The sequence below is a fragment of the Pseudophryne corroboree genome, chromosome 1 (genome assembly GCF_028390025.1).
Source record: "Pseudophryne corroboree isolate aPseCor3 chromosome 1, aPseCor3.hap2, whole genome shotgun sequence".
NCBI classification, from domain to species: domain Eukaryota; kingdom Metazoa; phylum Chordata; class Amphibia; order Anura; family Myobatrachidae; genus Pseudophryne; species Pseudophryne corroboree.
The window spans coordinates 1007093502-1007375673 of NC_086444.1; the positions used below are offsets into that span (position 1 = coordinate 1007093502).

The 282172-nt window shown below is 37.2% G+C and overlaps 142 non-coding genes across 142 annotated transcripts; 2 read left to right on the forward strand and 140 right to left on the reverse strand.

Moving 5' to 3' along the window:
- Positions 1-24880: 24880 nt before the first annotated feature.
- TRNAC-GCA (transfer RNA cysteine (anticodon GCA)) lies at positions 24881-24952 on the reverse strand. The gene has a single exon. It is a non-coding gene; the product is annotated as a tRNA-Cys (tRNA).
- A 1584-nt stretch (positions 24953-26536) lies between these two features.
- On the reverse strand, positions 26537-26608 carry TRNAC-GCA (transfer RNA cysteine (anticodon GCA)). The gene has a single exon. It is a non-coding gene; the product is annotated as a tRNA-Cys (tRNA).
- Positions 26609-28192: 1584 nt separating this feature from the next.
- Positions 28193-28264, reverse strand: TRNAC-GCA (transfer RNA cysteine (anticodon GCA)). The gene has a single exon. It is a non-coding gene; the product is annotated as a tRNA-Cys (tRNA).
- Positions 28265-29850: 1586 nt separating this feature from the next.
- Positions 29851-29922, reverse strand: TRNAC-GCA (transfer RNA cysteine (anticodon GCA)). Its single transcript has one exon. It is a non-coding gene; the product is annotated as a tRNA-Cys (tRNA).
- Positions 29923-31507: 1585 nt separating this feature from the next.
- TRNAC-GCA (transfer RNA cysteine (anticodon GCA)) lies at positions 31508-31579 on the reverse strand. Its single transcript has one exon. It is a non-coding gene; the product is annotated as a tRNA-Cys (tRNA).
- Positions 31580-34822: 3243 nt separating this feature from the next.
- TRNAC-GCA (transfer RNA cysteine (anticodon GCA)) lies at positions 34823-34894 on the reverse strand. The gene has a single exon. It is a non-coding gene; the product is annotated as a tRNA-Cys (tRNA).
- Positions 34895-38135: 3241 nt separating this feature from the next.
- TRNAC-GCA (transfer RNA cysteine (anticodon GCA)) lies at positions 38136-38207 on the reverse strand. The gene has a single exon. It is a non-coding gene; the product is annotated as a tRNA-Cys (tRNA).
- A 1585-nt stretch (positions 38208-39792) lies between these two features.
- TRNAC-GCA (transfer RNA cysteine (anticodon GCA)) lies at positions 39793-39864 on the reverse strand. The gene has a single exon. It is a non-coding gene; the product is annotated as a tRNA-Cys (tRNA).
- Positions 39865-41449: 1585 nt separating this feature from the next.
- TRNAC-GCA (transfer RNA cysteine (anticodon GCA)) lies at positions 41450-41521 on the reverse strand. The gene has a single exon. It is a non-coding gene; the product is annotated as a tRNA-Cys (tRNA).
- A 1584-nt stretch (positions 41522-43105) lies between these two features.
- Positions 43106-43177, reverse strand: TRNAC-GCA (transfer RNA cysteine (anticodon GCA)). The gene has a single exon. It is a non-coding gene; the product is annotated as a tRNA-Cys (tRNA).
- Positions 43178-44762: 1585 nt separating this feature from the next.
- TRNAC-GCA (transfer RNA cysteine (anticodon GCA)) lies at positions 44763-44834 on the reverse strand. The gene has a single exon. It is a non-coding gene; the product is annotated as a tRNA-Cys (tRNA).
- A 1584-nt stretch (positions 44835-46418) lies between these two features.
- TRNAC-GCA (transfer RNA cysteine (anticodon GCA)) lies at positions 46419-46490 on the reverse strand. The gene has a single exon. It is a non-coding gene; the product is annotated as a tRNA-Cys (tRNA).
- Positions 46491-48076: 1586 nt separating this feature from the next.
- Positions 48077-48148, reverse strand: TRNAC-GCA (transfer RNA cysteine (anticodon GCA)). The gene has a single exon. It is a non-coding gene; the product is annotated as a tRNA-Cys (tRNA).
- Positions 48149-49733: 1585 nt separating this feature from the next.
- On the reverse strand, positions 49734-49805 carry TRNAC-GCA (transfer RNA cysteine (anticodon GCA)). The gene has a single exon. It is a non-coding gene; the product is annotated as a tRNA-Cys (tRNA).
- Positions 49806-51388: 1583 nt separating this feature from the next.
- On the reverse strand, positions 51389-51460 carry TRNAC-GCA (transfer RNA cysteine (anticodon GCA)). The gene has a single exon. It is a non-coding gene; the product is annotated as a tRNA-Cys (tRNA).
- Positions 51461-53044: 1584 nt separating this feature from the next.
- TRNAC-GCA (transfer RNA cysteine (anticodon GCA)) lies at positions 53045-53116 on the reverse strand. The gene has a single exon. It is a non-coding gene; the product is annotated as a tRNA-Cys (tRNA).
- A 1584-nt stretch (positions 53117-54700) lies between these two features.
- On the reverse strand, positions 54701-54772 carry TRNAC-GCA (transfer RNA cysteine (anticodon GCA)). Its single transcript has one exon. It is a non-coding gene; the product is annotated as a tRNA-Cys (tRNA).
- A 1584-nt stretch (positions 54773-56356) lies between these two features.
- Positions 56357-56427, reverse strand: TRNAC-GCA (transfer RNA cysteine (anticodon GCA)). The gene has a single exon. It is a non-coding gene; the product is annotated as a tRNA-Cys (tRNA).
- A 1584-nt stretch (positions 56428-58011) lies between these two features.
- TRNAC-GCA (transfer RNA cysteine (anticodon GCA)) lies at positions 58012-58082 on the reverse strand. The gene has a single exon. It is a non-coding gene; the product is annotated as a tRNA-Cys (tRNA).
- A 1585-nt stretch (positions 58083-59667) lies between these two features.
- On the reverse strand, positions 59668-59739 carry TRNAC-GCA (transfer RNA cysteine (anticodon GCA)). The gene has a single exon. It is a non-coding gene; the product is annotated as a tRNA-Cys (tRNA).
- Positions 59740-61324: 1585 nt separating this feature from the next.
- On the reverse strand, positions 61325-61396 carry TRNAC-GCA (transfer RNA cysteine (anticodon GCA)). Its single transcript has one exon. It is a non-coding gene; the product is annotated as a tRNA-Cys (tRNA).
- Positions 61397-62981: 1585 nt separating this feature from the next.
- Positions 62982-63053, reverse strand: TRNAC-GCA (transfer RNA cysteine (anticodon GCA)). Its single transcript has one exon. It is a non-coding gene; the product is annotated as a tRNA-Cys (tRNA).
- A 1584-nt stretch (positions 63054-64637) lies between these two features.
- On the reverse strand, positions 64638-64709 carry TRNAC-GCA (transfer RNA cysteine (anticodon GCA)). Its single transcript has one exon. It is a non-coding gene; the product is annotated as a tRNA-Cys (tRNA).
- Positions 64710-66294: 1585 nt separating this feature from the next.
- On the reverse strand, positions 66295-66366 carry TRNAC-GCA (transfer RNA cysteine (anticodon GCA)). Its single transcript has one exon. It is a non-coding gene; the product is annotated as a tRNA-Cys (tRNA).
- A 1585-nt stretch (positions 66367-67951) lies between these two features.
- On the reverse strand, positions 67952-68023 carry TRNAC-GCA (transfer RNA cysteine (anticodon GCA)). Its single transcript has one exon. It is a non-coding gene; the product is annotated as a tRNA-Cys (tRNA).
- A 1584-nt stretch (positions 68024-69607) lies between these two features.
- On the reverse strand, positions 69608-69679 carry TRNAC-GCA (transfer RNA cysteine (anticodon GCA)). Its single transcript has one exon. It is a non-coding gene; the product is annotated as a tRNA-Cys (tRNA).
- Positions 69680-70434: 755 nt separating this feature from the next.
- On the reverse strand, positions 70435-70506 carry TRNAC-GCA (transfer RNA cysteine (anticodon GCA)). Its single transcript has one exon. It is a non-coding gene; the product is annotated as a tRNA-Cys (tRNA).
- Positions 70507-72076: 1570 nt separating this feature from the next.
- On the reverse strand, positions 72077-72148 carry TRNAC-GCA (transfer RNA cysteine (anticodon GCA)). The gene has a single exon. It is a non-coding gene; the product is annotated as a tRNA-Cys (tRNA).
- Positions 72149-74561: 2413 nt separating this feature from the next.
- On the reverse strand, positions 74562-74633 carry TRNAC-GCA (transfer RNA cysteine (anticodon GCA)). Its single transcript has one exon. It is a non-coding gene; the product is annotated as a tRNA-Cys (tRNA).
- Positions 74634-76219: 1586 nt separating this feature from the next.
- Positions 76220-76291, reverse strand: TRNAC-GCA (transfer RNA cysteine (anticodon GCA)). The gene has a single exon. It is a non-coding gene; the product is annotated as a tRNA-Cys (tRNA).
- Positions 76292-77046: 755 nt separating this feature from the next.
- TRNAC-GCA (transfer RNA cysteine (anticodon GCA)) lies at positions 77047-77118 on the reverse strand. The gene has a single exon. It is a non-coding gene; the product is annotated as a tRNA-Cys (tRNA).
- A 1582-nt stretch (positions 77119-78700) lies between these two features.
- TRNAC-GCA (transfer RNA cysteine (anticodon GCA)) lies at positions 78701-78772 on the reverse strand. Its single transcript has one exon. It is a non-coding gene; the product is annotated as a tRNA-Cys (tRNA).
- Positions 78773-80358: 1586 nt separating this feature from the next.
- On the reverse strand, positions 80359-80430 carry TRNAC-GCA (transfer RNA cysteine (anticodon GCA)). The gene has a single exon. It is a non-coding gene; the product is annotated as a tRNA-Cys (tRNA).
- A 1581-nt stretch (positions 80431-82011) lies between these two features.
- Positions 82012-82083, reverse strand: TRNAC-GCA (transfer RNA cysteine (anticodon GCA)). The gene has a single exon. It is a non-coding gene; the product is annotated as a tRNA-Cys (tRNA).
- Positions 82084-83669: 1586 nt separating this feature from the next.
- Positions 83670-83741, reverse strand: TRNAC-GCA (transfer RNA cysteine (anticodon GCA)). The gene has a single exon. It is a non-coding gene; the product is annotated as a tRNA-Cys (tRNA).
- A 754-nt stretch (positions 83742-84495) lies between these two features.
- Positions 84496-84567, reverse strand: TRNAC-GCA (transfer RNA cysteine (anticodon GCA)). Its single transcript has one exon. It is a non-coding gene; the product is annotated as a tRNA-Cys (tRNA).
- A 1582-nt stretch (positions 84568-86149) lies between these two features.
- TRNAC-GCA (transfer RNA cysteine (anticodon GCA)) lies at positions 86150-86221 on the reverse strand. The gene has a single exon. It is a non-coding gene; the product is annotated as a tRNA-Cys (tRNA).
- A 1586-nt stretch (positions 86222-87807) lies between these two features.
- On the reverse strand, positions 87808-87879 carry TRNAC-GCA (transfer RNA cysteine (anticodon GCA)). Its single transcript has one exon. It is a non-coding gene; the product is annotated as a tRNA-Cys (tRNA).
- A 757-nt stretch (positions 87880-88636) lies between these two features.
- TRNAC-GCA (transfer RNA cysteine (anticodon GCA)) lies at positions 88637-88708 on the reverse strand. The gene has a single exon. It is a non-coding gene; the product is annotated as a tRNA-Cys (tRNA).
- Positions 88709-89465: 757 nt separating this feature from the next.
- TRNAC-GCA (transfer RNA cysteine (anticodon GCA)) lies at positions 89466-89537 on the reverse strand. Its single transcript has one exon. It is a non-coding gene; the product is annotated as a tRNA-Cys (tRNA).
- Positions 89538-91123: 1586 nt separating this feature from the next.
- On the reverse strand, positions 91124-91195 carry TRNAC-GCA (transfer RNA cysteine (anticodon GCA)). Its single transcript has one exon. It is a non-coding gene; the product is annotated as a tRNA-Cys (tRNA).
- A 1586-nt stretch (positions 91196-92781) lies between these two features.
- On the reverse strand, positions 92782-92853 carry TRNAC-GCA (transfer RNA cysteine (anticodon GCA)). The gene has a single exon. It is a non-coding gene; the product is annotated as a tRNA-Cys (tRNA).
- A 757-nt stretch (positions 92854-93610) lies between these two features.
- On the reverse strand, positions 93611-93682 carry TRNAC-GCA (transfer RNA cysteine (anticodon GCA)). The gene has a single exon. It is a non-coding gene; the product is annotated as a tRNA-Cys (tRNA).
- A 757-nt stretch (positions 93683-94439) lies between these two features.
- On the reverse strand, positions 94440-94511 carry TRNAC-GCA (transfer RNA cysteine (anticodon GCA)). Its single transcript has one exon. It is a non-coding gene; the product is annotated as a tRNA-Cys (tRNA).
- Positions 94512-96097: 1586 nt separating this feature from the next.
- Positions 96098-96169, reverse strand: TRNAC-GCA (transfer RNA cysteine (anticodon GCA)). The gene has a single exon. It is a non-coding gene; the product is annotated as a tRNA-Cys (tRNA).
- Positions 96170-97754: 1585 nt separating this feature from the next.
- TRNAC-GCA (transfer RNA cysteine (anticodon GCA)) lies at positions 97755-97826 on the reverse strand. Its single transcript has one exon. It is a non-coding gene; the product is annotated as a tRNA-Cys (tRNA).
- Positions 97827-99412: 1586 nt separating this feature from the next.
- Positions 99413-99484, reverse strand: TRNAC-GCA (transfer RNA cysteine (anticodon GCA)). Its single transcript has one exon. It is a non-coding gene; the product is annotated as a tRNA-Cys (tRNA).
- Positions 99485-100240: 756 nt separating this feature from the next.
- TRNAC-GCA (transfer RNA cysteine (anticodon GCA)) lies at positions 100241-100312 on the reverse strand. Its single transcript has one exon. It is a non-coding gene; the product is annotated as a tRNA-Cys (tRNA).
- A 1582-nt stretch (positions 100313-101894) lies between these two features.
- On the reverse strand, positions 101895-101966 carry TRNAC-GCA (transfer RNA cysteine (anticodon GCA)). Its single transcript has one exon. It is a non-coding gene; the product is annotated as a tRNA-Cys (tRNA).
- Positions 101967-103428: 1462 nt separating this feature from the next.
- On the forward strand, positions 103429-103500 carry TRNAC-GCA (transfer RNA cysteine (anticodon GCA)). Its single transcript has one exon. It is a non-coding gene; the product is annotated as a tRNA-Cys (tRNA).
- A 1584-nt stretch (positions 103501-105084) lies between these two features.
- TRNAC-GCA (transfer RNA cysteine (anticodon GCA)) lies at positions 105085-105156 on the reverse strand. Its single transcript has one exon. It is a non-coding gene; the product is annotated as a tRNA-Cys (tRNA).
- Positions 105157-106741: 1585 nt separating this feature from the next.
- TRNAC-GCA (transfer RNA cysteine (anticodon GCA)) lies at positions 106742-106813 on the reverse strand. Its single transcript has one exon. It is a non-coding gene; the product is annotated as a tRNA-Cys (tRNA).
- Positions 106814-108399: 1586 nt separating this feature from the next.
- On the reverse strand, positions 108400-108471 carry TRNAC-GCA (transfer RNA cysteine (anticodon GCA)). Its single transcript has one exon. It is a non-coding gene; the product is annotated as a tRNA-Cys (tRNA).
- Positions 108472-110057: 1586 nt separating this feature from the next.
- On the reverse strand, positions 110058-110129 carry TRNAC-GCA (transfer RNA cysteine (anticodon GCA)). Its single transcript has one exon. It is a non-coding gene; the product is annotated as a tRNA-Cys (tRNA).
- A 1580-nt stretch (positions 110130-111709) lies between these two features.
- Positions 111710-111781, reverse strand: TRNAC-GCA (transfer RNA cysteine (anticodon GCA)). The gene has a single exon. It is a non-coding gene; the product is annotated as a tRNA-Cys (tRNA).
- Positions 111782-113362: 1581 nt separating this feature from the next.
- On the reverse strand, positions 113363-113434 carry TRNAC-GCA (transfer RNA cysteine (anticodon GCA)). Its single transcript has one exon. It is a non-coding gene; the product is annotated as a tRNA-Cys (tRNA).
- Positions 113435-115020: 1586 nt separating this feature from the next.
- Positions 115021-115092, reverse strand: TRNAC-GCA (transfer RNA cysteine (anticodon GCA)). The gene has a single exon. It is a non-coding gene; the product is annotated as a tRNA-Cys (tRNA).
- Positions 115093-115846: 754 nt separating this feature from the next.
- Positions 115847-115918, reverse strand: TRNAC-GCA (transfer RNA cysteine (anticodon GCA)). The gene has a single exon. It is a non-coding gene; the product is annotated as a tRNA-Cys (tRNA).
- A 1582-nt stretch (positions 115919-117500) lies between these two features.
- Positions 117501-117572, reverse strand: TRNAC-GCA (transfer RNA cysteine (anticodon GCA)). The gene has a single exon. It is a non-coding gene; the product is annotated as a tRNA-Cys (tRNA).
- Positions 117573-119158: 1586 nt separating this feature from the next.
- On the reverse strand, positions 119159-119230 carry TRNAC-GCA (transfer RNA cysteine (anticodon GCA)). The gene has a single exon. It is a non-coding gene; the product is annotated as a tRNA-Cys (tRNA).
- Positions 119231-120815: 1585 nt separating this feature from the next.
- Positions 120816-120887, reverse strand: TRNAC-GCA (transfer RNA cysteine (anticodon GCA)). Its single transcript has one exon. It is a non-coding gene; the product is annotated as a tRNA-Cys (tRNA).
- A 1585-nt stretch (positions 120888-122472) lies between these two features.
- TRNAC-GCA (transfer RNA cysteine (anticodon GCA)) lies at positions 122473-122544 on the reverse strand. The gene has a single exon. It is a non-coding gene; the product is annotated as a tRNA-Cys (tRNA).
- A 1586-nt stretch (positions 122545-124130) lies between these two features.
- On the reverse strand, positions 124131-124202 carry TRNAC-GCA (transfer RNA cysteine (anticodon GCA)). Its single transcript has one exon. It is a non-coding gene; the product is annotated as a tRNA-Cys (tRNA).
- A 1462-nt stretch (positions 124203-125664) lies between these two features.
- On the forward strand, positions 125665-125736 carry TRNAC-GCA (transfer RNA cysteine (anticodon GCA)). The gene has a single exon. It is a non-coding gene; the product is annotated as a tRNA-Cys (tRNA).
- Positions 125737-127320: 1584 nt separating this feature from the next.
- Positions 127321-127392, reverse strand: TRNAC-GCA (transfer RNA cysteine (anticodon GCA)). Its single transcript has one exon. It is a non-coding gene; the product is annotated as a tRNA-Cys (tRNA).
- Positions 127393-128977: 1585 nt separating this feature from the next.
- Positions 128978-129049, reverse strand: TRNAC-GCA (transfer RNA cysteine (anticodon GCA)). The gene has a single exon. It is a non-coding gene; the product is annotated as a tRNA-Cys (tRNA).
- Positions 129050-130633: 1584 nt separating this feature from the next.
- Positions 130634-130705, reverse strand: TRNAC-GCA (transfer RNA cysteine (anticodon GCA)). Its single transcript has one exon. It is a non-coding gene; the product is annotated as a tRNA-Cys (tRNA).
- Positions 130706-132287: 1582 nt separating this feature from the next.
- TRNAC-GCA (transfer RNA cysteine (anticodon GCA)) lies at positions 132288-132359 on the reverse strand. Its single transcript has one exon. It is a non-coding gene; the product is annotated as a tRNA-Cys (tRNA).
- Positions 132360-133944: 1585 nt separating this feature from the next.
- On the reverse strand, positions 133945-134016 carry TRNAC-GCA (transfer RNA cysteine (anticodon GCA)). Its single transcript has one exon. It is a non-coding gene; the product is annotated as a tRNA-Cys (tRNA).
- A 1584-nt stretch (positions 134017-135600) lies between these two features.
- TRNAC-GCA (transfer RNA cysteine (anticodon GCA)) lies at positions 135601-135672 on the reverse strand. Its single transcript has one exon. It is a non-coding gene; the product is annotated as a tRNA-Cys (tRNA).
- A 1584-nt stretch (positions 135673-137256) lies between these two features.
- On the reverse strand, positions 137257-137328 carry TRNAC-GCA (transfer RNA cysteine (anticodon GCA)). The gene has a single exon. It is a non-coding gene; the product is annotated as a tRNA-Cys (tRNA).
- Positions 137329-138910: 1582 nt separating this feature from the next.
- Positions 138911-138982, reverse strand: TRNAC-GCA (transfer RNA cysteine (anticodon GCA)). Its single transcript has one exon. It is a non-coding gene; the product is annotated as a tRNA-Cys (tRNA).
- A 1585-nt stretch (positions 138983-140567) lies between these two features.
- On the reverse strand, positions 140568-140639 carry TRNAC-GCA (transfer RNA cysteine (anticodon GCA)). The gene has a single exon. It is a non-coding gene; the product is annotated as a tRNA-Cys (tRNA).
- Positions 140640-142223: 1584 nt separating this feature from the next.
- On the reverse strand, positions 142224-142295 carry TRNAC-GCA (transfer RNA cysteine (anticodon GCA)). Its single transcript has one exon. It is a non-coding gene; the product is annotated as a tRNA-Cys (tRNA).
- Positions 142296-144708: 2413 nt separating this feature from the next.
- Positions 144709-144778, reverse strand: TRNAC-GCA (transfer RNA cysteine (anticodon GCA)). The gene has a single exon. It is a non-coding gene; the product is annotated as a tRNA-Cys (tRNA).
- A 754-nt stretch (positions 144779-145532) lies between these two features.
- TRNAC-GCA (transfer RNA cysteine (anticodon GCA)) lies at positions 145533-145605 on the reverse strand. Its single transcript has one exon. It is a non-coding gene; the product is annotated as a tRNA-Cys (tRNA).
- A 2396-nt stretch (positions 145606-148001) lies between these two features.
- On the reverse strand, positions 148002-148073 carry TRNAC-GCA (transfer RNA cysteine (anticodon GCA)). Its single transcript has one exon. It is a non-coding gene; the product is annotated as a tRNA-Cys (tRNA).
- Positions 148074-149656: 1583 nt separating this feature from the next.
- On the reverse strand, positions 149657-149728 carry TRNAC-GCA (transfer RNA cysteine (anticodon GCA)). Its single transcript has one exon. It is a non-coding gene; the product is annotated as a tRNA-Cys (tRNA).
- A 1558-nt stretch (positions 149729-151286) lies between these two features.
- TRNAC-GCA (transfer RNA cysteine (anticodon GCA)) lies at positions 151287-151358 on the reverse strand. The gene has a single exon. It is a non-coding gene; the product is annotated as a tRNA-Cys (tRNA).
- A 7655-nt stretch (positions 151359-159013) lies between these two features.
- Positions 159014-159085, reverse strand: TRNAC-GCA (transfer RNA cysteine (anticodon GCA)). Its single transcript has one exon. It is a non-coding gene; the product is annotated as a tRNA-Cys (tRNA).
- Positions 159086-162323: 3238 nt separating this feature from the next.
- TRNAC-GCA (transfer RNA cysteine (anticodon GCA)) lies at positions 162324-162395 on the reverse strand. The gene has a single exon. It is a non-coding gene; the product is annotated as a tRNA-Cys (tRNA).
- A 1583-nt stretch (positions 162396-163978) lies between these two features.
- TRNAC-GCA (transfer RNA cysteine (anticodon GCA)) lies at positions 163979-164050 on the reverse strand. Its single transcript has one exon. It is a non-coding gene; the product is annotated as a tRNA-Cys (tRNA).
- Positions 164051-165634: 1584 nt separating this feature from the next.
- On the reverse strand, positions 165635-165706 carry TRNAC-GCA (transfer RNA cysteine (anticodon GCA)). The gene has a single exon. It is a non-coding gene; the product is annotated as a tRNA-Cys (tRNA).
- A 1583-nt stretch (positions 165707-167289) lies between these two features.
- On the reverse strand, positions 167290-167361 carry TRNAC-GCA (transfer RNA cysteine (anticodon GCA)). The gene has a single exon. It is a non-coding gene; the product is annotated as a tRNA-Cys (tRNA).
- A 1584-nt stretch (positions 167362-168945) lies between these two features.
- TRNAC-GCA (transfer RNA cysteine (anticodon GCA)) lies at positions 168946-169017 on the reverse strand. Its single transcript has one exon. It is a non-coding gene; the product is annotated as a tRNA-Cys (tRNA).
- Positions 169018-170600: 1583 nt separating this feature from the next.
- TRNAC-GCA (transfer RNA cysteine (anticodon GCA)) lies at positions 170601-170672 on the reverse strand. Its single transcript has one exon. It is a non-coding gene; the product is annotated as a tRNA-Cys (tRNA).
- Positions 170673-172252: 1580 nt separating this feature from the next.
- On the reverse strand, positions 172253-172324 carry TRNAC-GCA (transfer RNA cysteine (anticodon GCA)). The gene has a single exon. It is a non-coding gene; the product is annotated as a tRNA-Cys (tRNA).
- Positions 172325-174733: 2409 nt separating this feature from the next.
- TRNAC-GCA (transfer RNA cysteine (anticodon GCA)) lies at positions 174734-174805 on the reverse strand. The gene has a single exon. It is a non-coding gene; the product is annotated as a tRNA-Cys (tRNA).
- A 1583-nt stretch (positions 174806-176388) lies between these two features.
- On the reverse strand, positions 176389-176460 carry TRNAC-GCA (transfer RNA cysteine (anticodon GCA)). Its single transcript has one exon. It is a non-coding gene; the product is annotated as a tRNA-Cys (tRNA).
- Positions 176461-178043: 1583 nt separating this feature from the next.
- TRNAC-GCA (transfer RNA cysteine (anticodon GCA)) lies at positions 178044-178115 on the reverse strand. Its single transcript has one exon. It is a non-coding gene; the product is annotated as a tRNA-Cys (tRNA).
- Positions 178116-179699: 1584 nt separating this feature from the next.
- TRNAC-GCA (transfer RNA cysteine (anticodon GCA)) lies at positions 179700-179771 on the reverse strand. The gene has a single exon. It is a non-coding gene; the product is annotated as a tRNA-Cys (tRNA).
- Positions 179772-181351: 1580 nt separating this feature from the next.
- TRNAC-GCA (transfer RNA cysteine (anticodon GCA)) lies at positions 181352-181423 on the reverse strand. Its single transcript has one exon. It is a non-coding gene; the product is annotated as a tRNA-Cys (tRNA).
- A 1583-nt stretch (positions 181424-183006) lies between these two features.
- Positions 183007-183078, reverse strand: TRNAC-GCA (transfer RNA cysteine (anticodon GCA)). Its single transcript has one exon. It is a non-coding gene; the product is annotated as a tRNA-Cys (tRNA).
- A 1583-nt stretch (positions 183079-184661) lies between these two features.
- Positions 184662-184733, reverse strand: TRNAC-GCA (transfer RNA cysteine (anticodon GCA)). The gene has a single exon. It is a non-coding gene; the product is annotated as a tRNA-Cys (tRNA).
- A 1584-nt stretch (positions 184734-186317) lies between these two features.
- Positions 186318-186389, reverse strand: TRNAS-GGA (transfer RNA serine (anticodon GGA)). Its single transcript has one exon. It is a non-coding gene; the product is annotated as a tRNA-Ser (tRNA).
- A 1584-nt stretch (positions 186390-187973) lies between these two features.
- Positions 187974-188045, reverse strand: TRNAC-GCA (transfer RNA cysteine (anticodon GCA)). Its single transcript has one exon. It is a non-coding gene; the product is annotated as a tRNA-Cys (tRNA).
- Positions 188046-188801: 756 nt separating this feature from the next.
- On the reverse strand, positions 188802-188873 carry TRNAC-GCA (transfer RNA cysteine (anticodon GCA)). Its single transcript has one exon. It is a non-coding gene; the product is annotated as a tRNA-Cys (tRNA).
- A 1583-nt stretch (positions 188874-190456) lies between these two features.
- On the reverse strand, positions 190457-190528 carry TRNAC-GCA (transfer RNA cysteine (anticodon GCA)). Its single transcript has one exon. It is a non-coding gene; the product is annotated as a tRNA-Cys (tRNA).
- Positions 190529-191283: 755 nt separating this feature from the next.
- TRNAC-GCA (transfer RNA cysteine (anticodon GCA)) lies at positions 191284-191355 on the reverse strand. Its single transcript has one exon. It is a non-coding gene; the product is annotated as a tRNA-Cys (tRNA).
- Positions 191356-192939: 1584 nt separating this feature from the next.
- Positions 192940-193011, reverse strand: TRNAC-GCA (transfer RNA cysteine (anticodon GCA)). The gene has a single exon. It is a non-coding gene; the product is annotated as a tRNA-Cys (tRNA).
- Positions 193012-194595: 1584 nt separating this feature from the next.
- Positions 194596-194667, reverse strand: TRNAC-GCA (transfer RNA cysteine (anticodon GCA)). The gene has a single exon. It is a non-coding gene; the product is annotated as a tRNA-Cys (tRNA).
- A 1584-nt stretch (positions 194668-196251) lies between these two features.
- On the reverse strand, positions 196252-196323 carry TRNAS-GGA (transfer RNA serine (anticodon GGA)). The gene has a single exon. It is a non-coding gene; the product is annotated as a tRNA-Ser (tRNA).
- A 1585-nt stretch (positions 196324-197908) lies between these two features.
- TRNAC-GCA (transfer RNA cysteine (anticodon GCA)) lies at positions 197909-197980 on the reverse strand. Its single transcript has one exon. It is a non-coding gene; the product is annotated as a tRNA-Cys (tRNA).
- Positions 197981-199564: 1584 nt separating this feature from the next.
- Positions 199565-199636, reverse strand: TRNAC-GCA (transfer RNA cysteine (anticodon GCA)). The gene has a single exon. It is a non-coding gene; the product is annotated as a tRNA-Cys (tRNA).
- A 1584-nt stretch (positions 199637-201220) lies between these two features.
- TRNAC-GCA (transfer RNA cysteine (anticodon GCA)) lies at positions 201221-201292 on the reverse strand. Its single transcript has one exon. It is a non-coding gene; the product is annotated as a tRNA-Cys (tRNA).
- A 1583-nt stretch (positions 201293-202875) lies between these two features.
- Positions 202876-202947, reverse strand: TRNAC-GCA (transfer RNA cysteine (anticodon GCA)). Its single transcript has one exon. It is a non-coding gene; the product is annotated as a tRNA-Cys (tRNA).
- A 1618-nt stretch (positions 202948-204565) lies between these two features.
- TRNAC-GCA (transfer RNA cysteine (anticodon GCA)) lies at positions 204566-204637 on the reverse strand. Its single transcript has one exon. It is a non-coding gene; the product is annotated as a tRNA-Cys (tRNA).
- A 1584-nt stretch (positions 204638-206221) lies between these two features.
- On the reverse strand, positions 206222-206293 carry TRNAC-GCA (transfer RNA cysteine (anticodon GCA)). Its single transcript has one exon. It is a non-coding gene; the product is annotated as a tRNA-Cys (tRNA).
- Positions 206294-207913: 1620 nt separating this feature from the next.
- TRNAC-GCA (transfer RNA cysteine (anticodon GCA)) lies at positions 207914-207985 on the reverse strand. Its single transcript has one exon. It is a non-coding gene; the product is annotated as a tRNA-Cys (tRNA).
- Positions 207986-209569: 1584 nt separating this feature from the next.
- TRNAC-GCA (transfer RNA cysteine (anticodon GCA)) lies at positions 209570-209641 on the reverse strand. Its single transcript has one exon. It is a non-coding gene; the product is annotated as a tRNA-Cys (tRNA).
- Positions 209642-211259: 1618 nt separating this feature from the next.
- Positions 211260-211331, reverse strand: TRNAC-GCA (transfer RNA cysteine (anticodon GCA)). The gene has a single exon. It is a non-coding gene; the product is annotated as a tRNA-Cys (tRNA).
- Positions 211332-212915: 1584 nt separating this feature from the next.
- Positions 212916-212987, reverse strand: TRNAC-GCA (transfer RNA cysteine (anticodon GCA)). Its single transcript has one exon. It is a non-coding gene; the product is annotated as a tRNA-Cys (tRNA).
- Positions 212988-214603: 1616 nt separating this feature from the next.
- Positions 214604-214675, reverse strand: TRNAC-GCA (transfer RNA cysteine (anticodon GCA)). The gene has a single exon. It is a non-coding gene; the product is annotated as a tRNA-Cys (tRNA).
- A 1616-nt stretch (positions 214676-216291) lies between these two features.
- TRNAC-GCA (transfer RNA cysteine (anticodon GCA)) lies at positions 216292-216363 on the reverse strand. The gene has a single exon. It is a non-coding gene; the product is annotated as a tRNA-Cys (tRNA).
- Positions 216364-217947: 1584 nt separating this feature from the next.
- TRNAC-GCA (transfer RNA cysteine (anticodon GCA)) lies at positions 217948-218019 on the reverse strand. Its single transcript has one exon. It is a non-coding gene; the product is annotated as a tRNA-Cys (tRNA).
- Positions 218020-219603: 1584 nt separating this feature from the next.
- TRNAC-GCA (transfer RNA cysteine (anticodon GCA)) lies at positions 219604-219675 on the reverse strand. Its single transcript has one exon. It is a non-coding gene; the product is annotated as a tRNA-Cys (tRNA).
- A 1575-nt stretch (positions 219676-221250) lies between these two features.
- On the reverse strand, positions 221251-221322 carry TRNAC-GCA (transfer RNA cysteine (anticodon GCA)). Its single transcript has one exon. It is a non-coding gene; the product is annotated as a tRNA-Cys (tRNA).
- Positions 221323-222900: 1578 nt separating this feature from the next.
- Positions 222901-222972, reverse strand: TRNAC-GCA (transfer RNA cysteine (anticodon GCA)). The gene has a single exon. It is a non-coding gene; the product is annotated as a tRNA-Cys (tRNA).
- Positions 222973-224552: 1580 nt separating this feature from the next.
- On the reverse strand, positions 224553-224624 carry TRNAC-GCA (transfer RNA cysteine (anticodon GCA)). The gene has a single exon. It is a non-coding gene; the product is annotated as a tRNA-Cys (tRNA).
- Positions 224625-226209: 1585 nt separating this feature from the next.
- Positions 226210-226281, reverse strand: TRNAC-GCA (transfer RNA cysteine (anticodon GCA)). Its single transcript has one exon. It is a non-coding gene; the product is annotated as a tRNA-Cys (tRNA).
- Positions 226282-227829: 1548 nt separating this feature from the next.
- TRNAC-GCA (transfer RNA cysteine (anticodon GCA)) lies at positions 227830-227901 on the reverse strand. Its single transcript has one exon. It is a non-coding gene; the product is annotated as a tRNA-Cys (tRNA).
- A 757-nt stretch (positions 227902-228658) lies between these two features.
- Positions 228659-228730, reverse strand: TRNAC-GCA (transfer RNA cysteine (anticodon GCA)). The gene has a single exon. It is a non-coding gene; the product is annotated as a tRNA-Cys (tRNA).
- Positions 228731-230282: 1552 nt separating this feature from the next.
- On the reverse strand, positions 230283-230354 carry TRNAC-GCA (transfer RNA cysteine (anticodon GCA)). The gene has a single exon. It is a non-coding gene; the product is annotated as a tRNA-Cys (tRNA).
- Positions 230355-232501: 2147 nt separating this feature from the next.
- TRNAC-GCA (transfer RNA cysteine (anticodon GCA)) lies at positions 232502-232573 on the reverse strand. The gene has a single exon. It is a non-coding gene; the product is annotated as a tRNA-Cys (tRNA).
- A 2380-nt stretch (positions 232574-234953) lies between these two features.
- TRNAC-GCA (transfer RNA cysteine (anticodon GCA)) lies at positions 234954-235025 on the reverse strand. The gene has a single exon. It is a non-coding gene; the product is annotated as a tRNA-Cys (tRNA).
- Positions 235026-244055: 9030 nt separating this feature from the next.
- Positions 244056-244127, reverse strand: TRNAC-GCA (transfer RNA cysteine (anticodon GCA)). Its single transcript has one exon. It is a non-coding gene; the product is annotated as a tRNA-Cys (tRNA).
- Positions 244128-245675: 1548 nt separating this feature from the next.
- Positions 245676-245747, reverse strand: TRNAC-GCA (transfer RNA cysteine (anticodon GCA)). Its single transcript has one exon. It is a non-coding gene; the product is annotated as a tRNA-Cys (tRNA).
- Positions 245748-247331: 1584 nt separating this feature from the next.
- On the reverse strand, positions 247332-247403 carry TRNAC-GCA (transfer RNA cysteine (anticodon GCA)). Its single transcript has one exon. It is a non-coding gene; the product is annotated as a tRNA-Cys (tRNA).
- A 1552-nt stretch (positions 247404-248955) lies between these two features.
- On the reverse strand, positions 248956-249027 carry TRNAC-GCA (transfer RNA cysteine (anticodon GCA)). The gene has a single exon. It is a non-coding gene; the product is annotated as a tRNA-Cys (tRNA).
- Positions 249028-251174: 2147 nt separating this feature from the next.
- TRNAC-GCA (transfer RNA cysteine (anticodon GCA)) lies at positions 251175-251246 on the reverse strand. The gene has a single exon. It is a non-coding gene; the product is annotated as a tRNA-Cys (tRNA).
- A 2380-nt stretch (positions 251247-253626) lies between these two features.
- TRNAC-GCA (transfer RNA cysteine (anticodon GCA)) lies at positions 253627-253698 on the reverse strand. The gene has a single exon. It is a non-coding gene; the product is annotated as a tRNA-Cys (tRNA).
- A 9030-nt stretch (positions 253699-262728) lies between these two features.
- On the reverse strand, positions 262729-262800 carry TRNAC-GCA (transfer RNA cysteine (anticodon GCA)). The gene has a single exon. It is a non-coding gene; the product is annotated as a tRNA-Cys (tRNA).
- Positions 262801-264348: 1548 nt separating this feature from the next.
- Positions 264349-264420, reverse strand: TRNAC-GCA (transfer RNA cysteine (anticodon GCA)). The gene has a single exon. It is a non-coding gene; the product is annotated as a tRNA-Cys (tRNA).
- A 1584-nt stretch (positions 264421-266004) lies between these two features.
- On the reverse strand, positions 266005-266076 carry TRNAC-GCA (transfer RNA cysteine (anticodon GCA)). The gene has a single exon. It is a non-coding gene; the product is annotated as a tRNA-Cys (tRNA).
- Positions 266077-267624: 1548 nt separating this feature from the next.
- TRNAC-GCA (transfer RNA cysteine (anticodon GCA)) lies at positions 267625-267696 on the reverse strand. The gene has a single exon. It is a non-coding gene; the product is annotated as a tRNA-Cys (tRNA).
- A 1546-nt stretch (positions 267697-269242) lies between these two features.
- Positions 269243-269319, reverse strand: TRNAC-GCA (transfer RNA cysteine (anticodon GCA)). The gene has a single exon. It is a non-coding gene; the product is annotated as a tRNA-Cys (tRNA).
- A 756-nt stretch (positions 269320-270075) lies between these two features.
- TRNAC-GCA (transfer RNA cysteine (anticodon GCA)) lies at positions 270076-270147 on the reverse strand. Its single transcript has one exon. It is a non-coding gene; the product is annotated as a tRNA-Cys (tRNA).
- A 4321-nt stretch (positions 270148-274468) lies between these two features.
- On the reverse strand, positions 274469-274540 carry TRNAC-GCA (transfer RNA cysteine (anticodon GCA)). The gene has a single exon. It is a non-coding gene; the product is annotated as a tRNA-Cys (tRNA).
- A 1548-nt stretch (positions 274541-276088) lies between these two features.
- Positions 276089-276160, reverse strand: TRNAC-GCA (transfer RNA cysteine (anticodon GCA)). The gene has a single exon. It is a non-coding gene; the product is annotated as a tRNA-Cys (tRNA).
- Positions 276161-277708: 1548 nt separating this feature from the next.
- Positions 277709-277780, reverse strand: TRNAC-GCA (transfer RNA cysteine (anticodon GCA)). The gene has a single exon. It is a non-coding gene; the product is annotated as a tRNA-Cys (tRNA).
- Positions 277781-279328: 1548 nt separating this feature from the next.
- Positions 279329-279400, reverse strand: TRNAC-GCA (transfer RNA cysteine (anticodon GCA)). Its single transcript has one exon. It is a non-coding gene; the product is annotated as a tRNA-Cys (tRNA).
- Positions 279401-280948: 1548 nt separating this feature from the next.
- On the reverse strand, positions 280949-281020 carry TRNAC-GCA (transfer RNA cysteine (anticodon GCA)). Its single transcript has one exon. It is a non-coding gene; the product is annotated as a tRNA-Cys (tRNA).
- Positions 281021-282172: the final 1152 nt, after the last annotated feature.

Here is a 282172-nt window from a genome sequence, read left to right on the forward strand (position 1 = left end):
GACAGGTCAATCAGCTGCAGACCGATGTGGCTGGCCTTAAAGAAGGCATAAAGGAACAGATGGTAGAAGCCATGAAGAAAGTCATTGAACAAACGAGGGAAGAATGGCAAGTTGGAGTTTGCCGCACCATCATTGCAACACACCACCAAGCGGTTCAAGTCAGCGGCCTGGACGACCGAGGCCTGGAGGACCGCAGAGGAGGCCTGGAGGACCGCAGAGGAGGCCTGGAGGACCGCAGCGGACTGGACGAAGTCAGCGGCATGGACGACCACAGAGGCCCTAGGCTACGGAGCAAGTAATAGTCCAGATTGTACAGACTATGGGGCAATGCTGAAGGAGCGTCACAATCCCCTAGCTAAAATACACAGTATGCATATTATGGTACACCGGACTCGATGACATACTGTAGCACACTGGCAAAATGGCCGCCGCCCCTGAACCCTTGTGCAGGTTATGGGGCAATGCTGAAGGAGCGTCACAATCCCCTAGCCAAAATACACAGGGGAGGGATAAGCTACTGTAGGATTGCATACAGTATTACGGTACACCGGACTCAATCGCATAGCACACTGTCAAAACGACCACTTTGTGCAGGGTACGGGGCAATGCTGAAGGAGCGTCACAATCCCCTAGCTACAATACACAGGGGTGATAGAGATAATCGAGTGGCTGGAGGGGGGTCCCCTTGATTTAAGGGGCCCCCACTCCTCCAGGGTACTCCGGCCAGGTGTGACTAGTTGGGTATTTAATTCCATGGCCGCAGGGACCGGTATAAAAGTCTCCCCCGGCTGTGCATTATCTGTCCAGCTAGTGGAGCCCAGTGCTGATTCAAAAAATATGGGGAACCCCTACGCTTTTTTTGTCCCCCTTATTTTTTGCACCAGGACCAGGCGCAGAGCCCGGTGCTGGTTCTAAAAAGATGGGGGATCCCGTGTCCATTTTTTCCGTATTCCTGCCGGAATTCGACTGCAATTGCATATACAGTACTGTACCCCTTAATGTCACTGCTTACAGTATACAGTATTTAGACATGAGCTTGTGTACAGTATCTGTCATGAGGTGCTTTTTTCACTGACACTATAACTTTTTTCTATTGTGATATACTGTACAGAGGCGGCAAACTAGCGAAACGGGAATAATCAGCTTCTGCAGAATAAAATGAGATGCTACAGTACATGCCTATATTCTGTGAGTGACTGCGGCTCTATGAAATTAAATCAGAAAATTTAAATATGAAATGTATTACTAATGTGTGGCATTACTGTACTGTATGTGTACTGTATAAGGTGTACTACAATATTTTCTGGTGTAACATAAGGAAAGGGCACTACTGCATGGTCTAATGCAGTGGTTCTCAAACTTGGTCCTCAGGACCCCACACAGTGCATGTTTTGCAGGTAAACCAGCAAGTGCACAGATGTATTCATTACTAACTGACACATTTTAGAAGGTCCATACAGTAGGTGGAGCTAATTTTTTCACTTGTGATTCTGTGAGACCTGCAAAACCTGCACTGTGTGGGGTCCTGAGGACTGAGTTTGAGAACCTGTGGTCTAATGTAAATAAAGATGAATGTGGTGGGGTGTAATGTGAATAAGGGGCATTACTGTTAGGAGTAATGTGGTACTATGATATGATGTCATGAGAATAAGAGACACCACTGCATGATATAATGTGAATAAAGTTGCAGTACTGTGTTGTGTCATTTCATCTTCGGGTATTATTGTGTTACCATGCCCCTTCCCAGCAAGAACATACTGTACACTGTTTTGGGCTGGCACTAAATGTGCACATTGTTCTTATTTAGATTATAGGGGGTAGGAGCGCCAAAATGGGTGATGGTGCTGGGAAAGGGGTGCAGGGTTAGAGGCGGAACTACGTAGCATCTGTGCAAGAGGGCATCAGCCAAAATCTAGCCTAGGGCATCATGTTGGTCAGGTTTGGCTCTGATAATACTGTATACTGTACTCTTACTGTACTTTGCATTCAATACAGATACTGTTTGCACACAGGTTTTACATGAATCATTGGCAATGCTGCAGGAGTGTCTCATTAGGCAATCTAAAATATACCACGAGTATGGGTGGGGATACAGTAGGGAAGTTCTGTCACCATAAGCTGTCTGCTGTGTATAGCATATTTCCATCTGAGATGCATTTGTGTGTTTGTAATAAGAAAAAAACATTTTACTGTACATTTAGTGGATACAGTATTTCTCCCCCATAATGACGTATCATACTGTACAGGTACCCTCATGTACTGTACCGTACCATACTGTAAAATTGAATATTTATTGGAAAAACATCAATATTAATGTAAAAATAAAGTATTACAACATCCGATTCCATGTACTGCACTGATCAAAATGTACAGTACTCTTATTCAGGACTTATAAAACTGAAAATAACTGTTCATACAGTACACATCAATAACATTACTACTGTGTAATATTCTACATTAGTTTATGCAATAATCAGACAAAGGCAATTTTATCATTTTTTTTAATAATGCACCAATTTAAAATTTTAAACAGAAAATACAGAACTACATATTTGTGGCTTGACCATTTCTTTCAACTACAACAGGTAATACTTTATACAGGTGATTTATATAATTATTACAATGTTCAGGTGTGAGTACTTCTAGCCAAAATTTCTTTATCCCATCCACCAGTTGCTGTTTTGTTGTTGGCTTTGCAACACTCCTAACGTACCTCTTCAATTGAGCCCACACTAATTCGATTGGGTTCATGTCTGGTGATCTAATTAAAAAAAAAAAAAGCGTATAGAAAAAATTAATTACATTACAGTAAATAGAGAAAATTAAACATACAATATTGTACTGTTTATTAAACAAAATTTTTTTTTACAGTACTAGAGTGCTATCCAAAATTTTACTTGTACACTGTTGAAATAATACTCACTCTGGTGGTGTGCGTTCCCAATTCATACCTTTCTCTTCCATAAATTTGGCTGAGGCGGAGTGTTTAGGATCATTGTCTTGGAATATCCTATGGTGAGTTGGGTAATATTTATTCACAAATGGCACCATACATTTCTCTACTATTGTTTCTTGGAAATATTTCTTATCCATGATTCCTACAGAAATCAAAAAATGTTGTTCATTAATAAGCAACTCCTTTTATTGTGCAGTTACACGTACTCTACAGTACAACATGTATTTTTACAGAACACAGGCACAGAATAAAGTATAGTACTGTACTGTACCTTCGAAAAATAATAGGGGACCAGCTCCTAATCGTGATATGCCTCCCCATACATGGATTTTCAATGGATGCTTTGGGCGTGGTTTTAAAGAGATATGGTTACGTTTCCTGAATGACATTCTGGAGAACCGCTCAAGGGCAACAGACGATTCATCTGTGAAAATGACATCATCAAATGTTTCACCACTCTCAATCCATCGCCGTGCCTGTTCCACTCTCTTTTCTTTATTCACATCTCTTATCATTGGAGATATCCTGTGAAGAGCCAAAAATAATGAAATCAGATACAGTTATGAAATTACAGATTTACAGATTACTGTATATACAGTAGACTGTATGTGCAGTATACTGTATTATATACCTACTGTATACATTAAACTGTACATACAGTACATTAAGTTACATACAGAGTAATATATATATACATACTGTACATACACACAAACACAGTATACAGTATACAGTATGTAATCATCACAATAAGCCGGCAATGCTTCATTGCTGTCTCTGAGTGCCTATACAGTAGGTATCTCATTTGGGATAGAATACTGTATATACAGTATATACACACACACATACTGTATATAGTATAAAGTACACACTCTGTATAATGATTTATGGCATTATTATATCACGTATCAAGGGATTATTAACAGTGCATTTACTGTATGGTTTATACTGCTTTCAGTATTTTACCTTGTTGCGCCAAAGGTCCATCCCATTTTCCGTCGCATCCTTCTGATGCTGGTGGCCGATATGTCCAGGTCATACTTGGAATGGAGAATTCGTTTTATTTGCAGAGCAGTACGCTCATCATCCTCACGAGTTAGTTCCTCCACAATTTGTTGCACTCTCCTACAGTACAATACAGTATGAAAAATATGAATTCATGAACAGCACAATCACAGTTACAATTGATGAAGTTTTTATTTTATTTCAAAAAAATTGTTTATGGTATAAAGCAAGTCATTTAAACATTACAGTAGTGTACAGTACGTACCATGTGCATTTTGTAGGAAATACAAATCTGGGCGTTGTTCTCTCGAATGCATGATAGCGCACTGTTTCTAAAGTGACTATAATGCCACTTTCCTTGAGCCATGCATGGATCTCTTTGATGGTTTTATTTTCTTTTTTCATGTTGGCGATTATCTTGCTCATCGTTTTGTTGATAGTTACTGGCATGTTGTCCAACTATAATTCCTGTATGGAGAGAAAACATTTGTGAATACTGTAGTCTAAAATTTACACATCTGAAAATGCATAAGAGTTTTATGATAGAAGTTAATACTGTACATGTTTACTATCCAGTACCTGATGTTCAAATTTAAGTATTGTATACTGTACAGTACTGAAAATACAACTTCAGTGTTATGGACTGCAATTAGTTTCCTGTATGAAACAGATACAGTACAGTAAATAACCCTCCTTGGAAGTGCATGGGCCCTGTGAGACTTACAGTAGTGTACAGCATAAGGGTCGACTGACATGATGTACAAGCATTACATACAGTACATGTCAGTACTGTATGTAAATTCTTCAATTATTGCCTAACAACAATGCTGCTTACTGTATATTAAATACTGTAGGCCTAGAAATGTGCATCTCAATATAGTAGTTAAAAACACAGGGGCCTATGTGGATAAGCGAGTTCTATGCACACTAAAAATGGCCACCGACCGTGAACCCCCAGCACGTGGCAGCGCTCGGATATGTAGTGAGATACAATATGGCATACATTTCACAGTTCAGGGGGCAATGCTGAAGGAGCGTCACAATCCCCTAGCTCAATTACATTGGGATAAGCGAGGTCTATGCACATTACGGTATACCGAGCTGGATCGCTTAGCAACCTGACAAAATGGCCGCCGACCGTGAACTCCCAGCACGTGGCAGCGCTCGGATATGTAGTGAGATACAATATGGCATACATTTCACAGTTCAGGGGGCAATGCTGAAGGAGCGTCACAATCCCCTAGCCAAAATACACAGGGGAGGGATAAGCTACTGTAGGATTGCATACAGTATTACGGTACACCGGACTCAATCGCATAGCACACTGTCAAAACGACCACTACCCATGAACCCCCACCTCCTGAACCCCCACCTCGTGGCAGGCAGCAGTTGGGTATGGAATGAGAAATGGCATAAGCTGTGCAGGCTACGGGGCGATGCTGAAGGAGCGTCACAATCCCCTAGCTCAATTACATTGGGATAAGCGAGGTCTATGCACATTACGGTATACCGAGCTGGATCGCTTAGCAACCTGACAAAATGGCCGCCGCCCGTGAACTCCCAGCACGTGGCAGCGCTCGGATATGTAGTGAGATACAGTATGGCATACATTTCACACTCCAGGGGGCAATGCTGAAGGAGCGTCACAATCCCCTAGCTCAATTACATTGGGATAAGCGAGGTCTATGCACATTACGGTATACCGAGCTGGATCGCTTAGCAACCTGACAAAATGGCCGCCGACCGTGAACTCCCAGCACGTGGCAGCGCTCAAATATGGAGTGAGAGATGGTATACATTTTAAAATACACCGGGATAAGTTGTACAGGCCATGGAGCAATGTACAGGGACATTCATCATTTACGTATATAAATAATTGTAAACCGTAAATGAAAGAATTACCGGTCAAATACTGTATGACGAAACTGTGTCAATGAGCTGGAACAGTATGGCCTGTGAAGAAGTTTTCGAAGGCAGAAACGGAGAGCAAATTATCAGGAGATTTCTGAAAGGTCGGAGAAGATCCACACAGCAAGTCTGCTTACGAGGAAACAGCTTTGCAAAGTGGGTAGCTGGGCGGTGACTGAGACGCTCTTTTATTCACATTCACACAAAAGGAATTCTTATCGCTGTGATTGGTGCCAATATAGGCGCATTCATCCTTACACCAATCACAGAGCATACTGTACTTTTGAATGTGAATAAAAGAGCGTCTCAGTCACCGCCCGCTACCCACTTTGCAAATCTGTTTCCTCGTAGGCAGACTTGCTGTGTGGATCTTCTCCGACCTTTCAGAAATCTCCTGATAAGTTGCTCTCCGTTTCTGCCTTCAAAAACTTCTTCACAGGCCATACTGTTCCAGCTCATTGACACAGTTTCGTCATACAGTATTTGACCGGTAATTCTTTCATTTACGGTTTACAATTATTTATATACTGTACGTAAATGATGAATGTCCCTGTACATTGCTCCATGGCCTGTACAACTTATCCCGGTGTATTTTAAAATGTATACCATCTCTCACTCCATATTTGAGCGCTGCCACGTGCTGGGAGTTCACGGTCGGCGGCCATTTTGTCAGGTTGCTAAGCGATCCAGCTCGGTATACCGTAATGTGCATAGACCTCGCTTATCCCAATGTAATTGAGCTAGGGGATTGTGACGCTCCTTCAGCATTGCCCCCTGAACTGTGAAATGTATGCCATATTGTATCTCACTACATATCCGAGCGCTGCCACGTGCTGGGAGTTCACGGTCGGCGGCCATGTTGTCAGGTTGCTAAGCGATCCAGCTCGGTATACCGTAATGTGCATAGACCTCGCTTATCCCAATGTAATTGAGCTAGGGGATTGTGACGCTCCTTCAGCATTGCCCCCTGAACTGTGAAATGTATGCCATATTGTATCTCACTACATATCCGAGCGCTGCCACGTGCTGGGAGTTCACGGTCGGCGGCCATGTTGTCAGGTTGCTAAGCGATCCAGCTCGGTATACAGTAATGTGCATAGACCTCGCTTATCCCAATGTAATTGAGCTAGGGGATTGTGACGCTCCTTCAGCATTGCCCCCTGAACTGTGAAATGTATGCCATATTGTATCTCACTACATATCCGAGCGCTGCCACGTGCTGGGAGTTCACGGTCGGCGGCCATGTTGTCAGGTTGCTAAGCGATCCAGCTCGGTATACCGTAATGTGCATAGACCTCGCTTATCCCAATGTAATTGAGCTAGGGGATTGTGACGCTCCTTCAGCATTGCCCCCTGAACTGTGAAATGTATGCCATATTGTATCTCACTACATATCCGAGCGCTGCCACGTGCTGGGAGTTCACGGTCGGCGGCCATGTTGTCAGGTTGCTAAGCGATCCAGCTCGGTATACCGTAATGTGCATAGACCTCGCTTATCCCAATGTAATTGAGCTAGGGGATTGTGACGCTCCTTCAGCATTGCCCCCTGAACTGTGAAATGTATGCCATATTGTATCTCACTACATATCCGAGCGCTGCCACGTGCTGGGAGTTCACGGTCGGCGGCCATGTTGTCAGGTTGCTAAGCGATCCAGCTCGGTATACCGTAATGTGCATAGACCTCGCTTATCCCAATGTACTGTAATTGAGCTAGGGGATTGTGACGCTCCTTCAGCATTGCCCCCTGAACTGTGAAATGTATGCCATATTGTATCTCACTACATATCCGAGCGCTGCCACGTGCTGGGAGTTCACGGTCGGTGGCCATTTTTAGTGTGCATAGAACTCGCTTATCCACATAGGCCCCTGTGTTTTTAACTACTATATTGAGATGCACATTTCTAGGCCTACAGTATTTAATATACAGTAAGCAGCATTGTTGTTAGGCTTTACGCTACCCACTTTGCAAATCTGTTTCCTCGTAGGCAGACTTGCTGTGTGGATCTTCTCCGACCTTTCAGAAATCTCCTGATAATTTGCTCTCCGTTTCTGCCTTCGAAAACTTCTTCACAGGCCATACTGTTCCAGCTCATTGACACAGTTTCGTCATACAGTATTTGACCGGTAATTCTTTCATTTACGGTTTACAATTATTTATATACTGTACGTAAATGATGAATGTCCCTGTGCATTGCTCCATGGCCTGTACAACTTATCCCGGTGTACTGTATTTTAAAATGTATACCATCTCTCACTACATATCCGAGCGCTGCCACGTGCTGGGAGTTCACGGTCGGTGGCCATTTTTAGTGTGCATAGAACTCGCTTATCCACATAGGCCCCTGTGTTTTTAACTACTATATTGAGATGCACATTTCTAGGCCTACAGTATTTAATATACAGTAAGCAGCATTGTTGTTAGGCAGTAATTGAAGAATTTACATACAGTACTGACATGTACTGTATGTAATGCTTGTACATCATGTCAGTCGACCCTTATGCTGTACACTACTGTAAGTCTCACAGGGCCCATGCACTTCCAAGGACGGTTATTTACTGTACTGTATCTGTTTCATACAGGAAACTAATTGCAGTCCATAACACTAATATTAAGCCCACTCCATTATCCACTCCTCCCCTGTGTATTAAACACCCCCTACCACCCTGGAAGTCATGTACCAGGGCCCCTTCATTCAGCACAATGCCCCCTTCTACAGTTTAGTGTTCTCCTTCCTGCCCCATCTGTGCAGTAAAGGAATAATTAGCAGAAATTATTTCTCCAGGTCCTACTGTACATACTGAGCGAAAGATAGAACCCCCCCTATCCCCCGCGGAGCATCAAAGCTGCCGCTGATAGCTCCCCCCACCCCTTCCGCTGGTGAGTGGGTAGGGGCCCCAGTGCATTGCTGTGTCCAGGGGCCCACACTGCTGTTAAGATGGCTCTAGTAATTGAGCTAGGGGATTGTGACGCTCCTTCAGCATTGCCCCTGGACTGTACCATACTGTATCTCACTCCATATCCAAGCGCTGCCACGTGCTGGGAGTTCACGGTCGGTGGCCATTTTGTCAGGTTGCTAAGCGATCCAGCTCGGTATAACGTAATGTACATAGACCTTGCTTATCCCGGTGTACTACAGGTATGTGCAGTAGTACTGAATGATTGCTATCACTTGTGGTGAAACACCTATCTTATCAAATACAGTAACTACTGTACAGTATAGTTGTTCGCACAGGTGATGGTAATCATACTGTATATTTAAACTGAAGTCCGTAACAGAGCATTCTGTCCCTCCTGCAGAGGTTCTTGTTGGGAGGCACAGGGAAAAAAGGCAAATACTGTACAGTACTGTATTTGCACTTTACTGTTGTGCACTTTATTTGAAAATGTACAGTTGTTTGCTATTTTTAGCATGCTGTGCTTTACATGTTTTCTTATTGTGGTTTTTATATTTTTAGACAAAAGACAAAGAATGCAGACTACCAGATTTTACGGGAGTGCCAAAACCCACCCATCAGTGGCACAGAAACTTGCTGCAGTAGTCCCACAAAAGAAGAAGAAAACTGCCAAGGCGGCTCAGAAAGAAAATGTGGTGAAACCACGAAAAAATGCCAAGGCAAAGAATAATACGTTGGAGATGATATGTGGTGTGGCAAATGATGTAATTGTTCCATCTCCTGCAGATCACAGTGTTCAGCCAATGAATCTGGAAATACCGGTGCTAGAGGACGTGACAAACACGCTGCATCAGGAAGCTTCTTTTTTGGACCATGTAGCCACCCCTGGACAAGAAGACATGACACATTCACCACGAAGAAGGTTGCATTTCACAGATGTGAACACCAAAGTGCAGGACTGCCAGTGTACCTGTCCTGTTTTACTAAAGGAGCTACTCAGTAAGGTGACCAATATGGAGTCAGAAGTTGGTGGACAGATCAATCAGCTGCAGACCGATGTGGCTGGCCTTAAAGAAGGCATAAAGGAACAGATGGTAGAAGCCATGAAGAAAGTCATTGAACAAACGAGGGAAGAATGGCAAGTTGGAGTTTGCCGCACCATCATTGCAACACACCACCAAGCGGTTCAAGTCAGCGGCCTGGACGACCGAGGCCTGGAGGACCGCAGAGGAGGCCTGGAGGACCGCAGAGGAGGCCTGGAGGACCGCAGAGGAGGCCTGGAGGACCGCAGAGGAGGCCTGGACGACCGCAGAGGAGGCCTGGACGACCGCAGAGGAGGCCTGGACGACCGCAGCGGACTGGACGAAGTCAGCGGCATGGAGGACCGCAGAGGAGGCCTGGAGGACCGCAGAGGAGGCCTGGAGGACCGCAGAGGAGGCCTGGAGGACCGCAGAGGCCTGGACCACAGCAGCGGACTGGACGAAGTCAGCGACTTGGACGACCGCAGAGGAGGCCTGGAGGACCGCAGAAGAGACCTGGAGGACCGCAGAAGAGACCAGGAGGACCGCAGAAGAGACCTGGAGGACCGCAGAGGAGGCCTGGAGGACCGCAGAGGAGGCCTGGAGGACCGCAGAGGAGGCCTGGAGGACCGCAGAGGGCTGGACGACCGCAGAGGAGGCCTGGAGGACCGCAGAAGAGACCTGGACGACCGCAGCGGACTGGACGAAGTCAGCGGCATGGAGGACCGCAGAGGCCTGGACCACAGCAGCGGACTGGACGAAGTCAGCGACTTGGACGACCGCAGAGGAGGCCTGGAGGACCGCAGAAGAGACCTGGAGGACCGCAGAAGAGACCAGGAGGACCGCAGAAGAGACCTGGAGGACCGCAGAGGAGGCCTGGAGGACCGCAGAGGAGGCCTGGAGGACCGCAGAGGAGGCCTGGAGGACCGCAGAGGGCTGGACGACCGCAGAGGAGGCCTGGAGGACCGCAGAAGAGACCTGGACGACCGCAGCGGACTGGACGAAGTCAGCGGCATGGAGGACCGCAGAGGAGGCCTGGACGACCGCAGCGGACTGGACGAAGTCAGCGGCATGGAGGACCGCAGAGGAGGCCTGGAGGACCGCAGAAGAGACCTGGAGGACCGCAGAGGCCTGGACCACAGCAGCGGACTGGACGAAGTCAGCGACTTGGGCGAACGCAGAGGAGGCCTGGAGGACCGCAGAAGAGACCTGGAGGACCGCAGAGGAAACATGGAGGACCGCAGAGGAGGCATGGAGGACCGCAGAGGAGGCCTGGAGGACCGCAGAGGAGGCCTGGAGGACCGCAGAAGAGACCTGGAGGACCGCAGAGGAGGCCTGGAGGACCGCAGAGGAGGCCTGGAGGACCGCAGAGGAGGCCTGGAGGACCGCAGAGGAGGCCTGGAGGACCGCAGAGGAGGCCTGGAGGACCGCAGAAGAGACCTGGAGGACCGCAGAGGAGGCCTGGAGGACCGCAGAGGAGACCTGGAGGACCGCAGAGGAGGCCTGGAGGACCGCAGAGGAGGCCTGGAGGACCGCAGAGGAGGCCTGGAGGACCGCAGAGGAGGCCTGGAGGACCGCAGAGGCCTGGACCACAGCAGCGGACTGGACGAAGTCAGCGACTTGGACGACCGCAGAGGAGGCCTGGAGGACCGCAGAGGAGACCTGGAGGACCGCAGAGGAGGCCTGGAGGACCGCAGAGGAGGCCTGGAGGACCGCAGAGGAGGCCTGGAGGACCGCAGAGGAGGCCTGGAGGACCGCAGAGGCCTGGACCACAGCAGCGGACTGGACGAAGTCAGCGACTTGGACGACCGCAGAGGAGGCCTGGAGGACCGCAGAAGAGACCTGGAGGACCGCAGAAGAGACCTGGAGGACCGCAGAGGAGGCCTGGAGGACCGCAGAGGAGGCCTGGAGGACCGCAGAGGAGGCCTGGAGGACCGCAGAGGCCTGGACCACAGCAGCGGACTGGACGAAGTCAGCGACTTGGACGACCGCAGAGGAGGCCTGGAGGACCGCAGAAGAGACCTGGAGGACCGCAGAAGAGACCTGGAGGACCACAGAAGAGACCTGGAGGACCGCAGAGGAGGCCTGGAGGACCGCAGAGGAGGCCTGGAGGACCGCAGAGGGCTGGACGACCGCAGAGGCCTGGATTCAAGTGTGCTGTTGCCAGGAACACCAATGATGACCAGCACACCTGCTCACAGGCCACTTCGCAATACATTCGGAGGCTCTCTGAACAATATTGCCCTGGCTGTCATCTCAACTTCCCTGGACGACCATCTGTACAGAGCTTCAAATGGACATATTCAGAAATATGCATATTCTCTGTTCCAGCACCATGTACGGTACGACAAATACTTGACGTGGGCCAATCGTGTGAACTTTGATGGTTCCAAGGGCAAACTTCCGCTGCCCAAAAATCTGGTACATGACATCATGGCTAGGTGTGAACGCCGCGTGAGGATTGGTGATCCAGAAAAGAGGAAGATAAGGGATACCATAAACTCTGTGCTGAGAACGAAGAGGAAAATGACTTGGAAGCTCGACTATGATGAAACCAGATCATTACCTAACTCCTAGCTTCTGCACATCAGCTTCACACAGCTGAAGTTAAAAAATTGTGTCAATGTACCTGTATTACCTGTACATTTTCTGGGGCTGCATGCACTGTGCTGAATCCACTTGGAGCAGCTCGGTTACTCAAAGGGGAGTGCATGAACTTGGCTCACCACATTCCTGGTAATGTAAGGGCCTGTTACAAGTTGCCCCTTTTATTCCTGTTGATTTTTTCGGCGCTGCTGTATCTATCCAGTAGCAGCCGAGTCCATTGTGCTGTGTCCATCTGGGGCCTTGGGCTGCGTTTCCATCCAGGGGCTGCTGTTGTCAGTCCTCTATTCTGGTGTCCGTATGCGACAGTGTTAAAAAGCAAAAGACAAAAACGAAAAATAATTCAAAAAAGCAAAACCTAAAAATAAAGTACAAAAACCATTACCCCGCACCACCACCACAAAAAAATAAATTATAAAAATGTTAAAGTTGATATTGTTACTGTATTTGTGCTGTTACCTTTTGATTAAAGTACCGTACAGTATGTGTGATGTTGGCTTTATTACAATACAGTACAGTATGTGTGATGTTACATGTTCCAAATGACTTTGTCCGTAAATAAAGTGTTTCTTAAAATAAACATGACGTGGTTTCCAATGTTTGTATTCCCAACTTCCTGTACTGTATAAATTAGTACTACTGTATGATGGGAATTCAATTAAGAGTGGTATACTGTATGTAAAACAACTTGGTTAGGCATCTTGCATTTCATATTTTAATAAAAACCACAGGAAACTTCTATTTTTAAAAGTTTATTGAAGAAAAAAAAGGTGTTTTTTTTTTTAAATAAAGTTTGAAAGTTAATTAAAACAAAAAAGTAGTTTGTTCTTCGTTACATTCTTTTCTTGTGTATATAGATATCTGTGGGGAAAAAAAAAAAAAAAGTATTAAAGTAAAGACACTCATGTTCATTTGTTTTCCAAGAAAATTTGTGGAACCACACAGCCCAGCAATAAGTCATGCTGGGCTGTGTGGTTCCACAAAAGGCATGCGGTACAAAGTGAAATAGTGGTGTCAGTGGTCAGCACTTTGACACGCTAACATTTGTGGAACCACACAGCAATGGCTGACACACACAAAATGGCTGACACACACAAAATGCCTGACACACACAAAATGCCTGACACACACAAAATGCCTGACACACACAAAATGCCTGACACACACAAAATGCCTGACACACACATGCTGGAGTGAAAACACATGTTTGCCAAACAGTCGACAGCACATGTCGGCAAGATGGCCGACCAAACTTGCTCCAAATCACCCCAAACTGGCCAGAAAGCACCCCAGCACACTCAGGAGGTACTGTACACCACAGCTAAATTAGGAGAGAATTTCATTACAAACAGCCAGATCTTGCAGATTATCTGCCAGATAATTGTATGGTGTACAGTATGCCTATCTTATACAGTAGAAAAAGATACTATACAATGGAGTACAAGAACAAAATTTTTTATTAAATAAAATTAAATAAAACTTAATAAAATATTAAAATAGTGGTCCACTAGGAGGTGGACCACCACCCGCTGGAGCTGGATGGCACGCCGCAACTGTTCTGTGGGAAAAAAAGGACAGTATTACAAAACAAATACTGAATACTTTACAGTGTAGTAATGGCAATACAGTACTGTACTTTACTCTATATTAGACAATATTGTTATTTACAATGTACAGTACTGTATTGTCAGTACAGTAAATCAAACACTACTGTATGCTGTCGAGGTAATTTAAACATTGCTTTAGTTTACCTCTTGTATAAGTGGGCTGCTGCCTGCCCGCTTCTGGGCCAGCCCACCTATCTTGCCCCTGTCTGGGGCCCCCATAAATAATTGGCACTATATTGGAGAAAAAAAAACATTTAGTCACATTCAAATAGTAAACAATTATTACTGTATACTGTAGGTACAGTATTATACTGTATTGCTGGTATTCAAAATATAAAGTACTGTACAAGAGTTTAGCTTCAATAGGTCATAAACAAATTGTCAAAGGAATTAAACACCACAGTACAAATACTGTAGACATTTACTGTATGTATTAGCAGTCATGACATTTCATGACCGCTTCAGAAAAAAGAGGGTTACAGTACTGTAGGTGGTGTTGTAGGGAGTACTATCCATAATAGTGGACTGTACTCAGAGCCAGCCATAAATAATATGATTCCCTAGTCAAGTTTTTGGATGCTGCCCCCTTGCACAGATGCTATTTCCGCCTCTGAGCCTGTACCCCTTTCCCAGCACCATCACCCCTCAACCATAGCAGTCGTCATTTTGGTGCTCCTCCAACTTACTGTACTGTATGTTTAAAATAGCAACAGTGTGCACATTCGGTGTGCATCCCAAAACGGTGCATGTTCTTGCTGGGAAGGGGCAAGGCCACACAGTAATTCCCCAATCTGAAATGACGCCACACAGTACTGCAACTTTATTCACAACATATCATGCAATAGTGTCTCTTTTTCTCGTTACATCATATGATAGTACCACATTACTCCTCAAAGTATTCCCACTTATTCACATTGCATCACATCATATTGCTCTTTGTTCACATTAGACCACACAGTAGTGCCCTTGCTACAGTATATGTTACACAACAAAGTACTGTATACACATAATGCTGCACATTAGTAATGCATTTTGTATGCACAGAATATACTGTAGGCATGCTGCATATCATATTAATCAGCAGAAGCTGCTTGTGCCCCTGGGCATTTGGCAAGTATGCCTATGCCTAGGGCAGGCTCAGACTGGAGATCAGTACGTAATCCCGCTGGACGGGATCCCGGCAGTCAAAATACAGACGCCGGAATCCCGACCACACAATCCCGACAGGGGCGGCGAGCGGAAAGCAGCCCCTTGCATGCTTGCTTCGCTCGCCACGCGGTGGGCACGGTGCCTCGCTACGCTCTACACACTATTATATCAGTAGTCAGGAAACGCAGCATGCATTTGTGGAGTGAAGAGGGTGAAAAAGGAGAGAAAGTACAGTTTGTACTGTAAGGTTATGTCAGAGGGTGTGAAGATGATCAGCTCAGTGTTATACATGTTACAGTAAGTTAGAATACAGTACAGTGCATTATGTATTTCTATTTTATTACCAGGTGTCTCCTCCACTGGTTGGCGACGGACTGTAAAAAGATAAAATACAGTTAGTCATATCAGTTGGACTTAAAGTAATGTTGGAGAAAAAAAATACTGTAATTGCAGTACCAACTATTGCTACTGTACAGTATATTTATTTACCAAAATGGTATTCTGGCTCGTCGTCTGTGGGTAAAAGAGAAGAATATTATAAGATACAGTATACAGTAAAAAGTATAGTAATAGTAAACTAGTGTCCAGGCCTAGTGACAGGTGGGTAAAAAAAAGGTATGCTTGTGACAGGCATGGTGATTCCAAGGGACCCCACCGAGACCATCAGAAAATTTGTGAGTGGCCCGTATGCCGGTGATTATGACTAGACTAAGGTAGCAACTCTTTTTTGCTTTGAATTATGCATACTGTACAGTACTGTACTGTATGTGCATATTGTACAGTACACTTAAAATATTTAGCAGTTACTGTAGTGGTAATTTGTAGTGGCAAATATGAGAATTCTAACTACAGTATATGAAGATACTTCTCTGACAATTACAAATATTACCTACTGTACTGCATTATCGTCTGTAAGTGTAACTACTGTAGATAAATGTTAATGTGGAATGTGATTGGTTGCTACTGTATGGGCAATATCACCAGTTCAAACAAAAACAATCATCTAAAGTCCCCCATCCACTATTCCGATTTGTGCAATTTTTATCCGATTTCTACGCATTTTCCAGAAAAATCTGATGAAAAGTGCTACTCTGGTGGAATCAAATCAATGTCAGTGATAATTCTTACCACTAAATGCCGCCTCATCATATGCATCATCCTCCTCGGCGGCCTGTTCCAGTGTAGGAACTATGAAAAAACATTAATGCGAAAAAAAAGGTTCATTCCAGGAAATACACTACTTTACACCTAACCGCTAGAATCCTGACTGCTGGTCATGCAAACCCAACCCATTGGTTTAACACAATGTACAGTACAGTACAATACTTTAGTTTACTTACCAAGTTGGGGAGAGGGCTTTTTCTCCCCTTCCTCATCCCCTTCCTCATCACTGTCAATAATCACTGAGTGGAAAATAAAAAAATATTATAAACAAAATACAGTAGAGTACAGTTACTACAAAATTGCACAGTAGTACAGTGCTACAGGAGGCAGAGATATATTCATAATACAGTAGGAGCAGAATGACTGTCCAGTGGTAGGGGACATACAGTACTGTACTGTGCCTGTATTTAACTCGTGTTGGAGGAGAGGCGATTTCGCACACAGAGGCGAAAAGGGGTCTTCACAGTGAGGGAAATACTGTACAGTACATGTTTGGAATTCCCTGCCTGAAAAGTAATAAAAGTGGACTTGGTCAATACTTTTAAGAATGGGCTTGTGAAAATCCTACTGTACTTACTATACTGTGGCGGCTCCGACGACTCAGAGTCCACGTAAGTGACATCTGTGTTGAATATAAAAAAAACAAAAAGAAAAGTCAATGGGATTTCTGCAATCAGGATACCGCTGTCGGTCACTTGACTGCTGGAATCCTGACCACTGGTCACGCAAACCCAAGCCATTGGTACTGTTAATAAATCAATGAATGTAGAATGTAGAGTACTGTACAGTAGATTACAATTCTTACCAGGCTGGCCTGAAGGCTCCCCCATTTCCTCCTCCTCTGTATCAATAACGAGGCGGTCTGTGTGTACAAGATAACAAGTATTGTAAAATAAAAAAATTACAGTAATACTGTAGGAAACTAGTGTGTCTGTAACAAAAATAATGATTACCACTTCCAGAGCTCTGCTGGTCAGACGGTGTTGGTGGTGGTGGTGGTGGTGGTGGTGGTGGTGGTGGTACTGTGAGAAAAAACAACAGTGCTGTAAGTGAAGGTGTCAATTTGAAACATGTACTGTACAGTATCCAGGACACATGTACAGTAGTGTAACAACGATGACAGTAGCACCAGAATTCTCGTTACACAATACCTGGCAGCGCAGCAGCAGGTGGTGGTGGTGGTGGTGGTGGTGGTGGTGGTACTGTGGGAAAAAAAATAACAGTACTGTAAGTGAAGCTGTCAATTGGAAACATGTACTGCACAGTATCCAGGACACATGTACAGTAGTGTAACAACGATGACAGTAGCACCAGAATTCTCGTTACACAATACCTGGCAGCGCAGCAGCAGGTGGTGGTGGTGGTGGTGGTGGTGGTGGTACTGTGGGAAAAAAAATAACAGTACTGTAAGTGAAGCTGTCAATTGGAAACATGTACTGCACAGTATCCAGGACACATGTACAGTAGTGTAACAACGATGACAGTAGCACCAGAATTCTCGTTACACAATACCTGGCAGCGCAGCAGCAGGTGGTGGTGGTGGTGGTGGTGGTGGTGGTGGTGGTGGTACTGTGGGAAAAAAAATAACAGTACTGTAAGTGAAGCTGTCAATTGGAAACATGTACTGCACAGTATCCAGGACACATGTACAGTAGTGTAACAACGATGACAGTAGCACCAGAATTCTCGTTACACAATACCTGGCAGCGCAGCAGCAGGTGGTGGTGGTGGTGGTGGTGGTGGTGGTGGTACTGTGGGAAAAAAAATAACAGTACTGTAAGTGAAGCTGTCAATTGGAAACATGTACTGCACAGTATCCAGGACACATGTACAGTAGTGTAACAACGATGACAGTAGCACCAGAATTCTCGTTACACAATACCTGGCAGCGCAGCAGCAGGTGGTGGTGGTGGTGGTGGTGGTGGTGGTGGTACTGTGGGAAAAAAAATAACAGTACTGTAAGTGAAGCTGTCAATTTGAAACATGTACTGCACAGTATCCAGGACCAAAAAGGGGTCCGGCCAATAAACAATCTGCATCAGAGAAGCAAGATACAGTATGCTTAAAGTATACAGTACTATATACTACAGTAGATCGCCAACAAACGTAAATTAACAAACAACTATCACTGGAATTTACCATCCTCATCCCGTAGCGAAGCACGGGTATTCAGCTATCTACAATGTTATTTATACTTTGTGTTTAATATTTACATTTAGTTTTGTAAACAGACATTCTTAACATTAACGGATTGCAGCGAGTTATCTGTGATGGTCAGGACAGGGGGTTGGGACTATAGAAATCACTATGTACTGTACACTACTGTATTTGACAATACTTACCAGCTTGGCGGCGCCTGTCCCGCCTCCTGTGACGTCGTGCTACCAGCCCTGTAAAAATATATATACAGTATAATGGCAGCATACTGTACAGCCAATGAAATTCAACATTGACAGCATCTTTATGACATCACAATAAATGGAATTGTTCATTCTAGTACCCTGCACCTAATCACTCAGGAGGGCATAGTGTACTGTACTGTCTTCAAAACTTAAGGGGCACATTTCTAAATGTGACAAACAGTACACTTACAGTATCGCTACAGTACAGTAGGTCCAGGGTATTAGACAGAACACTACCTTTATAGACATTGTAACACACATAAGCATTGCCCTTATAAACATTATGACACACATCAGCATGCAGCCCTCCCACCCTTAACCATCTCAGTACTGTTCATTACATTACAAATTGATTTCATGACAGATGATGCAGTACTCACCTGAATTCATCTTATTCACGTCATGTCACAGTAGTGCAGTTTATTCACGTCACAGTACTGTCCTTGATTCACGTTGTGTCACACAGTAGAGCACCGTATTCACGTCACAGTACTGTCCTTGATTCACGTTGTGTCACACAGTAGAGCACCGTATTCACGTCACAGTACTGTCCTTGATTCACGTTGTGTCACACAGTAGAGCACCTTATTCACGTCACAGTACTGTCCTTGATTCACGTTGTGTCACACAGTAGAGCACCGTATTCACGTCACAGTACTGTCCTTGATTCACGTTGTGTCACACAGTAGAGCACCTTATTCACGTTACTGTACGTCACAGTAGTGCAGTAGTATATCCACATTACGTCACAAAGTAGAGATCTGCCAGTCATGAACCTTATGCAAGAGTAATGCACGTCAGAACACATTAGGCCACTGTAACATCCCTTAGAATAATTTCTGCCAAAGTAACATCCCTTAGAACACTGTACTACATATCTGAAACACAAATTTCGGCACACTGCAATTAAACCACACAATGCACTGCACGACTGCGTGATATGACAAACTGCACATTTCCCTGCAAAATATGATACAATGTACACTACACAAAAAACTGCAATTACCACATGTGTATACAGTACACTGCACGACAGTGCTGGCCCTAGCCAGGTACAGATACAGCCGCAGTCACGCAAAATATAGGCATGCCGCATATCATTTTAATCAGCAGAAGCTGCTGGTGCCCCTAAGCATAGCAAATGCCCTAGGCATTTGCCTACTGTAGTTTGCCTATGCCTAAGGCCTGCTCTGCTGCACGATGTGATTCACTATGTATTACACTCACTGCACAATACCATATTCTGAATGTACACTGCATGACACGCTGCAATTACGCAGCACGATACACTGTGATACATTGCATATACTGTACACTGCATGATACTGTACACTGCACAATCGTAGACCACCTGGATTGTAAAGAACTACTGTACTGTATATACACAAGTTTAAAAAAATAACAATTGTTTTTGTAAAACGCATGTCGATCTTTTTCCATGTCAACTTAACGACCATGTCAACCTACAGTAACTGGTGTCAACCAATTTCAAAAGCCGCACCATCTAGGTCGACGCAAAAAAACAAATTGACCTTTTGACCCGGGTTAACGTTTGGTCCTTGTTTAACCATTTGTTTACCACAAATACTGTACAGTGCTGTATAGACCGGATACCTGCTGCTACAGCAGCCCCTGCTATAATGTACTGTACCTGTAACTACAGTAACTTAAAGTACAGTAATCTACAGTAATGTACTGTACTTACAATCCCTTATGGCCTGCAGGCGTCGTGGGGTCCGCCTCACGAGGTCACTCCACCTCCTCTGGAGAGACCTCACCGTTCTCCTCCGGTTGTAGGTCCGGAGGATATCCCTGCTGGCCCTCCGGTATGCCCTCACTTTCTCCTCGTTGCTGGCGAGAGTTCTGTCCCGCCAGCGAACGAGGAGACGCAGCTCACCAAGAGCATAGGGACGGTCCCGTGCAGCAGCCATAACCGTCCTTATGCTCAATGAGCGTCTCAGACGTCGTGCGCCTCAGACGTCGTGCGTCTCAGACGTCGTGCGGTCCAGGCATTCAACGTACAGTACTGTAGTTACTGTACTTTGTGACAGTTTCCCTTAGTTTTAAATATGCCCTTTCTTTGACCACAGTATTTTCCACTGTCTTGCCCTACGCCCTTCCCTCCTGGGAGCCTTCACAGTTCTTATGCAATACACAAATACCGAAGATGCACAGTCCGTCAGAATACACTCATTTCATTCCCGCTGTTTAGGTGCATTTAGCGTAAAGAATCGCTCCTGCAGATGTACTTTGATTTATGTGAAACCTGTGTGCATCCTTCCATTGACTGTCTTACAATGTAAATAAAATAATACAGTGCATTATTACAGAAAAAAAAAAAAAAAAGAAAGAAAGCACATCAGGTCTCGAACCCTGGACTCCCAGCGAGGGAGGTGGGAGCCTTCACCCCTAGCCCACGACGCCTCATGAGAGATTTCCAATTTCATGTGTGAAAGTACTGCAAACAGCGCCCGGCCCCCGCCCCATTGCTGTTGGTTTATGCCTTAGAGGACTCGGACGCTCGCATTTGTAAAGCACGGTGTTTTCCTCCGCCTCCTGCTAGCCTGTTGCCCTTCCCCCATGGGAGCCTGCACAGATCATGCAGTAGACAGGGAGGGAATGCAGGTCATGTGCAATACACAAACGCCCACTGTAGTACTATTTTGCTCACTTACAGTACCGTACTGTACTGTAGGTTGCATTTAGCGTAAAGAATCGCTCCTGCAGATGTACTTTGATTTATGTGAAACCTGTGTGCATCCTTCCATTGGATGTACTGTATTGGAGATAATTTTTTTTTTTTTAAAGTGAATGTCACGGGAACACATTAAAAATAAGGTTGGCACTTCCTTCCCATTGGTGTTGGTTTACAGTATGCCGTAGTGTACTCGGACGCTCATGTAATTGCATTTCAAAGGCACAGTATTTTCCATCGTCTCCCCCCTACCCCCATCGCCCTTCCCCCCTGGGGGCCTGCACAGGGAGGAAATTCAGGTCCTGTGCAATACACAAACGCTGAAGATCTACTGTACAGTACTGTTTTGCTCAGTTGGTAGCGTCAGAATACACTCATTTCATTCCCGCTGTTTAGGTGCATTTAGCGTAAAGAATCGCTCCTGCAGATGTACTTTGATTTATGTGAAACCTGTGTGCATCCTTCCATTGACTGTCTTACAATGTAAATAAAATAATACAGTGCATTATTACAGAAAAAAAAAAAAAAAAAAAAGAAAGCACATCAGGTCTCGAACCCTGGACTCCCAGCGAGGGAGGTGGGAGCCTTCACCCCTAGCCCACGACGCCTCATGAGAGATTTCCAATTTCATGTGTGAAAGTACTGCAAACAGCGCCCGGCCCCCGCCCCATTGCTGTTGGTTTATGCCTTAGAGGACTCGGACGCTCGCATTTGTAAAGCACGGTGTTTTCCTCCGCCTCCTGCTAGCCTGTTGCCCTTCCCCCATGGGAGCCTGCACAGATCATGCAGTAGACAGGGAGGGAATGCAGGTCATGTGCAATACACAAACGCCCACTGTAGTACTATTTTGCTCACTTACAGTACCGTACTGTACTGTAGGTTGCATTTAGCGTAAAGAATCGCTCCTGCAGATGTACTTTGATTTATGTGAAACCTGTGTGCATCCTTCCATTGGATGTACTGTATTGGAGATAATTTTTTTTTTTTTAAAGTGAATGTCACGGGAACACATTAAAAATAAGGTTGGCAGTTCCTTCCCATTGGTGTTGGTTTACAGTATGCCGTAGTGTACTCGGACGCTCATGTAATTGCATTTCAAAGGCACAGTATTTTCCATCGTCTCCCCCCTACCCCCATCGCCCTTCCCCCCTGGGGGCCTGCACAGGGAGGAAATTCAGGTCCTGTGCAATACACAAACGCTGAAGATCTACTGTACAGTACTGTTTTGCTCAGTTGGTAGCGTCAGAATACACTCATTTCATTCCCGCTGTTTAGGTGCATTTAGCGTAAAGAATCGCTCCTGCAGATGTACTTTGATTTATGTGAAACCTGTGTGCATCCTTCCATTGACTGTCTTACAATGTAAATAAAATAATACAGTGCATTATTACAGAAAAAAAAAAAAAAAAGAAAGAAAGCACATCAGGTCTCGAACCCTGGACTCCCAGCGAGGGAGGTGGGAGCCTTCACCCCTAGCCCACGACGCCTCATGAGAGATTTCCAATTTCATGTGTGAAAGTACTGCAAACAGCGCCCGGCCCCCGCCCCATTGCTGTTGGTTTATGCCTTAGAGGACTCGGACGCTCGCATTTGTAAAGCACGGTGTTTTCCTCCGCCTCCTGCTAGCCTGTTGCCCTTCCCCCATGGGAGCCTGCACAGATCATGCAGTAGACAGGGAGGGAATGCAGGTCATGTGCAATACACAAACGCCCACTGTAGTACTATTTTGCTCACTTACAGTACCGTACTGTACTGTAGGTTGCATTTAGCGTAAAGAATCGCTCCTGCAGATGTACTTTGATTTATGTGAAACCTGTGTGCATCCTTCCATTGGATGTACTGTATTGGAGATAATTTTTTTTTTTTTAAAGTGAATGTCACGGGAACACATTAAAAATAAGGTTGGCACTTCCTTCCCATTGGTGTTGGTTTACAGTATGCCGTAGTGTACTCGGACGCTCATGTAATTGCATTTCAAAGGCACAGTATTTTCCATCGTCTCCCCCCTACCCCCATCGCCCTTCCCCCCTGGGGGCCTGCACAGGGAGGAAATTCAGGTCCTGTGCAATACACAAACGCTGAAGATCTACTGTACAGTACTGTTTTGCTCAGTTGGTAGCGTCAGAATACACTCATTTCATTCCCGCTGTTTAGGTGCATTTAGCGTAAAGAATCGCTCCTGCAGATGTACTTTGATTTATGTGAAACCTGTGTGCATCCTTCCATTGACTGTCTTACAATGTAAATAAAATAATACAGTGCATTATTACAGAAAAAAAAAAAAAAAAGAAAGAAAGCACATCAGGTCTCGAACCCTGGACTCCCAGCGAGGGAGGTGGGAGCCTTCACCCCTAGCCCACGACGCCTCATGAGAGATTTCCAATTTCATGTGTGAAAGTACTGCAAACAGCGCCCGGCCCCCGCCCCATTGCTGTTGGTTTATGCCTTAGAGGACTCGGACGCTCGCATTTGCTAGTCCTCCATTCCCATTATGCATTAGCGAACTCAGACGCTCATATATTTTAAAAGCACGGTGTTTATACATTGTACTGTACATTCTTCCTTTTACACAATTACTGTAGTTGCGTCTCCATACACATACTGTACAGTACTCCATACTTTTTTCCACCGCCTCCCGTTACGCCTACAGTATTGCCAGAGCTGTAGATCAATCCGCCGCTATACTGTACGATCGAAAGTACTGGATTAGTGGAGCATTAGCGACACAGTGGTGGAGATGTGTAATGCATGATGAGTATCTAGATCGTCTCAACGCGCCTGCCTGTGATGAAACTCAGCTATCGCATTAGCGTGGCTAGACGCCCGTCTCGGCGGAGAAACAGTCAAGATAAAGGTGGCTACATCTGTACATACTGTAGGTATAATCTGTGAGCATTTTTAAAAAGAAACTTTGATCATCCTAAAGCTCCACTATTGTTTGTGCTAGTCAGAGTAGTATATATTGAAATCCAGTTGTGACATTGTTTTATGGAAGCCAAAGAGAACTAAAATACAAATTGTTACCAAACCAATATTAATAATTTCTGAAAACTATTTTATCATGGTACATTTTTGCTAAGAAAATAAAATATTTGAATTTTGGGTCAGTGGGCTCAGATGTTCTGAATGCATGTATGCCTTATGGACTAATTGCAAAATCAGTATGAGTTCAAAACATGGCTGCACCAAAAAATTTTTAATTCTGCCATGTTAATGCCCAATACTCCCTTATTTATCAAAGTTAGTTAGGAATAAAGCATTCATCCTTCATGTATAGTGATTTTATCCTGTATAATTCTCTATCAAATTAGCAGTCAAAACCTGCCACTGATACTGTACTTTCCTGAGGTAAAGTATTAAGTTGACATTTCAACATTTTTTGTTGCCTGACTGCCACTTGAGTATGTTTTTACATTACTTGAGTCCCAAACGAGGTATAGACTGCAAAGTGATGCTATAAATTAAAAGCAAGTAATAGGGGGCACCTGGATTTGAACCAGGGACCTCTCAATCTGCAGTCGAATGCTCTACCACTGAGCTATATCCCCTGCTCTTTCTCGCTATAAACACATACACATTGCAGCCTTGATGTAAAGGTTACTGTACTGTATTTCTTGTCCTGCAGGAGGTGAAGATGAGTCTGTTTCTTTATGGTAATGCTTTGGAGTTATTAGTCAGGGCATAAATAGAGAGTTCACATACTGCAGGTATAATCTGTGAGCTTACGCAAAAAGAAACTTTGATCATCCTAAAGTTCCACTATAGTTAGTGCTAGTCAGAGTAGGATTTATTGAAATCCAGTTGTGACATTGTTTTATTGAAGCAAAACTGATCTAAAATACAAATTGTTACCAAACCAATATTAATAATTTCTGAAAACTATTTTATCATGGTACATTTTTGCTAAGAAAATAAAATATTTGAATTTTGGGTCAGTGGGCTCAGATGTTCTGAATGCATGTATGCCTTATGGACTAATTGCAAAATCAGTCGGAGTTGAAAACATGGCTGTACCAAATAATTTTGAATTCTGCCATGTTAATGCCCAATACTCCCTTATTTATTAAAGTTAGTTAGGAATAAAGCATTCATCCTTCATGTACAGTTATTTTATGCTGTATAATTCTCTATCAAAAGTAGCTGTAAAAACCTGCCACTGATACTGTACTTTCCTGAGGTAAAGTATTAAGTTGAAATGTCAACATTTTTTGTTGCCTGACTGCCACTTGAGTATGTTTTTACATTACTTGAGTCCCAAACGAGGTATAGACTGCAAAGGGACGCTATACATTAAAAGCAAATTATAGTGGACACCTGGATTTGAACCAAGAACCTCTCGACATGCACTCGAATGCTCAACAACTGATTTATACCACCTGGTCTTTCTAACTATAAGACCATACACATTGCAGCCTTGATGTAAAGGTTACTGTACTGTATTTCTTGTCCTGCAGGAGGTGAAGATGAGTCTGTTTCTTTATGGTAAAGGTTTGGAGTTATTAGTCAGGGCATAAATAGAGAGTTAACATACTGTAGGTATAATCTGTGAGCATTTTTAAAAAGAAACTTTGATCATCCTAAAGCTCCACTATTGTTTGTGCTAGTCAGAGTAGTATATATTGAAATCCAGTTGTGACATTGTTTTATGGAAGCCAAAGAGAACTAAAATACAAATTGTCACTAAACCAATATTAATAATTTCTGAAAACTAACTGATTGAGATACATTTTGGTAATAAAATAAAATATTTGATTTTTAGGTCAGTGGGCTCAGATGTTCTGTATGCATGTATGCCTTATGGACTAATTGCAAAATCAGTATGAGTTCAAAACATGGCTGCACCAAAAAAATTGTAATTCTGCCATGTTAATGCCCAATATTCCCTTATTTATCAAAGTTAGTTAGGAATAAAGCATTCATCCTTCATGTATGATGATTTTATCCTGTATAATTCTCTATAAAAAGTAGCAGTCAAAACCTGCCACTGATACTGTACTTACCTGAGGTAAAGTATTAAGTTGACATTTCAACATTTTTTGTTGCCTGACTGGCACTTGAGTATGTTTTTACATTACTTGAGTCCCAAACGAGGTATAGACTGCAAAGTGATGCTATACATTAAAAGCAAGTAATAGGGGCACCCGGATTTGAACCAGGGACCTCTCGATCTGCAGTCGAATGCTCTACCACTGAGCTATACCCCCTGCTCTTTCTCGCTATAAGTTCATACACATTGCAGCCTTGATGTAAAGGTTACTGTACTGTATTTCTTGTCCTGCAGGAGGTGAAGATGAGTCTGTTTCTTTATGGTAATGCTTTGGAGTTATTAGTCAGGGCATAAATAGAGAGTTCACATACTGCAGGTATAATCTGTGAGCATACTCAAAAAGAAACTTTGATCATCCTAAAGTTCCACTATAGTTAGTGCTAGTCAGAGTAGGATTTATTGAAATCCAGTTGTGACATTGTTTTATTGAAGCAAAACTGATCTAAAATACAAATTGTTACCAAACCAATATTAATAATTTCTGAAAACTATTTTATCATGGTACATTTTTGCTAAGAAAATAAAATATTTGAATGTTGGGTCAGTGGACTCAAATGTTCTGAATGCATGTATGCCTTATTGACTAATTGCAAAATCAGTCGGAGTTGAAAACATGGCTGTACCAAATAATTTTGAATTCTGCCATGTTAATGCCCAATACTCCCTTATTTATCAAAGTTAGTTAGGAATAAAGCATTCATCCTTCATGTACAGTTATTTTATGCTGTATAATTCTCTATCAAAAGTAGCTGTAAAAACCTGCCACTGATACTGTACTTTCCTCAGGTAAAGTATTAAGTTGAAATGTCAACATTTTTTGTTGCCTGACTGCCACTTGAGTATGTTTTTACATTACTTGAGTCCCAAACGTGGTATAGACTGCAAAGGGACGCTATACATTAAAAGCAAATTATAGGGGGCACCTGGATTTGAACCAGGGACCTCTCGACATGCACTCGAATGCTCAACAACTGATTTATACCCCCTGATCTTTCTAACTATAAGACCATACACATTGCATCCTTGATGTAAAGGTTACTGTACTGTATTTCTTGTCCTGCAGGAGGTGAAGATGAGTCTGTTTCTTTATGGTAAAGGTTTGGAGTTATTAGTCAGGGCATAAATAGAGAGTTTACATACTGTAGGTATAATCTGTGAGCATGTTTAAAAATAAACTTTGATCATCCTAAAGCTCCACTGTTGTTCGTGCTAGTCAGAGTAGTATATCTTGAAATCCAGTTGTGACATTGTTTTATGGAAGCCAAAGAGAACTAAAATACAAATTGTCACTAAACCAATATTAATAATTTCTGAAAACTAACTTATTGAGATACATTTTGGCAATAAAATAAAATATTTGATTTTTAGGTCAGTGGGCTCAGATGTTCTGAATGCATGTATGCCTTATGGACTAATTGCAAAATCAGTATGAGTTCAAAACATGGATGCACCAAAAATTTTTTAATTCTGCCATGTTAATGCCCAATACTCCCTTATTTATCAAAGTTAGTTAGGAATAAAGCATTCATCCTTCATGTATAGTGATTTTATCCTGTATAATTCTCTATCAAATTAGCAGTCAAAACCTGCCACTGATACTGTACTTTCCTGAGGTAAAACATTAAGTTGACATTTAAACATTTTTTGTTGCCTGACTGCCACTTGAGTATGTTTTTACATTACTTGAGTCCCAAACGAGGTATAGACTGCAAAGTGATGCTATAAATTAAAAGCAAGTAATAGGGGGCACCCGGATTTGAACCAGGGACCTCTCGATCTGCAGTCGAATGCTCTACCACTGAGCTATACCCCCTGCTCTTTCTCACTATAAACACATACACATTGCAGCCTTGATGTAAAGGTTACTGTACTGTATTTCTTGTCCTGCAGGAGGTGAAGATGAGTCTGTTTCTTTATGGTAATGCTTTGGAGTTATTAGTCAGGGCATAAATAGAGAGTTCACATACTGCAGGTATAATCTGTGAGCTTACTCAAAAAGAAACTTTGATCATCCTAAAGTTCCACTATAGTTAGTGCTAGTCAGAGTAGGATTTATTCAAATCCAGTTGTGACATTGTTTTATTGAAGCAAAACTGATCTAAAATACAAATTGTTACCAAACCAATATTAATAATTTCTGAAAACTATTTTATCATGGTACATTTTTGCTAAGAAAATAAAATATTTGAATTTTGGGTCAGTGGGCTCAGATGTTCTGAATGCATGTATGCCTTATGGACTAATTGCAAAATCAGTCGGAGTTGAAAACATGGCTGTACCAAATAATTTTGAATTCTGCCATGTTAATGCCCAATACTCCCTTATTTATCAAAGTTAGTTAGGAATAAAGCATTCATCCTTCATGTACAGTTATTTTATGCTGTATAATTCTCTATCAAAAGTAGCTGTAAAAACCTGCCACTGATACTGTACTTTCCTGAGGTAAAGTATTAAGTTGAAATGTCAACATTTTTTGTTGCCTGACTGCCACTTGAGTATGTTTTTACATTACTTGAGTCCCAAACGAGGTATAGACTGCAAAGGGACGCTATACATTAAAAGCAAATTATAGGGGGCACCTGGATTTGAACCAGGGACCTCTCGACATGCACTCGAATGCTCAACAACTGATTTATACCCCCTGGTCTTTCTAACTATAAGACCATACACATTGCAGCCTTGATGTAAAGGTTACTGTACTGTATTTCTTGTCCTGCAGGAGGTGAAGATGAGTCTGTTTCTTTATGGTAAAGGTTTGGAGTTATTAGTCAGGGCATAAATAGAGAGTTTACATACTGTAGGTATAATCTGTGAGCATTTTTAAAAAGAAACTTTGATCATCCTAAAGCTCTACTGTTGTTTGTGCTAGTCAGAGTAGTATATATTGAAATCCAGTTGTGACATTGTTTTATGGAAGCCAAAGAGAACTAAAATACAAATTGTCACTAAACCAATATTAATAATTTCTGAAAACTAACTGATTGAGATACATTTTGGCAATAAAATAAAATATTTGATTTTTAGGTCAGTGGGCTCAGATGTTCTGTATGCATGTATGCCTTATGGACTAATTGCAAAATCAGTATGAGTTCAAAACATGGCTGCACCAAAAAAAATTGTAATTCTGCCATGTTAATGCCCAATATTCCCTTATTTATCAAAGTTAGTTAGGAATAAAGCATTCATCCTTCATGTATGATGATTTTATCCTGTATAATTCTCTATAAAAAGTAGCAGTCAAAACCTGCCACTGATTCTGTACTTACCTGAGGTAAAGTATTAAGTTGACATTTCAACATTTTTTGTTGCCTGACTACCACTTGAGTATGTTTTTACATTACTTGAGTCCCAAACGAGGTATAGACTGCAAAGTGATGCTATACATTAAAAGCAAGTAATAGGGGGCACCCGGATTTGAACCACGGACCTCTCGATCTGCAGTCGAATACTCTACCACTGAGCTATACCCCCTGCTCTTGCTCACTATAAACACATACACATTGCAGCCTTGATGTAAAGGTTACTGTACTGTATTTCTTGTCCTGCAGGAGGTGAAGATGAGTCTGTTTCTTTATGGTAATGCTTTGGAGTTATTAGTCAGGGCATAAATAGAGAGTTCACATACTGCAGGTATAATCTGTGAGTTTACTCAAAAAGAAACTTTGATCATCCGAAAGTTCCACTATAGTTAGTGCTAGTCAGAGTAGGATTTATTCAAATCCAGTTGTGACATTGTTTTATTGAAGCAAAACTGATCTAAAATACAAATTGTTACCAAACCAATATTAATAATTTCTGAAAACTATTTTATCATGGTACATTTTTGCTAAGAAAATAAAATATTTGAATTTTGGGTCAGTGGGCTCAGATGTTCTGAATGCATGTATGCCTTATGGACTAATTGCAAAATCAGTCGGAGTTGAAAACATGGCTGTACCAAATAATTTTGAATTCTGCCATGTTAATGCCCAATACTTCCTTATTTATCAAAGTTAGTTAGGAATAAAGCATTCATCCTTCATGTACAGTTATTTTATGCTGTATAATTCTCTATCAAAAGTAGCTGTAAAAACCTGCCACTGATACTGTACTTTCCTGAGGTAAAGTATTAAGTTGAAATGTCAACATTTTTTGTTGCCTTACTGCCACTTGAGTATGTTTTTACATTACTTGAGTCCCAAACGAGGTATAGACTGCAAAGGGACGCTATACATTAAAAGCAAATTATAGGGGGCACCTGGATTTGAACCAGGGACCTCTCGACATGCACTCGAAAGCTCAACAACTGATTTATACCCCCTGGTCTTTCTAACTATAAGACCATACACATTGCAGCCTTGATGTAAAGGTTACTGTACTGTATTTCTTGTCCTGCAGGAGGTGAAGATGAGTCTGTTTCTTTATGGTAAAGGTTTGGAGTTATTAGTCAGGGCATAAATAGAGAGTTTACATACTGTAGGTATAATCTGTGAGCATTTTTAAAAAGAAACTTTGATCATCCTAAAGCTCCACTATTGTTTGTGCTAGTCAGAGTAGTATATATTGAAATCCAGTTGTGACATTGTTTTATGGAAGCCAAAGAGAACTAAAATACAAATTGTTACCAAACCAATATTAATAATTTCTGAAAACTATTTTATCATGGTACATTTTTGCTAAGAAAATAAAATATTTGAATTTTGGGTCAGTGGGCTCAGATGTTCTGAATGCATGTATGCCTTATGGACTAATTGCAAAATCAGTATGAGTTCAAAACATGGCTGCACCAAAATTTTTTTAATTCTGCCATGTTAATGCCCAATACTCCCTTATTTATCAAAGTTAGTTAGGAATAAAGCATTCATCCTTCATGTATAGTGATTTTATCCTGTATAATTCTCTATCAAATTAGCAGTCAAAACCTGCCACTGATACTGTACTTTCCTGAGGTAAAGTATTAAGTTGACATTTCAACATTTTTTGTTGCCTGACTGCCACTTGAGTATGTTTTTACATTACTTGAGTCCCAAACGAGGTATAGACTGCAAAGTGATGCTATAAATTAAAAGCAAGTAATAGGGGGCACCCGGATTTGAACCAGGGACCTCTCGATCTGCAGTCGAATGCTCTACCACTGAGCTATACCCCCTGCTCTTTCTCACTATAAACACATACACATTGCAGCCTTGATGTAAAGGTTACTGTACTGTATTTCTTGTCCTGCAGGAGGTGAAGATGAGTCTGTTTCTTTATGGTAATGCTTTGGAGTTATTAGTCAGGGCATAAATAGAGAGTTCACATACTGCAGGTATAATCTGTGAGCTTACTCAAAAAGAAACTTTGATCATCCTAAAGTTCCACTATAGTTAGTGCTAGTCAGAGTAGGATTTATTCAAATCCAGTTGTGACATTGTTTTATTGAAGCAAAACTGATCTAAAATACAAATTGTTACCAAACCAATATTAATAATTTCTGAAAACTATTTTATCATGGTACATTTTTGCTAAGAAAATAAAATATTTGAATTTTGGGTCAGTGGGCTCAGATGTTCTGAATGCATGTATGCCTTATGGACTAATTGCAAAATCAGTCGGAGTTGAAAACATGGCTGTACCAAATAATTTTGAATTCTGCCATGTTAATGCCCAATACTCCCTTATTTATCAAAGTTAGTTAGGAATAAAGCATTCATCCTTCATGTACAGTTATTTTATGCTGTATAATTCTCTATCAAAAGTAGCTGTAAAAACCTGCCACTGATACTGTACTTTCCTGAGGTAAAGTATTAAGTTGAAATGTCAACATTTTTTGTTGCCTGACTGCCACTTGAGTATGTTTTTACATTACTTGAGTCCCAAACGAGGTATAGACTGCAAAGGGACGCTATACATTAATAGCAAATTATAGGGGGCACCTGGATTTGAACCAGGGACCTCTCGACATGCACTCGAATGCTCAACAACTGATTTATACCCCCTGGTCTTTCTAACTATAAGACCATACACATTGCAGCCTTGATGTAAAGGTTACTGTACTGTATTTCTTGTCCTGCAGGAGGTGAAGATGAGTCTGTTTCTTTATGGTAAAGGTTTGGAGTTATTAGTCAGGGCATAAATAGAGAGTTTACATACTGTAGGTATAATCTGTGAGCATTTTTAAAAAGAAACTTTGATCATCCTAAAGCTCTACTGTTGTTTGTGCTAGTCAGAGTAGTATATATTGAAATCCAGTTGTGACATTGTTTTATGGAAGCCAAAGAGAACTAAAATACAAATTGTCACTAAACCAATATTAATAATTTCTGAAAACTAACTGATTGAGATACATTTTGGCAATAAAATAAAATATTTGATTTTTAGGTCAGTGGGCTCAGATGTTCTGTATGCATGTATGCCTTATGGACTAATTGCAAAATCAGTATGAGTTCAAAACATGGCTGCACCAAAAAAAATTGTAATTCTGCCATGTTAATGCCCAATATTCCCTTATTTATCAAAGTTAGTTAGGAATAAAGCATTCATCCTTCATGTATGATGATTTTATCCTGTATAATTCTCTATAAAAAGTAGCAGTCAAAACCTGCCACTGATTCTGTACTTACCTGAGGTAAAGTATTAAGTTGACATTTCAACATTTTTTGTTGCCTGACTACCACTTGAGTATGTTTTTACATTACTTGAGTCCCAAACGAGGTATAGACTGCAAAGTGATGCTATACATTAAAAGCAAGTAATAGGGGGCACCCGGATTTGAACAACAGACCTCTCGATCTGCAGTCGAATACTCTACCACTGAGCTATACCCCCTGCTCTTGCTCACTATAAACACATACACATTGCAGCCTTGATGTAAAGGTTACTGTACTGTATTTCTTGTCCTGCAGGAGGTGAAGATGAGTCTGTTTCTTTATGGTAATGCTTTGGAGTTATTAGTCAGGGCATAAATAGAGAGTTCACATACTGCAGGTATAATCTGTGAGTTTACTCAAAAAAAAACTTTGATCATCCGAAAGTTCCACTATAGTTAGTGCTAGTCAGAGTAGGATTTATTCAAATCCAGTTGTGACATTGTTTTATTGAAGCAAAACTGATCTAAAATACAAATTGTTACCAAACCAATATTAATAATTTCTGAAAACTATTTTATCATGGTACATTTTTGCTAAGAAAATAAAATATTTGAATTTTGGGTCAGTGGGCTCAGATGTTCTGAATGCATGTATGCCTTATGGACTAATTGCAAAATCAGTCGGAGTTGAAAACATGGCTGTACCAAATAATTTTGAATTCTGCCATGTTAATGCCCAATACTTCCTTATTTATCAAAGTTAGTTAGGAATAAAGCATTCATCCTTCATGTACAGTTATTTTATGCTGTATAATTCTCTATCAAAAGTAGCTGTAAAAACCTGCCACTGATACTGTACTTTCCTGAGGTAAAGTATTAAGTTGAAATGTCAACATTTTTTGTTGCCTTACTGCCACTTGAGTATGTTTTTACATTACTTGAGTCCCAAACGAGGTATAGACTGCAAAGGGACGCTATACATTAAAAGCAAATTATAGGGGGCACCTGGATTTGAACCAGGGACCTCTCGACATGCACTCGAAAGCTCAACAACTGATTTATACCCCCTGGTCTTTCTAACTATAAGACCATACACATTGCAGCCTTGATGTAAAGGTTACTGTACTGTATTTCTTGTCCTGCAGGAGGTGAAGATGAGTCTGTTTCTTTATGGTAAAGGTTTGGAGTTATTAGTCAGGGCATAAATAGAGAGTTTACATACTGTAGGTATAATCTGTGAGCATTTTTAAAAAGAAACTTTGATCATCCTAAAGCTCCACTATTGTTTGTGCTAGTCAGAGTAGTATATATTGAAATCCAGTTGTGACATTGTTTTATGGAAGCCAAAGAGAACTAAAATACAAATTGTTACCAAACCAATATTAATAATTTCTGAAAACTATTTTATCATGGTACATTTTTGCTAAGAAAATAAAATATTTGAATTTTGGGTCAGTGGGCTCAGATGTTCTGAATGCATGTATGCCTTATGGACTAATTGCAAAATCAGTATGAGTTCAAAACATGGCTGCACCAAAAATTTTTTAATTCTGCCATGTTAATGCCCAATACTCCCTTATTTATCAAAGTTAGTTAGGAATAAAGCATTCATCCTTCATGTATAGTGATTTTATCCTGTATAATTCTCTATCAAATTAGCAGTCAAAACCTGCCACTGATACTGTACTTTCCTGAGGTAAAGTATTAAGTTGACATTTCAACATTTTTTGTTGCCTGACTGCCACTTGAGTATGTTTTTACATTACTTGAGTCCCAAACGAGGTATAGACTGCAAAGTGATGCTATAAATTAAAAGCAAGTAATAGGGGGCACCCGGATTTGAACCAGGGACCTCTCGATCTGCAGTCGAATGCTCTACCACTGAGCTATACCCCCTGCTCTTTCTCACTATAAACACATACACATTGCAGCCTTGATGTAAAGGTTACTGTACTGTATTTCTTGTCCTGCAGGAGGTGAAGATGAGTCTGTTTCTTTATGGTAATGCTTTGGAGTTATTAGTCAGGGCATAAATAGAGAGTTCACATACTGCAGGTATAATCTGTGAGCTTACTCAAAAAGAAACTTTGATCATCCTAAAGTTCCACTATAGTTAGTGCTAGTCAGAGTAGGATTTATTCAAATCCAGTTGTGACATTGTTTTATTGAAGCAAAACTGATCTAAAATACAAATTGTTACCAAACCAATATTAATAATTTCTGAAAACTATTTTATCATGGTACATTTTTGCTAAGAAAATAAAATATTTGAATTTTGGGTCAGTGGGCTCAGATGTTCTGAATGCATGTATGCCTTATGGACTAATTGCAAAATCAGTCGGAGTTGAAAACATGGCTGTACCAAATAATTTTTAATTCTGCCATGTTAATGCCCAATACTCCCTTATTTATCAAAGTTAGTTAGGAATAAAGCATTCATCCTTCATGTACAGTTATTTTATGCTGTATAATTCTCTATCAAAAGTAGCTGTAAAAACCTGCCACTGATACTGTACTTTCCTGAGGTAAAGTATTAAGTTGAAATGTCAACATTTTTTGTTGCCTGACTGCCACTTGAGTATGTTTTTACATTACTTGAGTCCCAAACGTGGTATAGACTGCAAAGGGACGCTATACATTAAAAGCAAATTATAGGGGGCACCTGGATTTGAACCAGGGACCTCTCGACATGCACTCGAATGCTCAACAACTGATTTATACCCCCTGGTCTTTCTAACTATAAGACCATACACATTGCAGCCTTGATGTAAAGGTTACTGTACTGTATTTCTTGTCCTGCAGGAGGTGAAGATGAGTCTGTTTCTTTATGGTAAAGGTTTGGAGTTATTAGTCAGGGCATAAATAGAGAGTTTACATACTGTAGGTATAATCTGTGAGCATTTTTAAAAAGAAACTTTGATCATCCTAAAGCTCCACTATTGTTTGTGCTAGTCAGAGTAGTATATATTGAAATCCAGTTGTGACATTGTTTTATGGAAGCCAAAGAGAACTAAAATACAAATTGTCACTAAACCAATATTAATAATTTCTGAAAACTAACTGATTGAGATACATTTTGGCAATAAAATAAAATATTTGATTTTTAGGTCAGTGGGCTCAGATGTTCTGTATGCATGTATGCCTTATGGACTAATTGCAAAATCAGTATGAGTTCCAAACATGGCTGCACCAAAAAAATTGTAATTCTGCCATGTTAATGCCCAATATTCCCTTATTTATCAAAGTTAGTTAGGAATAAAGCATTCATCCTTCATGTATAGTGATTTTATCCTGTATAATTCTCTATAAAAAGTAGCAGTCAAAACCTGCCACTGATACTGTACTTACCTGAGGTAAAGTATTAAGTTGACATTTCAAAATTTTTTGTTGCCTGACTGCCACTTGAGTATGTTTTTACATTACTTGAGTCCCAAACGAGGTATAGACTGCAAAGTGATGCTATACATTAAAAGCAAATAATAGGGGGCACCCAGATTTGAACCATGGACCTCTTGATCTGCAGTCGAATGCTCTACCACTGAGCTATACCCACTGCTCTTTCTCTCTATTAGTACATACACATTGCAGCCTTGATGTAAAGGTTACTGTACTGTATTTCTTGTCCTGCAGGAGGTGAAGATGAGTCTGTTTCTTTATGGTAATGCTTTGGAGTTATTAGTCAGGGCATAAATAGAGAGTTCACATACTGCAGGTATAATCTGTGAGCATACTCAAAAAGAAACTTTGATCATCCTAAAGTTCCACTATAGTTAGTGCTAGTCAGAGTAGGATTTATTGAAATCCAGTTGTGACATTGTTTTATTGAAGCAAAACTGATCTAAAATACAAATTGTTACCAAACCAATATTAATAATTTCTGAAAACTATTTTATCATGGTACATTTTTGCTAAGAAAATAAAATATTTGAATGTTGGGTCAGTGCCCTCAAATGTTCTGAATGCATGTATGCCTTATGGACTAATTGCAAAATCAGTCGGAGTTGAAAACATGGCTGTACCAAATAATTTTGAATTCTGCCATGTTAATGCCCAATACTCCCTTATTTATCAAAGTTAGTTAGGAATAAAGCATTCATCCTTCATGTACAGTTATTTTATGCTGTATAATTCTCTATCAAAAGTAGCTGTAAAAACCTGCCACTGATACTGTACTTTCCTGAGGTAAAGTATTAAGTTGAAATGTCAACATTTTTTGTTGCCTGACTGCCACTTGAGTATGTTTTTACATTACTTGAGTCCCAAACGTGGTATAGACTGCAAAAGGACGCTATACATTAAAAGCAAATTATAGGGGGCACCTGGATTTGAACCAGGGACCTCTCGACATGCACTCGAATGCTCAACAACTGATTTATACCCCCTGATCTTTCTAACTATAAGACCATACACATTGCAGCCTTGATGTAAAGGTTACTGTACTGTATTTCTTGTCCTGCAGGAGGTGAAGATGAGTCTGTTTCTTTATGGTAAAGGTTTGGAGTTATTAGTCAGGGCATAAATAGAGAGTTTACATACTGTAGGTATAATCTGTGAGCATGTTTAAAAAGAAACTTTGATCATCCTAAAGCTCCACTATTGTTCGTGCTAGTCAGAGTAGTATATCTTGAAATCCAGTTGTGACATTGTTTTATGGAAGCCAAAGAGAACTAAAATACAAATTGTCACTAAACCAATATTAATAATTTCTGAAAACTAACTGATTGAGATACATTTTGGCAATAAAATAAAATATTTGATTTTTAGGTCAGTGGGCTCAGATGTTCTGAATGCATGTATGCCTTATGGACTAATTGCAAAATCAGTATGAGTTCAAAACATGGCTGCACCAAAAATTTTTTAATTCTGCCATGTTAATGCCCAATACTCCCTTATTTATCAAAGTTAGTTAGGAATAAAGCATTCATCCTTCATGTATAGTGATTTTATCCTGTATAATTCTCTATCAAATTAGCAGTCAAAACCTGCCACTGATACTGTACTTTCCTGAAGTAAAGTATTAAGTTGACATTTCACCATTTTTTGTTGCCTGACTGCCACTTGAGTATGTTTTTACATTACTTGAGTCCCAAACGAGGTATAGACTGCAAAGTGATGCTATAAATTAAAAGCAAGTAATAGGGGGCACCCGGATTTGAACCAGGGACCTCTCGATCTGCAGTCGAATGCTCAACCACTGAGCTATACCCCCTGCTCTTTCTCGCTATAAACACATACACATTGCAGCCTTGATGTAAAGGTTACTGTACTGTATTTCTTGTCCTGCAGGAGGTGAAGATGAGTCTGTTTCTTTATGGTAATGCTTTGGAGTTATTAGTCAGGGCATAAATAGAGAGTTCACATACTGCAGGTATAATCTGTGAGCTTACTCAAAAAGAAACTTTGATCATCCTAAAGTTCCACTATAGTTAGTGCTAGTCAGAGTAGGATTTATTGAAATCCAGTTGTGACATTGTTTTATTGAAGCAAAACTGATCTAAAATACAAATTGTTACCAAACCAATATTAATAATTTCTGAAAACTATTTTATCATGGTAAATTTTTGCTAAGAAAATAAAATATTTGAATGTTGGGTCAGTGGGCTCAGATGTTCTGAATGCATGTATGCCTTATGGACTGATTGCAAAATCAGTCGGAGTTGAAAACATGGCTGTACCAAATAATTTTGAATTCTGCCATGTTAATGCCCAATACTCCCTTATTTATCAAAGTTAGTTAGGAATAAAGCATTCATCCTTCATGTACAGTTATTTTATGCTGTATAATTCTCTATCAAAAGTAGCTGTAAAAACCTGCCACTGATACTGTACTTTCCTGAGGTAAAGTATTAAGTTGAAATGTCAACATTTTTTGTTGCCTGACTGCCACTTGAGTATGTTTTTACATTACTTGAGTCCCAAACGAGGTATAGACTGCAAAGGGACGCTATACATTAAAAGCAAATTATAGGGGGCACCTGGATTTGAACCAGGGACCTCTCGACATGCACTCGAATGCTCAACAACTGATTTATACCCCCTGGTCTTTCTAACTATAAGACCATACACATTGCAGCCTTGATGTAAAGGTTACTGTACTGTATTTCTTGTCCTGCAGGAGGTGAAGATGAGTCTGTTTCTTTATGGTAAAGGTTTGGAGTTATTAGTCAGGGCATAAATAGAGAGTTTACATACTGTAGGTATAATCTGTGAGCATTTTTAAAAAGAAACTTTGATCATCCTAAAGCTCCACTATTGTTTGTGCTAGTCAGAGTAGTATATATTGAAATCCAGTTGTGACATTGTTTTATGGAAGCCAAAGAGAACTAAAATACAAATTGTCACTAAACCAATATTAATAATTTCTGAAAACTAACTGATTGAGATACATTTTGGCAATAAAATAAAATATTTGATTTTTAGGTCAGTGGGCTCAGATGTTCTGTATGCATGTATGCCTTATGGACTAATTGCAAAATCAGTATGAGTTCCAAACATGGCTGCACCAAAAAAATTGTAATTCTGCCATGTTAATGCCCAATATTCCCTTATTTATCAAAGTTAGTTAGGAATAAAGCATTCATCCTTCATGTATGGTGATTTTATCCTGTATAATTCTCTATAAAAAGTAGCAGTCAAAACCTGCCACTGATACTGTACTTACCTGAGGTAAAGTATTAAGTTGACATTTCAAAATTTTTTGTTGCCTGACTGCCACTTGAGTATGTTTTTACATTACTTGAGTCCCAAACGAGGTATAGACTGCAAAGTGATGCTATACATTAAAAGCAAGTAATAGGGGGCACCCGGATTTGAACCAGGGACCTCTCGATCTGCAGTCGAATGCTCTACCACTGAGCTATACCCACTGCTCTTTCTCTCTATTAGTACATACACATTGCAGCCTTGATGTAAAGGTTACTGTACTGTATTTCTTGTCCTGCAGGAGGTGAAGATGAGTCTGTTTCTTTATGGTAATGCTTTGGAGTTATTAGTCAGGGCATAAATAGAGAGTTCACATACTGCAGGTATAATCTGTGAGCATACTCAAAAAGAAACTTTGATCATCCTAAAGTTCCACTATAGTTAGTGCTAGTCAGAGTAGGATTTATTGAAATCCAGTTGTGACATTGTTTTATTGAAGCAAAACTGATCTAAAATACAAATTGTTACCAAACCAATATTAATAATTTCTGAAAACTATTTTATCATGGTACATTTTTGCTAAGAAAATAAAATATTTGAATGTTGGGTCAGTGGCCTCAAATGTTCTGAATGCATGTATGCCTTATGGACTAATTGCAAAATCAGTCGGAGTTGAAAACATGGCTGTACCAAATAATTTTGAATTCTGCCATGTTAATGCCCAATACTCCCTTATTTATCAAAGTTAGTTAGGAATAAAGCATTCATCCTTCATGCACAGTTATTTTATGCTGTATAATTCTCTATCAAAAGTAGCTGTAAAAACCTGCCACTGATACTGTACTTTCCTGAGGTAAAGTATTAAGTTGAAATGTCAACATTTTTTGTTGCCTGACTGCCACTTGAGTATGTTTTTACATTACTTGAGTCCCAAACGAGGTATAGACTGCAAAGGGACGCTATACATTAAAAGCAAATTATAGGGGGCACCTGGATTTGAACCAGGGACCTCTCGACATGCACTCGAATGCTCAACAACTGATTTATACCCCCTGGTCTTTCTAACTATAAGACCATACACATTGCAGCCTTGATGTAAAGGTTACTGTACTGTGTTTCTTGTCCTGCAGGAGGTGAAGATGAGTCTGTTTCTTTATGGTAAAGGTTTGGAGTTATTAGTCAGGGCATAAATAGAGAGTTTACATACTGTAGGTATAATCTGTGAGCATTTTTAAAAAGAAACTTTGATCATCCTAAAGCTCCACTATTGTATGTGCTAGTCAGAGTAGTATATATTGAAATCCAGTTGTGACATTGTTTTATGGAAGCCAAAGAGAACTAAAATACAAATTGTCACTAAACCAATATTAATAATTTCTGAAAACCAACTGATTGAGATACATTTTGGCAATAAAATAAAATATTTGATTTTTAGGTCAGTGGGCTCAGATGTTCTGTATGCATGTATGCCTTATGGACTAATTGCAAAATCAGTATGAGTTCCAAACATGGCTGCACCAAAAAAATTGTAATTCTGCCATGTTAATGCCCAATATTCCCTTATTTATCAAAGTTAGTTAGGAATAAAGCATTCATCCTTCATGTATGGTGATTTTATCCTGTATAATTCTCTATAAAAAGTAGCAGTCAAAACCTGCCACTGATACTGTACTTACCTGAGGTAAAGTATTAAGTTGACATTTCAAAATTTTTTGTTGCCTGACTGCCACTTGAGTATGTTTTTACATTACTTGAGTCCCAAACGAGGTATAGACTGCAAAGTGATGCTATAAATTAAAAGCAAGTAATAGGGGGCACCCGGATTTGAACCAGGGACCTCTCGATCTGCAGTCGAATGCTCAACCACTGAGCTATACCCCCTGCTCTTTCTCGCTATAAACACATACACATTGCAGCCTTGATGTAAAGGTTACTGTACTGTATTTCTTGTCCTGCAGGAGGTGAAGATGAGTCTGTTTCTTTATGGTAATGCTTTGGAGTTATTAGTCAGGGCATAAATAGAGAGTTCACATACTGCAGGTATAATCTGTGAGCTTACTCAAAAAGAAACTTTGATCATCCTAAAGTTCCACTATAGTTAGTGCTAGTCAGAGTAGGATTTATTGAAATCCAGTTGTGACATTGTTTTATTGAAGCAAAACTGATCTAAAATACAAATTGTTACCAAACCAATATTAATAATTTCTGAAAACTATTTTATCATGGTACATTTTTGCTAAGAAAATAAAATATTTGAATGTTGGGTCAGTGGGCTCAGATGTTCTGAATGCATGTATGCCTTATGGACTGATTGCAAAATCAGTCGGAGTTGAAAACATGGCTGTACCAAATAATTTTGAATTCTGCCATGTTAATGCCCAATACTCCCTTATTTATCAAAGTTAGTTAGGAATAAAGCATTCATCCTTCATGTACAGTTATTTTATGCTGTATAATTCTCTATCAAAAGTAGCTGTAAAAACCTGCCACTGATACTGTACTTTCCTGAGGTAAAGTATTAAGTTGAAATGTCAACATTTTTTGTTGCCTGACTGCCACTTGAGTATGTTTTTACATTACTTGAGTCCCAAACGAGGTATAGACTGCAAAGGGACGCTATACATTAAAAGCAAATTATAGGGGGCACCTGGATTTGAACCAGGGACCTCTCGACATGCACTCGAATGCTCAACAACTGATTTATACCCCCTGGTCTTTCTAACTATAAGACCATACACATTGCAGCCTTGATGTAAAGGTTACTGTACTGTATTTCTTGTCCTGCAGGAGGTGAAGATGAGTCTGTTTCTTTATGGTAAAGGTTTGGAGTTATTAGTCAGGGCATAAATAGAGAGTTTACATACTGTAGGTATAATCTGTGAGCATTTTTAAAAAGAAACTTTGATCATCCTAAAGCTCCACTATTGTTTGTGCTAGTCAGAGTAGTATATATTGAAATCCAGTTGTGACATTGTTTTATGGAAGCCAAAGAGAACTAAAATACAAATTGTCACTAAACCAATATTAATAATTTCTGAAAACTAACTGATTGAGATACATTTTGGCAATAAAATAAAATATTTGATTTTTAGGTCAGTGGGCTCAGATGTTCTGAATGCATGTATGCCTTATGGACTAATTGCAAAATCAGTATAAGTTCAAAACATGGCTGCACCAAATTTTTTTTAATTCTGCCATGTTAATGCCCAATACTCCCTTATTTATCAAAGTTAGTTAGGAATAAAGCATTCATCCTTCATGTATAGTGATTTTATCCTGTATAATTCTCTATCAAATTAGCAGTCAAAACCTGCCACTGATACTGTACTTTCCTGAAGTAAAGTATTAAGTTGACATTTCACCATTTTTTGTTGCCTGACTGCCACTTGAGTATGTTTTTACATTACTTGAGTCCCAAACGAGGTATAGACTGCAAAGTGATGCTATAAATTAAAAGCAAGTAATAGGGGGCACCCGGATTTGAACCAGGGACCTCTCGATCTGCAGTCGAATGCTCTACCACTGAGCTATACCCCCTGCTCTTTCTCGCTATAAACACATACACATTGTAGCCTTGATGTAAAGGTTACTGTACTGTATTTCTTGTCCTGCAGGAGGTGAAGATGAGTCTGTTTCTTTATGGTAATGCTTTGGAGTTATTAGTCAGGGCATAAATAGAGAGTTCACATACTGCAGGTATAATCTGTGAGCTTACTCAAAAAGAAACTTTGATCATCCTAAAGTTCCACTATAGTTAGTGCTAGTCAGAGTAGGATTTATTGAAATCCAGTTGTGACATTGTTTTATTGAAGCAAAACTGATCTAAAATACAAATTGTTACCAAACCAATATTAATAATTTCTGAAAACTATTTTATCATGGTACATTTTTGCTAAGAAAATAAAATATTTGAATGTTGGGTCAGTGGGCTCAGATGTTCTGAATGCATGTATGCCTTATGGACTGATTGCAAAATCAGTCGGAGTTGAAAACATGGCTGTACCAAATAATTTTGAATTCTGCCATGTTAATGCCCAATACTCCCTTATTTATCAAAGTTAGTTAGGAATAAAGCATTCATCCTTCATGTACAGTTATTTTATGCTGTATAATTCTCTATCAAAAGTAGCTGTAAAAACCTGCCACTGATACTGTACTTTCCTGAGGTAAAGTATTAAGTTGAAATGTCAACATTTTTTGTTGCCTGACTGCCACTTGAGTATGTTTTTACATTACTTGAGTCCCAAACGAGGTATAGACTGCAAAGGGACGCTATACATTAAAAGCAAATTATAGGGGGCACCTGGATTTGAACCAGGGACCTCTCGACATGCACTCGAATGCTCAACAACTGATTTATACCCCCTGGTCTTTCTAACTATAAGACCATACACATTGCAGCCTTGATGTAAAGGTTACTGTACTGTATTTCTTGTCCTGCAGGAGGTGAAGATGAGTCTGTTTCTTTATGGTAAAGGTTTGGAGTTATTAGTCAGGGCATAAATAGAGAGTTTACATACTGTAGGTATAATCTGTGAGCATTTTTAAAAAGAAACTTTGATCATCCTAAAGCTCCACTATTGTTTGTGCTAGTCAGAGTAGTATATATTGAAATCCAGTTGTGACATTGTTTTATGGAAGCCAAAGAGAACTAAAATACAAATTGTCACTAAACCAATATTAATAATTTCTGAAAACTAACTGATTGAGATACATTTTGGCAATAAAATAAAATATTTGATTTTTAGGTCAGTGGGCTCAGATGTTCTGTATGCATGTATGCCTTATGGACTAATTGCAAAATCAGTATGAGTTCAAAACATGGCTGCACCAAAAAAATTGTAATTCTGCCATGTTAATGCCCAATATTCCCTTATTTATCAAAGTTAGTTAGGAATAAAGCATTCATCCTTCATGTATGGTGATTATATCCTGTATAATTCTCTATAAAAAGTAGCAGTCAAAACCTGCCACTGATACTGTACTTACCTGAGGTAAAGTATTAAATTGACATTTCAACATTTTTTGTTGCCTGACTACCACTTGAGTATGTTTTTACATTACTTGAGTCCCAAACGAGGTGTAGACTGCAAAGTGATGCTATACATTAAAAGCAAGTAATAGGGGGCACCCGGATTTGAACCAGGGACCTCTCGATCTGCAGTCGAATGCTCTACCACTGAGCTATACCCACTGCTCTTTTTCTCTATTAGTACATACACATTGCAGCCTTGATGTAAAGGTTACTGTACTGTATTTCTTGTCCTGCAGGAGGTGAAGATGAGTCTGTTTCTTTATGGTAATGCTTTGGAGTTATTAGTCAGGGCATAAATAGAGAGTTCACATACTGCAGGTATAATCTGTGAGCATACTCAAAAAGAAACTTTGATCATCCTAAAGTTCCACTATAGTTAGTGCTAGTCAGAGTAGGATTTATTGAAATCCAGTTGTGACATTGTTTTATTGAAGCAAAACTGATCTAAAATACAAATTGTTACCAAACCAATATTAATAATTTCTGAAAACTATTTTATCATGGTACATTTTTGCTAAGAAAATAAAATATTTGAATGTTGGGTCAGTGCCCTCAAATGTTCTGAATGCATGTATGCCTTATGGACTAATTGCAAAATCAGTCGGAGTTGAAAACATGGCTGTACCAAATAATTTTGAATTCTGCCATGTTAATGCCCAATACTCCCTTATTTATCAAAGTTAGTTAGGAATAAAGCATTCATCCTTCATGTACAGTTATTTTATGCTGTATAATTCTCTATCAAAAGTAGCTGTAAAAACCTGCCACTGATACTGTACTTTCCTGAGGTAAAGTATTAAGTTGAAATGTCAACATTTTTTGTTGCCTGACTGCCACTTGAGTATGTTTTTACATTACTTGAGTCCCAAACGTGGTATAGACTGCAAAAGGACGCTATACATTAAAAGCAAATTATAGGGGGCACCTGGATTTGAACCAGGGACCTCTCGACATGCACTCGAATGCTCAACAACTGATTTATACCCCCTGATCTTTCTAACTATAAGACCATACACATTGCAGCCTTGATGTAAAGGTTACTGTACTGTATTTCTTGTCCTGCAGGAGGTGAAGATGAGTCTGTTTCTTTATGGTAAAGGTTTGGAGTTATTAGTCAGGGCATAAATAGAGAGTTTACATACTGTAGGTATAATCTGTGAGCATGTTTAAAAAGAAACTTTGATCATCCTAAAGCTCCACTATTGTTCGTGCTAGTCAGAGTAGTATATCTTGAAATCCAGTTGTGACATTGTTTTATGGAAGCCAAAGAGAACTAAAATACAAATTGTCACTAAACCAATATTAATAATTTCTGAAAACTAACTGATTGAGATACATTTTGGCAATAAAATAAAATATTTGATTTTTAGGTCAGTGGGCTCAGATGTTCTGAATGCATGTATGCCTTATGGACTAATTGCAAAATCAGTATAAGTTCAAAACATGGCTGCACCAAAATTTTTTTAATTCTGCCATGTTAATGCCCAATACTCCCTTATTTATCAAAGTTAGTTAGGAATAAAGCATTCATCCTTCATGTATAGTGATTTTATCCTGTATAATTCTCTATCAAATTAGCAGTCAAAACCTGCCACTGATACTGTACTTTCCTGAAGTAAAGTATTAAGTTGACATTTCACCATTTTTTGTTGCCTGACTGCCACTTGAGTATGTTTTTACATTACTTGAGTCCCAAACGAGGTATAGACTGCAAAGTGATGCTATAAATTAAAAGCAAGTAATAGGGGGCACCCGGATTTGAACCAGGGACCTCTCGATCTGCAGTCGAATGCTCTACCACTGAGCTATACCCCCTGCTCTTTCTCGCTATAAACACATACACATTGTAGCCTTGATGTAAAGGTTACTGTACTGTATTTCTTGTCCTGCAGGAGGTGAAGATGAGTCTGTTTCTTTATGGTAATGCTTTGGAGTTATTAGTCAGGGCATAAATAGAGAGTTCACATACTGCAGGTATAATCTGTGAGCTTACTCAAAAAGAAACTTTGATCATCCTAAAGTTCCACTATAGTTAGTGCTAGTCAGAGTAGGATTTATTGAAATCCAGTTGTGACATTGTTTTATTGAAGCAAAACTGATCTAAAATACAAATTGTTACCAAACCAATATTAATAATTTCTGAAAACTATTTTATCATGGTACATTTTTGCTAAGAAAATAAAATATTTGAATGTTGGGTCAGTGGGCTCAGATGTTCTGAATGCATGTATGCCTTATGGACTGATTGCAAAATCAGTCGGAGTTGAAAACATGGCTGTACCAAATAATTTTGAATTCTGCCATGTTAATGCCCAATACTCCCTTATTTATCAAAGTTAGTTAGGAATAAAGCATTCATCCTTCATGTACAGTTATTTTATGCTGTATAATTCTCTATCAAAAGTAGCTGTAAAAACCTGCCACTGATACTGTACTTTCCTGAGGTAAAGTATTAAGTTGAAATGTCAACATTTTTTGTTGCCTGACTGCCACTTGAGTATGTTTTTACATTACTTGAGTCCCAAACGAGGTATAGACTGCAAAGGGACGCTATACATTAAAAGCAAATTATAGGGGGCACCTGGATTTGAACCAGGGACCTCTCGACATGCACTCGAATGCTCAACAACTGATTTATACCCCCTGGTCTTTCTAACTATAAGACCATACACATTGCAGCCTTGATGTAAAGGTTACTGTACTGTATTTCTTGTCCTGCAGGAGGTGAAGATGAGTCTGTTTCTTTATGGTAAAGGTTTGGAGTTATTAGTCAGGGCATAAATAGAGAGTTTACATACTGTAGGTATAATCTGTGAGCATTTTTAAAAAGAAACTTTGATCATCCTAAAGCTCCACTATTGTTTGTGCTAGTCAGAGTAGTATATATTGAAATCCAGTTGTGACATTGTTTTATGGAAGCCAAAGAGAACTAAAATACAAATTGTCACTAAACCAATATTAATAATTTCTGAAAACTAACTGATTGAGATACATTTTGGCAATAAAATAAAATATTTGATTTTTAGGTCAGTGGGCTCAGATGTTCTGTATGCATGTATGCCTTATGGACTAATTGCAAAATCAGTATGAGTTCAAAACATGGCTGCACCAAAAAAAATTGTAATTCTGCCATGTTAATGCCCAATATTCCCTTATTTATCAAAGTTAGTTAGGAATAAAGCATTCATCCTTCATGTATGATGATTTTATCCTGTATAATTCTCTATAAAAAGTAGCAGTCAAAACCTGCCACTGATACTGTACTTACCTGAGGTAAAGTATTAAGTTGACATTTCAACATTTTTTGTTGCCTGACTACCACTTGAGTATGTTTTTACATTATTTGAGTCCCAAACGAGGTATAGACTGCAAAGTGATGCTATACATTAAAAGCAAGTAATAGGGGGCACCCGGATTTGAACAAGGGACCTCTCGATCTGCAGTCGAATGCTCTACCACTGGGCTATACCCCCTGCTCTTTCTCTTTATAAGTACATACGCATTGCAGCCTTGATGTAAAGGTTACTGTACTGTATTTCTTGTCCTGCAGGAGGTGAAGATGAGTCTGTTTCTTTATGGTAATGCTTTGGAGTTATTAGTCAGGGCATAAATAGAGAGTTCACATACTGCAGGTATAATCTGTGAGCATACTCAAAAAGAAACTTTGATCATCCTAAAGTTCCACTATAGTTAGTGCTAGTCAGAGTAGGATTTATTGAAATCCAGTTGTGACGTTGTTTTATTGAAGCAAAACTGATCTAAAATACAAATTGTTACCAAACCAATATTAATAATTTCTGAAAACTATTTTATCATGGTACATTTTTGCTAAGAAAATAAAATATTTGAATTTTGGGTCAGTGGGCTCAGATGTTCTGAATGCATGTATACCTTATGGACTAATTGCAAAATCAGTCGGAGTTGAAAACATGGCTGTACCAAATAATTTTGAATTCTGCCATGTTAATGCCCAATACTTCCTTATTTATCAAAGTTAGTTAGGAATAAAGCATTCATCCTTCATGTACAGTTATTTTATGCTGTATAATTCTCTATCAAAAGTAGCTGTAAAAACCTGCCACTGATGCTGTACTTTCCTGAGGTAAAGTATTAAGTTGAAATGTCAACATTTTTTGTTGCCTGACTGCCACTTGAGTATGTTTTTACATTACTTGAGTCCCAAACGAGGTATAGACTGCAAAGGGACGCTATACATTAAAAGCAAATTATAGGGGGCACCTGGATTTGAACCAGGGACCTCTCGACATGCACTCGAATGCTCAACAACTGATTTATACCCCCTGGTCTTTCTAACTATAAGACCATACACATTGCAGCCTTGATGTAAAGGTTACTGTACTGTGTTTCTTGTCCTGCAGGAGGTGAAGATGAGTCTGTTTCTTTATGGTAAAGGTTTGGAGTTATTAGTCAGGGCATAAATAGAGAGTTTACATACTGTAGGTATAATCTGTGAGCATTTTTAAAAAGAAACTTTGATCATCCTAAAGCTCCACTATTGTTTGTGCTAGTCAGAGTAGTATATATTGAAATCCAGTTGTGACATTGTTTTATGGAAGCCAAAGAGAACTAAAATACAAATTGTCACTAAACCAATATTAATAATTTCTGAAAACTAACTGATTGAGATACATTTTGGCAATAAAATAAAATATTTGATTTTTAGGTCAGTGGGCTCAGATGTTCTGTATGCATGTATGCCTTATGGACTAATTGCAAAATCAGTATGAGTTCCAAACATGGCTGCACCAAAAAAATTGTAATTCTGCCATGTTAATGCCCAATATTCCCTTATTTATCAAAGTTAGTTAGGAATAAAGCATTCATCCTTCATGTATGGTGATTTTATCCTGTATAATTCTCTATAAAAAGTAGCAGTCAAAACCTGCCACTGATACTGTACTTACCTGAGGTAAAGTATTAAGTTGACATTTCAAAATTTTTTGTTGCCTGACTGCCACTTGAGTATGTTTTTATATTACTTGAGTCCCAAACGAGGTATAGACTGCAAAGTGATGCTATACATTAAAAGCAAGTAATAGGGGGCACCCGGATTTGAACCAGGGACCTCTCGATCTGCAGTCGAATGCTCTACCACTGAGATATACCCCCTGCTCTTTCTCGCTATAAACACATACACATTGCAGCCTTGATGTAAAGGTTACTGTACTGTATTTCTTGTCCTGCAGGAGGTGAAGATGAGTCTGTTTCTTTATGGTAATGCTTTGGAGTTATTAGTCAGGGCATAAATAGAGAGTTCACATACTGCAGGTATAATCTGTGAGCTTACGCAAAAAGAAACTTTGATCATCCTAAAGTTCCACTATAGTTAGTGCTAGTCAGAGTAGGATTTATTGAAATCCAGTTGTGACATTGTTTTATTGAAGCAAAACTGATCTAAAATACAAATTGTTACCAAACCAATATTAATAATTTCTGAAAACTATTTTATCATGGTACATTTTTGCTAAGAAAATAAAATATTTGAATTTTGGGTCAGTGGGCTCAGATGTTCTGAATGCATGTATGCCTTATGGACTAATTGCAAAATCAGTCGGAGTTGAAAACATGGCTGTACCAAATAATTTTGAATTCTGCCATGTTAATGCCCAATACTTCCTTATTTATCAAAGTTAGTTAGGAATAAAGCATTCATCCTTCATGTACAGTTATTTTATGCTGTATAATTCTCTATCAAAAGTAGCTGTAAAAACCTGCCACTGATACTGTACTTTCCTGAGGTAAAGTATTAAGTTGAAATGTCAACATTTTTTGTTGCCTGACTGCCACTTGAGTATGTTTTTACATTACTTGAGTCCCAAACGAGGTATAGACTGCAAAGGGACGCAATACATTAAAAGCAAATTATAGGGGCACCTGGATTTGAACCAGGGACCTCTCGACATGCACTCGAATGCTCAACAACTGATTTATACCCCCTGGTCTTTCTAAATATAAGACCATACACATTGCAGCCTTGATGTAAAGGTTACTGTACTGTATTTCTTGTCCTGCAGGAGGTGAAGATGAGTCTGTTTCTTTATGGTAAAGGTTTGGAGTTATTAGTCAGGGCATAAATAGAGAGTTTACATACTGTAGGTATAATCTGTGAGCATTTTTAAAAGAAACTTTGATCATCCTAAAGCTCCACTATTGTTTGTGCTAGTCAGAGTAGTATATATTGAAATCCAGTTGTGACGTTGTTTTATGGAAGCCAAAGAGAACTAAAATACAAATTGTCACTAAACCAATATTAATAATTTCTGAAAACTAACTGGTTGAGATACATTTTGGCAATAAAATAAAATATTTGATTTTTAGGTCAGTGGGCTCAGATGTTCTGTATGCATGTATGCCTTATGGACTAATTGCAAAATCAGTATGAGTTCAAAACATGGCTGCACCAAAAAAATTGTAATTCTGCCATGTTAATGCCCAATATTCCCTTATTTATCAAAGTTAGTTAGGAATAAAGCATTCATCCTTCATGTATGGTGATTATATCCTGTATAATTCTCTATAAAAAGTAGCAGTCAAAACCTGCCACTGATACTGTACTTACCAGAGGTAAAGTATTAAGTTAACATTTCAACATTTTTTGTTGCCTGACTACCACTTGAGTATGTTTTTACATTACTTGAGTTCCAAACGAGGTATAGACTGCAAAGTGATGCTATACATTAAAAGCAAGTAATAGGGGGCACCCGGATTTGAACCAGGGACCTCTCGATCTGCAGTCGAATGCTCTACCACTGAGCTATACCCCCTGCTCTTTCTCACTATAAGTACATACACATTGCAGCCTTGATGTAAAGGTTACTGTACTGTATTTCTTGTCCTGCAGGAGGTGAAGATGAGTCTGTTTCTTTATGGTAATGCTTTGGAGTTATTAGTCAGGGCATAAATAGAGAGTTCACATACTGCAGGTATAATCTGTGAGCATACTCAAAAAGAAACTTTGATCATCCTAAAGTTCCACTATAGTTAGTGCTAGTCAGAGTATTGTTTATTGAAATCCAGTTGTGACATTGTTTTATTGAAGCAAAACTGATCTAAAATACAAATTGTTACCAAACCAATATTAATAATTTCTGAAAACTATTTTATCATGGTACATTTTTGCTAAGAAAATAAAATATTTGAATGTTGGGTCAGTGGCCTCAAATGTTCTGAATGCACGTATGCCTTATGGACTAATTGCAAAATCAGTCGGAGTTGAAAACATGGCTGTACCAAATAATTTTGAATTCTGCCATGTTAATGCCCAATACTCCCTTATTTATCAAAGTTAGTTAGGAATAAAGCATTCATCCTTCATGTACATTTATTTTATGCTGTATAATTCTCTATCAAAAGTAGCTGTAAAAACCTGCCACTGTTACTGTACTTTCCTGAGGTAAAGTATTAAGTTGAAATGTCAACATTTTTTGTTGCCTGACTGCCACTTGAGTATGTTTTTACATTACTTGAGTCCCAAACGTGGTATAGACTGCAAAAGGACGCTATACATTAAAAGCAAATTATAGGGGGCACCTGGATTTGAACCAGGGACCTTTCGACATGCACTCGAATGCTCAACAACTGATTTATACCCCCTGATCTTTCTAACTATAAGACCATACACATTGCAGCCTTGATGTAAAGGTTACTGTACTGTATTTCTTGTCCTGCAGGAGGTGAAGATGAGTCTGTTTCTTTATGGTAAAGGTTTGGAGTTATTAGTCAGGGCATAAATAGAGAGTTTACATACTGTAGGTATAATCTGTGAGCATGTTTAAAAATAAACTTTGATCATCCTAAAGCTCCACTATTGTTCGTGCTAGTCAGAGTAGTATATCTTGAAATCCAGTTGTGACATTGTTTTATGGAAGCCAAAGAGAACTAAAATACAAATTGTCACTAAACCAATATTAATAATTTCTGAAAACTAACTGATTGAGATACATTTTGGCAATAAAATAAAATATTTGATTTTTAGGTCAGTGGGCTCAGATGTTCTGAATGCATGTATGCCTTATGGACTAATTGCAAAATCAGTATGAGTTCAAAACATGGCTGCACCAAATTTTTTTTAATTCTGCCATGTTAATGCCCAATACTCCCTTATTTATCAAAGTTAGTTAGGAATAAAGCATTCATCCTTCATGTATAGTGATTTTATCCTGTATAATTCTCTATCAAATTAGCAGTCAAAACCTGCCACTGATACTGTACTTTCCTGAAGTAAAGTATTAAGTTGACATTTCAACATTTTTTGTTGCCTGACTGCCACTTGAGTATGTTTTTACATTACTTGAGTCCCAAACGAGGTATAGACTGCAAAGTGATGCTATAAATTAAAAGCAAGTAATAGGGGGCACCCGGATTTGAACCAGGGACCTCTCGATCTGCAGTCGAATGCTCTACCACTGAGCTATACCCCCTGCTCTTTCTCGCTATAAACACATACACATTGCAGCCTTGATGTAAAGGTTACTGTACTGTATTTCTTGTCCTGCAGGAGTTGAAGATGAGTCTGTTTCTTTATGGTAATGCTTTGGAGTTATTAGTCAGGGCATAAATAGAGAGTTCACATACTGCAGGTATAATCTGTGAGCTTACTCAAAAAGAAACTTTGATCATCCTAAAGTTCCACTATAGTTAGTGCTAGTCAGAGTAGGATTTATTGAAATCCAGTTGTGACATTGTTTTATTGAAGCAAAACTGATCTAAAATACAAATTGTTACCAAACCAATATTAATAATTTCTGAAAACTATTTTATCATGGTACATTTTTGCTAAGAAAATAAAATATTTGAATTTTGGGTCAGTGGGCTCACATGTTCTGAATGCATGTATACCTTATGGACTGATTGCAAAATCAGTCGGAGTTGAAAACATGGCTGTACCAAATAATTTTGAATTCTGCCATGTTAATGCCCAATACTCCCTTATTTATCAAAGTTAGTTAGGAATAAAGCATTCATCCTTCATGTACAGTTATTTTATGCTGTATAATTCTCTATCAAAAGTAGCTGTAAAAACCTGCCACTGATACTGTACTTTCCTGAGGTAAAGTATTAAGTTGAAATGTCAACATTTTTTGTTGCCTGACTGCCACTTGAGTATGTTTTTACATTACTTGAGTCCCAAACGAGGTATAGACTGCAAAGGGACGCTATACATTAAAGCAAATTATAGGGGGCACCTGGATTTGAACCAAGGACCTCTCGACATGCACTCGAATGCTCAACAACTGATTTATACCCCCTGGTCTTTCTAACTATAAGACCATACACATTGCAGCCTTGATGTAAAGGTTACTGTACTGTATTTCTTGTCCTGCAGGAGGTGAAGATGAGTCTGTTTCTTTATGGTAAAGGTTTGGAGTTATTAGTCAGGGCATAAATAGAGAGTTTACATACTGTAGGTATAATCTGTGAGCATTTTTAAAAAGAAACTTTGATCATCCTAAAGCTCCACTATTGTTTGTGCTAGTCAGAGTAGTATATATTGAAATCCAGTTGTGACATTGTTTTATGAAAGCCAAAGAGAACTAAAATACAAATTGTCACTAAACCAATATTAATAATTTCTGAAAACTAACTGATTGAGATACATTTTGGCAATAAAATAAAATATTTGATTTTTAGGTCAGTGGGCTCAGATGTTCTGTATGCATGTATGCCTTATGGACTAATTGCAAAATCAGTATGAGTTCAAAACATGGCTGCACCAAAAAAATTGTAATTCTGCCATGTTAATGCCCAACATTCCCTTATTTATCAAAGATAGTTAGGAATAAAGCATTCATCCTTCATGTATGGTGATTTTATCCTGTATAATTCTCTATAAAAAGTAGCAGTCAAAACCTGCCACTGATACTGTACTTACCTGAGGTAAAGTATTAAGTTGACATTTCAACATTTTTTGTTGCCTGACTACCACTTGAGTATGTTTTTACATTACTTGAGTCCCAAACGAGGTATAGACTGCAAAGTGATGCTATACATTAAAAGCAAGTAATAGGGGGAACCCGGATTTGAACCAGGGACCTCTCGATCTGCAATCGAATGCTCTACCACTGAGCTATACCCCCTGCTATTTCTCACTATAAGTACATACACATTGCAGCCTTGATGTAAAGGTTACTGTACTGTATTTCTTGTCCTGCAGGAGGTGAAGATGAGTCTGTTTCTTTATGGTAATGCTTTGGAGTTATTAGTCAGGGCATAAATAGAGAGTTCACATACTGCAGGTATAATCTGTGAGCATACTCAAAAAGAAACTTTGATCATCCTAAAGTTCCACTATAGTTAGTGCTAGTCAGAGTAGGATTTATTGAAATCCAGTTGTGACATTGTTTTATTGAAGCAAAACTGATCTAAAATACAAATTGTTACCAAACCAATATTAATAATTTCTGAAAACTATTTTATCATGGTACATTTTTGCTAAGAAAATAAAATATTTGAATGTTGGGTCAGTGGCCTCAAATGTTCTGAATGCATGTATGCCTTATGGACTAATTGCAAAATCAGTCGGAGTTGAAAACATGGCTGTACCAAATAATTTTGAATTCTGCCATGTTAATGCCCAATACTCCCTTATTTATCAAAGTTAGTTAGGAATAAAGCATTCATCCTTCATGTACAGTTATTTTATGCTGTATAATTCTCTATCAAAAGTAGCTGTAAAAACCTGCCACTGATACTGTACTTTCCTGAGGTAAAGTATTAAGTTGGAATGTCAACATTTTTTGTTGCCTGACTGCCACTTGAGTATGTTTTTACATTACTTGAGTCCCAAACGTGGTATAGACTGCAAAGGGACGCTATACATTAAAAGCAAATTATAGGGGGCACCTGGATTTGAACCAGGGACCTCTCGACATGCACTCAAATGCTCAACAACTGATTTATACCCCCTGATCTTTCTAACTATAAGACCATACACATTGCAGCCTTGATGTAAAGGTTACTGTACTGTATTTCTTGTCCTGCAGGAGGTGAAGATGAGTCTGTTTCTTTATGGTAAAGGTTTGGAGTTATTAGTCAGGGCATAAATAGAGAGTTTACATACTGTAGGTATAATCTGTGAGCATGTTTAAAAAGAAACTTTGATCATCCTAAAGCTCCACTATTGTTCGTGCTAGTCAGAGTAGTATATCTTGAAATCCAGTTGTGACATTGTTTTATGGAAGCCAAAGAGAACTAAAATACAAATTGTCACTAAACCAATATTAATAATTTCTGAAAACTAACTGATTGAGATACATTTTGGCAATAAAATAAAATATTTGATTTTTAGGTCAGTGGGCTCAGATGTTCTGAATGCATGTATGCCTTATGGACTAATTGCAAAATCAGTATGAGTTCAAAACATGGCTGCACCAAAAAAATTGTAATTCTGCCATGTTAATGCCCAATACTCCCTTATTTATCAAAGTTAGTTAGGAATAAAGCATTCATCCTTCATGTATAGTGATTTTATCCTGTATAATTCTCTATCAAATTAGCAGTCAAAACCTGCCACTGATACTGTACTTTCCTGAAGTAAAGTATTAAGTTGACATTTCAACATTTTTTGTTGCCTGACTGCCACTTGAGTATGTTTTTACATTACTTGAGTCCCAAATGAGGTATAGACTGCAAAGTGATGCTATAAATTAAAAGCAAGTAATAGGGGGCACCCGGATTTGAACCAGGGACCTCTCGATCTGCAGTCGAATGCTCTACACTGAGCTATACCCCCTGCTCTTTCTCGCTATAAACACATACACATTGCAGCCTTGATGTAAAGGTTACTGTACTGTATTTCTTGTCCTGCAGGAGGTGAAGATGAGTCTGTTTCTTTATGGTAATGCTTTGGAGTTATTAGTCAGGGCATAAATAGAGAGTTCACATACTGCAGGTATAATCTGTGAGCTTACTCAAAAAGAAACTTTGATCATCCTAAAGTTCCACTATAGTTAGTGCTAGTCAGAGTAGGATTTATTGAAATCCAGTTGTGACATTGTTTTATTCAAGCAAAACTGATCTAAAATACAAATTGTTACCAAACCAATATTAATAATTTCTGAAAACTATTTTATCATGGTACATTTTTGCTAAGAAAATAAAATATTTGAATGTTGGGTCAGTGGCCTCAAATGTTCTGAATGCATGTATGCCTTATGGACTAATTGCAAAATCAGTCGGAGTTGAAAACATGGCTGTACCAAATAATTTTGAATTCTGCCATGTTAATGCCCAATACTCCCTTATTTATCAAAGTTAGTTAGGAATAAAGCATTCATCCTTCATGTACAGTTATTTTATGCTGTATAATTCTCTATCAAAAGTAGCTGTAAAAACCTGCCACTGATACTGTACTTTCCTGAGGTAAAGTATTAAGTTGAAATGTCAACATTTTTTGTTGCCTGACTGCCACTTGAGTATGTTTTTAGATTACTTGAGTCCCAATCGAGGTATAGACTGCAAAGGGACGCTATACATTAAAAGCAAATTATAGGGGGCCCCTGGATATGAACCAGGGACCTCTCGACATGCACTCGAATGCTCAACAACTGATTTATACCCCCTGGTCTTTCTAACTATAAGACCATACACATTGCAGCCTTGATGTAAAGGTTACTGTACTGTATTTCTTGTCCTGCAGGAGGTGAAGATGAGTCTGTTTCTTTATGGTAAAGGTTTGGAGTTATTAGTCAGGGCATAAATAGAGAGTTTACATACTGTAGGTATAATCTGTGAGCATTTTTAAAAAGAAACTTTGATCATCCTAAAGCTCCACTATTGTTCGTGCTAGTCAGAGTAGTATATCTTGAAATCCAGTTGTGACATTGTTTTATGGAAGCCAAAGAGAACTAAAATACAAATTGTCACTAAACCAATATTAATAATTTCTGAAAACTAACTGATTGAGATACATTTTGGCAATAAAATAAAATATTTGATTTTTAGGTCAGTGGGCTCAGATGTTCTGAATGCATGTATGCCTTATGGACTAATTGCAAAATCAGTATGAGTTCAAAACATGGCTGCACCAAAAATTTTTTAATTCTGCCATGTTAATGCCCAATACTCCCTTATTTATCAAAGTTAGTTAGGAATAAAGCATTCATCCTTCATGTATAGTGATTTTATCCTGTATAATTCTCTATCAAATTAGCAGTCAAAACCTGCCACTGATACTGTACTTTCCTGAAGTAAAGTATTAAGTTGACATTTCAACATTTTTTGTTGCCTGACTGCCACTTGAGTATGTTTTTACATTACTTGAGTCCCAAACGAGGTATAGACTGCAAAGTGATGCTATAAATTAAAAGCAAGTAATAGGGGGCACCCGGATTTGAACCAGGGACCTCTCGATCTGCAGTCGAATACTCTACACTGAGCTATACCCCCTGCTCTTTCTCGCTATAAACACATACACATTGCAGCCTTGATGTAAAGGTTACTGTACTGTATTTCTTGTCCTGCAGGAGGTGAAGATGAGTCTGTTTCTTTATGGTAATGCTTTGGAGTTATTAGTCAGGGCATAAATAGAGAGTTCACATACTGCAGGTATAATCTGTGAGCTTACTCAAAAAGAAACTTTGATCATCCTAAAGTTCCACTATAGTTAGTGCTAGTCAGAGTAGGATTTATTGAAATCCAGTTGTGACATTGTTTTATTGAAGCAAAACTGATCTAAAATACAAATTGTTACCAAACCAATATTAATAATTTCTGAAAACTATTTTATCATGGTACATTTTTGCTAAGAAAATAAAATATTTGAATTTTGGGTCAGTGGGCTCAGATGTTCTGAATGCATGTATGCCTTATGGACTAATTGCAAAATCAGTCGGAGTTGAAAACATGGCTGTACCAAATAATTTTGAATTCTGCCATGTTAATGCCCAATACTTCCTTATTTATCAAAGTTAGTTAGGAATAAAGCATTCATCCTTCATGTACAGTTATTTTATGCTGTATAATTCTCTATCAAAAGTAGCTGTAAAAACCTGCCACTGATACTGTACTTTCCTGAGGTAAAGTATTAAGTTGAAATGTCAACATTTTTTGTTGCCTGACTGCCACTTGAGTATGTTTTTACATTACTTGAGTCCCAAACAAGGTATAGACTGCAAAGGGACGCTATACATTAAAAGCAAATTATAGGGGGCACCTGGATTTGAACCAAGGACCTCTCGACATGCACTCGAATGCTCAACAACTGATTTATACCCCCTGGTCTTTCTAACTATAAGACCATACTCATTGCAGCCTTGATGTAAAGGTTACTGTACTGTATTTCTTGTCCTGCAGGAGGTGAAGATGAGTCTGTTTCTTTATGGTAAAGGTTTGGAGTTATTAGTCAGGGCATAAATAGAGAGTTTACATACTGTAGGTATAATCTGTGAGCATTTTTAAAAAGAAACTTTGATCATCATAAAGCTCCACTATTGTTTGTGTTAGTCAGAGTAGTATATATTGAAATCCAGTTGTGACATTGTTTTATGGAAGCCAAAGAGAACTAAAATACAAATTGTCACTAAACCAATATTAATAATTTCTGAAAACTAACTGATTGAGATACATTTTGGCAATAAAATAAAATATTTGATTTTTAGGTCAGTGGGCTCAGATGTTCTGTATGCATGTATGCCTTATGGACTAATTGCAAAATCAGTATGAGTTCAAAACATGGCTGCACCAAAAAAATTGTAATTCTGCCATGTTAATGCCCAATATTCACTTATTTATCAAAGATAGTTAGGAATAAAGCATTCATCCTTCATGTATGGTGATTTTATCCTGTATAATTCTCTATAAAAAGTAGCAGTCAAAACCTGCCACTGATACTGTACTTACCTGAGGTAAAGTATTAAGTTGACATTTCAACATTTTTTGTTGCCTGACTACCACTTGAGTATGTTTTTACATTACTTGAGTCCCAAACGAGGTATAGACTGCAAAGTGATGCTATACATTAAAAGCAAGTAATAGGGGGCACCCGGATTTGAACCAGGGACCTCTCGATCTGCAGTCGAATGCTCTACCACTGAGCTATACCCCCTGCTCTTTCTCACTATAAGTACATACACATTGCAGCCTTGATGTAAAGGTTACTGTACTGTATTTCTTGTCCTGCAGGAGGTGAAGATGAGTCTGTTTCTTTATGGTAATGCTTTGGAGTTATTAGTCAGGGCATAAATAGAGAGTTCACATACTGCAGGTATAATCTGTGAGCATACTCAAAAAGAAACTTTGATCATCCTAAAGTTCCACTATAGTTAGTGCTAGTCAGAGTAGGATTTATTGAAATCCAGTTGTGACATTGTTTTATTGAAGCAAAACTGATCTAAAATACAAATTGTTACCAAACCAATATTAATAATTTCTGAAAACTATTTTATCATGGTACATTTTTGCTAAGAAAATAAAATATTTGAATGTTGGGTCAGTGGCCTCAAATGTTCTGAATGCATGTATGCCTTATGGACTAATTGCAAAATCAGTCGGAGTTGAAAACATGGCTGTACCAAATAATTTTGAATTCTGCCATGTTAATGCCCAATACTCCCTTATTTATCAAAGTTAGTTAGGAATAAAGCATTCATCCTTCATGTACAGTTATTTTATGCTGTATAATTCTCTATCAAAAGTAGCTGTAAAAACCTGCCACTGATACTGTACTTTCCTGAGGTAAAGTATTAAGTTGAAATGTCAACATTTTTTGTTGCCTGACTGCCACTTGAGTATGTTTTTACATTACTTGAGTCCCAAACGTGGTATAGACTGCAAAGGGACGCTATACATTAAAAGCAAATTATAGGGGGCACCTGGATTTGAACCAGGGACCTCTCGACATGCACTCGAATGCTCAACAACTGATTTATACCCCCTGATCTTTCTAACTATAAGACCATACACATTGCAGCCTTGATGTAAAGGTTACTGTACTGTATTTCTTGTCCTGCAGGAGGTGAAGATGAGTCTGTTTCTTTATGGTAAAGGTTTGGAGTTATTAGTCAGGGCATAAATAGAGAGTTTACATACTGTAGGTATAATCTGTGAGCATGTTTAAAAAGAAACTTTGATCATCCTAAAGCTCCACTATTGTTCGTGCTAGTCAGAGTAGTATATCTTGAAATCCAGTTGTGACATTGTTTTATGGAAGCCAAAGAGAACTAAAATACAAATTGTCACTAAACCAATATTAATAATTTCTGAAAACTAACTGATTGAGATACATTTTTGCAATAAAATAAAATATTTGATTTTTAGGTCAGTGGGCTCAGATGTTCTGAATGCATGTATGCCTTATGGACTAATTGCAAAATCAGTATGAGTTCAAAACATGGCTGCACCAAAAAAATTGTAATTCTGCCATGTTAATGCCCAATACTCCCTTATTTATCAAAGTTAGTTAGGAATAAAGCATTCATCCTTCATGTATGGTGATTTTATCCTGTATAATTCTCTATAAAAAGTAGCTTTCAAAACCTGCCACTGATACTGTACTTACCTGAGGTAAAGTATTAAGTTGACATTTCAACATTTTTTGTTGCCTGACTACCACTTGAGTATGTTTTTACATTACTTGAGTCCCAAACGAGGTATAGACTGCAAAGTGATGCTATACATTAAAAGCAAGTAATAGGGGGCACCTGGATTTGAACCAGGGACCTCTCGATCTGCAGTTGAATGCTCTACCACTGAGCTATACCCCCTGCTCTTTCTCATTTTAAACACATACACTTTGCAGCCTTGATGTAAAGGTTACTGTACTGTATTTCTTGTCCTGCAGGAGGTGAAGATGAGTCTGTTTCTTTATGGTAATGCTTTGGAGTTATTAGTCAGGGCATAAATAGAGAGTTCACATACTGCAGGTATAATCTGTGAGCTTACTCAAAAAGAAACTTTGATCATCCTAAAGTTCCACTATAGTTAGTGCTAGTCAGAGTAGGATTTATTGAAATCCAGTTGTGACATTGTTTTATTGAAGCAAAACTGATCTAAAATACAAATTGTTACCAAACCAATATTAATAATTTCTGAAAACTATTTTATCATGGTACATTTTTGCTAAGAAAATAAAATATTTGAATTTTGGGTCAGTGGGCTCAGATGTTCTGAATGCATGTATGCCTTATGGACTAATTGTAAAATCAGTCGGAGTTGAAAACATGGCTGTACCAAATAATTTTGAATTCTGCCATGTTAATGCCCAATACTCCCTTATTTATCAAAGTTAGTTAGGAATAAAGCATTCATCCTTCATGTACAGTTATTTTATGCTGTATAATTCTCTATCAAAAGTAGCTGTAAAAACCTGCCACTGATACTGTACTTTCCTGAGGTAAAGTATTAAGTTGAAATGTCAACATTTTTTGTTGCCTGACTGCCACTTGAGTATGTTTTTACAGTACTTGAGTCCCAAACGAGGTATAGACTGCAAAGGGACGCTATACATTAAAAGCAAATTATAGGGGGCACCTGGATTTGAACCAAGGACCTCTCGACATGCACTCGAATGCTCAACAACTGATTTATACCCCCTGGTCTTTCTAACTATAAGACCATACACATTGCAGCCTTGATGTAAAGGTTACTGTACTGTATTTCTTGTCCTGCAGGAGGTGAAGATGAGTCTGTTTCTTTATGGTAAAGGTTTGGAGTTATTAGTCAGGGCATAAATAGAGAGTTTACATACTGTAGGTATAATCTGTGAGCATTTTTAAAAAGAAACTTTGATCATCCTAAAGCTCCACTATTGTTTGTGCTAGTCAGAGTAGTATATATTGAAATCCAGTTGTGACATTGTTTTATGAAAGCCAAAGAGAACTAAAATACAAATTGTCACTAAACCAATATTAATAATTTCTGAAAACTAACTGATTGAGATACATTTTGGCAATAAAATAAAATATTTGATTTTTAGGTCAGTGGGCTCAGATGTTCTGTATGCATGTATGCCTTATGGACTAATTGCAAAATCAGTATGAGTTCAAAACATGGCTGCACCAAAAAAATTGTAATTCTGCCATGTTAATGCCCAATATTCCCTTATTTATCAAAGATAGTTAGGAATAAAGCATTCATCCTTCATGTATGGTGATTTTATCCTGTATAATTCTCTATAAAAAGTAGCAGTCAAAACCTGCCACTGATACTGTACTTACCTGAGGTAAAGTATTAAGTTGACATTTCAACGTTTTTCGTTGCCTGACTACCACTTGAGTATGTTTTTACATTACTTGAGTCCCAAATGAGGTATAGACTGCAAAGTGATGCTATACATTAAAAGCAAGTAATAGGGGGCACCCGGATTTGAACCAGGGACCTCTTGATCTGCAGTCGAATGCTCTACCACTGAGCTATACCCCCTGCTATTTCTCACTATAAGTACATACACATTGCAGCCTTGATGTAAAGGTTACTGTACTGTATTTCTTGTCCTGCAGGAGGTGAAGATGAGTCTGTTTCTTTATGGTAATGCTTTGGAGTTATTAGTCGGGGCATAAATAGAGAGTTCACATACTGCAGGTATAATCTGTGAGCATACTCAAAAAGAAACTTTGATCATCCTAAAGTTCCACTATAGTTAGTGCTAGTCAGAGTAGGATTTATTGAAATCCAGTTGTGACATTGTTTTATTGAAGCAAAACTGATCTAAAATACAAATTGTTACCAAACCAATATTAATAATTTCTGAAAACTATTTTATCATGGTACATTTTTGCTAAGAAAATAAAATATTTGAATGTTGGGTCAGTGGCCTCAAATGTTCTGAATGCATGTATGCCTTATGGACTAATTGCAAAATCAGTCGGAGTTGAAAACATGGCTGTACCAAATAATTTTGAATTCTGCCATGTTAATGCCCAATACTCCCATATTTATCAAAGTTAGTTAGGAATAAAGCATTCACCCTTCATGTACAGTTATTTTATGCTGTATAATTCTCTATCAAAAGTAGCTGTAAAAACCTGCCACTGATACTGTACTTTCCTGAGGTAAAGTATTAAGTTGGAATGTCAACATTTTTTGTTGCCTGACTGCCACTTGAGTATGTTTTTACATTACTTGAGTCCCAAACGTGGTATAGACTGCAAAGGGACGCTATACATTAAAAGCAAATTATAGGGGGCACCTGGATTTGAACCAGGGACCTCTCGACATGCACTCGAATGCTCAACAACTGATTTATACCCCCTGATCTTTCTAACTATAAGAACATACACATTGCAGCCTTGATGTAAAGGTTACTGTACTGTATTTCTTGTCCTGCAGGAGGTGAAGATGAGTCTGTTTCTTTATGGTAAAGGTTTGGAGTTATTAGTCAGGGCATAAATAGAGAGTTTACATACTGTAGGTATAATCTGTGAGCATGTTTAAAAAGAAACTTTGATCATCCTAAAGCTCCACTATTGTTCGTGCTAGTCAGAGTAGTATATCTTGAAATCCAGTTGTGACATTGTTTTATGGAAGCCAAAGAGAACTAAAATACAAATTGTCACTAAACCAATATTAATAATTTCTGAAAACTAACTGATTGAGATACATTTTGGCAATAAAATAAAATATTTGATTTTTAGGTCAGTGGGCTCAGATGTTCTGAATGCATGTATGCCTTATGGACTAATTGCAAAATCAGTATGAGTTCAAAACATGGCTGCACCAAAAAATTTTTAATTCTGCCATGTTAATGCCCAATACTCCCTTATTTATCAAAGTTAGTTAGGAATAAAGCATTCATCCTTCATGTATAGTGATTTTATCCTGTATAATTCTCTATCAAATTAGCAGTCAAAACCTGCCACTGATACTGTACTTTCCTGAAGTAAAGTATTAAGTTGACATTTCAACATTTTTTGTTGCCTGACTGCCACTTGAGTATGTTTTTACATTACTTGAGTCCCAAACGAGGTATAGACTGCAAATTGATGCTATAAATTAAAAGCAAGTAATAGGGGGCACCCGGATTTGAACCAGGGACCTCTCGATCTGCAGTCGAATGCTCTACCACTGAGCTATACCCCCTGCTCTTTCTCGCTATAAACACATACACATTGTAGCCTTGATGTAAAGGTTACTGTACTGTATTTCTTGTCCTGCAGGAGGTGAAGATGAGTCTGTTTCTTTATGGTAATGCTTTGGAGTTATTAGTCAGGGCATAAATAGAGAGTTCACATACTGCAGGTATAATCTGTGAGTTTACTCAAAAAGAAACTTTGATCATCCTAAAGTTCCACTATAGTTAGTGTTAGTCAGAGTAGGATTTATTGAAATCCAGTTGTGACATTGTTTTATTGAAGCAAAACTGATCTAAAATACAAATTGTTACCAAACCAATATTAATAATTTCTGAAAACTATTTTATCATGGTACATTTTTGCTAAGAAAATAAAATATTTGAATTTTGGGTCAGTGGGCTCAGATGTTCTGAATGCATGTATGCCTTATGGACTGATTGCAAAATCAGTCGGAGTTGAAAACATGGCTGTACCAAATAATTTTGAATTCTGCCATGTTAATGCCCAATACTCCCTTATTTATCAAAGTTAGTTAGGAATAAAGCATTCATCCTTCATGTACAGTTATTTTATGCTGTATAATTCTCTATCAAAAGTAGCTGTAAAAACCTGCCACTGATACTGTACTTTCCTGAGGTAAAGTATTAAGTTGAAATGTCAACATTTTTTGTTGCCTGACTGCCACTTGAGTATGTTTTTAGATTACTTGAGTCCCAATCGAGGTATAGACTGCAAAGGGACGCTATACATTAAAAGCAAATTATAGGGGGCACCTGGATTTGAACCAGGGACCTCTCGACATGCACTCGAATGCTCAACAACTGATTTATACCCCCTGGTCTTTCTAACTATAAGACCATACACATTGCAGCCTTTATGTAAAGGTTACTGTACTGTATTTCTTGTCCTGCAGGAGGTGAAGATGAGTCTGTTTCTTTATGGTAAAGGTTTGGAGTTATTAGTCAGGGCATAAATAGAGAGTTTACATACTGTAGGTATAATCTGTGAGCATTTTTAAAAAGAAACTTTGATCATCCTAAAGCTCCACTATTGTTTGTGCTAGTCAGAGTAGTATATATTGAAATCCAGTTGTGACATTGTTTTATGAAAGCCAAAGAGAACTAAAATACAAATTGTCACTAAACCAATATTAATAATTTCTGAAAACTAACTGATTGAGATACATTTTGGCAATAAAATAAAATATTTGATTTTTAGGTCAGTGGGCTCAGATGTTCTGTATGCATGTATGCCTTATGGACTAACTGCAAAATCAGTATGAGTTCAAAACATGGCTGCACCAAAAAAATTGTAATTCTGCCATGTTAATGCCCAATATTCCCTTATTTATCAAAGTTAGTTAGGAATAAAGCATTCATCCTTCATGTATGGTGATTTTATCCTGTATAATTCTCTATAAAAAGTAGCAGTCAAAACCTGCCACTGATACTGTACTTTCCTGAGGTAAAGTATTAAGTTGACATTTCAACATTTTTTGTTGCCTGACTACCACTTGAGTATGTTTTTACATTACTTGAGTCCCAAACGAGGTATAGACTGCAAAGTGATGCTATACATTAAAAGTAAGTAATAGGGGGCACCCGGATTTGAACCAGGGACCTCTCGATCTGCAGTCGAATGCTCTACCACTGAGCTATACCCCCTGCTCTTTCTCACTCTAAGTACATACACATTGCAGCCTTGATGTATAGGTTACTGTACTGTATTTCTTGTCCTGCAGGAGGTGAAGATGAGTCTGTTTCTTTATGGTAATGCTTTGGAGTTATTAGTCAGGGCATAAATAGAGAGTTCACATACTGCAGGTATAATCTGTGAGCTTACTCAAAAAGAAACTTTGATCATCCTAAAGTTCCACTATAGTTAGTGCTAGTCAGAGTAGGATTTATTGAAATCCAGTTGTGACATTGTTTTATTGAAGCAAAACTGATCTAAAATACAAATTGTTACCAAACCAATATTAATAATTTCTGAAAACTATTTTATCATGGTACATTTTTGCTAAGAAAATAAAATATTTGAATTTTGGGTCAGTGGGCTCAGATGTTCTGAATGCATGTATGCCTTATGGACTAATTGCAAAATCAGTCGGAGTTGAAAACATGGCTGTACCAAATAATTTTGAATTCTGCCATGTTAATGCCCAATACTCCCTTATTTATCAAAGTTAGTTAGGAATAAAGCATTCATCCTTCATGTACAGTTATTTTATGCTGTATAATTCTCTATCAAAAGTAGCTGTAAAAACCTGCCACTGATACTGTACTTTCCTGAGCTAAAGTATTAAGTTGAAATGTCAACATTTTTTGTTGCCTGACTGCCACTTGAGTATGTTTTTACATTACTTGAGTCCCAAACGAGGTATAGACTGCAAAGGGACGCTATACATTAAAAGCAAATTATAGGGGGCACCTGGATTTGAATCAAGGACCTCTCGACATGCACTCGAATGCTCAACAACTGATTTATACCCCCTGGTCTTTCTAACTATAAGACCATACACATTGCAGCCTTGATGTAAAGGTTACTGTACTGTATTTCTTGTCCTGCAGGAGGTGAAGATGAGTCTGTTTCTTTATGGTAAAGGTTTGGAGTTATTAGTCAGGGCATAAATAGAGAGTTTACATACTGTAGGTATAATCTGTGAGCATTTTTAAAAAGAAACTTTGATCATCCTAAAGCTCCACTATTGTTTGTGCTAGTCAGAGTAGTATATATTGAAATCCAGTTGTGACATTGTTTTATGAAAGCCAAAGAGAACTAAAATACGTATTGTCACTAAACCAATATTAATAATTTCTGAAAACTAACTGATTGAGATACATTTTGGCAATAAAATAAAATATTTGATTTTTAGGTCAGTGGGCTCAGATGTTCTGTATGCATGTATGCCTTATGGACTAATTGCAAAATCAGTATGAGTTCAAAACATGGCTGCACCAAAAAAATTGTAATTCTGCCATGTTAATGCCCAATATTCCCTTATTTATCAAAGATAGTTAGGAATAAAGCATTCATCCTTCATGTATGGTGATTTTATCCTGTATAATTCTCTATAAAAAGTAGCAGTCAAAACCTGCCACTGATACTGTACTTACCTGAGGTAAAGTATTAAGTTGACATTTCAACATTTTTTGTTGCCTGACTACCACTTGAGTATGTTTTTACATTACTTGAGTCCCAAACGAGGTATAGACTGCAAAGTGATGCTATACATTAAAAGCAAGTAATAGGGGACACCCGGATTTGAACCAGGGACCTCTTGATCTGCAGTCGAATGCTCTACCACTGAGCTATACCCCCTGCTATTTCTCACTATAAGTACATACACATTGCAGCCTTGATGTAAAGGTTACTGTACTGTATTTCTTGTCCTGCAGGAGGTGAAGATGAGTCTGTTTCTTTATGGTAATGCTTTGGAGTTATTAGTCAGGGCATAAATAGAGAGTTCACATACTGCAGGTATAATCTGTGAGCATACTCAAAAAGAAACTTTGATCATCCTAAAGTTCCACTATAGTTAGTGCTAGTCAGAGTAGGATTTATTGAAATCCAGTTGTGACATTGTTTTATTGAAGCAAAACTGATCTAAAATACAAATTGTTACCAAACCAATATTAATAATTTCTGAAAACTATTTTATCATGGTACATTTTTGCTAAGAAAATAAAATATTTGAATGTTGGGTCAGTGGCCTCAAATGTTCTGAATGCATGTATGCCTTAGGGACTAATTGCAAAATCAGTCGGAGTTGAAAACATGGCTGTACCAAATAATTTTGAATTCTGCCATGTTAATGCCCAATACTCCCTTATTTATCAAAGTTAGTTAGGAATAAAGCATTCATCCTTCATGTACAGTTATTTTATGCTGTATAATTCTCTATCAAAAGTAGCTGTAAAAACCTGCCACTGATACTGTACTTTCCTGAGGTAAAGTATTAAGTTGGAATGTCAACATTTTTTGTTGCCTGACTGCCACTTGAGTATGTTTTTACATTACTTGAGTCCCAAACGTGGTATAGACTGCAAAGGGACGCTATACATTAAAAGCAAATTATAGGGGGCACCTGGATTTGAACCAGGGACCTCTCGACATGCACTCGAATGCTCAACAACTGATTTATACCCCCTGATCTTTCTAACTATAAGACCATACACATTGCAGCCTTAATGTAAAGGTTACTGTACTGTATTTCTTGTCCTGCAGGAGGTGAAGATGAGTCTGTTTCTTTATGGTAAAGGTTTGGAGTTATTAGTCAGGGCATAAATAGAGAGTTTACATACTGTAGGTATAATCTGTGAGCATGTTTAAAAAGAAACTTTGATCATCCTAAAGCTCCACTATTGTTCGTGCTAGTCAGAGTAGTATATCTTGAAATCCAGTTGTGACATTGTTTTATGGAAGCCAAAGAGAACTAAAATACAAATTGTAACTAAACCAATATTAATAATTTCTGAAAACTAACTGATTGAGATACATTTTGGCAATAAAATAAAATATTTGATTTTTAGGTCAGTGGGCTCAGATGTTCTGAATGCATGTATGCCTTATGGACTAATTGCAAAATCAGTATGAGTTCAAAACATGGCTGCACCAAAAAAATTTTAATTCTGCCATGTTAATGCCCAATACTCCCTTATTTATCAAAGTTAGTTAGGAATAAAGCATTCATCCTTCATGTATAGTGATTTTATCCTGTATAATTCTCTATCAAATTAGCAGTCAAAACCTGCCACTGATACTGTACTTTCCTGAAGTAAAGTATTAAGTTGACATTTCAACATTTTTTGTTGCCTGACTGCCACTTGAGTATGTTTTTACATTACTTGAGTCCCAAACGAGGTATAGACTGCAAAGTGATGCTATAAATTAAAAGCAAGTAATAGGGGGCACCCGGATTTGAACCAGGGACCTCTCGATCTGCAGTCGAATGCTCTACCACTGAGCTATACCCCCTGCTCTTTCTCGCTATAAACACATACACATTGCAGCCTTGATGTAAAGGTTACTGTACTGTATTTCTTGTCCTGCAGGAGGTGAAGATGAGTCTGTTTCTTTATGGTAATGCTTTGGAGTTATTAGTCAGGGCATAAATAGAGAGTTTACATACTGTAGGTATAATCTGTGAGCCTGTTTAAAAAGAAACTTTGATCATCCTAAAGCTCCACTATTGTTCGTGCTAGTCAGAGTAGTATATATTGAAATCCAGTTGTCACATTGTTTTATGGAAGCCAAAGAGAACTAAAATACAAATTGTCACTAAACCAATATTAATAATTTCTGAAAACTAACTGATTGAGATACATTTTGGCAATAAAATAAAATATTTGATTTTTAGGTCAGTGGGCTCAGATGTTCTGAATGCATGTATGCCTTATGGACTAATTGCAAAATCAGTATGAGTTCAAAACATGGCTGCACCAAAAATTTTTTAATTCTGCCATGTTAATGCCCAATACTCCCTTATTTATCAAAGTTAGTTAGGAATAAAGCATTCATCCTTCATGTATAGTGATTTTATCCTGTATAATTCTCTATCAAATTAGCAGTCAAAACCTGCCACTGATACTGTACTTTCCTGAAGTAAAGTACTAAGTTGACATTTCAACATTTTTTGTTGCCTGACTGCCACTTGAGTATGTTTTTACATTACTTGAGTCCCAAACGAGGTATAGACTGCAAAGTGATGCTATAAATTAAAAGCAAGTAATAGGGGGCACCCGGATTTGAACCAGGGACCTCTCGATCTGCAGTCGAATGCTCTACCACTGAGCTATACCCCCTGCTCTTTCTCGCTGTAAACACATACACATTGCAGCCTTGATGTAAAGGTTACTGTACTGTATTTCTTGTCCTGCAGGAGGTGAAGATGAGTCTGTTTCTTTATGGTAATGCTTTGGAGTTATTAGGGCATAAATAGAGAGTTCACATACTGCAGGTATAATCTGTGAGCTTACTCAAAAAGAAACTTTGATCATCCTAAAGTTCCACTATAGTTAGTGCTAGTCAGAGTAGGATTTATTGAAATCCAGTTGTGACATTGTTTTATTGAAGCAAAACTGATCTAAAATACAAATTGTTACCAAACCAATATTAATAATTTCTGAAAACTATTTTATCATGGTACATTTTTGCTAAGAAAATAAAATATTTGAATTTTGGGTCAGTGGGCTCAGATGTTCTGAATGCATGTATGCCTTATGGACTGATTGCAAAATCAGTCGGAGTTGAAAACATGGCTGTACCAAATAATTTTGAATTCTGCCATGTTAATGCCCAATACTCCCTTATTTATCAAAGTTAGTTAGGAATAAAGCATTCATCCTTCATGTACAGTTATTTTATGCTGTATAATTCTCTATCAAAAGTAGCTGTAAAAACCTGCCACTGATACTGTACTTTCCTGAGGTAAAGTATTAAGTTGAAATGTCAACATTTTTTGTTGCCTGACTGCCACTTGAGTATGTTTTTAGATTATTTGAGTCCCAATCGAGGTATAGACTGCAAAGGGACGCTATACATTAAAAGCAAATTATAGGGGGCACCTGGATTTGAACCAGGGACCTCTCGACATGCACTCGAATGCTCAACAACTGATTTATACCCCCTGGTCTTTCTAACTATAAGACCATACACATTGCAGCCTTGATGTAAAGGTTACTGTACTGTATTTCTTGTCCTGCAGGAGGTGAAGATGAGTCTGTTTCTTTATGGTAAAGGTTTGGAGTTATTAGTCAGGGCATAAATAGAGAGTTTACATACTGTAGGTATAATCTGTGAGCATTTTTAAAAAGAAACTTTGATCATCCTAAAGCTCCACTATTGTTTGTGCTAGTCAGAGTAGTATATATTGAAATTCAGTTGTGACATTGTTTTATGGAAGCCAAAGAGAACTAAAATACAAATTGTCACTAAACCAATATTAATAATTTCTGAAAACTAACTGATTGAGATACATTTTGGCAATAAAATAAAATATTTGATTTTTAGGTCAGTGGGCTCAGATGTTCTGTATGCATGTATGCCTTATGGACTAATTGCAAAATCAGTATGAGTTCAAAACATGGCTGCACCAAAAAAAATTGTAATTCTGCCATGTTAATGCCCAATATTCCCTTATTTATCAAAGTTAGTTAGGAATAAAGCATTCATCCTTCATGTATGATGATTTTATCCTGTAAAAAGTAGCAGTCAAAACCTGCCACTGATACTGTACTTACCTGAGGTAAAGTATTAAGTTGACATTTCAACATTTTTTGTTGCCTGACTACCACTTGAGTATGTTTTTACATTACTTGAGTCCCAAACGAGGTATAGACTGCAAAGTGATGCTATACATTAAAAGCAAGTAATAGGGGGCACCCGGATTTGAACCAGGGACCTCTCGATCTGCAGTCGAATGCTCTACCACTGAGCTATACCCCCTGCTCTTTCTCTTTATAAGTACATACGCATTGCAGCCTTGATGTAAAGGTTACTGTACTGTATTTCTTGTCCTGCAGGAGGTGAAGATGAGTCGGTTTCTTTATGGTAATGCTTTGGAGTTATTAGTCAGGGCATATATAGAGAGTTCACATACTGCAGGTATAATCTGTGAGCATACTCAAAAAGAAACTTTGATCATACTAAAGTTCCACTATAGTTAGTGCTAGTCAGAGTAGGATTTATTGAAATCCAGTTGTGACGTTGTTTTATTGAAGAAAAACTGATCTAAAATACAAATTGTTACCAAACCAATATTAATAATTTCTGAAAACTATTTTATCATGGTACATTTTTGCTAAGAAAATAAAATATTTGAATTTTGGGTCAGTGGGCTCAGATGTTCTGAATGCATGTATGCCTTATGGACTAATTGCAAAATCAGTCGGAGTTGAAAACATGGCTGTACCAAATAATTTTGAATTCTGCCATGTTAATGCCCAATACTTCCTTATTTATCAAAGTTAGTTAGGAATAAAGCATTCATCCTTCATGTACAGTTATTTTATGCTGTATAATTCTCTATCAAAAGTAGCTGTAAAAACCTGCCACTGATACTGTACTTTCCTGAGGTAAAGTATTAAGTTGAAATGTCAACATTTTTTGTTGCCTGACTGCCACTTGAGTATGTTTTTACATTACTTGAGTCCCAAACGAGGTATAGACTGCAAAGGGACGCTATACATTAAAAGCAAATTATAGGGGGCACCTGGATTTGAACCAGGGACCTCTCGACATGCACTCGAATGCTCAACAACTGATTTATACCCCCTGGTCTTTCTAACTATAAGACCATACACATTGCAGCCTTGATGTAAAGGTTACTGTACTGTATTTCTTGTCCTGCAGGAGGTGAAGATGAGTCTGTTTCTTTATGGTAAAGGTTTGGAGTTATTAGTCAGGGCATAAATAGAGAGTTTACATACTGTAGGTATAATCTGTGAGCATTTTTAAAAAGAAACTTTGATCATCCTAAAGCTCCACTATTGTTTGTGCTAGTCAGAGTAGTATATATTGAAATCCAGTTGTGACATTGTTTTATGGAAGCCAAAGAGAACTAAAATACAAATTGTCACTAAACCAATATTAATAATTTCTGAAAACTAACTGATTGAGATACATTTTGGCAATAAAATAAAATATTTGATTTTTAGGTCAGTGGGCTCAGATGTTCTGTATGCATGTATGCCTTATGGACTAATTGCAAAATCAGTATGAGTTCCAAACATGGCTGCACCAAAAAAATTGTAATTCTGCCATGTTAATGCCCAATATTCCCTTATTTATCAAAGTTAGTTAGGAATAAAGCATTCATCCTTCATGTACAGTTATTTTATGCTGTATAATTCTTTATCAAAAGTAGCTGTAAAAATCTGCCACTGATACTGTACTTTCCTGAGGTAAAGTATTAAGTTGAAATGTCAACATTTTTTGTTGCCTGACTGCCACTTGAGTATGTTTTTACATTACTTGAGTCCCAAACGTGGTATAGACTGCAAAGGGACGCTATACATTAAAAGCAAATTATAGGGGGCACCTGGATTTGAACCAAGTACCTCTCGACATGCACTCGAATGCTCAACAACTGATTTATACCCCCTGGTCTTTCTAACTATAAGACCATACACATTGCAGCCTTGATGTAAAGGTTACTGTACTGTATTTCTTGTCCTGCAGGAGGTGAAGATGAGTCTGTTTCTTTATGGTAAAGGTTTGGAGTTATTAGTCAGGGCATAAATAGAGAGTTTACATACTGTAGGTATAATCTGTGAGCATGTTTAAAAAGAAACTTTAATCATCCTAAAGCTCCACTATTGTTCGTGCTAGTCAGAGTAGTATATATTGAAATCCAGTTGTGACATTGTTTTATGGAAGCCAAAGAGAACTAAAATACAAATTGTCACTAAACCAATATTAATAATTTCTGAAAACTAACTGATTGAGATACATTTTGGCAATAAAATAAAATATTTGATTTTTAGGTCAGTGGGCTCAGATGTTCTGAATGCATGTATGCCTTATGGACTAATTGCAAAATCAGTTTGAGTTCAAAACATGGCTGTACCAAATAATTTTGAATTCTGCCATGTTAATGCCCAATATTCCCTTATTTATCAAAGTTAGTTAGGAATAAAGCATTCATCCTTCATGTATGGTGATTTTATCCTGTATAATTCTCTATAAAAAGTAGCAGTCAAAACCTGCCACTGATACTGTACTTACCTGAGGTAAAGTATTAAGTTGACATTTCAACATTTTTTGTTGCCTGACTACCACTTGAGTATGTTTTTACATTACTTGAGTCCCAAACGAGGTATAGACTGCAAAGTGATGCTATAAATTAAAAGCAAGTAATAGGGGGCACCCGGATTTGAACCAGGGACCTCTCGATCTGCAGTCGAATGCTCTACCACTGAGCTATACCCCCTGCTCTTTTTCACTATAAACACATACACATTGCAGCCTTGATGTAAAGGTTACTGTACTGTATTTCTTGTCCTGCAGGAGGTGAAGATGAGTCTGTTTCTTTATGGTAATGCTTTGGAGTTATTAGTCAGGGCATAAATAGAGAGTTCACATACTGCAGGTATAATCTGTGAGCTTACTCAAAAAGAAACTTTGATCATCCTAAAGTTCCACTATAGTTAGTGCTAGTCAGAGTAGGATTTATTGAAATCCAGTTGTGACATTGTTTTATTGAAGCAAAACTGATCTAAAATACAAATTGTTACCAAACCAATATTAATAATTTCTGAAAACTATTTTATCATGGTAAATTTTTGCTAAGAAAATAAAATATTTGAATTTTGGGTCAGTGGGCTCAGATGTTCTGAATGCATGTATGCCTTATGGACTAATTGCAAAATCAGTCGGAGTTGAAAACATGGCTGTACCAAATAATTTTGAATTATGCCATGTTAATGCCCAATACTTCCTTATTTATCAAAGTTAGTTAGGAATAAAGCATTCGTCCTTCATGTACAGTAATTTTATGCTGTATAATTCTCTATCAAAAGTAGCTGTAAAAACCTGCCACTGATACTGTACTTTCCTGAGGTAAAGTATTAAGTTGAAATGTCAACATTTTTTGTTGCCTGACTGCCACTTGAGTATGTTTTTAGATTATTTGAGTCCCAATCAAGGTATAGACTGCAAAGGGACGCTATACATTAAAAGCAAATTATAGGGGGCACCTGGATTTGAACCAGGGACCTCTCGACATGCACTCGAATGCTCAACAACTGATTTATACCCCCTGGTCTTTCTAACTATAAGACCATACACATTGCAGCCTTTATGTAAAGGTTACTGTACTGTATTTCTTGTCCTGCAGGAGGTGAAGATGAGTCTGTTTCTTTATGGTAAAGGTTTGGAGTTATTAGTCAGGGCATAAACAGAGAGTTTACATACTGTAGGTATAATCTGTGAGCATTTTTAAAAAGAAACTTTGATCATCCTAAAGCTCCACTATTGTTTGTGCTAGTCAGAGTAGTATATATTGAAATCCAGTTGTGACATTGTTTTATGGAAGCCAAAGAGAACTAAAATACAAATTGTCACTAAACCAATATTAATAATTTCTGAAAACTAACTGATTGAGATACATTTTGGCAATAAAATAAAATATTTGATTTTTAGGTCAGTGGGCTCAGATGTTCTGTATGCATGTATGCCTTATGGACTAATTGCAAAATCAGTATGAGTTCAAAACATGGCTGCACCAAAAAAAATTGTAATTCTGCCATGTTAATGCCCAATATTCCCTTATTTATCAAAGTTAGCTAGGAATAAAGCATTCATCCTTCATGTATGATGATTTTATCCTGTATAATTCTCTATAAAAAGTAGCAGTCAAAACCTGCCACTGATACTGTACTTACCTGAGGTAAAGTATTAAGTTGACATTTCAACATTTTTTGTTGCCTGACTACCACTTGAGTATGTTTTTACATTACTTGAGTCCCAAACGAGGTATAGACTGCAAAGTGATGCTATACATTAAAAGCAAGTAATAGGGGGCACCCAGATTTGAACCACGGACCTCTCGATCTGCAGTCGAATGCTCTACCACTGAGCTATACCCCTTGCTCTTTCTCACTATAAACCCATACACATTGCAGCCTTGATGTAAAGGTTACTGTACTGTATTTCTTGTCCTGCAGGAGGTGAAGATGAGTCTGTTTCTTTATGGTAATGCTTTGGAGTTATTAGTCAGGGCATAAATAGAGAGTTTACATACTGTAGGTATAATCTGTGAGCATGTTTAAAAAGAAACTTTGATCATCCTAAAGCTCCACTATTGTTCGTGCTAGTCAGAGTAGTATATATTGAAATCCAGTTGTCACATTGTTTTATGGAAGCCAAAGAGAACTAAAATACAAATTGTCACTAAACCAATATTAATAATTTCTGAAAACTAACTGATTGAGATACATTTTGGCAATAAAATAAAATATTTGATTTTTAGGTCAGTGGGCTCAGATGTTCTGAATGCATGTATGCCTTATGGACTAATTGCAAAATCAGTATGAGTTCAAAACATGGCTGCACCAAAAATTTTTTAATTCTGCCATGTTAATGCCCAATACTCCCTTATTTATCAAAGTTAGTTAGGAATAAAGCATTCATCCTTCATGTATAGTGATTTTATCCTGTATAATTCTCTATCAAATTAGCAGTCAAAACCTGCCACTGATACTGTACTTTCCTGAAGTAAAGTATTAAGTTGACATTTCAACATTTTTTGTTGCCTGACTGCCACTTGAGTATGTTTTTACATTACTTGAGTCCCAAACGAGGTATAGACTGCAAAGTGATGCTATAAATTAAAAGCAAGTAATAGGGGGCACCCGGATTTGAACCAGGGACCTCTCAATCTGCAGTCGAATGCTCTACAACTGAGCTATACCCCCTGCACTTTCTCGCTATAAACACATACACATTGCAGCCTTGATGTAAAGGTTACTGTACTGTATTTCTTGTCCTGCAGGAGGTGAAGATGAGTCTGTTTCTTTATGGTAATGCTTTGGAGTTATTAGGGCATAAATAGAGAGTTCACATACTGCAGGTATAATCTGTGAGCTTACTCAAAAAGAAACTTTGATCATCCTAAAGTTCCACTATAGTTAGTGCTAGTCAGAGTAGGATTTATTGAAATCCAGTTGTGACATTGTTTTATTGAAGCAAAACTGATCTAAAATACAAATTGTTACCAAACCAATATTAATAATTTCTGAAAACTATTTTATCATGGTACATTTTTGCTAAGAAAATAAAATATTTGAATTTTGGGTCAGTGGGCTCAGATGTTCTGAATGCATGTATGCCTTATGGACTGATTGCAAAATCAGTCGGAGTTGAAAACATGGCTGTACCAAATAATTTTGAATTCTGCCATGTTAATGCCCAATACTCCCTTATTTATCAAAGTTAGTTAGGAATAAAGCATTCATCCTTCATGTACAGTTATTTTATGCTGTATAATTCTCTATCAAAAGTAGCTGTAAAAACCTGCCACTGATACTGTACTTTCCTGAGGTAAAGTATTAAGTTGAAATGTCAACATTTTTTGTTGCCTGACTGCCACTTGAGTATGTTTTTAGATTATTTGAGTCCCAATCGAGGTATAGACTGCAAAGGGACGCTATACATTAAAAGCAAATTATAGGGGGCACCTGGATTTGAACCAGGGACCTCTCGACATGCACTCGAATGCTCAACAACTGATTTATACCCCCTGGTCTTTCTAACTATAAGACCATACACATTGCAGCCTTTATGTAAAGGTTACTGTACTGTATTTCTTGTCCTGCAGGAGGTGAAGATGAGTCTGTTTCTTTATGGTAAAGGTTTGGAGTTATTAGTCAGGGCATAAATAGAGAGTTTACATACTGTAGGTATAATCTGTGAGCATTTTTAAAAAGAAACTTTGATCATCCTAAAGCTCCACTATTGTTTGTGCTAGTCAGAGTAGTATATATTGAAATCCAGTTGTGACATTGTTTTATGGAAGCCAAAGAGAACTAAAATACAAATTGTCACTAAACCAATATTAATAATTTCTGAAAACTAACTGATTGAGATACATTTTGGCAATAAAATAAAATATTTGATTTTTAGGTCAGTGGGCTCAGATGTTCTGTATGCATGTATGCCTTATGGACTAATTGCAAAATCAGTATGAGTTCAAAACATGGCTGCACCAAAAAAAATTGTAATTCTGCCATGTTAATGCCCAATATTCCCTTATTTATCAAAGTTAGTTAGGAATAAAGCATTCATCCTTCATGTATGATGATTTTATCCTGTATAATTCTCTATAAAAAGTAGCAGTCAAAACCTGCCACTGATACTGTACTTACCTGAGGTAAAGTATTAAGTTGACATTTCAACATTTTTTGTTGCCTGACTACCACTTGAGTATGTTTTTACATTATTTGAGTCCCAAACGAGGTATAGACTGCAAAGTGATGCTATACATTAAAAGCAAGTAATAGGGGGCACCCGGATTTGAACAAGGGACCTCTCGATCTGCAGTCGAATGCTCTACCACTGGGCTATACCCCCTGCTCTTTCTCTTTATAAGTACATACGCATTGCAGCCTTGATGTAAAGGTTACTGTACTGTATTTCTTGTCCTGCAGGAGGTGAAGATGAGTCTGTTTCTTTATGGTAATGCTTTGGAGTTATTAGTCAGGGCATAAATAGAGAGTTCACATACTGCAGGTATAATCTGTGAGCATACTCAAAAAGAAACTTTGATCATCCTAAAGTTCCACTATAGTTAGTGCTAGTCAGAGTAGGATTTATTGAAATCCAGTTGTGACGTTGTTTTATTGAAGCAAAACTGATCTAAAATACAAATTGTTACCAAACCAATATTAATAATTTCTGAAAACTATTTTATCATGGTACATTTTTGCTAAGAAAATAAAATATTTGAATTTTGGGTCAGTGGGCTCAGATGTTCTGAATGCATGTATACCTTATGGACTAATTGCAAAATCAGTCGGAGTTGAAAACATGGCTGTACCAAATAATTTTGAATTCTGCCATGTTAATGCCCAATACTTCCTTATTTATCAAAGTTAGTTAGGAATAAAGCATTCATCCTTCATGTACAGTTATTTTATGCTGTATAATTCTCTATCAAAAGTAGCTGTAAAAACCTGCCACTGATGCTGTACTTTCCTGAGGTAAAGTATTAAGTTGAAATGTCAACATTTTTTGTTGCCTGACTGCCACTTGAGTATGTTTTTACATTACTTGAGTCCCAAACGAGGTATAGACTGCAAAGGGACGCTATACATTAAAAGCAAATTATAGGGGGCACCTGGATTTGAACCAGGGACCTCTCGACATGCACTCGAATGCTCAACAACTGATTTATACCCCCTGGTCTTTCTAACTATAAGACCATACACATTGCAGCCTTGATGTAAAGGTTACTGTACTGTATTTCTTGTCCTGCAGGAGGTGAAGATGAGTCTGTTTCTTTATGGTAAAGGTTTGGAGTTATTAGTCAGGGCATAAATAGAGAGTTTACATACTGTAGGTATAATCTGTGAGCATTTTTAAAAAGAAACTTTGATCATCCTAAAGCTCCACTATTGTTTGTGCTAGTCAGAGTAGTATATATTGAAATCCAGTTGTGACATTGTTTTATGGAAGCCAAAGAGAACTAAAATACAAATTGTCACTAAACCAATATTAATAATTTCTGAAAACTAACTGATTGAGATACATTTTGGCAATAAAATAAAATATTTGATTTTTAGGTCAGTGGGCTCAGATGTTCTGTATGCATGTATGCCTTATGGACTAATTGCAAAATCAGTATGAGTTCCAAACATGGCTGCACCAAAAAAAATTGTAATTCTGCCATGTTAATGCCCAATATTCCCTTATTTATCAAAGTTAGTTAGGAATAAAGCATTCATCCTTCATGTATGGTGATTTTATCCTGTATAATTCTCTATAAAAAGTAGCAGTCAAAACCTGCCACTGATACTGTACTTACCTGAGGTAAAGTATTAAGTTGACATTTCAACATTTTTTGTTGCCTGACTGCCACTTGAGTATGTTTTTACATTACTTGAGTCCCAAACGAGGTATAGACTGCAAAGTGATGCTATACATTAAAAGCAAGTAATAGGGGGCACCCGGATTTGAACCAGGGACCTCTCGATCTGCAGTCGAATGCTCTACCACTGAGCTATACCCCCTGCTCTTTCTCTTTATAAGTACATACGCATTGCAGCCTTGATGTAAAGGTTACTGTACTGTATTTCTTGTCCTGCAGGAGGTGAAGATGAGTCTGTTTCTTTATGGTAATGCTTTGGAGTTATTAGTCAGGGCATAAATAGAGAGTTCACATACTGCAGGTATAATCTGTGAGCATACTCAAAAAGAAACTTTGATCATCCTAAAGTTCCACTATAGTTAGTGCTAGTCAGAGTAGGATTTATTGAAATCCAGTTGTGACATTGTTTTATTGAAGCAAAACTGATCTAAAATACAAATTGTTACCAAACCAATATTAATAATTTCTGAAAACTATTTTATCATGGTACATTTTTGCTAAGAAAATAAAATATTTGAATGTTGGGTCAGTGGGCTCAGATGTTCTGAATGCATGTATGCCTTATGGACTAATTGCAAAATCAGTCGGAGTTGAAAACATGGCTGTACCAAATAATTTTGAATTCTGCCATGTTAATGCCCAATACTCCCTTATTTATCAAAGTTAGTTAGGAATAAAGCATTCATCCTTCATGTACAGTTATTTTATGCTGTATAATTCTCTATCAAAAGTAGCTGTAAAAATCTGCCACTGATACTGTACTTTCCTGAGGTAAAGTATTAAGTTGAAATGTCAACATTTTTTGTTGCCTGACTGCCACTTGAGTATGTTTTTACATTACTTGAGTCCCAAACGTGGTATAGACTGCAAAGGGACGCTATACATTAAAAGCAAATTATAGGGGGCACCTGGATTTGAACCAAGTACCTCTCGACATGCACTCGAATGCTCAACAACTGATTTATATCCCCTGGTCTTTCTAACTATAAGACCATACACATTGCAGCCTTGATGTAAAGGTTACTGTACTGTATTTCTTGTCCTGCAGGAGGTGAAGATGAGTCTGTTTCTTTATGGTAAAGGTTTGGAGTTATTAGTCAGGGCATAAATAGAGAGTTTACATACTGTAGGTATAATCTGTGAGCATGTTTAAAAAGAAACTTTGATCATCCTAAAGCTCCACTATTGTTCGTGCTAGTCAGAGTAGTATATATTGAAATCCAGTTGTGATATTGTTTTATGGAAGCCAAAGAGAACTAAAATACAAATTGTCACTAAACCAATATTAATAATTTCTGAAAACTAACTGATTGAGATACATTTTGGCAATAAAATAAAATATTTGATTTTTAGGTCAGTGGGCTCAGATGTTCTGAATGCATGTATGCCTTATGGACTAATTGCAAAATCAGTTTGAGTTCAAAACATGGCTGTACCAAATAATTTTGAATTCTGCCATGTTAATGCCCAATATTCCCTTATTTATCAAAGTTAGTTAGGAATAAAGCATTCATCCTTCATGTATGGTGATTTTATCCTGTATAATTCTCTATAAAAGGTAGCAGTCAAAACCTGCCACTGATACTGTACTTACCTGAGGTAAAGTATTAAGTTGACATTTCAACATTTTTTGTTGCCTGACTACCACTTAAGTATGTTTTTACATTACTTGAGTCCCAAACGAGGTATAGACTGCAAAGTGATGCTATACATTAATAGCACCTGGGGGCACCTGGATTTGAACCACGGACCTCTCGATCTGCAGTCGAATGCTCTACCACTGAGCTATACCCCCTGCTCTTTCTCACTATAAACACATACACATTGCAGCCTTGATGTAAAGGTTACTGTACTGTATTTCTTGTCCTGCAGGAGGTGAAGATGAGTCTGTTTCTTTATGGTAATGCTTTGGAGTTATTAGTCAGGGCATAAATAGAGAGTTCACATACTGCAGGTATAATCTGTGAGCTTACTCAAAAAGAAACTTTGATCATCCTAAAGTTCCACTATAGTTAGTGCTAGTCAGAGTAGGATTTATTGAAATCCAGTTGTGACATTGTTTTATTGAAGCAAAACTGATCTAAAATACAAATTGTTACCAAACCAATATTAATAATTTCTGAAAACTATTTTATCATGGTAAATTTTTGCTAAGAAAATAAAATATTTGAATTTTGGGTCAGTGGGCTCAGATGTTCTGAATGCATGTATGCCTTATGGACTAATTGCAAAATCAGTCGGAGTTGAAAACATGGCTGTACCAAATAATTTTGAATTATGCCATGTTAATGCCCAATACTTCCTTATTTATCAAAGTTAGTTAGGAATAAAGCATTCGTCCTTCATGTACAGTTATTTTATGCTGTATAATTCTCTATCAAAAGTAGCTGTAAAAACCTGCCACTGATACTGTACTTTCCTGAGGTAAAGTATTAAGTTGAAATGTCAACATTTTTTGTTGCCTGACTGCCACTTGAGTATGTTTTTAGATAATTTGAGTCCCAATCAAGGTATAGACTGCAAAGGGACGCTATACATTAAAAGCAAATTATAGGAGGCACCTGGATTTGAACCAGGGACCTCTCGACATGCACTCGAATGCTCAACAACTGATTTATACCCCCTGGTCTTTCTAACTATAAGACCATACACATTGCAGCCTTTATGTAAAGGTTACTGTACTGTATTTCTTGTCCTGCAGGAGGTGAAGATGAGTCTGTTTCTTTATGGTAAAGGTTTGGAGTTATTAGTCAGGGCATAAATAGAGAGTTTACATACTGTAGGTATAATCTGTGAGCATTTTTAAAAAGAAACTTTGATCATCCTAAAGCTCCACTATTGTTTGTGCTAGTCAGAGTAGTATATATTGAAATCCAGTTGTGACATTGTTTTATGGAAGCCAAAGAGAACTAAAATACAAATTGTCACTAAACCAATATTAATAATTTCTGAAAACTAACTGATTGAGATACATTTTGGCAATAAAATAAAATATTTGATTTTTAGGTCAGTGGGCTCAGATGTTCTGTATGCATGTATGCCTTATGGACTAATTGCAAAATCAGTATGAGTTCAAAACATGGCTGCACCAAAAAAAATTGTAATTCTGCCATGTTAATGCCCAATATTCCCTTATTTATCAAAGTTAGTTAGGAGTAAAGCATTCATCCTTCATGTATGATGATTTTATCCTGTATAATTCTCTATAAAAAGTAGCAGTCAAAACCTGCCACTGATACTGTACTTACCTGAGGTAAAGTATTAAGTTGACATTTCAACATTTTTTGTTGCCTGACTACCACTTGAGTATGTTTTTACATTACTTGAGTCCCAAACGAGGTATAGACTGCAAAGTGATGCTATACATTAAAAGCAAGTAATAGGGGGCACCCGGATTTGAACCACGGACCTCTCGATCTGCAGTCGAATGCTCTACCACTGAGCTATACCCCTTGCTCGTTCTCACTATAAACCCATACACATTGCAGCCTTGATGTAAAGGTTACTGTACTGTATTTCTTGTCCTGCAGGAGGTGAAGATGAGTCTGTTTCTTTATGGTAATGCTTTGGAGTTATTAGTAAGGGCATAAATAGAGAGTTTACATAATGTAGGTATAATCTGTGAGCATGTTTAAAAAGAAACTTTGATCATCCTAAAGCTCCACTATTGTTCGTGCTAGTCAGAGTAGTATATATTGAAATCCAGTTGTCACATTGTTTTATGGAAGCCAAAGAGAACTAAAATACAAATTGTCACTAAACCAATATTAATAATTTCTGAAAACTAACTGATTGAGATACATTTTGGCAATAAAATAAAATATTTGATTTTTAGGTCAGTGGGCTCAGATGTTCTGAATGCATGTATGCCTTATGGACTAATTGCAAAATCAGTATGAGTTCAAAACATGGCTGCACCAAAAAATTTTTAATTCTGCCATGTTAATGCCCAATACTCCCTTATTTATCAAAGTTAGTTAGGAATAAAGCATTCATCCTTCATGTATAGTGATTTTATCCTGTATAATTCTCTATCAAATTAGCAGTCAAAACCTGCCACTGATACTGTACTTTCCTGAAGTAAAGTATTAAGTTGACATTTCAACATTTTTGTTGCCTGACTGCCACTTGAGTATGTTTTTAAATTACTTGAGTCCCAAACGAGGTATAGACTGCAAAGTGATGCTATAAATTAAAAGCAAGTAATAGGGGGCACCTGGATTTGAACCAGGGACCTCTCGATCTGCAGTCGAATGCTCTACAACTGAGATATACCCCCTGCACTTTCTCGCTATAAACACATACACATTGCAGCCTTGATGTAAAGGTTACTGTACTGTATTTCTTGTCCTGCAGGAGGTGAAGATGAGTCTGTTTCTTTATGGTAATGCTTTGGAGTTATTAGGGCATAAATAGAGAGTTCACATACTGCAGGTATAATCTGTGAGCTTACTCAAAAAGAAACTTTGATCATCCTAAAGTTCCACTACAGTTAGTGCTAGTCAGAGTAGGATTTATTGAAATCCAGTTGTGACATTGTTTTATTGAAGCAAAACTGATCTAAAATACAAATTGTTAAAAAACCAATATTAATAATTTCTGAAAACTATTTTATCATGGTACATTTTTGCTAAGAAAATAAAATATTTGAATTTTGGGTCAGTGGGCTCAGATGTTCTGAATGCATGTATGCCTTATGGACTGATTGCAAAATCAGTCGGAGTTGAAAACATGGCTGTACCAAATAATTTTGAATTCTGCCATGTTAATGCCCAATACTCCCTTATTTATCAAAGTTAGTTAGGAATAAAGCAGTCATCCTTCATGTACAGTTATTTTATGCTGTATAATTCTCTATCAAAAGTAGCTGTAAAAACCTGCCACTGATACTGTACTTTCCTGAGGTAAAGTATTAAGTTGAAATGTCAACATTTTTTGTTGCCTGACTGCCACTTGAGTATGTTTTTAGATTATTTGAGTCCCAATCGAGGTATAGACTGCAAAGGGACGCTATACATTAAAAGCAAATTATAGGGGGCACCTGGATTTGAACCAGGGACCTCTCGACATGCACTCGAATGCTCAACAACTGATTTATACCCCCTGGTCTTTCTAACTAAAAGACCATACACATTGCAGCCTTTATGTAAAGGTTACTGTACTGTATTTCTTGTCCTGCAGGAGGTGAAGATGAGTCTGTTTCTTTATGGTAAAGGTTTGGAGTTATTAGTCAGGGCATAAATAGAGAGTTTACATACTGTAGGTATAATCTGTGAGCATTTTTAAAAAGAAACTTTGATCATCCTAAAGCTCCACTATTGTTTGTGCTAGTCAGAGTAGTATATATTGAAATCCAGTTGTGACATTGTTTTATGGAAGCCAAAGAGAACTAAAATACAAATTGTCACTAAACCAATATTAATAATTTCTGAAAACTAACTGATTGAGATACATTTTGGCAATAAAATAAAATATTTGATTTTTAGGTCAGTGGGCTCAGATGTTCTGTATGCATGTATGCCTTATGGACTAATTGCAAAATCAGTATGAGTTCAAAACATGGCTGCACCAAAAAAAATTGTAATTCTGCCATGTTAATGCCCAATATTCCCTTATTTATCAAAGTTAGTTAGGAATAAAGCATTCATCCTTCATGTATGATGATTTTATCCTGTATAATTCTCTATAAAAAGTAGCAGTCAAAACCTGCCACTGATACTGTACTTACCTGAGGTAAAGTATTAAGTTGACATTTCAACATTTTTTGTTGCCTGACTACCACTTGAGTATGTTTTTACATTATTTGAGACCCAAACGAGGTATAGACTGCAAAGTGATGCTATACATTAAAAGCAAGTAATAGGGGGCACCCGGATTTGAACAAGGGACCTCTCGATCTGCAGTCGAATGCTCTACCACTGGGCTATACCCCCTGCTCTTTCTCTTTATAAGTACATACGCATTGCAGCCTTGATGTAAAGGTTACTGTACTGTATTTCTTGTCCTGCAGGAGGTGAAGATGAGTCTGTTTCTTTATGGTAATGCTTTGGAGTTATTAGTCAGGGCATAAATAGAGAGTTCACATACTGCAGGTATAATCTGTGAGCATACTCAAAAAGAAACTTTGATCATCCTAAAGTTCCACTATAGTTAGTGCTAGTCAGAGTAGGATTTATTGAAATCCAGTTGTGACGTTGTTTTATTGAAGCAAAACTGATCTAAAATACAAATTGTTACCAAACCAATATTAATAATTTCTGAAAACTATTTTATCATGGTACATTTTTGCTAAGAAAATAAAATATTTGAATTTTGGGTCAGTGGGCTCAGATGTTCTGAATGCATGTATGCCTTATGGACTAATTGCAAAATCAGTCGGAGTTGAAAACATGGCTGTACCAAATAATTTTGAATTCTGCCATGTTAATGCCCAATACTTCCTTATTTATCAAAGTTAGTTAGGAATAAAGCATTCATCCTTCATGTACAGTTATTTTATGCTGTATAATTCTCTATCAAAAGTAGCTGTAAAAACCTGCCACTGATGCTGTACTTTCCTGAGGTAAAGTATTAAGTTGAAATGTCAACATTTTTTGTTGCCTGACTGCCACTTGAGTATGTTTTTACATTACTTGAGTCCCAAACGAGGTATAGACTGCAAAGGGACGCTATACATTAAAAGCAAATTATAGGGGGCACCTGGATTTGAACCAGGGACCTCTCGACATGCACTCGAATGCTCAACAACTGATTTATACCCCCTGGTCTTTCTAACTATAAGACCATACACATTGCAGCCTTGATGTAAAGGTTACTGTACTGTATTTCTTGTCCTGCAGGAGGTGAAGATGAGTCTGTTTCTTTATGGTAAAGGTTTGGAGTTATTAGTCAGGGCATAAATAGAGAGTTTACATACTGTAGGTATAATCTGTGAGCATTTTTAAAAAGAAACTTTGATCATCCTAAAGCTCCACTATTGTTTGTGCTAGTCAGAGTAGTATATATTGAAATCCAGTTGTGACATTGTTTTATGGAAGCCAAAGAGAACTAAAATACAAATTGTCACTAAACCAATATTAATAATTTCTGAAAACTAACTGATTGAGATACATTTTGGCAATAAAATAAAATATTTGATTTTTAGGTCAGTGGGCTCAGATGTTCTGTATGCATGTATGCCTTATGGACTAATTGCAAAATCAGTATGAGTTCAAAACATGGCTGCACCAAAAAAAATTGTAATTCTGCCATGTTAATGCCCAATATTCCCTTATTTATCAAAGTTAGTTAGGAATAAAGCATTCATCCTTCATGTATGATGATTTTATCCTGTATAATTCTCTATAAAAAGTAGCAGTCAAAACCTGCCACTGATACTGTACTTACCTGAGGTAAAGTATTAAGTTGACATTTCAACATTTTTTGTTGCCTGACTACCACTTGAGTATGTTTTTACATTACTTGAGTCACAAACGAGGTATAGACTGCAAAGTGATGCTATACATTAAAAGCAAGTAATAGGGGGCACCCGGATTTGAACCACGGACCTCTCGATCTGCAGTCGAATGCTCTACCACTGAGCTATACCCCTTGCTCTTTCTCACTATAAACCCATACACATTGCAGCCTTGATGTAAAGGTTACTGTACTGTATTTCTTGTCCTGCAGGAGGTGAAGATGAGTCTGTTTCTTTATGGTAATGCTTTGAAGTTATTAGTCAGGGCATAAATAGAGAGTTCACATACTGCAGGTATAATCTGTGAGTTTACTCAAAAAGAAACTTTGATCATCCTAAAGTTCCACTATAGTTAGTGCTAGTCAGAGTAGGATTTATTGAAATCCAGTTGTGACATTGTTTTATTGAAGCAAAACTGATCTAAAATACAAATTGTTACCAAACCAATATTAATAATTTCTGAAAACTATTTTATCATGGTACATTTTTGCTAAGAAAATAAAATATTTGAATTTTGGGTCAGTGGGCTCAGATGTTCTGAATGCATGTATGCCTTATGGACTAATTGCAAAATCAGTCGGAGTTGAAAACATGGCTGTACCAAATAATTTTGAATTCTGCCATGTTAATGCCCAATACTTCCTTATTTATCAAAGTTAGTTAGGAATAAAGCATTCATCCTTCATGTACAGTTATTTTATGCTGTATAATTCTCTATCAAAAGTAGCTGTAAAAACCTGCCACTGATACTGTACTTTCCTGAGGTAAAGTATTAAGTTGAAATGTCAACATTTTTTGTTGCCTGACTGCCACTTGAGTATGTTTTTACATTACTTGAGTCCCAAACAAGGTATAGACTGCAAAGTGATGCTATACATTAAAAGCAAGTAATAGGGGGCACCCGGATTTGAACCACGGACCTCTCGATCTGCAGTCGAATGCTCTACCACTGAGCTATACCCCTTGCTCTTTATCACTATAAACCCATACACATTGCAGCCTTGATGTAAAGGTTACTGTACTGTATTTCTTGTCCTGCAGGAGGTGAAGATGAGTCTGTTTCTTTATGGTAATGCTTTGGAGTTATTAGTCAGGGCATAAATAGAGAGTTTACATACTGTAGGTATAATCTGTGAGCATGTTTAAAAAGAAACTTTGATCATCCTAAAGCTCCACTATTGTTCGTGCTAGTCAGAGTAGTATATATTGAAATCCAGTTGTCACATTGTTTTATGGAAGCCAAAGAGAACTAAAATACAAATTGTCACTAAACCAATATTAATAATTTCTGAAAACTAACTGATTGAGATACATTTTGGCAATAAAATAAAATATTTGATTTTTAGGTCAGTGGGCTCAGATGTTCTGTATGCATGTATGCCTTATGGACTAATTGCAAAATCAGTATGAGTTCAAAACATGGCTGCACCAAAAAAAATTGTAATTCTGCCATGTTAATGCCCAATATTCCCTTATTTATCAAAGTTAGTTAGGAATAAAGCATTCATCCTTCATGTATGATGATTTTATCCTGTATAATTCTCTATAAAAAGTAGCAGTCAAAACCTGCCACTGATACTGTACTTACCTGAGGTAAAGTATTAAGTTGACATTTCAACATTTTTTGTTGCCTGACTACCACTTGAGTATGTTTTTACATTCTTTGAGTCCCAAACGAGGTATAGACTGCAAAGTGATGCTATACATTAAAAGCAAGTAATAGGGGGCACCCGGATTTGAACAAGGGACCTCTCGATCTGCAGTCGAATGCTCTACCACTGGGCTATACCCCCTGCTCTTTCTCTTTATAAGTACATACGCATTGCAGCCTTGATGTAAAGGTTACTGTACTGTATTTCTTGTCCTGCAGGAGGTGAAGATGAGTCTGTTTCTTTATGGTAATGCTTTGGAGTTATTAGTCAGGGCATAAATAGAGAGTTCACATACTGCAGGTATAATCTGTGAGCATACTCAAAAAGAAACTTTGATCATCCTAAAGTTCCACTATAGTTAGTGCTAGTCAGAGTAGGATTTATTGAAATCCAGTTGTGACGTTGTTTTATTGAAGCAAAACTGATCTAAAATACAAATTGTTACCAAACCAATATTAATAATTTCTGAAAACTATTTTATCATGGTACATTTTTGCTAAGAAAATAAAATATTTGAATTTTGGGTCAGTGGGCTCAGATGTTCTGAATGCATGTATGCCTTATGGACTAATTGCAAAATCAGTCGGAGTTGAAAACATGGCTGTACCAAATAATTTTGAATTCTGCCATGTTAATGCCCAATACTCCCTTATTTATCAAAGTTAGTTAGGAATAAAGCATTCATCCTTCATGTACAGTTATTTTATGCTGTATAATTCTCTATCAAAAGTAGCTGTAAAAACCTGCCACTGATGCTGTACTTTCCTGAGGTAAAGTATTAAGTTGAAATGTCAACATTTTTTGTTGCCTGACTGCCACTTCAGTATGTTTTTACATTACTTGAGTCCCAAACGAGGTATAGACTGCAAAGGGACGCTATACATTAAAAGCAAATTATAGGGGGCACCTGGATTTGAACCAGGGACCTCTCGACATGCACTCGAATGCTCAACAACTGATTTATACCCCTTGGTCTTTCTAACTATAAGACCATACACATTGCAGCCTTGATGTAAAGGTTACTGTACTGTATTTCTTGTCCTGCAGGAGGTGAAGATGAGTCTGTTTCTTTATGGTAAAGGTTTGGAGTTATTAGTCAGGGCATAAATAGAGAGTTTACATACTGTAGGTATAATCTGTGAGCATTTTTAAAAAGAAACTTTGATCATCCTAAAGCTCCACTATTGTTTGTGCTAGTCAGAGTAGTATATATTGAAATCCAGTTGTGACATTGTTTTATGGAAGCCAAAGAGAACTAAAATACAAATTGTCACTAAACCAATATTAATAATTTCTGAAAACTAACTGATTGAGATACATTTTGGCAATAAAATAAAATATTTGATTTTTAGGTCAGTGGGCTCAGATGTTCTGTATGCATGTATGCCTTATGGACTAATTGCAAAATCAGTATGAGTTCCAAACATGGCTGCACCAAAAAAAATTGTAATTCTGCCATGTTAATGCCCAATATTCCCTTATTTATCAAAGTTAGTTAGGAATAAAGCATTCATCCTTCATGTATGGTGATTTTATCCTGTATAATTCTCTATAAAAAGTAGCAGTCAAAACCTGCCACTGATACTGTACTTACCTGAGGTAAAGTATTAAGTTGACATTTCAACATTTTTTGTTGCCTGACTGCCACTTGAGTATGTTTTTACATTACTTGAGTCCCAAACGAGGTATAGACTGCAAAGTGATGCTATACATTAAAAGCAAGTAATAGGGGGCACCCGGATTTGAACCAGGGACCTCTCGATCTGCAGTCGAATGCTCTACCACTGAGCTATACCCCCTGCGCTTTCTCTTTATAAGTACATACGCATTGCAGCCTTGATGTAAAGGTTACTGTACTGTATTTCTTGTCCTGCAGGAGGTGAAGATGAGTCTGTTTCTTTATGGTAATGCTTTGGAGTTATTAGTCAGGGCATAAATAGAGAGTTCACATACTGCAGGTATAATCTGTGAGCATACTCAAAAAGAAACTTTGATCATCCTAAAGTTCCACTATAGTTAGTGCTAGTCAGAGTAGGATTTATTGAAATCCAGTTGTGACGTTGTTTTATTGAAGCAAAACTGATCTAAAATACAAATTGTTACCAAACCAATATTAATAATTTCTGAAAACTATTTTATCATGGTACATTTTTGCTAAGAAAATAAAATATTTGAATTTTGGGTCAGTGGGCTCAGATGTTCTGAATGCATGTATGCCTTATGGACTAATTGCAAAATCAGTCGGAGTTGAAAACATGGCTGTACCAAATAATTTTGAATTCTGCCATGTTAATGCCCAATACTTCCTTATTTATCAAAGTTAGTTAGGAATAAAGCATTCATCCTTCATGTACAGTTATTTTATGCTGTATAATTCTCTATCAAAAGTAGCTGTAAAAACCTGCCACTGATGCTGTACTTTCCTGAGGTAAAGTATTAAGTTGAAATGTCAACATTTTTTGTTGCCTGACTGCCACTTGAGTATGTTTTTACATTACTTGAGTCCCAAACGAGGTATAGACTGCAAAGGGACGCTATACATTAAAAGCAAATTATAGGGGGCACCTGGATTTGAACCAGGGACCTCTCGACATGCACTCGAATGCTCAACAACTGATTTATACCCCCTGGTCTTTCTAACTATAAGACCATACACATTGCAGCCTTGATGTAAAGGTTACTGTACTGTATTTCTTGTCCTGCAGGAGGTGAAGATGAGTCTGTTTCTTTATGGTAAAGGTTTGGAGTTATTAGTCAGGGCATAAATAGAGAGTTTACATACTGTAGGTATAATCTGTGAGCATTTTTAAAAAGAAACTTTGATCATCCTAAAGCTCCACTATTGTTTGTGCTAGTCAGAGTAGTATATATTGAAATCCAGTTGTGACATTGTTTTATGGAAGCCAAAGAGAACTAAAATACAAATTGTCACTAAACCAATATTAATAATTTCTGAAAACTAACTGATTGAGATACATTTTGGCAATAAAATAAAATATTTGATTTTTAGGTCAGTGGGCTCAGATGTTCTGTATGCATGTATGCCTTATGGACTAATTGCAAAATCAGTATGAGTTCAAAACATGGCTGCACCAAAAAAAATTGTAATTCTGCCATGTTAATGCCCAATATTCCCTTATTTATCAAAGTTAGTTAGGAATAAAGCATTCATCCTTCATGTATGATGATTTTATCCTGTATAATTCTCTATAAAAAGTAGCAGTCAAAACCTGCCACTGATACTGTACTTACCTGAGGTAAAGTATTAAGTTGACATTTCAACATTTTTTGTTGCCTGACTACCACTTGAGTATGTTTTTACATTACTTGAGTCACAAACGAGGTATAGACTGCAAAGTGATGCTATACATTAAAAGCAAGTAATAGGGGGCACCCGGATTTGAACCACGGACCTCTCGATCTGCAGTCGAATGCTCTACCACTGAGCTATACCCCTTGCTCTTTCTCACTATAAACCCATACACATTGCAGCCTTGATGTAAAGGTTACTGTACTGTATTTCTTGTCCTGCAGGAGGTGAAGATGAGTCTGTTTCTTTATGGTAATGCTTTGAAGTTATTAGTCAGGGCATAAATAGAGAGTTCACATACTGCAGGTATAATCTGTGAGTTTACTCAAAAAGAAACTTTGATCATCCTAAAGTTCCACTATAGTTAGTGCTAGTCAGAGTAGGATTTATTGAAATCCAGTTGTGACATTGTTTTATTGAAGCAAAACTGATCTAAAATACAAATTGTTACCAAACCAATATTAATAATTTCTGAAAACTATTTTATCATGGTACATTTTTGCTAAGAAAATAAAATATTTGAATTTTGGGTCAGTGGGCTCAGATGTTCTGAATGCATGTATGCCTTATGGACTAATTGCAAAATCAGTCGGAGTTGAAAACATGGCTGTACCAAATAATTTTGAATTCTGCCATGTTAATGCCCAATACTTCCTTATTTATCAAAGTTAGTTAGGAATAAAGCATTCATCCTTCATGTACAGTTATTTTATGCTGTATAATTCTCTATCAAAAGTAGCTGTAAAAACCTGCCACTGATACTGTACTTTCCTGAGGTAAAGTATTAAGTTGAAATGTCAACATTTTTTGTTGCCTGACTGCCACTTGAGTATGTTTTTACATTACTTGAGTCCCAAACAAGGTATAGACTGCAAAGTGATGCTATACATTAAAAGCAAGTAATAGGGGGCACCCGGATTTGAACCACGGACCTCTCGATCTGCAGTCGAATGCTCTACCACTGAGCTATACCCCTTGCTCTTTATCACTATAAACCCATACACATTGCAGCCTTGATGTAAAGGTTACTGTACTGTATTTCTTGTCCTGCAGGAGGTGAAGATGAGTCTGTTTCTTTATGGTAATGCTTTGGAGTTATTAGTCAGGGCATAAATAGAGAGTTTACATACTGTAGGTATAATCTGTGAGCATGTTTAAAAAGAAACTTTGATCATCCTAAAGCTCCACTATTGTTCGTGCTAGTCAGAGTAGTATATATTGAAATCCAGTTGTCACATTGTTTTATGGAAGCCAAAGAGAACTAAAATACAAATTGTCACTAAACCAATATTAATAATTTCTGAAAACTAACTGATTGAGATACATTTTGGCAATAAAATAAAATATTTGATTTTTAGGTCAGTGGGCTCAGATGTTCTGTATGCATGTATGCCTTATGGACTAATTGCAAAATCAGTATGAGTTCAAAACATGGCTGCACCAAAAAAAATTGTAATTCTGCCATGTTAGTGCCCAATATTCCCTTATTTATCAAAGTTAGTTAGGAATAAAGCATTCATCCTTCATGTATGATGATTTTATCCTGTATAATTCTCTATAAAAAGTAGCAGTCAAAACCTGCCACTGATACTGTACTTACCTGAGGTAAAGTATTAAGTTGACATTTCAACATTTTTTGTTGCCTGACTACCACTTGAGTATGTTTTTACATTATTTGAGTCCCAAACGAGGTATAGACTGCAAAGTGATGCTATACATTAAAAGCAAGTAATAGGGGGCACCCGGATTTGAACAAGGGACCTCTCGATCTGCAGTCGAATGCTCTACCACTGGGCTATACCCCCTGCTCTTTCTCTTTATAAGTACATACGCATTGCAGCCTTGATGTAAAGGTTACTGTACTGTATTTCTTGTCCTGCAGGAGGTGAAGATGAGTCTGTTTCTTTATGGTAATGCTTTGGAGTTATTAGTCAGGGCATAAATAGAGAGTTCACATACTGCAGGTATAATCTGTGAGCATACTCAAAAAGAAACTTTGATCATCCTAAAGTTCCACTATAGTTAGTGCTAGTCAGAGTAGGATTTATTGAAATCCAGTTGTGACGTTGTTTTATTGAAGCAAAACTGATCTAAAATACAAATTGTTACCAAACCAATATTAATAATTTCTGAAAACTATTTTATCATGGTACATTTTTGCTAAGAAAATAAAATATTTGAATTTTGGGTCAGTGGGCTCAGATGTTCTGAATGCATGTATGCCTTATGGACTAATTGCAAAATCAGTCGGAGTTGAAAACATGGCTGTACCAAATAATTTTGAATTCTGCCATGTTAATGCCCAATACTCCCTTATTTATCAAAGTTAGTTAGGAATAAAGCATTCATCCTTCATGTACAGTTATTTTATGCTGTATAATTCTCTATCAAAAGTAGCTGTAAAAACCTGCCACTGATGCTGTACTTTCCTGAGGTAAAGTATTAAGTTGAAATGTCAACATTTTTTGTTGCCTGACTGCCACTTCAGTATGTTTTTACATTACTTGAGTCCCAAACGAGGTATAGACTGCAAAGGGACGCTATACATTAAAAGCAAATTATAGGGGGCACCTGGATTTGAACCAGGGACCTCTCGACATGCACTCGAATGCTCAACAACTGATTTATACCCCTTGGTCTTTCTAACTATAAGACCATACACATTGCAGCCTTGATGTAAAGGTTACTGTACTGTATTTCTTGTCCTGCAGGAGGTGAAGATGAGTCTGTTTCTTTATGGTAAAGGTTTGGAGTTATTAGTCAGGGCATAAATAGAGAGTTTACATACTGTAGGTATAATCTGTGAGCATTTTTAAAAAGAAACTTTGATCATCCTAAAGCTCCACTATTGTTTGTGCTAGTCAGAGTAGTATATATTGAAATCCAGTTGTGACATTGTTTTATGGAAGCCAAAGAGAACTAAAATACAAATTGTCACTAAACCAATATTAATAATTTCTGAAAACTAACTGATTGAGATACATTTTGGCAATAAAATAAAATATTTGATTTTTAGGTCAGTGGGCTCAGATGTTCTGTATGCATGTATGCCTTATGGACTAATTGCAAAATCAGTATGAGTTCCAAACATGGCTGCACCAAAAAAAATTGTAATTCTGCCATGTTAATGCCCAATATTCCCTTATTTATCAAAGTTAGTTAGGAATAAAGCATTCATCCTTCATGTATGGTGATTTTATCCTGTATAATTCTCTATAAAAAGTAGCAGTCAAAACCTGCCACTGATACTGTACTTACCTGAGGTAAAGTATTAAGTTGACATTTCAACATTTTTTGTTGCCTGACTGCCACTTGAGTATGTTTTTACATTACTTGAGTCCCAAACGAGGTATAGACTGCAAAGTGATGCTATACATTAAAAGCAAGTAATAGGGGGCACCCGGATTTGAACCAGGGACCTCTCGATCTGCAGTCGAATGCTCTACCACTGAGCTATACCCCCTGCTCTTTCTCTTTATAAGTACATACGCATTGCAGCCTTGATGTAAAGGTTACTGTACTGTATTTCTTGTCCTGCAGGAGGTGAAGATGAGTCTGTTTCTTTATGGTAATGCTTTGGAGTTATTAGTCAGGGCATAAATAGAGAGTTCACATACTGCAGGTATAATCTGTGAGCATACTCAAAAAGAAACTTTGATCATCCTAAAGTTCCACTATAGTTAGTGCTAGTCAGAGTAGGATTTATTGAAATCCAGTTGTGACATTGTTTTATTGAAGCAAAACTGATCTAAAATACAAATTGTTACCAAACCAATATTAATAATTTCTGAAAACTATTTTATCATGGTACATTTTTGCTAAGAAAATAAAATATTTGAATGTTGGGTCAGTGGGCTCAGATGTTCTGAATGCATGTATGCCTTATGGACTAATTGCAAAATCAGTCGGAGTTGAAAACATGGCTGTACCAAATAATTTTGAATTCTGCCATGTTAATGCCCAATACTCCCTTATTTATCAAAGTTAGTTAGGAATAAAGCATTCATCCTTCATGTACAGTTATTTTATGCTGTATAATTCTTTATCAAAAGTAGCTGTAAAAATCTGCCACTGATACTGTACTTTCCTGAGGTAAAGTATTAAGTTGAAATGTCAACATTTTTTGTTGCCTGACTGCCACTTGAGTATGTTTTTACATTACTTGAGTCCCAAACGTGGTATAGACTGCAAAGGGACGCTATACATTAAAAGCAAATTATAGGGGGCACCTGGATTTGAACCAAGTACCTCTCGACATGCACTCGAATGCTCAACAACTGATTTATATCCCCTGGTCTTTCTAACTATAAGACCATACACATTGCAGCCTTGATGTAAAGGTTACTGTACTGTATTTCTTGTCCTGCAGGAGGTGAAGATGAGTCTGTTTCTTTATGGTAAAGGTTTGGAGTTATTAGTCAGGGCATAAATAGAGAGTTTACATACTGTAGGTATAATCTGTGAGCATGTTTAAAAAGAAACTTTGATCATCCTAAAGCTCCACTATTGTTCGTGCTAGTCAGAGTAGTATATATTGAAATCCAGTTGTGACATTGTTTTATGGAAGCCAAAGAGAACTAAAATACAAATTGTCACTAAACCAATATTAATAATTTCTGAAAACTAACTGATTGAGATACATTTTGGCAATAAAATAAAATATTTGATTTTTAGGTCAGTGGGCTCAGATGTTCTGAATGCATGTATGCCTTATGGACTAATTGCAAAATCAGTATGAGTTCAAACCATGGCTGCACCAAAAAAAATGTAATTCTGCCATGTTAATGTCCAATACTCCCTTATTTATCAAAGTTAGTTAGGAATAAAGCATTCATCCTTCATGTATGGTGATTTTATCCTGTATAATTCTCTATAAAAAGTAGCAGCCAAAACCTGCCACTGATACTGTACTTACCTGAGGTAAAGTATTAAGTTGACATTTCAACATTTTTTGTTGCCTGACTACCACTTGAGTATGTTTTTACATTACTTGAGTCCCAAACGAGGTATAGACTGCAAAGTGATGCTATACATTAAAAGCAAGTAATAGGGGGCACCTGGATTTGAACCACGGACCTCTCGATCTGCAGTCGAATGCTCTACCACTGAGCTATACCCCCTGCTCTTTCTCACTATAAACACATACACATTGCAGCCTTGATGTAAAGGTAACTATACTGTATTTCTTGTCCTGCAGGAGGTGAAGATGAGTCTGTTTCTTTATGGTAATGCTTTGGAGTTATTAGTCAGGGCATAAATAGAGAGTTCACATACTGCAGGTATAATCTGTGAGCTTACTCAAAAAGAAACTTTGATCATCCTAAAGTTCCACTATAGTTAGTGCTAGTCAGAGTAGGATTTATTGAAATCCAGTTGTGACATTGTTTTATTGAAGCAAAACTGATCTAAAATACAAATTGTTACCAAACCAATATTAATAATTTCTGAAAACTATTTTATCATGGTACATTTTTGCTAAGAAAATAAAATATTTGAATTTTGGGTCAGTGGGCTCAGATGTTCTGAATGCATGTATGCCTTATGGACTAATTGCAAAATCAGTCGGAGTTGAAAACATGGCTGTACCAAATAATTTTGAATTCTGCCATGTTAATGCCCAATACTTCCTTATTTATCAAAGTTAGTTAGGAATAAAGCATTCATCCTTCATGTACAGTTATTTTATGCTGTATAATTCTCTATCAAAAGTAGCTGTAAAAACCTGCCACTGATACTGTACTTTCCTGAGTTAAAGTATTAAGTTGAAATGTCAACATTTTTTGTTGCCTGACTGCCACTTGAGTATGTTTTTACATTACTTGAGTCCCAAACGAGGTATAGACTGCAAAGGGACGCTATACATTAAAAGCAAATTATAGGGGGCACCTGGATTTGAACCAGGGACCTCTCGACATGCACTCGAATGCTCAACAACTGATTTATACCCCCTGGTCTTTCTAACTATAAGACCATACACATTGCAGCCTTGATGTAAAGGTTACTGTACTGTATTTCTTGTCCTGCAGGAGGTGAAGATGAGTCTGTTTCTTTATGGTAAAGGTTTGGAGTTATTAGTCAGGGCATAAATAGAGAGTTTACATACTGTAGGTATAATCTGTGAGCATTTTTAAAAAGAAACTTTGATCATCCTAAAGCTCCACTATTGTTTGTGCTAGTCAGAGTAGTATATATTGAAATCCAGTTGTGACATTGTTTTATGGAAGCCAAAGAGAACTAAAATACAAATTGTCACTAAACCAATATTAATAATTTCTGAAAACTAACTGATTGAGATACATTTTGGCAATAAAATAAAATATTTGATTTTTAGGTCAGTGGGCTCAGATGTTCTGTATGCATGTATGCCTTATGGACTAATTGCAAAATCAGTATGAGTTCAAAACATGGCTGCACCAAAAAAAATTGTAATTCTGCCATGTTAATGCCCAATATTCCCTTATTTATCAAAGTTAGTTAGGAATAAAGCATTCATCCTTCATGTATGATGATTTTATCCTGTATAATTCTCTATAAAAAGTAGCAGTCAAAACCTGCCACTGATACTGTACTTACCTGAGGTAAAGTATTAAGTTGACATTTCAACATTTTTTGTTGCCTGACTACCACTTGAGTATGTTTTTACATTACTTGAGTCCCAAACGAGGTATAGACTGCAAAGTGATGCTATACATTAAAAGCAAGTAATAGGGGGCACCCGGATTTGAACCACGGACCTCTCGATCTGCAGTCGAATGCTCTACCACTGAGCTATACCCCTTGCTCTTTCTCACTATAAACCCATACACATTGCAGCCTTGATGTAAAGGTTACTGTACTGTATTTCTTGTCCTGCAGGAGGTGAAGATGAGTCTGTTTCTTTATGGTAATGCTTTGGAGTTATTAGTCAGGGCATAAATAGAGAGTTTACATACTGTAGGTATAATCTGTGAGCATGTTTAAAAAGAAACTTTGATCATCCTAATGCTCCACTATTGTTCGTGCTAGTCAGAGTAGTATATATTGAAATCCAGTTGTCACATTGTTTTATGGAAGCCAAAGAGAACTAAAATACAAATTGTCACTAAACCAATATTAATAATTTCTGAAAACTAACTGATTGAGATACATTTTGGCAATAAAATAAAATATTTGATTTTTAGGTCAGTGGGCTCAGATGTTCTGAATGCATGTATGCCTTATGGACTAATTGCAAAATCAGTATGAGTTCAAAACATGGCTGCACCAAAAAATTTTTAATTCTGCCATGTTAATGCCCAATACTCCCTTATTTATCAAAGTTAGTTAGGAATAAAGCATTCATCCTTCATGTATAGTGATTTTATCCTGTATAATTCTCTATCAAATTAGCAGTCAAAACCTGCCACTGATACTGTACTTTCCTGAAGTAAAGTATTAAGTTGACATTTCAACATTTTTTTGTTGCCTGAGTGCCACTTGAGTATGTTTTTACATTACTTGAGTCCCAAACGAGGTATAGACTGCAAAGTGATGCTATAAATTAAAAGCAAGTAATAGGGGGCACCCGGATTTGAACCAGGGACCTCTCGATCTGCAGTCGAATGCTCTACCACTGAGCTATACCCCCTGCACTTTCTCGCTATAAACACATACACATTGCAGCCTTGATGTAAAGGTTACTGTACTGTATTTCTTGTCCTGCAGGAGGTGAAGATGAGTCTGTTTCTTTATGGTAATGCTTTGGAGTTATTAGGGCATAAATAGAGAGTTCACATACTGCAGGTATAATCTGTGAGCTTACTCAAAAAGAAACTTTGATCATCCTAAAGTTCCACTATAGTTAGTGCTAGTCAGAGTAGGATTTATTGAAATCCAGTTGTGACATTGTTTTATTGAAGCAAAACTGATCTAAAATACAAATTGTTACCAAACCAATATTAATAATTTCTGAAAACTATTTTATCATGGTACATTTTTGCTAAGAAAATAAAATATTTGAATTTTGGGTCAGTGGGCTCAGATGTTCTGAATGCATGTATGCCTTATGGACTGATTGCAAAATCAGTCGGAGTTGAAAACATGGCTGTACCAAATAATTTTGAATTCTGCCATGTTAATGCCCAATACTCCCTTATTTATCAAAGTTAGTTAGGAATAAAGCATTCATCCTTCATGTACAGTTATTTTATGCTGTATAATTCTCTATCAAAAGTAGCTGTAAAAACCTGCCACTGATACTGTACTTTCCTGAGGTAAAGTATTAAGTTGAAATGTCAACATTTTTTGTTGCCTGACTGCCACTTGAGTATGTTTTTAGATTATTTGAGTCCCAATCGAGGTATAGACTGCAAAGGGACGCTATACATTAAAAGCAAATTTTAGGAGGCACCTGGATTTGAACCAGGGACCTCTCGACTTGCACTCGAATGCTCAACAACTGATTTATACCCCCTGGTCTTTCTAACTATAAGACCATACACATTGCAGCCTTTATGTAAAGGTTACTGTACTGTATTTCTTGTCCTGCAGGAGGTGAAGATGAGTCTGTTTCTTTATGGTAAAGGTTTGGAGTTATTAGTCAGGGCATAAATAGAGAGTTTACATACTGTAGGTATAATCTGTGAGCATTTTTAAAAAGAAACTTTGATCATCCTAAAGCTCCACTATTGTTTGTGCTAGTCAGAGTAGTATATATTGAAATCCAGTTGTGACATTGTTTTATGGAAGCCAAAGAGAACTAAAATACAAATTGTCACTAAACCAATATTAATAATTTCTGAAAACTAACTGATTGAGATACATTTTGGCAATAAAATAAAATATTTGATTTTTAGGTCAGTGGGCTCAGATGTTCTGTATGCATGTATGCCTTATGGACTAATTGCAAAATCAGTATGAGTTCAAAACATGGCTGCACCAAAAAAAATTGTAATTCTGCCATGTTAATGCCCAATATTCCCTTATTTATCAAAGTTAGTTAGGAATAAAGCATTCATCCTTCATGTATGATGATTTTATCCTGTATAATTCTCTATAAAAAGTAGCAGTCAAAACCTGCCACTGATACTGTACTTACCTGAGGTAAAGTATTAAGTTGACATTTCAACATTTTTTGTTGCCTGACTACCACTTGAGTATGTTTTTACATTACTTGAGTCCCAAACGAGGTATAGACTGCAAAGTGATGCTATACATTAAAAGCAAGTAATAGGGGGCACCCGGATTTGAACAAGGGACCTCTCGATCTGCAGTCGAATGCTCTACCACTGAGCTATACCCCCTGCTCTTTCTCTTTTTAAGTACATACGCATTGCAGCCTTGATGTAAAGGTTACTGTACTGTATTTCTTGTCCTGCAGGAGGTGAAGATGAGTCTGTTTCTTTATGGTAATGCTTTGGAGTTATTAGTCAGGGCATAAATAGAGAGTTCACATACTGCAGGTATAATCTGTGAGCATACTCAAAAAGAAACTTTGATCATCCTAAAGTTCCACTATAGTTAGTGCTAGTCAGAGTAGGATTTATTGAAATCCAGTTGTGACGTTGTTTTATTGAAGCAAAACTGACCTAAAATACAAATTGTTACCAAACCAATATTAATAATTTCTGAAAACTATTTTATCATGGTACATTTTTGCTAAGAAAATAAAATATTTGAATTTTGGGTCAGTGGGCTCAGATGTTCTGAATGCATGTATGCCTTATGGACTAATTGCAAAATCAGTCGGAGTTGAAAACATGGCTGTACCAAATAATTTTGAATTCTGCCATGTTAATGCCCAATACTTCCTTATTTATCAAAGTTAGTTAGGAATAAAGCATTCATCCTTCATGTACAGTTATTTTATGCTGTATAATTCTCTATCAAAAGTAGCTGTAAAAACCTGCCACTGATACTGTACTTTCCTGAGGTAAAGTATTAAGTTGAAATGTCAACATTTTTTGTTGCCTGACTGCCACTTCAGTATGTTTTTACATTACTTGAGTCCCAAACGAGGTATAGACTGCAAAGGGACGCTATACATTAAAAGCAAATTATAGGGGGCACCTGGATTTGAACCAGGGACCTCTCGACATGCACTCGAATGCTCAACAACTGATTTATACCCCCTGGTCTTTCTAACTATAAGACCATACACATTGCAGCCTTGATGTAAAGGTTACTGTACTGTATTTCTTGTCCTGCAGGAGGTGAAGATGAGTCTGTTTCTTTATGGTAAAGGTTTGGAGTTATTAGTCAGGGCATAAATAGAGAGTTTACATACTGTAGGTATAATCTGTGAGCATTTTTAAAAAGAAACTTTGATCATCCTAAAGCTCCACTATTGTTTGTGCTAGTCAGAGTAGTATATATTGAAATCCAGTTGTGACATTGTTTTATGGAAGCCAAAGAGAACTAAAATACAAATTGTCACTAAACCAATATTAATAATTTCTGAAAACTAACTGATTGAGATACATTTTGGCAATAAAATAAAATATTTGATTTTTAGGTCAGTGGGCTCAGATGTTCTGTATGCATGTATGCCTTATGGACTAATTGCAAAATCAGTATGAGTTCCAAACATGGCTGCACCAAAAAAAATTGTAATTCTGCCATGTTAATGCCCAATATTCCCTTATTTATCAAAATTAGTTAGGAATAAAGCATTCATCCTTCATGTATGGTGATTTTATCCTGTATAATTCTCTATAAAAAGTAGCAGCCAAAACCTGCCACTGATACTTATAGAGAGAAAGAGCAGGGGGTATATCTCAGTGGTAGAGCATTCGACTGCAGATCGAGAGGTCCCTGGTTCAAATCCGTATGCCCCCTATTACTTGCTTTTAATGTATAGCATCACTTTGCAGTCTATACCTCGTTTGGGACTCAAGTAATGTAAAAACATACTCAAGTGGCAGTCAGGCAACAAAAAATGTTGAAATGTCAACTTAATACTTTACCTGAGGTAAAGTATTAAGTTGACATTTCAACATTTTTTGTGAGCATACTCAAAAAGAAACTTTGATAATCCTAAAGTTCCACTATAGTTAGTGCTAGTCAGAGTAGGATTTATTGAAATCCAGTTGTGACATTGTTTTATTGAAGCAAAACTGATCTAAAATACAAATTGTTACCAAACCAATATTAATAATTTCTGAAAACTATTTTATCATGGTACATTTTTGCTAAGAAAATAAAATATTTGAATGTTGGGTCAGTGGGCTCAGATGTTCTGAATGCATGTATGCCTTATGGACTAATTGCAAAATCAGTCGGAGTTGAAAACATGGCTGTACCAAATAATTTTGAATTCTGCCATGTTAATGCCCAATGCTCCCTTATTTATCAAAGTTAGTTAGGAATAAAGCATTCATCCTTCATGTACAGTTATTTTATGCTGTATAATTCTTTATCAAAAGTAGCTGTAAAAATCTGCCACTGATACTGTACTTTCCTGAGGTAAAGTATTAAGTTGAAATGTCAACATTTTTTGTTGCCTGACTGCCACTTGAGTATGTTTTTACATTACTTGAGTTCCAAACGTGGTATAGACTGCAAAGGGACGCTATACATTAAAAGCAAATTATAGGGGGCACCTGGATTTGAACCAAGTACCTCTCGACATGCACTCGAATGCTCAACAACTGATTTATATCCCCTGGTCTTTCTAACTATAAGACCATACACATTGCAGCCTTGATGTAAAGGTTACTGTACTGTATTTCTTGTCCTGCAGGAGGTGAAGATGAGTCTGTTTCTTTATGGTAAAGGTTTGGAGTTATTAGTCAGGGCATAAATAGAGAGTTTACATACTGTAGGTATAATCTGTGAGCATGTTTAAAAAGAAACTTTGATCATCCTAAAGCTCCACTATTGTTCGTGCTAGTCAGAGTAGTATATATTGAAATCCAGTTGTGACATTGTTTTATGGAAGCCAAAGAGAACTAAAATACAAATTGTCACTAAACCAATATTAATAATTTCTGAAAACTAACTGATTGAGATACATTTTGGCAATAAAATAAAATATTTGATTTTTAGGTCAGTGGGCTCAGATGTTCTGAATGCATGTATGCCTTATGGACTAATTGCAAAATCAGTATGAGTTCAAAACATGGCTGCACCAAAAAAAATTGTAATTCTGCCATGTTAATGCCCAATATTCCCTTATTTATCAAAGTTAGTTAGGAATAAAGCATTCATCCTTCATGTATGATGATTTTATCCTGTATAATTCTCTATAAAAAGTAGCAGTCAAAACCTGCCACTGATACTGTACTTACCTGAGGTAAAGTATTAAGTTGACATTTCAAAATTTTTTGTTGCCTGACTACCACTTGAGTATGTTTTTACATTACTTGAGTCCCAAACGAGGTATAGACTGCAAAGTGATGCTATACATTAAAAGCAAGTAATAGGGGGCACCCGGATTTGAACAAGGGACCTCTCGATCTGCAGTCGAATGCTCTACCACTGAGCTATACCCCCTGCTCTTTCTCTTTTTAAGTACATACGCATTGCAGCCTTGATGTAAAGGTTACTGTACTGTATTTCTTGTCCTGCAGGAGGTGAAGATGAGTCTGTTTCTTTATGGTAATGCTTTGGAGTTATTAGTCAGGGCATAAATAGAGAGTTCACATACTGCAGGTATAATCTGTGAGCATACTCAAAAAGAAACTTTGATCATCCTAAAGTTCCACTATAGTTAGTGCTAGTCAGAGTAGGATTTATTGAAATCCAGTTGTGACGTTGTTTTATTGAAGCAAAACTGATCTAAAATACAAATTGTTACCAAACCAATATTAATAATTTCTGAAAACTATTTTATCATGGTACATTTTTGCTAAGAAAATAAAATATTTGAATTTTGGGTCAGTGGGCTCAGATGTTCTGAATGCATGTATGCCTTATGGACTAATTGCAAAATCAGTCGGAGTAGAAAACATGGCTGTACCAAATAATTTTGAATTCTGCCATGTTAATGCCCAATACTCCCTTATTTATCAAAGTTAGTTAGGAATAAAGCATTCATCCTTCATGTACAGTTATTTTATGCTGTATAATTCTTTATCAAAAGTAGCTGTAAAAATCTGCCACTGATACTGTACTTTCCTGAGGTAAAGTATTAAGTTGAAATGTCAACATTTTTTGTTGCCTGACTGCCACTTGAGTATGTTTTTACATTACTTGAGTCCCAAACGTGGTATAGACTGCAAAGGGACGCTATACATTAAAAGCAAATTATAGGGGGCACCTGGATTTGAACCAAGTACCTCTCGACATGCACTCGAATGCTCAACAACTGATTTATATCCCCTGGTCTTTCTAACTATAAGACCATACACATTGCAGCCTTGATGTAAAGGTTACTGTACTGTATTTCTTGTCCTGCAGGAGGTGAAGATGAGTCTGTTTCTTTATGGTAAAGGTTTGGAGTTATTAGTCAGGGCATAAATAGAGAGTTTACATACTGTAGGTATAATCTGTGAGCATGTTTAAAAAGAAACTTTGATCATCCTAAAGCTCCACTATTGTTCGTGCTAGTCAGAGTAGTATATATTGAAATCCAGTTGTGACATTGTTTTATGGAAGCCAAAGAGAACTAAAATACAAATTGTCACTAAACCAATATTAATAATTTCTGAAAACTAACTGATTGAGATACATTTTGGCAATAAAATAAAATATTTGATTTTTAGGTCAGTGGGCTCAGATGTTCTGAATGCATGTATGCCTTATGGACTAATTGCAAAATCAGTATGAGTTCAAAACATGGCTGCACCAAAAAAAATGTAATTCTGCCATGTTAATGTCCAATACTCCCTTATTTATCAAAGTTAGTTAGGAATAAAGCATTCATCCTTCATGTATGGTGATTTTATCCTGTATAATTCTCTATAAAAAGTAGCAGCCAAAACCTGCCACTGATACTGTACTTACGTGAGGTAAAGTATTAAGTTGACATTTCAACATTTTTTGTTGCCTGACTACCACTTGAGTATGTTTTTACATTACTTGAGTCCCAAACGAGGTATAGACTGCAAAGTGATGCTATACATTAAAAGCAAGTAATAGGGGGCACCTGGATTTGAACCACGGACCTCTCGATCTGCAGTCGAATGCTCTACCACTGAGCTATACCCCCTGCTCTTTATCACTATAAACACATACACATCGCAGCCTTGATGTAAAGGTTACTGTACTGTATTTCTTGTCCTGCAGGAGGTGAAGATGAGTCTGTTTCTTTATGGTAATGCTTTGGAGTTATTAGTCAGGGCATAAATAGAGAGTTCACATACTGCAGGTATAATCTGTGAGCTTACTCAAAAAGAAACTTTGATCATCCTAAAGTTCAACTATAGTTAGTGCTAGTCAGAGTAGGATTTATTGAAATCCAGTTGTGACATTGTTTTATTGAAGCAAAACTGATCTAAAATACAAATTGTTACCAAACCAATATTAATAATTTCTGAAAACTATTTTATCATGGTACATTTTTGCTAAGAAAATAAAATATTTGAATTTTGGGTCAGTGGGCTCAGATGTTCTGAATGCATGTATGCCTTATGGACTAATTGCAAAATCAGTCGGAGTTGAAAACATGGCTGTACCAAATAATTTTGAATTCTGCCATGTTAATGCCCAATACTTCCTTATTTATCAAAGTTAGTTAGGAATAAAGCATTCATCCTTCATGTACAGTTATTTTATGCTGTATAATTCTCTATCAAAAGTAGCTGTAAAAACCTGCCACTGATACTGTACTTTCCTGAGGTAAAGTATTAAGTTGAAATGTCAACATTTTTTGTTGCCTGACTGCCACTTGAGTATGTTTTTACATTACTTGAGTCCCAAACGAGGTATAGACTGCAAAGGGACGCTATACATTAAAAGCAAATTATAGGGGGCACCTGGATTTGAACCAGGGACCTCTCGACATGCACTCGAATGCTCAACAACTGATTTATACCCCCTGGTCTTTCTAACTATAAGACCATACACATTGCAGCCTTGATGTAAAGGTTACTGTACTGTATTTCTTGTCCTGCAGGAGGTGAAGATGAGTCTGTTTCTTTATGGTAAAGGTTTGGAGTTATTAGTCAGGGCATAAATAGGGAGTTTACATACTGTAGGTATAATCTGTGAGCATTTTTAAAAAGAAACTTTGATCATCCTAAAGCTCCACTATTGTTTGTGCTAGTCAGAGTAGTATATATTGAAATCCAGTTGTGACATTGTTTTATGGAAGCCAAAGAGAACTAAAATACAAATTGTCACTAAACCAATATTAATAATTTCTGAAAACTAACTGATTGAGATACATTTTGGCAATAAAATAAAATATTTGATTTTTAGGTCAGTGGGCTCAGATGTTCTGTATGCATGTATGCCTTATGGACTAATTGCAAAATCAGTATGAGTTCAAAACATGGCTGCACCAAAAAAAATTGTAATTCTGCCATGTTAATGCCCAATATTCCCTTATTTATCAAAGTTAGTTAGGAATAAAGCATTCATCCTTCATGTATGATGATTTTATCCTGTATAATTCTCTATAAAAAGTAGCAGTCAAAACCTGCCACTGATACTGTACTTACCTGAGGTAAAGTATTAAGTTGACATTTCAACATTTTTTGTTGCCTGACTACCACTTGAGTATGTTTTTACATTATTTGAGTCCCAAACGAGGTATAGACTGCAAAGTGATGCTATACATTAAAAGCAAGTAATAGGGGGCACCCGGATTTGAACAAGGGACCTCTCGATCTGCAGTCGAATGCTCTACCACTGGGATATACCCCCTGCTCTTTCTCTTTATAAGTACATACGCATTGCAGCCTTGATGTAAAGGTTACTGTACTGTATTTCTTGTCCTGCAGGAGGTGAAGATGAGTCTGTTTCTTTATGGTAATGCTTTGGAGTTATTAGTCAGGGCATAAATAGAGAGTTCACATACTGCAGGTATAATCTGTGAGCATACTCAAAAAGAAACTTTGATCATCCTAAAGTTCCACTATAGTTAGTGCTAGTCAGAGTAGGATTTATTGAAATCCAGTTGTGACGTTGTTTTATTGAAGCAAAACTGATCTAAAATACAAATTGTTACCAAACCAATATTAATAATTTCTGAAAACTATTTTATCATGGTACATTTTTGCTAAGAAAATAAAATATTTGAATTTTGGGTCAGTGGGCTCAGATGTTCTGAATGCATGTATACCTTATGGACTAATTGCAAAATCAGTCGGAGTTGAAAACATGGCTGTACCAAATAATTTTGAATTCTGCCATGTTAATGCCCAATACTTCCTTATTTATCAAAGTTAGTTAGGAATAAAGCATTCATCCTTCATGTACAGTTATTTTATGCTGTATAATTCTCTATCAAAAGTAGCTGTAAAAACCTGCCACTGATGCTGTACTTTCCTGAGGTAAAGTATTAAGTTGAAATGTCAACATTTTTTGTTGCCTGACTGCCACTTGAGTATGTTTTTACATTACTTGAGTCCCAAACGAGGTATAGACTGCAAAGGGACGCTATACATTAAAAGCAAATTATAGGGGGCACCTGGATTTGAACCAGGGACCTCTCGACATGCACTCGAATGCTCAACAACTGATTTATACCCCCTGGTCTTTCTAACTATAAGACCATACACATTGCAGCCTTGATGTAAAGGTTACTGTACTGTATTTCTTGTCCTGCAGGAGGTGAAGATGAGTCTGTTTCTTTATGGTAAAGGTTTGGAGTTATTAGTCAGGGCATAAATAGAGAGTTTACATACTGTAGGTATAATCTGTGAGCATTTTTAAAAAGAAACTTTGATCATCCTAAAGCTCCACTATTGTTTGTGCTAGTCAGAGTAGTATATATTGAAATCCAGTTGTGACATTGTTTTATGGAAGCCAAAGAGAACTAAAATACAAATTGTCACTAAACCAATATTAATAATTTCTGAAAACTAACTGATTGAGATACATTTTGGCAATAAAATAAAATATTTGATTTTTAGGTCAGTGGGCTCAGATGTTCTGTATGCATGTATGCCTTATGGACTAATTGCAAAATCAGTATGAGTTCCAAACATGGCTGCACCAAAAAAAATTGTAATTCTGCCATGTTAATGCCCAATATTCCCTTATTTATCAAAGTTAGTTAGGAATAAAGCATTCATCCTTCATGTATGGTGATTTTATCCTGTATAATTCTCTATAAAAAGTAGCAGTCAAAACCTGCCACTGATACTGTACTTACCTGAGGTAAAGTACTAAGTTGACATTTCAACATTTTTTGTTGCCTGACTGCCACTTGAGTATGTTTTTACATTACTTGAGTCCCAAACGAGGTATAGACTGCAAAGTGATGCTATACATTAAAAGCAAGTAATAGGGGACACCCGGATTTGAACCAGGGACCTCTCGATCTGCAGTCGAATGCTCTACCACTGAGCTATACCCCCTGCTCTTTCTCTTTATAAGTACATACGCATTGCAGCCTTGATGTAAAGGTTACTGTACTGTATTTCTTGTCCTGCAGGAGGTGAAGATGAGTCTGTTTCTTTATGGTAATGCTTTGGAGTTATTAGTCAGGGCATAAATAGAGAGTTCACATACTGCAGGTATAATCTGTGAGCATACTCAAAAAGAAACTTTGATCATCCTAAAGTTCCACTATAGTTAGTGCTAGTCAGAGTAGGATTTATTGAAATCCAGTTGTGACATTGTTTTATTGAAGCAAAACTGATCTAAAATACAAATTGTTACCAAACCAATATTAATAATTTCTGAAAACTATTTTATCATGGTACATTTTTGCTAAGAAAATAAAATATTTGAATGTTGGGTCAGTGGGCTCAGATGTTCTGAATGCATGTATGCCTTATGGACTAATTGCAAAATCAGTCGGAGTTGAAAACATGGCTGTACCAAATAATTTTGAATTCTGCCATGTTAATGCCCAATACTCCCTTATTTATCAAAGTTAGTTAGGAATAAAGCATTCATCCTTCATGTACAGTTATTTTATGCTGTATAATTCTCTATCAAAAGTAGCTGTAAAAATCTGCCACTGATACTGTACTTTCCTGAGGTAAAGTATTAAGTTGAAATGTCAACATTTTTTGTTGCCTGACTGCCACTTGAGTATGTTTTTACATTACTTGAGTCCCAAACGTGGTATAGACTGCAAAGGGACGCTATACATTAAAAGCAAATTATAGGGGGCACCTGGATTTGAACCAAGTACCTCTCGACATGCACTCGAATGCTCAACAACTGATTTATATCCCCTGGTCTTTCTAACTATAAGACCATACACATTGCAGCCTTGATGTAAAGGTTACTGTACTGTATTTCTTGTCCTGCAGGAGGTGAAGATGAGTCTGTTTCTTTATGGTAAAGGTTTGGAGTTATTAGTCAGGGCATAAATAGAGAGTTTACATACTGTAGGTATAATCTGTGAGCATGTTTAAAAAGAAACTTTGATCATCCTAAAGCTCCACTATTGTTCGTGCTAGTCAGAGTAGTATATATTGAAATCCAGTTGTGATATTGTTTTATGGAAGCCAAAGAGAACTAAAATACAAATTGTCACTAAACCAATATTAATAATTTCTGAAAACTAACTGATTGAGATACATTTTGGCAATAAAATATTTGATTTTTAGGTCAGTGGGCTCAGATGTTCTGAATGCATGTATGCCTTATGGACTAATTGCAAAATCAGTATGAGTTCAAAACATGGCTGCACCAAAAAAAATGTAATTCTGCCATGTTAATGTCCAATACTCCCTTATTTATCAAAGTTAGTTAGGAATAAAGCATTCATCCTTCATGTATGGTGATTTTATCCTGTATAATTCTCTATAAAAAGTAGCAGCCAAAACCTGCCACTGATACTGTACTTACCTGAGGTAAAGTATTAAGTTGACATTTCAACATTTTTTGTTGCCTGACTACCACTTGAGTATGTTTTTACATTACTTGAGTCCCAAACGAGGTATAGACTGCAAAGTGATGCTGTACATTAAAAGCAAGTAATAGGGGGCACCTGGATTTGAACCACGGACCTCTCGATCTGCAGTCGAATGCTCTACCACTGAGCTATACCCCCTGCTCTTTCTCACTATAAACACATACACATTGCAGCCTTGATGTAAAGGTAACTGTACTGTATTTCTTGTCCTGCAGGAGGTGAAGATGAGTCTGTTTCTTTATGGTAATGCTTTGGAGTTATTAGTCAGGGCATAAATAGAGAGTTCACATACTGCAGGTATAATCTGTGAGCTTACTCAAAAAGAAACTTTGATCATCCTAAAGTTCCACTATAGTTAGTGCTAGTCAGAGTAGGATTTATTGAAATCCAGTTGTGACATTGTTTTATTGAAGCAAAACTGATCTAAAATACAAATTGTTACCAAACCAATATTAATAATTTCTGAAAACTATTTTATCATGGTACATTTTTACTAAGAAAATAAAATATTTGAATTTTGGGTCAGTGGGCTCAGATGTTCTGAATGCATGTATGCCTTATGGACTAATTGCAAAATCAGTCGGAGTTGAAAACATGGCTGTACCAAATAATTTTGAATTCTGCCATGTTAATGCCCAATACTCCCTTATTTATCAAAGTTAGTTAGGAATAAAGCATTCATCCTTCATGTACAGTTATTTTATGCTGTATAATTCTTTATCAAAAGTAGCTGTAAAAATCTGCCACTGATACTGTACTTTCCTGAGGTAAAGTATTAAGTTGAAATGTCAAAATTTTTTGTTGCCTGACTGCCACTTGAGTATGTTTTTACATTACTTGAGTCCCAAACGTGGTATAGACTGCAAAGGGACGCTTTACATTAAAAGCAAATTATAGGGGGCACCTGGATTTGAACCAGGGACCTCTCGACATGCACTCGAATGCTCAACAACTGATTTATACCCCCTGGTCTTTCTAACTATAAGACCATACACATTGCAGCCTTGATGTAAAGGTTACAGTACTGTATTTCTTGTCCTGCAGGAGGTGAAGATGAGTCTGTTTCTTTATGGTAAAGGTTTGGAGTTATTAGTCAGGGCATAAATAGAGAGTTTACATACTGTAGGTATAATCTGTGAGCATGTTTAAAAAGAAACTTTGATCATCCTAAAGCTCCACTATTGTTCGTGCTAGTCAGAGTAGTATATATTGAAATCCAGTTGTGACATTGTTTTATGGAAGCCAAAGAGAACTAAAATACAAATTGTCACTAAACCAATATTAATAATTTCTGAAAACTAACTGATTGAGATACATTTTGGCAATAAAATAAAATATTTGATTTTTAGGTCAGTGGGCTCAGATGTTCATAATGCATGTATGCCTTATGGACTAATTGCAAAATCAGTTTGAGTTCAAAACATGGCTGTACCAAATAATTTTGAATTCTGCCATGTTAATGCCCAATATTCCCTTATTTATCAAAGTTAGTTAGGAATAAAGCATTCATCCTTCATGTATGGTGATTTTATCCTGTATAATTCTCTATAAAAAGTAGCAGTCAAAACCTGCCACTGATACTGTACTTACCTGAGGTAAAGTATTAAGTTGACATTTCAACATTTTTTGTTGCCTGACTACCACTTGAGTATGTTTTTACATTACTTGAGTCCCAAACGAGGTATAGACTGCAAAGTGAAGCTATACATTAATAGCACCTGGGGGCACCTGGATTTGAACCACGGACCTCTCGATCTGCAGTCGAATGCTCTACCACTGAGCTATACCCCCTGCTCTTTCTCACTATAAACACATACACATTGCAGCCTTGATGTAAAGGTAACTGTACTGTATTTCTTGTCCTGCAGGAGGTGAAGATGAGTCTGTTTCTTTATGGTAATGCTTTGGAGTTATTAGTCAGGGCATAAATAGAGAGTTCACATACTGCAGGTATAATCTGTGAGCATACTCAAAAAGAAACTTTGATCATCCTAAAGTTCCACTATAGTTAGTGCTAGTCAGAGTAGGATTAATTGAAATCCAGTTGTGACATTGTTTTATTGAAGCAAAACTGATCTAAAATACAAATTGTTACCAAACCAATATTAATAATTTCTGAAAACTATTTTATCATGGTAAATTTTTGCTAAGAAAATAAAATATTTGAATTTTGGGTCAGTGGGCTCAGATGTTCTGAATGCATGTATGCCTTATGGACTAATTGCAAAATCAGTCGGAGTTGAAAACATGGCTGTACCAAATAATTTTGAATTATGCCATGTTAATGCCCAATACTTCCTTATTTATCAAAGTTAGTTAGGAATAAAGCATTCGTCCTTCATGTACAGTTATTTTATGCTGTATAATTCTCTATCAAAAGTAGCTGTAAAAACCTGCCACTGATACTGTACTTTCCTGAGGTAAAGTATTAAGTTGAAATGTCAACATTTTTTGTTGCCTGACTGCCACTTGAGTATGTTTTTAGATAATTTGAGTCCCAATCAAGGTATAGACTGCAAAGGGACGCTATACATTAAAAGCAAATTATAGGAGGCACCTGGATTTGAACCAGGGACCTCTCGACATGCACTCGAATGCTCAACAACTGATTTATACCCCCTGGTCTTTCTAACTATAAGACCATACACATTGCAGCCTTTATGTAAAGGTTACTGTACTGTATTTCTTGTCCTGCAGGAGGTGAAGATGAGTCTGTTTCTTTATGGTAAAGGTTTGGAGTTATTAGTCAGGGCATAAATAGAGAGTTTACATACTGTAGGTATAATCTGTGAGCATTTTTAAAAAGAAACTTTGATCATCCTAAAGCTCCACTATTGTTTGTGCTAGTCAGAGTAGTATATATTGAAATCCAGTTGTGACATTGTTTTATGGAAGCCAAAGAGAACTAAAATACAAATTGTCACTAAACCAATATTAATAATTTCTGAAAACTAACTGATTGAGATACATTTTGGCAATAAAATAAAATATTTGATTTTTAGGTCAGTGGGCTCAGATGTTCTGTATGCATGTATGCCTTATGGACTAATTGCAAAATCAGTATGAGTTCAAAACATGGCTGCACCAAAAAAAATTGTAATTCTGCCATGTTAATGCCCAATATTCCCTTATTTATCAAAGTTAGTTAGGAGTAAAGCATTCATCCTTCATGTATGATGATTTTATCCTGTATAATTCTCTATAAAAAGTAGCAGTCAAAACCTGCCACTGATACTGTACTTACCTGAGGTAAAGTATTAAGTTGACATTTCAACATTTTTTGTTGCCTGACTACCACTTGAGTATGTTTTTACATTACTTGAGTCCCAAACGAGGTATAGACTGCAAAGTGATGCTATACATTAAAAGCAAGTAATAGGGGGCACCCGGATTTGAACCACGGACCTCTCGATCTGCAGTCGAATGCTCTACCACTGAGCTATACCCCTTGCTCGTTCTTACTATAAACCCATACACATTGCAGCCTTGATGTAAAGGTTACTGTACTGTATTTCTTGTCCTGCAGGAGGTGAAGATGAGTCTGTTTCTTTATGGTAATGCTTTGGAGTTATTAGTAAGGGCATAAATAGAGAGTTTACATACTGTAGGTATAATCTGTGAGCATGTTTAAAAAGAAACTTTGATCATCCTAAAGCTCCACTATTGTTCGTGCTAGTCAGAGTAGTATATATTGAAATCCAGTTGTCACATTGTTTTATGGAAGCCAAAGAGAACTAAAATACAAATTGTCACTAAACCAATATTAATAATTTCTGAAAACTAACTGATTGAGATACATTTTGGCAATAAAATAAAATATTTGATTTTTAGGTCAGTGGGCTCAGATGTTCTGAATGCATGTATGCCTTATGGACTAATTGCAAAATCAGTATGAGTTCAAAACATGGCTGCACCAAAAAAATTTTAATTCTGCCATGTTAATGCCCAATACTCCCTTATTTATCAAAGTTAGTTAGGAATAAAGCATTCATCCTTCATGTATAGTGATTTTATCCTGTATAATTCTCTATCAAATTAGCAGTCAAAACCTGCCACTGATACTGTACTTTCCTGAAGTAAAGTATTAAGTTGACATTTCAACATTTTTGTTGCCTGACTGCCACTTGAGTATGTTTTTAAATTACTTGAGTCCCAAACGAGGTATAGACTGCAAAGTGATGCTATAAATTAAAAGCAAGTAATAGGGGGCACCTGGATTTGAACCAGGGACCTCTCGATCTGCAGTCGAATGCTCTACAACTGAGATATACCCCCTGCACTTTCTCGCTATAAACACATACACATTGCAGCCTTGATGTAAAGGTTACTGTACTGTATTTCTTGTCCTGCAGGAGGTGAAGATGAGTCTGTTTCTTTATGGTAATGCTTTGGAGTTATTAGGGCATAAATAGAGAGTTCACATACTGCAGGTATAATCTGTGAGCTTACTAAAAAAGAAACTTTGATCATCCTAAAGTTCCACTATAGTTAGTGCTAGTCAGAGTAGGATTTATTGAAATCCAGTTGTGACATTGTTTTATTGAAGCAAAACTGATCTAAAATACAAATTGTTACCAAACCAATATTAATAATTTCTGAAAACTATTTTATCATGGTACATTTTTGCTAAGAAAATAAAATATTTGAATTTTGGGTCAGTGGGCTCAGATGTTCTGAATGCATGTATGCCTTATGGACTGATTGCAAAATCAGTCGGAGTTGAAAACATGGCTGTACCAAATAATTTTGAATTCTGCCATGTTAATGCCCAATACTCCCTTATTTATCAAAGTTAGTTAGGAATAAAGCAGTCATCCTTCATGTACAGTTATTTTATGCTGTATAATTCTCTATCAAAAGTAGCTGTAAAAACCTGCCACTGATACTGTACTTTCCTGAGGTAAAGTATTAAGTTGAAATGTCAACATTTTTTGTTGCCTGACTGCCACTTGAGTATGTTTTTAGATTATTTGAGTCCCAATCGAGGTATAGACTGCAAAGGGACGCTATACATTAAAAGCAAATTATAGGGGGCACCTGGATTTGAACCAGGGACCTCTCGACATGCACTCGAATGCTCAACAACTGATTTATACCCCCTGGTCTTTCTAACTAAAAGACCATACACATTGCAGCCTTTATGTAAAGGTTACTGTACTGTATTTCTTGTCCTGCAGGAGGTGAAGATGAGTCTGTTTCTTTATGGTAAAGGTTTGGAGTTATTAGTCAGGGCATAAATAGAGAGTTTACATACTGTAGGTATAATCTGTGAGCATTTTTAAAAAGAAACTTTGATCATCCTAAAGCTCCACTATTGTTTGTGCTAGTCAGAGTAGTATATATTGAAATCCAGTTGTGACATTGTTTTATGGAAGCCAAAGAGAACTAAAATACAAATTGTCACTAAACCAATATTAATAATTTCTGAAAACTAACTGATTGAGATACATTTTGGCAATAAAATAAAATATTTGATTTTTAGGTCAGTGGGCTCAGATGTTCTGTATGCATGTATGCCTTATGGACTAATTGCAAAATCAGTATGAGTTCAAAACATGGCTGCACCAAAAAAAATTGTAATTCTGCCATGTTAATGCCCAATATTCCCTTATTTATCAAAGTTAGTTAGGAATAAAGCATTCATCCTTCATGTATGATGATTTTATCCTGTATAATTCTCTATAAAAAGTAGCAGTCAAAACCTGCCACTGATACTGTACTTACCTGAGGTAAAGTATTAAGTTGACATTTCAACATTTTTTGTTGCCTGACTACCACTTGAGTATGTTTTTACATTATTTGAGACCCAAACGAGGTATAGACTGCAAAGTGATGCTATACATTAAAAGCAAGTAATAGGGGGCACCCGGATTTGAACAAGGGACCTCTCGATCTGCAGTCGAATGCTCTACCACTGGGCTATACCCCCTGCTCTTTCTCTTTATAAGTACATACGCATTGCAGCCTTGATGTAAAGGTTACTGTACTGTATTTCTTGTCCTGCAGGAGGTGAAGATGAGTCTGTTTCTTTATGGTAATGCTTTGGAGTTATTAGTCATGGCATAAATAGAGAGTTCACATACTGCAGGTATAATCTGTGAGCATACTCAAAAAGAAACTTTGATCATCCTAAAGTTCCACTATAGTTAGTGCTAGTCAGAGTAGGATTTATTGAAATCCAGTTGTGACGTTGTTTTATTGAAGCAAAACTGATCTAAAATACAAATTGTTACCAAACCAATATTAATAATTTCTGAAAACTATTTTATCATGGTACATTTTTGCTAAGAAAATAAAATATTTGAATTTTGGGTCAGTGGGCTCAGATGTTCTGAATGCATGTATGCCTTATGGACTAATTGCAAAATCAGTCGGAGTTGAAAACATGGCTGTACCAAATAATTTTGAATTCTGCCATGTTAATGCCCAATACTTCCTTATTTATCAAAGTTAGTTAGGAATAAAGCATTCATCCTTCATGTACAGTTATTTTATGCTGTATAATTCTCTATCAAAAGTAGCTGTAAAAACCTGCCACTGATGCTGTACTTTCCTGAGGTAAAGTATTAAGTTGAAATGTCAACATTTTTTGTTGCCTGACTGCCACTTCAGTATGTTTTTACATTACTTGAGTCCCAAACGAGGTATAGACTGCAAAGGGACGCTATACATTAAAAGCAAATTATAGGGGGCACCTGGATTTGAACCAGGGACCTCTCGACATGCACTCGAATGCTCAACAACTGATTTATACCCCCTGGTCTTTCTAACTATAAGACCATACTCATTGCAGCCTTGATGTAAAGGTTACTGTACTGTATTTCTTGTCCTGCAGGAGGTGAAGATGAGTCTGTTTCTTTATGGTAAAGGTTTGGAGTTATTAGTCAGGGCATAAATAGAGAGTTTACATACTGTAGGTATAATCTGTGAGCATTTTTAAAAAGAAACTTTGATCATCCTAAAGCTCCACTATTGTTTGTGCTAGTCAGAGTAGTATATATTGAAATCCAGTTGTGACATTGTTTTATGGAAGCCAAATAGAACTAAAATACAAATTGTCACTAAACCAATATTAATAATTTCTGAAAACTAACTGATTGAGATACATTTTGGCAATAAAATAAAATATTTGATTTTTAGGTCAGTGGGCTCAGATGTTCTGTATGCATGTATGCCTTATGGACTAATTGCAAAATCAGTATGAGTTCCAAACATGGCTGCACCAAAAAAAATTGTAATTCTGCCATGTTAATGCCCAATATTCCCTTATTTATCAAAGTTAGTTAGGAATAAAGCATTCATCCTTCATGTATGGTGATTTTATCCTGTATAATTCTCTATAAAAAGTAGCAGTCAAAACCTGCCACTGATACTGTACTTACCTGAGGTAAAGTATTAAGTTGACATTTCAACATTTTTTGTTGCCTGACTGCCACTTGAGTATGTTTTTACATTACTTGAGTCCCAAACGAGGTATAGACTGCAAAGTGATGCTATACATTAAAAGCAAGTAATAGGGGGCACCCGGATTTGAACCAGGGACCTCTCGATCTGCAGTCGAATGCTCTACCACTGAGCTATACCCCCTGCTCTTTCTCTTTATAAGTACATACGCATTGCAGCCTTGATGTAAAGGTTACTGTACTGTATTTCTTGTCCTGCAGGAGGTGAAGATGAGTCTGTTTCTTTATGGTAATGCTTTGGAGTTATTAGTCAGGGCATAAATAGAGAGTTCACATACTGCAGGTATAATCTGTGAGCATACTCAAAAAGAAACTTTGATCATCCTAAAGTTCCACTATAGTTAGTGCTAGTCAGAGTAGGATTTATTGAAATCCAGTTGTGACATTGTTTTATTGAAGCAAAACTGATCTAAAATACAAATTGTTACCAAACTAATATTAATAATTTCTGAAAACTATTTTATCATGGTACATTTTTGCTAAGAAAATAAAATATTTGAATGTTGGGTCAGTGGGCTCAGATGTTCTGAATGCATGTATGCCTTATGGACTAATTGCAAAATCAGTCGGAGTTGAAAACATGGCTGTACCAAATAATTTTGAATTCTGCCATGTTAATGCCCAATACTCCCTTATTTATCAAAGTTAGTTAGGAATAAAGCATTCATCCTTCATGTACAGTTATTTTATGCTGTATAATTCTTTATCAAAAGTAGCTGTAAAAATCTGCCACTGATACTGTACTTTCCTGAGGTAAAGTATTAAGTTGAAATGTCAACATTTTTTGTTGCCTGACTGCCACTTGAGTATGTTTTTACATTACTTGAGTCCCAAACGAGGTATAGACTGCAAAGGGACGCTATACATTAAAAGCAAATTATAGGGGGCACCTGGATTTGAACCAGGGACCTCTCGACATGCACTCGAATGCTCAACAACTGATTTATACCCCCTGGTCTTTCTAACTATAAACCATACACATTGCAGCCTTGATGTAAAGGTTACTGTACTGTATTTCTTGTCCTGCAGGAGGTGAAGATGAGTCTGTTTCTTTATGGTAAAGGTTTGGAGTTATTAGTCAGGGCATAAATAGAGAGTTTACATACTGTAGGTATAATCTGTGAGCATTTTTAAAAAGAAACTTTGATCATCCTAAAGCTCCACTATTGTTTGTGCTAGTCAGAGTAGTATATATTGAAATCCAGTTGTGACATTGTTTTATGGAAGCCAAAGAGAACTAAAATACAAATTGTCACTAAACCAATATTAATAATTTCTGAAAACTAACTGATTGAGATACATTTTGGCAATAAAATAAAATATTTGATTTTTAGGTCAGTGGGCTCAGATGTTCTGTATGCATGTATGCCTTATGGACTAATTGCAAAATCAGTATGAGTTCAAAACATGGCTGCACCAAAAAAAATTGTAATTCTGCCATGTTAATGCCCAATATTCCCTTATTTATCAAAGTTAGTTAGGAATAAAGCATTCATCCTTCATGTATGATGATTTTATCCTGTATAATTCTCTATAAAAAGTAGCAGTCAAAACCTGCCACTGATACTGTACTTACCTGAGGTAAAGTATTAAGTTGACATTTCAACATTTTTTGTTGCCTGACTACCACTTGAGTATGTTTTTACATTACTTGAGTCCCAAACGAGGTATAGACTGCAAAGTGATGCTATACATTAAAAGCAAGTAATAGGGGGCATCCGGATTTGAACCACGGACCTCTCGATCTGCAGTCGAATGCTCTACCACTGAGCTATACCCCTTGCTCTTTCTCACTATAAACCCATACACATTGCAGCCTTGATGTAAAGGTTACTGTACTGTATTTCTTGTCCTGCAGGAGGTGAAGATGAGTCTGTTTCTTTATGGTAATGCTTTGAAGTTATTAGTCAGGGCATAAATAGAGAGTTCACATACTGCAGGTATAATCTGTGAGTTTACTCAAAAAGAAACTTTGATCATCCTAAAGTTCCACTATAGTTAGTGCTAGTCAGAGTAGGATTTATTGAAATCCAGTTGTGACATTGTTTTATTGAAGCAAAACTGATCTAAAATACAAATTGTTACCAAACCAATATTAATAATTTCTGAAAACTATTTTATCATGGTACATTTTTGCTAAGAAAATAAAATATTTGAATTTTGGGTCAGTGGGCTCAGATGTTCTGAATGCATGTATGCCTTATGGACTGATTGCAAAATCAGTCGGAGTTGAAAACATGGCTGTACCAAATAATTTTGAATTCTGCCATGTTAATGCCCAATACTCCCTTATTTATCAAAGTTAGTTAGGAATAAAGCATTCATCCTTCATGTACAGTTATTTTATGCTGTATAATTCTCTATCAAAAGTAGCTGTAAAAACCTGCCACTGATACTGTACTTTCCTGAGGTAAAGTATTAAGTTGAAATGTCAACATTTTTTGTTGCCTGACTGCCACTTGAGTATGTTTTTACATTACTTGAGTCCCAAACGAGGTATAGACTGCAAAGGGACGCTATACATTAAAAGCAAATTATAGGGGGCACCTGGATTTGAACCAGGGACCTCTCGACATGCACTCGAATGCTCAACAACTGATTTATACCCCCTGGTCTTTCTAACTATAAACCATACACATTGCAGCCTTGATGTAAAGGTTACTGTACTGTATTTCTTGTCCTGCAGGAGGTGAAGATGAGTCTGTTTCTTTATGGTAAAGGTTTGGAGTTATTAGTCAGGGCATAAATAGAGAGTTTACATACTGTAGGTATAATCTGTGAGCATTTTTAAAAAGAAACTTTGATCATCCTAAAGCTCCACTATTGTTTGTGCTAGTCAGAGTAGTATATATTGAAATCCAGTTGTGACATTGTTTTATGGAAGCCAAAGAGAACTAAAATACAAATTGTCACTAAACCAATATTAATAATTTCTGAAAACTAACTGATTGAGATACATTTTGGCAATAAAATAAAATATTTGATTTTTAGGTCAGTGGGCTCAGATGTTCTGTATGCATGTATGCCTTATGGACTAATTGCAAAATCAGTATGAGTTCAAAACATGGCTGCACCAAAAAAAATTGTAATTCTGCCATGTTAATGCCCAATATTCCCTTATTTATCAAAGTTAGTTAGGAATAAAGCATTCATCCTTCATGTATGATGATTTTATCCTGTATAATTCTCTATAAAAAGTAGCAGTCAAAACCTGCCACTGATACTGTACTTACCTGAGGTAAAGTATTAAGTTGACATTTCAACATTTTTTGTTGCCTGACTACCACTTGAGTATGTTTTTACATTACTTGAGTCCCAAACGAGGTATAGACTGCAAAGTGATGCTATACATTAAAAGCAAGTAATAGGGGGCACCCGGATTTGAACCACGGACCTCTCGATCTGCAGTCGAATGCTCTACCACTGAGCTATACCCCTTGCTCTTTCTCACTATAAACCCATACACATTGCAGCCTTGATGTAAAGGTTACTGTACTGTATTTCTTGTCCTGCAGGAGGTGAACATGAGTCTGTTTCTTTATGGTAATGCTTTGAAGTTATTAGTCAGGGCATAAATAGAGAGTTCACATACTGCAGGTATAATCTGTGAGTTTACTCAAAAAGAAACTTTGATCATCCTAAAGTTCCACTATAGTTAGTGCTAGTCAGAGTAGGATTTATTGAAATCCAGTTGTGACATTGTTTTATTGAAGCAAAACTGATCTAAAATACAAATTGTTACCAAACCAATATTAATAATTTCTGAAAACTATTTTATCATGGTACATTTTTGCTAAGAAAATAAAATATTTGAATTTTGGGTCAGTGGGCTCAGATGTTCTGAATGCATGTATGCCTTATGGACTGATTGCAAAATCAGTCGGAGTTGAAAACATGGCTGTACCAAATAATTTTGAATTCTGCCATGTTAATGCCCAATACTCCCTTATTTATCAAAGTTAGTTAGGAATAAAGCATTCATCCTTCATGTACAGTTATTTTATGCTGTATAATTCTCTATCAAAAGTAGCTGTAAAAACCTGCCACTGATACTGTACTTTCCTGAGGTAAAGTATTAAGTTGAAATGTCAACATTTTTTGTTGCCTGACTGCCACTTGAGTATGTTTTTAGATTATTTGAGTCCCAATCGAGGTATAGACTGCAAAGGGACGCTATACATTAAAAGCAAATTTTAGGAGGCACCTGGATTTGAACCAGGGACCTCTCGACATGCACTCGAATGCTCAACAACTGATTTAAACCCCCTGGTCTTTCTAACTATAAGACCATACACATTGCAGCCTTTATGTAAAGGTTACTGTACTGTATTTCTTGTCCTGCAGGAGGTGAAGATGAGTCTGTTTCTTTATGGTAAAGGTTTGGAGTTATTAGTCAGGGCATAAATAGAGAGTTTACATACTGTAGGTATAATCTGTGAGCATTTTTAAAAAGAAACTTTGATCATCCTAAAGCTCCACTATTGTTTGTGCTAGTCAGAGTAGTATATATTGAAATCCAGTTGTGACATTGTTTTATGGAAGCCAAAGAGAACTAAAATACAAATTGTCACTAAACCAATATTAATAATTTCTGAAAACTAACTGATTGAGATACATTTTGGCAATAAAATAAAATATTTGATTTTTAGGTCAGTGGGCTCAGATGTTCTGTATGCATGTATGCCTTATGGACTAATTGCAAAATCAGTATGAGTTCAAAACATGGCTGCACCAAAAAAAATTGTAATTCTGCCATGTTAATGCCCAATATTCCCTTATTTATCAAAGTTAGTTAGGAATAAAGCATTCATCCTTCATGTATGATGATTTTATCCTGTATAATTCTCTATAAAAAGTAGCAGTCAAAACCTGCCACTGATACTGTACTTACCTGAGGTAAAGTATTAAGTTGACATTTCAACATTTTTTGTTGCCTGACTACCACTTGAGTATGTTTTTACATTACTTGAGTCCCAAACGAGGTATAGACTGCAAAGTGATGCTATACATTAAAAGCAAGTAATAGGGGGCACCCGGATTTGAACAAGGGACCTCTCGATCTGCAGTCGAATGCTCTACCACTGAGCTATACCCCCTGCTCTTTCTCTTTTTAAGTACATACGCATTGCAGCCTTGATGTAAAGGTTACTGTACTGTATTTCTTGTCCTGCAGGAGGTGAAGATGAGTCTGTTTCTTTATGGTAATGCTTTGGAGTTATTAGTCAGGGCATAAATAGAGAGTTCACATACTGCAGGTATAATCTGTGAGCATACTCAAAAAGAAACTTTGATCATCCTAAAGTTCCACTATAGTTAGTGCTAGTCAGAGTAGGATTTATTGAAATCCAGTTGTGACGTTGTTTTATTGAAGCAAAACTGACCTAAAATACAAATTGTTACCAAACCAATATTAATAATTTCTGAAAACTATTTTATCATGGTACATTTTTGCTAAGAAAATAAAATATTTGAATTTTGGGTCAGTGGGCTCAGATGTTCTGAATGCATGTATGCCTTATGGACTAATTGCAAAATCAGTCGGAGTTGAAAACATGGCTGTACCAAATAATTTTGAATTCTGCCATGTTAATGCCCAATACTTCCTTATTTATCAAAGTTAGTTAGGAATAAAGCATTCATCCTTCATGTACAGTTATTTTATGCTGTATAATTCTCTATCAAAAGTAGCTGTAAAAACCTGCCACTGATACTGTACTTTCCTGAGGTAAAGTATTAAGTTGAAATGTCAACATTTTTTGTTGCCTGACTGCCACTTCAGTATGTTTTTACATTACTTGAGTCCCAAACGAGGTATAGACTGCAAAGGGACGCTATACATTAAAAGCAAATTATAGGGGGCACCTGGATTTGAACCAGGGACCTCTCGACATGCACTCGAATGCTCAACAACTGATTTATACCCCCTGGTCTTTCTAACTATAAGACCATACACATTGCAGCCTTGATGTAAAGGTTACTGTACTGTATTTCTTGTCCTGCAGGAGGTGAAGATGAGTCTGTTTCTTTATGGTAAAGGTTTGGAGTTATTAGTCAGGGCATAAATAGAGAGTTTACATACTGTAGGTATAATCTGTGAGCATTTTTAAAAAGAAACTTTGATCATCCTAAAGCTCCACTATTGTTTGTGCTAGTCAGAGTAGTATATATTGAAATCCAGTTGTGACATTGTTTTATGGAAGCCAAAGAGAACTAAAATACAAATTGTCACTAAACCAATATTAATAATTTCTGAAAACTAACTGATTGAGATACATTTTGGCAATAAAATAAAATATTTGATTTTTAGGTCAGTGGGCTCAGATGTTCTGTATGCATGTATGCCTTATGGACTAATTGCAAAATCAGTATGAGTTCCAAACATGGCTGCACCAAAAAAAATTGTAATTCTGCCATGTTAATGCCCAATATTCCCTTATTTATCAAAATTAGTTAGGAATAAAGCATTCATCCTTCATGTATGGTGATTTTATCCTGTATAATTCTCTATAAAAAGTAGCAGCCAAAACCTGCCACTGATACTTATAGAGAGAAAGAGCAGGGGGTATATCTCAGTGGTAGAGCATTCGACTGCAGATCGAGAGGTCCCTGGTTCAAATCCGTATGCCCCCTATTACTTGCTTTTAATGTATAGCATCACTTTGCAGTCTATACCTCGTTTGGGACTCAAGTAATGTAAAAACATACTCAAGTGGCAGTCAGGCAACAAAAAATGTTGAAATGTCAACTTAATACTTTACCTGAGGTAAAGTATTAAGTTGACATTTCAACATTTTTTGTGAGCATACTCAAAAAGAAACTTTGATCATCCTAAAGTTCCACTATAGTTAGTGCTAGTCAGAGTAGGATTTATTGAAATCCAGTTGTGACATTGTTTTATTGAAGCAAAACTGATCTAAAATACAAATTGTTACCAAACCAATATTAATAATTTCTGAAAACTATTTTATCATGGTACATTTTTGCTAAGAAAATAAAATATTTGAATGTTGGGTCAGTGGGCTCAGATGTTCTGAATGCATGTATGCCTTATGGACTAATTGCAAAATCAGTCGGAGTTGAAAACATGGCTGTACCAAATAATTTTGAATTCTGCCATGTTAATGCCCAATGCTCCCTTATTTATCAAAGTTAGTTAGGAATAAAGCATTCATCCTTCATGTACAGTTATTTTATGCTGTATAATTCTTTATCAAAAGTAGCTGTAAAAATCTGCCACTGATACTGTACTTTCCTGAGGTAAAGTATTAAGTTGAAATGTCAACATTTTTTGTTGCCTGACTGCCACTTGAGTATGTTTTTACATTACTTGAGTTCCAAACGTGGTATAGACTGCAAAGGGACGCTATACATTAAAAGCAAATTATAGGGGGCACCTGGATTTGAACCAAGTACCTCTCAACATGCACTCGAATGCTCAACAACTGATTTATATCCCCTGGTCTTTCTAACTATAAGACCATACACATTGCAGCCTTGATGTAAAGGTTACTGTACTGTATTTCTTGTCCTGCAGGAGGTGAAGATGAGTCTGTTTCTTTATGGTAAAGGTTTGGAGTTATTAGTCAGGGCATAAATAGAGAGTTTACATACTGTAGGTATAATCTGTGAGCATGTTTAAAAAGAAACTTTGATCATCCTAAAGCTCCACTATTGTTCGTGCTAGTCAGAGTAGTATATATTGAAATCCAGTTGTGACATTGTTTTATGGAAGCCAAAGAGAACTAAAATACAAATTGTCACTAAACCAATATTAATAATTTCTGAAAACTAACTGATTGAGATACATTTTGGCAATAAAATAAAATATTTGATTTTTAGGTCAGTGGGCTCAGATGTTCTGAATGCATGTATGCCTTATGGACTAATTGCAAAATCAGTATGAGTTCAAAACATGGCTGCACCAAAAAAAATTGTAATTCTGCCATGTTAATGCCCAATATTCCCTTATTTATCAAAGTTAGTTAGGAATAAAGCATTCATCCTTCATGTATGATGATTTTATCCTGTATAATTCTCTATAAAAAGTAGCAGTCAAAACCTGCCACTGATACTGTACTTACCTGAGGTAAAGTATTAAGTTGACATTTCAAAATATTTTGTTGCCTGACTACCACTTGAGTATGTTTTTACATTACTTGAGTCCCAAACGAGGTATAGACTGCAAAGTGATGCTATACATTAAAAGCAAGTAATAGGGGGCACCCGGATTTGAACAAGGGACCTCTCGATCTGCAGTCGAATGCTCTACCACTGAGCTATACCCCCTGCTCTTTCTCTTTTTAAGTACATACGCATTGCAGCCTTGATGTAAAGGTTACTGTACTGTATTTCTTGTCCTGCAGGAGGTGAAGATGAGTCTGTTTCTTTATGGTAATGCTTTGGAGTTATTAGTCAGGGCATAAATAGAGAGTTCACATACTGCAGGTATAATCTGTGAGCATACTCAAAAAGAAACTTTGATCATCCTAAAGTTCCACTATAGTTAGTGCTAGTCAGAGTAGGATTTATTGAAATCCAGTTGTGACGTTGTTTTATTGAAGCAAAACTGATCTAAAATACAAATTGTTACCAAACCAATATTAATAATTTCTGAAAACTATTTTATCATGGTACATTTTTGCTAAGAAAATAAAATATTTGAATTTTGGGTCAGTGGGCTCAGATGTTCTGAATGCATGTATGCCTTATGGACTAATTGCAAAATCAGTCGGAGTAGAAAACATGGCTGTACCAAATAATTTTGAATTCTGCCATGTTAATGCCCAATACTCCCTTATTTATCAAAGTTAGTTAGGAATAAAGCATTCATCCTTCATGTACAGTTATTTTATGCTGTATAATTCTTTATCAAAAGTAGCTGTAAAAATCTGCCACTGATACTGTACTTTCCTGAGGTAAAGTATTAAGTTGAAATGTCAACATTTTTTGTTGCCTGACTGCCACTTGAGTATGTTTTTACATTACTTGAGTCCCAAACGTGGTATAGACTGCAAAGGGACGCTATACATTAAAAGCAAATTATAGGGGGCACCTGGATTTGAACCAAGTACCTCTCGACATGCACTCGAATGCTCAACAACTGATTTATATCCCCTGGTCTTTCTAACTATAAGACCATACACATTGCAGCCTTGATGTAAAGGTTACTGTACTGTATTTCTTGTCCTGCAGGAGGTGAAGATGAGTCTGTTTCTTTATGGTAAAGGTTTGGAGTTATTAGTCAGGGCATAAATAGAGAGTTTACATACTGTAGGTATAATCTGTGAGCATGTTTAAAAAGAAACTTTGATCATCCTAAAGCTCCACTATTGTTCGTGCTAGTCAGAGTAGTATATATTGAAATCCAGTTGTGACATTGTTTTATGGAAGCCAAAGAGAACTAAAATACAAATTGTCACTAAACCAATATTAATAATTTCTGAAAACTAACTGATTGAGATACATTTTGGCAATAAAATAAAATATTTGATTTTTAGGTCAGTGGGCTCAGATGTTCTGAATGCATGTATGCCTTATGGACTAATTGCAAAATCAGTATGAGTTCAAAACATGGCTGCACCAAAAAAAATGTAATTCTGCCATGTTAATGTCCAATACTCCCTTATTTATCAAAGTTAGTTAGGAATAAAGCATTCATCCTTCATGTATGGTGATTTTATCCTGTATAATTCTCTATAAAAAGTAGCAGCCAAAACCTGCCACTGATACTGTACTTACGTGAGGTAAAGTATTAAGTTGACATTTCAACATTTTTTGTTGCCTGACTACCACTTGAGTATGTTTTTACATTACTTGAGTCCCAAACGAGGTATAGACTGCAAAGTGATGCTATACATTAAAAGCAAGTAATAGGGGGCACCTGGATTTGAACCACGGACCTCTCGATCTGCAGTCGAATGCTCTACCACTGAGCTATACCCCCTGCTCTTTATCACTATAAACACATACACATTGCAGCCTTGATGTAAAGGTTACTGTACTGTATTTCTTGTCCTGCAGGAGGTGAAGATGAGTCTGTTTCTTTATGGTAATGCTTTGGAGTTATTAGTCAGGGCATAAATAGAGAGTTCACATACTGCAGGTATAATCTGTGAGCTTACTCAAAAAGAAACTTTGATCATCCTAAAGTTCAACTATAGTTAGTGCTAGTCAGAGTAGGATTTATTGAAATCCAGTTGTGACATTGTTTTATTGAAGCAAAACTGATCTAAAATACAAATTGTTACCAAACCAATATTAATAATTTCTGAAAACTATTTTATCATGGTACATTTTTGCTAAGAAAATAAAATATTTGAATTTTGGGTCAGTGGGCTCAGATGTTCTGAATGCATGTATGCCTTATGGACTAATTGCAAAATCAGTCGGAGTTGAAAACATGGCTGTACCAAATAATTTTGAATTCTGCCATGTTAATGCCCAATACTTCCTTATTTATCAAAGTTAGTTAGGAATAAAGCATTCATCCTTCATGTACAGTTATTTTATGCTGTATAATTCTCTATCAAAAGTAGCTGTAAAAACCTGCCACTGATACTGTACTTTCCTGAGGTAAAGTATTAAGTTGAAATGTCAACATTTTTTGTTGCCTGACTGCCACTTGAGTATGTTTTTACATTACTTGAGTCCCAAACGAGGTATAGACTGCAAAGGGACGCTATACATTAAAAGCAAATTATAGGGGGCACCTGGATTTGAACCAGGGACCTCTCGACATGCACTCGAATGCTCAACAACTGATTTATACCCCCTGGTCTTTCTAACTATAAGACCATACACATTGCAGCCATGATGTAAAGGTTACTGTACTGTATTTCTTGTCCTGCAGGAGGTGAAGATGAGTCTGTTTCTTTATGGTAATGCTTTGGAGTTATTAGTCAGGGCATAAATAGAGAGTTTACATACTGTAGGTATAATCTGTGAGCCTGTTTAAAAAGAAACTTTGATCATCCTAAAGCTCCACTATTGTTCGTGCTAGTCAGAGTAGTATATATTGAAATCCAGTTGTCACATTGTTTTATGGAAGCCAAAGAGAACTAAAATACAAATTGTCACTAAACCAATATTAATAATTTCTGAAAACTAACTGATTGAGATACATTTTGGCAATAAAATAAAATATTTGATTTTTAGGTCAGTGGGCTCAGATGTTCTGAATGCATGTATGCCTTATGGACTAATTGCAAAATCAGTATGAGTTCAAAATATGGCTGCACTAAAAATTTTTTAATTCTGCCATGTTAATGCCCAATACTCCCTTATTTATCAAAGTTAGTTAGGAATAAAGCATTCATCCTTCATGTATAGTGATTTTATCCTGTATAATTCTCTATCAAATTAGCAGTCAAAACCTGCCACTGATACTGTACTTTCCTGAAGTAAAGTATTAAGTTGACATTTCAACATTTTTTGTTGCCTGACTGCCACTTGAGTATGTTTTTACATTACTTGAGTCCCAAACGAGGTATAGACTGCAAAGTGATGCTATAAATTAAAAGCAAGTAATAGGGGGCACCCGGATATGAACCAGGGACCTCTCGATCTGCAGTCGAATGCTCTACCACTGAGCTATACCCCCTGCTCTTTCTCGTTATAAACACATACACATTGCAGCCTTGATGTAAAGGTTACTGTACTGTATTTTTTGTCCTGCAGGAGGTGAAGATGAGTCTGTTTCTTTATGGTAATGCTTTGGAGTTATTAGGGCATAAATAGAGAGTTCACATACTGCAGGTATAATCTGTGAGCTTACTCAAAAAGAAACTTTGATCATCCTAAAGTTCCACTATAGTTAGTGCTAGTCAGAGTAGGATTTATTGAAATCCAGTTGTGACATTGTTTTATTGAAGCAAAACTGATCTAAAATACAAATTTTTACCAAACCAATATTAATAATTTCTGAAAACTATTTTATCATGGTACATTTTTGCTAAGAAAATAAAATATTTGAATTTTGGGTCAGTGGGCTCAGATGTTCTGAATGCATGTATGCCTTATGGACTGATTGCAAAATCAGTCGGAGTTGAAAACATGGCTGTACCAAATAATTTTGAATTCTGCCATGTTAATGCCCAATACTCCCTTATTTATCAAAGTTAGTTAGGAATAAAGCATTCGTCCTTCATGTACAGTTATTTTATGCTGTATAATTCTCTATCAAAAGTAGCTGTAAAAACCTGCCACTGATACTGTACTTTCCTGAGGTAAAGTATTAAGTTGAAATGTCAACATTTTTTGTTGCCTGACTGCCACTTGAGTATGTTTTTAGATTATTTGAGTCCCAATCGAGGTATAGACTGCAAAGGGACGCTATACATTAAAAGCAAATTATAGGGGGCACCTGGATTTGAACCAGGGACCTCTCGACATGCACTCGAATGCTCAACAACTGATTTATACCCCCTGGTCTTTCTAACTATAAGACCATACACATTGCAGCCTTTATGTAAAGGTTACTGTACTGTATTTCTTGTCCTGCAGGAGGTGAAGATGAGTCTGTTTCTTTATGGTAAAGGTTTGGAGTTATTAGTCAGGGCATAAATAGAGAGTTTACATACTGTAGGTATAATCTGTGAGCATTTTTAAAAAGAAACTTTGATCATCCTAAAGCTCCACTATTGTTTGTGCTAGTCAGAGTAGTATATATTGAAATCCAGTTGTGACATTGTTTTATGGAAGCCAAAGAGAACTAAAATACAAATTGTCACTAAACCAATATTAATAATTTCTGAAAACTAACTGATTGAGATACATTTTGGCAATAAAATAAAATATTTGATTTTTAGGTCAGTGGGCTCAGATGTTCTGTATGCATGTATACCTTATGGACTAATTGCAAAATCAGTATGAGTTCAAAACATGGCTGCACCAAAAAAAATTGTAATTCTGCCATGTTAATGCCCAATATTCCTTTATTTATCAAAGTTAGTTAGGAATAAAGCATTCATCCTTCATGTATGGTGATTTTATCCTGTATAATTCTCTATAAAAAGTAGCAGTCAAAACCTGCCACTGATACTGTACTTACCTGAGGTAAAGTATTAAGTTGATATTTCAACATTTTTTGTTGCCTGACTACCACTTGAGTATGTTTTTACATTACTTGAGTCCCAAACGAGGTATAGACTGCAAAGTGATGCTATACATTAAAAGCAAGTAATAGGGGGCACACGGATTTGAACCATGGACCTCTCGATCTGCAGTCGAATGCTCTACCACTGAGCTATACCCCCTGCTCTTTCTCACTTTAAGTACATACACATTGCAGCCTTGATGTAAAGGTTACTGTACTGTATTTCTTGTCCTGCAGGAGGTGAAGATGAGTCTGTTTCTTTATGGTAATGCTTTGGAGTTATTAGTCAGGGCATAAATAGAGAGTTCACATACTGCAGGTATAATCTGTGAGCATACTCAAAAAGAAACTTTGATCATCCTAAAGTTCCACTATAGTTAGTGCTAGTCAGAGTAGGATTTATTGAAATCCAGTTGTGACATTGTTTTATTGAAGCAAAACTGATCTAAAATACAAATTGTTACCAAACCAATATTAATAATTTCTGAAAACTATTTTATCATGGTACATTTTTGCTAAGAAAATAAAATATTTGAATTTTGGGTCAGTAGGCTCAGATGTTCTGAATGCATGTATGCCTTATGGACTAATTGCAAAATCAGTCAGAGTTGAAAACATGGCTGTACCAAATAATTTTGAATTCTGCCCAGTTAATGCCCAATACTCCCTTATTTATCAAAGTTAGTTAGGAATAAAGCATTCATCCTTCATGTACAGTTATTTTATGCTGTATAATTCTCTATCAAAAGTAGCTGTAAAAACCTGCCACTGATACTGTTCTTTCCTGAGGTAAAGTATTAAGTTGAAATGTCAACATTTTTTGTTGCCTGACTGCCACTTGAGTATGTTTTTACAGTACTTGAGTCCCAAACGTGGTATAGACTGCAAAGGGACGCTATACATTAAAAGCAAATTATAGGGGGCACCTGGATTTGAACCAGGGACCTCTCGACATGCACTCGAATGTCTCAACTACTGATTTATACCCCCTGATCTTTCTAACTATAAGACCATACACATTGCAGCCTTGTTGTAAAGGTTACTGTACTGTATTTCTTGTCCTGCAGGAGGTGAAGATGAGTCTTTTTCTTTATGGTAAAGGTTTGGAGTTATTAGTCAGGGCATAAATAGAGAGTTCACATACTGCAGGTATAATCTGTGAGCATACTCAAAAAGAAACTTTAATCATCCTAAAGTTCCACTATAGTTAGTGCTAGTCAGAGTAGGATTTATTGAAATCCAGTTGTGACATTGTTTTATTGAAGCAAAACTGATCTAAAATACAAATTGTTACCAAACCAATATTAATAATTTCTGAAAACTAACTGATTGAGATACATTTTGGCAATAAAATAAAATATTTGATATTTAGGTCAGTGGGCTCAGATGTTCTGAATGCATGTATGCCTTATGGACTAATTGCAAAATCAGTATGAGTTCAAAACATGGCTGCACCAAAAAAATTGTAATTCTGCCATGTTAATGCCCAATACTCCCTTATTTATCAAAGTTAGTTAGGAATAAAGCATTCATCCTTCATGTATAGTGATTTTATCCTGTATAATTCTCTATCAAATTAGCAGTCAAAACCTGCCACTGATACTGTACTTACCTGAGGTAAAGTATTAAGTTGACATTTCAACATTTTTTGTTACCTGACTACCACTTGAGTATGTTTTTACATTACTTGAGTCCCAAACAAGGTATAGACTGCAAAGTGATGCTATACATTAAAAGCAAGTAATAGGGGGTACCCGGATTTGAACCAGGGACCTCTCGATCTGCAGTCGAATGCTCTACCACTGAGCTATACCCCCTGCTCTTTCTCACTATAAACACATACACATTGCAGCCTTGATGTAAAGGTTACTGTACTGTATTTCTTGTCCTGCAGGAGGTGAAGATGAGCCTGTTTCTTTATGGTAATGCTTTGGAGTTATTAGTCAGGGCATAAATAGAGAGTTCACATACTGCAGGTATAATCTGTGAGCTTACTCAAAAAGAAACTTTGATCATCCTAAAGTTCCACTATAGTTAGTGCTAGTCAGAGTAGGATTTATTGAAATCCAGTTGTGACATTGTTTTATTGAAGCAAAACTGATCTAAAATACAAATTGTTACCAAACCAATATTAATAATTTCTGAAAACTATTTTATCATGGTACATTTTTGCTAAGAAAATAAAATATTTGAATTTTGGGTCAGTGGGCTCAGATGTTCTGAATGCATGTATGCCTTATGGACTAATTGCAAAATCAGTCAGAGTTGAAAACATGGCTGTACCAAATAATTTTGAATTCTGCCATGTTAATGCCCAATACTCCCTTATTTATCAAAGTTAGTTAGGAATAAAGCATTCATCCTTCATGTACAGTTATTTTATGCTGTATAATTCTCTATAAAAAGTAGCTGTAAAAACCTGCCACTGATACTGTACTTTCCTGAGGTAAAGTATTAAGTTGAAATGTCAACATTTTTTGTTGCTTGACTGCCACTTGAGTATGTTTTTACATTACTTGAGTCCCAAACGAGGTATAGACTGCAAAGGGACGCTATACATTAAAAGCAAATTATAGGGGGCTCCTGGATTTGAACCAGGGACCTCTCGACATGCACTCGAATGCTCAACAACTGATTTATACCCCCTGGTCTTTCTAACTATAAGACCATACACATTGCAGCCTTGATGTAAAGGTTACTGTACTGTATTTCTTGTCCTGCAGGAGGTGAAGATGAGTCTGTTTCTTTATGGTAAAGGTTTGGAGTTATTAGTCAGGGCATAAATAGAGAGTTTACATACTGTAGGTATAATCTGTGAGCATGTTTAAAAAGAAACTTTGATCATCCTAAAGCTCCACTATTGTTCGTGCTAGTCAGAGTAGTATATATTGAAATCCAGTTGTGACATTGTTTTATGGAAGCCAAAGAGAACTAAAATACAAATTGTCACTAAACCAATATTAATAATTTCTGAAAACTAACTGATTGAGATACATTTTGGCAATAAAATAAAATATTTGATTTTTAGGTCAGTGGGCTCAGATGTTCTGAATGCATGTATGCCTTATGGACTAATTGCAAAATCAGTATGAGTTCAAAACAAGGCTGCACCAAAAAAATTGTAATTCTGCCATGTTAATGCCCAATACTCCCTTATTTATCAAAGTTAGTTAGGAATAAAGCATTCATCCTTCATGTATAGTGATTTTATCCTGTATAATTCTCTATCAAATTAGCAGTCAAAACCTGCCACTGATACTGTACTTTCCTGAGGTAAAGTATTAAGTTGACATTTCAACATTTTTTGTTGCCTGACTGCCACTTGAGTATGTTTTTACATTACTTGAGTCCCAAACGAGGTATAGACTGCAAACTGATGCTATACATTAAAAGCAAGTAATAGGGGGCACCCAGATTTGAACCAGGGACCTCTCGATCTGCAGTCAAATGCTCTACCACTGAGCTATACCCCCTGCTCTTTTTCATAATAAACACATACACATTGCAGCCTTGATGTAAAGGTTACTGTACTGTATATCTTGTCCTGTAGGAGGTGAAGATGAGTCTGTTTCTTTATGGTAATGCTTTGGAGTTATTAGTCAGGGCATAAATAGAGAGTTCACATACTGCAGGTATAATCTGTGAGCTTACTCAAAAAGAAACTTTGATCATCCTAAAGTTCCACTATAGTTAGTGCTAGTCAGAGTAGGATTTATTGAAATCCAGTTGTGACATTGTTTTATTGAAGCAAAACTGATCTAAAATACAAATTGTTACCAAACCAATATTAATAATTTCTGAAAACTATTTTATCATGGTACATTTTTGCTAAGAAAATAAAATATTTGAATTTTGGGTCAGTGGGCTCAGATGTTCTGAATGCATGTATGCCTTATGGACTAATTGCAAAATCAGTCGGAGTTGAAAACATGGCTGTACCAAATAATTTTGAATTCTGCCATGTTAATGCCCAATACGCCCTTATTTATCAAAGTTAGTTAGGAATAAAGCATTCATCCTTCATGTACAGTTATTTTATGCTGTATAATTCTCTATCAAAAGTAGCTGTAAAAACCTGCCACTGATACTGTACTTTCCTGAGGTAAAGTATTAAGTTGAAATGTCAACATTTTTTGTTGCCTGACTGCCACTTGAGTATGTTTTTACATTACTTGAGTCCCAAACGTGGTATAGACTGCAAAGGGACGCTATACATTAAAAGAAAATTATAGGGGGCACCTGGATTTGAACCAGGGACCTCTCGACGTGCACTCGAAAGCTCAACAACTGATTTATACCCCCTGGTCTTTCTAACTATAAGACCATACACATTGCAGCCTTGATGTAAAGGTTACTGTACTGTATTTCTTGTCCTGCAGGAAGTGAAGATGAGTCTGTTTCTTTATGGTAAAGGTTTGGAGTTATTAGTCAGGGCATAAATAGAGAGTTTACATACTGTAGGTATAATCTGTGAGCATGTTTAAAAAGAAACTTTGATCATCCTAAAGCTCCACTATTGTTCGTGCTAGTCAGAGTAGTATATATTGAAATCCAGTTGTGACATTGTTTTATGGAAGCGAAAGAGAACTAAAATACAAATTGTCACTAAACCAATATTAATAATTTCTGAAAACTAACTGATTGAGATACATTTTGGCAATAAAATAAAATATTTGATTTTTAGGTCAGTGGGCTCAGATGTTCTGAATGCATGTATGCCTTATGGACTAATTGCAAAATCAGTATGAGTTCAAAATATGGCTGCACTAAAAAATTTTTAATTCTGCCATGTTAATGCCCAATACTCCCTTATTTATCAAAGTTAGTTAGGAATAAAGCATTCATCCTTCATGTATAGTGATTTTATCCTGTATAATTCTCTATCAAATTAGCAGTCAAAACCTGCCACTGATACTGTACTTTCCTGAAGTAAAGTATTAAGTTGACATTTCAACATTTTTTGTTGCCTGACTGCCACTTGAGTATGTTTTTACATTACTTGAGTCCCAAACGAGGTATAGACTGCAAAGTGATGCTATAAATTAAAAGCAAGTAATAGGGGGCACCCGGATATGAACCAGGGACCTCTCGATCTGCAGTCGAATGCTCTACCACTGAGCTATACCCCCTGCTCTTTCTCGTTATAAACACATACACATTGCAGCCTTGATGTAAAGGTTACTGTACTGTATTTTTTGTCCTGCAGGAGGTGAAGATGAGTCTGTTTCTTTATGGTAATGCTTTGGAGTTATTAGGGCATAAATAGAGAGTTCACATACTGCAGGTATAATCTGTGAGCTTACTCAAAAAGAAACTTTGATCATCCTAAAGTTCCACTATAGTTAGTGCTAGTCAGAGTAGGATTTATTGAAATCCAGTTGTGACATTGTTTTATTGAAGCAAAACTGATCTAAAATACAAATTTTTACCAAACCAATATTAATAATTTCTGAAAACTATTTTATCATGGTACATTTTTGCTAAGAAAATAAAATATTTGAATTTTGGGTCAGTGGGCTCAGATGTTCTGAATGCATGTATGCCTTATGGACTGATTGCAAAATCAGTCGGAGTTGAAAACATGGCTGTACCAAATAATTTTGAATTCTGCCATGTTAATGCCCAATACTCCCTTATTTATCAAAGTTAGTTAGGAATAAAGCATTCGTCCTTCATGTACAGTTATTTTATGCTGTATAATTCTCTATCAAAAGTAGCTGTAAAAACCTGCCACTGATACTGTACTTTCCTGAGGTAAAGTATTAAGTTGAAATGTCAACATTTTTTGTTGCCTGACTGCCACTTGAGTATGTTTTTAGATTATTTGAGTCCCAATCGAGGTATAGACTGCAAAGGGACGCTATACATTAAAAGCAAATTATAGGGGGCACCTGGATTTGAACCAGGGACCTCTCGACATGCACTCGAATGCTCAACAACTGATTTATACCCCCTGGTCTTTCTAACTATAAGACCATACACATTGCAGCCTTTATGTAAAGGTTACTGTACTGTATTTCTTGTCCTGCAGGAGGTGAAGATGAGTCTGTTTCTTTATGGTAAAGGTTTGGAGTTATTAGTCAGGGCATAAATAGAGAGTTTACATACTGTAGGTATAATCTGTGAGCATTTTTAAAAAGAAACTTTGATCATCCTAAAGCTCCACTATTGTTTGTGCTAGTCAGAGTAGTATATATTGAAATCCAGTTGTGACATTGTTTTATGGAAGCCAAAGAGAACTAAAATACAAATTGTCACTAAACCAATATTAATAATTTCTGAAAACTAACTGATTGAGATACATTTTGGCAATAAAATAAAATATTTGATTTTTAGGTCAGTGGGCTCAGATGTTCTGTATGCATGTATACCTTATGGACTAATTGCAAAATCAGTATGAGTTCAAAACATGGCTGCACCAAAAAAAATTGTAATTCTGCCATGTTAATGCCCAATATTCCTTTATTTATCAAAGTTAGTTAGGAATAAAGCATTCATCCTTCATGTATGGTGATTTTATCCTGTATAATTCTCTATAAAAAGTAGCAGTCAAAACCTGCCACTGATACTGTACTTACCTGAGGTAAAGTATTAAGTTGATATTTCAACATTTTTTGTTGCCTGACTACCACTTGAGTATGTTTTTACATTACTTGAGTCCCAAACGAGGTATAGACTGCAAAGTGATGCTATACATTAAAAGCAAGTAATAGGGGGCACACGGATTTGAACCATGGACCTCTCGATCTGCAGTCGAATGCTCTACCACTGAGCTATACCCCCTGCTCTTTCTCACTTTAAGTACATACACATTGCAGCCTTGATGTAAAGGTTACTGTACTGTATTTCTTGTCCTGCAGGAGGTGAAGATGAGTCTGTTTCTTTATGGTAATGCTTTGGAGTTATTAGTCAGGGCATAAATAGAGAGTTCACATACTGCAGGTATAATCTGTGAGCATACTCAAAAAGAAACTTTGATCATCCTAAAGTTCCACTATAGTTAGTGCTAGTCAGAGTAGGATTTATTGAAATCCAGTTGTGACATTGTTTTATTGAAGCAAAACTGATCTAAAATACAAATTGTTACCAAACCAATATTAATAATTTCTGAAAACTATTTTATCATGGTACATTTTTGCTAAGAAAATAAAATATTTGAATTTTGGGTCAGTAGGCTCAGATGTTCTGAATGCATGTATGCCTTATGGACTAATTGCAAAATCAGTCAGAGTTGAAAACATGGCTGTACCAAATAATTTTGAATTCTGCCCAGTTAATGCCCAATACTCCCTTATTTATCAAAGTTAGTTAGGAATAAAGCATTCATCCTTCATGTACAGTTATTTTATGCTGTATAATTCTCTATCAAAAGTAGCTGTAAAAACCTGCCACTGATACTGTTCTTTCCTGAGGTAAAGTATTAAGTTGAAATGTCAACATTTTTTGTTGCCTGACTGCCACTTGAGTATGTTTTTACAGTACTTGAGTCCCAAACGTGGTATAGACTGCAAAGGGACGCTATACATTAAAAGCAAATTATAGGGGGCACCTGGATTTGAACCAGGGACCTCTCGACATGCACTCGAATGTCTCAACTACTGATTTATACCCCCTGATCTTTCTAACTATAAGACCATACACATTGCAGCCTTGTTGTAAAGGTTACTGTACTGTATTTCTTGTCCTGCAGGAGGTGAAGATGAGTCTTTTTCTTTATGGTAAAGGTTTGGAGTTATTAGTCAGGGCATAAATAGAGAGTTCACATACTGCAGGTATAATCTGTGAGCATACTCAAAAAGAAACTTTAATCATCCTAAAGTTCCACTATAGTTAGTGCTAGTCAGAGTAGGATTTATTGAAATCCAGTTGTGACATTGTTTTATTGAAGCAAAACTGATCTAAAATACAAATTGTTACCAAACCAATATTAATAATTTCTGAAAACTAACTGATTGAGATACATTTTGGCAATAAAATAAAATATTTGATATTTAGGTCAGTGGGCTCAGATGTTCTGAATGCATGTATGCCTTATGGACTAATTGCAAAATCAGTATGAGTTCAAAACATGGCTGCACCAAAAAAATTGTAATTCTGCCATGTTAATGCCCAATACTCCCTTATTTATCAAAGTTAGTTAGGAATAAAGCATTCATCCTTCATGTATAGTGATTTTATCCTGTATAATTCTCTATCAAATTAGCAGTCAAAACCTGCCACTGATACTGTACTTACCTGAGGTAAAGTATTAAGTTGACATTTCAACATTTTTTGTTACCTGACTACCACTTGAGTATGTTTTTACATTACTTGAGTCCCAAACAAGGTATAGACTGCAAAGTGATGCTATACATTAAAAGCAAGTAATAGGGGGTACCCGGATTTGAACCAGGGACCTCTCGATCTGCAGTCGAATGCTCTACCACTGAGCTATACCCCCTGCTCTTTCTCACTATAAACACATACACATTGCAGCCTTGATGTAAAGGTTACTGTACTGTATTTCTTGTCCTGCAGGAGGTGAAGATGAGCCTGTTTCTTTATGGTAATGCTTTGGAGTTATTAGTCAGGGCATAAATAGAGAGTTCACATACTGCAGGTATAATCTGTGAGCTTACTCAAAAAGAAACTTTGATCATCCTAAAGTTCCACTATAGTTAGTGCTAGTCAGAGTAGGATTTATTGAAATCCAGTTGTGACATTGTTTTATTGAAGCAAAACTGATCTAAAATACAAATTGTTACCAAACCAATATTAATAATTTCTGAAAACTATTTTATCATGGTACATTTTTGCTAAGAAAATAAAATATTTGAATTTTGGGTCAGTGGGCTCAGATGTTCTGAATGCATGTATGCCTTATGGACTAATTGCAAAATCAGTCAGAGTTGAAAACATGGCTGTACCAAATAATTTTGAATTCTGCCATGTTAATGCCCAATACTCCCTTATTTATCAAAGTTAGTTAGGAATAAAGCATTCATCCTTCATGTACAGTTATTTTATGCTGTATAATTCTCTATAAAAAGTAGCTGTAAAAACCTGCCACTGATACTGTACTTTCCTGAGGTAAAGTATTAAGTTGAAATGTCAACATTTTTTGTTGCTTGACTGCCACTTGAGTATGTTTTTACATTACTTGAGTCCCAAACGAGGTATAGACTGCAAAGGGACGCTATACATTAAAAGCAAATTATAGGGGGCTCCTGGATTTGAACCAGGGACCTCTCGACATGCACTCGAATGCTCAACAACTGATTTATACCCCCTGGTCTTTCTAACTATAAGACCATACACATTGCAGCCTTGATGTAAAGGTTACTGTACTGTATTTCTTGTCCTGCAGGAGGTGAAGATGAGTCTGTTTCTTTATGGTAAAGGTTTGGAGTTATTAGTCAGGGCATAAATAGAGAGTTTACATACTGTAGGTATAATCTGTGAGCATGTTTAAAAAGAAACTTTGATCATCCTAAAGCTCCACTATTGTTCGTGCTAGTCAGAGTAGTATATATTGAAATCCAGTTGTGACATTGTTTTATGGAAGCCAAAGAGAACTAAAATACAAATTGTCACTAAACCAATATTAATAATTTCTGAAAACTAACTGATTGAGATACATTTTGGCAATAAAATAAAATATTTGATTTTTAGGTCAGTGGGCTCAGATGTTCTGAATGCATGTATGCCTTATGGACTAATTGCAAAATCAGTATGAGTTCAAAACAAGGCTGCACCAAAAAAATTGTAATTCTGCCATGTTAATGCCCAATACTCCCTTATTTATCAAAGTTAGTTAGGAATAAAGCATTCATCCTTCATGTATAGTGATTTTATCCTGTATAATTCTCTATCAAATTAGCAGTCAAAACCTGCCACTGATACTGTACTTTCCTGAGGTAAAGTATTAAGTTGACATTTCAACATTTTTTGTTGCCTGACTGCCACTTGAGTATGTTTTTACATTACTTGAGTCCCAAACGAGGTATAGACTGCAAACTGATGCTATACATTAAAAGCAAGTAATAGGGGGCACCCAGATTTGAACCAGGGACCTCTCGATCTGCAGTCAAATGCTCTACCACTGAGCTATACCCCCTGCTCTTTTTCATAATAAACACATACACATTGCAGCCTTGATGTAAAGGTTACTGTACTGTATATCTTGTCCTGTAGGAGGTGAAGATGAGTCTGTTTCTTTATGGTAATGCTTTGGAGTTATTAGTCAGGGCATAAATAGAGAGTTCACATACTGCAGGTATAATCTGTGAGCTTACTCAAAAAGAAACTTTGATCATCCTAAAGTTCCACTATAGTTAGTGCTAGTCAGAGTAGGATTTATTGAAATCCAGTTGTGACATTGTTTTATTGAAGCAAAACTGATCTAAAATACAAATTGTTACCAAACCAATATTAATAATTTCTGAAAACTATTTTATCATGGTACATTTTTGCTAAGAAAATAAAATATTTGAATTTTGGGTCAGTGGGCTCAGATGTTCTGAATGCATGTATGCCTTATGGACTAATTGCAAAATCAGTCGGAGTTGAAAACATGGCTGTACCAAATAATTTTGAATTCTGCCATGTTAATGCCCAATACGCCCTTATTTATCAAAGTTAGTTAGGAATAAAGCATTCATCCTTCATGTACAGTTATTTTATGCTGTATAATTCTCTATCAAAAGTAGCTGTAAAAACCTGCCACTGATACTGTACTTTCCTGAGGTAAAGTATTAAGTTGAAATGTCAACATTTTTTGTTGCCTGACTGCCACTTGAGTATGTTTTTACATTACTTGAGTCCCAAACGTGGTATAGACTGCAAAGGGACGCTATACATTAAAAGAAAATTATAGGGGGCACCTGGATTTGAACCAGGGACCTCTCGACGTGCACTCGAAAGCTCAACAACTGATTTATACCCCCTGGTCTTTCTAACTATAAGACCATACACATTGCAGCCTTGATGTAAAGGTTACTGTACTGTATTTCTTGTCCTGCAGGAAGTGAAGATGAGTCTGTTTCTTTATGGTAAAGGTTTGGAGTTATTAGTCAGGGCATAAATAGAGAGTTTACATACTGTAGGTATAATCTGTGAGCATGTTTAAAAAGAAACTTTGATCATCCTAAAGCTCCACTATTGTTCGTGCTAGTCAGAGTAGTATATATTGAAATCCAGTTGTGACATTGTTTTATGGAAGCGAAAGAGAACTAAAATACAAATTGTCACTAAACCAATATTAATAATTTCTGAAAACTAACTGATTGAGATACATTTTGGCAATAAAATAAAATATTTGATTTTTAGGTCAGTGGGCTCAGATGTTTTGAATGCATGTATGCCTTATGGACTAATTGCAAAATCAGTATGAGTTCAAAACATGGCTGCACCAAAAAAATTGTAATTCTGCCATGTTAATGCCCAATATTCCCTTATTTATCAAAGTTAGTTAGGAATAAAGCATTCATCCTTCATGTATAGTGATTTTATCCTGTATAATTCTCTATCAAATTAGCAGTCAAAACCTGCCACTGATACTGTACTTTCCTGAGGTAAAGTATTAAGTTGACATTTCAACATTTTTTGTTGCCTGACTGCCACTTGAGTATGTTTTTACATTACTTGAGTCCCAAACGAGGTACAGACTGCAAAGGGACGCTATACATTAAAAGCAAATTATAGGGGGCACCTGGATTTGAACCAGGGACCTCTCGACATGCACTCGAATGCTCAACAACTGATTTATACCCCCTGGTCTTTCTAACTATAAGACCATACACATTGCAGCCTTGATGTAAAGGTTACTGTACTGTATTTCTTGTCCTGCAGGAAGTGAAGATGAGTCTGTTTCTTTATGGTAAAGGTTTGGAGTTATTAGTCAGGACATAAATAGAGAGTTTACATACTGTAGGTATAATCTGTGAGCATGTTTAAAAAGAAATTTTGATCATCCTAAAGCTCCACTATTGTTCATGCTAGTCAGAGAAGTATATATTGAAATCCAGTTGTGACATTGTTTTATGGAAGCCAAAGAGAACTAAAATACAAATTGTCACTAAACCAATATTAATAATTTCTGAAAACTAACTGATTGAGATACATTTTGGCAATAAAATAAAATATTTGATTTTTAGGTCAGTGGGCTCAGAAGTTCTGAATGCATGTATGCCTTATGGACTAATTGCAAAATCAGTATGAGTTCAAAACATGGCTGCACCAAAAAAATTGTAATTCTGCCATGTTAATGCCCAATATTCCTTTATTTATCAAAGTTAGTTAGGAATAAAGCATTCATCCTTCATGTATGGTGATTTTATCCTGTATAATTCTCTATAAAAAGTAGCTGTAAAAACCTGCCACTGATACTGTACTTTCCTGAGGTAAAGTATTAAGTTGACATTTCAACATTTTTTGTTGCCTGACTGCCACTTGAGTATGTTTTTACATTACTTGAGTCCCAAACGAGGTATAGACTGCAAAGTGATGCTATACATTAAAAGCAAGTAAAACGGGCACCCAGATTTGAACCAGGGACCTCTCGATCTGCAGTCGAATGCTCTACCACTGAGCTATACGCCCTGCGCTTTCTCACTATAAACCCATACACATTGCAGCCTTGATGTAAAGGTTACTGTACTGTATTTCTTGTCCTGCAGGAGGTGAAGATGAGTCTTTTTCTTTATGGTAAAGGTTTGGAGTTATTAGTCAGGGCATAAATAGAGAGTTTACATACTGTAGGTATAATCTGTGAGCATGTTTAAAAAGAAACTTTGATCATCCTAAAGCTCCACTATTGTTCGTGCTAGTCAGAGTAGTATATATTGAAATCCAGTTGTGACATTGTTTTATGGAAGCCAAAGAGAACTAAAATACAAATTGTCACTAAACCAATATTAATAATTTCTGAAAACTAACTGATTGAGATACATTTTGGCAATAAAATAAAATATTTGATTTTTAGGTCAGTGGGCTCAGATGTTCTGAATGCATGTATGCCTTATGGACTAATTGCAAAATCAGTATGAGTTCAAAACATGGCTGCACCAAAAAAATTGTAATTCTGCCATGTTAATGCCCAATACTCCCTTATTTATCAAAGTTAGTTAGGAATAAAGCATTCATCCTTCATGTATAGTGATTTTATCCTGTATAATTCTCTATCAAATTAGCAGTCAAAACCTGCCACTGATACTGTACTTTCCTGAGGTAAAGTATTAAGTTGACATTTCAACATTTTTTGTTGCCTGACTGCCACTTGAGTATGTTTTTACATTACTTGAGTCCCAAACGAGGTATAGACTGCAAAGTGATGCTATACATTAAAAGCAAGTAAAAGGGGCACCCGGATTTGAACCAGGGACCTCTCGATCTGCAGTCGAATGCTCTACCACTGAGCTATACGCCCTGCTCTTTCTCACTATAAGCACATACACATTGCAGCCTTGATGTAAAGGTTACTGTACTGTATTTCTTGTCCTGCAGGAGGTGAAGATGAGTCTGTTTCTTTATGGTAATGCTTTGGAGTTATTAGTCAGGGCATAAATAGAGAGTTCACATACTGCAGGTATAATCTGTGAGCATGCTCAAAAAGAAACTTTGATCATCCTAAAGTTCCACTATAGTTAGTGCTAGTCAGAGTAGGATTTATTGAAATCCAGTTGTGACATTGTTTTATGGAAGCAAAACTGATCTAAAATACAAATTGTTACCAAACCAATATTAATAATTTCTGAAAACTATTTTATCATGGTACATTTTTGCTAAGAAAATAAAATATTTGAATTTTGGGTCAGTGGGCTCAGATGTTCTGAATGCATGTATGCCTTATGGACTAATTGCAAAATCAGTCAGAGTTGAAAACATGGCTGTACCAAATAATTTTGAATTCTGCCATGTTAATGCCCAATACTCCCTTATTTATCAAAGTTAGTTAGGAATAAAGCATTCATCCTTCATGTAAAGTTATTTTATGCTGTATAATTCTCTATCAAAAGTAGCTGTAAAAACCTGCCACTGATACTGTTCTTTACAGAGGTAAAGTATTAAGTTGAAATGTCAACATTTTTTGTTGCCTGACTGCCACTTGAGTATGTTTTTACATTACTTGAGTCCCAAACGTGGTATAGACTGCAAAGGGATGCTATACATTAAAAGCAAATTATAGGGGGCACCTGGATTTGAACCAGGGACCTCTCGACATGCACTCGAATGTCTCAACTACTGATTTATACCCCCTGATCTTTCTAACTATAAGACCATACACATTGCAGCCTTGATGTAAAGGTTACTGTACTGTATTTTTTGTCCTGCAGGAGGTGAAGATGAGTCTTTTTCTTTATGGTAAAGGTTTGGAGTTATTAGTCAGGGCATAAATAGAGAGTTTACATACTGTAGGTATAATCTGTGAGCATGTTTAAAAAGAAACTTTGATCATCCTAAAGCTCCACTATTGTTCGTGCTAGTCAGAGTAGTATATATTGAAATCCAGTTGTCACATTGTTTTATGGAAGCCAAAGAGAACTAAAATACAAATTGTCACTAAACCAATATTAATAATTTCTGAAAACTAACTGATTGAGATACATTTTGGCAATAAAATAAAATATTTGATTTTTAGGTCAGTGGGCTCAGATGTTCTGAATGCATGTATGCCTTATGGACTAATTGCAAAATCAGTATGAGTTCAAAACATGGCTGCACCAAAAAAATTGTAATTCTGCCATGTTAATGCCCAATACTCCCTTATTTATCAAAGTTAGTTAGGAATAAAGCATTCATCCTTCATGTATAGTGATTTTATCCTGTATAATTCTCTATCAAATTAGCAGTCAAAACCTGCCACTGATACTGTACTTTCCTGAGGTAAAGTATTAAGTTGACATTTCAACATTTTTTGTTGCCTGACTACCACTTGAGTATGTTTTTACATTACTTGAGTCCCAAACGAGGTATAGACTGCAAAGTGATGCTATACATTAAAACCCGGATTTGAACCAGGGACCTCTCGATCTGCAGTCGAATGCTCTACCACTGAGTTATACCCCCTGCTCTTTCTCACTATAAACCCATACACATTGCAGCCTTGATGTAAAGGTTACTGTACTGTATTTCTTGTCCTGCAGGAGGTGAAGATGAGTCTGTTTCTTTATGGTAATGCTTTGGAGTTATTAGTCAGGGCATAAATAGAGAGTTCACATACTGCAGGTATAATCTGTGAGCTTACTCAAAAAGAAACTTTGATCATCCTAAAGTTCCACTATAGTTAGTGCTAGTCAGAGTAGGATTTATTGAAATCCAGTTGTGACATTGTTTTATTGAAGCAAAACTGATCTAAAATACAAATTGTTACCAAACCAATATTAATAATTTCTGAAAACTATTTTATCATGGTACATTTTTGCTACGAAAATAAAATATTTGAATTTTGGGTCAGTGGGCTCAGATGTTCTGAATGCATGTATGCCTTATGGACTAATTGCAAAATCAGTCGGAGTTGAAAACATGGCTGTACCAAATAATTTTGAATTCTGCCATGTTAATGCCCAATATTCCCTTATTTATCAAAGTTAGTTAGGAATAAAGCATTCATCCTTCATGTATGGTGATTTTATCCTGTATAATTCTCTATAAAAAGTAGTAGTCAAAACCTGCCACTGATACTGTACTTACCTGAGGTAAAGTATTAAGTTGACATTTCAACATTTTTTGTTGCCTGACTACCACTTGAGTATGTTTTTACATTACTTGAGTCCCAAACGAGGTATAGACTGCAAAGTGATGCTATACATTAAAAGCAAGTAATAGGGGGCACCCGGATTTGAACCAGGGACCTCTCGATCTGCAGTCGAATGCTCTACCATTGAGCTATACCCCCTGCTCTTTCTCACTATAAGCCCATACACATTGCAGCCTTGATGTAAAGGTTACTGTACTGTATTTCTTGTCCTGCAGGAGGTGAAGATGAGTCTGTTTCTTTATGGTAATGCTTTGGAATTATTAGTCAGGGCATAAATAGAGAGTTCACATACTGCAGGTATAATCTGTGAGCATACGCAAAAAGAAACTTTGATCATCCTAAAGTTCCACTATAGTTAGTGCTAGTCAGAGTAGGATTTATTGAAATCCAGTTGTGACATTGTTTTATTGAAGCAAAACTGATCTAAAATACAAATTGTTACCAAACCAATATTAATAATTTCTGAAAACTATTTTATCATGGTACATTTTTGCTAAGAAAATAAAATATTTGAATTTTGGGTCAGTGGGCTCAGATGTTCTGAATGCATGTATGCCTTATGGACTAATTGCAAAATCAGTCGGAGTTGAAAACATGGCTGTACCAAATAATTTTGAATTCTGCCATGTTAATGCCCAATACTCCCTTATTTATCAAAGTTAGTTAGGAATAAAGCATTCATCCTTCATGTACAGTTATTTTATGCTGTATAATTCTCTATCAAAAGTAGCTGTAAAAACCTGCCACTGATACTGTACTTTCCTGAGGTAAAGTATTAAGTTGAAATGTCAACATTTTTTGTTGCCTGACTGCCACTTGAGTATGTTTTTACATTACTTGAGTCCCAAATGTGGTATAGACTGCAAAGGGATGCTATACATTAAAAGCAAATTATAGGGGCACCTGGATTTGAACCAGGGACCTCTCGACATGCACTCGAATGCTCAACAACTGATTTATACCCCCTGGTCTTTCTAACTATAAGACCATACACATTGCAGCCTTGATGTAAAGGTTACTGTACTGTATTTCTTGTCCTGCAGGAGGTGAAGATGAGTCTGTTTCTTTATGGTAAAGGTTTGGAGTTATTAGTCAGGGCATAAATAGAGAGTTTACATAATGTAGGTATAATCTGTGAGCATGTTTAAAAAGAAACTTTGATCATCCTAAAGCTCCACTATTGTTTGTGCTAGTCAGAGTAGTATATATTGAAATCCAGTTGTGACATTGTTTTATGGAAGCCAAAGAGAACTAAAATACAAATTGTCACTAAACCAATATTAATAATTTCTGAAAACTAACTGATTGAGATACATTTTGGCAATCAAATAAAATATTTGATTTTTAGGTCAGTGGGCTCAGATGTTCTGAATGCATGTATGCCTTATGGACTAATTGCAAAATCAGTATGAGTTCAAAACATGGCTGCACCAAAAAAATTGTAATTCTGCCATGTTAATGCCCAATACTCCCTTATTTATCAAAGTTAGTTAGGAATAAAGCATTCATCCTTCATGTATAGTGATTTTATCCTGTATAATTCTCTATCAAATTAGCAGTCAAAACCTGCCACTGATACTGTACTTTCCTGAGGTAACGTATTAAGTTGACATTTCAACATTTTTTGTTGCCTGACTGCCACTTGAGTATGTTTTTACATTACTTGAGTCCCAAATGAGGTATAGACTGCAAAGTGATGCTATACATTAAAAGCAAGTAATAGGGGGCACCCTGATTTGAAACAGGAACCTCTCGATCTGCAGTCGAATGCTCTACCACTGAGCTATACCTCCTGCTGTTCCTCGCTATAAGCACATGCACATTGCAGCCTTGATGTAAAGGTTACTGTACTGTATTTCTTGTCCTGCAGGAGGTGAAGATGAGTCTGTTTCTTTATGGTAATGCTTTGGAGTTATTAGTCAGGGCATAAATAGAGAGTTCACATACTGCAGGTATAATCTGTGAGCATACTCAAAAAGAAACTTTGATCATCCTAAAGTTCCACTATAGTTAGTGCTAGTCAGAGTAGGATTTATTGAAATCCAGTTGTGACATTGTTTTATTGAAGCAAAACTGATCTAAAATACAAATTGTTAAGAAACCAATATTAATAATTTCTGAAAACTATTTTATCATGGTACATTTTTGCTAAGAAAATAAAATATTTGAATTTTGGGTCAGTGGGCTCAGATATTCTGAATGCATGTATGCCTTATGGACTAATTGCAAAATCAGTCGGAGATGAAAACATGGCTGTACCAAATAATTTTGAATTCTGCCATGTTAATGCCCAATACTCCCTTATTTATCAAAGTTAGTTAGGAATAAAGCATTCATCCTTCATGTACAGTTATTTTATGCTGTATAATTCTCTATCAAAAGTAGCTGTAAAAACCTGCCACTGATACTGTACTTTCCTGAGGTAAAGTATTAAGTTGAAATGTCAACATTTTTTGTTAGCTGACTGCCACTTGAGTATGTTTTTACATTACTTGAGTCCAAAACGTGGTATAGACTGCAAAGGGACGCTATACATTAAAAGCAAATTATAGGGGCACCTGGATTTGAACCAGGGACCTCTCGACATGCACTCGAATGCTCAACAACTGATTTATACCCCCTGGTCTTTCTAACTATAAGACCATACACATTGCAGCCTTGATGTAAAGGTTACTGTACTGTATTTCTTGTCCTGCAGGAGGTGAAGATGAGTCTGTTTCTTTATGGTAAAGGTTTGGAGTTATTAGTCAGGGCATAAATAGAGAGTTACATACTGTAGGTATAATCTGTGAGCATGTTTAAAAAGAAACTTTGATCATCCTAAAGCTCCACTATTGTTTGTGCTAGTCAGAGTAGTATATATTGAAATCCAGTTGTGACATTGTTTTATGGAAGCCAAAGAGAACTAAAATACAAATTGTCACTAAACCAATATTAATAATTTCTGAAAACTAACTGATTGAGATACATTTTGGCAATAAAATAAAATATTTGATTTTTAGGTCAGTGGGCTCAGATGTTCTGAATGCATGTATGCCTTATGGACTAATTGCAAAATCAGTTTGAGTTCAAAACATGGCTGCACCAAAAAAATTGTAATTCTGCCATGTTAATGCCCAATACTCCCTTATTTATCAAAGTTAGTTAGGAATAAAGCATTCATCCTTCATGTATAGTGATTTTATCCTGTATAATTCTCTATCAAATTAGCAGTCAAAACCTGCCACTGATACTGTACTTTCCTGAGGTAAAGTATTAAGTTGACATTTCAAAATTTTTTGTTGCCTGACTGCCACTTGAGTATGTTTTTACATTACTTGAGTCCCAAATGAGGTATAGACTGCAAGTAATAGGGGGCACCCAGATTTGAACCAAGGACCTCTCGATCTGCAGTCAAATGCTCTACCACCGAGCTATACCCCCTGCTCTTTCTCACTATAAGCCCATACACATTGCAGCCTTGATGTAAAGGTTACTGTACTGTATTTCTTGTCCTGCAGGAGGTGAAGATGAGTCTATTTCTTTATGGTAATGCTTTGGAGTTATTAGTCATTACGTAAAATGAGAGTTCACATACTGCAGGTATAATCTGTGAGCATACTCAAAAAGAAACTTTGATCTTCCTAAATTTCCACTATAGTTAGTGCTAGTCAGAGTAGGATTTATTGAAATCCAGTTGTGACATTGTTTTATTGAAGCAAAACTGATCTAAAATACAAATTGTTACCAAACCAATATTAATAATTTCTGAAAACTATTTTATCATGGTACATTTTTGCTAAGAAAATAAAATATTTGAATTTTGGGTCAGTGGGCTCAGATGTTCTGAATGCATGTATGCCTTATGGACTAATTGCAAAATCAGTCGGGGTTGAAAACATGGCTGTACCAAATAATTTTGAATTCTGCCATGTTAATGCCCAATACTCCCTTATTTATCAAAGTTAGTTAGGAATAAAGCATTCATCCTTCATGTACAGTTATTTTATGCTGTATAATTCTCTATCAAAAGTAGCTATAAAAACCTGCCACTGATACTGTACTTTCCTGAGGTAAAGTATTAAGTTGAAATGTCAACATTTTTTGTTGCCTGACTGCCACTTGAGTATGTTTTTACATTACTTGAGTCCCAAACGTGGTATAGACTGCAAAGGGACGCTATACATTAAAAGCAAATTATAGGGGGCACCTGGATTTGAACCAGGGACCTCTCGACATGCACTCGAATGCTCAACAACTGATTTATACCCCCTGGTCTTTCTAACTATAAGACCATACACATTGCAGCCTTGATGTAAAGGTTACTGTACTGTATTTCTTGTCCTGCAGGAGGTGAAGATGAGTCTGTTTCTTTATGGTAAAGGTTTGGAGTTATTAGTCAGGGCATAAATAGAGAGTTTACATACTGCAGGTATAATCTGTGAGCATGTTTAAAAAGAAACTTTGATCATCCTAAAGCTCCACTATTGTTCGTGCTAGTCAGAGTAGTATATATTGAAATCCAGTTGTGACATTGTTTTATGGAAGCCAAATAGAACTAAAATACAAATTGTCACTAAACCAATATTAATAATTTCTGAAAACTAACTGATTGAGATACATTTTGGCAATAAAATAAAATATTTGATTTTTAGGTCAGTGGGCTCAGATGTTCTGAATGCATGTATGCCTTATGGACTAATTGCAAAATCAGTATGAGTTCAAAACATGGCTGCACCAAAAAAATTGTAATTCTGCCATGTTAATGCCCAATACTGTTATGCACACCAGTGCCAGCAGGAAAGTACTGGTGTCAGAACTGTTATGCACTCCAGTGTCTGCAGGAATGTACTGGTGTTTGAACTGTTATGCAAAACAGATAGACTCACAGACAAACTGGGGGATATGACATAACGTACACAGAAGGTGATAGGGTAACAAAATACACACAAAGTGAACAGAGAAGCCCAGTGGCTAAGGAACTGGGTATCTCCCTTGTATTAGAACTGCTAAGATGGAAAAAGCAAGATGTTGTGTTTTAATACGTAGAGTACCCTAAATGCTGTTGCTAAGGGCAACAGCAAAACCCTAAAGGGTTACCAACGGGTGTGGCAGTAAACTCCTTGGTCAGAGATGGAATGATAGACACAAGGAGAATCTCCACAATCCTAATTCTCACTTGCAGTGCACAGGTTTTAGCTTACTGCCACTAAACTGACCCCTGACACCTAGCACAGTGAGACAGGATTAGACAGGCAAGTCTTAGAATACAGCCGCAAACTTGCTAAGTTCACAGAGTAGTAACAGAACCCCAGCAAGCTAAACGACTGACTCCAGTCTTACTGCTAGGTCTGGATTGGCAGAGTGTAATACCAAATTCCCAGGCCTATTTGCAGTAAGCAACAAACAAATACAAAGCTACACAGTACTGGCTAACGTTCATGAACTGACTAACCAACAAAGATTCAGCAGCATCTGCTTACCCTGAAAAGAGGTCTTATAAAGCAGGTGCTGTCCACGCCCCACTCAGACCTCACAGACTGTGAGCACAAAAACCAGCACCGGATCCCCTGCCGTGCACAGAGCCTATAACCACTGCACAGCAAAAGACCCGAACCGGAGTATCAGCTGCGCTCAGGTTACTCCACTAGCACTTGTCTCCCGGTTGCCATGACGACGTGGCAGCACAGGGCAGGAGACCCTAACAGTACCCCCCCTCTGACGAGGGGTCAAAGAACCCCTACCACCGGGTTTATCGGGGAACTGCGAGAAGAAAGAGCGTATCAGTCTGGGGGCATGAAGATCACAACTGCGCACCCACGACCGCTCCTCCGGGCCATACCCCTTCCAGTGCACCAAAAATGACAGCCGACCCCGAACCACCTTGGAGTCAAGAATCCTTTCAACAACAAACTCCCTCTGGCCACGTATCAGAAGAGGGGAAGGTCTTCCACTGGTAGAAGGATTACTAATCGCCCGTTTTAAAAGGGAACAATGAAATGTTTTATTGATACCCAAAGAACGGGGCAGATCTAACTGAAATGCCACCGGATTGATAACCCTGGTGATCTTATAAGGGCCGATGAACCGGGGCCCTAACTTATGAGATGGCTGTCTCAACTTCAAATTCTTGGTAGACAACCAGACGAAGTCTCCTAATTTGAAGCTGCAGGGTCTTTTCCGCTTATCAAAAACCCTTTTGGTCACTAATGACACAGACACAAGGGCTTTCTTCACTTTCCGCCAAATACCTCTAAGGACCGAAACCACAGAGGAACCACCAGGCGTGGAGTCCAGGGGGTCAAAAGAATTGGCCTTAGGATGATGCCCATACACACAAAGGAAGGGAGAGATCCCTGTAGCAGAGTGAGCCGCGTTGTTATAGGCAAACTCCGCCATGGACAGATGAGCAACCCAGTCAGTCTGACACTTGGAGACATAACACCTGAGGAACTGCTCCAAGGACTGGTTCACCCTTTCAGTCTGCCCATTAGACTGCGGATGGTAGCCTGACGACAAGCTGACAGAAATCTGGAGATCGGAACAAAATGCCCTCCAGAATTTGGCCACAAACTGGGATCCGCGGTCAGAGACCACATCAAGTGGCAACCCGTGGAGACGCACAACATGCAGCATAAATAATTCAGACAGGCGCCTGGCTGATGGCAGCCCAACCAGTGGAACGAAGTGCGCCATCTTCGAAAACCTGTCAACGACAACCCAGATGGCTGTCATCCCCGAGGATTTGGGCAAGTCCACCACAAAATCCATTGAAATGTGGGTCCATGGCTTAGATGGGATAGAGAGTGGATGTAATGGGCCAACAGGAACCCCTCTAGGAGTCTTATTTCGGGCACAGATGTGACATGCCCGAACCCACTGATCCACATCCTTAGCCACCGAGGGCCACCACACCGCCCTAGATAGCAACTCCCGAGTTCTGGCAATACCCGGGTGACCTGCCGACTTCTTGGCATGGAATTCCAGGAACACTCGCTGTCTTAACCTAGGAGGCACAAACAAAAGACCTACCGGAAGGTCTGGAGGAGCCTGCTCCTGTGCTCTAAGGACTAATGATAAGAGGTCCTGGGTAATGCCCACTTTAATACATGATGGGGAAACAATGGGCAACGGCTCCTCGGTGGTCTCCTGGATTGGAGCAAAACTCCGCGAGAGCGCATCAGCCTTGATGTTTTTTGACCCAGGGCGATATGTTATCAAAAAATTAAAGCGAGCAAAAAACAAAGCCCATCGTGCCTGCCTGGCATTGAGACGCTTCGCTGACTATAAATATGCCAGATTCTTATGGTCAGTGAGAATTGAGACCACAAACTTAGCCCCCTCAAGCCAGTGTCTCCACTCCTCGAGTGCATCCTTAATAGCCAACAATTCCCGGTTACCCACGTCATAATTCATCTCGGCAGGCGAAAATTTACGGGAAAAGTAAGCACAGGGATGAAGGCGATTATCAGACACTCCCATCTGAGAAAGCACTGCCCCAATACCCATCTCAGAGGCATCCACCTCCACCACAAAAGGACGCTCTGGATCTGGGTGTCGCAGCACCTTGGCCGAAACAAATGCCCTTTTGAGACGGGCAAAAGCCGCTTTAGCCTCACAAGACCAGTGAGCAACATCCGCCCCTTTCTTAGTGAGTGCCACCAAGGGCGCCACTATAGACGAAAATCCAGCGATAAATCGTCTATAAAAATTCGCAAAGCCCAGGAAACGCTGAAGCGCCTTCAAACTAGTGGGCTGCACCCAATCCAGGACTGCCTGTACCTTGGAACCCTCCATTTGGAAACCTTCTGGGGAGATAATATATCCTAGAAATGCGATTTGCTGAACTTCAAATTCGCACTTCTCCAACTTCGCCCCAAGCCGGTGGTCTCTGAGTTTCTGGAGGACTAAGCGTACATGCTTCCGATGTTCCTCCAGGGAATGGGAGAAGATTAGGATGTCATCTAAGTATACAACTAAGAATCTATCCAAATATTCCCTGAGCACATCATTCATGAAATCCTGGAAGACTGCCGGGGCATTACAGAGCCCAAAAGGCATCACCAAATATTCATAATGCCCTGAGTGGGTATTAAAGGCAGTCTTCCATTCATCCCCCTCTCTTATTCGGATTAGATTGTACGCACCGCGTAGGTCAATCTTAGAAAAAATGGTGGCAGTACGAAGCTGGTCAAACAAGACCGAAATGAGAGGCAGTGGGTATGAGTTTTTAATCGTGATACGGTTCAATTCCCTGAAGTCGATGCAGGGTCGCAACGAACCGTCCTTTTTACCCACGAAGAAGAACCCCGACCCAACTGGAGACTGTGAAGGTCTGATAAATCCCTTAGCCAAGTTCTCCTGAATGTACTCTGCCATAGCCTGAGTCTCAGGACGTGACAGGGAGTACAACCTGCTCTTGGGAAGCTTAGCATTTGGCAACAAATCAATGGCACAGTCATAGGGGCGATGGGGAGGTAGTACCTCTGCAACTTTTTTGGAGAACACGTCCGCAAAATCTGCATAACACCCTGGCAATCCTGGCAAACTTAGCTGCGAGAGCCTGACTGGAAGGCTCAAGCAACTCCTGAAACAATCAGTACCCCAACTAAGAATCTCCCCAGAGACCCAGTCAAATTGAGGATTGTGGGCCCTTAACCAGGGTAACCCCAACACCAATGGGGCAAAAGTACAGACAGTCACATAAAAGGACAATTTTTCAGAGTGTGTGGCTCCAATAAACAAAGAAATCTGGCTAGTGCAAGAGGTAATTTTACCTTGGGATAATGGTTCCCCGTTTAACCCACAAATCTCAATTTCCGATGCCAAGGGTACTAAGGGAACAGAGTGTTTCAGGGCGAATTGGCGGTCCATAAAAACCCCGTCGGCCCCACTGTCCACAAAGGCCTCAGTCTTGACAGTTTGACCGAGGATCTTCAAGGTCACCGGAATGATAAAAGTCTTCTTGGGAAATTCTGACTTCTGGCCTGACAGGATATTTCCCATCACCCTCAGGCCCTGAAGTTTTCCGGCTTTTCTGGGCATGATACTACCACATGACCTTTATTCCCACAGTACAAACACAACCCCTGCTGTCTCCTCCGCGTCTTCTCACGCGAGGAGAGGCGGGTAGCCCCAATCTGCATAGGCTCCTCAGAAAATTCCTCAGAGTCTGAGGTTCCCTTGGGAAGGAAGGAAATCTCAGTCTCCCTTTCAAGCCTACGCTCTCTCAGCCGTCTATCCACCCGGATGGATAACTGCATGAGCTGATCCAAGCTATCAGGCAAGGGATATTGTACCAGTTGGTCCTTTATCTGGTTAGAAAGACCTCTTCGGTACTGGTGTCTCAGGGCTGGGTCATTCCACTGGGTATCATGGGCCAACCTCCGAAACTCCGTACAGTAAACCTCAACTGGCCTTCGCCCTTGCTTAAGGATCGAAATCTGAGCCTCGGCTGAGGCCGTCTTGTCAGGGTCATCATACAACATGCCCAGTGCCGTAAAAAAAGCATCAACACTTTTAAGCGACGGACAGTCAGGCTGCAACCCATATGCCCAGACCTGTGGGTCTCCTTGTAGCAAGGAAATCACTATGCCCACCCGCTGAATCTCCGACCCAGAAGACTGAGGCCTAAGCCGGAAGTATAGCTTGCAGCTCTCCTTGAAACAAAAGAACTGCGAGCGATCTCCAGAAAAACGATCCGGGAGATTTACTTTCGGCTCCTTAACCCCTGCAGGTGCTGCTGCTGCGGGAGCTCCGCCAGCAGCCTGGGAGGTGTGCATTTTAATGGACAAATCATTAAATTGTCGAGTCAGGACCTGCACCTGATCGACCACCTGTTGCAACATATTTTGAGGGGTATGCTCCATATTCCCACAAAATTTCAACAGGAGTATTAGGCTGCTGAATATGTTATGCACACCAGTGCCAGCAGGAAAGTACTGGTGTCAGAACTGTTATGCACTCCAGTGTCTGCAGGAATGTACTGGTGTTTGAACTGTTATGCAAAACAGATGGACTCACAGACAAACTGGGGGATATGACATAACGTACACAGAAGGTGATAGGGTAACAAAATACACACAAAGTGAACAGAGAAGCCCAGAGGCTAAGGAACTGGGTATCTCCCTTGTATTAGAACTGCTAAGATGGAAAAAGCAAGATGTTGTGTTTTAATACGTAGAGTACCCGAAATGCTGTTGCTAAGGGCAACAGCAAAACCCTAAAGGGTTACCAACGGGTGTGGCAGTAAACTCCTTGGTCAGAGATGGAATGATAGACACAAGGAGAATCTCCACAATCCTAATTCTCACTTGCAGTGCACAGGTTTTAGCTTACTGCCACTAAACTGACCCCTGACACCTAGCACAGTGAGACAGGATTAGACAGGCAAGTCTTAGAATACAGCCGCAAACTTGCTAAGTTCACAGAGTAGTAACAGAACCCCAGCAAGCTAAACGACTGACTCCAGTCTTACTGCTAGGTCTGGATTGGCAGAGTGTAATACCAAATTCCCAGGCCTATTTGCAGTAAGCAACAAACAAATACAAAGCTACACAGTACTGGCTAACGTTCATGAACTGACTAACCAACAAAGATTCAGCAGCATCTGCTTACCCTGAAAAGAGGCCTTATAAAGCAGGTGCTGTCCACGCCCCACTCAGACCTCACAGACTGTGAGCACAAAAACCAGCACCGGATCCCCTGCCGTGCACAGAGCCTATAACCACTGCACAGCAAAAGACCCGAACCGGAGTATCAGCTGCGCTCAGGTTACTCCACTAGCACTTGTCTCCCGGTTGCCATGACGACGTGGCAGCACAGGGCAGGAGACCCTAACAAATACTCCCTTTATTTATCAAAGTTAGTTAGGAATAAAGCATTCATCCTTCATGTATAGTGATTTTATCCTGTATAATTCTCTATCAAATTAGCAGTCAAAACCTGCCACTGATACTGTACTTTCCTGAGGTAACGTATTAAGTTGACATTTCAACATTTTTTGTTGCCTGACTGCCACTTGAGTATGTTTTTACATTACTTGAGTCCCAAATGAGGTATAGACTGCAAAGTGATGCTATACATTAAAAGCAAGTAATAGGGGGCACCCGAATTTGAACCTGGTACCTCTCGATCTGCAGTCGAATGCTCTACCACTGAGCTATACCCCCTGCTCTTTCTCACTATAAGCACATACACATTGCAGCCTTGATGTAAAGGTTACTGTACTGTATTTCTTGTCCTGCAGGAGGTGAAGATGAGTCTATTTCTTTATGGTAATGCTTTGGAGTTATTAGTCAGGGCATAAATAGAGAGTTCACATACTGCAGGTATAATCTGTGAGTATACTCAAAAAGAAACTTTGATCATCCTAAAGTTCCACTATAGTTAGTGCTAGTCAGAGTAGGATTTATTGAAATCCAGTTGTGACATTGTTTTATTGAAGCAAAACTGATCTAAAATACAAATTGTTAAGAAACCAATATTAATAATTTCTGAAAACTATTTTATCATGGTACATTTTTGCTAAGAAAATAAAATATTTGAATTTTGGGTCAGTGGGCTCAGATGTTCTGAATGCATGTATGCCTTATGGACTAATTGCAAAATCAGTCGGAGTTGAAAACATGGCTGTACCAAATAATTTTGAATTCTGCATTGTAATTCCCAATACTCCCTTATTTATCAAAGTTAGTTAGGAATAAAGCATTCATCCTTCATGTACAGTTATTTTATGCTGTATAATTCTCTATCAAAAGTAGCTGTAAAAACCTGCCACTGATATTGTACTTTTCTGAGGTAAAGTATTAAGTTGAAATGTCAACATTTTTTGTTGCCTGACTGCCACTTGAGTATGTTTTTACATTACTTGAGTCCCAAACGTGGTATAGACTGCAAAGGGATGCTATACATTAAAAGCAAATTATAGGGGCACCTGGATTTGAACCAGGGACCTCTCGACATGCACTCGAATGCTCAACAACTGATTTATACCCCCTGGTCTTTCTAACTATAAGACCATACACATTGCAGCCTTGATGTAAAGGTTACTGTACTGTATTTCTTGTCCTGCAGGAGGTGAAGATGAGTCTGTTTCTTTATGGTAAAGGTTTGGAGTTATTAGTCAGGGCATAAATAGAGAGTTTACATACTGTAGGTATAATCTGTGAGCATGTTTAAAAAGAAACTTTGATCATCCTAAAGCTCCACTATTGTTTGTGCTAGTCAGAGTAGTATATATTGAAATCCAGTTGTGACATTGTTTTATGGAAGCCAAAGAGAACTAAAATACAAATTGTCACTAAACCAATATTAATAATTTCTGAAAACTAACTGATTGAGATACATTTTGGCAATAAAATAAAATATTTGATTTTTAGGTCAGTGGGCTCAGATGTTCTGAATGCATGTATGCCTTATGGACTGATTGCAAAATCAGTATGAGTTCAAAACATGGCTGCACCAAAAAAATTGTAATTCTGCCATGTTAATGCCCAATACTCCCTTATTTATCAAAGTTAGTTAGGAATAAAGCATTCATCCTTCATGTATAGTGATTTTATCCTGTATAATTCTCTATCAAATTAGCAGTCAAAACCTGCCACTGATACTGTACTTTCCTGAGGTAACGTATTAAGTTGACATTTCAACATTTTTTGTTGCCTGACTGCCACTTGAGTATGTTTTTACATTACTTGAGTCCCAAATGAGGTATAGACTGCAAAGTGATGCTATACATTAAAAGCAAGTAATATGGGGCACCCGGATTTGAACCAGGGACCTCTTGATCTGCAGTCGAATGCTCTACGACTGAGCTATACCCATTGCTCTTTCTCACTATAAGCACATACACATTGTAGCCTTGATGTAAAGGTTACTGTACTGTATTTCTTGTCCTGCAGGAGGTGAAGATGAGTCTATTTCTTTATGGTAATGCTTTGGAGTTATTAGTCAGGGCATAAATAGAGAGTTCACATACTGCAGGTATAATCTGTGAGCATACTCAAAAAGAAACTTTGATCTTCCTAAATTTCCACTATAGTTAGTGCTAGTCAGAGTAGGATTTATTGAAATCCAGTTGTGACATTGTTTTATTGAAGCAAAACTGATCTAAAATACAAATTGTTACCAAACCCATATTAATAATTTCTGAAAACTATTTAATCATGGTACATTTTTGCTAAGAAAATAAAATATTTGAATTTTGGGTCAGTGGGCTCAGATGTTCTGAATGCAAGTATGCCTTATGGACTAATTGCAACATCAGTTGGAGTTGAGAACATGGCTGTACCAAATAATTTTGAATTCTGCCATGTTAATGCCCAATACTCCCTTATTTATCAAAGTTAGTTAGGAATAAAGCATTCATCCTTCATGTACAGTTATTTTATGCTGTATAATTCTCTATCAAAAGTAGCTGTAAAAACCTTCCACTGATACTGTACTTTTCTGAGGTAAAGTATTAAGTTGAAATGTCAACATTTTTTGTTGCCTGACTGCCACTTGAGTATGTTTTTACATTACTTGAGTCCCAAACAAGGTATAGACTGCAAAAGGACGCTATACATTAAAAGCAAATTATAGGGGGCACCTGGATTTGAACCAGGGACCTCTCGACATGCACTCGAATGCTCAACAACTGATTTATACCCCCTGGTTTTTCTAACTATAAGACCATACACATTGCAGCCTTGATGTAAAGGTTACTGTACTGTATTTCTTGTCCTGCAGGAGGTGAAGATGAGTCTGTTTCTTTATGGTAAAGGTTTGGAGTTATTAGTCAGGGCATAAATAGAGAGTTTACATACTGCAGGTATAATCTGTGAGCATGTTTAAAAAGAAACTTTGATCATCCTAAAGCTCCACTATTGTTCGTGCTAGTCAGAGTAGTATATATTGAAATCCAGTTGTGACATTGTTTTATGGAAGCCAAATAGAACTAAAATACAAATTGTCACTAAACCAATATTAATAATTTCTGAAAACTAACTGATTGAGATACATTTTGGCAATAAAATAAAATATTTGATTTTTAGGTCAGTGGGCTCAGATGTTCTGAATGCATGTATGCCTTATGGACTAATTGCAAAATCAGTATGAGTTCAAAACATGGCTGCACCAAAAAAATTGTAATTCTGCCATGTTAATGCCCAATACTCCCTTATTTATCAAAGTTAGTTAGGAATAAAGCATTCATCCTTCATGTATAGTGATTTTATCCTGTATAATTCTCTATCAAATTAGCAGTCAAAACCTGCCACTGATACTGTACTTTCCTGAGGTAACGTATTAAGTTGACATTTCAACATTTTTTGTTGCTTGACTGCCACTTGAGTATGTTTTTACATTACTTGAGTACCAAACGAGGTATAGACTGCAAAGTGATGCTATACATTAAAAGCAAGTAATAGGGGGCACCCGGATTTGAACCAGGGACCTCTCGATCTGCAGTCGAAAGCTCTACCATTGAGCTATACCCCCTGCTCTTTTTCACTCTAAGCACATACACATTGCAGCCTTGATGTAAAGGTTACTGTACTGTATATCTTGTCCTGCAGGAGGTGAAGATGAGTCTGTTTCTTTATGGTAATGCTTTGGAGTTATTAGTCAGGGCATAAATAGAGAGTTCACATACTGCAGGTATAATCTGTGAGCATACTCAAAAAGAAACTTTGATCATCCTAAAGTTCCACTATAGTTAGTGCTAGTCAGAGTAGGATTTATTGAAATCCAGTTGTGACATTGTTTTATTGAAGCAAAACTGATCTAAAATACAAATTGTTACCAAACCAATATTAATAATTTCTGAAAACTATTTTATCATGGTACATTTTTGCTAAGAAAATAAAATATTTGAATTTTGGGTCAGTGGGCTCAGATGTTCTGAATGCATGTATGCCTTATGGACTAATTGCAAAATCAGTCGGAGTTGAAAATATGGCTGTACCAAATAATTTTGAATTCTGCCATGTTAATGCCCAATACTCCCTTATTTATCAAAGTTAGTAAGGAATAAAGCATTCATCCTTCATGTACAGTTATTTTATGCTGTATAATTCTTTATCAAAAGTAGCTGTAAAAACCTGCCACTGATACTGTACTTTCCTGAGGTAAAGTATTAAGTTGAAATGTCAACATTTTTTGTTGCCTGACTGCCACTTGAGTATGTTTTTACATTACTTGAGTCCCAAATGTGGTATAGACTGCAAAGGGATGCTATACATTAAAAGCAAATTATAGGGGCACCTGGATTTGAACCAGGGACCTCTCGACATGCACTCGAATGCTCAACAACTGATTTATACCCCCTGGTCTTTCTAACTATAAGACCATACACATTGCAGCCTTGATGTAAAGGTTACTGTACTGTATTTCTTGTCCTGCAGTAGGTGAAGATGAGTCTGTTTCTTTATGGTAAAGGTTTGGAGTTATTAGTCAGGGCATAAATAGAGAGTTTACATACTGTAGGTATAATCTGTGAGCATGTTTAAAAAGAAACTTTGATCATCCTAAAGCTCCACTATTGTTTGTGCTAGTCAGAGTAGTATATATTGAAATCCAGTTGTGACATTGTTTTATGGAAGCCAAAGAGAACTAAAATACAAATTGTCACTAAACCAATATTAATAATTTCTGAAAACTAACTGATTGAGATACATTTTGGCAATAAAATAAAATATTTGATTTTTAGGTCAGTGGGCTCAGATGTTCTGAATGCATGTATGCCTTATGGACTAATTGCAAAATCAGTATGAGTTCAAAACATGGCTGCACCAAAAAAATTGTAATTCTGCCATGTTAATGCCCAATACTCCCTTATTTATCAAAGTTAGTTAGGAATAAAGCATTCATCCTTCATGTATAGTGATTTTATCCTGTATAATTCTCTATAAAATTAGCAGTCAAAACCTGCCACTGATACTGTACTTTCCTGAGGTAACGTATTGAGTTGACATTTCAACATTTTTTGTTGCCTGACTGCCACTTGAGTATGTTTTTACATTACTTGAGTCCCAAACGAGGTATAGACTGCAAAGTGATGCTATACATTAAAAGCAAGTTATAAGGGGCACCCGGCTTTGAACCAGGGACCTCTCGATCTGCAGTCGAATGCTCTACCACTGAGCTATACCCCCTGCTGTTTCTCACTATAAGCACATGCACATTGCAGCCTTGATGTAAAGGTTACTGTACTGTATTTCTTGTCCTGCAGGAGGTGAAGATGAGTCTGTTTCTTTATGGTAATGCTTTGGAGTTATTAGTCAGGGCATAAATAGAGAGTTCACATACTGCAGGTATAATCTGTGAGCATACTCAAAAAGAAACTTTGATCATACTAAAGTTCCACTATAGTTAGTGCTAGTCAGAGTAGGATTTATTGAAATCCAGTTGTGACATTGTTTTATTGAAGCAAAACTGATCTAAAATACAAATTGTTAAGAAACCAATATTAATAATTTCTGAAAACTATTTTATCATGGTACATTTTTGCTAAGAAAGTAAAATATTTGAATTTTGGGTCAGTGGGCTCAGATGTTCTGAATGCATGTATGCCTTATGGACTAATTGCAAAATCAGTCGGAGTTGAAAACATGGCTGTACCAAATAATTTTGAATTCTGCCATGTTAATGCCCAATACTCCCTTATTTATCAAAGTTAGTTAGGAATAAAGCATTCATCCTTCATGTACAGTTATTTTATGCTGTATAATTCTCTATCAAAAGTAGCTGTAAAAACCTTCCACTGATACTGTACTTTTCTGAGGTAAAGTATTAAGTTGAAATGTCAACATTTTTTGTTGCCTGACTGCCACTTGAGTATGTTTTTACATTACTTGAGTCCCAAACAAGGTATAGACTGCAAAAGGACGCTATACATTAAAAGCAAATTATAGGGGGCACCTGGATTTGAACCAGGGACCTCTCGACATGCACTCGAATGCTCAACAACTGATTTATACCCCCTGGTCTTTCTAACTATAAGACCATACACATTGCAGCCTTGATGTAAAGGTTACTGTACTGTATTTCTTGTCCTGCAGGAGGTGAAGATGAGTCTGTTTCTTTATGGTAAAGGTTTGGAGTTATTAGTCAGGGCATAAATAGAGAGTTTACATACTGCAGGTATAATCTGTGAGCATGTTTAAAAAGAAACTTTGATCATCCTAAAGCTCCACTATTGTTCGTGCTAGTCAGAGTAGTATATATTGAAATCCAGTTGTGACATTGTTTTATGGAAGCCAAATAGAACTAAAATACAAATTGTCACTAAACCAATATTAATAATTTCTGAAAACTAACTGATTGAGATACATTTTGGCAATAAAATAAAATATTTGATTTTTAGGTCAGTGGGCTCAGATGTTCTGAATGCATGTATGCCTTATGGACTAATTGCAAAATCAGTATGAGTTCAAAACATGGCTGCACCAAAAAAATTGTAATTCTGCCATGTTAATGCCCAATACTCCCTTATTTATCAAAGTTAGTTAGGAATAAAGCATTCATCCTTCATGTATAGTGATTTTATCCTGTATAATTCTCTATCAAATTAGCAGTCAAAACCTGCCACTGATACTGTACTTTCCTGAGGTAACGTATTAAGTTGACATTTCAACATTTTTTGTTGCTTGACTGCCACTTGAGTATGTTTTTACATTACTTGAGTACCAAACGAGGTATAGACTGCAAAGTGATGCTATACATTAAAAGCAAGTAATAGGGGGCACCCGGATTTGAACCAGGGACCTCTCGATCTGCAGTCGAAAGCTCTACCATTGAGCTATACCCCCTGCTCTTTCTCGCTCTAAGCACATACACATTGCAGCCTTGATGTAAAGGTTACTGTACTGTATATCTTGTCCTGCAGGAGGTGAAGATGAGTCTGTTTCTTTATGGTAATGCTTTGGAGTTATTAGTCAGGGCATAAATAGAGAGTTCACATACTGCAGGTATAATCTGTGAGCATACTCAAAAAGAAACTTTGATCATCCTAAAGTTCCACTATAGTTAGTGCTAGTCAGAGTAGGATTTATTGAAATCCAGTTGTGACATTGTTTTATTGAAGCAAAACTGATCTAAAATACAAATTGTTACCAAACCAATATTAATAATTTCTGAAAACTATTTTATCATGGTACATTTTTGCTAAGAAAATAAAATATTTGAATTTTGGGTCAGTGGGCTCAGATGTTCTGAATGCATGTATGCCTTATGGACTAATTGCAAAATCAGTCGGAGTTGAAAACATGGCTGTACCAAATAATTTTGAATTCTGCCATGTTAATGCCCAATACTCCCTTATTTATCAAAGTTAGTTAGGAATAAAGCATTCATCCTTCATGTACTGTTATTTTATGCTGTATAATTCTCTATCAAAAGTAGCTGTAAAAACCTGCCACTGATACTGTACTTTCCTGAGGTAAAGTATTAAGTTGAAATGTCAACATTTTTTGTTGCCTGACAGCCACTTGAGTATGTTTTTATATTACTTGAGTCCCAAACGTGGTATAGACTGCAAAGGGATGCTATACATTAAAAGCAAATTATAGGGGCACCTGGATTTGAACCAGGGACCTCTCGACATGCACTCGAATGCTCAACAACTGATTTATACCCCCTGGTCTTTCTAACTATAAGACCATACACATTGCAGCCTTGATGTAAAGGTTACTGTACTGTATTTCTTGTCCTGCAGGAGGTGAAGATGAGTCTGTTTCTTTATGGTAAAGGTTTGGAGTTATTAGTCAGGGCATAAATAGAGAGTTTACATACTGTAGGTATAATCTGTGAGCATGTTTAAAAAGAAACTTTGATCATCCTAAAGCTCCACTATTGTTTGTGCTAGTCAGAGTAGTATATATTGAAATCCAGTTGTGACATTGTTTTATGGAAGCCAAAGAGAACTAAAATACAAATTGTCACTAAACCAATATTAATAATTTCTGAAAACTAACTGATTGAGATACATTTTGGCAATAAAATAAAATATTTGATTTTTAGGTCAGTGGGCTCAGATGTTCTGAATGCATGTATGCCTTATGGACTAATTGCAAAATCAGTATGAGTTCAAAACATGGCTGCACCAAAAAAATTGTAATTCTGCCATGTTAATGCCCAATACTCCCTTATTTATCAAAGTTAGTTAGGAATAAAGCATTCATCCTTCATGTATAGTGATTTTATCCTGTATAATTCTCTATAAAATTAGCAGTCAAAACCTGCCACTGATACTGTACTTTCCTGAGGTAACGTATTGAGTTGACATTTCAACATTTTTTGTTGCCTGACTGCCACTTGAGTATGTTTTTACATTACTTGAGTCCCAAACGAGGTATAGACTGCAAAGTGATGCTATACATTAAAAGCAAGTTATAAGGGGCACCCGGCTTTGAACCAGGGACCTCTCGATCTGCAGTCGAATGCTCTACCACTGAGCTATACCCCCTGCTGTTTCTCACTATAAGCACATGCACATTGCAGCCTTGATGTAAAGGTTACTGTACTGTATTTCTTGTCCTGCAGGAGGTGAAGATGAGTCTGTTTCTTTATGGTAATGCTTTGGAGTTATTAGTCAGGGCATAAATAGAGAGTTCACATACTGCAGGTATAATCTGTGAGCATACTCAAAAAGAAACTTTGATCATACTAAAGTTCCACTATAGTTAGTGCTAGTCAGAGTAGGATTTATTGAAATCCAGTTGTGACATTGTTTTATTGAAGCAAAACTGATCTAAAATACAAATTGTTAAGAAACCAATATTAATAATTTCTGAAAACTATTTTATCATGGTACATTTTTGCTAAGAAAGTAAAATATTTGAATTTTGGGTCAGTGGGCTCAGATGTTCTGAATGCATGTATGCCTTATGGACTAATTGCAAAATCAGTCGGAGTTGAAAACATGGCTGTACCAAATAATTTTGAATTCTGCCATGTTAATGCCCAATACTCCCTTATTTATCAAAGTTAGTTAGGAATAAAGCATTCATCCTTCATGTACAGTTATTTTATGCTGTATAATTCTCTATCAAAAGTAGCTGTAAAAACCTTCCACTGATACTGTACTTTTCTGAGGTAAAGTATTAAGTTGAAATGTCAACATTTTTTGTTGCCTGACTGCCACTTGAGTATGTTTTTACATTACTTGAGTCCCAAACAAGGTATAGACTGCAAAAGGACGCTATACATTAAAAGCAAATTATAGGGGGCACCTGGATTTGAACCAGGGACCTCTCGACATGCACTCGAATGCTCAACAACTGATTTATACCCCCTGGTCTTTCTAACTATAAGACCATACACATTGCAGCCTTGATGTAAAGGTTACTGTACTGTATTTCTTGTCCTGCAGGAGGTGAAGATGAGTCTGTTTCTTTATGGTAAAGGTTTGGAGTTATTAGTCAGGGCATAAATAGAGAGTTTACATACTGCAGGTATAATCTGTGAGCATGTTTAAAAAGAAACTTTGATCATCCTAAAGCTCCACTATTGTTCGTGCTAGTCAGAGTAGTATATATTGAAATCCAGTTGTGACATTGTTTTATGGAAGCCAAATAGAACTAAAATACAAATTGTCACTAAACCAATATTAATAATTTCTGAAAACTAACTGATTGAGATACATTTTGGCAATAAAATAAAATATTTGATTTTTAGGTCAGTGGGCTCAGATGTTCTGAATGCATGTATGCCTTATGGACTAATTGCAAAATCAGTATGAGTTCAAAACATGGCTGCACCAAAAAAATTGTAATTCTGCCATGTTAATGCCCAATACTCCCTTATTTATCAAAGTTAGTTAGGAATAAAGCATTCATCCTTCATGTATAGTGATTTTATCCTGTATAATTCTCTATCAAATTAGCAGTCAAAACCTGCCACTGATACTGTACTTTCCTGAGGTAACGTATTAAGTTGACATTTCAACATTTTTTGTTGCTTGACTGCCACTTGAGTATGTTTTTACATTACTTGAGTACCAAACGAGGTATAGACTGCAAAGTGATGCTATACATTAAAAGCAAGTAATAGGGGGCACCCGGATTTGAACCAGGGACCTCTCGATCTGCAGTCGAAAGCTCTACCATTGAGCTATACCCCCTGCTCTTTCTCGCTCTAAGCACATACACATTGCAGCCTTGATGTAAAGGTTACTGTACTGTATATCTTGTCCTGCAGGAGGTGAAGATGAGTCTGTTTCTTTATGGTAATGCTTTGGAGTTATTAGTCAGGGCATAAATAGAGAGTTCACATACTGCAGGTATAATCTGTGAGCATACTCAAAAAGAAACTTTGATCATCCTAAAGTTCCACTATAGTTAGTGCTAGTCAGAGTAGGATTTATTGAAATCCAGTTGTGACATTGTTTTATTGAAGCAAAACTGATCTAAAATACAAATTGTTACCAAACCAATATTAATAATTTCTGAAAACTATTTTATCATGGTACATTTTTGCTAAGAAAATAAAATATTTGAATTTTGGGTCAGTGGGCTCAGATGTTCTGAATGCATGTATGCCTTATGGACTAATTGCAAAATCAGTCGGAGTTGAAAACATGGCTGTACCAAATAATTTTGAATTCTGCCATGTTAATGCCCAATACTCCCTTATTTATCAAAGTTAGTTAGGAATAAAGCATTCATCCTTCATGTACTGTTATTTTATGCTGTATAATTCTCTATCAAAAGTAGCTGTAAAAACCTGCCACTGATACTGTACTTTCCTGAGGTAAAGTATTAAGTTGAAATGTCAACATTTTTTGTTGCCTGACAGCCACTTGAGTATGTTTTTATATTACTTGAGTCCCAAACGTGGTATAGACTGCAAAGGGATGCTATACATTAAAAGCAAATTATAGGGGCACCTGGATTTGAACCAGGGACCTCTCGACATGCACTCGAATGCTCAACAACTGATTTATACCCCCTGGTCTTTCTAACTATAAGACCATACACATTGCAGCCTTGATGTAAAGGTTACTGTACTGTATTTCTTGTCCTGCAGGAGGTGAAGATGAGTCTGTTTCTTTATGGTAAAGGTTTGGAGTTATTAGTCAGGGCATAAATAGAGAGTTTACATACTACAGGTATAATCTGTGAGCATGTTTAAAAAGAAACTTTGATCATCCTAAAGCTCCACTATTGTTCGTGCTAGTCAGAGTAGTATATATTGAAATCCAGTTGTGACATTGTTTTATGGAAGCCAAATAGAACTAAAATACAAATTGTCACTAAACCAATATTAATAATTTCTGAAAACTAACTGATTGAGATACATTTTGGCAATAAAATAAAATATTTGATTTTTAGGTCAGTGGGCTCAGATGTTCTGAATGCATGTATGCCTTATGGACTAATTGCAAAATCAGTATGAGTTCAAAACATGGCTGCACCAAAAAAATTGTAATTCTGCCATGTTAATGCCCAATACTCCCTTATTTATCAAAGTTAGTTAGGAATAAAGCATTCATCCTTCATGTATAGTGATTTTATCCTGTATAATTCTCTATCAAATTAGCAGTCAAAACCTGCCACTGATACTGTACTTTCCTGAGGTAACGTATTAAGTTGACATTTCAACATTTTTTGTTGCCTGACTGCCACTTGAGTATGTTTTTACATTACTTGTGTCCCAAACGAGGTATAGACTGCAAAGTGATGCTATACATTAAAAGCAAGTTATAAGGGGCACCCGGCTTTGAACCAGGGACCTCTCGATCTGCAGTCGAATGCTCTACCACTGAGCTATACCCCCTGCTGTTTCTCACTATAAGCACATGCACATTGCAGCCTTGATGTAAAGGTTACTGTACTGTATTTCTTGTCCTGCAGGAGGTGAAGATGAGTCTGTTTCTTTATGGTAATGCTTTGGAGTTATTAGTCAGGGCATAAATAGAGAGTTCACATACTGCAGGTATAATCTGTGAGCATACTCAAAAAGAATCTTTGATCATCCTAAAGTTCCACTATAGTTAGTGCTAGTCAGAGTAGGATTTATTGAAATCCAGTTGTGACATTGTTTTATTGAAGCAAAACTGATCTAAAATACAAATTGTTAAGAAACCAATATTAATAATTTCTGAAAACTATTTTATCATGGTACATTTTTGCTAAGAAAATAAAATATTTGAATTTTGGGTCAGTGGGCTCAGATGTTCTGAATGCATGTATGCCTTATGGACTAATTGCAAAATCAGTCGGAGTTGAAAACATGGCTGTACCAAATAATTTTGAATTCTGCCATGTTAATGCCCAATACTCCCTTATTTATCAAAGTTAGTTAGGAATAAAGCATTCATCCTTCATGTACAGTTATTTTATGCTGTATAATTCTCTATCAAAAGTAGCTGTAAAAACCTTCCACTGATACTGTACTTTTCTGAGGTAAAGTATTAAGTTGAAATGTCAACATTTTTTGTTGCCTGACTGCCACTTGAGTATGTTTTTACATTACTTGAGTCCCAAATGTGGTATAGACTGCAAAGGGACGCTATACATTAAAAGCAAATTATAGGGGGCACCTGGATTTGAACCAGGGACCTCTCGACATGCACTCGAATGCTCAACAACTGATTTATACCCCCTGGTCTTTCTAACTATAAGACCATACACATTGCAGCCTTGATGTAAAGGTTACTGTACTGTATTTCTTGTCCTGCAGGAGGTGAAGATGAGTCTGTTTCTTTATGGTAAAGGTTTGGAGTTATTAGTCAGGGCATAAATAGAGAGTTTACATACTGCAGGTATAATCTGTGAGCATGTTTAAAAAGAAACTTTGATCATCCTAAAGCTCCACTATTGTTCGTGCTAGTCAGAGTAGTATATATTGAAATCCAGTTGTGACATTGTTTTATGGAAGCCAAATAGAACTAAAATACAAATTGTCACTAAACCAATATTAATAATTTCTGAAAACTAACTGATTGAGATACATTTTGGCAATAAAATAAAATATTTGATTTTTAGGTCAGTGGGCTCAGATGTTCTGAATGCATGTATGCCTTATGGACTAATTGCAAAATCAGTATGAGTTCAAAACATGGCTGCACCAAAAAAATTGTAATTCTGCCATGTTAATGCCCAATACTCCCTTATTTATCAAAGTTAGGAATAAAGCATTCATCCTTCATGTATAGTGATTTTATCCTGTATAATTCTCTATCAAATTAGCAGTCAAAACCTGCCACTGATAATGTACTTTCCTGAGGTAACGTATTAAGTTGACATTTCAACATTTTTTGTTGCTTGACTGCCACTTGAGTATGTTTTTACATTACTTGAGTCCCAAACGAGGTATAGACTGCAAAGTGATGCTATACATTAAAAGCAAGTAATAGGGGGCACCCGTATTTGAACCAGGGACCTCTCGATCTGCAGTCGAATGCTCTACCATTGAGCTATACCCTCTGCTCTTTCTCACTATAAGCACATACACATTGCAGCCTTGATGTAAAGGTTACTGTACTGTATTTCTTGTCCTGCAGGAGGTGAAGATGAGTCTGTTTCTTTATGGTAATGCTTTGGAGTTATTAGTCAGGGCATAAATAGAGAGTTCACATACTGCAGGTATAATCTGTGAGCATACTCAAAAAGAAACTTTGATCATACTAAAGTTCCACTATAGTTAGTGCTAGTCAGAGTAGGATTTATTGAAATCCTGTTGTGACATTGTTTTATTGAAGCAAAACTGATCTAAAATACAAATTGTTACCAAACCAATATTAATAATTTCTGAAAACTATTTTATCATGGTACATTTTTGCTAAGAAAATAAAATATTTGAATTTTGGGTCAGTGGGCTCAGATGTTCTGAATGCATGTATGCCTTATGGACTAATTGCAAAATCAGTCGGAGTTGAAAACATGGCTGTACCAAATAATTTTAAATTCTGCCATGTTAATGCCCAATACTCCCTTATTTATCAAAGTTAGTTAGGAATAAAGCATTCATCCTTCATGTACAGTTATTTTATGCTGTATAATTCTCTATCAAAAGTAGCTGTAAAAACCTGCCACTGATACTGTACTTTCCTGAGGTAAAGTATTAAGTTGAAATGTCAACATTTTTTGTTGCCTGACTGCCACTTGAGTATGTTTTTACATTACTTGAGTCCCAAATGTGGTATAGACTGCAAAGGGATGCTATACATTAAAAGCAAATTATAGGGGCACCTGGATTTGAACCAGGGACCTCTCGACATGCACTCGAATGCTCAACAACTGATTTATACCCCCTGGTCTTTCTAACTATAAGACCATACACATTGCAGCCTTGATGTAAAGGTTACTGTACTGTATTTCTTGTCCTGCAGTAGGTGAAGATGAGTCTGTTTCTTTATGGTAAAGGTTTGGAGTTATTAGTCAGGGCATAAATAGAGAGTTTACATAATGTAGGTATAATCTGTGAGCATGTTTAAAAAGAAACTTTGATCATCCTAAAGCTCCACTATTGTTTGTGCTAGTCAGAGTAGTATATATTGAAATCCAGTTGTGACATTGTTTTATGGAAGCCAAAGAGAACTAAAATACAAATTGTCACAAAACCAATATTAATAATTTCTGAAAACTAACTGATTGAGATACATTTTGGCAATAAAATAAAATATTTGATTTTTAGGTCAGTGGGCTCAGATGTTCTGAATGCATGTATGCCTTATGGACTAATTGCAAAATCAGTATGAGTTCAAAACATGGCTGCACCAAAAAAATTGTAATTCTGCAATGTTAATGCCCAATACTCCCTTATTTATCAAAGTTAGTTAGGAATAAAGCATTCATCCTTCATGTATAGTGATTTTATCCTGTATAATTCTCTATCAAATTAGCAGTCAAAACCTGCCACTGATACTGTACTTTCCTGAGGTAACGTATTAAGTTGACATTTCAACATTTTTTGTTGCTTGACTGCCACTTGAGTATGTTTTTATATTACTTGAGTCCCAAACGTGGTATAGACTGCAAAGGGATGCTATACATTAAAAGCAAATTATAGGGGCACCTGGATTTGAACCAGGGACTTCTCGACATGCACTCGAATGCTCAACAACTGATTTATACCCCCTGGTCTTTCTAAATATAAGACCATACACATTGCAGCCTTGATGTAAAGGTTACTGTACTGTATTTCTTGTCCAGCAGGAGGTGAAGATGAGTCTGTTTCTTTATGGTAAAGGTTTGGAGTTATTAGTCAGGGCATAAATAGAGAGTATACATACTGTAGGTATAATCTGTGAGCATGTTTAAAAAGAAAATTTGATCATCCTAAAGCTCCACTATTGTTTGTGCTAGTCAGAGTAGTATATATTGAAATCAAGTTGTGACATTGTTTTATGGAAGCCAAAGAGAACTAAAATACAAATTGTCACTAAACCAATATTAATAATTTCTGAAAACTAACTGATTGAGATACATTTTGGCAATAAAATAAAATATTTGATTTTTAGGTCAGTGGGCTCAGATGTTCTGAATGCATGTATGCCTTATGGACTAATTGCAAAATCAGTATGAGTTCAAAACATGGCTGCACCAAAAAAATTGTAATTCTGCCATGTTAATGCCCAATACTCCCTTATTTATCAAAGTTAGTTAGGAATAAAGCATTCATCCTTCATGTATAGTGATTTTATCCTGTATAATTCTCTATCAAATTAGCAGTCAAAACCTGCCACTGATACTGTACTTTCCTGAGGTAACGTATTAAGTTGACATTTCAACATTTTTTGTTGCTTGACTGCCACTTGAGTATGTTTTTACATTACTTGAGTCCCAAACGAGGTATAGACTGCAAAGTGATGCTATACATTAAAAGCAAGTAATAGGGGGCACTCAGATTTGAACCAGGGACCTCTCGATCTGCAGTCAAATGCTCTACCACTGAGCTATACCCCCTGCTCTTTCTCGCTATAAGCACATGCACATTGCAGCCTTGATGTAAAGGTTACTGTACTGTATATCTTGTCCTGCAGGAGGTGAAGATGAGTCTGTTTCTTTATGGTAATGCTTTGGAGTTATTAGTCAGGGCATAAATAGAGAGTTCACATACTGCAGGTATAATCTGTGAGCATACTCAAAAAGAAACTTTGATCATCCTAAAGTTCCACTATAGTTAGTGCTAGTCAGAGTAGGATTTATTGAAATCCAGTTGTGACATTGTTTTATTGAAGCAAAACTGATCTAAAATACAAATTGTTACCAAACCAATATTAATAATTTCTGAAAACTATTTTATCATGGTACATTTTTGCTAAGAAAATAAAATATTTGAATTTTGGGTCAGTGGGCTCAGATGTTCTGAATGCATGTATGCCTTATGGACTAATTGCAAAATCAGTCGGAGTTGAAAATATGGCTGTACCAAATAATTTTGAATTCTGCCATGTTAATGCCCAATACTCCCTTATTTATCAAAGTTAGTAAGGAATAAAGCATTCATCCTTCATGTACAGTTATTTTATGCTGTATAATTCTCTATCAAAAGTAGCTGTAAAAACCTGCCACTGATACTGTACTTTCCTGAGGTAAAGTATTAAGTTGAAATGTCAACATTTTTTGTTGCCTGACTGCCACTTGAGTATGTTTTTACATTACTTGAGTCCCAAATGTGGTATAGACTGCAAAGGGATGCTATACATTAAAAGCAAATTATAGGGGCACCTGGATTTGAACCAGGGACCTCTCGACATGCACTCGAATGCTCAACAACTGATTTATACCCCCTGGTCTTTCTAACTATAAGACCATACAAATTGCAGCCTTGATGTAAAGGTTACTGTACTGTATTTCTTGTCCTGCAGGAGGTGAAGATGAGTCTGTTTCTTTATGGTAAAGGTTTGGAGTTATTAGTCAGGGCATAAATAGAGAGTTTACATACTGTAGGTATAATCTGTGAGCATGTTTAAAAAGAAACTTTGATCATCCTAAAGCTCCACTATTGTTTGTGCTAGTCAGAGTAGTATATATTGAAATCCAGTTGTGACATTGTTTTATGGAAGCCAAAGAGAACTAAAATACAAATTGTCACTAAACCAATATTAATAATTTCTGAAAACTAACTGATTGAGATACATTTTGGCAATAAAATAAAATATTTGATTTTTAGGTCAGTGGGCTCAGATGTTCTGAATGCATGTATGCCTTATGGACTAATTGCAAAATCAGTATGAGTTCAAAACATGGCTGCACCAAAAAAATTGTAATTCTGCCATGTTAATGCCCAATACTCCCTTATTTATCAAAGTTAGTTAGGAATAAAGCATTCATCCTTCATGTATAGTGATTTTATCCTGTATAATTCTCTATCAAATTAGCAGTCAAAACCTGCCACTGATACTGTACTTTCCTGACGTAACGTATTAAGTTGACATTTCAACATTTTTTGTTGCTTGACTGCCACTTGAGTATGTTTTTACATTACTTGAGTCCCAAACGAGGTATAGACTGCAAAGTGATGCTATACATTAAAAGCAAGTAATAGGGGGCACCCGGATTTGAACCAGGGACCTCTCGATCTGCAGTCGAATGCTCTACCATTGAGCTATACCCCCTGCTCTTTCTCACTATAGGCACATACACATTGCAGCCTTGATGTAAAGGTTACTGTACTGTATTTCTTGTCCTGCAGGAGGTGAAGATGAGTCTGTTTCTTTATGGTAATGCTTTGGAGTTATTAGTCAGGGCATAAATAGAGAGTTCACATACTGCAGGTATAATCTGTGAGCATACTCAAAAAGAAACTTTGATCATCCTAAAGTTCCACTATAGTTAGTGCTAGTCAGAGTAGGATTTATTGAAATCCAGTTGTGACATTGTTTTATTGAAGCAAAACTGATCTAAAATACAAATTGTTACCAAACCAATATTAATAATTTCTGAAAACTATTTTATCATGGTACATTTTTGCTAAGAAAATAAAATATTTGAATTTTGGGTCAGTGGGCTCAGATGTTCTGAATGCATGTATGCCTTATGGACTAATTGCAAAATCAGTCGGAGTTGAAAACATGGCTGTACCAAATAATTTTGAATTCTGCCATGTTAATGCCCAATACTCCCTTATTTATCAAAGTTAGTTAGGAATAAAGCATTCATCCTTCATGTACTGTTATTTTATGCTGTATAATTCTCTATCAAAAGTAGCTGTAAAAACCTGCCACTGATACTGTACTTTCCTGAGGTAAAGTATTAAGTTGAAATGTCAACATTTTTTGTTGCCTGACAGCCACTTGAGTATGTTTTTATATTACTTGAGTCCCAAACGTGGTATAGACTGCAAAGGGATGCTATACATTAAAAGCAAATTATAGGGGCACCTGGATTTGAACCAGGGACCTCTCGACATGCACTCGAATGCTCAACAACTGATTTATACCCCCTGGTCTTTCTAACTATAAGACCATACACATTGCAGCCTTGATGTAAAGGTTACTGTACTGTATTTCTTGTCCTGCAGGAGGTGAAGATGAGTCTGTTTCTTTATGGTAAAGGTTTGGAGTTATTAGTCAGGGCATAAATAGAGAGTTTACATACTGTAGGTATAATCTGTGAGCATGTTTAAAAAGAAAATTTGATCATCCTAAAGCTCCACTATTGTTTGTGCTAGTCAGAGTAGTATATATTGAAATCCAGTTGTGACATTGTTTTATGGAAGCCAAAGAGAACTAAAATACAAATTGTCACTAAACCAATATTAATAATTTCTGAAAACTAACTGATTGAGATACATTTTGGCAATAAAATAAAATATTTGATTTTTAGGTCAGTGGGCTCAGATGTTCTGAATGCATGTATGCCTTATGGACTAATTGCAAAATCAGTATGAGTTCAAAACATGGCTGCACCAAAAAAATTGTAATTCTGCCATGTTAATGCCCAATACTCCCTTATTTATCAAAGTTAGTTAGGAATAAAGCATTCATCATTCATGTATAGTGATTTTATCCTGTATAATTCTCTATCAAATTAGCAGTCAAAACCTGCCACTGATACTGTACTTTCCTGAGGTAACGTATTAAGTTGACATTTCAACATTTTTTGTTGCTTGACTGCCACTTGAGTATGTTTTTATATTACTTGAGTCCCAAACGAGGTATAGACTGCAAAGTGATGCTATACATTAAAAGCAAGTAATAGGGGGCACCCAGATTTGAACCAGGGACCTCTCGATCTGCAGTCGAATGCTCTACCACTGAGCTATACCCCGTGCTCTTTCTCGCTATAAGCACATGCACATTGCAGCCTTGATGTAAAGGTTACTGTACTGTATTTCTTGTCCTGCAGGAGGTGAAGATGAGTCTATTTCTTTATGGTAATGCTTTGGAGATATTAGTCAGGGCATAAATAGAGAGTTCACATACTGCAGGTATAATCTGTGAGCATACTCAAAAAGAAACTTTGATCTTCCTAAATTTCCACTATAGTTAGTGCTAGTCAGAGTAGGATTTATTGAAATCCAGTTGTGACATTGTTTTATTGAAGCAAAACTGATATAAAATACAAAATGTTACCAAACCAATATTAATAATTTCTGAAAACTATTTTATCATGGTACATTTTTGCTAAGAAAATAAAATATTTGAATTTTGGGTCAGTGGGCTCAGATGTTCTGAATGCATGTATGCCTTATGGACTAATTGCAAAATCAGTCGGAGTTGAAAACATGGCTGTACCAAATAATTTAGAATTCTGCCATGTTAATGCCCAATACTCCCTTATTTATCAAAGTTAGTTAGGAATAAAGCATTCATCCTTCATGTACAGTTATTTTATGCTGTATAATTCTCTATCAAAAGTAGCTGTAAAAACCTGCCACTGATACTATACTTTCCTGAGGTAAAGTATTAAGTTGAAATGTCAACATTTTTTGTTGCCTGACTGCCACTTGAGTATGTTTTTACATTACTTGAGTCCCAAACGTGGTATAGACTGCAAAGGGACGCTATACATTAAAAGCAAATTATAGGGGGCACCTGGATTTGAACCAGGGACCTCTCGACATGCACTCGAATGCTCAACAACTGATTTATACCCCCTGGTCTTTCTAACTATAAGACCATACACATTGCAGCCTTGATGTAAAGGTTACTGTACTGTATTTCTTGTCCTGCAGGAGGTGAAGATGAGTCTGTTTCTTTATGGTAAAGGTTTGGAGTTATTAGTCAGGGCATAAATAGAGAGTTTATATACTACAGGTATAATCTGTGAGCATGTTTAAAAAGAAACTTTGATCATCCTAAAGCTCCACTATTGTTCGTGCTAGTCAGAGTAGTATATATTGAAATCCAGTTGTGACATTGTTTTATGGAAGCCAAATAGAACTAAAATACAAATTGTCACTAAACCAATATTAATAATTTCTGAAAACTAACTGATTGAGATACATTTTGGCAATAAAATAAAATATTTGATTTTTAGGTCAGTGGGCTCAGATGTTCTGAATGCATGTATGCCTTATGGACTAATTGCAAAATCAGTATGAGTTCAAAACATGGCTGCACCAAAAAAATTGTAATTCTGCCATGTTAATGCCCAATACTCCCTTATTTATCAAAGTTAGTTAGGAATAAAGCATTCATCCTTCATGTATAGTGATTTTATCCTGTATAATTCTCTATAAAATTAGCAGTCAAAACCTGCCACTGATACTGTACTTTCCTGAGGTAAAGTATTAAGTTGACATTTCAACATTTTTTGTTGCCTGACTGCCACTTGAGTATGTTTTTACATTACTTGTGTCCCAAACGAGGTATAGACTGCAAAGTGATGCTATACATTAAAAGCAAGTTATAAGGGGCACCCGGCTTTGAACCAGGGACCTCTCGATCTGCAGTCGAATGCTCTACCACTGAGCTATACCCCCTGCTGTTTCTCACTATAAGCACATGCACATTGCAGCCTTGATGTAAAGGTTACTGTACTGTATTTCTTGTCCTGCAGGAGGTGAAGATGAGTCTGTTTCTTTATGGTAATGCTTTGGAGTTATTAGTCAGGGCATAAATAGAGAGTTCACATACTGCAGGTATAATCTGTGAGCATACTCAAAAAGAATCTTTGATCATCCTAAAGTTCCACTATAGTTAGTGCTAGTCAGAGTAGGATTTATTGAAATCCAGTTGTGACATTGTTTTATTGAAGCAAAACTGATCTAAAATACAAATTGTTAAGAAACCAATATTAATAATTTCTGAAAACTATTTTATCATGGTACATTTTTGCTAAGAAAATAAAATATTTGAATTTTGGGTCAGTGGGCTCAGATGTTCTGAATGCATGTATGCCTTATGGACTAATTGCAAAATCAGTCGGAGTTGAAAACATGGCTGTACCAAATAATTTTGAATTCTGCCATGTTAATGCCCAATACTCCCTTATTTATCAAAGTTAGTTAGGAATAAAGCATTCATCCTTCATGTACAGTTATTTTATGCTGTATAATTCTCTATCAAAAGTAGCTGTAAAAACCTTCCACTGATACTGTACTTTTCTGAGGTAAAGTATTAAGTTGAAATGTCAACATTTTTTGTTGCCTGACTGCCACTTGAGTATGTTTTTACATTACTTGAGTCCCAAACGTGGTATAGACTGCAAAGGGACGCTATACATTAAAAGCAAATTATAGGGGGCACCTGGATTTGAACCAGGGACCTCTCGACATGCACTCGAATGCTCAACAACTGATTTATACCCCCTGGTCTTTCTAACTATAAGACCATACACATTGCAGCCTTGATGTAAAGGTTACTGTACTGTATTTCTTGTCCTGCAGGAGGTGAAGATGAGTCTGTTTCTTTATGGTAAAGGTTTGGAGTTATTAGTCAGGGCATAAATAGAGAGTTTACATACTGCAGGTATAATCTGTGAGCATGTTTAAAAAGAAACTTTGATCATCCTAAAGCTCCACTATTGTTCGTGCTAGTCAGAGTAGTATATATTGAAATCCAGTTGTGACATTGTTTTATGGAAGCCAAATAGAACTAAAATACAAATTGTCACTAAACCAATATTAATAATTTCTGAAAACTAACTGATTGAGATACATTTTGGCAATAAAATAAAATATTTGATTTTTAGGTCAGTGGGCTCAGATGTTCTGAATGCATGTATGCCTTATGGACTAATTGCAAAATCAGTATGAGTTCAAAACATGGCTGCACCAAAAAAATTGTAATTCTGCCATGTTAATGCCCAATACTCCCTTATTTATCAAAGTTAGGAATAAAGCATTCATCCTTCATGTATAGTGATTTTATCCTGTATAATTCTCTATCAAATTAGCAGTCAAAACCTGCCACTGATACTGTACTTTCCTGAGGTAACGTATTAAGTTGACATTTCAACATTTTTTGTTGCTTGACTGCCACTTGAGTATGTTTTTACATTACTTGAGTCCCAAACGAGGTATAGACTGCAAAGTGATGCTATACATTAAAAGCAAGTAATAGGGGGCACCCGTATTTGAACCAGGGACCTCTCGATCTGCAGTCGAATGCTCTACCATTGAGCTATACCCCCTGCTCTTTCTCACTATAAGCACATACACATTGCAGCCTTGATGTAAAGGTTACTGTACTGTATTTCTTGTCCTGCAGGAGGTGAAGATGAGTCTGTTTCTTTATGGTAATGCTTTGGAGTTATTAGTCAGGGCATAAATAGAGAGTTCACATACTGCAGGTATAATCTGTGAGCATACTCAAAAAGAAACTTTGATCATCCTAAAGTTCCACTATAGTTAGTGCTAGTCAGAGTAGGATTTATTGAAATCCTGTTGTGACATTGTTTTATTGAAGCAAAACTGATCTAAAATACAAATTGTTACCAAACCAATATTAATAATTTCTGAAAACTATTTTATCATGGTACATTTTTGCTAAGAAAATAAAATATTTGAATTTTGGGTCAGTGGGCTCAGATGTTCTGAATGCATGTATGCCTTATGGACTAATTGCAAAATCAGTCGGAGTTGAAAACATGGCTGTACCAAATAATTTTGAATTCTGCCATGTTAATGCCCAATACTCCCTTATTTATCAAAGTTAGTTAGGAATAAAGCATTCATCCTTCATGTACAGTTATTTTATGCTGTATAATTCTCTATCAAAAGTAGCTGTAAAAACCTGCCACTGATACTGTACTTTCCTGAGGTAAAGTATTAAGTTGAAATGTCAACATTTTTTGTTGCCTGACTGCCACTTGAGTATGTTTTTACATTACTTGAGTCCCAAATGTGGTATAGACTGCAAAGGGATGCTATACATTAAAAGCAAATTATAGGGGCACCTGGATTTGAACCAGGGACCTCTCGACATGCACTCGAATGCTCAACAACTGATTTATACCCCCTGGTCTTTCTAACTATAAGACCATACACATTGCAGCCTTGATGTAAAGGTTACTGTACTGTATTTCTTGTCCTGCAGTAGGTGAAGATGAGTCTGTTTCTTTATGGTAAAGGTTTGGAGTTATTAGTCAGGGCATAAATAGAGAGTTTACATAATGTAGGTATAATCTGTGAGCATGTTTAAAAAGAAACTTTGATCATCCTAAAGCTCCACTATTGTTTGTGCTAGTCAGAGTAGTATATATTGAAATCCAGTTGTGACATTGTTTTATGGAAGCCAAAGAGAACTAAAATACAAATTGTCACAAAACCAATATTAATAATTTCTGAAAACTAACTGATTGAGATACATTTTGGCAATAAAATAAAATATTTGATTTTTAGGTCAGTGGGCTCAGATGTTCTGAATGCATGTATGCCTTATGGACTAATTGCAAAATCAGTATGAGTTCAAAACATGGCTGCACCAAAAAAATTGTAATTCTGCAATGTTAATGCCCAATACTCCCTTATTTATCAAAGTTAGTTAGGAATAAAGCATTCATCCTTCATGTATAGTGATTTTATCCTGTATAATTCTCTATCAAATTAGCAGTCAAAACCTGCCACTGATACTGTACTTTCCTGAGGTAACGTATTAAGTTGACATTTCAACATTTTTTGTTGCTTGACTGCCACTTGAGTATGTTTTTACATTACTTGAGTCCCAAGCGAGGTATAGACTGCAAAGTGATGCTATACATTAAAAGCAAGTAATAGGGGGCACCCGGATTTGAACCAGAGACCTCTCGATCTGCAGTCGAATGCTCTACCATTGAGCTATACCCCCTGCTCTTTCTCACTATAAGCACATACACATTGCAGCCTTGATGTAAAGGTTACTGTACTGTATTTCTTGTCCTGCAGGAGGTGAAGATGAGTCTGTTTCTTTATGGTAATGCTTTGGAGTTATTAGTCAGGGCATAAATAGAGAGTTCACATACTGCAGGTATAATCTGTGAGCTTACTCAAAAAGAAACTTTGATCATCCTAAAGTTCCACTATAGTTAGTGCTAGTCAGAGTAGGATTTATTGAAATCCAGTTGTGACATTGTTTTATTGAAGCAAAACTGATCTAAAATACAAATTGTTACCAAACCAATATTAATAATTTCTGAAAACTATTTTATCATGGTACATTTTTGCTAAGAAAATAAAATATTTGAATTTTGGGTCAGTGGGCTCAGATGTTCTGAATGCATGTATGCCTTATGGACTAATTGCAAAATCAGTCGGAGTTGAAAACATGGCTGTACCAAATAATTTTGAATTCTGCCATGTTAATGCCCAATACTCCCTTATTTATCAAAGTTAGTTAGGAATAAAGCATTCATCCTTCATGTACAGTTATTTTATGCTGTATAATTCTCTATCAAAAGTAGCTGTAAAAACCTGCCACTGATACTGTACTTTCCTGAGGTAAAGTATTAAGTTGAAATGTCAACATTTTTTGTTGCCTGACTGCCACTTGAGTATGTTTTTATATTACTTGAGTCCCAAACGTGGTATAGACTGCAAAGGGATGCTATACATTAAAAGCAAATTATAGGGGCACCTGGATTTGAACCAGGGACTTCTCGACATGCACTCGAATGCTCAACAACTGATTTATACCCCCTGGTCTTTCTAACTATAAGACCATACACATTGCAGCCTTGATGTAAAGGTTACTGTACTGTATTTCTTGTCCAGCAGGAGGTGAAGATGAGTCTGTTTCTTTATGGTAAAGGTTTGGAGTTATTAGTCAGGGCATAAATAGAGAGTATACATACTGTAGGTATAATCTGTGAGCATGTTTAAAAAGAAAATTTGATCATCCTAAAGCTCCACTATTGTTTGTGCTAGTCAGAGTAGTATATATTGAAATCAAGTTGTGACATTGTTTTATGGAAGCCAAAGAGAACTAAAATACAAATTGTCACTAAACCAATATTAATAATTTCTGAAAACTAACTGATTGAGATACATTTTGGCAATAAAATAAAATATTTGATTTTTAGGTCAGTGGGCTCAGATGTTCTGAATGCATGTATGCCTTATGGACTAATTGCAAAATCAGTATGAGTTCAAAACATGGCTGCACCAAAAAAATTGTAATTCTGCCATGTTAATGCCCAATACTCCCTTATTTATCAAAGTTAGTTAGGAATAAAGCATTCATCCTTCATGTATAGTGATTTTATCCTGTATAATTCTCTATCAAATTAGCAGTCAAAACCTGCCACTGATACTGTACTTTCCTGAGGTAACGTATTAAGTTGACATTTCAACATTTTTTGTTGCTTGACTGCCACTTGAGTATGTTTTTACATTACTTGAGTCCCAAACGAGGTATAGACTGCAAAGTGATGCTATACATTAAAAGCAAGTAATAGGGGGCACCCAGATTTGAACCAGGGACCTCTCGATCTGCAGTCAAATGCTCTACCACTGAGCTATACCCCCTGCTCTTTCTCGCTATAAGCACATGCACATTGCAGCCTTGATGTAAAGGTTACTGTACTGTATTTCTTGTCCTGCAGGAGGTGAAGATGAGTCTATTTCTTTATGGTAATGCTTTGGAGTTATTAGTCAGGGCATAAATAGAGAGTTCACATACTGCAGGTATAATCTGTGAGCATACTCAAAAAGAAACTTTGATCTTCCTAAATTTCCACTATAGTTAGTGCTAGTCAGAGTAGGATTTATTGAAATCCAGTTGTGACATTGTTTTATTGAAGCAAAACTGATCTAAAATACAAAATGTTACCAAACCAATATTAATAATTTCTGAAAACTATTTTATCATGGTACATTTTTGCTAAGAAAATAAAATATTTGAATTTTGGGTCAGTGGGCTCAGATGTTCTGAATGCATGTATGCCTTATGGACTAATTGCAAAATCAGTCGGAGTTGAAAACATGGCTGTACCAAATAATTTTGAATTCTGCCATGTTAATGCCCAATACTCCCTTATTTATCAAAGTTAGTTAGGAATAAAGCATTCATCCTTCATGTACAGTTATTTTATGCTGTATAATTCTCTATCAAAAGTAGCTGTAAAAACCTGCCACTGATACTGTACTTTCCTGAGGTAAAGTATTAAGTTGAAATGTCAACATTTTTTGTTGCCTGACTGCCACTTGAGTATGTTTTTACATTACTTGAGTCCCAAACGTGGTATAGACTGCAAAGGGACGCTATACATTAAAAGCAAATTATAGGGGGCACCTGGATTTGAACCAGGGACCTCTCGACATGCACTCGAATGCTCAACAACTGATTTATACCCCCTGGTCTTTCTAACTATAAGACCATACACATTGCAGCCTTGATGTAAAGGTTACTGTACTGTATTTCTTGTCCTGCAGGAGGTGAAGATGAGTCTGTTTCTTTATGGTAAAGGTTTGGAGTTATTAGTCAGGGCATAAATAGAGAGTTTACATACTGCAGGTATAATCTGTGAGCATGTTTAAAAAGAAACTTTGATCATCCTAAAGCTCCACTATTGTTCGTGCTAGTCAGAGTAGTATATATTGAAATCCAGTTGTGACATTGTTTTATGGAAGCCAAATAGAACTAAAATACAAATTGTCACTAAACCAATATTAATAATTTCTGAAAACTAACTGATTGAGATACATTTTGGCAATAAAATAAAATATTTGATTTTTAGGTCAGTGGGCTCAGATGTTCTGAATGCATGTATGCCTTATGGACTAATTGCAAAATCAGTATGAGTTCAAAACATGGCTGCACCAAAAAAATTGTAATTCTGCCATGTTAATGCCCAATACTCCCTTATTTATCAAAGTTAGTTAGGAATAAAGCATTCATCCTTCATGTATAGTGATTTTATCCTGTATAATTCTCTATCAAATTAGCAGTCAAAACCTGCCACTGATACTGTACTTTCCTGAGGTAACGTATTAAGTTGACATATCAACATTTTTTGTTGCCTGACTGCCACTTGAGTATGTTTTTACATTACTTGAGTCCCAAATGAGGTATAGACTGCAAAGTGATGCTATACATTAAAAGAAAGTAATAGGGGGCACCCGGATTTAAACCAGGGACCTCTCGATCTCCAGTCGAATGCTCTACCACTGAGCTATACCCCCTGCTCTTTCTCACTATAAGCACATACACATTACAGCCTTGATGTAAAGGTTACTGTACTGTATTTCTTGTCCTGCAGGAGGTGAAGATGAGTCTATTTCTTTATGGTAATGCTTTGGAGTTATTAGTCAGGGCATAAATAGAGAGTTCACATACTGCAGGTATAATCTGTGAGCATACTCAAAAAGAGACTTTGATCTTCCTAAATTTCCACTATAGTTAGTGCTAGTCAGAGTAGGATTTATTGAAATCCAGTTGTGACATTGTTTTATTGAAGCAAAACTGATCTAAAATACAAATTGTTACCAAACCCATATTAATAATTTCTGAAAACTATTTAATCATGGTACATTTTTGCTAAGAAAATAAAATATTTGAATTTTGGGTCAGTGGGCTCAGATGTTCTGAATGCATGTATGCCTTATGGACTAATTGCAACATCAGTTGGAGTTGAAAACATGGCTGTACCAAATAATTTTTAATTCTGCCATGTTAATGCCCAATACTCCCTTATTTATCAAAGTTAGTTAGGAATAAAGCATTCATCCTTCATGTACAGTTATTTTATGCTGTATAATTCTCTATCAAAAGTAGCTGTAAAAACCTGCCACTGATACTGTACTTTCCTGAGGTAAAGTATTAAGTTGAAATGTCAAAATTTTTTGTTGCCTGACTGCCACTTGAGTATGTTTTTACATTACTTGGGTCCCAAACGTGGTATAGACTGCAAAGGGACGCTATACATTAAAAGCAAATTATAGGGGGCACCTGGATTTGAACCAGGGACCTCTCGACATGCACTCGAATGCTCAACAACTGATTTATACCCCCTGGTCTTTCTAACTATAAGACCATACACATTGCAGCCTTGATGTAAAGGTTACTGTACTGTATTTCTTGTCCTGCAGGAGGTGAAGATGAGTCTGTTTCTTTATGGTAAAGGTTTGGAGTTATTAGTCAGGGCATAAATAGAGAGTTTACATACTGTAGGTATAATCTGTGAGCATGTTTAAAAAGAAACTTTGATCATCCTAAAGCTCCACTATTGTTCGTGCTAGTCAGAGTAGTATATTTTGAAATCCAGTTGTGACATTGTTTTATGGAAGCCAAAGAGAACTAAAATACAAATTGTCACTAAACCAATATTAATAATTTCTGAAAACTAACTGATTGAGATACATTTTGGCAATAAAATAAAATATTTGATTTTTAGGTCAGTGGGCTCAGATGTTCTGAATGCATGTATGCCTTATGGACTAATTGCAAAACCAGTATGAGTTCAAAACATGGCTGCACCAAAAAAATAGTAATTCTGCCATGTTAATGCCCAATACTCCCTTATTTATCAAAGTTAGTTAGGAATAAAGCATTCATCCTTCATGTATAGTGATTTTATCCTGTATAATTCTCTATAAAATTAGCAGTCAAAACCTGCCACTGATACTGTACTTTCCTGAGGTAACGTATTAAGTTGACATTTCAAAAATTTTTGTTGCCTGACTGCCACTTGAGTATGTTTTTACATTACTTGAGTCCCAAACGAGGTATAGACTGCATAGTGATGCTATACATTAAAAGCAAGTAATAAGGGGCACCCAGATTTGAACCAGGGACCTCTCGATCTGCAGTCGAATACTCTACCACTGAGCTATACCCCCTGCTGTTTCTCACTAAAAGCACATGCACATTGCAGCCTTGATGTAAAGGTTACTGTACTGTATTTCTTGTCCTGCAGGAGGTGAAGATGAGTCTATTTCTTTATGGTAATGCTTTGGAGTTATTAGTCAGGGCATAAATAGAGAGTTCACATACTGCAGGTATAATCTGTGAGCATACTCAAAAAGAAACTTTGATCATCATAAAGTTCCACTATAGTTAGTGCTAGTCAGAGTAGGATTTATTGAAATCCAGTTGTGACATTGTTTTATTGAAGCAAAACTGATCTAAAATACAAATTGTTAAGAAACCAATATTAATAATTTCTGAAAACTATTTTATCATGGTACATTTTTGCTAAGAAAATAAAATATTTGAATTTTGGGTCAGTGGGCTCAGATGTTCTGAATGCATGTATGCCTTATGGACTAATTGCAAAATCAGTATGAGTTCAAAACATGGCTGCACCAAAAAAATTGTAATTCTGCCATGTTAATGCCCAATACTCCCTTATTTATCAAAGTTAGTTAGGAATAAAGCATTCATCCTTCATGTATAGTGATTTTATCCTGTATAATTCTCTATCAAATTAGCAGTCAAAACCTGCCACTGATACTGTACTTTCCTTAGGTAACGTATTAAGTTGACATTTCAACATTTTTTGTTGCTTGACTGCCACTTGAGTATGTTTTTACATTACTTGAGTCCCAAACGAGGTATAGACTGCAAAGTGATGCTATACATTAAAAGCAAGTAATAGGGGGAACCCGGATTTGAACCAGGGACCTCTCGATCTGCAGTCGAATGCTCTACCATTGAGCTATACCCCCTGCTCTTTCTTACTCTAAGCACATACACATTGCAGCCTTGATGTAAAGGTTACTGTACTGTATTTCTTGTCCTGCAGGAGGTGAAGATGAGTCTGTTTCTTTATGGTAATGCTTTGGAGTTATTAGTCAGGACATAAATAGAGAGTTCACATACTGCAGGTATAATCTGTGAGCATACTCAAAAAGAAACTTTGATCATCCTAAAGTTCCACTATAGTTAGTGCTAGTCAGAGTAGGATTTATTGAAATCCAGTTGTGACATTGTTTTATTGAAGCAAAACTGATCTAAAATACAAATTGTTACCAAACCAATATTAATAATTTCTGAAAACTATTTTATCATGGTACATTTTTGCTAAGAAAATAAAATATTTGAATTTTGGGTCAGTGGGCTCAGATGTTCTGAATGCATGTATGCCTTATGGACTAATTGCAAAATCAGTCGGAGTTGAAAACATGGCTGTACCAAATAATTTTGAATTCTGCCATGTTAATGCCCAATACTCCCTTATTTATCAAAGTAAGTTAGGAATAAAGCATTCATCCTTCATGTACAGTTATTTTATGCTGTATAGTTCTCTATCAAAAGTAGCTGTAAAAACCTGCCACTGATACTGTACTTTCCTGAGGTAAAGTATTAAGTTGAAATGTCAACATTTTTTGTTGCCTGACTGCCACTTGAGTATGTTTTTACATTACTTGAGTCCCAAATGTGGTATAGACTGCAAAGGGATGCTATACATTAAAAGCAAATTATAGGGGCACATGGATTTGAACCAGGGACCTCTCGACATGCACTCGAATGCTCAACAACTGATTTATACCCCCTGGTCTTTCTAACTATAAGACCATACACATTGCAGCCTTGATGTAAAGGTTACTGTACTGTATTTCTTGTCCTGCAGGAAGTGAAGATGAGTCTGTTTCTTTATGGTAAAGGTTTGGAGTTATTAGTCAGGGCATAAATAGAGAGTTTACATACTGTAGGTATAATCTGTGAGCATGTTTAAAAAGAAACTTTGATCATCCTAAAGCTCCACTATTGTTTGTGCTAGTCAGAGTAGTATATATTGAAATCCAGTTGTGACATTGTTTTATGGAAGCCAAAGAGAACTAAAATACAAATTGTCACTAAACCAATATTAATAATTTCTGAAAACTAACTGATTGAGATACATTTTGGCAATAAAATAAAATATTTGATTTTTAGGTCAGTGGGCTCAGATGTTCTGAATGCATGTATGCCTTATGGACTAATTGCAAAATCAGTATGAGTTCAAAACATGGCTGCACCAAAAAAATTGTAATTCTACCATGTTAATGCCCAATACTCCCTTATTTATCAAAGTTAGTTAGGAATAAAGCATTCATCCTTCATGTATAGTGATTTTATCCTGTATAATTCTCTATCAAATTAGCAGTCAAAACCTGCCACTGATACTGTACTTTCCTGAGGTAACGTATTAAGTTGACATTTCAACATTTTTTGTTGCCTGACTGCCACTTGAGTATGTTTTTACATTACTTGAGTCCCAAATGAGGTATAGACTGCAAAGTGATGCTATACATTAAAAGCAAGTAATAGGGGGCACCCGGATTTGAACCAGGGACCTCTCGATCTGCAGTCGAATGCTCTACCACTGAGCTATACCCATTGCTCTTTCTCACTATAAGCACATACACATTGTAGCCTTGATGTAAAGGTTACTGTACTGTATTTCTTGTCCTGCAGGAGGTGAGGATGAGTCTTTTTCTTTATGGTAAAGGTTTGGAGTTATTAGTCAGGGCATAAATAGAGAGTTTACATACTGTAGGTATAATCTGTGAGCATGTTTAAAAAGAAACTTTGATCATCCTAAAGCTCCACTATTGTTCGTGCTAGTCAGAGTAGTATATATTGAAATCCAGTTGTCACATTGTTTTATGGAAGCCAAAGAGAACTAAAATACAAATTGTCACTAAACCAATATTAATAATTTCTGAAAACTAACTGATTGAGATACATTTTGGCAATAAAATAAAATATTTGATTTTTAGGTCAGTGGGCTCAGATGTTCTGAATGCATGTATGCCTTATGGACTAATTGCAAAATCAGTATGAGTTCAAAACATGGCTGCACCAAAAAAATTGTAATTCTGCCATGTTAATGCCCAATACTCCCTTATTTATCAAAGTTAGTTAGGAATAAAGCATTCATCCTTCATGTATAGTGATTTTATCCTGTATAATTCTCTATAAAATTAGCAGTCAAAACCTGCCACTGATACTGTACTTTCCTGAGGTAACGTATTAAGTTGACATTTCAACATTTTTTGTTGCCTGACTGCCACTTGAGTATGTTTTTACATTACTTGAGTCCCAAACGAGGTATAGACTGCAAAGTGATGCTATACATTAAAAGCAAGTAATAAGGGGCACCCGGATTTGAACCAGGGACCTCTCGATCTGCAGTCGAATGCTCTACCACTGAGCTATACCCCCTGCTGTTTCTCACTGAAAGCACATGCACATTGCAGCCTTGATGTAAAGGTTACTGTACTGTATTTCTTGTCCTGCAGGAGGTGAAGATGAGTCTATTTCTTTATGGTAATGCTTTGGAGTTATTAGTCAGGGCATAAATAGAGAGTTCACATACTGCAGGTATAATCTGTGAGCATACTCAAAAAGAAACTTTGATCATCCTAAAGTTCCACTATAGTTAGTGCTAGTCAGAGTAGGATTTATTGAAATCCAGTTGTGACATTGTTTTATTGAAGCAAAACTGATCTAAAATACAAATTGTTACCAAACCAATATTAATAATTTCTGAAAACTATTTTATCATGGTACATTTTTGCTAAGAAAATAAAATATTTGAATTTTGGGTCAGTGGGCTCAGATGTTCTGAATGCATGTATGCCTTATGGACTAATTGCAAAATCAGTCGGAGTTGAAAACATGGCTGTACCAAATAATTTTGAATTCTGCCATGTTAATGCCCAATACTCCCTTATTTATCAAAGTTAGTTAGGAATAAAGCATTCATCCTTCATGTACAGTTATTTTATGCTGTATAATTCTCTATCAAAAGTAGCTGTAAAAACCTGCCACTGATACTGTACTTTCCTGAGGTAAAGTATTAAGTTGAAATGTCAACATTTTTTGTTGCCTGACTGCCACTTGAGTATGTTTTTACATTACTTGAGTCCCAAATGTGGTATAGACTGCAAAGGGATGCTATACATTAAAAGCAAATTATAGGGGCACCTGGATTTGAACCAGGGACCTCTCGACATGCACTCGAATGCTCAACAACTGATTTATACCCCCTGGTCTTTCTAACTATAAGACCATACACATTGCAGCCTTGATGTAAAGGTTACTGTACTGTATTTCTTGTCCTGCAGGAGGTGAAGATGAGTCTGTTTCTTTATGGTAAAGGTTTGGAGTTATTAGTCAGGGCATAAATAGAGAGTTTACATACTGTAGGTATAATCTGTGAGCATGTTTAAAAAGAAACTTTGATCATCCTAAAGCTCCACTATTGTTTGTGCTAGTCAGAGTAGTATATATTGAAATCCAGTTGTGACATTGTTTTATGGAAGCCAAAGAGAACTAAAATACAAATTGTCACTAAACCAATATTAATAATTTCTGAAAACTAACTGATTGAGATACATTTTGGCAATAAAATAAAATATTATATTTTTAGGTCAGTGGGCTCAGATGTTCTGAATGCATGTATGCCTTATGGACTAATTGCAAAATCAGTATGAGTTCAAAACATGGCTGCACCAAAAAAAATTGTAATTCTACCATGTTAATGCCCAATACTCCCTTATTTATCAAAGTTAGTTAGGAATAAAGCATTCATCCTTCATGTATAGTGATTTTATCCTGTATAATTCTCTATCAAATTAGCAGTCAAAACCTGCCACTGATACTGTACTTTCCTGAGGTAACGTATTAAGTTGACATTTCAACATTTTTTGTTGCCTGACTGCCACTTGAGTATGTTTTTACATTACTTGAGGCCCAAATGAGGTATAGACTGCAAAGTGATGCTATACATTAAAAGCAAGTAATAGGGGGCACCCGGATTTGAACCAGGGACCTCTCGATCTGCAGTCGAATGCTCTACCACTGAGCTATACCCATTGCTCTTTCTCACTATAAGCACATACACATTGTAGCCTTGATGTAAAGGTTACTGTACTGTATTTCTTGTCCTGCAGGAGGTGAAGATGAGTCTATTTCTTTATGGTAATGCTTTGGAGTTATTAGTCAGGGCATAAATAGAGAATTCACATACTGCAGGTATAATCTGTGAGCATACTCAAAAAGAAACTTTGATCATCCTAAATTTCCACTATAGTTAGTGCTAGTCAGAGTAGGATTTATTGAAATCCAGTTGTGACATTGTTTTATTGAAGCAAAACTGATCTAAAATACAAATTGTTACCTAACCAATATTAATAATTTCTGAAAACTATTTTATCATGGTACATTTTTGTTAAGAAAATAAAATATTTGAATTTTGGGTCAGTGGGCTCAGATGTTCTGAATGCATGTATGCCTTATGGACTAATTGCAAAATCAGTCGGAGTTGAAAACATGGCTGTACCAAATAATTTTGAATTCTGCCATGTTAATGCCCAATACTCCCTTATTTATCAAAGTTAGTTAGGAATAAAGCATTCATCCTTCATGTACAGTTATTTTATGCTGTATAATTCTCTATCAAAAGTAGCTGTAAAAACCTGCCACTGATACTGTACTTTCCTGAGGTAAAGTATTAAGTTGAAATGTCAAAATTTTTTGTTGCCTGACTGCCACTTGAGTATGTTTTTACATTACTTGAGTCCCAAACGTGGTATAGACTGCAAAGGGACGCTATACATTAAAAGCAAATTATAGGGGGCACCTGGATTTGAACCAGGGACCTCTCGACATGCACTCGAATGCTCAACAACTGATTTATACCCCCTGGTCTTTCTAACTATAAGACCATACACATTGCAGCCTTGATGTAAAGTTTACTGTACTGTATTTCTTGCCCTGCAGGAGGTGAAGATGAGTCTGTTTCTTTATGGTAAAGGTTTGGAGTTATTAGTCAGAGCATAAATAAAGAGTTTACATACTGTAGGTATAATCTGTGAGCATGTTTAAAAAGAAACTTTGATCATTCTAAAGCTCCACTATTGTTCGTGCTAGTCAGAGTAGTATATTTTGAAATCCAGTTGTGACATTGTTTTATGGAAGCCAAAGAGAACTAAAATACAAATTGTCACTAAACCAATATTAATAATTTCTGAAAACTAACTGATTGAGATACATTTTGGCAATAAAATAAAATATTAGATTTTTAGGTCAGTGGGCTCAGATGTTCTGAATGCATGTATGCCTTATGGACTAATTGCAAAATCAGTATGAGTTCAAAACATGGCTGCACCAAAAAAATTGTAATTCTGCCATGTTAATGCCCAATACTCCCTTATTTATCAAAGTTAGTTAGGAATAAAGCATTCATCCTTCATGTATAGTGATTTTATCCTGTATAATTCTCTATAAAATTAGCAGTCAAAACCTGCCACTGATACTGTACTTTCCTGAGGTAACGTATTAAGTTGACATTTCAACATTTTTTGTTGCCTGACTGCCACTTGAGTATGTTTTTACATTACTTGAGTCCCAAACGAGGTATAGACTGCAAAGTGATGCTATACATTAAAAGCAAGTAATAGGGGGCACCCAGATTTGAACCAGGGACCTCTCGATCTGCAGTCGAATGCTCTACCATTGAGCTATACCCCCTGCTCTTTCTTACTATAAGCACATACACATTGCAGCCTTGATGTAAAGGTTACTGTACTATATTTCTTGTCCTGCAGGAGGTGAAGATGAGTCTATTTCTTTATGGTAATGCTTTGGAGTTATTAGTCAGGGCATAAATAGAGAGTTCACATACTGCAGGTATAATCTGTGAGCATACTCAAAAAGAAACTTTGATCATCCTAAATTTCCACTATAGTTAGTGCTAGTCAGAGTAGGATTTATTGAAATCCAGTTGTGACATTGTTTTATTGAAGCAAAACTGATCTAAAATACAAATTGTTACCAAACCAATATTAATAATTTTTGAAAACTATTTTATCATGGTACATTTTTGCTAAGAAAATAAAATATTTGAATTTTGGGTCAGTGGGCTCAGATGTTCTGAATGCATGTATGCCTTATGGACTAATTGCAAAATCAGTCGGAGTTGAAAACATGGCTGTACCAAATAATTTTGAATTCTGCCATGTTAATGCCCAATACTCCCTTATTTATCAAAGTTAGTTAGGAATAAAGCATTCATCCTTCATGTACAGTTATTTTATGCTGTATAATTCTCTATCAAAAGTAGCTGTAAAAACCTGCCACTGATACTGTACTTTCCTGAGGTAAAGTATTAAGTTGAAATGTCAACATTTTTTGTTGCCTGACTGCCACTTGAGTATGTTTTTACATTACTTGAGTCCCAAACGTGGTATAGACTGCAAAGGGACGCTATACATTAAAAGCAATTTATAGGGGGCACCTGGATTTGAACCAGGGACCTCTCGACATGCACTCGAATGCTCAACAACTGATTTATACCCCCTGGTCTTTCTAACTATAAGACCATACACATTGCAGCCTTGATGTAAAGGTTACTGTACTGTATTTCTTGTCCTGCAGGAGGTGAAGATGAGTCTGTTCCTTTATGGTAAAGGTTTGGAGTTATTAGTCAGGGCATAAATAGAGAGTTTACATACTGCAGGTATAATCTGTGAGCATGTTTAAAAAGAAACTTTGATCATCCTAAAGCTCCACTATTGTTCGTGCTAGTCAGAGTAGTATATATTGAAATCCAGTTGTGACATTGTTTTATGGAAGCCAAATAGAACTAAAATACAAATTGTCACTAAACCAATATTAATAATTTCTGAAAACTAACTGATTGAGATACATTTTGGCAATAAAATAAAATATTTGATTTTTAGGTCAGTGGGCTCAGATGTTCTGAATGCATGTATGCCTTATGGACTAATTGCAAAATCAGTATGAGTTCAAAACATGGCTGCACCAAAAAAATTGTAATTCTGCCATGTTAATGCCCAATACTCCCTTATTTATCAAAGTTAGTTAGGAATAAAGCATTCATCCTTCATGTATAGTGATTTTATCCTGTATAATTCTCTATCAAATTAGCAGTCAAAAACTGCCACTGATACTGTACTTTCCTGAGGTAACGTATTAAGTTGACATTTCAACATTTTTTGTTGCCTGACTGCCACTTGAGTATGTTTTTACATTACTTGAGTCCCAAATGAGGTATAGACTGCAAAGTGATGCTATACATTAAAAGCAAGTAATAGGGGGCACACGGATTTGAAACAGGGACCTCTCGATCTCCAGTCGAATGCTCTACCACTGAGCTATACCCCCTGCTCTTTCTCACTATAAGCACATACACATTGCAGCCTTGATGTAAAGGTTACTGTACTGTATTTCTTGTCCTGCAGGAGGTGAAGATGAGTCTATTTCTCTATGGTAATGCTTTGGAGTTATTAGTCAGGGCATAAATAGAGAGTTCACATACTGCAGGTATAATCTGTGAGCATACTCAAAAAGAAACTTTGATCTTCCTAAATTTCCACTATAGTTAGTGCTAGTCAGAGTAGGATTTATTGAAATCCAGTTGTGACATTGTTTTATTGAAGCAAAACTGATCTAAAATACAAATTGTTACCAAACCCATATTAATAATTTCTGAAAACTATTTTATCATGGTACATTTTTGCTAAGAAAATAAAATATTTGAATTTTGGGTCAGTGGGCTCAGATGTTCTGAATGCATGTATGCCTTATGGACTAATTGCAAAATCAGTTGGAGTTGAAAACATGGCTGTACCAAATAATTTTGAATTCTGCCATGTTAATGCCCAATACTCCCTTATTTATCAAAGTTAGTTAGGAATAAAGCATTCATCCTTCATGTACAGTTATTTTATGCTGTATAATTCTCTATCAAAAGTAGCTGTAAAAACATGCCACTGATACTGTACTTTTCTGAGGTAAAGTATTAAGTTGAAATGTCAACATTTTTTGTTGCCTGACTGCCACTTGAGTATGTTTTTACATTACTTGAGTCCCAAACAAGGTATAGACTGCAAAGGGATGCTATACATTAAAAGCAAATTATAGGGGGCACCTGGATTTGAACCAGGGACCTCTCGACATGCACTCGAATGCTCAACAACTGATTTATACCCCCTGGTCTTTCTAACTATAAGACCATACACATTGCAGCCTTGATGTAAAGGTTACTGTACTGTATTTCTTGTCCTGCAGGGGGTGAAGATGAGTCTGTTTCTTTATGGTAAAGGTTTGGAGTTATTAGTCAGGGCATAAATAGAGAGTTTACATACTGCAGGTATAATCTGTGAGCATGTTTAAAAAGAAACTTTGATCATCCTAAAGCTCCACTATTGTTCGTGCTAGTCAGAGTAGTATATATTGAAATCCAGTTGTGACATTGTTTTATGGAAGCCAAATAGAACTAAAATACAAATTGTCACTAAACCAATATTAATAATTTCTGAAAACTAACTGATTGAGATACATTTTGGCAATAAAATAAAATATTTGATTTTTAGGTCAGTGGGCTCAGATGTTCTGAATGCATGTATGCCTTATGGACTAATTGCAAAATCAGTATGAGTTCAAAACATGGCTGCACCAAAAAAATTGTAATTCTGCCATGTTAATGCCCTATACTCCCTTATTTATCAAAGTTAGTTAGGAATAAAGCATCCATCCTTCATGTATAGTGATTTTATCCTGTATAATTTTTTTATCAAATTAGCAGTCAAAACCTGCCACTGATACTGTACTTTCCTGAGGTAACGTATTAAGTTGACATTTCAACATTTTTTGTTGCTTGACTGCCACTTGAGTATGTTTTTACATTACTTGAGTCCCAAACGAGGTATAGACTGCAAAGTGATGCTATACATTAAAAGCAAGTAATAGGGGGCACCCAGATTTGAACCAGGGACCTCTCGATCTGCAGTCGAATGCTCTACCATTGAGCTATACCCCCTGCTCTTTCTTACTATAAGCACATACACATTGCAGCCTTGATGTAAAGGTTACTGTACTATATTTCTTGTCCTGCAGGAGGTGAAGATGAGTCTGTTTCTTTATGGTAATGCTTTGGAGTTATTAGTCAGGGCATAAATAGAGAGTTCACATACTGCAGGTATAATCTGTGAGCATACTCAAAAAGAAACTTTGATCATCCTAAAGTTCCACTATAGTTAGTGCTAGTCAGAGTAGGATTTATTGAAATCCAGTTGTGACATTGTTTTATTGAAGCAAAACTGATCTAAAATACAAATTGTTACCAAACCAATATTAATAATTTCTGAAAACTATTTTATCATGGTACATTTTTGCTAAGAAAATAAAATATTTGAATTTTGGGTCAGTGGGCTCAGATGTTCTGAATGCATGTATGCCTTATGGACTAATTGCAAAATGAGTCGGAGTTGAAAACATGGCTGTACCAAATAATTTTGAATTCTGCCATGTTAATGCCCAATACTCCCTTATTTATCAAAGTTAGTTAGGAATAAAGCATTCATCCTTCATGTACAGTTATTTTATGCTGTATAATTCTCTATCAAAAGTAGCTGTAAAAACCTGCCACTGATACTGTACTTTCCTGAGGTAAAGTATTAAGTTGAAATGTCAAAATTTTTTGTTGCCTGACTGCCACTTGAGTATGTTTTTACATTACTTGAGTCCCAAATGTGGTATAGACTGCAAAGGGACGCTATACATTAAAAGCAAATTATAGGGGGCACCTGGATTTGAACCAGGGACCTCTCGACATGCACTCGAATGCTCAACAACTGATTTATACCCCCTGGTCTTTCTAACTATAAGACCATACACATTGCAGCCTTGATGTAAAGGTTACTGTACTGTATTTCTTGTCCTGCAGGAGGTGAAGATGAGTCTGTTTCTTTATGGTAAAGGTTTGGAGTTATTAGTCAGGGCATAAATAGAGAGTTTACATACTGCAGGTATAATCTGTGAGCATGTTTAAAAAGAAACTTTGATCATCCTAAAGCTCCACTATTGTTCGTGCTAGTCAGAGTAGTATATATTGAAATCCAGTTGTGACATTGTTTTATGGAAGCTTAATAGAACTAAAATACAAATTGTCACTAAACCAATATTAATAATTTCTGAAAACTAACTGATTGAGATACATTTTGGCAATAAAATAAAATATTTGATTTTTAGGTCAGTGGGCTCAGATGTTCTGAATGCATGTATGCCTTATGGACTAATTGCAAAATCAGTATGAGTTCAAAACATGGCTGCACCAAAAAAATTGTAATTCTGCCATGTTAATGCCCTATACTCCCTTATTTATCAAAGTTAGTTAGGAATAAAGCATCCATCCTTCATGTATAGTGATTTTATCCTGTATAATTTTCTATCAAATTAGCAGTCAAAACCTGCCACTGATACTGTACTTTCCTGAGGTAACGTATTAAGTTGACATTTCAAAATTTTTTGTTGCCTGACTGCCACTTGAGTATGTTTTTACATTACTTGAGTCCCAAACGAGGTATAGACTGCAAAGTGATGCTATACATTAAAAGCAAGTAATAGGGGGCACCCAGATTTGAACCAGGGACCTCTCGATCTGCAGTCGAATGCTCTACCATTGAGCTATACCCCCTGCTCTTTCTTACTCTAAGCACATACACATTGCAGCCTTGATGTAAAGGTTACTGTACTATATTTCTTGTCCTGCAGGAGGTGAAGATGAGTCTGTTTCTTTATGGTAATGCTTTGGAGTTATTAGTCAGGGCATAAATAGAGAGTTCACATTCTGCAGGTATAATCTGTGAGCATACTCAAAAAGAAACTTTGATCATCCTAAAGTTCCACTATAGTTAGTGCTAGTCAGAGTAGGATTTATTGAAATCCAGTTGTGACATTGTTTTATTGAAGCAAAACTGATCTAAAATACAAATTGTTACCAAACCAATATTAATAATTTCTGAAAACTATTTTATCATGGTACATTTTTGCTAAGAAAATAAAATATTTGAATTTTGGGTCAGTGGGCTCAGATGTTCTGAATGCATGTATGCCTTATGGACTAATTGCAAAATGAGTCGGAGTTGAAAACATGGCTGTACCAAATAATTTTGAATTCTGCCATGTTAATGCCCAATACTCCCTTATTTATCAAAGTTAGTTAGGAATAAAGCATTCATCCTTCATGTACAGTTATTTTATGCTGTATAATTCTCTATCAAAAGTAGCTGTAAAAACCTGCCACTGATACTGTACTTTCCTGAGGTAAAGTATTAAGTTGAAATGTCAACATTTTTTGTTGCCTGACTGCCACTTGAGTATGTTTTTACATTACTTGAGTCCCAAACGTGGTATAGACTGCAAAGGGACGCTATACATTAAAAGCAAATTATAGGGGGCACCTGGATTTGAACCAGGGACCTCTCGACATGCACTCGAATGCTCAACAACTGATTTATACCCCCTGGTCTTTCTAACTATAAGACCATACACATTGCAGCCTTGATGTAAAGGTTACTGTACTGTATTTCTTGTCCTGCAGGAGGTGAAGATGAGTCTGTTTCTTTATGGTAAAGGTTTGGAGTTATTAGTCAGGGCATAAATAGAGAGTTTACATACTGCAGGTATAATCTGTGAGCATGTTTAAAAAGAAACTTTGATCATCCTAAAGCTCCACTATTGTTCGTGCTAGTCAGAGTAGTATATTTTGAAATCCAGTTGTGACATTGTTTTATGGAAGCCAAAGAGAACTAAAATACAAATTGTCACTAAACCAATATTAATAATTTCTGAAAACTAACTGATTGAGATACATTTTGGCAATAAAATAAAATATTTGATTTTTAGGTCAGTGGGCTCAGATGTTCTGAATGCATGTATGCCTTATGGACTAATTGCAAAATCAGTATGAGTTCAAAACATGGCTGCACCAAAAAAATTGTAATTCTGCCATGTTAATGCCCAATACTCCCTTATTTATCAAAGTTAGTTAGGAATAAAGCATTCATCCTTCATGTATAGTGATTTTATCCTGTATAATTCTCTATCAAATTAGCAGTCAAAACCTGCCACTGATACTGTACTTTCCTGAGGTAACGTATTAAGTTGACATTTCAACATTTTTTGTTGCCTGACTGCCACTTGAGTATGTTTTTACATTACTTGAGTCCCAAATGAGGTATAGACTGCAAAGTGATGCTATACATTAAAAGCAAGTAATAGGGGGCACCCGGATTTGAACCAGGGACCTCTCGATCTGCAGTCGAATGCTCTACCACTGAGCTATACCCCCTGCTCTTTCTCTCTGTAAGCACATACACATTGCAGCCTTGATGTAAAGGTTACTGTACTGTATTTCTTGTCCTGCAAGAGGTGAAGATGAGTCTATTTCTTTATGGTAATGCTTTGGAGTTATTAGTCAGGGCATAAATAGAGAGTTCACATACTGCAGGTATAATCTGTAAGCATACTCAAAAAGAAACTTTGATCATCCTAAATTTCAACTATAGTTAGTGCTAGTCAGAGTAGGATTTATTGAAATCCAGTTGTGACATTGTTTTATTGAAGCAAAACTGATCTAAAATACAAATTGTTACCAAACCCATATTAATAATTTCTGAAAACTATTTTATCATGGTACATTTTTACTAAGAAAATAAAATATTTGAATTTTGGGTCAGTGGGCTCAGATGTTCTGAATGCATGTATGCCTTATGGACTAATTGCAAAATCAGTCGGAGTTGAAAACATGGCGGTACCAAATAATTTTGAATTCTGCCATGTTAATGCCCAATACTCCCTTATTTATCAAAGTTAGTTAGGAATAAAGCATTCATCCTTCATGTACAGTTATTTTATGCTGTATAATTCTCTATCAAAAGTAGCTGTAAAAACCTGCCACTGATACTGTACTTTCCTGAGGTAAAGTATTAAGTTGAAATGTCAACATTTTTTGTTGCCTGACTGCCACTTGAGTATGTTTTTACATTACTTGAGTCCCAAACGTGGTATAGACTGCAAAGGGACGCTATACATTAAAAGCAAATTATAGGGGCACCTGGATTTGAACCAGGGACCTCTCGACATGCACTCGAATGCTCAACAACTGATTTATACCCCCTGGTCTTTCTAACTATAAGACCATACACATTGCAGCCTTGATGTAAAGGTTACTGTACTGTATTTCTTGTCCTGCAGGAGGTGAAGATGAGTCTGTTTCTTTATGGTAAATGTTTGGAGTTATTAGTCAGGGCATAAATAGAGAGTTTACATACTGTAGGTATAATCTGTGAGCATGTTTAAAAAGAAACTTTGATCATCCTAAAGCTCCACTATTGTTCGTGCTAGTCAGAGTAGTATATATTGAAATCCAGTTGTGACATTGTTTTATGGAAGCCAAAGAGAACTAAAATACAAATTGTCACTAAACCAATATTAATAATTTCTGAAAACTAACTGATTGAGATACATTTTGGCAATAAAATAAAATATTTGATTTTTAGGTCAGTGGGCTCAGATGTTCTGAATGCATGTATGCCTTATGGACTAATTGCAAAATCAGTATGAGTTCAAAACATGGCTGCACCAAAAAAATTGTAATTCTGCCATGTTAATGCCCAATACTCCCTTATTTATCAAAGTTAGTTAGGAATAAAGCATTCATCCTTCATGTATAGTGATTTTATCCTGTATAATTCTCTATCAAATTAGCAGTCAAAACCTGCCACTGATACTGTACTTTCCTGAGGTAAAGTATTAAGTTGACATTTCAACATTTTTTGTTGTCTGACTGCCACTTGAGTATGTTTTTACATTACTTGAGTCCCAAATGAGGTATAGACTGCAAAGTGATGCTATACATTAAAAGCAAGTAATAGAGGGCACCCGGATTTGAACCAGGGACCTCTCGATCTGCAGTCGAATGCTCTACCACTGAGCTATACCCCCTGCTCTTTCTCACTATAAGCACATACACATTGCAGCCTTGATGTAAAGGTTACTGTACTGTATTTCTTGTCCTGCAGGAGGTGAAGATGAGTCTATTTCTTTATGGTAATGCTTTGGAGTTATTAGTCAGGGCATAAATAGAGAGTTCACATACTGCAGGTATAATCTGTGAGCATACTCAAAAAGAAACTTTGATCTTCCTAAATTTCCACTATAGTTAGTGCTAGTCAGAGTAGGATTTATTGAAATCCAGTTGTGACATTGTTTTATTGAAGCAAAACTGATCTAAAATACAAATTGTTACCAAACCAATATTAATAATTTATAAAAACTATTTTATCATGGTACATTTTTGCTAAGAAAATAAAATATTTGAATTTTGGGTCAGTGGGCTCAGATGTTCTGAATGGATGTATGCCTTATGGACTAATTGCAAAATCAGTCGGAGTTGAAAACATGGCTGTACCAAATAATTTTGAATTCTGCCATGTTAATGCCCAATACTCCCTTATTTATCAAAGTTAGTTAGGAATAAAGCATTCATCCTTCATGTACAGTTATTTTATGCTGTATAATTCTCTATCAAAAGTAGCTGTAAAAACCTGCCACTGATACTGTACTTTCCTGAGGTAAAGTATTAAATTGAAATGTCAACATTTTTTGTTGCCTGACTGCCACTTGAGTATGTTTTTACATTACTTGAGTCCCAAACGTGGTATAGACTGCAAAGGGACGCTATACATTAAAAGCAAATTATAGGGGCACCTGGATTTGAACCAGGGACCTCTCGACATGCACTCGAATGCTCAACAACTGATTTATACCCCCTGGTCTTTCTAACTATAAGACCATACACATTGCAGCCTTGATGTAAAGGTTACTGTACTGTATTTCTTGTCCTGCAGGAGGTGAAGATGAGTCTGTTTCTTTATGGTAAAGGTTTGGAGTTATTAGTCAGGGCATAAATAGAGAGTTTACATACTGTAGGTATAATCTGTGAGCATGTTTAAAAAGAAACTTTGATCATCCTAAAGCTCCACTATTGTTTGTGCTAGTCAGAGTAGTATATATTGAAATCCAGTTGTGACATTGTTTTATGGAAGCCAAAGAGAACTAAAATACAAATTGTCACTAAACCAATATTAATAATTTCTGAAAACTAACTGATTGAGATACATTTTGGCAATAAAATAAAATATTTGATTTTTAGGTCAGTGGGCTCAGATGTATGTATGGACTAATATATGATATATAATATATATATATAATAATACATGTATGCCTTATGGACTAATTGCAAAATCAGTATGAGTTCAAAACATGGCTGCACCAAAAAAATTGTAATTCTGCCATGTTAATGCCCAATACTCCCTTATTTATCAGTTAGTTAGGAATAAAGCATTCATCCTTCATGTATAGTGATTTTATCCTGTATAATTCTCTATCAAATTAGCAGTCAAAACCTGCCACTGATACTGTACTTTCCTGAGGTAAAGTATTAAGTTGACATTTCAACATTTTTTGTTGTCTGACTGCCACTTGAGTATGTTTTTACATTACTTGAGTCCCAAATGAGGTATAGACTGCAAAGTGATGCTATACATTAAAAGCAAGTAATAGGGTGCACCCGGATTTGAACCAGGGACCTCTCGATCTGCAGTCGAATGCTCTACCACTGAGATATACCCCCTGCTCTTTCTCACTATAAGCACATACACATTGCAGCCTTTATGTAAAGGTTACTGTACTGTATTTCTTGTCCTGCAGGAGGTGAACATGAGTCTATTTCTTTATGGTAATGCTTTGGAGTTATTAGTCAGGGCATAAATAGAGAGTTCACATACTGCAGGTATAATCTGTGAGCATACTCAAAAAGAAACTTTGATCTTCCTAAATTTCCACTATAATTAGTGCTAGTCAGAGTAGGATTTATTGAAATCCAGTTGTGACATTGTTTTATTGAAGCAAAACTGATCTAAAATACAAATTGTTACCAAACCAATATTAATAATTTCTGAAAACTATTTTATCATGGTACATTTTTGCTAAGAAAATAAAATATTTGAATTTTGGGTCAGTGGGCTCAGATGTTCTGAATGCATGTATGCCTTATGGACTAATTGCAAAATCAGTCGGAGTTGAAAACATGGCTGTACCAAATAATTTTGAATTCTGCCATGTTAATGCCCAATACTCCCTTATTTATCAAAGTTAGTTAGGAATAAAGCATTCATCCTTCATGTACAGTTATGTTATGCTGTATAATTCTCTATTAAAAGTAGCTGTAAAAACCTGCCACTGATACTGTACTTTCCTGAGGTAAAGTATTAAGATGAAATGTCAACATTTTTTGTTGCCTGACTGCCACTTGAGTATGTTTTTACATTACTTGAGTCCCAAACGTGGTATAGACTGCAAAGGGACGCTATACATTAAAAGCAAATTATAGGGGGCACCTGGATTTGAACCAGGGACCTCTCGACATGCACTCGAATGCTCAACAACTGATTTATACCCCCTGGTCTTTCTAACTATAAGACCATACACATTGCAGCCTTGATGTAAAGGTTACTGTACTGTATTTCTTGTCCTGCAGGAGGTGAAGATGATTCTGTTTCTTTATGGTAAAGGTTTGGAGTTATTAGTCAGGGCATAAATAGAGAGTTTACATACTGTAGGTATAATCTGTGAGCATGTTTAAAAAGAAACTTTGATCATCCTAAAGCTCCACTATTGTTCGTGCTAGTCAGAGTAGTATATATTGAAATCCAGTTGTGACATTGTTTTATGGAAGCCAAATAGAACTAAAATACAAATTGTCACTAAACCAATATTAATAATTTCTGAAAGCTAACTGATTGAGATACATTTTGGCAATAAAATAAAATATTTGATTTTTAGGTCAGTGGGCTCAGATGTTCTGAATGCATGTATGCCTTATGGACTAATTGCAAAATCAGTATGAGTTCAAAACATGGCTGCACCAAAAAAATTGTAATTCTGCCATGTTAATGCCCAATACTCCCTTATTTATCAAAGTTAGTTAGGATTAAAGCATTCATCCTTCATGTATAGTGATTTTATCCTGTATAATTCTCTGTCAAATTAGCAGTCAAAACCTGCCACTGATACTGTACTTTCCTGAGGTAAAGTATTAAGTTGACATTTCAACATTTTTTGTTGCCTGACTGCCACTTGAGTATGTTTTTACATTACTTGAGTCCCAAATGAGGTATAGACTGCAAAGTGATGCTATACATTAAAAGCAAGTAATAGGGGGCACCCGGATTTAAACCAGGGACCTCTCGATCTGCAGTCGAATGCTCTACCACTGAGATATACCCCCTGCTCTTTCTCACTATAAGCACATACACATTGCAGCCTTGATGTAAAGGTTACTGTACTGTATTTCTTGTCCTGCAGGAGGTGAAGATGAGTCTATTTCTTTATGGTAATGCTTTGGAGATATTAGTCAGGGCATAAATAGAGAGTTCACATACTGCAGGTATAATCTGTGAGCATACTCAAAAAGAAACTTTGATCTTCCTAAATTTCCACTATAGTTAGTGCTAGTCAGAGTAGGATTTATTGAAATCCAGTTGTGACATTGTTTTATTGAAGCAAAACTGATCTAAAATACAAATTGTTACCAAACCAATATTAATAATTTCTGAAAACTATTTTATCATGGTACATTTTTGCTAAGAAAATAAAATATTTGAATTTTGGGTCAGTGGGCTCAGATGTTCTGAATGCATGTATGCCTTATGGACTAATTGCAAAATCAGTCGGAGTTGAAAACATGGCTGTACCAAATAATTTTGAATTCTGCCATGTTAATGCCCAATACTCCCTTATTTATCAAAGTTAGTTAGGAATAAAGCATTCATCCTTCATGTACAGTTATTTTATGCTGTATAATTCTCTATCAAAAGTAGCTGTAAAAACCTGCCACTGATACTGTACTTTCCTGAGGTAAAGTATTAAGTTGAAATGTCAACATTTTTTGTTGCCTGACTGCCACTTGAGTATGTTTTTACATTACTTGAGTCCCAAACGTGGTATAGACTGCAAAGGGACGCTATACATTAAAAGCAAATTATAGGGGCACCTGGATTTGAACCAGGGACCTCTCGACATGCACTCGAATGCTCAACAACTGATTTATACCCCCTGGTCTTTCTAACTATAAGACCATACACATTGCAGCCTTGATGTAAAGGTTACTGTACTGTATTTCTTGTCCTGCAGGAGGTGAAGATGAGTCTATTTCTTTATGGTAAAGGTTTGGAGTTATTAGTCAGGGCATAAATAGAGAGTTTACATACTGTAGGTATAATCTGTGAGCATGTTTAAAAAGAAACTTTGATCATCCTAAAGCTCCACTATTGTTTGTGCTAGTCAGAGTAGTATATATTGAAATCCAGTTGTGACATTGTTTTATGGAAGCCAAAGAGAACTAAAATACAAATTGTCACTAAACCAATATTAATAATTTCTGAAAACTAACTGATTGAGATACATTTTGGCAATAAAATAAAATATTTGATTTTTAGGTCAGTGGGCTCAGATGTATGTATGGACTAATATATGATATATAATATATATATATATAATAATACATGTATGCCTTATGGACTAATTGCAAAATCAGTATGAGTTCAAAACATGGCTGCACCAAAAAAATTGTAATTCTGCCATGTTAATGCCCAATACTCCCTTATTTATCAGTTAGTTAGGAATAAAGCATTCATCCTTCATGTATAGTGATTTTATCCTGTATAATTCTCTATCAAATTAGCAGTCAAAACCTGCCACTGATACTGTACTTTCCTGAGGTAAAGTATTAAGTTGACATTTCAACATTTTTTGTTGTCTGACTGCCACTTGAGTATGTTTTTACATTACTTGAGTCCCAAATGAGGTATAGACTGCAAAGTGATGCTATACATTAAAAGCAAGTAATAGGGTGCACCCGGATTTGAACCAGGGACCTCTCGATCTGCAGTCGAATGCTCTACCACTGAGATATACCCCCTGCTCTTTCTCACTATAAGCACATACACATTGCAGCCTTTATGTAAAGGTTACTGTACTGTATTTCTTGTCCTGCAGGAGGTGAACATGAGTCTATTTCTTTATGGTAATGCTTTGGAGTTATTAGTCAGGGCATAAATAGAGAGTTCACATACTGCAGGTATAATCTGTGAGCATACTCAAAAAGAAACTTTGATCTTCCTAAATTTCCACTATAATTAGTGCTAGTCAGAGTAGGATTTATTGAAATCCAGTTGTGACATTGTTTTATTGAAGCAAAACTGATCTAAAATACAAATTGTTACCAAACCAATATTAATAATTTCTGAAAACTATTTTATCATGGTACATTTTTGCTAAGAAAATAAAATATTTGAATTTTGGGTCAGTGGGCTCAGATGTTCTGAATGCATGTATGCCTTATGGACTAATTGCAAAATCAGTCGGAGTTGAAAACATGGCTGTACCAAATAATTTTGAATTCTGCCATGTTAATGCCCAATACTCCCTTATTTATCAAAGTTAGTTAGGAATAAAGCATTCATCCTTCATGTACAGTTATTTTATGCTGTATAATTCTCTATTAAAAGTAGCTGTAAAAACCTGCCACTGATACTGTACTTTCCTGAGGTAAAGTATTAAGATGAAATGTCAACATTTTTTGTTGCCTGACTGCCACTTGAGTATGTTTTTACATTACTTGAGTCCCAAACGTGGTATAGACTGCAAAGGGACGCTATACATTAAAAGCAAATTATAGGGGGCACCTGGATTTGAACCAGGGACCTCTCGACATGCACTCGAATGCTCAACAACTGATTTATACCCCCTGGTCTTTCTAACTATAAGACCATACACATTGCAGCCTTGATGTAAAGGTTACTGTACTGTATTTCTTGTCCTGCAGGAGGTGAAGATGATTCTGTTTCTTTATGGTAAAGGTTTGGAGTTATTAGTCAGGGCATAAATAGAGAGTTTACATACTGTAGGTATAATCTGTGAGCATGTTTAAAAAGAAACTTTGATCATCCTAAAGCTCCACTATTGTTCGTGCTAGTCAGAGTAGTATATATTGAAATCCAGTTGTGACATTGTTTTATGGAAGCCAAATAGAACTAAAATACAAATTGTCACTAAACCAATATTAATAATTTCTGAAAACTAACTGATTGAGATACATTTTGGCAATAAAATAAAATATTTGATTTTTAGGTCAGTGGGCTCAGATGTTCTGAATGCATGTATGCCTTATGGACTAATTGCAAAATCAGTATGAGTTCAAAACATGGCTGCACCAAAAAAATTGTAATTCTGCCATGTTAATGCCCAATACTCCCTTATTTATCAAAGTTAGTTAGGATTAAAGCATTCATCCTTCATGTATAGTGATTTTATCCTGTATAATTCTCTGTCAAATTAGCAGTCAAAACCTGCCACTGATACTGTACTTTCCTGAGGTAAAGTATTAAGTTGACATTTCAACATTTTTTGTTGCCTGACTGCCACTTGAGTATGTTTTTACATTACTTGAGTCCCAAATGAGGTATAGACTGCAAAGTGATGCTATACATTAAAAGCAAGTAATAGGGGGCACCCGGATTTAAACCAGGGACCTCTCGATCTGCAGTCGAATGCTCTACCACTGAGATATACCCCCTGCTCTTTCTCACTATAAGCACATACACATTGCAGCCTTGATGTAAAGGTTACTGTACTGTATTTCTTGTCCTGCAGGAGGTGAAGATGAGTCTATTTCTTTATGGTAATGCTTTGGAGATATTAGTCAGGGCATAAATAGAGAGTTCACATACTGCAGGTATAATCTGTGAGCATACTCAAAAAGAAACTTTGATCTTCCTAAATTTCCACTATAGTTAGTGCTAGTCAGAGTAGGATTTATTGAAATCCAGTTGTGACATTGTTTTATTGAAGCAAAACTGATCTAAAATACAAATTGTTACCAAACCAATATTAATAATTTCTGAAAACTATTTTATCATGGTACATTTTTGCTAAGAAAATAAAATATTTGAATTTTGGGTCAGTGGGCTCAGATGTTCTGAATGCATGTATGCCTTATGGACTAATTGCAAAATCAGTCGGAGTTGAAAACATGGCTGTACCAAATAATTTTGAATTCTGCCATGTTAATGCCCAATACTCCCTTATTTATCAAAGTTAGTTAGGAATAAAGCATTCATCCTTCATGTACAGTTATTTTATGCTGTATAATTCTCTATCAAAAGTAGCTGTAAAAACCTGCCACTGATACTGTACTTTCCTGAGGTAAAGTATTAAGTTGAAATGTCAACATTTTTTGTTGCCTGACTGCCACTTGAGTATGTTTTTACATTACTTGAGTCCCAAACGTGGTATAGACTGCAAAGGGACGCTATACATTAAAAGCAAATTATAGGGGCACCTGGATTTGAACCAGGGACCTCTCGACATGCACTCGAATGCTCAACAACTGATTTATACCCCCTGGTCTTTCTAACTATAAGACCATACACATTGCAGCCTTGATGTAAAGGTTACTGTACTGTATTTCTTGTCCTGCAGGAGGTGAAGATGAGTCTATTTCTTTATGGTAAAGGTTTGGAGTTATTAGTCAGGGCATAAATAGAGAGTTTACATACTGTAGGTATAATCTGTGAGCATGTTTAAAAAGAAACTTTGATCATCCTAAAGCTCCACTATTGTTTGTGCTAGTCAGAGTAGTATATATTGAAATCCAGTTGTGACATTGTTTTATGGAAGCCAAAGAGAACTAAAATACAAATTGTCACTAAACCAATATTAATAATTTCTGAAAACTAACTGATTGAGATACATTTTGGCAATAAAATAAAATATTTGATTTTTAGGTCAGTGGGCTCAGATGTATGTATGGACTAATATATGATATATAATATATATATATAATAATACATGTATGCCTTATGGACTAATTGCAAAATCAGTATGAGTTCAAAACATGGCTGCACCAAAAAAATTGTAATTCTGCCATGTTAATGCCCAATACTCCCTTATTTATCAGTTAGTTAGGAATAAAGCATTCATCCTTCATGTATAGTGATTTTATCCTGTATAATTCTCTATCAAATTAGCAGTCAAAACCTGCCACTGATACTGTACTTTCCTGAGGTAAAGTATTAAGTTGACATTTCAACATTTTTTGTTGTCTGACTGCCACTTGAGTATGTTTTTACATTACTTGAGTCCCAAATGAGGTATAGACTGCAAAGTGATGCTATACATTAAAAGCAAGTAATAGGGTGCACCCGGATTTGAACCAGGGACCTCTCGATCTGCAGTCGAATGCTCTACCACTGAGATATACCCCCTGCTCTTTCTCACTATAAGCACATACACATTGCAGCCTTTATGTAAAGGTTACTGTACTGTATTTCTTGTCCTGCAGGAGGTGAACATGAGTCTATTTCTTTATGGTAATGCTTTGGAGTTATTAGTCAGGGCATAAATAGAGAGTTCACATACTGCAGGTATAATCTGTGAGCATATTCAAAAAGAAACTTTGATCTTCCTAAATTTCCACTATAATTAGTGCTAGTCAGAGTAGGATTTATTGAAATCCAGTTGTGACATTGTTTTATTGAAGCAAAACTGATCTAAAATACAAATTGTTACCAAACCAATATTAATAATTTCTGAAAACTATTTTATCATGGTACATTTTTGCTAAGAAAATAAAATATTTGAATTTTGGGTCAGTGGGCTCAGATGTTCTGAATGCATGTATGCCTTATGGACTAATTGCAAAATCAGTCGGAGTTGAAAACATGGCTGTACCAAATAATTTTGAATTCTGCCATGTTAATGCCCAATACTCCCTTATTTATCAAAGTTAGTTAGGAATAAAGCATTCATCCTTCATGTACAGTTATTTTATGCTGTATAATTCTCTATTAAAAGTAGCTGTAAAAACCTGCCACTGATACTGTACTTTCCTGAGGTAAAGTATTAAGATGAAATGTCAACATTTTTTGTTGCCTGACTGCCACTTGAGTATGTTTTTACATTACTTGAGTCCCAAACGTGGTATAGACTGCAAAGGGACGCTATACATTAAAAGCAAATTATAGGGGGCACCTGGATTTGAACCAGGGACCTCTCGACATGCACTCGAATGCTCAACAACTGATTTATACCCCCTGGTCTTTCTAACTATAAGACCATACACATTGCAGCCTTGATGTAAAGGTTACTGTACTGTATTTCTTGTCCTGCAGGAGGTGAAGATGATTCTGTTTCTTTATGGTAAAGGTTTGGAGTTATTAGTCAGGGCATAAATAGAGAGTTTACATACTGTAGGTATAATCTGTGAGCATGTTTAAAAAGAAACTTTGATCATCCTAAAGCTCCACTATTGTTCGTGCTAGTCAGAGTAGTATATATTGAAATCCAGTTGTGACATTGTTTTATGGAAGCCAAATAGAACTAAAATACAAATTGTCACTAAACCAATATTAATAATTTCTGAAAACTAACTGATTGAGATACATTTTGGCAATAAAATAAAATATTTGATTTTTAGGTCAGTGGGCTCAGATGTTCTGAATGCATGTATGCCTTATGGACTAATTGCAAAATCAGTATGAGTTCAAAACATGGCTGCACCAAAAAAATTGTAATTCTGCCATGTTAATGCCCAATACTCCCTTATTTATCAAAGTTAGTTAGGATTAAAGCATTCATCCTTCATGTATAGTGATTTTATCCTGTATAATTCTCTGTCAAATTAGCAGTCAAAACCTGCCACTGATACTGTACTTTCCTGAGGTAAAGTATTAAGTTGACATTTCAACATTTTTTGTTGCCTGACTGCCACTTGAGTATGTTTTTACATTACTTGAGTCCCAAATGAGGTATAGACTGCAAAGTGATGCTATACATTAAAAGCAAGTAAAAGGGGGCACCCGGATTTAAACCAGGGACCTCTCGATCTGCAGTCGAATGCTCTACCACTGAGATATACCCCCTGCTCTTTCTCACTATAAGCACATACACATTGCAGCCTTGATGTAAAGGTTACTGTACTGTATTTCTTGTCCTGCAGGAGGTGAAGATGAGTCTATTTCTTTATGGTAATGCTTTGGAGATATTAGTCAGGGCATAAATAGAGAGTTCACATACTGCAGGTATAATCTGTGAGCATACTCAAAAAGAAACTTTGATCTTCCTAAATTTCCACTATAGTTAGTGCTAGTCAGAGTAGGATTTATTGAAATCCAGTTGTGACATTGTTTTATTGAAGCAAAACTGATCTAAAATACAAATTGTTACCAAACCAATATTAATAATTTCTGAAAACTATTTTATCATGGTACATTTTTGCTAAGAAAATAAAATATTTGAATTTTGGGTCAGTGGGCTCAGATGTTCTGAATGCATGTATGCCTTATGGACTAATTGCAAAATCAGTCGGAGTTGAAAACATGGCTGTACCAAATAATTTTGAATTCTGCCATGTTAATGCCCAATACTCCCTTATTTATCAAAGTTAGTTAGGAATAAAGCATTCATCCTTCATGTACAGTTATTTTATGCTGTATAATTCTCTATCAAAAGTAGCTGTAAAAACCTGCCACTGATACTGTACTTTCCTGAGGTAAAGTATTAAGTTGAAATGTCAACATTTTTTGTTGCCTGACTGCCACTTGAGTATGTTTTTACATTACTTGAGTCCCAAACGTGGTATAGACTGCAAAGGGACGCTATACATTAAAAGCAAATTATAGGGGCACCTGGATTTGAACCAGGGACCTCTCGACATGCACTCGAATGCTCAACAACTGATTTATACCCCCTGGTCTTTCTAACTATAAGACCATACACATTGCAGCCTTGATGTAAAGGTTACTGTACTGTATTTCTTGTCCTGCAGGAGGTGAAGATGAGTCTATTTCTTTATGGTAAAGGTTTGGAGTTATTAGTCAGGGCATAAATAGAGAGTTTACATACTGTAGGTATAATCTGTGAGCATGTTTAAAAAGAAACTTTGATCATCCTAAAGCTCCACTATTGTTTGTGCTAGTCAGAGTAGTATATATTGAAATCCAGTTGTGACATTGTTTTATGGAAGCCAAAGAGAACTAAAATACAAATTGTCACTAAACCAATATTAATAATTTCTGAAAACTAACTGATTGAGATACATTTTGGCAATAAAATAAAATATTTGATTTTTAGGTCAGTGGGCTCAGATGTATGTATGGACTAATATATGATATATAATATATATATAATAATACATGTATGCCTTATGGACTAATTGCAAAATCAGTATGAGTTCAAAACATGGCTGCACCAAAAAAATTGTAATTCTGCCATGTTAATGCCCAATACTCCCTTATTTATCAGTTAGTTAGGAATAAAGCATTCATCCTTCATGTATAGTGATTTTATCCTGTATAATTCTCTATCAAATTAGCAGTCAAAACCTGCCACTGATACTGTACTTTCCTGAGGTAAAGTATTAAGTTGACATTTCAACATTTTTTGTTGTCTGACTGCCACTTGAGTATGTTTTTACATTACTTGAGTCCCAAATGAGGTATAGACTGCAAAGTGATGCTATACATTAAAAGCAAGTAATAGGGTGCACCCGGATTTGAACCAGGGACCTCTCGATCTGCAGTCGAATGCTCTACCACTGAGATATACCCCCTGCTCTTTCTCACTATAAGCACATACACATTGCAGCCTTTATGTAAAGGTTACTGTACTGTATTTCTTGTCCTGCAGGAGGTGAACATGAGTCTATTTCTTTATGGTAATGCTTTGGAGTTATTAGTCAGGGCATAAATAGAGAGTTCACATACTGCAGGTATAATCTGTGAGCATACTCAAAAAGAAACTTTGATCTTCCTAAATTTCCACTATAGTTAGTGCTAGTCAGAGTAGGATTTATTGAAATCCAGTTGTGACATTGTTTTATTGAAGCAAAACTGATCTAAAATACAAATTGTTACCAAACCAATATTAATAATTTATAAAAACTATTTTATCATGGTACATTTTTGCTAAGAAAATAAAATATTTGAATTTTGGGTCAGTGGGCTCAGATGTTCTGAATGGATGTATGCCTTATGGACTAATTGCAAAATCAGTCGGAGTTGAAAACATGGCTGTACCAAATAATTTTGAATTCTGCCATGTTAATGCCCAATACTCCCTTATTTATCAAAGTTAGTTAGGAATAAAGCATTCATCCTTCATGTACAGTTATTTTATGCTGTATAATTCTCTATCAAAAGTAGCTGTAAAAACCTGCCACTGATACTGTACTTTCCTGAGGTAAAGTATTAAATTGAAATGTCAACATTTTTTGTTGCCTGACTGCCACTTGAGTATGTTTTTACATTACTTGAGTCCCAAACGTGGTATAGACTGCAAAGGGACGCTATACATTAAAAGCAAATTATAGGGGCACCTGGATTTGAACCAGGGACCTCTCGACATGCACTCGAATGCTCAACAACTGATTTATACCCCCTGGTCTTTCTAACTATAAGACCATACACATTGCAGCCTTGATGTAAAGGTTACTGTACTGTATTTCTTGTCCTGCAGGAGGTGAAGATGAGTCTGTTTCTTTATGGTAAAGGTTTGGAGTTATTAGTCAGGGCATAAATAGAGAGTTTACATACTGTAGGTATAATCTGTGAGCATGTTTAAAAAGAAACTTTGATCATCCTAAAGCTCCACTATTGTTTGTGCTAGTCAGAGTAGTATATATTGAAATCCAGTTGTGACATTGTTTTATGGAAGCCAAAGAGAACTAAAATACAAATTGTCACTAAACCAATATTAATAATTTCTGAAAACTAACTGATTGAGATACATTTTGGCAATAAAATAAAATATTTGATTTTTAGGTCAGTGGGCTCAGATGTATGTATGGACTAATATATGATATATAATATATATATAATAATACATGTATGCCTTATGGACTAATTGCAAAATCAGTATGAGTTCAAAACATGGCTGCACCAAAAAAATTGTAATTCTGCCATGTTAATGCCCAATACTCCCTTATTTATCAGTTAGTTAGGAATAAAGCATTCATCCTTCATGTATAGTGATTTTATCCTGTATAATTCTCTATCAAATTAGCAGTCAAAACCTGCCACTGATACTGTACTTTCCTGAGGTAAAGTATTAAGTTGACATTTCAACATTTTTTGTTGTCTGACTGCCACTTGAGTATGTTTTTACATTACTTGAGTCCCAAATGAGGTATAGACTGCAAAGTGATGCTATACATTAAAAGCAAGTAATAGGGTGCACCCGGATTTGAACCAGGGACCTCTCGATCTGCAGTCGAATGCTCTACCACTGAGATATACCCCCTGCTCTTTCTCACTATAAGCACATACACATTGCAGCCTTTATGTAAAGGTTACTGTACTGTATTTCTTGTCCTGCAGGAGGTGAACATGAGTCTATTTCTTTATGGTAATGCTTTGGAGTTATTAGTCAGGGCATAAATAGAGAGTTCACATACTGCAGGTATAATCTGTGAGCATACTCAAAAAGAAACTTTGATCTTCCTGAATTTCCACTATAGTTAGTGCTAGTCAGAGTAGGATTTATTGAAATCCAGTTGTGACATTGTTTTATTGAAGCAAAACTGATCTAAAATACAAATTGTTACCAAACCAATATTAATAATTTCTGAAAACTATTTTATCATGGTACATTTTTGCTAAGAAAATAAAATATTTGAATTTTGGGTCAGTGGGCTCAGATGTTCTGAATGCATGTATGCCTTATGGACTAATTGCAAAATCAGTCGGAGTTGAAAACATGGCTGTACCAAATAATTTTGAATTCTGCCATGTTAATGCCCAATACTCCCTTATTTATCAAAGTTAGTTAGGAATAAAGCATTCATCCTTCATGTACAGTTATTTTATGCTGTATAATTCTCTATTAAAAGTAGCTGTAAAAACCTGCCACTGATACTGTACTTTCCTGAGGTAAAGTATTAAGTTGAAATGTCAACATTTTTTGTTGCCTGACTGCCACTTGAGTATGTTTTTACATTACTTGAGTCCCAAACGTGGTATAGACTGCAAAGGGACGCTATACATTAAAAGCAAATTATAGGGGGCACCTGGATTTGAACCAGGGACCTCTCGACATGCACTCGAATGCTCAACAACTGATTTATACCCCCTGGTCTTTCTAACTATAAGACCATACACATTGCAGCCTTGATGTAAAGGTTACTGTACTGTATTTCTTGTCCTGCAGGAGGTGAAGATGATTCTGTTTCTTTATGGTAAAGGTTTGGAGTTATTAGTCAGGGCATAAATAGAGAGTTTACATACTGTAGGTATAATCTGTGAGCATGTTTAAAAAGAAACTTTGATCATCCTAAAGCTCCACTATTGTTCGTGCTGGTCAGAGTAGTATATATTGAAATCCAGTTGTGACATTGTTTTATGGAAGCCAAATAGAACTAAAATACAAATTGTCACCAAACCAATATTAATAATTTCTGAAAACTAACTGATTGAGATACATTTTGGCAATAAAATAAAATATTTGATTTTTAGGTCAGTGGGCTCAGATGTTCTGAATGCATGTATGCCTTATGGACTAATTGCAAAATCAGTATGAGTTCAAAACATGGCTGCACCAAAAAAATTGTAATTCTGCCATGTTAATGCCCAATACTCCCTTATTTATCAAAGTTAGTTAGGAATAAAGCATTCATCCTTCATGTATAGTGATTTTATCCTGTATAATTCTCTGTCAAATTAGCAGTCAAAACCTGCCACTGATACTGTACTTTCCTGAGGTAAAGTATTAAGTTGACATTTCAACATTTTTTGTTGCCTGACTGCCACATGAGTATGTTTTTACATTACTTGAGTCCCAAATGAGGTATAGACTGCAAAGTGATGCTATACATTAAAAGCAAGTAATAGGGGGCACCCGGATTTAAACCAGGGACCTCTCGATCTGCAGTCGAATGCTCTACCACTGAGATATACCCCCTGCTCTTTCTCACTATAAGCACATACACATTGCAGCCTTGATGTAAAGGTTACTGTACTGTATTTCTTGTCCTGCAGGAGGTGAAGATGAGTCTATTTCTTTATGGTAATGCTTTGGAGATATTAGTCAGGGCATAAATAGAGAGTTCACATACTGCAGGTATAATCTGTGAGCATACTCAAAAAGAAACTTTGATCTTCCTAAATTTCCACTATAGTTAGTGCTAGTCAGAGTAGGATTTATTGAAATCCAGTTGTGACATTGTTTTATTGAAGCAAAACTGATCTAAAATACAAATTGTTACCAAACCAATATTAATAATTTCTGAAAACTATTTTATCATGGTACATTTTTGCTAAGAAAATAAAATATTTGAATTTTGGGTCAGTGGGCTCAGATGTTCTGAATGCATGTATGCCTTATGGACTAATTGCAAAATCAGTCGGAGTTGAAAACATGGCTGTACCAAATAATTTTGAATTCTGCCATGTTAATGCCCAATACTCCCTTATTTATCAAAGTTAGTTAGGAATAAAGCATTCATCCTTCATGTACAGTTATTTTATGCTGTATAATTCTCTATCAAAAGTAGCTGTAAAAACCTGCCACTGATACTGTACTTTCCTGAGGTAAAGTATTAAGTTGAAATGTCAACATTTTTTGTTGCCTGACTGCCACTTGAGTATGTTTTTACATTACTTGAGTCCCAAACGTGGTATAGACTGCAAAGGGACGCTATACATTAAAAGCAAATTATAGGGGGCACCTGGATTTGAACCAGGGACCTCTCGACATGCACTCGAATGCTCAACAACTGATTTATACCCCCTGGTCTTTCTAACTATAAGACCATACACATTGCAGCCTTGATGTAAAGGTTACTGTACTGTATTTCTTGTCCTGCAGGAGGTGAAGATGATTCTGTTTCTTTATGGTAAAGGTTTGGAGTTATTAGTCAGGGCATAAATAGAGAGTTTACATACTGTAGGTATAATCTGTGAGCATGTTTAAAAAGAAACTTTGATCATCCTAAAGCTCCACTATTGTTCGTGCTAGTCAGAGTAGTATATATTGAAATCCAGTTGTGACATTGTTTTATGGAAGCCAAATAGAACTAAAATACAAATTGTCACCAAACCAATATTAATAATTTCTGAAAACTAACTGATTGAGATACATTTTGGCAATAAAATAAAATATTTGATTTTTAGGTCAGTGGGCTCAGATGTTCTGAATGCATGTATGCCTTATGGACTAATTGCAAAATCAGTATGAGTTCAAAACATGGCTGCACCAAAAAAATTGTAATTCTGCCATGTTAATGCCCAATACTCCCTTATTTATCAAAGTTAGTTAGGAATAAAGCATTCATCCTTCATGTATAGTGATTTTATCCTGTATAATTCTCTGTCAAATTAGCAGTCAAAACCTGCCACTGATACTGTACTTTCCTGAGGTAAAGTATTAAGTTGACATTTCAACATTTTTTGTTGCCTGACTGCCACTTGAGTATGTTTTTACATTACTTGAGTCCCAAATGAGGTATAGACTGCAAAGTGATGCTATACATTAAAAGCAAGTAATAGGGGGCACCCGGATTTAAACCAGGGACCTCTCGATCTGCAGTCGAATGCTCTACCACTGAGATATACCCCCTGCTCTTTCTCACTATAAGCACATACACATTGCAGCCTTGATGTAAAGGTTACTGTACTGTATTTCTTGTCCTGCAGGAGGTGAAGATGAGTCTATTTCTTTATGGTAATGCTTTGGAGATATTAGTCAGGGCATAAATAGAGAGTTCACATACTGCAGGTATAATCTGTGAGCATACTCAAAAAGAAACTTTGATCTTCCTAAATTTCCACTATAGTTAGTGCTAGTCAGAGTAGGATTTATTGAAATCCAGTTGTGACATTGTTTTATTGAAGCAAAACTGATCTAAAATACAAATTGTTACCAAACCAATATTAATAATTTCTGAAAACTATTTTATCATGGTACATTTTTGCTAAGAAAATAAAATATTTGAATTTTGGGTCAGTGGGCTCAGATGTTCTGAATGCATGTATGCCTTATGGACTAATTGCAAAATCAGTCGGAGTTGAAAACATGGCTGTACCAAATAATTTTGAATTCTGCCATGTTAATGCCCAATACTCCCTTATTTATCAAAGTTAGTTAGGAATAAAGCATTCATCCTTCATGTACAGTTATTTTATGCTGTATAATTCTCTATCAAAAGTAGCTGTAAAAACCTGCCACTGATACTGTACTTTCCTGAGGTAAAGTATTAAGTTGAAATGTCAACATTTTTTGTTGCCTGACTGCCACTTGAGTATGTTTTTACATTACTTGAGTCCCAAACGTGGTATAGACTGCAAAGGGACGCTATACATTAAAAGCAAATTATAGGGGCACCTGGATTTGAACCAGGGACCTCTCGACATGCACTCGAATGCTCAACAACTGATTTATACCCCCTGGTCTTTCTAACTATAAGACCATACACATTGCAGCCTTGATGTAAAGGTTACTGTACTGTATTTCTTGTCCTGCAGGAGGTGAAGATGAGTCTGTTTCTTTATGGTAAAGGTTTGGAGTTATTAGTCAGGGCATAAATAGAGAGTTTACATACTGTAGGTATAATCTGTGAGCATGTTTAAAAAGAAACTTTGATCATCCTAAAGCTCCACTATTGTTTGTGTTAGTCAGAGTAGTATATATTGAAATCCAGTTGTGACATTGTTTTATGGAAGCCAAAGAGAACTAAAATACAAATTGTCACTAAACCAATATTAATAATTTCTGAAAACTAACTGATTAAGATACATTTTGGCAATAAAATAAAATATTTGATTTTTAGGTCAGTGGGCTCAGATGTTCTGAATGCATGTATGCCTTATGGACTAATTGCAAAATCAGTATGAGTTCAAAACATGGCTGCACCAAAAAAATTGTATTTCTGCCATGTTAATGCCCAATACTCCCTTATTTATCAGTTAGTTAGGAATAAAGCATTCATCCTTCATGTATAGTGATTTTATCCTGTATAATTCTCTATCAAATTAGCAGTCAAAACCTGCCACTGTACTTTCCTGAGATAAAGTATTAAGTTGACATTTCAACATTTTTTGTTGCCTGACTGCCACTTGAGTATGTTTTTACATTACTTGAGTCCCAAATGAGGTATAGACTGCAAAGTGATGCTATACATTAAAAGCAAGTAATAGGGTGCACCCGTATTTGAACCAGGGACCTCTCGATCTGCAGTCAAATGCTCTACCACTGAGCTATACCCCCTGCTCTTTCTCACTATTAGCACATACACATTGCAGCCTTGATGTAAAGGTTACTGTACTGTATTTCTTGTCCTGCAGGAGGTGAAGATGAGTCTATTTCTTTATGGTAATGCTTTGGAGATATTAGTCAGGGCATAAATAGAGAGTTCACATACTGCAGGTATAATCTGTGAGCATACTCAAAAAGAAACTTTGATCTTCCTAAATTTCCACTATAGTTAGTGCTAGTCAGAGTAGGATTTATTGAAATCCAGTTGTGACATTGTTTTATTGAAGCAAAACTGATCTAAAATACAAATTGTTACCAAACCAATATTAATAATTTCTGAAAACTATTTTATCATGGTACATTTTTGCTAAGAAAATAAAATATTTGAATTTTGGGTCAGTGGGCTCAGATGTTCTGAATGCATGTATGCCTTATGGACTAATTGCAAAATCAGTCGGAGTTGAAAACATGGCTGTACCAAATAATTTTGAATTCTGCCATGTTAATGCCCAATACTCCCTTATTTATCAAAGTTAGTTAGGAATAAAGCATTCATCCTTCAAGTACAGTTATTTTATGCTGTATAATTCTCTATCAAAAGTAGCTGTAAAAACCTGCCACTGATACTGTACTTTCCTGAGGTAAAGTATTAAGTTGAAATGTCAACATTTTTTGTTGCCTGACTGCCACTTGAGTATGTTTTTACATTACTTGAGTCCCAAACGTGGTATAGACTGCAAAGGGACGCTATACATTAAAAGCAAATTATAGGGAGCACCTGGATTTGAACCAGGGACCTCTCGACATGCACTCGAATGCTCAACAACTGATTTATACCCCCTGGTCTTTCTAACTATAAGACCATACACATTGCAGCCTTGATGTAAAGGTTACTGTACTGTATTTCTTGTCCTGCAGGAGGTGAAGATGAGTCTGTTTCTTTATGGTAAAGGTTTGGAGTTATTAGTTAGGGCATAAATAGAGAGTTTACATACTGCAGGTATAATCTGTGAGCATGTTTAAAAAGAAACTTTGATCATCCTAAAGCTCCACTATTGTTTGTGCTAGTCAGAGTAGTATATATTGAAATCCAGTTGTGACATTGTTTTATGGAAGCCAAAGAGAACTAAAATACAAATTGTCACTAAACCAATATTAATAATTTCTGAAAACTAACTGATTGAGATACATTTTGGCAATAAAATAAAATATTTGATTTTTAGGTCAGTGGGCTCAGATGTTCTGAATGCATGCATGCCTTATGGACTAATTGCAAAATCAGTATGAGTTCAAAACATGGCTGCACCAAAAAAATTGTAATTCTGCCATGTTAATGCCCAATACTCCCTTATTTATCAAAGTTAGTTAGGAATAAAGCATTCATCCATTATGTATAGTGATTTTATCCTGTATAATTCTCTATCAAATTAGCAGTCAAAACCTGCCACTGTACTTTCCTGAGATAAAGTATTAAGTTGACATTTCAACATTTTTTGTTGCCTGACTGCCACTTGAGAATGTTTTTACATTACTTGAGTCCCAAATGAGGTATAGACTGCAAAGTGATGCTATACATTAAAAGCAAGTAATAGGGTGCACCCGGATTTGAACCAGGGACCTCTCGATCTGCAGTCGAATGCTCTACCACTGAGCTATACCCCCTGCTCTTTCTCATTATAAGCACATACACATTGCAGCCTTGATGTAAAGGTTACTGTACTGTATTTCTTGTCCTGCAGGAGGTGAAGATGAGTCTATTTCTTTATGGTAATGCTTTGGAGTTATTAGTCAGGGCATAGATAGAGAGTTCACATACTGCAGGTATAATCTGTGAGCATACTCAAAAAGAAACTTTGATCTTCCTAAATTTCCACTATAGTTAGTGCTAGTCAGAGTAGGATTGAAATCCAGTTGTGACATTGTTTTATTGAAGCAAAACTGATCTAAAGTACAAATTGTTACCAAACCAATATTAATAATTTCTGAAAACTATTTTATCATGGTACATTTTTGCTAAGAAAATAAAATATTTGAATTTTGGGTCAGTGGGCTCAGATGTTCTGAATGCATGTATGCCTTATGGACTAATTGCAAAATCAGTCGGAGTTGAAAACATGGCTGTACCAAATAATTTTGAATTCTGCCATGTTAATGCCCAATACTCCCTTATTTATCAAAGTTAGTTAGGAATAAAGCATTCATCCTTCAAGTACAGTTATTTTATGCTGTATAATTCTCTATCAAAAGTAGCTGTAAAAACCTGCCACTGATACTGTACTTTCCTGAGGTAAAGTATTAAGTTGAAATGTCAACATTTTTTGTTGCCTGACTGCCACTTGAGTATGTTTTTACATTACTTGAGTCCCAAACGTGGTATAGACTGCAAAGGGACGCTATACATTAAAAGCAAATTATAGGGGGCACCTGGATTTGAACCAGGGACCTCTCGACATGCACTCGAATGCTCAACAACTGATTTATACCCCCTGGTCTTTCTAACTATAAGACCATACACATTGCAGCCTTGATGTAAAGGTTACTGTACTGTATTTCTTGTCCTGCAGGAGGTGAAGATGAGTCTGTTTCTTTATGGTAAAGGTTTGAAGTTATTAGTTAGGGCATAAATAGAGAGTTTACATACTGCAGTTATAATCTGTGAGCATGTTTAAAAAGAAACTTTGATCATCCTAAAGCTCCACTATTGTTTGTGCTAGTCAGAGTAGTATATATTGAAATCCAGTTGTGACATTGTTTTATGGAAGCCAAAGAGAACTAAAATACAAATTGTCACTAAACCAATATTAATAATTTCTGAAAACTAACTGATTGAGATACATTTTGGCAATAAAATAAAATATTTGATTTTTAGGTCAGTGGGCTCAGATGTTCTGAATGCATGCATGCCTTATGGACTAATTGCAAAATCAGTATGAGTTCAAAACATGGCTGCAACAAAAAAATTGTAATTCTGCCATGTTAATGCCCAATACTCCCTTATTTATCAAAGTTAGTTAGGAATAAAGCATTCATCCATTATGTATAGTGATTTTATCCTGTATAATTCTCTATCAAATTAGCAGTCAAAACCTGCCACTGATACTGTACTTTCCTGAGGTAAAGTATTAAGTTGACATTTCAACATTTTTTGTTGCCTGACTGCCACTTCAGTATGTTTTTACATTACTTGAGTCCCAAATGAGGTATAGACTGCAAAGTGATGCTATACATTAAAAGCAAGTAATAGGGTGCACCCGGAATTGAACCAGGGATCTCTCGATCTGCAGTCGAATGCTCTACCACTGAGATATACCCCCTGCTCTTTCTCATTATAAGCACATACACATTGCAGCCTTGATGTAAAAGGTTACTGTACTGTATTTCTTGTCCTGCAGGAGGTGAAGATGAGTCTATTTCTTTATGGTAATGCTTTGGAGTTATTAGTCAGGGCATAAATAGAGAGTTCACATACTGCAGGTATAATCTGTGAGCATACTCAAAAAGAAACTTTGATCTTCCTAAATTTCCACTATAGTTAGTGCTAGTCAGAGTAGGATTTATTGAAATCCAGTTGTGACATTGTTTTATTGAAGCAAAACTGATCTAAAATACAAATTGTTACCAAACCAATATTAATAATTTCTGAAAACTATTTTATCATGGTACATTTTTGCTAAGAAAATAAAATATTTGAATTTTGGGTCAGTGGGCTCAGATGTTCTGAATGCATGTATGCCTTATGGACTAATTGCAAAATCAGTCGGAGTTGAAAACATGGCTGTACCAAATAATTTAGAATTCTCCCATGTTAATGCCCAATACTCCCTTATTTATCAAAGTTAGTTAGGAATAAAGCATTCATCCTTCAAGTACAGTTATTTTATGCTGTATAATTCTCTATCAAAAGTAGCTGTAAAAACCTGCCACTGATACTGTACTTTCCTGAGGTAAAGTATTAAGTTGAAATGTCAACATTTTTTGTTGCCTGACTGCCACTTGAGTATGTTTTTACATTACTTGAGTCCCAAACGTGGTATAGACTGCAAAGGGACGCTATACATTAAAAGCAAATTATAGGGGGCACCTGGATTTGAACCAGGGACCTCTCGACATGCACTCGAATGCTCAACAACTGATTTATACCCCCTGGTCTTTCTAACTATAAGACCATACACATTGCAGCCTTGATGTAAAGGTTACTGTACTGTATTTCTTGTCCTGCAGGAGGTAAAGATGAGTCTGTTTCTTTATGGTAAAGGTTTGAAGTTATTAGTTAGGGCATAAATAGAGAGTTTACATACTGCAGGTATAATCTGTGAGCATGTTTAAAAAGAAACTTTGATCATCCTAAAGCTCCACTATTGTTTGTGCTAGTCAGAGTAGTATATATTGAAATCCAGTTGTGACATTGTTTTATGGAAGCCAAAGAGAACTAAAATACAAATTGTCACTAAACCAATATTAATAATTTCTGAAAACTAACTGATTGAGATACATTTTGGCAATAAAATAAAATATTTGATTTTTAGGTCAGTGGGCTCAGATGTTCTGAATGCATGCATGCCTTATGGACTAATTGCAAAATCAGTATGAGTTCAAAACATGGCTGCACCAAAAAAATTGTAATTCTGCCATGTTAATGCCCAATACTCCCTTATTTATCAAAGTTAGTTAGGAATAAAGCATTCATCCATTATGTATAGTGATTTTATCCTGTATAATTCTCTATCAAATTAGCAGTCAAAACCTGCCACTGATACTGTACTTTCCTGAGGTAAAGTATTAAGTTGACATTTCAACATTTTTTGTTGCCTGACTGCCACTTGAGTATGTTTTTACATTACTTGAGTCCCAAATGAGGTATAGACTGCAAAGTGATGCTATACATTAAAAGCAAGTAATAGGGTGCACCCGGATTTGAACCAGGGACCTCTCGATCTGCAGTCGAATGCTCTACCACTGAGATATACCCCCTGCTCTTTCTCATTATAAGCACATACACATTGCAGCCTTGATGTAAAGGTTACTGTACTGTATTTCTTGTCCTGCAGGAGGTGAAGATGAGTCTATTTCTTTATGGTAATGCTTTGGAGTTATTAGTCAGGGCATAAATAGAGAGTTCACATACTGCAGGTATAATCTGTGAGCATACTCAAAAAGAAACGTTGATCTTCCTAAATTTCCACTATAGTTAGTGCTAGTCAGAGTAGGATTTATTGAAATCCAGTTGTGACATTGTTTTATTGAAGCAAAACTGATCTAAAATACAAATTGTTACCAAACCAATATTAATAATTTCTGAAAACTATTTTATCATGGTACATTTTTGCTAAGAAAATAAAATATTTGAATTTTGGGTCAGTGGGCTCAGATGTTCTGAATGCATGTATGCCTTATGGACTAATTGCAAAATCAGTCGGAGTTGAAAACATGGCTGTACCAAATAATTTTGAATTCTGCCATGTTAATGCCCAATACTCCCTTATTTATCAAAGTTAGTTAGGAATAAAGCATTCATCCTTCATGTACAGTTATTTTATGCTGTATAATTCTCTATCAAAAGTAGCTGTAAAAACCTGCCACTGATACTGTACTTTCCTGAGGTAAAGTATTAAGTTGAAATGTCAACATTTTTTGTTGCCTGACTGCCACTTGAGTATGTTTTTACATTACTTGAGTCCCAAACGTGGTATAGACTGCAAAGGGACGCTATACATTAAAAGCAAATTATAGGGGGCACCTGGATTTGAACCAGGGACCTCTCGACATGCACTCGAATGCTCAACAACTGATTTATACCCCCTGGTCTTTCTAACTATAAGACCATACACATTGCAGCCTTGATGTAAAGGTTACTGTACTGTATTTCTTGTCCTGCAGGAGGTGAAGATGAGTCTGTTTCTTTATGGTAAAGGTTTGGAGTTATTAGTTAGGGCATAAATAGAGAGTTTACATACTGTAGGTATAATCTGTGAGCATGTTTAAAAAGAAACTTTGATCATCCTAAAGCTCCACTATTGTTTGTGCTAGTCAGAGTAGTATATATTGAAATTCAGTTGTGACATTGTTTTATGGAAGCCAAAGAGAACTAAAATACAAATTGTCACTAAACCAATATTAATAATTTCTGAAAACTAACTGATTGAGATACATTTTGGCAATAAAATAAAATATTTGATTTTTAGGTCAGTGGGCTCAGATGTTCTGAATGCATGTATGCCTTATGGACTAATTGCAAAATCAGTATGAGTTCAAAACATGGCTGCACCAAAAAAATTGTAATTCTGCCATGTTAATGCCCAATACTCCCTTATTTATCAAAGTTAGTTAGGAATAAAGCATTCATCCTTCATGTATAGTGATTTTATCCTGTATAATTCTCTATCAAATTAGCAGTCAAAACCTGCCACTGATACTGTACTTTCCTGAGGTAAAGTATTAAGTTGACATTTCAACATTTTTTGTTGCCTGACTGCCACTTGAGTATGTTTTTACATTACTTGAGTCCGAAACGCAAGTAATAGAGGGCACCCGGATTTGAACCTGGGACCTCTCGATCTGCAGTCGAATGCTCTACCACTGAGCTATACCCCCTGCTCTTTCTCACTATAAGCACATGCACATTGCAGCCTTGATGTAAAGGTTACTGTACTGTATTTCTTGTCCTGCAGGAGGTGAAGATGAGTCTATTTCTTTATGGTAATGCTTTGGAGTTATTAGTCAGGGCATAAATAGAGAGTTCACATACTGCAGGTATACTCTGTGAGCATACTCAAAAAGAAACTTTGATCATCCTAAATTTCCACTATAGTTAGTGCTAGTCAGAGTAGGATTTATTGAAATCCAGTTGTGACATTGTTTATTGGAAGCAAAACTGATCTAAAATACAAATTGTTACCAAACCAATATTAATAATTTCTGAAAACTATTTTATCATGGTACATTTTTGCTAAGAAAATAAAATATTTGAATTTTGGGTCAGTGGGCTCAGATGTTCTGAATGCATGTATGCCTTACGGACTAATTGCAAAATCAGTCAGAGTTGAAAACATGGCTGTACCAAATAATTTTGAATTCTGCCATGTTTATGCCCAATACTCCCTTATTTATCAAAGTTAGTTAGGAATAAAGCATTCATCCTTCATGTACAGTTATTTAATGCTGTATAATTCTCTATCAAAAGTAGCTGTAAAAACCTGCCACTGATACTGTACTTTCCTGAGGTAAAGTATTAAGTTGACATTTCAACATTTTTTGTTGCCTGACTGCCACTTGAGTATGTTTTTACATTACTTGAGTCCCAAATGAGGTATAGACTGCAAAGTGATGCTATACATTAAAAGCAAGTAATAGGGGGCACCCGAATTTGAACCAGGGACCTCTTGATCTGCAGTCGAATGCTCTACCACTGAGCTATACCCCCTGCTCTTTCTCACTATAAGCACATACACATTGTAGCCTTGATGTAAAGGTTACTGTACTGTATTTCTTGTCCTGCAGGAGGTGAAGATGAGTCTATTTCTTTATGGTAATGCTTTGGAGTTATTAGTCAGGGCATAAATAGAGAGTTCACATACTGCAGGTATACTCTGTGAGCATACTCAAAAAGAAACTTTGATCATCCTAAATTTCCACTATAGTTAGTGCTAGTCAGAGTAGAATTTATTGAAATCCAGTTGTGACATTGTTTTATTGAAGCAAAACTGATCTAAAATACAAATTGTTACCAAACCAATATTAATAATTTCTGAAAACTATTTTATCATGGTACATTTTTGCTAAGAAAATAAAATATTTGAATTTTGGGTCAGTGGGCTCAGATGTTCTGAATGCATGTATGCCTTATGGACTAATTGCAAAATCAGTCGGAGTTGAAAACATGGCTGTAACAAATAATTTTGAATTCTGCCATGTTAATGCCCAATACTCCCTTATTTATCAAAGTTAGTTAGGAATAAAGCATTCATCCTTCATGTACAGTTATTTTATGCTGTATAATTCTCTATCAAAAGTAGCTGTAAAAACCTGCCACTGATACTGTACTTCCCTGAGGTAAAGTATTAAGTTGAAATGTCAACATTTTTTGTTGCCTGACTGCCACTTGAGTATGTTTTTACATTACTTGAGTCCCAAACGTGGTATAGACTGCAAAGGGACGCTATACATTAAAAGCAAATTATAGGGGGCACCTGGATTTGAACCAGGGACCTCTCGACATGCATGCACTCGAATGCTCAACAACTGATTTATACCCCCTGGTCTTTCTAACTATAAGACCATACACATTGCAGCCTTGATGTAAAGGTTACTGTACTGTATTTCTTGTCCTGCAGGAGGTGAAGATGAGTCTGTTTCTTTATGGTAAAGGTTTGGAGTTATTAGTCAGGGCATAAATAGAGAGTTTACATACTGTAGGTATAATCTGTGAGCATGTTTAAAAAGAAACTTTGATCATCCTAAAGCTCCACTATTGTTTGTGCTAGTCAGAGTAGTATATATTGAAATCCAGTTGTGACATTGTTTTATGGAAGCCAAAGAGAACTAAAATACAAATTGTCACTAAACCAATATTAATAATTTCTGAAAACTAACTGATTGAGATACATTTTGCCAATAAAATAAAATATTTGATTTTTAGGTCAGTGGGCTCAGATGTTCTGAATGCATGTATGCCTTATGGACTAATTGCAAAATCAGTATGAGTTCAAAACATGGCTGCACCAAAAAAATTGTAATTCTGCCATGTTAATGCCCAATACTCCCTTATTTATCAAAGTTAGTTAGGAATAAAGCACTCATCCTTCATGTATAGTGATTTTATCCTGTATAATTCTCTATCAAATTAGCAGTCAAAACCTGCCACTGATACTGTACTTTCCTGAGGTAACGTATTAAGTTGACATTTCAACATTTTTTGTTGCTTGACTGCCGCTTGAGTATGTTTCTACATTACTTGAGTCCGAAACGCAAGTAATAGAGGGCACCCGAATTTGAACCAGGGACCTCTCGATCTGCAGTCGAATGCTCTACCACTGAGCTATACCCCCTGCTCTTTCTCACTATAAGCACATGCACATTGCAGCCTTGATGTAAAGGTTACTGTACTGTATTTCTTGTCCTGCAGGAGGTGAAGATGAGTCTGTTTCTTTATGGTAATGCTTTGGAGTTATTAGTCAGGGCATAAATAGAGAGTTCACATACTGCAGGTATAATCTGTGAGCATACTCAAAAAGAAACTTTGATCATCCTAAATTTCCACTATAGTTAGTGCTAGTCAGAGTAGGATTTATTGAAATCCAGTTGTGACATTGTTTTATTGAAGCAAAACTGATCTAAAATACAAATTGTTACCAAACCAATATTAATAATTTCTGAAAACTATTTTATCATGGTACATTTTTGCTAAGAAAATAAAATATTTGAATTTTGGGTCAGTGGGCTCAGATGTTCTGAATGCATGTATGCCTTATGGACTAATTGCAAAATCAGTCAGAGTTGAAAACATGGCTGTACCAAATAATTTTGAATTCTGCCATGTTAATGCCCAATACTCCCTTATTTATCAAAGTTTGTTAGGAATAAAGCATTCATCCTTCATGTACAGTTATTTTATGCTGTATAATTCTCTATCAAAAGTAGCTGTAAAAACCTGCCACTGATACTGTACTTTCCTGAGGTAAAGTATTAAGTTGAAATGTCCACATTTTTTGTTGCCTGACTGCCACTTGAGTATGTTTTTACATTACTTGAGTCCCAAACAAGGTATAGACTGCAAAGGGACGCTATACATTAAAAGCAAAAACTTTGATCATCCTAAAGCTCCACTATTGTTTGTGCTAGTCAGAGTAGTATATATTGAAATCCAGTTGTGACATTGTTTTATGGAAGCCAAAGAGAACTAAAATACAAATTGTCACTAAACCAATATAAATAATTTCTGAAAACTAACTGATTGAGATACATTTTGGCAATAAAATAAAATATTTGATTTTTAGGTCAGTGGGCTCAGATGTTCTGAATGCATGTATGCCTTATGGACTAATTGCAAAATCAGTATGAGTTCAAAACATGGCTGCACCAAAAAAATTGTAATTCTGCCATGTTAATGCCCAATACTCCCTTATTTATCAAAGTTAGTTAGGAATAAAGCATTCATCCTTCATGTATAGTGATTCTATCCTGTATAATTCTCTATCAAACTAGCAGTCAAAACCTGCCACTGATACTGTACTTTCCAGAGGTAAAGTATTAAGTTGACATTTCAACATTTTTTGTTGCCTGACTGCCACTTGAGTATGTTTTTACATTACTTGAGTCCCAAACGTGGTATAGACTGCAAAGGGACGCTATACATTAAAAGCAAATTGTAGGGGCACCTGGATTTGAACCAGGGACCTCTCGACATGCATTTGAATGCTCAACAACTTATTTATACCCCCTCGTCTTTCTAACTATAAGACCATACACATTGCAGCCTTGATGTAAAGGTTACTGTACTGTATTTCTTGTCCTGGAGGAGGTAAAGATGAGTCTGTTTCTTTATGGTAAAGGTTTGGAGTTATTAGTCAGGGCATAAATGGAGAGTTTACATACTGTAGGTATAATCTGTGAGCATGTTTAAAAAGAAACTTTGATCATCCTAAAGTTCCACTATTGTTTGTGCTAGTCAGAGTAGTATATATTGAAATCCAATTGTGACATTGTTTTATGGAAGCCAAAGAGAACTAAAATACAAATTGTCACTAAACCAATATTAATAATTTCTGAAAACTAACTGATTGAGATACATTTTGGCAATAAAATAAAATATTTGATTTTTAGGTCAGTGGGCTCAGATGTTCTGAATGCATGTATGCCTTATGGACTAATTGCAAAATCAGTATGAGCTCAAAACATGGCTGCACCAAAAAAAATGTAATTCTGCCATGTTAATGCCCAATACTCCCTTATTTATCAAAGTTAGTTAGGAATAAAGCATTCATCCTTCATGTATAGTGATTTTATCCTGTATAATTCTCTATCAAATTAGCAGTCAAAACCTGCCACTGATACTGTACTTTCCTGAGGTAAAGTATTAAGTTGACATTTCAACATATTTTGTTGCCTGACTGCCACTTGAGTATGTTTTTACATTACTTGAGTCCCAAATGAGGTATAGACTGCAAAGTGATGCTATACATTAAAAGCAAGTAATAGGGGGCACCCGGATTTAAACCAGGGACCTCTCGATCTGCAGTCGAATGCTCTACCACTGAGCTATATCCCCTGCTCTTTCTCACTATAAGTACATACACATTGCAGCCTTGATGTAAAGGTTACTGTACTGTATTTCTTGTCCTGTAGGAGGTGAAGATGAGTCTGTTTCTTTATGGTAATGCTTTGGAGTTATTAGTCAGGGCATAAATAGAGAGTTCACATACTGCAGGTATAATCTGTGAGCTTACTCAAAAAGAAACTTTGATCATCCTAAAGTTCCACTATAGTTAGTGCTAGTCTGAGTAGGATTTATTGAAATCCAGTTGTGACATTGTTTTATTGAAGCAAAACTGATCTAAAATACAAATTGTTACCAAACCAATATTAATATTTTCTGAAAACTATTTTATCATGGTACATTTTTGCTAAGAAAATAAAATATTTGAATTTTGGGTCAGTGGGCTCAGATGTTCTGAATGCATGTATGCCTTATGGACTAATTGCAAAATCAGTCGGAGTTGAAAACATGGCTGTACCAAATAATTTTGAATTCTGCCATGTTAATGCCCAATACTCCCTTATTTATCAAAGTTAGTTAGGAATAAAGCATTCATCCTTCATGTACAGTTATTTTATGCTGTATAATTCTCTATCAAAAGTAGCTGTAAAAACCTGCCACTGATACTGTACTTTCCTGAGGTAAAGTATTAAGTTGAAATGTCAACATTTTTTGTTGCCTGACTGCCACTTGAGTATGTTTTTACATTACTTGAGTCCCAAACGTGGTATAGACTGCTAAGGGACGCTATACATTAAAAGCAAATTACAGGGGGCACCTGGATTTGAACCAGGGACCTCTCGACATGCACTCGAATGCTCAACAACTGATTTATACCCCCTGGTCTTTCTAACTATAAGACCATACACATTGCAGCCTTGATGTAAAGGTTACTGTACTGTATTTCTTGTCCTGCAGGAGGTGAAGATGAGTCTGTTTCTTTATGGTAAAGGTTTGGAGTTATTAGTCAGGGCATAAATAGAGAGTTTACATACTGTAGGTATAATCTGTGAGCATGTTTAAAAAGAAACTTTGATCATCCTAAAGCTCCACTATTGTTTGTGCTAGTCAGAGTAGTATATATTGAAATCCAGTTGTGACATTGTTTTATGGAAGCCAAAGAGAACTAAAATACCAATTGTCACTAAACCAATATTAATAATTTCTGAAAACTAACTAATTGAGATACATTTTGGCAATAAAATAAAATATTTGATTTTTAGGTCAGTGGGCTCAGATGTTCTGAATGCATGTATGCCTTATGGACTAATTGCAAAATCAGTATGAGTTCAAAACATGGCTGCACCAAAAAAATTGTAATTCTGCCATGTTAATGCCCAATACTCCCTTATTTATCAAAGTTAGTTAGGAATAAAGCATTCATCCTTCATGTATAGTGATTTTATCCTGTATAATTCTCTATCAAATTAGCAGTCAAAACCTGCAACTGATACTGTACTTTCCTGAGGTAAAGTATTAAGTTGAGATTTCAACATTTTTTGTTGCCTGACTGCCACTTGAGTATGTTTTTACATTACTTGAGTCCCAAACAAGGTATTAGGGGGCACCCGGATTTGAACCAGGGACCTCTCGATCTGCAGTCGAATGCTCTACCACTGAGCTACTGTATACCCCGTGCTCTTCCTCACTATAAGCACATACACATTGCAGCCTTGATGTAAAGGTTACTGTACTGTATTTCTTGTCCTGCAGGAGGTGAAGATGAGTCTATTTCTTTATGGTAATGCTTTGGAGTTATTAGTCAGGGCATAAGTAGAGAGTTCACATACTGCAGGTATAATCTGTGAGCGTATTCAAAAAGAAACTTTGATCATCCTAAATTTCCACTATAGTTAGTGCTAGTCAGAGTAGGATTTATTGAAATCCAGTTGTGACATTGTTTTATTGAAGCAAAACTGATCTAAAATACAAATTGTTACCAAACCAATATTAATAATTTCTGAAAACTATTTTATCATGGTACATTTTTGCTAAGAAAATAAAATATTTGAATTTTGGGTCAGTGGGCTCAGATGTTCTGAATGCATGTATGCCTTATGGACTAATTGCAAAATCAGTATGAGCTCAAAACATGGCTGCACCAAAAAAAATGTAATTCTGCCATGTTAATGCCCAATACTCCCTTATTTATCAAAGTTAGTTAGGAATAAAGCATTCATCCTTCATGTATAGTGATTTTATCCTGTATAGTTCTCTATCAAATTAGCAGTCAAAACCTGCCACTGATACTGTACTTTCCTGAGGTAAAGTATTAAGTTGACATTTCAACATATTTTGTTGCCTGACTGCCACTTGAGTATGTTTTTACATTACTTGAGTCCCAAATGAGGTATAGACTGCAAAGTGATGCTATACATTAAAAGCAAGTAATAGGGGGCACCCGGATTTAAACCAGGGACCTCTCGATCTGCAGTCGAATGCTCTACCACTAAACTATATCCCCTGCTCTTTCTCACTATAAGCACATACACATTGCAGCCTTGATGTAAAGGTTACTGTACTGTATTTCTTGTCCTGTAGGAGGTGAAGATGAGTCTGTTTCTTTATGGTAATGCTTTGGAGTTATTAGTCAGGGCATAAATAGAGAGTTCACATACTGCAGGTATAATCTGTGAGCTTACTCAAAAAGAAACTTTGATCATCCTAAAGTTCCACTATAGTTAGTGCTAGTCAGAGTAGGATTTATTGAAATCCAGTTGTGACATTGTTTTATTGAAGCAAAACTGATCTAAAATACAAATTGTTACCAAACCAATATTAATAATTTCTGAAAACTATTTTATCATGGTACATTTTTGCTAAGAAAATAAAATATTTGAATTTTGGGTCAGTGGGCTCAGATGTTCTGAATGCATGTATGCCTTATGGACTAATTGCAAAATCAGTCGGAGTTGAAAACATGGCTGTACCAAATAATTTTGAATTCTGCCATGTTAATGCCCAATACTCCCTTATTTATCAAAGTTAGTTAGGAATAAAGCATTCATCCTTCATGTACAGTTATTTTATGCTGTATAATTCTCTATCAAAAGTAGCTGTAAAAACCTGCCACTGATACTGTACTTTCCTGAGGTAAAGTATTAAGTTGAAATGTCAACATTTTTTGTTGCCTGACTGCCACTTGAGTATGTTTTTACATTACTTGAGTCCCAAACGTGGTATAGACTGGAAAGGGACGCTATACATTAAAAGCAAATTATAGGGGTACCTGGATTTGAACCAGGGACCTCTCGACATGCACTCGAATGCTCAACAACTGATTTATACCCCCTGGTCTTTCTAACTATAAGACCATACACATTGCAGCCTTGATGTAAAGGTTACTGTACTGTATTTCTTGTCCTGCAGGAGGTGAAGATGAGTCTGTTTCTTTATGGTAAAGGTTTGGAGTTATTAGTCAGGGCATAAATGGAGAGTTTACATACTGTAGGTATAATCTGTGAGCATGTTTAAAAAGAAACTTTGATCATCCTAAAGCTCCTCTATTGTTTGTGCTAGTCAGAGTAGTATATATTGAAATCCAGTTGTGACATTGTTTTATGGAAGCCAAAGAGAACTAAAATACAAATTGTCACTAAACCAATATTAATAATTTCTGAAAACTAACTGATTGAGATACATTTTGGCAATAAAATAAAATATTTGATTTTTAGGTCAGTGGGCTCAGATGTTCTGAATGCATGTATGCCTTATGGACTAATTGCAAAATCAGTATGAGTTCAAAACATGGCTGCACCAAAAAAAAATGTAATTCTGCCATGTTAATGCCCAATACTCTCTTATTTATCAAAGTTAGTTAGGAATAAAGCATTCATCCTTCATGTATAGTGATTTTATCCTGTATAATTCTCTATCAAATTAGCAGTCAAAACCAGCCACTGATACTGTACTTTCCTGAGGTAAAGTATAGAGATGAGCGGGTTCGGTTTCTTTGAATCCGAACCCGCACGAACTTCACTTTTTTTTTCACGGGTCCGAGCGACTCGGATCTTCCCGCCTTGCTCGGTTAACCCGAGCGCGCCCGAACGTCATCATGACGCTGTCGGATTCTCGCGAGACTCGGATTCTATATAAGGAGCCGCGCGTCGCCGCCATTTTCACACGTGCATTGAGATTGATAGGGAGAGGACGTTGCTGGCGTCCTCTCCATTTAGATTAGATTTAGAAGAGAGAGAGAGATTGCTGTGATACTGTAGATTAGAAGAGAGTGCAGAGTGCAGACAGAGTTTAGTGACTGACGACCACAGTGACCAGTGACCACCAGAGACAGTGCAGTTGTTTGTTTTATTTAATATATCCGTTCTCTGCCTGAAAAAAACGATACACAGTCACACAGTGACTCAGTCTGTGTGCACTGCTCAGCCCAGTGTGCTGCACATCAATGTATTGTATATAAAGCTTATAATTGTGGGGGAGACTGGGGAGCACTGCAGGTTGTTATAGCAGGAGCCAGGAGTACATGATAAATAATATTATATTAAAATTAAACAGTGCACACTTTTGCTGCAGGAGTGCCACTGCCAGTGTGACTAGTGGTGACCAGTGCCTGACCACCAGTATATTAGTAGTATTGTATACTATCTCTTTATCAACCAGTCTATATTAGCAGCAGACACAGTACAGTGCGGTAGTTCACGGCTGTGGCTACCTCTGTGTCGGCACTCGGCAGGCAGTCCGTCCATCCATAATTGTATTATAATATATACCACCTAACCGTGTTTTTTTTTTCGTTCTTTATACCGTCGTCATACTAGTTGTTACGAGTATACTACTATCTCTTTATCAACCAGTGTACAGTGCGGTAGTTCACGGCTGTGGCTACCTCTGTGTCGGAACTCGGCAGGCAGTCCGTCCATCCATAATTGTATTATAATATATACCACCTAACCGTGGTTTTTTTTTCGTTCTTTATACCGTCGTCATACTAGTTGTTACGAGTATACTACTATCTCTTTATCAACCAGTGTACAGTGCGGTAGTTCACGGCTGTGGCTACCTCTGTGTCGGCACTCGGCAGGCAGTCCGTCCAACCATAATTGTATTATATACCACCTAACCGTGGTTTTTTTTTCATTCTTTATACCGTCGTCATACTAGTTGTTACGAGTATACTACTATCTCTTTATCAACCAGTGTACAGTGCGGTAGTTCACGGCTGTGGCTACCTCTGTGTCGGCACTCGGCAGGCAGTCCGTCCAACCATAATTGTATTATATACCACCTAACCGTGGTTTTTTTTTCATTCTTTATACCGTCGTCATACTAGTTGTTACGAGTATACTACTATCTCTTTATCAACCAGTGTACAGTGCGGTAGTTCACGGCTGTGGCTACCTCTGTGTCGGCACTCGGCAGCCCGTCCATAATTGTATATACCAGTGACCTAACCGTGGTTTTTTTTTCTTTCTTTATACATACATACTAGTTACGAGTATACTATCTCTTTATCAACCAGTCTATATATTAGCAGCAGACACAGTACAGTGCGGTAGTTCACGGCTGTGGCTACCTCTGTGTCGGCACTCGGCAGCCCGTCCATAATTGTATATACCACCTAACCGTGGTTTTTTTTTCTTTCTTTATACATACATACTAGTTACGAGTATACTATCTCTTTATCAACCAGTCTATATATTAGCAGCAGACACAGTACAGTGCGGTAGTTCACGGCTGTGGCTACCTCTGTGTCGGCACTCCGCAGCCCGTCCATAATTGTATATACCAGTGACCTAACCGTGGTTTTTTTTTCTTTCTTTATACATACATACTAGTTACGAGTATACTATCTCTTTATCAACCAGTCTATATATTAGCAGCAGACACAGTACAGTGCGGTAGTTCACGGCTGTGGCTACCTCTGTGTCGGCACTCGGCAGCCCGTCCATAATTGTATATACCAGTGACCTAACCGTGGTTTTTTTTTCTTTCTTTATACATACATACTAGTTACGAGTATACTATCTCTTTATCAACCAGTCTATATATTAGCAGCAGACACAGTACAGTGCGGTAGTTCACGGCTGTGGCTACCTCTGTGTCGGCACTCGGCAGCCCGTCCATAATTGTATATACCAGTGACCTAACCGTGGTTTTTTTTTCTTTCTTTATACATACATACTAGTTACGAGTATACTATCTCTTTATCAACCAGTCTATATATTAGCAGCAGACACAGTACAGTGCGGTAGTTCACGGCTGTGGCTACCTCTGTGTCGGCACTCGGCAGCCCGTCCATAATTGTATATACCACCTAACCGTGGTTTTTTTTTCTTTCTTTATACATACATACTAGTTACGAGTATACTATCTCTTTATCAACCAGTCTATATATTAGCAGCAGACACAGTACAGTGCGGTAGTTCACGGCTGTGGCTACCTCTGTGTCGGCACTCGGCAGCCCGTCCATAATTGTATATACCAGTGACCTAACCGTGGTTTTTTTTTCTTTCTTTATACATACATACTAGTTACGAGTATACTATCTCTTTATCAACCAGTCTATATATTAGCAGCAGACACAGTACAGTGCGGTAGTTCACGGCTGTGGCTACCTCTGTGTCGGCACTCGGCAGCCCGTCCATAATTGTATACTAGTATCCAATCCATCCATCTGCATTGTTTACCTGAGGTGCCTTTTAGTTGTGCCTATTAAAATATGGAGAACAAAAATGTTGAGGTTCCAAAATTAGGGAAAGATCAAGATCCACTTCCACCTCGTGCTGAAGCTGCTGCCACTAGTCATGGCCGAGACGATGAAATGCCAGCAACGTCGTCTGCCAAGGCCGATGCCCAATGGCATAGTACAGAGCATGTCAAAACCAAAACACCAAATATCAGTAAAAAAAGGACTCCAAAACCTAAAATAAAATTGTCGGAGGAGAAGCGTAAACTTGCCAATATGCCATTTACCACACGGAGTGGCAAGGAACGGCTGAGGCCCTGGCCTATGTTCATGGCTAGTGGTTCAGCTTCACATGAGGATGGAAGCACTCAGCCTCTCGCTAGAAAACTGAAAAGACTCAAGCTGGCAAAAGCACCGCAAAGAACTGTGCGTTCTTTGAAATCCCAAATCCACAAGGAGAGTCCAATTGTGTCGGTTGCGATGCCTGACCTTCCCAACACTGGACGTGAAGAGCATGCGCCTTCCACCATTTGCACGCCCCCTGCAAGTGCTGGAAGGAGCACCCGCAGTCCAGTTCCTGATAGTCAGATTGAAGATGTCAGTGTTGAAGTACACCAGGATGAGGAGGATATGGGTGTTGCTGGCGCTGGGGAGGAAATTGACCAGGAGGATTCTGATGGTGAGGTGGTTTGTTTAAGTCAGGCACCCGGGGAGACACCTGTTGTCCGTGGGAGGAATATGGCCGTTGACATGCCAGGTGAAAATACCAAAAAAATCAGCTCTTCGGTGTGGAGGTATTTCACCAGAAATGCGGACAACAGGTGTCAAGCCGTGTGTTCCCTTTGTCAAGCTGTAATAAGTAGGGGTAAGGACGTTAACCACCTCGGAACATCCTCCCTTATACGTCACCTGCAGCGCATTCATAATAAGTCAGTGACAAGTTCAAAAACTTTGGGTGACAGCGGAAGCAGTCCACTGACCAGTAAATCCCTTCCTCTTGTAACCAAGCTCACGCAAACCACCCCACCAACTCCCTCAGTGTCAATTTCCTCCTTCCCCAGGAATGCCAATAGTCCTGCAGGCCATGTCACTGGCAAGTCTGACGAGTCCTCTCCTGCCTGGGATTCCTCCGATGCATCCTTGCGTGTAACGCCTACTGCTGCTGGCGCTGCTGTTGTTGCCGCTGGGAGTCGATGGTCATCCCAGAGGGGAAGTCGTAAGCCCACTTGTACTACTTCCAGTAAGCAATTGACTGTTCAACAGTCCTTTGCGAGGAAGATGAAATATCACAGCAGTCATCCTACTGCAAAGCGGATAACTGAGTCCTTGACAACTATGTTGGTGTTAGACGTGCGTCCGGTATCCGCCGTTAGTTCACAGGGAACTAGACAATTTATTGAGGCAGTGTGCCCCCGTTACCAAATACCATCTAGGTTCCACTTCTCTAGGCAGGCGATACCGAGAATGTACACAGACGTCAGAAAAAGACTCACCAGTCTCCTAAAAAATGCAGTTGTACCCAATGTCCACTTAACCACGGACATGTGGACAAGTGGAGCAGGGCAGGGTCAGGACTATATGACTGTGACAGCCCACTGGGTAGATGTATGGACTCCCGCCGCAAGAACAGCAGCGGCGGCACCAGTAGCAGCATCTCGCAAACGCCAACTCTTTCCTAGGCAGGCTACGCTTTGTATCACCGCTTTCCAGAATACGCACACAGCTGAAAACCTCTTACGGCAACTGAGGAAGATCATCGCGGAATGGCTTACCCCAATTGGACTCTCCTGTGGATTTGTGGCATCGGACAACGCCAGCAATATTGTGTGTGCATTAAATATGGGCAAATTCCAGCACGTCCCATGTTTTGCACATACCTTGAATTTGGTGGTGCAGAATTTTTTTAAAAACGACAGGGGCGTGCAAGAGATGCTGTCGGTGGCCAGAAAAATTGCGGGACACTTTCGGCGTACAGGCACCACGTACAGAAGACTGGAGCACCACCAAAAACTACTGAACCTGCCCTGCCATCATCTGAAGCAAGAAGTGGTAACGAGGTGGAATTCAACCCTCTATATGCTTCAGAGGTTGGAGGAGCAGCAAAAGGCCATTCAAGCCTATACAATTGAGCACGATATAGGAGATGGAATGCACCTGTCTCAAGTGCAGTGGAGAATGATTTCAACGTTGTGCAAGGTTCTGATGCCCTTTGAACTTGCCACATGTGAAGTCAGTTCAGACACTGCCAGCCTGAGTCAGGTCATTCCCCTCATCAGGCTTTTGCAGAAGAAGCTGGAGGCATTGAAGAAGGAGCTAAAAGGGAGCGATTCCGCTAGGCATGTGGGACTTGTGGATGCAGCCCTTAATTCGCTTAACAAGGATTCACGGGTGGTCAATCTGTTGAAATCAGAGCACTACATTTTGGCCACCGTGCTCGATCCTAGATTTAAAGCCTACCTTGGATCTCTCTTTCCGGCAGACACAGGTCTGCTGGGGTTGAAAGACCTGCTGGTGACAAAATTGTCAAGTCAAGCGGAACGCGACCTGTCAACATCTCCTCCTTCACATTCTCCCGCAACTGGGGGTGCGAGGAAAAGGTTCAGAATTCCGAGCCCACCCGCTGGCGGTGATGCAGGGCAGTCTGGAGCGACTGCTGATGCTGACATCTGGTCCGGACTGAAGGACCTGACAACGATTACGGACATGTCGTCTACTGTCACTGCATATGATTCTCTCAACATTGATAGAATGGTGGAGGATTATATGAGTGACCGCATCCAAGTAGGCACGTCACACAGTCCGTACTTATACTGGCAGGAAAAAGAGGCAATTTGGAGGCCCTTGCACAAACTGGCTTTATTCTACCTAAGTTGCCCTCCCACAAGTGTGTACTCCGAAAGAGTGTTTAGTGCCGCCGCTCACCTTGTCAGCAATCGGCGTACGAGGTTACATCCAGAAAATGTGGAGAAGATGATGTTCATTAAAATGAATTATAATCAATTCCTCTGCGGAGACATTGACCAGCAGCAATTGCCTCCACAAAGTACACAGGGAGCTGAGATGGTGGATTCCAGTGGGGACGAATTGATAATCTGTGAGGAGGGGGATGTACACGGTGATATATCGGAGGGTGAAGATGAGGTGGACATCTTGCCTCTGTAGAGCCAGTTTGTGCAAGGAGAGATTAATTGCTTCTTTTTTGGGGGGGGTCCAAACCAACCCGTCATATCAGTCACAGTCGTGTGGCAGACCCTGTCACTGAAATGATGGGTTGGTTAAAGTGTGCATGTCCTGTTTTGTTTATACAACATAAGGGTGGGTGGGAGGGCCCAAGGATAATTCCATCTTGCACCTCTTTTTTCTTTTCTTTTTCTTTGCATCATGTGCTGATTGGGGAGGGTTTTTTGGAAGGGACATCCTGCGTGACACTGCAGTGCCACTCCTAAATGGGCCCGGTGTTTGTGTCGGCCACTAGGGTCGCTAATCTTACTCACACAGTCAGCTACCTCATTGCGCCTCTTTTTTTCTTTGCGTCATGTGCTGTTTGGGGAGGGTTTTTTGGAAGGGACATCCTGCGTGACACTGCAGTGCCACTCCTAGATGGGCCCGGTGTTTGTGTCGGCCACTAGGGTCGCTAATCTTACTCACACAGCTACCTCATTGCGCCTCTTTTTTTCTTTGCGTCATGTGCTGTTTGGGGAGGGTTTTTTGGAAGGGACATCCTGCGTGACACTGCAGTGCCACTCCTAGATGGGCCCGGTGTTTGTGTCGGCCACTAGGGTCGCTAATCTTACTCACACAGCTACCTCATTGCGCCTCTTTTTTTCTTTGCGTCATGTGCTGTTTGGGGAGGGTTTTTTGGAAGGGACATCCTGCGTGACACTGCAGTGCCACTCCTAGATGGGCCCGGTGTTTGTGTCGGCCACTAGGGTCGCTAATCTTACTCACACAGTCAGCTACCTCATTGCGCCTCTTTTTTTCTTTGCGTCATGTGCTGTTTGGGGAGGGTTTTTTGGAAGGGCCATCCTGCGTGACACTGCAGTGCCACTCCTAGATGGGCCCGGTGTTTGTGTCGGCCACTAGGGTCGCTAATCTTACTCACACAATCAGCTACCTCATTGCGCCTCTTTTTTTCTTTGCGTCATGTGCTGTTTGGGGAGGGTTTTTTGGAAGGGCCATCCTGCGTGACACTGCAGTGCCACTCCTAGATGGGCCCGGTGTTTGTGTCGGCCACTAGGGTCGCTAATCTTACTCACACAGCTACCACATTGCGCCTCTTTTTTTCTTTGCAACATGTGCTGTTTGGGGAGGGTTTTTTGGAAGGGACATCCTGCGTGACACTGCAGTGCCACTCCTAGATGGGCCCGGTGTTTGTGTCGGCCACTAGGGTCGCTTATCTTACTCACACAGCGACCTCGGTGCAAATTTTAGGACTAAAAATAATATTGTGAGGTGTGAGGTATTCAGAATAGACTGAAAATGAGTGTAAATTATGGTTTTTGAGGTTAATAATACTTTGGGATCAAAATGACCCCCAAATTCTATGATTTAAGCTGTTTTTTAGTGTTTTTGGAAAAAAACACCCGAATCCAAAACACACCCGAATCCGACAAAAATAATTCGGTGAGGTTTTGCCAAAACGCGTTCGAACCCAAAACACGGCCGCGGAACCGAACCCAAAACCAAAACACAAAACCCGAAAAATTTCAGGCGCTCATCTCTAGTAAAGTATTAAGTTGACATTTCAACATTTTTTGTTGCCTGACTGCCACTTGAGTATGTTTTTACATTACTTGAGTCCCAAATGAGGTATAGACTGCGAAGTGATGATATACATTAAAAGCAAGTAATAGGGTGCACCCGTATTTGAACCAGGGACCTCTCGATCTGCAGTCAAATGCTCTACCACTGAGCTATACCCCCTGCTCTTTCTCGCTATTAGCACATACACATTGCAGCCTTGATGTAAAGGTTACTGTACTGTATTTCTTGTCCTGCAGGAGGTGAAGATGAGTCTATTTCTTTATGGTAATGCTTTGGAGTTATTAGTCAGGGCATAAATAGAGAGTTCACATACTGCAGGTATAATCTGTGAGCATACTCAAAAAGAAACTTTGATCTTCCTAAATTTCCACTATAGTTAGTGCTAGTCAGAGTAGGATTTATTGAAATCCAGTTGTGACATTGTTTTATTGAAGCAAAACTGATCTAAAATACAAATTGTTACCAAACCAATATTAATAATTTCTGAAAACTATTTTATCATGGTACATTTTTGCTAAGAAAATAAAATATTTGAATTTTGGGTCAGTGGGCTCAGATGTTCTGAATGCATGTATGCCTTATGGACTAATTGCAAAATCAGTCGGAGTTGAAAACATGGCTGTACCAAATAATTTTGAATTCTGCCATGTTAATGCCCAATACTCCCTTATTTATCAAAGTTAGTTAGGAATAAAGCATTCATCCTTCGTGTACAGTTATTTTATGCTGTATAATTCTTTATCAAAAGTAGCTGTAAAAACCTGCCACTGATACTGTACTTTCCTGAGGTAAAGTATTAAGTTGAAATGTCAACATTTTTTGTTTCCTGACTGCCACTTGAGTATGTTTTTACATTACTTGAGTCCCAAACGTGGTATAGACTGCTAAGGGACGCTATACATTAAAAGCAAATTACAGGGGGCACCTGGATTTGAACCAGGGACCTCTCGACATGCACTCGAATGCTCAACAACTGATTTATACCCCCTGGTCTTTCTAACTATAAGACCATACACATTGCAGCCTTGATGTAAAGGTTACTGTACTGTATTTCTTGTCCTGCAGGAGGTGAAGATGAGTCTGTTTCTTTATGGTAAAGGTTTGGAGTTATTAGTCAGGGCATAAATAGAGAGTTTACATACTGTAGGTATAATCTGTGAGCATGTTTAAAAAGAAACTTTGATCATCCTAAAGCTCCACTATTGTTTGTGCTAGGCAGAGTAGTATATATTGAAATCCAGTTGTGACATTGTTTTATGGAAGCCAAATAGAACTAAAATACAAATTGTCACTAAACCAATATTAATAATTTCTGAAAACTAACTGATTGAGATACATTTTGGCAATAAAATAAAATATTTGATTTTTAGGTCAGTGGGCTCAGATGTTCTGAATGCATGTATGCCTTATGGACTAATTGCAAAATCAGTATGAGTTCAAAACATGGCTGCACCAAAAAAATTGTAATTCTGCCATGTTAATTCCCAATACTCCCTTATTTATCAAAGTTAGTTAGGAATAAAGCATTCATCCTTCATGTATAGTGATTTTATCCTGTATAATTCTCTATCAAATTAGCAGTCAAAACCTGCCACTGATACTGTACTTTCCTGAGGTAAAGTATTAAGTTGACATTTCAACATTTTTTGTTGCCTGACTGCCACTTGAGTATGTTTTTACATTACTTGAGTCCGAAACGCAAGTAATAGAGGGCACCCGGATTTGAACCTGGGATCTCTCGATCTGCAGTCGAATGCTCTACCACTGAGCTATACCCCCTGCTCTTTCTCACTGTAAGCACATGCACATTGCAGCCTTGATGTAAAGGTTACTGTACTGTATTTCTTGTCCTGCAGGAGGTGAAGATGAGTCTATTTCTTTATGGTAATGCTTTGGAGTTATTAGTCAGGGCATAAATAGAGAGTTCACATACTGCAGGTATAATCTGTGAGCATACTCAAAAAGAAACTTTGATCTTCCTAAATTTCCACTATAGTTAGTGCTAGTCAGAGTAGGATTTATTGAAATCCAGTTGTGACATTGTTTTATTGAAGCAAAACTGATCTAAAATACAAATTGTTACCAAACCAATATTAATAATTTCTGAAAACTATTTTATCATGGTACATTTTTGCTAAGAAAATAAAATATTTGAATTTTGGGTCAGTGGGCTCAGATGTTCTGAATGCATGTATGCCTTATGGACTAATTGCAAAATCAGTCGGAGTTGAAAACATGGCTGTACCAAATAATTTTGAATTCTGCCATGTTAATGCCCAATACTCCCTTATTTATCAAAGTTAGTTAGGAATAAAGCATTCATCCTTCATGTACAGTTATTTTATGCTGTATAATTCTTTATCAAAAGTAGCTGTAAAAATCTGCCACTGATACTGTACTTTCCTGAGGTAAAGTATTAAGTTGAAATGTCAACATTTTTTGTTGCCTGACTGCCACTTGAGTATGTTTTTACATTACTTGAGTCCCAAACGAGGTATAGACTGCAAAGGGACGCTATACATTAAAAGCAAATTATAGGGGGCACCTGGATTTGAACCAGGGACCTCTCGACATGCACTCGAATGCTCAACAACTGATTTATACCCCCTGGTCTTTCTAACTATAAGACCATACACATTGCAGCCTTGATGTAAAGGTTACTGTACTGTATTTCTTGTCCTGCAGGAGGTGAAGATGAGTCTGTTTCTTTATGGTAAAGGTTTGGAGTTATTAGTCAGGGCATAAATAGAGAGTTTACATACTGTAGGTATAATCTGTGAGCATTTTTAAAAAGAAACTTTGATCATCCTAAAGCTCCACTATTGTTTGTGCTAGTCAGAGTAGTATATATTGAAATTCAGTTGTGACATTGTTTTATGGAAGCCAAAGAGAACTAAAATACAAATTGTCACTAAACCAATATTAATAATTTCTGAAAACTAACTGATTGAGATACATTTTGGCAATAAAATAAAATATTTGATTTTTAGGTCAGTGGGCTCAGATGTTCTGAATGCATGTATGCCTTATGGACTAATTGCAAAATCAGTATGAGTTCAAAACATGGCTGCACCAAAAAAATTGTAATTCTGCCATGTTAATGCCCAATACTCCCTTATTTATCAAAGTTAGTTAGGAATAAAGCATTCATCCTTCATGTATAGTGATTTTATCCTGTATAATTCTCTATCAAATTAGCAGTCAAAACCTGCCACTGATACTGTACTTTCCTGAGGTAAAGTATTAAGTTGACATTTCAACATTTTTTGTTGCCTGACTGCCACTTGAGTATGTTTTTACATTACTTGAGTCCCAAATGAGGTATAGACTGCAAAGTGATGCTATACATTAAAAGCAAGTAATAGGGGGCACCCGAATTTGAACCAGGGACCTCTTGATCTGCAGTCGAATGCTCTACCACTGAGCTATACCCCCTGCTCTTTCTCACTATAAGCACATACACATTGTAGCCTTGATGTAAAGGTTACTGTACTGTATTTCTTGTCCTGCAGGAGGTGAAGATGAGTCTATTTCTTTATGGTAATGCTTTGGAGTTATTAGTCAGGGCATAAATAGAGAGTTCACATACTGCAGGTATACTCTGTGAGCATACTCAAAAAGAAACTTTGATCATCCTAAATTTCCACTATAGTTAGTGCTAGTCAGAGTAGAATTTATTGAAATCCAGTTGTGACATTGTTTTATTGAAGCAAAACTGATCTAAAATACAAATTGTTACCAAACCAATATTAATAATTTCTGAAAACTATTTTATCATGGTACATTTTTGCTAAGAAAATAAAATATTTGAATTTTGGGTCAGTGGGCTCAGATGTTCTGAATGCATGTATGCCTTATGGACTAATTGCAAAATCAGTCGGAGTTGAAAACATGGCTGTAACAAATAATTTTGAATTCTGCCATGTTAATGCCCAATACTCCCTTATTTATCAAAGTTAGTTAGGAATAAAGCATTCATCCTTCATGTACAGTTATTTTATGCTGTATAATTCTCTATCAAAAGTAGCTGTAAAAACCTGCCACTGATACTGTACTTCCCTGAGGTAAAGTATTAAGTTGAAATGTCAACATTTTTTGTTGCCTGACTGCCACTTGAGTATGTTTTTACATTACTTGAGTCCCAAACGTGGTATAGACTGCAAAGGGACGCTATACATTAAAAGCAAATTATAGGGGGCACCTGGATTTGAACCAGGGACCTCTCGACATGCATGCACTCGAATGCTCAACAACTGATTTATACCCCCTGGTCTTTCTAACTATAAGACCATACACATTGCAGCCTTGATGTAAAGGTTACTGTACTGTATTTCTTGTCCTGCAGGAGGTGAAGATGAGTCTGTTTCTTTATGGTAAAGGTTTGGAGTTATTAGTCAGGGCATAAATAGAGAGTTTACATACTGTAGGTATAATCTGTGAGCATGTTTAAAAAGAAACTTTGATCATCCTAAAGCTCCACTATTGTTTGTGCTAGTCAGAGTAGTATATATTGAAATCCAGTTGTGACATTGTTTTATGGAAGCCAAAGAGAACTAAAATACAAATTGTCACTAAACCAATATTAATAATTTCTGAAAACTAACTGATTGAGATACATTTTGGCAATAAAATAAAATATTTGATTTTTAGGTCAGTGGGCTCAGATGTTCTGAATGCATGTATGCCTTATGGACTAATTGCAAAATCAGTATGAGTTCAAAACATGGCTGCACCAAAAAAATTGTAATTCTGCCATGTTAATGCCCAATACTCCCTTATTTATCAAAGTTAGTTAGGAATAAAGCATTCATCCTTCATGTATAGTGATTTTATCCTGTATAATTCTCTATCAAATTAGCAGTCAAAACCTGCCACTGATACTGTACTTTCCTGAGGTAACGTATTAAGTTGACATTTCAACATTTTTTGTTGCTTGACTGCCGCTTGAGTATGTTTCTACATTACTTGAGTCCGAAACGCAAGTAATAGAGGGCACCCGAATTTGAACCAGGGACCTCTCGATCTGCAGTCGAATGCTCTACCACTGAGCTATACCCCCTGCTCTTTCTCACTATAAGCACATGCACATTGCAGCCTTGATGTAAAGGTTACTGTACTGTATTTCTTGTCCTGCAGGAGGTGAAGATGAGTCTGTTTCTTTATGGTAATGCTTTGGAGTTATTAGTCAGGGCATAAATAGAGAGTTCACATACTGCAGGTATAATCTGTGAGCATACTCAAAAAGAAACTTTGATCATCCTAAATTTCCACTATAGTTAGTGCTAGTCAGAGTAGGATTTATTGAAATCCAGTTGTGACATTGTTTTATTGAAGCAAAACTGATCTAAAATACAAATTGTTACCAAACCAATATTAATAATTTCTGAAAACTATTTTATCATGGTACATTTTTGCTAAGAAAATAAAATATTTGAATTTTGGGTCAGTGGGCTCAGATGTTCTGAATGCATGTATGCCTTATGGACTAATTGCAAAATCAGTCAGAGTTGAAAACATGGCTGTACCAAATAATTTTGAATTCTGCCATGTTAATGCCCAATACTCCCTTATTTATCAAAGTTTGTTAGGAATAAAGCATTCATCCTTCATGTACAGTTATTTTATGCTGTATAATTCTCTATCAAAAGTAGCTGTAAAAACCTGCCACTGATACTGTACTTTCCTGAGGTAAAGTATTAAGTTGAAATGTCCACATTTTTTGTTGCCTGACTGCCACTTGAGTATGTTTTTACATTACTTGAGTCCCAAACAAGGTATAGACTGCAAAGGGACGCTATACATTAAAAGCAAAAACTTTGATCATCCTAAAGCTCCACTATTGTTTGTGCTAGTCAGAGTAGTATATATTGAAATCCAGTTGTGACATTGTTTTATGGAAGCCAAAGAGAACTAAAATACAAATTGTCACTAAACCAATATAAATAATTTCTGAAAACTAACTGATTGAGATACATTTTGGCAATAAAATAAAATATTTGATTTTTAGGTCAGTGGGCTCAGATGTTCTGAATGCATGTATGCCTTATGGACTAATTGCAAAATCAGTATGAGTTCAAAACATGGCTGCACCAAAAAAATTGTAATTCTGCCATGTTAATGCCCAATACTCCCTTATTTATCAAAGTTAGTTAGGAATAAAGCATTCATCCTTCATGTATAGTGATTTTATCCTGTATAATTCTCTATCAAACTAGCAGTCAAAACCTGCCACTGATACTGTACTTTCCAGAGGTAAAGTATTAAGTTGACATTTCAACATTTTTTGTTGCCTGACTGCCACTTGAGTATGTTTTTACATTACTTGAGTCCCAAACGTGGTATAGACTGCAAAGGGACGCTATACATTAAAAGCAAATTGTAGGGGCACCTGGATTTGAACCAGGGACCTCTCGACATGCATTTGAATGCTCAACAACTTATTTATACCCCCTCGTCTTTCTAACTATAAGACCATACACATTGCAGCCTTGATGTAAAGGTTACTGTACTGTATTTCTTGTCCTGGAGGAGGTAAAGATGAGTCTGTTTCTTTATGGTAAAGGTTTGGAGTTATTAGTCAGGGCATAAATGGAGAGTTTACATACTGTAGGTATAATCTGTGAGCATGTTTAAAAAGAAACTTTGATCATCCTAAAGTTCCACTATTGTTTGTGCTAGTCAGAGTAGTATATATTGAAATCCAATTGTGACATTGTTTTATGGAAGCCAAAGAGAACTAAAATACAAATTGTCACTAAACCAATATTAATAATTTCTGAAAACTAACTGATTGAGATACATTTTGGCAATAAAATAAAATATTTGATTTTTAGGTCAGTGGGCTCAGATGTTCTGAATGCATGTATGCCTTATGGACTAATTGCAAAATCAGTATGAGCTCAAAACATGGCTGCACCAAAAAAAATGTAATTCTGCCATGTTAATGCCCAATACTCCCTTATTTATCAAAGTTAGTTAGGAATAAAGCATTCATCCTTCATGTATAGTGATTTTATCCTGTATAATTCTCTATCAAATTAGCAGTCAAAACCTGCCACTGATACTGTACTTTCCTGAGGTAAAGTATTAAGTTGACATTTCAACATATTTTGTTGCCTGACTGCCACTTGAGTATGTTTTTACATTACTTGAGTCCCAAATGAGGTATAGACTGCAAAGTGATGCTATACATTAAAAGCAAGTAATAGGGGGCACCCGGATTTAAACCAGGGACCTCTCGATCTGCAGTCGAATGCTCTACCACTGAGCTATATCCCCTGCTCTTTCTCACTATAAGTACATACACATTGCAGCCTTGATGTAAAGGTTACTGTACTGTATTTCTTGTCCTGTAGGAGGTGAAGATGAGTCTGTTTCTTTATGGTAATGCTTTGGAGTTATTAGTCAGGGCATAAATAGAGAGTTCACATACTGCAGGTATAATCTGTGAGCTTACTCAAAAAGAAACTTTGATCATCCTAAAGTTCCACTATAGTTAGTGCTAGTCTGAGTAGGATTTATTGAAATCCAGTTGTGACATTGTTTTATTGAAGCAAAACTGATCTAAAATACAAATTGTTACCAAACCAATATTAATAATTTCTGAAAACTATTTTATCATGGTACATTTTTGCTAAGAAAATAAAATATTTGAATTTTGGGTCAGTGGGCTCAGATGTTCTGAATGCATGTATGCCTTATGGACTAATTGCAAAATCAGTCGGAGTTGAAAACATGGCTGTACCAAATAATTTTGAATTCTGCCATGTTAATGCCCAATACTCCCTTATTTATCAAAGTTAGTTAGGAATAAAGCATTCATCCTTCATGTACAGTTATTTTATGCTGTATAATTCTCTATCAAAAGTAGCTGTAAAAACCTGCCACTGATACTGTACTTTCCTGAGGTAAAGTATTAAGTTGAAATGTCAACATTTTTTGTTGCCTGACTGCCACTTGAGTATGTTTTTACATTACTTGAGTCCCAAACGTGGTATAGACTGCTAAGGGACGCTATACATTAAAAGCAAATTACAGGGGGCACCTGGATTTGAACCAGGGACCTCTCGACATGCACTCGAATGCTCAACAACTGATTTATACCCCCTGGTCTTTCTAACTATAAGACCATACACATTGCAGCCTTGATGTAAAGGTTACTGTACTGTATTTCTTGTCCTGCAGGAGGTGAAGATGAGTCTGTTTCTTTATGGTAAAGGTTTGGAGTTATTAGTCAGGGCATAAATAGAGAGTTTACATACTGTAGGTATAATCTGTGAGCATGTTTAAAAAGAAACTTTGATCATCCTAAAGCTCCACTATTGTTTGCGCTAGTCAGAGTAGTATATATTGAAATCCAGTTGTGACATTGTTTTATGGAAGCCAAAGAGAACTAAAATACCAATTGTCACTAAACCAATATTAATAATTTCTGAAAACTAACTAATTGAGATACATTTTGGCAATAAAATAAAATATTTGATTTTTAGGTCAGTGGGCTCAGATGTTCTGAATGCATGTATGCCTTATGGACTAATTGCAAAATCAGTATGAGTTCAAAACATGGCTGCACCAAAAAAATTGTAATTCTGCCATGTTAATGCCCAATACTCCCTTATTTATCAAAGTTAGTTAGGAATAAAGCATTCATCCTTCATGTATAGTGATTTTATCCTGTATAATTCTCTATCAAATTAGCAGTCAAAACCTGCCACTGATACTGTACTTTCCTGAGGTAAAGTATTAAGTTGAGATTTCAACATTTTTTGTTGCCTGACTGCCACTTGAGTATGTTTTTACATTACTTGAGTCCCAAACGAGGTATTAGGGGGCACCCGGATTTGAACCAGGGACCTCTCGATCTGCAGTCGAATGCTCTACCACTGAGCTACTGTATACCCCGTGCTCTTCCTCACTATAAGCACATACACATTGCAGCCTTGATGTAAAGGTTACTGTACTGTATTTCTTGTCCTGCAGGAGGTGAAGATGAGTCTATTTCTTTATGGTAATGCTTTGGAGTTATTAGTCAGGGCATAAGTAGAGAGTTCACATACTGCAGGTATAATCTGTGAGCGTATTCAAAAAGAAACTTTGATCATCCTAAATTTCCACTATAGTTAGTGCTAGTCAGAGTAGGATTTATTGAAATCCAGTTGTGACATTGTTTTATTGAAGCAAAACTGATCTAAAATACAAATTGTTACCAAACCAATATTAATAATTTCTGAAAACTATTTTATCATGGTACATTTTTGCTAAGAAAATAAAATATTTGAATTTTGGGTCAGTGGGCTCAGATGTTCTGAATGCATGTATGCCTTATGGACTAATTGCAAAATCAGTATGAGCTCAAAACATGGCTGCACCAAAAAAAATGTAATTCTGCCATGTTAATGCCCAATACTCCCTTATTTATCAAAGTTAGTTAGGAATAAAGCATTCATCCTTCATGTATAGTGATTTTATCCTGTATAGTTCTCTATCAAATTAGCAGTCAAAACCTGCCACTGATACTGTACTTTCCTGAGGTAAAGTATTAAGTTGACATTTCAACATATTTTGTTGCCTGACTGCCACTTGAGTATGTTTTTACATTACTTGAGTCCCAAATGAGGTATAGACTGCAAAGTGATGCTATACATTAAAAGTAAGTAATAGGGGGCACCCGGATTTAAACCAGGGACCTCTCGATCTGCAGTCGAATGCTCTACCACTAAACTATATCCCCTGCTCTTTCTCACTATAAGCACATACACATTGCAGCCTTGATGTAAAGGTTACTGTACTGTATTTCTTGTCCTGTAGGAGGTGAAGATGAGTCTGTTTCTTTATGGTAATGCTTTGGAGTTATTAGTCAGGGCATAAATAGAGAGTTCACATACTGCAGGTATAATCTGTGAGCTTACTCAAAAAGAAACTTTGATCATCCTAAAGTTCCACTATAGTTAGTGCTAGTCAGAGTAGGATTTATTGAAATCCAGTTGTGACATTGTTTTATTGAAGCAAAACTGATCTAAAATACAAATTGTTACCAAACCAATATTAATAATTTCTGAAAACTATTTTATCATGGTACATTTTTGCTAAGAAAATAAAATATTTGAATTTTGGGTCAGTGGGCTCAGATGTTCTGAATGCATGTATGCCTTATGGACTAATTGCAAAATCAGTCGGAGTTGAAAACATGGCTGTACCAAATAATTTTGAATTCTGCCATGTTAATGCCCAATACTCCCTTATTTATCAAAGTTAGTTAGGAATAAAGCATTCATCCTTCATGTACAGTTATTTTATGCTGTATAATTCTCTATCAAAAGTAGCTGTAAAAACCTGCCACTGATACTGTACTTTCCTGAGGTAAAGTATTAAGTTGAAATGTCAACATTTTTTGTTGCCTGACTGCCACTTGAGTATGTTTTTACATTACTTGAGTCCCAAACGTGGTATAGACTGGAAAGGGACGCTATACATTAAAAGCAAATTATAGGGGTACCTGGATTTGAACCAGGGACCTCTCGACATGCACTCGAATGCTCAACAACTGATTTATACCCCCTGGTCTTTCTAACTATAAGACCATACACATTGCAGCCTTGATGTAAAGGTTACTGTACTGTATTTCTTGTCCTGCAGGAGGTGAAGATGAGTCTGTTTCTTTATGGTAAAGGTTTGGAGTTATTAGTCAGGGCATAAATGGAGAGTTTACATACTGTAGGTATAATCTGTGAGCATGTTTAAAAAGAAACTTTGATCATCCTAAAGCTCCACTATTGTTTGTGCTAGTCAGAGTAGTATATATTGAAATCCAGTTGTGACATTGTTTTATGGAAGCCAAAGAGAACTAAAATACAAATTGTCACTAAACCAATATTAATAATTTCTGAAAACTAACTGATTGAGATACATTTTGGCAATAAAATAAAATATTTGATTTTTAGGTCAGTGGGCTCAGATGTTCTGAATGCATGTATGCCTTATGGACTAATTGCAAAATCAGTATGAGTTCAAAACATGGCTGCACCAAAAAAAAATGTAATTCTGCCATGTTAATGCCCAATACTCTCTTATTTATCAAAGTTAGTTAGGAATAAAGCATTCATCCTTCATGTATAGTGATTTTATCCTGTATAATTCTCTATCAAATTAGCAGTCAAAACCAGCCACTGATACTGTACTTTCCTGAGGTAAAGTATAGAGATGAGCGGGTTCGGTTTCTTTGAATCCGAACCCGCACGAACTTCACTTTTTTTTTCACGGGTCCGAGCGACTCGGATCTTCCCGCCTTGCTCGGTTAACCCGAGCGCGCCCGAACGTCATCATGACGCTGTCGGATTCTCGCGAGACTCGGATTCTATATAAGGAGCCGCGCGTCGCCGCCATTTTCACACGTGCATTGAGATTGATAGGGAGAGGACGTTGCTGGCGTCCTCTCCATTTAGATTAGATTTAGAAGAGAGAGAGAGATTGCTGTGATACTGTAGATTAGAAGAGAGTGCAGAGTGCAGACAGAGTTTAGTGACTGACGACCACAGTGACCAGTGACCACCAGAGACAGTGCAGTTGTTTGTTTTATTTAATATATCCGTTCTCTGCCTGAAAAAAACGATACACAGTCACACAGTGACTCAGTCTGTGTGCACTGCTCAGCCCAGTGTGCTGCACATCAATGTATTGTATATAAAGCTTATAATTGTGGGGGAGACTGGGGAGCACTGCAGGTTGTTATAGCAGGAGCCAGGAGTACATGATAAATAATATTATATTAAAATTAAACAGTGCACACTTTTGCTGCAGGAGTGCCACTGCCAGTGTGACTAGTGGTGACCAGTGCCTGACCACCAGTATATTAGTAGTATTGTATACTATCTCTTTATCAACCAGTCTATATTAGCAGCAGACACAGTACAGTGCGGTAGTTCACGGCTGTGGCTACCTCTGTGTCGGCACTCGGCAGGCAGTCCGTCCATCCATAATTGTATTATAATATATACCACCTAACCGTGTTTTTTTTTTCGTTCTTTATACCGTCGTCATACTAGTTGTTACGAGTATACTACTATCTCTTTATCAACCAGTGTACAGTGCGGTAGTTCACGGCTGTGGCTACCTCTGTGTCGGAACTCGGCAGGCAGTCCGTCCATCCATAATTGTATTATAATATATACCACCTAACCGTGGTTTTTTTTTCGTTCTTTATACCGTCGTCATACTAGTTGTTACGAGTATACTACTATCTCTTTATCAACCAGTGTACAGTGCGGTAGTTCACGGCTGTGGCTACCTCTGTGTCGGCACTCGGCAGGCAGTCCGTCCAACCATAATTGTATTATATACCACCTAACCGTGGTTTTTTTTTCATTCTTTATACCGTCGTCATACTAGTTGTTACGAGTATACTACTATCTCTTTATCAACCAGTGTACAGTGCGGTAGTTCACGGCTGTGGCTACCTCTGTGTCGGCACTCGGCAGGCAGTCCGTCCAACCATAATTGTATTATATACCACCTAACCGTGGTTTTTTTTTCATTCTTTATACCGTCGTCATACTAGTTGTTACGAGTATACTACTATCTCTTTATCAACCAGTGTACAGTGCGGTAGTTCACGGCTGTGGCTACCTCTGTGTCGGCACTCGGCAGCCCGTCCATAATTGTATATACCAGTGACCTAACCGTGGTTTTTTTTTCTTTCTTTATACATACATACTAGTTACGAGTATACTATCTCTTTATCAACCAGTCTATATATTAGCAGCAGACACAGTACAGTGCGGTAGTTCACGGCTGTGGCTACCTCTGTGTCGGCACTCGGCAGCCCGTCCATAATTGTATATACCACCTAACCGTGGTTTTTTTTTCTTTCTTTATACATACATACTAGTTACGAGTATACTATCTCTTTATCAACCAGTCTATATATTAGCAGCAGACACAGTACAGTGCGGTAGTTCACGGCTGTGGCTACCTCTGTGTCGGCACTCCGCAGCCCGTCCATAATTGTATATACCAGTGACCTAACCGTGGTTTTTTTTTCTTTCTTTATACATACATACTAGTTACGAGTATACTATCTCTTTATCAACCAGTCTATATATTAGCAGCAGACACAGTACAGTGCGGTAGTTCACGGCTGTGGCTACCTCTGTGTCGGCACTCGGCAGCCCGTCCATAATTGTATATACCAGTGACCTAACCGTGGTTTTTTTTTCTTTCTTTATACATACATACTAGTTACGAGTATACTATCTCTTTATCAACCAGTCTATATATTAGCAGCAGACACAGTACAGTGCGGTAGTTCACGGCTGTGGCTACCTCTGTGTCGGCACTCGGCAGCCCGTCCATAATTGTATATACCAGTGACCTAACCGTGGTTTTTTTTTCTTTCTTTATACATACATACTAGTTACGAGTATACTATCTCTTTATCAACCAGTCTATATATTAGCAGCAGACACAGTACAGTGCGGTAGTTCACGGCTGTGGCTACCTCTGTGTCGGCACTCGGCAGCCCGTCCATAATTGTATATACCACCTAACCGTGGTTTTTTTTTCTTTCTTTATACATACATACTAGTTACGAGTATACTATCTCTTTATCAACCAGTCTATATATTAGCAGCAGACACAGTACAGTGCGGTAGTTCACGGCTGTGGCTACCTCTGTGTCGGCACTCGGCAGCCCGTCCATAATTGTATATACCAGTGACCTAACCGTGGTTTTTTTTTCTTTCTTTATACATACATACTAGTTACGAGTATACTATCTCTTTATCAACCAGTCTATATATTAGCAGCAGACACAGTACAGTGCGGTAGTTCACGGCTGTGGCTACCTCTGTGTCGGCACTCGGCAGCCCGTCCATAATTGTATACTAGTATCCAATCCATCCATCTGCATTGTTTACCTGAGGTGCCTTTTAGTTGTGCCTATTAAAATATGGAGAACAAAAATGTTGAGGTTCCAAAATTAGGGAAAGATCAAGATCCACTTCCACCTCGTGCTGAAGCTGCTGCCACTAGTCATGGCCGAGACGATGAAATGCCAGCAACGTCGTCTGCCAAGGCCGATGCCCAATGGCATAGTACAGAGCATGTCAAAACCAAAACACCAAATATCAGTAAAAAAAGGACTCCAAAACCTAAAATAAAATTGTCGGAGGAGAAGCGTAAACTTGCCAATATGCCATTTACCACACGGAGTGGCAAGGAACGGCTGAGGCCCTGGCCTATGTTCATGGCTAGTGGTTCAGCTTCACATGAGGATGGAAGCACTCAGCCTCTCGCTAGAAAACTGAAAAGACTCAAGCTGGCAAAAGCACCGCAAAGAACTGTGCGTTCTTTGAAATCCCAAATCCACAAGGAGAGTCCAATTGTGTCGGTTGCGATGCCTGACCTTCCCAACACTGGACGTGAAGAGCATGCGCCTTCCACCATTTGCACGCCCCCTGCAAGTGCTGGAAGGAGCACCCGCAGTCCAGTTCCTGATAGTCAGATTGAAGATGTCAGTGTTGAAGTACACCAGGATGAGGAGGATATGGGTGTTGCTGGCGCTGGGGAGGAAATTGACCAGGAGGATTCTGATGGTGAGGTGGTTTGTTTAAGTCAGGCACCCGGGGAGACACCTGTTGTCCGTGGGAGGAATATGGCCGTTGACATGCCAGGTGAAAATACCAAAAAAATCAGCTCTTCGGTGTGGAGGTATTTCACCAGAAATGCGGACAACAGGTGTCAAGCCGTGTGTTCCCTTTGTCAAGCTGTAATAAGTAGGGGTAAGGACGTTAACCACCTCGGAACATCCTCCCTTATACGTCACCTGCAGCGCATTCATAATAAGTCAGTGACAAGTTCAAAAACTTTGGGTGACAGCGGAAGCAGTCCACTGACCAGTAAATCCCTTCCTCTTGTAACCAAGCTCACGCAAACCACCCCACCAACTCCCTCAGTGTCAATTTCCTCCTTCCCCAGGAATGCCAATAGTCCTGCAGGCCATGTCACTGGCAAGTCTGACGAGTCCTCTCCTGCCTGGGATTCCTCCGATGCATCCTTGCGTGTAACGCCTACTGCTGCTGGCGCTGCTGTTGTTGCCGCTGGGAGTCGATGGTCATCCCAGAGGGGAAGTCGTAAGCCCACTTGTACTACTTCCAGTAAGCAATTGACTGTTCAACAGTCCTTTGCGAGGAAGATGAAATATCACAGCAGTCATCCTACTGCAAAGCGGATAACTGAGTCCTTGACAACTATGTTGGTGTTAGACGTGCGTCCGGTATCCGCCGTTAGTTCACAGGGAACTAGACAATTTATTGAGGCAGTGTGCCCCCGTTACCAAATACCATCTAGGTTCCACTTCTCTAGGCAGGCGATACCGAGAATGTACACAGACGTCAGAAAAAGACTCACCAGTCTCCTAAAAAATGCAGTTGTACCCAATGTCCACTTAACCACGGACATGTGGACAAGTGGAGCAGGGCAGGGTCAGGACTATATGACTGTGACAGCCCACTGGGTAGATGTATGGACTCCCGCCGCAAGAACAGCAGCGGCGGCACCAGTAGCAGCATCTCGCAAACGCCAACTCTTTCCTAGGCAGGCTACGCTTTGTATCACCGCTTTCCAGAATACGCACACAGCTGAAAACCTCTTACGGCAACTGAGGAAGATCATCGCGGAATGGCTTACCCCAATTGGACTCTCCTGTGGATTTGTGGCATCGGACAACGCCAGCAATATTGTGTGTGCATTAAATATGGGCAAATTCCAGCACGTCCCATGTTTTGCACATACCTTGAATTTGGTGGTGCAGATTTTTTTTAAAAACGACAGGGGCGTGCAAGAGATGCTGTCGGTGGCCAGAAAAATTGCGGGACACTTTCGGCGTACAGGCACCACGTACAGAAGACTGGAGCACCACCAAAAACTACTGAACCTGCCCTGCCATCATCTGAAGCAAGAAGTGGTAACGAGGTGGAATTCAACCCTCTATATGCTTCAGAGGTTGGAGGAGCAGCAAAAGGCCATTCAAGCCTATACAATTGAGCACGATATAGGAGATGGAATGCACCTGTCTCAAGTGCAGTGGAGAATGATTTCAACGTTGTGCAAGGTTCTGATGCCCTTTGAACTTGCCACACGTGAAGTCAGTTCAGACACTGCCAGCCTGAGTCAGGTCATTCCCCTCATCAGGCTTTTGCAGAAGAAGCTGGAGGCATTGAAGAAGGAGCTAAAAGGGAGCGATTCCGCTAGGCATGTGGGACTTGTGGATGCAGCCCTTAATTCGCTTAACAAGGATTCACGGGTGGTCAATCTGTTGAAATCAGAGCACTACATTTTGGCCACCGTGCTCGATCCTAGATTTAAAGCCTACCTTGGATCTCTCTTTCCGGCAGACACAGGTCTGCTGGGGTTGAAAGACCTGCTGGTGACAAAATTGTCAAGTCAAGCGGAACGCGACCTGTCAACATCTCCTCCTTCACATTCTCCCGCAACTGGGGGTGCGAGGAAAAGGTTCAGAATTCCGAGCCCACCCGCTGGCGGTGATGCAGGGCAGTCTGGAGCGACTGCTGATGCTGACATCTGGTCCGGACTGAAGGACCTGACAACGATTACGGACATGTCGTCTACTGTCACTGCATATGATTCTCTCAACATTGATAGAATGGTGGAGGATTATATGAGTGACCGCATCCAAGTAGGCACGTCACACAGTCCGTACTTATACTGGCAGGAAAAAGAGGCAATTTGGAGGCCCTTGCACAAACTGGCTTTATTCTACCTAAGTTGCCCTCCCACAAGTGTGTACTCCGAAAGAGTGTTTAGTGCCGCCGCTCACCTTGTCAGCAATCGGCGTACGAGGTTACATCCAGAAAATGTGGAGAAGATGATGTTCATTAAAATGAATTATAATCAATTCCTCCGCGGAGACATTGACCAGCAGCAATTGCCTCCACAAAGTACACAGGGAGCTGAGATGGTGGATTCCAGTGGGGACGAATTGATAATCTGTGAGGAGGGGGATGTACACGGTGATATATCGGAGGGTGAAGATGAGGTGGACATCTTGCCTCTGTAGAGCCAGTTTGTGCAAGGAGAGATTAATTGCTTCTTTTTTGGGGGGGGTCCAAACCAACCCGTCATATCAGTCACAGTCGTGTGGCAGACCCTGTCACTGAAATGATGGGTTGGTTAAAGTGTGCATGTCCTGTTTTGTTTATACAACATAAGGGTGGGTGGGAGGGCCCAAGGATAATTCCATCTTGCACCTCTTTTTTCTTTTCTTTTTCTTTGCATCATGTGCTGATTGGGGAGGGTTTTTTGGAAGGGACATCCTGCGTGACACTGCAGTGCCACTCCTAAATGGGCCCGGTGTTTGTGTCGGCCACTAGGGTCGCTAATCTTACTCACACAGTCAGCTACCTCATTGCGCCTCTTTTTTTCTTTGCGTCATGTGCTGTTTGGGGAGGGTTTTTTGGAAGGGACATCCTGCGTGACACTGCAGTGCCACTCCTAGATGGGCCCGGTGTTTGTGTCGGCCACTAGGGTCGCTAATCTTACTCACACAGCTACCTCATTGCGCCTCTTTTTTTCTTTGCGTCATGTGCTGTTTGGGGAGGGTTTTTTGGAAGGGACATCCTGCGTGACACTGCAGTGCCACTCCTAGATGGGCCCGGTGTTTGTGTCGGCCACTAGGGTCGCTAATCTTACTCACACAGCTACCTCATTGCGCCTCTTTTTTTCTTTGCGTCATGTGCTGTTTGGGGAGGGTTTTTTGGAAGGGACATCCTGCGTGACACTGCAGTGCCACTCCTAGATGGGCCCGGTGTTTGTGTCGGCCACTAGGGTCGCTAATCTTACTCACACAGTCAGCTACCTCATTGCGCCTCTTTTTTTCTTTGCGTCATGTGCTGTTTGGGGAGGGTTTTTTGGAAGGGCCATCCTGCGTGACACTGCAGTGCCACTCCTAGATGGGCCCGGTGTTTGTGTCGGCCACTAGGGTCGCTAATCTTACTCACACAATCAGCTACCTCATTGCGCCTCTTTTTTTCTTTGCGTCATGTGCTGTTTGGGGAGGGTTTTTTGGAAGGGCCATCCTGCGTGACACTGCAGTGCCACTCCTAGATGGGCCCGGTGTTTGTGTCGGCCACTAGGGTCGCTAATCTTACTCACACAGCTACCACATTGCGCCTCTTTTTTTCTTTGCGTCATGTGCTGTTTGGGGAGGGTTTTTTGGAAGGGACATCCTGCGTGACACTGCAGTGCCACTCCTAGATGGGCCCGGTGTTTGTGTCGGCCACTAGGGTCGCTTATCTTACTCACACAGCGACCTCGGTGCAAATTTTAGGACTAAAAATAATATTGTGAGGTGTGAGGTATTCAGAATAGACTGAAAATGAGTGTAAATTATGGTTTTTGAGGTTAATAATACTTTGGGATCAAAATGACCCCCAAATTCTATGATTTAAGCTGTTTTTTAGTGTTTTTGGAAAAAAACACCCGAATCCAAAACACACCCGAATCCGACAAAAATAATTCGGTGAGGTTTTGCCAAAACGCGTTCGAACCCAAAACACGGCCGCGGAACCGAACCCAAAACCAAAACACAAAACCCGAAAAATTTCAGGCGCTCATCTCTAGTAAAGTATTAAGTTGACATTTCAACATTTTTTGTTGCCTGACTGCCACTTGAGTATGTTTTTACATTACTTGAGTCCCAAATGAGGTATAGACTGCGAAGTGATGATATACATTAAAAGCAAGTAATAGGGTGCACCCGTATTTGAACCAGGGACCTCTCGATCTGCAGTCAAATGCTCTACCACTGAGCTATACCCCCTGCTCTTTCTCACTATTAGCACATACACATTGCAGCCTTGATGTAAAGGTTACTGTACTGTATTTCTTGTCCTGCAGGAGGTGAAGATGAGTCTATTTCTTTATGGTAATGCTTTGGAGTTATTAGTCAGGGCATAAATAGAGAGTTCACATACTGCAGGTATAATCTGTGAGCATACTCAAAAAGAAACTTTGATCTTCCTAAATTTCCACTATAGTTAGTGCTAGTCAGAGTAGGATTTATTGAAATCCAGTTGTGACATTGTTTTATTGAAGCAAAACTGATCTAAAATACAAATTGTTACCAAACCAATATTAATAATTTCTGAAAACTATTTTATCATGGTACATTTTTGCTAAGAAAATAAAATATTTGAATTTTGGGTCAGTGGGCTCAGATGTTCTGAATGCATGTATGCCTTATGGACTAATTGCAAAATCAGTCGGAGTTGAAAACATGGCTGTACCAAATAATTTTGAATTCTGCCATGTTAATGCCCAATACTCCCTTATTTATCAAAGTTAGTTAGGAATAAAGCATTCATCCTTCATGTACAGTTATTTTATGCTGTATAATTCTTTATCAAAAGTAGCTGTAAAAACCTGCCACTGATACTGTACTTTCCTGAGGTAAAGTATTAAGTTGAAATGTCAACATTTTTTGTTTCCTGACTGCCACTTGAGTATGTTTTTACATTACTTGAGTCCCAAACGTGGTATAGACTGCTAAGGGACGCTATACATTAAAAGCAAATTACAGGGGGCACCTGGATTTGAACCAGGGACCTCTCGACATGCACTCGAATGCTCAACAACTGATTTATACCCCCTGGTCTTTCTAACTATAAGACCATACACATTGCAGCCTTGATGTAAAGGTTACTGTACTGTATTTCTTGTCCTGCAGGAGGTGAAGATGAGTCTGTTTCTTTATGGTAAAGGTTTGGAGTTATTAGTCAGGGCATAAATAGAGAGTTTACATACTGTAGGTATAATCTGTGAGCATGTTTAAAAAGAAACTTTGATCATCCTAAAGCTCCACTATTGTTTGTGCTAGGCAGAGTAGTATATATTGAAATCCAGTTGTGACATTGTTTTATGGAAGCCAAATAGAACTAAAATACAAATTGTCACTAAACCAATATTAATAATTTCTGAAAACTAACTGATTGAGATACATTTTGGCAATAAAATAAAATATTTGATTTTTAGGTCAGTGGGCTCAGATGTTCTGAATGCATGTATGCCTTATGGACTAATTGCAAAATCAGTATGAGTTCAAAACATGGCTGCACCAAAAAAATTGTAATTCTGCCATGTTAATTCCCAATACTCCCTTATTTATCAAAGTTAGTTAGGAATAAAGCATTCATCCTTCATGTATAGTGATTTTATCCTGTATAATTCTCTATCAAATTAGCAGTCAAAACCTGCCACTGATACTGTACTTTCCTGAGGTAAAGTATTAAGTTGACATTTCAACATTTTTTGTTGCCTGACTGCCACTTGAGTATGTTTTTACATTACTTGAGTCCGAAACGCAAGTAATAGAGGGCACCCGGATTTGAACCTGGGACCTCTCGATCTGCAGTCGAATGCTCTACCACTGAGCTATACCCCCTGCTCTTTCTCACTATAAGCACATGCACATTGCAGCCTTGATGTAAAGGTTACTGTACTGTATTTCTTGTCCTGCAGGAGGTGAAGATGAGTCTATTTCTTTATGGTAATGCTTTGGAGTTATTAGTCAGGGCATAAATAGAGAGTTCACATACTGCAGGTATAATCTGTGAGCATACTCAAAAAGAAACTTTGATCTTCCTAAATTTCCACTATAGTTAGTGCTAGTCAGAGTAGGATTTATTGAAATCCAGTTGTGACATTGTTTTATTGAAGCAAAACTGATCTAAAATACAAATTGTTACCAAACCAATATTAATAATTTCTGAAAACTATTTTATCATGGTACATTTTTGCTAAGAAAATAAAATATTTGAATTTTGGGTCAGTGGGCTCAGATGTTCTGAATGCATGTATGCCTTATGGACTAATTGCAAAATCAGTCGGAGTTGAAAACATGGCTGTACCAAATAATTTTGAATTCTGCCATGTTAATGCCCAATACTCCCTTATTTATCAAAGTTAGTTAGGAATAAAGCATTCATCCTTCATGTACAGTTATTTTATGCTGTATAATTCTCTATCAAAAGTAGCTGTAAAAACCTGCCACTGATACTGTACTTTCCTGAGGTAAAGTATTAAGTTGAAATGTCAACATTTTTTGTTGCCTGACTGCCACTTGAGTATGTTTTTATATTACTTGAGTCCCAAACGTGGTATAGACTGCAAAGGGACGCTATACATTAAAAGCAAATTATAGGGGGCACCTGGATTTGAACCAGGGACCTCTCGACATGCACTCGAATGCTCAACAACTGATTTATACCCCCTGGTCTTTCTAACTATAAGACCATACACATTGCAGCCTTGATGTAAAGGTTACTGTACTGTATTTCTTGTCCTGCAGGAGGTGAAGATGAGTCTGTTTCTTTATGGTAAAGGTTTGGAGTTATTAGTTAGGGCATAAATAGAGAGTTTACATACTGTAGGTATAATCTGTGAGCATGTTTAAAAAGAAACTTTGATCATCCTAAAGCTCCACTATTGTTTGTGCTAGTCAGAGTAGTATATATTGAAATTCAGTTGTGACATTGTTTTATGGAAGCCAAAGAGAACTAAAATACAAATTGTCACTAAACCAATATTAATAATTTCTGAAAACTAACTGATTGAGATACATTTTGGCAATAAAATAAAATATTTGATTTTTAGGTCAGTGGGCTCAGATGTTCTGAATTCATGTATGCCTTATGGACTAATTGCAAAATCAGTATGAGTTCAAAACATGGCTGCACCAAAAAAATTGTAATTCTGCCATGTTAATGCCCAATACTCCCTTATTTATCAAAGTTAGTTAGGAATAAAGCATTCATCCTTCATGTATAGTGATTTTATCCTGTATAATTCTCTATCAAATTAGCAGTCAAAACCTGCCACTGATACTGTACTTTCCTGAGGTAAAGTATTAAGTTGACATTTCAAAATTTTTTGTTGCCTGACTGCCACTTGAGTATGTTTTTACATTACTTGAGTCCCAAATGAAGTATAGACTGCAAAGTGATGCTATACATTAAAAGCAAGTAATAGGGGGCACCCGAATTTGAACCAGGGACCTCTCGATCTGCAGTCGAATGCTCTACCACTGAGCTATACCCCCTGCTCTTTCTCACTATAAGCACATACACATTGTAGCCTTGATGTAAAGGTTACTGTACTGTATTTCTTGTCCTGCAGGAGGTGAATATGAGTCTATTTCTTTATGGTAATGCTTTGGAGTTATTAGTCAGGGCATAAATAGAGAGTTCACATACTGCAGGTATACTCTGTGAGCATACTCAAAAAGAAACTTTGATCATCCTAAATTTCCACTATAGTTAGTGCTAGTCAGAGTAGAATTTATTGAAATCCAGTTGTGACATTGTTTTATTGAAGCAAAACTGATCTAAAATACAAATTGTTACCAAACCAATATTAATAATTTCTGAAAACTATTTTATCATGGTACATTTTTGCTAAGAAAATAAAATATTTGAATTTTGGGTCAGTGGGCTCAGATGTTCTGAATGCATGTATGCCTTATGGACTAATTGCAAAATCAGTCGGAGTTGAAAACATGGTTGTAACAAATAATTTTGAATTCTGCCATGTTAATGCCCAATACTCCCTTATTTATCAAAGTTAGTTAGGAATAAAGCATTCATCCTTCATGTACAGTTATTTTATGCTGTATAATTCTCTATCAAAAGTAGCTGTAAAAACCTGCCACTGATACTGTACTTCCCTGAGGTAAAGTATTAAGTTGAAATGTCAACATTTTTTGTTGCCTGACTGCCACTTGAGTATGTTTTTACATTACTTGAGTCCCAAACGTGGTATAGACTGCAAAGGGACGCTATACATTAAAAGCAAATTATAGGGGGCACCTGGATTTGAACCAGGGACCTCTCGACATGCACTCGAATGCTCAACAACTGATTTATACCCCCTGGTCTTTCTAACTATAAGACCATACACATTGCAGCCTTGATGTAAAGGTTACTGTACTGTATTTCTTGTCCTGCAGGAGGTGAAGATGAGTCTGTTTCTTTATGGTAAAGGTTTGGAGTTATTAGTCAGGGCATAAATAGAGAGTTTACATACTGTAGGTATAATCTGTGAGCATGTTTAAAAAGAAACTTTGATCATCCTAAAGCTCCACTATTGTTTGTGCTAGTCAGAGTAGTATATATTGAAATCCAGTTGTGACATTGTTTTATGGAAGCCAAAGAGAACTAAAATACAAACTGTCACTAAACCAATATTAATAATTTCTGAAAACTAACTGATTGAGATACATTTTGGCAATAAAATAAAATATTTGATTTTTAGGTCAGTGGGCTCAGATGTTCTGAATGCATGTATGCCTTATAGACTAATTGCAAAATCAGTATGAGTTCAAAACATGGCTGCACCAAAAAAATTGTAATTCTGCCATGTTAATGCCCAATACTCCCTTATTTATCAAAGTTAGTTAGGAATAAAGCATTCATCCTTCATGTATAGTGATTTTATCCTGTATAATTCTCTATCAAATTAGCAGTCAAAACCTGCCACTGATACTGTACTTTCCTGAGGTAACGTATTAAGTTGACATTTCAACATTTTTTGTTGCTTGACTGCCGCTTGAGTATCTTTCTACATTACTTGAGTCCGAAACGCAAGTAATAGAGGGCACCCGGATTTGAACCTGGGACCTCTCGATCTGCAGTCGAATGCTCTACCACTGAGCTATACCCCCTGCTCTTTCTCACTATAAGCACATGCACATTGCAGCCTTGATGTAAAGGTTACTGTACTGTATTTCTTGTCCTGCAGGAGGTGAAGATGAGTCTGTTTCTTTATGGTAATGCTTTGGAGTTATTAGTCAGGGCATAAATAGAGAGTTCACATACTGCAGGTATAATCTGTGAGCATACTCAAAAAGAAACTTTGATCATCCTAAAGTTCCACTATAGTTAGTGCTAGTCAGAGTAGGATTTATTGAAATCCAGTTGTGACATTGTTTTATTGAAGCAAAACTGATCTAAAATACAAATTGTTACCAAACCAATATTAATAATTTCTGAAAACTATTTTATCATGGTACATTTTTGCTAAGAAAATAAAATATTTGAATTTTGGGTCAGTGGGCTCAGATGTTCTGAATGCATGTATGCCTTATGGACTAATTGCAAAATCAGTCAGAGTTGAAAACATGGCTGTACCAAATAATTTTGAATTCTGCCATGTTAATGCCCAATACTCCCTTATTTATCAAAGTTTGTTAGGAATAAAGCATTCATCCTTCATGTACAGTTATTTTATGCTGTATAATTCTCTATCAAAAGTAGCTGTAAAAACCTGCCACTGATACTGTACTTTCCTGAGGTAAAGTATTAAGTTGAAATGTTAACATTTTTTGTTGCCTGACTGCCACTTGAATATGTTTTTACATTACTTGAGTCCCAAACGTGGTATAGACTGCAAAGGGACGCTATACATTAAAAGCAAATTGTAGGGGCACCTGGATTTGAACCAGGGACCTCTCGACATGCATTTGAATGCTCAACAACTTATTTATACCCCCTCGTCTTTCTAACTATAAGACCATACACATTGCAGCCTTGATGTAAAGGTTACTGTACTGTATTTCTTGTCCTGGAGGAGGTAAAGATGAGTCTGTTTCTTTATGGTAAAGGTTTGGAGTTATTAGTCAGGGCATAAATGGAGAGTTTACATACTGTAGGTATAATCTGTGAGCATGTTTAAAAAGAAACTTTGATCATCCTAAAGTTCCACTATTGTTTGTGCTAGTCAGAGTAGTATATATTGAAATCTAATTGTGACATTGTTTTATGGAAGCCAAAGAGAACTAAAATACAAGTTGTCACTAAACCAATATTAATAATTTCTGAAAACTAACTGATTGAGATACATTTTGGCAATAAAATAAAATATTTGATTTTTAGGTCAGTGGTCTCAGATGTTCTGAATGCATGTATGCCTTATGGACTAATTGCAAAATCAGTATGAGCTCAAAACATGGCTGCACCAAAAAAAATGTAATTCTGCCATGTTAATGCCCAATACTCCCTTATTTATCAAAGTTAGTTAGGAATAAAGCATTCATCCTTCATGTATAGTGATTTTATCCTGTATAATTCTCTATCAAATTAGCAGTCAAAACCTGCCACTGATACTGTACTTTCCTGAGGTAAAGTATTAAGTTGACATTTCAACATTTTTTGTTGCCTGACTGCCACTTGAGTATGTTTTTACATTACTTGAGTCCCAAACGAGGTATTAGGGGGCACCCGGATTTGAACCAGGGACCTCTCGATCTGCAGTCGAATGCTCTACAACTGAGCTACTGTATACCCCCTGCTCTTCCTCACTATAAGCACATACACATTGCAGCCTTGATGTAAAGGTTACTGTACTGTATTTCTTGTCCTGCAGGAGGTGAAGATGAGTCTATTTCTTTATGGTAATGCTTTGGAGTTATTAGTCAGGGCATAAGTAGAGAGTTCACATACTGCAGGTATAATCTGTGAGCGTATTCAAAAAGAAACTTTGATCATCCTAAATTTCCACTATAGTTAGTGCTAGTCAGAGTAGGATTTATTGAAATCCAGTTGTGACATTGTTTTATTGAAGCAAAACTGATCTAAAATACAAATTGTTACCAAACCAATATTAATAATTTCTGAAAACTATTTTATCATGGTACATTTTTGCTAAGAAAATAAAATATTTGATTTTTGGGTCAGTGGGCTCAGATGTTCTGAATGCATGTATGCCTTATGGACTAATTGCAAAATCAGTATGAGCTCAAAACATGGCTGCACCAAAAAAAATGTAATTCTGCCATGTTAATGCCCAATACTCCCTTATTTATCAAAGTTAGTTAGGAATAAAGCATTCATCCTTCATGTATAGTGATTTTATCCTGTATAATTCTCTATCAAATTAGCAGTCAAAACCTGCCACTGATACTGTACTTTCCTGAGGTAAAGTATTAAGTTGACATTTCAACATATTTTGTTGCCTGACTGCCACTTGAGTATGTTTTTACATTACTTGAGTCCCAAATGAGGTATAGACTGCAAAGTGATGCTATACATTAAAAGCAAGTAATAGGGGGCACCCGGATTTAAACCAGGGACCTCTCGATCTGCAGTCGAATGCTCTACCACTAAACTATATCCCCTGCTCTTTCTCTCTATAAGCACATACACATTGCAGCCTTGATGTAAAGGTTACTGTACTGTATTTCTTGTCCTGTAGGAGGTGAAGATGAGTCTGTTTCTTTATGGTAATGCTTTGGAGTTATTAGTCAGGGCATAAATAGAGAGTCCACATACTGCAGGTATAATCTGTGAGCTTACTCAAAAAGAAACTTTGATCATCCTAAAGTTCCACTATAGTTAGTGCTAGTCAGAGTAGGATTTATTGAAATCCAGTTGTGACATTGTTTTATTGAAGCAATACTGATCTAAAATACAAATTGTTACCAAACCAATATTAATAATTTCTGAAAACTATTTTATCATGGTACATTTTTGCTAAGAAAATAAAATATTTGAATTTTGGGTCAGTGGGCTCAGATGTTCTGAATGCATGTATGCCTTATGGACTAATTGCAAAATCAGTCGGAGTTGAAAACATGGCTGTACCAAATCATTTTGAATTCTGCCATGTTAATGCCCAATACTCCCTTATTTATCAAAGTTAGTTAGGAATAAAGCATTCATCCTTCATGTACAGTTATTTTATGCTGTATAATTCTCTATCAAAAGTAGCTGTAAAAACCTGCCACTGATACTGTACTTTCCTGAGGTAAAGTATTAAGTTGAAATGTCAACATTTTTTGTTGCCTGACTGCCACTTGAGTATGTTTTTACATTACTTGAGTCCCAAACGTGGTATAGACTGGAAAGGGACGCTATACATTAAAAGCAAATTACAGGGGCACCTGGATTTGAACCAGGGACCTCTCGACATGCACTCGAATGCTCAACAACTGATTTATACCCCCTGGTCTTTCTAACTATAAGACCATACACATTGCAGCCTTGATGTAAAGGTTACTGTACTGTATTTCTTGTCCTGCAGGAGGTGAAGATGAGTCTGTTTCTTTATGGTAAAGGTTTGGAGTTATTAGTCAGGGCATAAATGGAGAGTTTACATACTGTAGGTATAATCTGTGAGCATGTTTAAAAAGAAACTTTGATCATCCTAAAGCTCCACTATTGTTTGTGCTAGTCAGAGTAGTATATATTGAAATCCAGTTGTGACATTGTTTTATGGAAGCCAAAGAGAACTAAAAATACAAATTGTCACTAAACCAATATTAATAATTTCTGAAAACTAACTGATTGAGATACATTTTGGCAATAAAATAAAATATTTGATTTTTAGGTCAGTGGGCTCAGATGTTCTGAATGCATGTATGCCTTATGGACTAATTGCAAAATCAGTATGAGTTCAAAACATGGCTGCACCAAAAAAAAATGTAATTCTGCCATGTTAATGCCCAATACTCTCTTATTTATCAAAGTTAGTTAGGAATAAAGCATTCATCCTTCATGTATAGTGATTTTATCCTGTATAATTCTCTATCAAATTAGCAGTCAAAACCTGCCACTGATACTGTACTTTCCTGAGGTAAAGTATTAAGTTGACATTTCAACATTTTTTGTTGCCTGACTGCCACTTGAGTATGTTTTTACATTACTTGAGTCCCAAATGAGGTATAGGGGTATATGCAATAGCGGGCGAATTTCAAAAAAAGGCGAATTCCGGAACGTTTTCGCCTCAAAAAATCAATTCGCCTATGCAGTGCAGTACTTTTTCGCAAAAAAACGGACCGTCAAAATTCGCCTTGTCTCAATTCGCCTTTTTCCGCATTCGCCTTTTCTGCAATGGTACAGATGCTGCAATTCGCCTCCAGCATATTCAATTCAAGTTTGGAAATTCGCCTGCAGTGCTTTTAGACAGCAAATTCGCGATTTTCAATCCGCCACACTTTGGAGGGTGAAAACAAATAAAAAAAATTTAAACATGTTTTTTTTGGTGTTTTTTTTTTTGGGAATAGCAGATCTATTTATATTAGAAGGGATTAGGTATTTTTTTTTTTTGGGGGGGAGGCACAAATATTATTTATATATTTTTTAAATTTTTTTTTTTTTTTTTTTTTATTGCTGGAACGGTAAAATCAGAAAAAAAAATGGCGTGGGGTCCCCCCTCCAAAGCATAACCAGCCTCGGGCTCATTGAGCTGGTCCTGGTTCTAAAAATGCGGGGAAAAAATTGACAGGGGATCCCCCGTATTTTTAAAACCAGCACCGGGCTCTGCGCCTGGTGCTGGTGCCAAAAATACGGGGGACAAAAAGAGTAGGGGTCCCCCGTATTTTTAACACCAGCATCGGGCTCCACTAGCTGGACAGATAATGCCACAGCCGGGGGTCACTTTTATGCCGTGCCCTGCGGCCGTGGCATCAAATATCCAACTAGTCACCCCTGGCCGGGGTACCCTGGGGGAGTGGGGACCCCTTCAATCAAGGGGTCCCCCCCCCCCAGCCACCCAAGGGCCAGGGGTGAAGCCCGAGGCTGTCCCCCCCCATCCAATGGGCTGCGGATGGGGGGGCTGATAGCCTTTGTGATAAAAAAAAGATATTGTTTTTTCCATTAGTACTACAAGTCCCAGCAAGCCTCCCCCGCAAGCTGGTACTTGGAGAACCACAAGTACCAGCATGCGGGAGAAAAGCGGGCCCGCTGGTTCCTGTAGTACTACTGGGAAAAAAATACCCAAATAAAAACAGGACACACACACCGTCGACAGTAAAACTTTATTTCACACTACCGACACACACATACCTATGTTCACACGCCGACATCGGTCCTCTTCTCCATGTAGAATCCACGGATACCTGAAAAGCAAAGTTCAATATACTCACCTCAGCCATGGTCCAGAGATAAATCCACGTACTTGGCAAAAAAAGAAAACGCAAATACCCGCTCCAGAACGGACTGAAAGGGGTCCCATGCTGACACATGGGACACCTTTCCACGAATAAGACCTGTCAGTGACAGCTGTCACTGACAGGTCTCTAAGCCAATCAGGAAGCGCAACTTCGTTGCGCTCACCTGATTGGCTGATCGCTGTGACAGCGCATCGCACAGCTCCCTCCATTATATTCAATGGTGGGAACTTAGCGGCTAGCGGTGAGGTCACCCGCCGGTCAGCGGCTGACCGGCGGGTGACCCCACCGCTAGCCGCAAAGTTCCCACCATTGAAAGTAATGGAGCGGCTTTGCGAGGCGCTGTCAGAGTACAGACGGCGTCCAGCCAATCAGGTGAGCGCCACGGCAGTAGCGCTTCCTGATTGGCTGAAGGGACATCAGTGACAGGAGTCACGTGATGTCCCGGCATTCGGGGAAAGGAGTCTAATGTGAAAACATTGGACCCCTTTCATTAGTCCGGTGGATCGTGTTCGGTTTGTTTTTTTACAAAGTACGTGGATTTACCTCTGGACCTGGACCTCTGGACGCTGGAAGGTGAGTATAATTTTTTGACAGGTACCCTCGGATCGTCGGAGATCATTGCAGTCGGCGTGTCAACACAGGTAAGTATGTGTGTGTCGGCGTATGAAATAAAGTTTTACTATCAAGGTGTGTGTGTCCTGTTTTTATTTGGGTATTTTTTTTCCAGTAGTACTACAGGTACCAGCGGGCCCGTTTTTCTCCCGCATGCTGGTACTTGTGGTTCTCCAAGTACCAGCTTGCGGGGGAGGCTTGCTGGGACTTGTAGTACTACTGGAAAAAACAATATCTTTTTTTTTATCACAAAGGCTATCAGCCCCCCCATCCGCAGCCCATTGGATGGGGGGGACAGCCTCGGGCTTCACCCCTGGCCCTTGGGTGGCTGGGGGGGGGGACCCCTTGATTGAAGGGGTCCCCTCTCCCCCAGGGTACCCCGGCCAGGGGTGACTAGTTGGATTTTTGATGCCACGGCCGCAGGGCACGGCATAAAAGTGACCCCCGGCTGTGGCATTATCTGTCCAGCTAGTGGAGCCCGATGCTGGTGTTAAAAATACGGGGGACCCCTACTCTTTTTGTCCCCCGTATTTTTGGCACCAGCATCAGGCGCAGAGCCCGGTGCTGGTTTTAAAAATACGGGGGATCCCTGGGCGATTTTTCCCCTGCATTTTTAGAACCAGGACCAGCTCGATGAGCCCGAGGCTGGTTATGCTTTGGAGGGGGGACCCCACGCCATTTTTTTTTCGGGTTTTTCCCCGTTTTTTCCCGTTTTTTTAAATCGCGGCAAAATCCGCCAAATCGGCCGATTTTCGCCCGCGACTCTGGCGAATCCGTTTTTCATTGCATATGGTGAATTCCGGAAGCCACCTTCCGGAATTCACCTGGCGAATTTGGTCGAATTGAAAAAATGGCGATAATTGCCGCGAATTCGCCCGCTATTGCATATACCCCATAGACTGCAAAGTGATGATATACATTAAAAGCAAGTAATAGAGCGCACCCGGATTTGAACCAGGGACCTCTCGATCTGCAGTCGAATGCTCTACCACTAAACTATATCCCCTGCTCTTTCTCACAATAAGCACATACACATTGCAGCCTTGATGTAAAGGTTACTGTACTGTATTTCTTGTCCTGCAGGAAGTGAAGATGAGTCTATTTCTTTATGGTAATGCTTTGGAGTTATTAGTCAGGGCATAAATAGAGAGTTCACATACTGCAGGTATAATCTGTGAGCATACTCAAAAAGAAACTTTGATCTTCCTAAATTTCCACTATAGTTAGTGCTAGTCAGAGTAGGATTTATTGAAATCCAGTTGTGACATTGTTTTATTGAAGCAAAACTGATCTAAAATACAAATTGTTACCAAACCAATATTAATAATTTCTGAAAACTATTTTATCATGGTACATTTTTGCTAAGAAAATAAAATATTTGAATTTTGGGTCAGTGGGCTCAGATGTTCTGAATGCATGTATGCCTTATGGACTAATTGCAAAATCAGTCGGAGTTGAAAACATGGCTGTACCAAATAATTTTGAATTCTGCCATGTTAATGCCCAATACTCCCTTATTTATCAAAGTTAGTTAGGAATAAAGCATTCATCCTTCATGTACAGTTATTTTATGCTGTATAATTCTTTATCAAAAGTAGCTGTAAAAACCTGCCACTGATACTGTACTTTCCTGAGGTAAAGTATTAAGTTGAAATGTCAACATTTTTTGTTTCCTGACTGCCACTTGAGTATGTTTTTACATTACTTGAGTCCCAAACGTGGTATAGACTGCTAAGGGACGCTATACATTAAAAGCAAATTACAGGGGGCACCTGGATTTGAACCAGGGACCTCTCGACATGCACTCGAATGCTCAACAACTGATTTATACCCCCTGGTCTTTCTAACTATAAGACCATACACATTGCAGCCTTGATGTAAAGGTTACTGTACTGTATTTCTTGTCCTGCAGGAGGTGAAGATGAGTCTGTTTCTTTATGGTAAAGGTTTGGAGTTATTAGTCAGGGCATAAATAGAGAGTTTACATACTGTAGGTATAATCTGTGAGCATGTTTAAAAAGATACTTTGATCATCCTAAAGCTCCACTATTGTTTGTGCTAGGCAGAGTAGTATATATTGAAATCCAGTTGTGACATTGTTTTATGGAAGCCAAATAGAACTAAAATACAAATTGTCACTAAACCAATATTAATAATTTCTGAAAACTAACTGATTGAGATACATTTTGGCAATAAAATAAAATATTTGATTTTTAGGTCAGTGGGCTCAGATATTCTGAATGCATGTATGCCTTATGGACTAATTGCAAAATCAGTATGAGTTCAAAACATGGCTGCACCAAAAAAATTGTAATTCTGCCATGTTAATGCCCAATACTCCCTTATTTATCAAAGTTAGTTAGGAATAAAGCATTCATCCTTCATGTATAGTGATTTTATCCTGTATAATTCTCTATCAAATTAGCTGTCAAAACCTGCCACTGATACTGTACTTTCCTGAGGTAAAGTATTAAGTTGACATTTCAACATTTTTTGTTGCCTGACTGCCACTTGAGTATGTTTTTACATTACTTGAGTCCGAAACGCAAGTAATAGAGGGCACCCGGATTTGAACCTGGGACCTCTCGATCTGCAGTCGAATGCTCTACCACTGAGCTATACCCCCTGCTCTTTCTCACTATAAGCACATGCACATTGCAGCCTTGATGTAAAGGTTACTGTACTGTATTTCTTGTCCTGCAGGAGGTGAAGATGAGTCTATTTCTTTATGGTAATGCTTTGGAGTTATTAGTCAGGGCATAAATAGAGAGTTCACATACTGCAGGTATAATCTGTGAGCATACTCAAAAAGAAACTTTGATCTTCCTAAATTTCCACTATAGTTAGTGCTAGTCAGAGTAGGATTTATTGAAATCCAGTTGTGACATTGTTTTATTGAAGCAAAACTGATCTAAAATACAAATTGTTACCAAACCAATATTAATAATTTCTGAAAACTATTTTATCATGGTACATTTTTGCTAAGAAAATAAAATATTTGAATTTTGGGTCAGTGGGCTCAGATGTTCTGAATGCATGTATGCCTTATGGACTAATTGCAAAATCAGTCGGAGTTGAAAACATGGCTGTACCAAATAATTTTGAATTCTGCCATGTTAATGCCCAATACTCCCTTATTTATCAAAGTTAGTTAGGAATAAAGCATTCATCCTTCATGTACAGTTATTTTATGCTGTATAATTCTTTATCAAAAGTAGCTGTAAAAACCTGCCACTGATACTGTACTTTCCTGAGGTAAAGTATTAAGTTGAAATGTCAACATTTTTTGTTTCCTGACTGCCACTTGAGTATGTTTTTACATTACTTGAGTCCCAAACGTGGTATAGACTGCTAAGGGACGCTATACATTAAAAGCAAATTACAGGGGGCACCTGGATTTGAACCAGGGACCTCTCGACATGCACTCGAATGCTCAACAACTGATTTATACCCCCTGGTCTTTCTAACTATAAGACCATACACATTGCAGCCTTGATGTAAAGGTTACTGTACTGTATTTCTTGTCCTGCAGGAGGTGAAGATGAGTCTGTTTCTTTATGGTAAAGGTTTGGAGTTATTAGTCAGGGCATAAATAGAGAGTTTACATACTGTAGGTATAATCTGTGAGCATGTTTAAAAAGATACTTTGATCATCCTAAAGCTCCACTATTGTTTGTGCTAGGCAGAGTAGTATATATTGAAATCCAGTTGTGACATTGTTTTATGGAAGCCAAATAGAACTAAAATACAAATTGTCACTAAACCAATATTAATAATTTCTGAAAACTAACTGATTGAGATACATTTTGGCAATAAAATAAAATATTTGATTTTTAGGTCAGTGGGCTCAGATATTCTGAATGCATGTATGCCTTATGGACTAATTGCAAAATCAGTATGAGTTCAAAACATGGCTGCACCAAAAAAATTGTAATTCTGCCATGTTAATGCCCAATACTCCCTTATTTATCAAAGTTAGTTAGGAATAAAGCATTCATCCTTCATGTATAGTGATTTTATCCTGTATAATTCTCTATCAAATTAGCTGTCAAAACCTGCCACTGATACTGTACTTTCCTGAGGTAAAGTATTAAGTTGACATTTCAACATTTTTTGTTGCCTGACTGCCACTTGAGTATGTTTTTACATTACTTGAGTCCGAAACGCAAGTAATAGAGGGCACCCGGATTTGAACCTGGGACCTCTCGATCTGCAGTCGAATGCTCTACCACTGAGCTATACCCCCTGCTCTTTCTCACTATAAGCACATGCACATTGCAGCCTTGATGTAAAGGTTACTGTACTGTATTTCTTGTCCTGCAGGAGGTGAAGATGAGTCTATTTCTTTATGGTAATGCTTTGGAGTTATTAGTCAGGGCATAAATAGAGAGTTCACATACTGCAGGTATAATCTGTGAGCATACTCAAAAAGAAACTTTGATCTTCCTAAATTTCCACTATAGTTAGTGCTAGTCAGAGTAGGATTTATTGAAATCCAGTTGTGACATTGTTTTATTGAAGCAAAACTGATCTAAAATACAAATTGTTACCAAACCAATATTAATAATTTCTGAAAACTATTTTATCATGGTACATTTTTGCTAAGAAAATAAAATATTTGAATTTTGGGTCAGTGGGCTCAGATGTTCTGAATGCATGTATGCCTTATGGACTAATTGCAAAATCAGTCGGAGTTGAAAACATGGCTGTACCAAATAATTTTGAATTCTGCCATGTTAATGCCCAATACTCCCTTATTTATCAAAGTTAGTTAGGAATAAAGCATTCATCCTTCATGTACAGTTATTTTATGCTGTATAATTCTCTATCAAAAGTAGCTGTAAAAACCTGCCACTGATACTGTACTTTCCTGAGGTACAGTATTAAGTTGAAATGTCAACATTTTTTGTTGCCTGACTGCCACTTGAGTATGTTTTTATATTACTTGAGTCCCAAACGTGGTATAGACTGCAAAGGGACGCTATACATTAAAAGCAAATTATAGGGGGCACCTGGATTTGAACCAGGGACCTCTCGACATGCACTCGAATGCTCAACAACTGATTTATACCCCCTGGTCTTTCTAACTATAAGACCATACACATTGCAGCCTTGATGTAAAGGTTACTGTACTGTATTTCTTGTCCTGCAGGAGGTGAAGATGAGTCTGTTTCTTTATGGTAAAGGTTTGGAGTTATTAGTTAGGGCATAAATAGAGAGTTTACATACTGTAGGTATAATCTGTGAGCATGTTTAAAAAGAAACTTTGATCATCCTAAAGCTCCACTATTGTTTGTGCTAGTCAGAGTAGTATATATTGAAACTCAGTTGTGACATTGTTTTATGGAAGCCAAAGAGAACTAAAATACAAATTGTCACTAAACCAATATTAATAATTTCTGAAAACTAACTGATTGAGATACATTTTGGCAATAAAATAAAATATTTGATTTTTAGGTCAGTGGGCTCAGATGTTCTGAATTCATGTATGCCTTATGGACTAATTGCAAAATCAGTATGAGTTCAAAACATGGCTGCACCAAAAAAATTGTAATTCTGCCATGTTAATGCCCAATACTCCCTTATTTATCAAAGTTAGTTAGGAATAAAGCATTCATCCTTCATGTATAGTGATTTTATCCTGTATAATTCTCTATCAAATTAGCAGTCAAAACCTGCCACTGATACTGTACTTTCCTGAGGTAACGTATTAAGTTGACATTTCAACATTTTTTGTTGCTTGACTGCCGCTTGAGTATGTTTCTACATTACTTGAGTCCGAAACGCAAGTAATAGAGGGCACCCGGATTTGAACCTGGGACCTCTCGATCTGCAGTCGAATGCTCTACCACTGAGCTATACCCCCTGCTCTTTCTCACTATAAGCACATGCACATTGCAGCCTTGATGTAAAGGTTACTGTACTGTATTTCTTGTCCTGCAGGAGGTGAAGATGAGTCTATTTCTTTATGGTAATGCTTTGGAGTTATTAGTCAGGGCATAAATAGAGAGTTCACATACTGCAGGTATAATCTATGAGCATACTCAAAAAGAAACTTTGATCTTCCTAAATTTCCACTATAGTTAGTGCTAGTCAGAGTAGGATTTATTGAAATCCAGTTGTGACATTGTTTTATTGAAGCAAAACTGATCTAAAATACAAATTGTTACCAAACCAATATTAATAATTTCTGAAAACTATTTTATCATGGTACATTTTTGCTAAGAAAATAAAATATTTGAATTTTGGGTCAGTGGGCTCAGATGTTCTGAATGCATGTATGCCTTATGGACTAATTGCAAAATCAGTCGGAGTTGAAAACATGGCTGTACCAAATAATTTTGAATTCTGCCATGTTAATGCCCAATACTCCCTTATTTATCAAAGTTAGTTAGGAATAAAGCATTCATCCTTCATGTACAGTTATTTTATGCTGTATAATTCTCTATCAAAAGTAGCTGTAAAAACCTGCCACTGATACTGTACTTTCCTGAGGTACAGTATTAAGTTGAAATGTCAACATTTTTTGTTGCCTGACTGCCACTTGAGTATGTTTTTATATTACTTGAGTCCCAAACGTGGTATAGACTGCAAAGGGACGCTATACATTAAAAGCAAATTACAGGGGGCACCTGGATTTGAACCAGGGACCTCTCGACATGCACTCGAATGCTCAACAACTGATTTATACCCCCTGGTCTTTCTAACTATAAGACCATACACATTGCAGCCTTGATGTAAAGGTTACTGTACTGTATTTCTTGTCCTGCAGGAGGTGAAGATGAGTCTGTTTCTTTATGGTAAAGGTTTGGAGTTATTAGTTAGGGCATAAATAGAGAGTTTACATACTGTAGGTATAATCTGTGAGCATGTTTAAAAAGAAACTTTGATCATCCTAAAGCTCCACTATTGTTTGTGCTAGTCAGAGTAGTATATATTGAAACTCAGTTGTGACATTGTTTTATGGAAGCCAAAGAGAACTAAAATACAAATTGTCACTAAACCAATATTAATAATTTCTGAAAACTAACTGATTGAGATACATTTTGGCAATAAAATAAAATATTTGATTTTTAGGTCAGTGGGCTCAGATGTTCTGAATTCATGTATGCCTTATGGACTAATTGCAAAATCAGTATGAGTTCAAAACATGGCTGCACCAAAAAAATTGTAATTCTGCCATGTTAATGCCCAATACTCCCTTATTTATCAAAGTTAGTTAGGAATAAAGCATTCATCCTTCATGTATAGTGATTTTATCCTGTATAATTCTCTATCAAATTAGCAGTCAAAACCTGCCACTGATACTGTACTTTCCTGAGGTAACGTATTAAGTTGACATTTCAACATTTTTTGTTGCTTGACTGCCGCTTGAGTATGTTTCTACATTACTTGAGTCCGAAACGCAAGTAATAGAGGGCACCCGGATTTGAACCTGGGACCTCTCGATCTGCAGTCGAATGCTCTACCACTGAGCTATACCCCCTGCTCTTTCTCACTATAAGCACATGCACATTGCAGCCTTGATGTAAAGGTTACTGTACTGTATTTCTTGTCCTGCAGGAGGTGAAGATGAGTCTGTTTCTTTATGGTAATGCTTTGGAGTTATTAGTCAGGGCATAAATAGAGAGTTCACATACTGCAGGTATAATCTGTGAGCATACTCAAAAAGAAACTTTGATCATCCTAAAGTTCCACTATAGTTAGTGCTAGTCAGAGTAGGATTTATTGAAATCCAGTTGTGACATTGTTTTATTGAAGCAAAACTGATCTAAAATACAAATTGTTACCAAACCAATATTAATAATTTCTGAAAACTATTTTATCATGGTACATTTTTGCTAAGAAAATAAAATATTTGAATTTTGGGTCAGTGGGCTCAGATGTTCTGAATGCATGTATGCCTTATGGACTAATTGCAAAATCAGTCAGAGTTGAAAACATGGCTGTACCAAATAATTTTGAATTCTGCCATGTTAATGCCCAATACTCCCTTATTTATCAAAGTTTGTTAGGAATAAAGCATTCATCCTTCATGTACAGTTATTTTATGCTGTATAATTCTCTATCAAAAGTAGCTGTAAAAACCTGCCACTGATACTGTACTTCCCTGAGGTAAAGTATTAAGTTGAAATGTCAACATTTTTTGTTGCCTGACTGCCACTTGAGTATGTTTTTACATTACTTGAGTCCCAAACGTGGTATAGACTGCAAAGGGACGCTATACATTAAAAGCAAATTATAGGGGGCACCTGGATTTGAACCAGGGACCTCTCGACATGCACTCGAATGCTCAACAACTGATTTATACCCCCTGGTCTTTCTAACTATAAGACCATACACATTGCAGCCTTGATGTAAAGGTTACTGTACTGTATTTCTTGTCCTGCAGGAGGTGAAGATGAGTCTGTTTCTTTATGGTAAAGGTTTGGAGTTATTAGTCAGGGCATAAATAGAGAGTTTACATACTGTAGGTATAATCTGTGAGCATGTTTAAAAAGAAACTTTGATCATCCTAAAGCTCCACTATTGTTTGTGCTAGTCAGAGTAGTATATATTGAAATCCAGTTGTGACATTGTTTTATGGAAGCCAAAGAGAACTAAAATACAAACTGTCACTAAACCAATATTAATAATT